The sequence below is a fragment of the Octopus bimaculoides genome, chromosome 1, assembly GCF_046866305.1.
Source record: "Octopus bimaculoides isolate indiv1 chromosome 1, ASM4686630v1, whole genome shotgun sequence".
NCBI classification, from domain to species: domain Eukaryota; kingdom Metazoa; phylum Mollusca; class Cephalopoda; order Octopoda; family Octopodidae; genus Octopus; species Octopus bimaculoides.
Window position 1 is genome coordinate 161,587,206 of NC_142928.1, and position 277,500 is coordinate 161,864,705.

At 35.3% G+C, this 277,500-nt stretch overlaps 4 protein-coding genes across 14 annotated transcripts in view; all 4 read right to left on the bottom strand.

Annotated features, from left to right (window-relative positions):
• Positions 1-50,588: 50,588 nt before the first annotated feature.
• Positions 50,589-134,865, bottom strand: LOC106884425 (protein transport protein Sec24A). Of its 4 annotated transcripts, none has more exons than XM_014935805.3 (22): positions 134,711-134,848; positions 97,010-97,876; positions 93,853-93,975; positions 89,031-89,129; positions 88,112-88,200; positions 85,983-86,246; positions 83,292-83,410; positions 81,625-81,727; positions 78,675-78,801; positions 70,608-70,717; positions 69,405-69,471; positions 68,421-68,585; positions 65,924-66,180; positions 61,987-62,110; positions 59,570-59,728; positions 58,769-58,942; positions 58,117-58,227; positions 57,501-57,679; positions 56,212-56,346; positions 53,981-54,178; positions 52,840-52,943; positions 50,589-52,565 (listed from the first exon to the last, which is right to left on the bottom strand). In XM_014935805.3, exons 2-22 carry the CDS (start codon positions 97,872-97,874, stop codon positions 52,451-52,453), a joined length of 3,687 nt encoding a protein of 1,228 aa, XP_014791291.1. In that variant the 5' UTR covers positions 97,875-97,876; positions 134,711-134,848; the 3' UTR covers positions 50,589-52,450. The 4 variants fall into 4 exon arrangements, with proteins under 4 accessions (XP_014791291.1, XP_052828186.1, XP_014791292.1 ...); XM_052972226.2 differs by lacking the exon at positions 134,711-134,848 and adding an exon at positions 134,557-134,679; XM_014935806.3 differs by lacking the exon at positions 134,711-134,848 and adding an exon at positions 116,361-116,499.
• Positions 134,866-141,917: 7,052 nt separating this feature from the next.
• On the bottom strand, positions 141,918-179,315 carry LOC106884424 (cyclin-dependent kinase 10). 7 transcript variants are annotated; one of them, XR_008265332.2, is made up of 18 exons: positions 179,252-179,315; positions 177,512-177,628; positions 176,051-176,123; positions 175,265-175,336; positions 173,342-173,444; positions 171,629-171,710; positions 170,627-170,694; positions 169,696-169,748; positions 167,639-167,708; positions 160,618-160,677; positions 159,241-159,364; positions 157,286-157,335; positions 154,779-154,868; positions 154,052-154,104; positions 151,414-151,492; positions 148,717-148,771; positions 145,324-145,427; positions 141,918-143,170 (listed from the first exon to the last, which is right to left on the bottom strand). XR_008265332.2 is itself a non-coding variant. In XM_014935801.3 (17 exons), exons 2-17 carry the CDS (start codon positions 177,593-177,595, stop codon positions 143,150-143,152), a joined length of 1,137 nt encoding a protein of 378 aa, XP_014791287.1. In that variant the 5' UTR covers positions 177,596-177,628; positions 179,252-179,315; the 3' UTR covers positions 141,918-143,149. The 7 variants fall into 7 exon arrangements, 3 of the variants coding, with proteins under 3 accessions (XP_014791287.1, XP_014791289.1, XP_089217893.1); XR_016244041.1 differs by lacking the exons at positions 145,324-145,427; positions 148,717-148,771 and adding an exon at positions 153,330-153,474; XM_014935801.3 differs by lacking the exon at positions 145,324-145,427.
• Positions 179,316-183,428: 4,113 nt separating this feature from the next.
• LOC106884423 (adenylosuccinate lyase) lies at positions 183,429-201,248 on the bottom strand. 2 transcript variants are annotated; one of them, XM_014935799.3, is made up of 13 exons: positions 200,784-201,248; positions 197,260-197,463; positions 195,217-195,261; positions 193,955-194,034; positions 192,325-192,496; positions 191,853-191,899; positions 191,220-191,310; positions 189,759-189,828; positions 188,070-188,217; positions 186,137-186,227; positions 185,112-185,201; positions 184,652-184,828; positions 183,429-183,686 (listed from the first exon to the last, which is right to left on the bottom strand). In XM_014935799.3, the coding sequence occupies exons 1-13, from the start codon at positions 200,916-200,918 to the stop codon at positions 183,600-183,602; spliced, it is 1,437 nt and encodes a 478-aa protein (XP_014791285.1). In that variant the 5' UTR covers positions 200,919-201,248; the 3' UTR covers positions 183,429-183,599. The 2 variants fall into 2 exon arrangements, with proteins under 2 accessions (XP_014791285.1, XP_014791286.1); XM_014935800.3 differs by having other exon boundaries at positions 199,379-201,003.
• A 26,470-nt stretch (positions 201,249-227,718) lies between these two features.
• The window catches only part of LOC106884422 (putative sodium-coupled neutral amino acid transporter 11), a 100,765-nt gene continuing 50,983 nt past the window's right edge, over positions 227,719-277,500 (bottom strand). The window contains exons 2-13 of the mRNA XM_014935798.3: positions 269,411-269,569; positions 260,268-260,342; positions 256,470-256,528; positions 254,377-254,452; positions 248,550-248,618; positions 246,344-246,453; positions 237,378-237,457; positions 235,489-235,559; positions 235,031-235,192; positions 232,705-232,817; positions 229,732-229,869; positions 227,719-228,398 (exon numbers count right to left, since the gene is read on the bottom strand). Of these exons, the coding sequence (XP_014791284.1) occupies positions 228,099-228,398; positions 229,732-229,869; positions 232,705-232,817; positions 235,031-235,192; positions 235,489-235,559; positions 237,378-237,457; positions 246,344-246,453; positions 248,550-248,618; positions 254,377-254,452; positions 256,470-256,528; positions 260,268-260,342; positions 269,411-269,569 (1,412 nt within the window). The 3' untranslated portion in view covers positions 227,719-228,098. The remainder of the gene's footprint in view (positions 228,399-229,731; positions 229,870-232,704; positions 232,818-235,030; positions 235,193-235,488; positions 235,560-237,377; positions 237,458-246,343; positions 246,454-248,549; positions 248,619-254,376; positions 254,453-256,469; positions 256,529-260,267; positions 260,343-269,410; positions 269,570-277,500) is intronic.

Consider the following 277,500-nt stretch of genomic DNA (forward strand, 5'->3'; position numbering starts at 1 on the left):
ATTTATTGAGAAATTAATTCAAATCATAATTGAGATGCTTAGAAGTGTTTATGGTAGATATGTGGATCAAATAACAATTAGTAGAACGAGTAAGCCATAAAATGAAAACATCAATAATAACATAGAAGAACAATAATACTGTAAACAGCCAATCGGAAAGAAAAAGGTAATGTTATAAATAATTCATAGCAATTACCAACAGCATCAGAACAAGTCAATGAATTATATTATTGACATACTTGTGTACATTAATTGTCTCATTAAAATGCTGGTGGATATATTAACCATAATTCTATATTTGTCACCATACGACAGCTTAGACCATCTCTGCAAGTTGGAAGGGCGCCATTCAATCGACTACAGAACTGACTACACGGTTGTTTTATAGGAACAATTTGGGAGAGCACTGTAACGATTGAAGCTTTACTCTCGTGCTTGAAATTGCAAGTATAAAATTTTCATTGCTCTGTGGTCAATAAGGTAAAGACTAAAAATGAAACTCATTCCTAGCTAGAACACAACTTTTATATGAATATGAAATTTTAAATACATATAGAACACAACTTTTATATAAATTTTTGTTCAACCCATAGTCAGAAAACATGAGTCATCATTTTAAATAGGTTAATATCTTACGGTAATTAGGTGGTAGAATCATTAGCACGCCAGGGAAAATGCTTAGTGGCATTTCGTCTGTCTTCACGTTCTGAATTCAACTTTTGTCGTCTTTGTCTTTCATCCCTTTTGGGGTCAATAAAATAAGTACCAGCCGAGAACTGGGGTCGTGTAATCGACTTACCCCTCCACCTCCGAAATTGCTGGCCTTGTACCAAAATTTGAAACCAATATTTTGCGGTAATATCACTCACGTATCATAGAAAATTGTCACTCGTATATCATAGGCAATATTTCACTCTCACATGTATTCAATATTTTTCTCCCATTAAACACATTTTATAGAATGATGATGCCGTAACACACGTGGTTCATTGGTGGAATATAAGCAACAAGAACAATTGTAATCTAAATTTTTACCCCCACTTCAATGAAGTGAAACCGTGTGTGTGTGTGTGTGTGTGTGTGTATATAAGAAAAAGGAACATTTTCTAACAGAAAAGTATGCAATTAAAATGAATTATCGTTTACGTAACTCTTTCTTTAAATAATTGTGGGTAAATGTCAGTAATGACCTTCTCAGGTTCCCCAGTATTTTAATTTATAAAAAGAAACAATGGCTGGGGGTTGCAAAAAATTCATGATTTTTCAAATTTTCTTTTCTTTAGCATATAAATGTATTTATGGAAAGAAAAATATTGAAAAACATCAATGCATGCAAGAGTAATAAAGAAATGTGGAGAGCTGTCTTGGGATGTGCTAGAAACAACAGCAAAATTTCCCTTAAATCACTCACTTTTCCCTCTGAAAATATTAACAATTTCTTTTTTTTTTACCGAAAAAGCTCATCCCATGGTTTTGAAGTGCAACAAAAATTGGCCAAAATAGGTCCAGAGTGGGATGATGGGGGAAGACTTTTCAAAACTTTTTCTTATACAAAGATGCTCCCACCCCATCATTTGGAATGTTGTGGTTTAGGAAAAAGGGGAAAATCCCCATCAAAACGGAGTAGTTCTAACATATTTGGCCTTCCTGATACGAAACTCCTCTTCCCACCCCCTCGGAAAAAATTTCCCCCACATTTCTTTATAATCGTAATCTATGCTGTTTCAAAGGTATTTGTATAAACTTTCATTAAAAGATACCCATTTCCTGGAAGTTATGAAAGAAAAATGTCGGATCGCGTGACTTTTCCCAAACTTCGCCCCCCCCTCCCCAGAAAATTATTTTTTCCATAAATCCTTAGATACTCTGAAGTCAAAACATCTAAGCGGTACTTGTAGAAAATTTCGTTAAAAGGTATCCATTTTTGTGGATGTTATGAGGCAAGAAATTTGGGGCTGCATACATCAGTAGCTATGCCCTTTTATCTATACGATTCTTTTTATTTTAAGATTATTTTATTCATTGTTTACCATATTCTCTCTCCTCCTCCTCTCTCTCTCTCTCTCACACACACATACACACACACACACACACACTGCAAAGCTTACAGATGGACTGCTGAATTGAAATCTTTATGTTGCTTTGAGGGGAAGGTAAAACCTAACAAAGTACCTCCCCCTCTGTAGTTGGACTACTTTGATGTTTGCTTAAAAAAAGAGAGATTATGTTTGTGATAAAATAATGAAAGCAATATTTACTAAGAAAGTGAGCTCTATTATACAAAGAAATAATTAGACGTAAAATATAAAAATTATTAGAATTGGGAATCAAATGTGAAAATATTATCAAATGGCTAGCAGAAAGCCGCCCGGATGGCGGTCTTTCTGCTTGCTCAACTTATTGATATATCTAATGATTACGTAGGTAACGAAAATGCAACGAGCTAGCAGAGTCGTTAACGTGCCGGGCAAAATAGTGACATCTCTTCCGGATTTACGTTCAAATTCCGTCGAGGTCTTTTTTTTTTTCACCTTTTCAGAGTTGATAAAATATGTCCTAGTTGTGTGTGTATTATATATATGAGAAAACCAAATTTTACATATATATGAATCGAGACCGCGATTGTGAGTGCAACACCCTGACCACTGGGCACGAGCCTATATCTCAGTTTTATCTTTTACTTGCTTCAGTCTTCAGGGTGCGGCCATGCTGGGGCACCGACTTGAGGGGTTTCTAGTCGAACAAATCGACTGAAGGACTTATTTGTTTTAAGTATAGTACTTATTCTATCACTCTTTCTTGCCGTACTGGGGGACAAACACACACACACACACACACACACACACACACACATATATATATATATATATACATACATATATATATCATTGTCATTATGTTAAACTGTCGTATGTCCAAACTTGACCAAATGCATTTTTTTTTCAATATTTATTTTTGCTTGCAACAGCCAGTTCTTTTGGTCAAACTATCGTATCTCCAGCTGCTTCAGATACCAAAATATCAAAAATTGTCAAAGTGTAGTACAACGGTTTTGCTATGGAACGGTGAAACTATTTTATCGTTTTCTGAAAAAGCAACGTTTTGGACTTACGACACTTTTGCACTATAGCAACGATATATATTTATATCTTCGAAACGCCTAGTTAGAATAGAGGCAGCTGATGAAGGAATAATTCCAAGTGGCTATCTGTTTTCCTATGTGTTCGTTCCGTTCTCTGTAGTTAATTTTTCTAACGTCCTGTACCCTGATATGCATCTATATACACATGTAGATGTAAGTATGTACGTATATGTGTGTATACATGCATATATATTCTTTGTATTATTCATATATATATATATATTTACGACGAACCTCTTTCAGTTTCTGTCAACGAAGTCCACTCACAAGGCTTTGGTCAGCCCGAGGCTATAGTAAGTACCACGCAGTGGGTCTGAACCCGGATCCATGTACTTAAGAAGCAAGCTTCTTACCACACAGCCACACCTGCACCTATATAAAATCCTGCCAATAGAATCTCCGTTTCATCCACAGATCAATACACATACTCAAAAATCTTATTTCGTACAATTACTTTTATATGTTTAATACAATTACATTCCTTATTAGCGTCAAATATAATGAAATGTATTATATAATTTACATACTGATGATTTCAGTACTTAGATTATAGCGGTATAAATCTTTCTTAGAACTATAGGAAATACAATGCATTTCAGTGATAGCTTTTCATTTGATAAGTGAGGCTATTTTAACAAGATTTGATATTTTCAACTAACAGGAAATACGACTTATTTTTACTTTTAATTGTCGTTAGTGGTTGTTTCACAAAATGAAATGCATCTTGCAACTTTAATGAAAATGGAACGCTACTAACATTTTTTTTTTTTTTTAATCTACTGTCTTTGTTACCGAGCCTTTCATTTGTAACTTACTAATTTACTTCAAGCGTCATTAATTAGTATTCAAATATTTTCAATTTTCAGTCTCGAAACATTTCTCTCTCTCTCTCTCCCTCTCTCTCTCTCTCTCTCTCTCTCTCTCTCTCTCTCTCTCTCTCTCTCTCTCTCTCCCTTCCCCCTCTCTCTCTTCCTTTTATTCACATTCTCAAACACACAAAACACGCATGCACACACATACACATAGACATTTCTTTTCAAACAAACGAGCATCCCTTCTCCTTTTCTCACCATCCTCTCTTTGTGTTACATTTTAGTTAGAGAAGGATCAATCTCTTAGTTTCCACACATTTTGTTTGCGAGCGCCGTAAGCGATGGTAAATTATATGTTGGTAATTGAATCATCTACATAGGTTCGATTTCCAGCTGAGCAGTTTCATCTCCTTTACGCCTATATTCGCGAGTATTAGCAGAAGTGTAGTGAGCAGTGAGAGCAGTGAACTCTAGTGGACAGTTTTGGTCACTTTACTTTTTATTTTTAAGGACTGCGAGCCGGTAGGGTCGTTACAGCGACGAAAAATGCTTTACGTGCTTTCTTCCGGCTCTTCAAGTTCTGACTACAAATCGAATTGCGCCCAGGTTATCTCTGCCTTTCATCCCTTCGAAGTTAATAGACTAGGGTATCAATCTAGTATTGGTGTTGACAATATCGATAAACTCTCTTTTCAAAATTATTAACCTTGTGCCTCAATCAGAAAAAATTTTGCTTATATAAACGATCTTACATCATTAATTAGATGGTTCGAATTTATGGGGGGGGGGGGCGTGCGCGTGCATGTATGTGTGTGTTAGAAAAAGTAGAAAAGCATAAATCTCATAGATAATTCATAATTTAATTACTTTCAACAGCTGTTTCATTAAGAATAAACCTAATTAAGATACATATTTAATTAAGATAAATTAATTTAAAGTAATGTTTATCCCAACGCTTTAGGCATGCCACAAACCGTTACTGGTTTAATTAGATGTATACACACATCCACATACATATATGTGTACACACACACACACACACACACACACACACACACACACACACACACACACACACACACACACACACACACACACACACACACACATACATATATATATATATAATTTTTCGCTGCGGATATAGTCTCGAGAGAAAATTCTCCTCAGAGACAAAATGTGTGAAAAGAAATTGTGCTATGGACGATGACAAGATTGTGGGGCGTATGCATAATATTCCTGATATTTTAGGATAAATATTGCTTTAAGTTAATGAAGTTTATTTATATTAACCATGTATCGTAATCACGTAATTACATAACTGATGATGTTTATTCCTAACGAACAACTGCTGAACGTAATTTAATTACGAATTTTCAAATCTGCGCCTTTTTGGCTTTTTACTCTAAATATACATTGCTCTTAAGGATTGTTGATGCCGATTATGTATATATATATATGTAGGCTTTTCCTACTTGGATTAACTGCCATGTTATAACGTTTCGGAGATTAACAACCTAGGACTAATTAAGCTCTTAATTACCGTGGATATATACTTTTTGATGTTTTATACATAGCTTCATTTAATATATATACATATATGTACGTGTGTATGTAAGCGTATTTGTATGTGTGTATACATACATACGTATATACATACATACATACTTACATACATACATACATGCATGCATGCATATATTTGAATATACATATCTATAAACATTTATACATGCATATACACACGCATACATGTTTATTATCAACATTTGTTTCCTTGAAGTTTCGGTGGTCATGTTATATATCAAATCTGCTGCATATACATAATTATTTATGTCTGCATTATAAATTTATAGATAAATATGAATAAATTTCTTCAGCATATCTTGAATTTTACCTACACCGTCTTCATTAAGATATTATCAACACTAATTTTAAATGCTTCTTTCTACAGTTGTATTTTAGAAAACAAAACATTCTCCCTAAAACTTCCTCGAAAAAAATTTTTAATTCTCCATTTCTGTTCCTTGCTTGCTATTCCCTTTGATAATCACAACAATTATTAAAACAGCTATTATAATCATCATTAATATATCTAAGGTGGCATGCTGGCAGAGTCGTTACCACGCTGGGCAATATGCTTAGTGGCATTTAGTCTGTCTTTACGTTCTGCTTTGAAATTCCGCCGAGGTCGACTTTGCATTTTCATCCCTTTCGGAGATCGTTAAAATAAGTACCAGTTGAGCACTGGAGTTGATGTAACCGACTTAACCTCTCCCCCGAAATTGCTGGCCTGTGCCACTATTTGAAACCATTGTTAATACATCTTTCCTATCTACATTCCGGCAGAAGACTTGGAGGATCTATGACGTAATTCGCAGACGAACATGTTGGCTAGTTTAGCAATAATGTCCAGCTGTTGATGCCTTTGATTAGTTCCAGAACAACTCTGATCGAGCAGATCTAGGATCAAAGACGTTCTAGCTTTGACCTAACCTTCTTTGAAAATTATTAACAATTACATTGTTTAATATTTCCCTAAAGCGGCGTTCTGGCAGAATTGTTAGCATGTCGGACAAAGCTTTTTGCGGAATTTCTTCCGGCTCTTTAACGTCCTGTGTTCAAAATTTGCCGAGGCCATCTTGCCTTTCATCCTTTCGAGATAAAATAAAGTATCAATCAAGTACTGGGGTCGATGTAATTTTAAAATTGCTGGCACTGTGCCAAAATTAGAAAGAATTATCTAATGTTAGTTTTTCCCCACCACCACCACTTTAAAGACGGTAGAATATGACTGGAGAGAGATTTTACTTCTGTTTCTAGCAAGTTAAACAACCCCGTAGAGGTCCCCTCTTACTGATGTGTTGCACAACGAATATCAGTTTGACATATGAGGCGGTCTCGAGACCTCTTTGTCTCGCTTCCTTATGTGCAGACATACATACATACATGCATCTATGTTTATATGTATAGATCAGTCAAATGTCAAGACCAAACATTGGGATTAAAATGACTCAACCACCACTACTGTATTCAGCATTCAGACAGGCGTCATCATACTTTATACAGTGAACTAGAAATTTTAATCAAATAAAGTTACACTCTTAATGATGAGAAAATATATCGTTATGTTAACGATAAATTCTGGATAAGAAATTTTAGAATGCAATATGGAGTGAATCTGATCTTTGGTAGGACGATCACAACTGTGATCACGTATACAAAAACAATCTATATATGAAATATATCAACATTGATATAAAAGAACGAGGGTGCATGGCCCTGTATTTCGGATGTCTGGCTCGTGATCATAAGGTCGTGGGTTCAATTCCTGATCCCGGCAACACGATGTGTTTTTCATCAATGCACTTCATTTTAAATTACTCTAGTCTATTCCGTTGTAGATAGTACCAATCGAGTGCTTAATGCAGCTCTCTATTACGACTTGGATGTTGCGTAGGATCAGTGTCAGAATATCTCTGTCTGCTCGCTTCTATATAGTCACTTAAAACAATTAGTGAATGCATGGCTCATATGACTAAGCTATACTCCGCAAAAGACGGTTGCCTTAGCCAAAGAAAATCAATAATTAACTGAAAATATTGAAAATTTCACACGTAGGAAAATCTAAGTTGACTAGAATAAGGAAAAATGTTGAATAAGCTCTATCTTCTCTATATTTTCTTCTATATCCTTTGGTTGTGTTTGCACAACCAAAAGAACGAACACAAAACTCAACCTTCATTTTTCTTCCTTCTTTCTTTTTTCCCCTTATCTCAATATCTGTTTTCCGATCTTCTTCTTTCTCGTTGTTCTCTTTCTTTTTATTTTATCTGTTTTTCAATGATTTGCCTTCTTCTTATCTCTTTACCACCATCTTGTTCTCTCATACTCTGTTACCTTCTTTAAACTTCTCATCTGCTTTTTATCAGTTAGTCCGTTGAAGAGAAACAATGTTCATAGGCCTTGAAGGCTCTCCACAACTGGAAGTCCTATTTCTCCTTAACTCTACTCATTCCATTTTATTGCTTAACTCTTTCTGTCTCTCGATTCTGTCTTTCACTCTCTTTAAAATTCATACTGTCTGTCTGTCTGCCTGCCTCTCTCTCTCTCTCTCTCTCTCTCTCTCTCTCTCTCTCTCTCTCTCTCTCTCTCTTCTCACAGTATCTACTTCTTTCTCATACAATTATTTTTTGTTTTACTCCTCAATGTCAACCCTCACCTTATGCCTTATTACATTATCTTATTCTTGCATTCTCTTCTTCTTCCTCTTCCTCTTCTTCTTCTTCTTCTTCTTCTTCTTCTTCTTCTTCTTCCTCCTCCTCCTCCTCCTCCTCTTCTTCTTCCTCTTCTTCTTCTTCTTCTTCTTCCTCCTCCTCTTCTTCTTCTTCTTCTTCTTCTTCTTCCTCCTCCTCCTCTTCTTCTTCCTCCTCCTCTTCTTCTTTTTCTTCTTTTTCTTCTTCTTCTTCTTCTTCTTCTTCTTCTTCTTCCTCCTCCTCCTCCTCCTCCTCCTCCTCCTCTTCTTCTTTTTCTTCTTCCACTTTCTCCTTTTTCTCTCTCTCTCTCCCGCTTTCTTTCCTTCTATAACACACACACACACACACACACATACACACACACACACATACACACAACACACACACAGCGGCAAAGACACGTCTTCGCGCTTCAACCGTTGCAAGGTACCATATTCACTTGTATCTCTAAGTTTATGTCCATGTGATATTACTATTCGCCTGATCTGTAAAATAAATGAACAGCTGCCAGTAAAATCTTCACGTTTTATCGTGGACCTTCAGTTTTTAAAATACCACCTCGTATATTAAGGCAGCTTTTATGACGGAGCATGAACCACAGAACAAGATGAGGATAAATTATTGCCTGAAGTTTTGTAACGTTAAATATTTGATATTAGATCAAGAACCACGTTTCCTTTTTAAAAATTGTTTGGTGAGGGACTTATCAAAAGAATGTAAACGAAATCATTATGAAGAAAAGATTAAAACAGTGATACAATTAAGCGTACCATGAATCAAAGATGAAATATCGAAAATTAGGATATCTCTATGATGGAATTCAATTCTAACGAACAGTAACTTCCCTTTTATCTTCACCTTCTCTCTCTTTCTCTTTCAGAGATTGATGAGATTCCTATAAAATTTATATATCAGTAACTACAATTGTTATTGGTGTTGATATATTCTGAGTTCAAATCCTGCCGAGGTCAACTTTCATCCTTCAGAAGTAGATGAATTAAGTACCAGTTGAACACTGGGATCGATGTAATCAATTATACCCACTCACCAAAATTTCAGGCCTTGTGCCTTTAGTAGAAAGGATTATTATTATTAGTATTATTATTATTATTGAGTGAGAAAGCAGGGCATGCCATCAAATTGACACTGGGGTAAAATATACGAAGCCCAGTATACCCATTATGACTACCTGTCTGATAAGGGTACACCAGGCACATGCATCACAACCATATGTGCGCGACATGGTGATCTCATATCAAGATAAACAGCGCATGACCTCGCAGGTGGGGCCCAGTTAGAATTTTCTTCAGGTCGAGTAGCCCATCACGCTCAAAAGGTCCCTATTATTATTATTATTATTATTATTATTATTATTATTATTATTATTATTATTATTATTATTATTAAAGTGTCGAGCTGGCAGAATCGTTAGCACACCGGGAGAAATGCTTAGCGGTATTCCGTCTGTCTTCACGTCGTGAGTTCAAATGCCGCCGGGGTCGACTTCATTAAGTACCAGTTACGCAGTGGAGTCGATGTCATGGTGGTGGTGGTGGTGGTGGTAGTGGTGTTTTCATATTCGTATCGACAAAACGTCCATTAGATCGCTTGTGAGTTTGCTTAATTTTTTATATATTTATGACTGTATCTTGTTGATGCATTCCGTCTTGATAAGCAAACCAAAACTCTTAAGAGTTCGCTGGCTTATCCGTTTCTCGCCCCTTGGGGGCTCACGTTTGTTAGAAAAGTTTTCAAAGTTTGTTTTGAAAAACATTTTTTATAAACATAGTCAACGCTTCCACAGCCATCAAACTGAAGGGACATGTAGGACGTAATTGTCAAAGACAGATGTAGAAAGTGCAAAGATTTCTTCTTCTGACTCTATTCATGGAAAGGAAGGAGAAAAATTTTCAAGCATTGAATAATTGCCCTACGACTAACGACAGTTGCAGTAGCAACAATAACAACTTCAATATTGACAAAAGCAACAACTGCAGTAATGATAGCAAAAGCACAACACTAGCCGTGGAAGAAGAGGCATGAGTAAGGACATCCATGGTAGCAGTATCAGCGCTAAAGGTAACAGTAATGGCAACAGCAGCGCCGCAACAACAGCAGCGGAAATAACGATAGTAATGGCAGAAACGCAAGGGCTTGAACAACAGAAACAACAATGACAATAACAACGAAAAACAAAGCAACAGCTGGTACAACACCAACAATAATGACAGCAGCAAGGAGAAAATTAACAGCGCCAATAACACCAGTAACAATAACAAAAACAATAACAAAGGTTTCCTTTGCAGGAATAGCTTCCACAAGGAAGCTATACAGTCTCTCCCCAGAAGGCAAGCAAGTTAAACAGGAAGGTGCTGCTCAATTAGGAAAATTGAGGGTAGTACAGATCTTGCGACTTCCTCTGAAACTCTAGCTGCAACTGCTAGAAAGTAATATATCAATATATCTCTGCGTATTGTTAAAGTATCGTCGCCTGCAGTCGACCACGAACAGTCAAATAGAAAAGGGTCTTTGCAATATATGGATGAACATCCAGCATATATTTAGGGCAAAGCAGTTCAGCGGAGTCGAGATCCTAGTTGACACCGAACCTCTCTCACTTCAACACTCAGTGATCGCCCGCCGTAGTGATTGATGATTTTGCTCTGTTTGGGAAGAAAGACAATAAGGCTAACAATATCGGTTGGCTTTGAAGCGTTGGAAGCGAGTGATACTCTGCTGAATGAAAAGTGAATGAGGCAGGAGAACCGGACTGGGATCACTGTTGAAATCCTTCTTCATGTAAAATCTGAACATCTGGATAAGATCCCAAACCTCAACTCCATGCCGAATAAGCTTTGGAGGGTAGAAGACCAAGATGCTTTCTTCCTATGCAATCAAGAAGAAAGAAGGGTCCTACTGCTGCCGACACCATCGCTGCAACAAACAACAGTATGAAACAACAACAGAGGCAATAGCATCAACAGCAGCAAAGCGTGAATAAAACTGCAACAATAACAACATCAGTACCGACATCAACAATAGCTGTGAGAGCAACAGTGCAACGCCTACAATCGCAGCAGCAACCATGGAAACAGTAACAGCAGTAGCACCAACAACATCAATACCTACGTCGTCAACAGTAGCAAATGAAGTGACGAAAAATAAGGATTGCAACAAAAACAAAGCAAAAAAGAGAAGAAACAAAACACAGAACAACAATGCATTCACATGAACACCACACACCGCCGAATCCACAGCAACAAATACCTCGTTACTGCCGCTACTTATACGAAAAGGAACATATAGATGAAACACATAGATGAAACTACTGCGAACACACAGGAACAAAAGTAGCTGACTAACACACAGACCTAACAGGAACCAGATCAACAGCATCAGCTAAACATTCTTCTCCACTTACAAGAAATCGCATACACATCCAGCTTTGAGCTACTAAGAAGAAAAAGGTAAAGAACAGCTACATTACGCAGCACAAAGTGGAGACCAAAAGATAGCGGTAAGGACTTTCAATAAAGCAGTGTGAAAGTCCTAAACCTAAAATTGGTAAGGATGCCAGTCGACAGGTATAGGAAAATGAGAGTTTCCTGTATGACGTTCGAAACTCTAGCACCATGTCCTCGAACAGGGTTTCCCTAAGGAACGCCATACACAGAAGGTAGTGTAATACACCAGGTTGCTTACAGAAGAGCAGTTCAGATATGTGAGCCTTTTTCTTCTTCCTTTCTTTCCTACTAATTTGGCAGTCCTGAAAGTAGGTTACGTCAGTGCTCGTAACCTGGGCTCACCCTGGAAGCAGAGAAGGCTGCCGAATGCCCACACTTCGCTGGCTGTGGATGTGGTAGCAATTAGTGAGATCAAGATTTCCGGAACATTCATTTTGGCGTCCATTTTTGATGACTTTGAGATCTATGTATCTCTTAATCATCTGGCGTGAAGGCGGGATGGCGATTTTCTTTAGGAAAGGTGCAGATAGCACTAGAGAAGATTCCTGATCATATAGACCTGCCAAACGGAACTAACTGCTCGTTATGGTGACCGGTTGAAGGCTCAAGTTCCACACATGTAGTATCACCAACTATCTAAGTAATTTCTTCCCACAGCAGAAACAAACAGAAGACCGGACTGCTGCCGACACAGCAGTGGTAATAATATCAAAACCAACAAAAATTTTATTAAACTAACGTCTGGTGAAGATCATGCCATTAGGGCCTTGTTAAAAAGATTCTCAGAGGAGGATATGAGCATAAATCCTGTAAATAATTGTTCAAATCTTTTAGTGAAGTCTCACAGTAAAGTATTCATTCAAGTAATATCATAATATATGAAGTTCTTTAAAACCAGAAGCCATATTCCACAGTATATCTAACCTCCCCATCGAACTACTAGTTTCTTTGAATAATACGGTTCGCATGGCAATCGAGTTGGGTCATATGACCCAGTAAATAAGTCAAACTTGCAACATTTCAAGCACAGAAATATCATACCTCTCCTTTCTTTTCTTTTATAGTGTATTTGACTTGTGATATCTTCTTGTTTTCAAATGTAGGATTATTGAACATGGATTAATTTTCAGTCTCATAATATTTGGGTATGGATTAATTTTTAAATTCATCTATTGTTGTAGAAGCCAGTGACACTTGCTGTGAAAGTCAGCTGTACTTGTAAAAGTTAACTGCACTTGCAGAAAAAGTCAGCTTCACTTGTTATAAAAGGCAGTTGCATTTGTAGAAGCCACTCGAGCATATAGAAACTATATGCCCTTGTAGAAGGCAGCTGCCGTTGATGATATCAGATACTCCTGTAGAAGCCAATTGCCCACTTAGAAGCCAGCTGCCCATGTAGAAGCCAGTTGACCTTGTAGAAGCTAGCTACTCTTGTAGAAACCAGATCAAATGTTTTAAATCTCAATATTGTACTTCATTGCTGCAAATGATTTTCAAACTCCTGCAGCAAGGAAGATAATTCCTCACTGAACGAATCCCAATTTGCATACGTTAGTGAAACGTTCTATTTTCTTTGATATAAGATTTTTTCCGGCGAAGAATCTCTAGAAGCAGTGAAATAACTTCAAACATATTTCCTCTACATTTATTCTCTTTCTTTTTTTTTTTTTTACCTTTTCCTTAAGCCAGCAAGATTATAGGATGTGTCTGAGTCCATTCTGAAATATTTTACAAGTTTTCATAGCCAAAGGAATGAAGTGAGAAAAATATATAAATACTGTGTTGAGTCAAAAGTTTTGCAATATTTTGAAAACTTATTTGCTTTCTTCATCAAGTTACAACAAAAGCAACCTAGCATTCAGAGTAGAGACCATCGCATTGCACAACCTGAAGCCACCAATCTGCCAGTATTTTGATTCCATACTGATACCAGTTCTTGTCCTGCGAGGTGAGAAACTTCTTTATTAAAGCTCCCACCTCTTCTTTGTTGCGTCTCGACTGTAGGCAGGGAGTCATGGATCGGAACAAGTAATAATTTGAGGGAGCTATGTCTGGACTACATGTTGGGTGTGACATCAGTTCGATTCCCCCAAGTTCCTGAAGTTTATTCCGGGTAGCTCGAGCAGTGTGAGGTCTTGCACTGTCTTGCTGCAGAATAGCTCGCTTTCTGTTAACCAGTGCCGGACATATTAGCTTCACAATAGCATACATCCACTTCAGCTTTTCGTAGTACAGGCTGGCATTGACGGTTCGACCGTCCAGAACGAACTTGTAATGAATTATCCCCTCTTAATTCAACCAGACGCAGAACATCACTGTGTTCGAAATTCCCATATTAGGCGACAGGTTCCAGAAGTTGGCCCTTGCTTATGCACGCTAGGATTGCGGAAAAAAATCTCCGAATTATTGCTTGTGCCCATCTATGGTTCACTTCCTGTGCTCGCGACGCTTCATCAACCAAAAGGTGATGGAAATTCGAAGGTGGAAGCCTCGAAGGACAAGCAAGAACTGATATCAGCATGGGAGCAAAGAACTGGTAGAAAAGGGGCTTCAGGTTAAGCAACACGACTGCCCCTACTTTCAATGTTAGGTTGCTTCTTTTCTTCTTTTTTTTAATGCTTTTAACGAAGAAAGCAAGTAAGTTACCAAAATATTGCAAAACGTTTGACTCAACACGATAATACAGAAAATATATCTTCTTTCAAACCGAAAATTTTAACAAGTTCGCCACAAATATCATTCCATTCATTTTTCGAATTTACACATAACTTGAAAGAACAACAAAGTAAAGATAACTTGAGTTGAAATTCCAAGACCACCTGCCTTACAAATGTACTCAGTATGTATGTATGTATGTATGTATGTATGTATGTATGTAGGTAGGTAGGTAGGTATCCATGTATGCATATGAGTAGCAGAATTCGCAACAATGAAACAAAAGTAAAAAGAAATGTTTTATCTCATAGTTTTTTCTCTCTCCCTCCACCTCTCTCTCTTTCTCTCTCCCCTCCCCCTCTCTCTCTCTATCTCTGTCTATCTATCTATCTATTTATTTATCTCTGTCTCTGTCTCTGTCTCTCTCTCTCTACTCCAACATGGCTGCAGTCCAATGACAGGAATAAGTAATTATATACTAAACCTTTTTTTAATTTTCACTCTCTGTTTATTTCTGTGTTCCTTTCTGTTGAAGAGCGTAGGTTCGAAACGTAAAAGACTTTCTCACTTCCCGAGCGTTAAACTAATATATCTGTTTGTTGTTTACACACCCGTCTTCGTCTTTTGTTTTGCTTGCTTTTTTGTAAATTCCAACTATATATATATATATAAATAATGCGGTTTTTTTATACTTCTTTTATTTTTCAAAATTAAGATAAACAAAGTTCTTTTTTAATCTAAAATATACTTTCCTTCACTTTCTACAATGCTCGTCCATCTATCTGGTAAACTTGCAAGGCCCCTCTTCCAAAATTCACTTGTCCGTGACGAGAAATATTCCTCCAATACTGTTCTGACCTAGTCTACAGAATTCATATTTTTTCCGTCCAAATATTTTGAAGACTGCGGAATAAGTGATAATCAGATGAAGCAATGTCTGGCGAATATGGTGGGTGGGGCATCGGTTCCCATTCAAACTGCTTCAGCCTTTGGAATGTCATCCTCACTGTATGTAGCCGAGAACACCTTTCGTCTTGAAACCAAAGATGGTAGTTTTTCTTCTAGCGCTGACTTAAGACGCTCAAGCTGCTCGCAGTAGATCTCCTTTGTTATCGTTTGGTTTGGGTTTAAAAGTTCAAAGTAGGCTAAACCTTTCATATCCCACCAAACAGATAACAACACCTTACGTGGGTGAAGACTTTCTTTAGCCTGGAGTGCCGATCTTTCTCCTTTCCCTACCCACTGTCATCGATGCCTGACATTTTTATAGAGAACCCATTTCTCATCACTAGTCAATATTCGGTTCAAAAAAGGTTCATTCGTGAGGCGTAAGAGAACAAAGAAGAGTACACATTCACTCTCTGCGCGCGATTAGACTCGGAGAGTTTGTGAGCAACCCATTGACCCAATTTGCTGACTTTTCTTGATGGCAGGTAGGTGTCGATGAATGGTTGAATGACTAAATCAAAGCTCGTCTGCTAATTCAACAGTTACGATGGGATTTTGTTCCACCAGGGTTTGCAGGACGTCTTCGTCGAGCTCTACAGATCTTCCAGGACGAGGCTCGTCTTCTAGGCTGTAGTTTCCAGCTCGGAATTTCTGGAACCACCGTTAACACTGGCTTACGCTTATTGTCCGAACCCCGTATACTTCATTAATATTCCTCGCACTTTCCCTTGCGTTGCTGCCTTTATTGAACTCATAAAGCATAATATGGCGGATATGCCCCTTTGCTACTTCCATTATAGATCTGAAAAAATAACTGTTAAAATCGAACTGCACTCTTCAAAACTTGCACTAGGATAAGTCCAAGGTAAAATTACTACCTACTTTTATAGTAAGTTGATGCAAGTAGTTTATTTCGTCTCCCTCCGATTTTTGGTTCATGCAATTGAAAAAACTGCATTATCTATGGGATGACCCTATACCCCGGTGTCACGCCACTTCCGTTCTGCCGGCCACTCCTTGCGGCAACACCTGTCTGTGTTTGGATTGTCCATGCACAGGGGCCATCCGGACTCCCGTTTGCGCCGTGAACAGGGATTAATCTTCTATCTTCGCTCCTTTGCGCCACATGGGCTCAACTCCCCTCCACTCTTCATCTAACCCCCTCCTCCTGTCTCTCTCCCCCACCCTCCCTCCTACCACCCATCTCTCCCCTCCCCCACCTCCTGCTCCGACTCCTACTTCTTTGTACGTCTCTTCACCTCTCTTCATACTTCTCTCCACTCCCACTTCTCTTCACCCCTACTCTTTCTCTCCTCTCTCTTACTCTCTCTCACTCTCTTCTCTCGTACTCCCCCTCTCTCACTCTTACTCTCTACACTCTTACTCTCCTACTCTCTACACTCTTACTCTCTTACTCTCTCACCCTTACTCTCTCACTCTCTTCCCCTCTCTCTCACTCTCTTTCTCTTCCTTTCTTTCTCCCCCCCATACCCCTCTTCCCTCTCTCTCACTCTCTTTCTCTTCCTCTCTTTCTCTTCCTCTCTTTCTCTTCCTCTCTTTCTCTTCCTCTCTTTCTCTTCCTCTCTTTCTCCCCCCATACCCACCTTCCCCTCTTTCTCCCCCCATACCCACCTTCCCCCTCTCTCCATCCCCCTTCCCTCTCTTATACCCACCCTCTCTCCTCTCTTCCTCTCCCCTCCCATACCCATCTTCCCCCTCTCTTACATCCACCTTCCCCTTCTCCCTCCTCGTCAACACCCCCTCATAAGCTCATCCCACCACACCCCAACACACTCCTACTCTACCTTCCCACTCCACCCCATCCAATTCCTTACACCCACCACCCACCCCTACCCACATACCCCACCCTACCCACAGACCCCTACCTCTACCCCACACTCCACCCATGCCTTCCCCACCTCCCAACACCCTCACATCACACCACACCAATACCCTCGCATCACACCACGCACACACTACAACTGACCAACTACTTTCTCCCTTTCTCCCTTCCCCCATTTTCACACTACATACGTCAAGATCACCAGCAGTCTACCTCCCACACACAGCCCCTCGTTCCCGATCACCGTTTGTTATCTCCCCCTTTCTTAGCTCTCCTGAAATAAGAATTTCTAACTTCCGGTCAGCCATTGTTATGATCGGCCATTATTATGATTGACCGTTGACTGAACACTATTCAATTTTTTTTTCTCCGTGTTTTTCTCCTTGTCTCCGTATTCTTTCTGTTGAAGAGCGTAGCTCGAAACGTCAAAGACTTTCCGTATTCCCGAGCGTCATACTAATATATACTTTTGTTATTTACACCACCTGTCCTCGTCTGTTGTTATTTTTTGTATATTCTCCCATATATATATATATATATATATATATATATATATATATATATATATATATATATATATATACATACATACATACATACATACATAAATATATATATATATATATATATATATATATATATATATATATATATATATATATATATATATATTATATTTATATATATATATATATATATATATATATATATATATATATGTATGTATGTATGTATGTATATGTATATATAAAAGAGACCACTAAGTGGACTGCTAATGTGCTAGAAGATCACTGAAAAGTTCTCAAAGAAAAATTTAGCGAAGCAAAAACATACGGGCGAGACTAGTGAAAATTATAGAAATAAATAGAAAGTTATCTGTAGACAATGGTTTCGAAATCAATACTTTCTTACCGAAAATATCTGTTTCTCCTCAGTAAAGACTGCCATAGAGATATAATCGACAGAACCGTGTACTAGCTGTTCCCAACGAGTGAAAAACGTGCACACGATTCTCTTAATTATATAGAGTAATAGTCAAAAGTCTTAGTTTTGGTGCGCTAAATCCGGAAATATCTCTGCAGAAAATAATTTCTGCATCGAATTTACCAACTTTGAGAACGTGATTATGGTTAATTAAAATAATAGGGTAAAAAATTTTGATATTAATTAATATCAATTTAATACCAGGAAACCAGCACGGTTCTGTGGATTATATCTCTATGTCAGTCTATACTGAGGAGAAACAGATATTTTCGGTAAGAAGGTATTGATTTCGAAACCATGGTCTACAGATAACTTATTTATTTCTATAATTTTCACTAGTCTCGCCCGTATGTTTTTGCTTCGCTAAATTTTTCTTTGAGAACTTTTCAGTGATCTTCTAGCACATTAGCAGTCCACTTAGTGGTCTCTTTTATATATACATATACAATAATCCTTTTGAGATCTCAGAAATTTTTTTCTGAATCTTCTGATTCTTTTAATGTGCTGGTTTCCTGGTATTAAATTGATATTAATTAATATCAAAATTTTTTGCCCTATTATTTTAATTATGTATGTATGTATGTATGTATGTATATATGTGAGTGTGTGTGTGTGACAAAGAGTGGATGTGTGTGTAGGTAGGTAGGTTATTATATATGTATGTATACATCATTCTTTCTAACACTACCGTGAGAATCCGAGCCCACGTGACCGCGTCAAAATGTTATTCTTGTCACTCTTAAGAGAAATCGTTCAAGTCGTATTCAATTTAAACATGTTTATACGCTTTTCTTTGTCAATGACCATCCAAATAGTATTTTTTGTTGATATATTTGCCGGTGATACCATTTGAACTCAGAACATAAAGAACCGGAGCAAATGCTGCAAGTTATTTTTTTCTGACGCTCTAACGATTCTGCTCAGCTAAGTCCTGCCTTTGACAAACATTTCAGTTCTTTGGATATAACTGTCAAAATGTGATGCATCCATCAAATGAAATTGAGCAGAACGGGCGTCTTTTTTTTCTTTTATGAAATGTCTAACTTTGAATGTTTGATCCTTAATCAAGCAAAAGTAATATGGTTCCGTTGAGAAAACTCCCTTATCGTCATGGAATATTTATTGTTAAACACAGATATGAAAAAAAGAATCTGACTTGCATAATCTACCGAATAGAAATTTATTATTCAGAACCAAATTACGAAAGAATGAGTTGTCGACTATATGAAGCAGCAAGGAACCTATGAAGGAATACACCAAAAAACATATCAAGGTGCCTTACAGTGGGATATCATAAATTTATCTTTTTTACACATTTTTGTTACATAAAATAAAACAAACCTTCTTCTAATACATGACATATCATTAAGGGTACTGTTTGTTTCACTAAATATTAGAACACTTCATTCGATGCAGGAAATTAATGTTTATTCATGCAGTAATTCTGACATGTCATGTGTATTGGCGTATCTCACAGTTCATTCTGTCATTTGGGTAACTGTAAAGTCTTTGTGTTCATACAGGGTACCTAAAGACAAATCAACTTCTCTGAGACTTAATTATGGACATGACGAGTTGGCAGAGTTGTTAGAGCGCCAAATAGAAAGGCTCGCAGTATTTATACCGATTCCCTGTGTACTAGGTTCAAATCTTGTCGAGGTCAATTTTTTCCTTTTATACTTTTGGGCAGTGGATTGACAAAACCCAAATTGTTTGACTGGATGTCTTGCAGTATTTGCTGCAGTTCTTTGCACTGTAAGTTCAAATCTTACCACGGCCTACTTGGATGGTAGACTTAATACATCACCTGATTTAATACCACCACTGGGTACCTAGAGTGCCTTTAACGAACTCCACTCTGTTGCAAGAATTCGCGCCAGTTCTCCAGTTTGAAAACATCTTCCTCCTTCTCTCCCACCAGCTTCAGGGACACTATAAAAGAATTGTGAGAGATGCCTCTCCTCCTTACTAAAAGAAAAAAAGGAAAACAACTCACTACTGTAGTCTAACAAATCACTAGAGTCAACGAAGGAATTTCTACAGGGTCGCTCAATTTGCTTAAAGTAGCAGTCGAATCGCCCTCAAAACTTGCCGTACCATCACAAAAGAAAAAAATAGAATGCGTTGAATAATGTAGTTCTAGATACACTATGTCTGAAAATAGATAGGCTGATCACGGCTAGAACCTCTTTAATTATAGGTCTGCTTGATCAGGTTTGCTCTGGCGCTACACAACAACAGTAACGAATACTTAACTTCACGAGTATTAAACAACCACAGTTATCTGTACCTTCACTTACTTTCAATTGTCGTTGCTGTTGTTGTTTTGTTTAGCCCTAGGTTAAGCAAACCTATAATCAAAGACCATTCTGCTCTGATCATCCCGTCTTTTTAGAGGGGTGTGTCTGACTCTCTTATTAAATGTGTCACTTCCTTATTTAAGACCGAAGTGTGTGATTTGAAGGAGATTTGTCTGTTATTACCAACAGATCGAGCGATCACTCAGAAGCTCCTTCTTCTTGATGACTTGTAGTTCCTATTTTATTGCTAGGTGAGTCTGGCTACTTTAAAAGTAATCATCTTGGTCATGGGTAAAATGTAACGCCATTGGTGTGATACGAACTGATGGTGTTACGGCTGACACCTATTCAACCGGTATTTCTTTCCTTCCTTTCTTTCATCATTAAATCGACAAACGGTCCGCGGTAATTTCTTTGACAAGAACTGTGTTTGTCATGGAATTTTCGTGGGAGAATGCAAAGGTGGTTTTCTTTTAGTGTTTTTCACAAGAAACCATCTTCTCCATTGACTATACACAATAGAGAGAGAGTGAGAAGAAAGAAGAATCAGTTCCTATATTTGTCTGGTACTTTAATTATTGATTCCAAAGGGATAAAAATCAAAGTTGACTTCGGCGGGATTTGAACTCAGAGCCTAGCGAACCGGAATAAATACTGCAAAAAGCATTTAAGCTGAAGCTGAAGCTCCAACCATTCTTCCAGCTCGCTATCTCCGTCTAGTTGTTAACAATCTAATAATTTTCATTCAGCAACCCATCATATTTCAGATTCCCTAAATGCAATTCCCATCCCTACTAAAATTTTCCAGACAACTCCTTCTTCAATACAATTCCTTTTCGTATGATTTTGTCAAAGGAGAAATAACAGTGCTTATGCCCCTTTCCATGGCGTCCGAGAATGGTGGATTGAAAGAGAAGCTACGACTCATGTATTGTAGCATAAGGAAACATTGTACCAAAATATTCAGTTATCTACCCACAGACTGGAAACCTTGTCTGATGTTTACGACAGAGTGAACTCCACTAAAGATACACAAAGGTTAGGCGCTGGTATTAAAAACAGAAGGCGGATTAAATCTACTATAGAAAATATATTAGACAATATTTAACCGTTCTATCTTATCGGTTATCTTTCCATTTCGTTTCTAACATACAACTCAAGATTTAAAGATTAAGATTACCCCTATCCAAACAAATCTTAATATTCCAGCTTCTACACGTCTTGTCATTCAATATAACTTGCGTTATAGTTATTCTAAGTTCAGATTTTAGGCTCTGAAATTATTAAGTATAAAGATATTTATCTATTTTAAAATTATATATAAAAAAAAACTAGGAGCAAAAATCAAAGGCGAATAAATAAACTTAATTTGTAGTCAGGGGATAAAAAAAAATCTAAAAAAAAAGTCAAGATTTTTTAAAATTGACTACACAAATATAGACATTGCATATCGACTACTCATCTTTAGAACATTTTTGTCTTATTTTTTGTATTTTTCCTTTGTCATTTGCTTTCGTTTTACTTCAAAATAAAGCTTTATTTTGTGTAACTATAACAGAATTTATTTATTTTCTATTTTCATTCTATATTATATCTTTTTATCCATTTCATATTTCTCTTTTTGTTTGTTTTTGTTTTTAGTTTTCTTAGTATGGATAATGTTTAGAAACAGTGAAGGACAACTTTCAAACATAACGAATCCTTAGGGTCCAGGTGTTAATAGAAACGACGCCAATCTGTCGTAGTATTGATTGGCTTAGCATGTGTAAAAGATCGTCAACATGGCGGCTCTGCTAAAACGCCAGCCAATATTAACAGACCAGACGCCTGTGTTTGCTTAACATTGGCTTCAGTACAGTTTTGTCAGTGGCACCATACGAAGTAAATTCATTTTTGTCAGTCTTTTGGTTTCTATGTGCGTGCGAATGAGTGTCTGCGCGCGCAAGCGAGCGTGTGTGTATGTGTGTATCTGTAACTGTGTCTATCTGCACTATAGTATTCGGTTGAGTGCATGCGTAAGCGCACGCGTATTCTTAAATGTGTGCACAAACAGTATGACGCAAACAGTGTAGACATCAATGCGCGCGCCTGTGTGTATAGATATACAGATATATAAATATATATACACGTATAAGTATATATATATATATATATATATATATATATATATATACATATACATATATCTATATCTATCTATCTATATATATATATATATATATATATATATATATATATATATATATATATATATACATGTACATATATATATACGTATATATATACATACATACATGCATACATGCATATATATATATATATATATATATATATATATCTGTCAAGAAGTTTATCTATGAGCATATGAACAGAGAAGAGTTGTGTTTGGGTGTACGTGTATGTGTGTGCATGTGCGTATGTGTGAGCGTGCATATGTATGTGTGTGTGTATGTGCGCGCGCATTTGCATGCGTGCATGTGTGTGCGTGCGTGTGTGTGCGTGCGTGTGTGTGTGTATGTGCGTATAACTCCTGCTTTCCCCCCACCCCCAACTAAACCATTTGATTTTACCAAACAACAGAGTAATATATTCTCTTATTGACGCTGTCTTTATCACAGCTATTCAGTTATTGTGATGCTATTGTGCTGGTTTATGCACTTCACCGCCCACCTCTCCACAAACACACTCTTTCTGAATGTATAGGAATTTCTGGGAATTATTTGCCGAAATTCTTGACTCCTAATTTCTCCTCTTTTCATTTCTTACTCTTCTGTCCTGCACGAAACACACTCTTTTATCTCTTCCCTTTTCTATTAGTCACTGATCCTTTCCTCTCCCTCTCACTCTCACTCTCACTCTCACTCTATCTCTTCTCCCTTCTCCCTTCTCCCTCTACTTTTCTCTTTTCTCTCCCTTCTCCCTTTCTTATTCTCTCTTTCTGTATTTATGAGTATGTCTGTATGTTAATATGTTTATATATATATATATATATATATATATATATATATATATATATATATATATATATATGTATGTATGTGTGTGTATAAATGTGTGTTTGTGTGTGTGTGTTGTGTGTGTATAAATGCGTGTTTGTGTGTGTATGTGTGTGTGTGTGTGTGCGTCCGTGTGTGCGTGTATATGTATATGTATGTTTGTATGTGTGTATGTATATATATATATATATATATATATATATATACATACACACGCATACACACGCATATATATACATACGGACGCACACACACACACACACACACACACACACACACACATATATATATATATATATATATATATATATATATATATATATATATATCATAAGGCACACACGTCCTGATGCTGATATCTTTATCTGTGATGCTTTCGTGTCGTAGTAGTTTCAATAAGACACGAAAGGAACGAATTTTAGAACTTTAGGGAGTATAAAGAAGAAATTATTAAAGAATTGTATAAAAAGAGCATTCTTTGAAGATAGGTAAATTAATCATAACGGAAGACGTATGAAAATATTGAAAACAAAGTAGATACATTTCTTTTATTAGCCACACAGGGCTCAACGAAGATGGGACAAATACAATGTAGAGCTTTTCTTTTTGGGAGGGGGGAGGAAGGGGGAAAAAAAATGGTGGTGTCGATCAAAAGGGATCGTAGGAAGGGAAAAAGGGGGAGTTCGATCAAAAGGGATCGAAAAAAAAGAAAAGGAAAGGCCGATCAATAGGGATCGTGTATCACACAGTAATGTTCTCGTGTAAAAAGAGGGGAGGACAGTTTAGGTTTAGCCGTGGAAGGAAAAGCCTACGGAAAAGACCACGGTAACCTTGGTCAATATTCTCATTGAAGAAACTATAACAGTAAGTGACTCTCTTTTGCCTTTTTTTTTTTTTTTTTTTTTCTTGTTCATAGGGTTATGCTCAAGATGGCTCCGTAGATAGATAGATAGGTAGATAGATAGATAGATAGATAGATAGATACATACATACATACATACATACATACATACATACATACATACATGCATACATGCGTACATGCATACATACATACATCACATATCTACCTGCCTATTTATTTATCTATCCATTTATTTATTTATGGATATATAGCTATATAGACAGACATATAGACATGTAGATAGATAGATAGATAGATAGATAGATAGATAGATAGATAGATAGATAGATAGATAGATAGATAGATAGCAATATGCATACAATCATTCGTGCATACTACATACATACATACATACATACATACATACATACATACATACATACGTACGTACGTACGTACATACTATCACTCAGAATACCCTTGTACTGTCTGTTCTGACCTCCTACACTTGGCTTTTTGAGCTGGTCGCATACAACAAGTGAGAAACTGTGTTACTGAAAATCTAAACAAACGAAGATGTAAATAATATACTTCTCTTATAAAAAGTCGTCATGGCCTTAAAGCGATAATGGTCTTACATGAAGGGTGATTTGCAGCTCTGAAACATCAGCCAATCGATTGAGTTGCAAGTATTCAACCCCAATTCACTCACAGATGCTCTGTGTCGCCTCGCTTCTTGTTCTATTGCTACTGCTATGACCACTGCTCTTACTCATCTATTTTCCATCCATTGCCCTTTTCCTTACCAAGTCCATTACCCTTATTGTGTGATATCACCTCACAGCCCCTAGCTCCTGTATTAAACAATTCTCCCAATTACCCCACCAGAATTGTCTGTCTTGAATTTCCTTCTCTGATGTGGGGTTTTTTTTTTCTACATACACAGACCTACAAATGTTGTGGCTAAACATCAGTCACAAACATTCAGCATCCCCTTGCGATATATTGGGTTGAGGAATAATTCATGAGCGTTTTACTTCTGCGCGCAGAAGTAAAACGCATTGGCAAAATGTTTTGTTATTTAAAAGAGATAGTGTGTTTTGATTTTTAAATTTTATTGATTTTTGTGTATTTTCAGGTCATTAAAATAGAATGCCAAGTGGACAAAACTGAGCATTTTGGACACCATTTGCTCTTTGCATTTAATTGAGGTGTTGACCGCTGGAGCTTCTCGTGGGATTTGTGCTCTGTATAGAGGAGCAATACCTCAAAGTACTACCCGTCGTTGGTTTTCGCGCTTCAAAAATGGGAATTTTGACCTCAAGTTCTAATGTAAATTGTCAATCCATTACAGTAATTACGTTTCAAAATGACCATCTTTCACCTGAAATCATAACCTGCAAACGAGTGGTCACTGAGTTGCATGAGCGCTGTACCACTTCATCCAACTTGACCCGTGAAAACAGTAGGGCTTTCTTCAGATCTGACCCATTTGAATAAGAGCAAGCAGAAACATTACTCTCTAAGATGGATCAGATAACAAGGTCCATGGGATTGATGTCTGGACTTGAGGGAGGCCATATTGTCTTGTCCCAAAAACCGCTGAAAAGCTCTTTGCACCACCCCTGTGTCAAATTGGATGCATGGGCCTTGAGTGAAGATGTAACGGTCACTAAATGTTTCTGTGACCCAGGGTAACACTTTTTCATCCAACATTTCCACACAAACTTTACTGTTGACCTTGGCGCCAGCATCGATGAAGATCAAAAGAGATTTGGACCCATCAGATGCAACTGCAGCCCACACTATGAGTAAAGCTGGCTTCTGACGACGTAACTGACTCCTGCTTCCTTCGGACAAATTTCTTGCATTACATACATAAAAAGCTGTCATTCTGCCTGATGGTAACTGCCTCCACGGTGAAGATTTTCTCGTCGGACCAGATCAATACTTTGTTGGCGCGCTTCATCTCAGCTGACATGGGTTTACCCCTGTCGAGCCGTTTCTTCTTGGAAGCTGCTGAAATTAACTACCAGGATTGTTTCTTGTATGCAGTTAGCTTTAAATCCTCTTTAAAATCTTATTCATTGACGATCTCGAAATATCAAGAGCTTTTACAGTTTTTCTTGCACATCTGCGGGGATTTCGGTTCATTCGCTTCTTCACAACTTCAACAGTTTGTTTGATACGAAATTATTGTTTTCTACCAGGGATTGGTTTGATAGAGGTAGTAGCGGACTTCATATATCGTTTTCAGGTATTGAACATTGTTTTACGGCACATATTCAACTGTTTTGTTATGTCCTTGTTGCTCAATCCATTTATTTTCAAAGCGACAATCTGGTTACGTTTTGCTTTCGATACCATGTTTATTTACAAACCTGTTATAGACGAACGAAACAATAGACACATGAACAAAGAACATATGCAAATCTTTATGTAAGATGTAGATAATATTACCGGAACTGATATTCTTTAGGAAAAGTTTTAAACATGGGTAAATCTTTCTGGGACACCCTATAAAAGCAGCGACTAAATTAAAGCAGGAGCGATCATATTTAAGGTCATGCGATAAAATGGTGCCTTGTCTAAAACCTACTAGAATGGGATAAAAAAAAAAGTATATCAAAATGAAGACATTTGTGGGTTATTAACGAAGCATTTACAAATCTAGTACCCAATATAAATTTTCAGTTTCATGTTGGAGCAATACGATTCATACCATCCCACCTAGATAAAGACATGGCTGAACTTCTTGGGTTTCCAGAGAAAGAAAGTACGTGCATAATTTATAAGCTGTAGATGATTACTAAAATGTGCGGTAAAAAAACAAAACAAAAAAAACCCAAATTGTGCTAAGTTCTTCACCGGGGAACTCCGTTCTATTCTCAACAAGAAACTCTTTGAATGCTCGGCAGTCAAGATACCAAGATCGTCGTGAAGAGGATTATGATATCGTAACCAACAAACATTAAAGTTGAAGAGTGAATTGTTGTGCAAAGGATACTGGAATGAACAAAGCATTTCTTTTTTCATTTCTTCCTTTACAACTTTGTCAGCAGACAACCAATTCAAACAAATAGAAAAATCAGTCAAGAAGAGAAAAATACATGCATGCACACATACATACATACATACATACACACACACACATACATACATACATACGCACGTATGTACATACGTTCGTATGTATGTATGTATGTATGTGCGTATGTATGCATGTACATTTGTATATGTTTAGTGATTTCATTGACCAACCAATCGATTAACAAAAATCAATTTGATTGAATATAGATTCAAGAGTTAATAGATACATAAGAGGATAGATATTTTGACGCGTGGGTGGATAGAGACATTGATTGGTAAATACATTCGTTAATCGATTGCTTGTTTGGTTGGTTAGGTGAATACTAGCTAGACAGACAACCAACAGATAGATGGAATCGTATATAATTTTAAAAATTGAGGAAATATTAGAAAAATTGTGTTTGAGAAAACTGAAATACGTTTTTCTTTAAATACAAGTACGCTCCTGTACATTTTGCCTAGGGGCTTTCCATCATTGCTTTGGTTAAGTACAGTAAAGACTTTTATGAGATCAGAACAAGACCGAAACATGTCCAGACTTTACCCCTGTATTTACCGAAAAATCGTAAACATTTGTTCATTCTTTGACTAACATTGCTTTTTCTCGCGGAATGAATATTTTTCTAGCTAGTTTTGCAATGACCTTTGCATTAAGTATATTACTAAACACCAATATATTTAACGTTGAGTTTTGCTTATATAAGCTTTCTTTTTTTTACAATTGCCAGTAGACAACACATGGCTAGTTTGTAAGGCTTATTACACTTGGACCAGTCCTTCGAAAGATTCTATTTTTACAGTGTTGTTTAAATATTATCGATTAGTTAGAATATATGAGCCTTTTATAAATATATAAAGTTAGAATATTCTATAAAGTTTTAGTTCTACCGCTTAGGCAAGTAGTTTTGTTGAAATATAGGTGATCCAGAAAAATTGCTTGCCGAATATAGATGAGTTCTTTTGATAGGTTTCTTTATTCTATCTCCATGTATCTAGCCTGGAGGTTTTGAAATAGCCAAAATTTCAGTAAATACTTGTGAAAGTGACCGCATCTTCCAAAAATTCTGAATGTGAATTTAAGTACTTAGATGAGCTGTTACACTGCCTTTTCTACGATGTGTACCTAACAGCGCCTCGTACTATTATTATACTGTTTTGTTCTTAAATGTTCTATTTGATATCATATTTAATACTTTTTCTTTTTAAACATCAAACGTAGTTAAACAGTGACGTTGTTGCCTTCTTGCTCTTATTTCTGAAGTAAGCAGTATGGTTATTGCTATCACTGATTAAGTTTTCCTTTTACTGTGGCTCAGGTGCTTTTGGTGTTTGTAGTTCTATTTGCGTTGGTGGAACTAACTTCAAATTCGTCTATCACTACCTAGGTTTTTCAATATACATATATAAGTAGGCAGACCTTTTTATCTCAAAACATGCGTTTTTCTTACGTAAGTTTTATTGGTTTATGCGTTATTGTGATTTTCATATTTGAAGTACCACTACAGGTCACTTTCAAATTGCTTCTGCTAAAGATTCTCACGTAGCAAAACTAACAGGGGAAATTATTGACTATTATGGTTAGGAATTTTTTTAGCTATAATTTTACATTTAAAGGAAGTGAAGGCGCGAACCAGTTTGCATTTCGGGGGCCTATTCTTAGATTTCAAGACACGTGTGTGTGTGTGTGTGTGTGTGTGTGTGTGTGTGTGTGTGTGTGTGTAAAGTATCTAATTTAATCTTTCAAACCACTATTAGCTAAAGGGATATTTAAATAAAAGGGTACTCCATCAAAGATCTCTGCTAGAAGAGCAGTTAGAGATCCTTCTAATAACATATTTTGTGTGTGTGTGTGTGTAATCTTTATACAGATCCTCTATTTTCCCAAAGAAACATTAAAACTTGGTTTGGACATCTCGATAGACTAATCTCCTCAGTGCATTATTAGTCATCATTAAATGCTGTTATCTTTGCTAACCATCAAAACTAATAAACCCTTTTCGAGTGCATTTCTGAAGTCAACGAAACAAACCGGCAACATTTATCATCATAACAAGCCATTTCTGCAATAAATTAGATAATGTCTATACGTACATAGATACATAAATAGATACGTACATACATACACACATACATACATACATACATACATAAACATATATACATACATGCGTGTGTATATATATATGTATATATATGCATATATATGTAAATAGCGTAGCACTTATCTCAGGTAAAACTTCAGTAAGATATATATGTAAATATATATATATATATATATATATATATATATATATATATATGTGTGTGTGTGTGTGTGTGTGTGTGTGTGTATAGCTTTATATATATATATATATATACATATGTATTATATATGTGTGGGTGTGTGTATATCTATGTATGTATGTATGTATGGATGGATGTATGTAAATACAAACAAACATACAAACAGACAAACGTAGATAAAGAACATATGTTATGTATTATGTACATATATATAATCTAAATAATATTGTCAGCCTGGTGTGCCAACAGAGAGCTTATGAAGTATTTTGCCCGGATTGATAATCCCTCGCTATTAGCGACACACACACACACACACACTCACACACACACACATATACTACATATACGTACGTATATAGATATATATGCATAGACATATTTACATACATGCATACTATTCGTCTATTTATTTATCTATCTATGTATCTATCTATCTGTAATATATAAATATATTTTCTTTTCTGCGATTATTTGGTAAATGCTGCCGAACTTTACAATTCTGTAAATAATAATAATGGAAAAGTTTGTTTATTAAAAACAACACTATGAAAGTATAGTTCTTAAATCTGAGAGGGCAATGCAAAGGTGTATGTTAGTGTAATGGTTAGAACGCTTGTCGCAAATACATAGAGATGAGGATTCAACTCCCATGCTTACGGCAAATCCTAGTTTTTTTTCCACCCCCGTCGAGGGCTTATATGCCCCAGTATTAGACTATTTACCTTAGTCAATGCACGGTGATCGCTTATAAGCTTTAAGCTTATAAATATTATTATTATTTACAGAAATATATATATGTATATATATTAGGTTGGCAACTAAGTTCCCACCATTTTTTAAAATTTAAATTTTTTAAAAGGTTTAATAAAAAATAACAACTAATTAATCAATAATGTATTCACTCTTGTTGTTTACAACTTCTTCCCAACGTTCAACAAGATTTTCAATACCTCGTTGGTAGAAATCACCCGATTTCGACTCGAAAAATTGATCCAACCAAGTTCTCAATTCTGCATCAGTATTGAACGAAACTCCACACATAGCATTTGAAAGAGATCGAAAGAGGTGGAAATCCGTTGGTGCCAAATCAGAAGAGTACAGCGAGTGTGGCAGCACTTCCCAGCCATGCGTTTGGCGTTGTCGTGCAGCAGAACTCCATGCTGACGATTAGGTCTTTTCTCTTGAATAGTCATGTTGAGTCGTTCCATCTGTTGAACATAGAGTTCCGCGTTGACCGTTTGGTTCCGTTCGAGCAATTCGTAATGGATAATCCCTTCCCAGTCCCACCATACGCACAACATCGTTTTAAGCGGATGTAGATCTTGTTTCACGTGTAGTGTCGCTTGTTTACCGGGGTTAAGCCATTCCTTAGGCTGCTTCATATTGATGTACAGGCACCATTTTTCGTCGCCAAAGAAGTCATTGCTTGTGTCCATGAGTTGAGCGGTGACGAGCAAGCAAACCAGCGGAGATTGTGGCTCGTTGATTTTTGTTGTCACTTAAAGCATGTGGAACCCATGCTCCATACTTCTGAACCTTTCCCATCGAGTGAAGATGCTTCTCTTTAGCAGTGTGGGAGCATTCCATTTTCTCTGCCAATTCCCTTGACGTTTGACGAGAATTTTCGTGCAAAAGATAGTTTAATCGCTCTTCATCGAACTTAATGGACGGCCAGAATGAGGTGCGTCTTTGAGGTCAAAATTTCCATTTTTGAACTTGGCATACCAAACACGAGCGGTTCTTTCAGCTATGGCACCCTCTCCATACACAGCACAAATGTCGCGAGCAGCTTTTGCGGCCTTAGAACCTTGATTAAAAGCAAAAAGAGGGAGGTGTCGAAAATGCTCGTTTTTCTTAACTTGACATTCCATTTTAATGATCTGAAAATAAACAAAAATTAAGTAAAGTTAACTAGAAAAAAAAAATAGATTCCAAAATGATTCAAAAATAGAATTCTCGAAAACAAATAGATTTCAAAATTTTAAAACGCAATAAATTCCCAAATTAAAAAAAAAACGGCAGGAACTTAGTTGCCAACGCCGATTCCTCCATGGTGTTGTTTTGTTTTTATAATAAAGTAAATATATACAAATTATAAAAATAATTTAAAAAATATACAGTACAATACTGTTTCTACTTCGCGGATTTTCACCAATTGTGGCGGGGGTATGGAACTTAACACCCGCGATAGTCGAGAGATTACTGTATTTTGTTGCATTAAGAAGCCTTTTTTTCCCACAGTTTCGTACGAGAAACTAGTGACTAATCAAAGAGTTGACCCCCATGAATGTTGGGTAGTGACCAAAAGAGTATAATCGTTAACACAAGCGGCCGGTATGGGGTTCCTCCGAAAGATCTCTACAGTAACGTTACCCGTCAGAGTGCATGGGTCAGAGGTCAAGGGATCTCTCCAGGTCGAGCTGCTGCTACTCTGCATTGAGAGGTCAAAATCTTTTGTGCTACGGACATGTAATCAGAATCTCACTCGAAAGAATTGCAATTCGGAATCTTCAAGTCAAGCCAACAGGCAGGAGATCTAGGGGTTAGACCAACAACGAGATGGTCGGATAATATCTATAATCTCAGCTGGTCACGCTTGGGAATTCAACCAGAAAGTCTAATGGCGGTTGCTTCTGATTGGACCCTGCAGGGGAGGTGTCTGGGGATTTTAGCCCCGCGACCCACTCGGGAATAATGGGCGAAGAAGAGGGATGGATGAACCGACCTTCAAACACTATACAGAAATATTTCATTTGTGTCATTTAAGCACAAATGGAAGCGGGTGAACGGGGACATTATTCTCTTCTACAAAAGAAAAAGAAGAACTAAAACAAATACAAACATTCCAGGAAATGAAAGGAGAAAGCATGTATTCCTTTTATTTCCTTAGATTCTCAACCCTTCATGCAATTGTAGAGGCGCCGTCGCGTACAGAGCGTGTGTTAAATATATTCAACTCTGGCTGAGCCTATCCTGTCTGTGAGCTTGATCACAGCGTAATTATTCCAGAGGGAGGGGGATAGAGAAGAAGAAGAAGAAGAAGAAGAAGAAGAAGAAGAAGAAGAAGAAGAAGAAGAAGAAGAAGAAGAAGAAGAAGAAGAAGAAGAAGAAGAAGAACAACAACAACAACAACAACAACGACGACGACGACGACGACTAGTTCCACTGGATAGGTGCTTTCTTCATTGACCCCGAAAGACTGAAAGACAAAGATGGCCTTAGCAGCATTTGAACTCAGACCAAGGAGAACTGGAATAAACACTGGAAAGCATTCTATCCGATGCTCTAACTATTCTACAAATTCGCCACCTTCATGTGTACGTAAGTACGTACGTATGTATGTATGCATGCATGTGTGTTTGTATGTATGTATGTATACACCCACAAGCACTCATACGCACACACACACACACACACACAGACACACACATATATATACACATACATATATATATATATACATATATATATATATATATACACACACACACACACACACACACACACACACACACACACACATATATATATATATATATAAGACAAAAAAGAGTGAAAAAATTACAGAAGGCTTGTGTTATATGGTTAAAGAATATATTTAAATCGTTATGTTAGAAAAATGTTATAAAATTTTGCGTATAATAACATTGTTTTGGGAGAAATAACCGGTTTCGTATTTTCTTTTCAAATTTCTTAAATTTCTTTACCTCTATCGTGTCATGTCTTCGCTATGTTGTGAAATATGGAGTGCCAGACAGGGAAAGGTAATCAGGGAGTTTTTCCGGTATTAGGGAGATAAACAATAATGTTGGGAATGACTAGGTTTTATTAATTTAATATGATTTGGATTAGAAGGAATAGAGTGTTACAAGTAGTTAGGTTTTGCTTTATATTTTTTTCAATGAGGTGAGTTTCCTTATTTAAAAATGTTAGAAATGGTTAAGTTTTGACTTATATTGAAATGGAGAAAATTTCCTTATTTAATCTAAGTTGTGTTGGTGTTCCAATGGCACATTGATAGAATGGAAAGATTACAAATTGTGGTAGCATTTGCTTTGCGCATTTCTCAATATGTTCACTAAAGAGTATCATTCTGTATTCTGAGAATGCAATCTGCTGTTGATGCAGAGTGCATCTGCGTCTGAGAGATAATCTCGTAGACCCTATGTACTTTTGGTGGCAGCCCGAGCATCTTATAACATAAATCAGGTTATCTAAAGCACAAGAAAAGTCAGATTTGATTTTGAATTTTTTCCCCTCTTTGAAAAGGAATTCTGATCTTTCTAGAAGGTTTTAGGCATGTTGTGCGATTTAGTCGACCACATTATTTCATATATATATATATATATATATATATATATATATATATATATATATATATATATATATATATATATATATATATATATATATATATATATATATATATATAGAGAGAGAGAGAGAGAGAGAGAGAGAGAGAGAGAGAGAGAGAGAGAGAAGAGAGTCATAGACACAGACGGAATTTCGACTCAATGGATTCTCAATTATTGAAATAGATCTACCTTCAGCGGCCTGATTTGCGTTTAAAAAATATAAATGGTAATAATTTCGAGATAATTTTGCATCCGAGGAAGGTAGCAAACTGGCAGAATCGTTAGAGAGTCGGTTAAAGGAAAAAAATTGCTCTGCAGTACTTTTTTCGGCTCGCTAGTTTCTGAGTTCAAATTCCGCCGAGGTCGACTTTGACTTTCATGCTTCCAGGGTCGATGAAATAAGTAATGGCGTCGATGTAATCATCTTACCCGACTCTCCACATAATTACCAGTCTTGCGCCAAAATTAGAAATAATTATACTTGATATGATAAGAGTTGCGTTTTGGGGTAACCTTCCAGTATAGGGAGGTAAAAAAAGTAAATAAAAATACAAGGGAAATAACTTACATCTTACTAGCATCATCCGTACTACTCTGATTGAAGTTAACTGTTTATATATATATAAATCAGACACGTGATTGAATATCATAGTTTCTTTCGTTTTTAATTGACGAGTGAGGATTTCGTTTTGAGGAACAATAAGTTGTTGTGCAGCCGGTCTTCCACGAGACATTTTCGATCTCTCATAAGAAACTATGATATTCAATCACATGTGTGATTTATATATAAACAGTTAACTTCAATCACGTGTGTGAATTATTTATAAACAGCTAAAAAAAAAACACACACATTTCAGAGTAGTACGGATGATACTAGTAAGACGTAAGTTATTTCCCTTGTTTTTTTATTTACTTTTTTTTACCACCCTATACTGGAAGATTACGGCGTAATTGGTTCGTACACCTTCAGCCAAAGAAGTCCAGACAATTCGTAACTTCTACAATTAGAGTAAAGGTAATATTTCGCCGATAGACTTAAAAAAATTTTTTAAAGGCGAAAGCACGTCCGCAATGATCTTGCATAGTTATAAGGAGGGGGAATCAAGATATTATACATTATTGACGAATATTGTTGGGTTTTTTTTTTTCTGCCGCATATTTATTTCCAATTAACTCTTTCATGCTTCCTCTAATTATTGGCATAATTAAGAATATTTTGGCACATGGCCAGCAATTTCGGTGGAGAAATAAGTCGTTTACATCGATCTCAGTGCTCAACTGGTACTTATTTAATCGCTCTGAAAGGATGAAAAGCAAAGCCGACCTCGGTGGAATTTGAACTCAGAACGTGAAGGCGGACAAAATATCGCCAGGCATTTTACCATTTTACCCAGCGTGCTAAAGATTCTGCAAGCTCGCTTCCGTCTTCTAATTAAATCTGAGATAGAGAAATTGCTCATGGAGTTACTTCCCTTGGACCAGACGGAAAATTTGTGTTAATTACGGAAATTGATTGAATAATAATAATTTTTTTATGACTTACAAATTCATTATTAATACGTTCCACCAGATTTGAACGTGAATATATCAATCGCTGTTGTATTTTGTCATTGGAGAACAACTTTTTTCAGGCGAATGTATATTCATGACACACTCGATTCATTAGCATATGGTATAGCTGGAGGTAGCCTCCAGTTTTAACCCAGATAAAATATTATTTACTATGCCGTATTCTCAAGGCTTACGAACCGCTAGCTTACAGGGACGTAAACACACCAACATCGGTTGTCAAGCGAGGGTGGTGAGGACAAACACAGATACAAAAACACTCACGTGTATATATATATATATATATATATATATATATATATATATATATATATACGACAAGCTTCTTTCAGTTTCCGTCTACCAAATCCACTCACAAGGTTTCATATATATATCATAATGGTACTATTATTGTGATATTACTTTTGTATTTGTTTTTGTTGTCACTACAACAAGATGTGTCGCCCGGAATCTGATAAAGAGATTGGTGGAGAGTAATAGGCATGGTATATATGAGGAAACTCAATTAAATCCGCTTGACGAAGCACCCACACAGAGCTGTTGCTGAAAAATATTTAATTATATAGTAATTCTAAAGAACACACTTATGTAATGATATATATAGATGTAAAGTCAGCAACTTATAAACTCAATAAATGTAGTGTTTGCTGTTAAAGCTTGCTGTTTTCCATTTTTGTATCATATTATTCTTGTATGTATGTATGTATGTATGTATGTATGTATGTATGTGTGTGTGTGTATGTGTGTATGTATGTATGTGTGTATGTATGTATGTATGTATGTATGTATTGTATGTATGTATGTATTGTATGTATGTATGTATGTATGTATGTATGTATGTATGTATGGGAGAAATAAGGATAAACGCAGGTTTTTATTATAGTCCTTATGCGCATTTCCTCATTATGGTTGTTTAGAGAATAGGTGATGCGAAACCAATGAAATAGGTGACGCGAAACCAATGGTAACTCTCTGATGCGTGCGAGTGTGTGTCAGTTCCCGTTTTCTATTTTTATTTGTGTATGAGGCTATCAGGTGTGTGTGTAAGAGCGTGTGTGATGAAGCTGTAGTGTGCGTATGTACTGTGTGTACTTGTGCGTGTGTAAATGTGTCTATGCACGCGTGTGTGCATGTGTATTTGTTTGTGTGTGTGTGTGTGTGTGTGTGTGTGGATAGAGGTTACAAAAGTAGTAGGTATTGAGAAGCGTAGGTGTGTCATATATTTGCTGCTGTAAGTGTGGAGACGGGTAGCACGGGGGGGGGGGGTTGTAGTGGAAGTGCGTGTGCTAGTTTGACTGAAGTAGGAAAAAGGAGTGTATGAGTGAGTGAGTGAGTGTGTGTGTGTGTGTGTGTGTGTGTGTGTGTGTGTGTGTGTGTGTGTGTGTGTGTGTGTGTGTGTGTGTGCGCGCGCGCTGCTTGAAGTGTTAGATAATGAGCTAAACTGTGTAACGTAGGTATGTAGATAAGTTTGAGGTGAGTGCTGTGTGTGTGTTCGAAGGAATGGTTTAGATGAACCGAGGTAGAGAATTTAGACTGTAAGGCTCTAAAGTATGGAGAGAGAAAATTAATTCCTTCACCAGACGGAAACGGGAGTCCTAGTGGCTTCTGTGCAAGGCCAGTCCGAACAGAAACAAATGTTGCGGGAATAACCAGTCGAACGAAAATGAATGGAGACTGTGGTGTCGTTACTGAACCTGGTGTCCTGCAATTTGTTAAATGTAAGGAGAGTGGTAAAGACAGCAGTGGACGCAGTAAGTCAGACTACTGGAGGTGCAAGTGGCGGAGCCGGTGACGTGGAAGGAGCGGTTGTGGGTATCAGGGTGTTTGAGTGGAAGAGAGAGATGCGGCAGCGCAGTGAGAAAAAATAAAGGAGTCAAATTGAGTGCCGAGTTTGGAGAAACAGCTACGGACCACTCGGTCAAATAAGTTGTGGCGCGTTTGGAAGAAAGAGATGGGTTGGGGAAGTGGAGAGTTCGGATAGGAGTCGACGCAAAGCGCGTAAAATGATACGTTGGAGGGGTAATGTGGAGGGATGGTAGGTTAAGGGAAAGGAGAGGCGGGTGTGGGTAGAGGGGCAGGGGGAGAGGGGCAGGGGGAGGGGGAGGGGGGAGGGGGAGGGGCAGGGGGAGAGGGGCGGGGGGGGAGAGGGACAGGGGGAGAGGGGCAGGGGGAGAGGGGCAGGGGGAGAGGGGAGAGGGCTTATGCATGGTCAAGAGATTCAGCATGGACAAGGGCAACTTAGATAAGAGTAGGAGTTATTACCTTTGGGTGAAGTGCGAACCATGAGTTGGAACTGTGTCTCGAAGTCATGATTGTCACTACAGAGCCGACTGAGACGGAAGAACTGAGAGTAAGGGGTGGACAGTTTAATGTGGTTAGGGTGGGTGGAGAAGAAGTTGAGGTAGGAGTGGAAGCCTGTAAGCTTGTAGTGAGTGAAGGAGGAGAGAGAGGAGTGGTTGATGGCAATGGAAATGTGGAAATTAACAGAGGTGTTGGATACAGCAGGAGAATTCAAAGGTGGGGTGAAAGGATTGCGTGAAAGAGAAGGAGTTGAGCTGTTCGCGGGAGTGGAGTCGTGCTGATACAGTCGTCAATGTACTGTCCGTATAGCCCAGTAGTAGGATTAGTAAATTATGAGAATATCCGAGTTTCAACATGGCCAACGAAAAGGTCCGCGTAGTTGGGACCCATTCTCGTTCCTATTGTCACTCCCGAGAGTTGCTAAAACTCCCCTGCAAGCAAAAAATAATTCAAAGCGAGAACAAGTTCGGCCAAACTGAGAAGAATAAGCTGCTAGGCTGGGGGTCGGGAAGTAAGTCAAGGAGATGCTTGAGTGTGAGGAGGCACTCAATAATGAAGGATAAGAGTGTAAGGAAACTTGATGTTGAGGTTGAACAAGAACTGAGAAGGTCCAATAAGAACGAAAAGGAATTCAAGAAACGAAGAGAGTGGTTGATGTGAGTGTGTGAGTGGAGAGAAGCCACTAAGAGTGCGAGGACGAGGTCCAGATATTGGGAGATTAATTCCGTACAGCAATTGTAGGCAGAACCAATGGGGTTAGTTGAGATAGTTGAGTTTATGAATCTTGGAAAGGTGGGGTTGCGTGTGGTCCGGACAATGAGGTTGGAGGCGGTGTGAGGTAGGAGGGAAAAGGAAATAAGTTCGTGGATTGTATGTATGTATGTATGTATGTATATATGTATGTATGTGTGTATGTATACATGTGTGTGCATGTATGTATACTCCTGTACACACACACACACAAACACTCAAAGGGAAGAAGTAGAACATCATTAAACTTATAGCTAGAGAAATAACTTTATTGCAGCAAACTAATCTTTTCTGCTCTAGGCACAAGGCCCGAAACTTTTGGGAGAGGGGGCCAGTTGATTAGATCGACTCCAGTACGAAACTGGTACTTAATTTACCGACTCCAAAAGGATGAAAGGCAAAGTCGACCTCGGTCGGATTTGAACTCGGAACGTAAAAACAGACGAAATACCGATAAGTATTTCGCCCGGCGTGCTGACGTTTCTGCCAGCTCACCACCTTTTCCCACCAAATATAATTTTCTACTCTAGCACAAAGCTAGAGGGCCAGTTGATTAGATAGACTCCAGTACGCAACTGGTACTTAATTTATCGACCCCGAAAAGATAAAAGGCAAAGTCGACCTCGGCGGAATTTGAACTCAGAACATAAAGACAGATGAAATACTGGTAAGCATTTCGCCCGGCGTGCTTACGTTTCTTATTTCTTTATTGCCCACAAGGGGCTAAACATAGAGAGGACAAACAAGGACAGGCAAAGGGATTAAGTTGATCACATCGAACCCAGTGCGTAACTGTACTTAATTTATCGACCCCGAAAGGATAAAAGGCAAAGTCGACCTCGGCGGAATTTGAACTCAGAACGTAGCAGCAGACGAAATACCGCTAAGCATTTCGCCCGCCCGGTGTGCTAACGTTTCTGCCAGCTCGCCGCCTTCTTGCAACAAACTGATAAAAATATTGTGACACGCTTGTTAATATTTTTGCAGAAGGAACCGAATAGGTAAATTAAATGATAGTTTATAATGTTTATTTTATGAGCTATTTTACCAACAGTAGTGTTGGCATTCGTTAACTCTGTTGGCATTCATTAGGATGTCGCATTTTAAAGAGCTTAGAGTGTGCTATCGATTAGTAGATAATATATCCTACCACGAAACATGCATTTGCTTTCGCACCCCAGCTACTCTATTTTGGGAATCTTTTTATACTAGTCGTGAATGTTCGATTTCACAATCACCAGCGATCTCTCCTGGCGAAAATACATCCTTGACGTAGCTACGACCACATCCTGGAAGACTAGGCCTTCTCTTCAAATCTAAAAAATACTTCAACGCGCAACAGTTGTTAATATTCTACAAAGCTTACGGCGGCAAGCTGGCAGAATCGTCAGGACGACGGGCAAAATGCTTAGTGACATTTCGTCCGTCTTTATGTTCTGAGTTCAAATTCCATCGAGTTTGACTTTGTCTTTCATCCTTTCGAGGTCAATAAACCAAGTACCTGTCGAGCACTGGGGTCAATGTATTCGACTTACCTCTCCTTCAAAATTGCTGGCCATGTGACAAAATTTGAAACCAATATTAACTGGGTTTAGGCGGTAAAGTGACAGAATTGTTAGCACGCCGAGCAAAATGCTCAACGGCATTTCGTCCGTCTTTACATTTTGAGTTCAGATTCCGCCGAGGTCGACTTTGTCTTTCATCTTCTCAGAGTCGATAAAATAAGTACTAGTTGAGTACTGGGATCGATGTAATAGACTTACGCGCTTCCCCAAAATTTCTGGCCTTGTGCGAAAATTAGAAACCAATATTCTATACAGCTTAAGTGAAGCCCACAAGGAATATTTTGTTCATTTTCTTTCACATCTGGGATAGTGTTGCAGCAGCTGCACAAGTGGGCCGCATCCAGAGAGAAGTCACTCGACCGATTAGCATAAAGTCACGCGCTGAAAGACTCCACTCTCCGGTCACAAAGTACTGTTTCTGCATTCTCTACCTTTTTCTATCGTTACTATAACGGTTTGTTTTTCGAAGTTAGTTGATCTTGTACCCTCTCCACTCATGTACTCTCGTTCCACTTATCTCTTCTCCTTAAATCCCCATTGTCTGAGTCCACCCCCACTTCAACCTTAGGTTCCACACTAACCAACAAGCCCAGTCTTCCCTTCGAAGGGATGTCGACATACCACAATATAAGCGAATATCTCACTGGTTTCAGACGGTCAGCAAAAGGACTTGGACACTGCTCCCTTCTCCAGACTCAGCCGGCGCCATAAATAAATAAATAAATAAATAAATAAAATTACCAGATTTTGAAATGTTTTTTACTTCTTTAGCTTGTAGCATGAACTGATATAAGGGAGATAACATAGTAACAAGTCTTTTATAGTTTGTTAACCAGTTAAGTGGCGAGCTGGCGAAACCGTCAGATCGCCAGACGAAAATACCTCGTAGTATTTCTTCCGGCTCGCTACGTTCGAAGTTGAAATGCCTTTCACTCTTCCAGGGTCAATAAAATAATGTAAGTTAAGTGCTGGAATTCATTTAATTTACGCTTTCCTCCTAAAATTATTGCCCTTAAGTCTAAATCGGAAACATCTATGAATCCAACTGTTAACAATAATAAAATTATGAAAAAATATTTATAGCAGTATTTTAACACCAGCTCATTCGTTTAATTAATACTCACTTGATTTAAATTATGCATTAAAATTTTTAATTTCAGGGCAAATTTCCTTCCATTGTTTTTCATTGTTTCGGTAGTTTTGTTCAAGGGAGATAACAAGTAATTAACTCCCTTCACAAATATTTTTTTAACAATTAAAAATAGAAATGATTCTTAAAAATTGGTTAATTTGGTAAATCACTCTTTAAGCACTTTTTGAACACAGTAAGCGAAACAAGAAAATCTCTGTGTCACTTTTAAGATTATAAGCTGAAATAAAAATAATTGCAATTTCTGTTATTTTAAGTCTTCATGTATGTTTTGTATTAACACGTTCACTTTTCTTCCTGCATGAATAAACTTCATTGATTTTGAGGGGACGAAAGATTGGGGGAAACAGTTGAGTGCTTGATTACATATCTAAAAACATTAATGCTTCTCTCTATATAGTTTTTCTATATTGGAAGGGTCATTATACCAATATGAAAAACAAGCAAAATTACTCTTCCAAGATACATCTGTTTCGACACGATTTCACATCAAGAATCTTGCTAACCAAATACAAAATGAAATTTCTCTACTTTCTAATTTCATAGCCCCTCTTTACCACGTTCATAAAATAATAACAGCATTTGTAATTCCATCGGAATATATGTGTGTGTGTAACATAGTAATTTAAAATGAGATTTCTTTCACTTCAAAGTAAGAAAAGTACAAAAAGATCATTAACTCTCCGCAAACACAACAAAATTATATCATATACAGGGGAAATAACTCTTTCAACTACAAGTGATTGAAAAAGTGGGGGGTTTTCTACATGTGTAAAATTATCTTAAAGTGCTTTCTTCTTTATCCATAGATTTTTCATAAAAATTTATCTGAATACCTAAAATTAGATGTAAATTCACAAATACGAGATATATTTTGCAAGAATATAAAATTTGCTATTAATTGTATATTGCAGCACTCTGGTTATGACAAGGGTTCCAGTTGATCCGATCAACGGAACAGACTGCTCGTGAAACTAACGTACAAGTGGCTGAGCACTCCAGAGACACGTGTACCCTCAATATAATTCTTAGGGAGATTCACAATGTGTGACAAAGCTGGCTCTTTGAAATACAGGTACAACAGAAACAGGAAGAAAGAGAGAAAGTTGTGGTGAAAGAGTACAGCAGGGTTCGCCACCTGCTGGAGCCTCGTGGAGCTTTAGGTGTTTTCGTTCAGTAAACACTCACAACGCCGGATCTGGGAATCGAAACCGCGATCTTACGACCATGAGTCTGCTGCCCTTATCACTGGGCCACTGTGCCTCCACCTTCTCTCCTAATAGGAGCACTCCTAATAGGAGGATCCCAACTGATATGATCAACGGAACAGCTTGCTCATGAAATTAACATGCAATTTGCTGAGCACTCAACAGACACGTGTACCCTTAACGTAGTTCTCAGGGAGATTCGGCGTGACACAGTGTGACAAGGCTGGCCCTTTGAAATACAGGTACTACTCATTTTTGAGCGTATTGAGCGTATTGGAGCAACGTGAAATAAAGTGTCTTGCTCAAGGATACAACGTGTCACTGGGAATTGAACTCACATTACAATCATGCACGGAATGCCCTAACCACTAAGCCACATACCTTCACTAATTGTATATCTATATATATATATATATATGTAGTGAATCTTGCAAGCACGAAACGGATTCATTCCACCATAGCCAAATTTAAATTAACACTTCAACAGAACTTTTCCCGCAGTGGAACAATGGTTTTTCTCTGACAGCAGTGTTACATTTGCCAGATTGTCTTTAGCTAGGCCGAACTAATGTCTTCACCACTTGACCCTTATAACTTCTACTTCACCAAAAGCTAGAATAGAGATATCACAGTACCACCAACGAAGCCCATTGTTCTCAACGATATGTCTTCTTTCAGTTTCCATCTGCCAAATCCACTCACAAGGCTTTGGTCGGCCTGAGACTGTAGTAGAAGGCATTCGCCCAAGGTATCACACAGTGGGACTGAACCCAGGACCATGTAGTTGGAAAGCAAGTTTCTTTATTTCATTCAATTGGCCATAAAGGCCTTACAAAGAGGTATAGAAGCAATGCGGGCTGGACATATACATTAATGGGATGAGAATGATATAAATGAGAGGGGTATATGGCGCCTGCCGACCGCAAACCCCTCAAAATCACTGTTCTTTTAAAATACAATTAAAGTTCAATTAAAATTCAATTACATACAATCAAATCAATACAAGTCAAAAATAATCAAAAATCACATGATTTAACAATCAATGAATAGGCGCATTAAGCCTCTTGAACTTCCTCCCAGAGCAACTTTTTTGCAGCCCGCTGCGACAAATCGGGGTCTATTTTAAGGAATTGAAAGTTTTTCCTTCCAAAGGAGGCCATTACATTGACCAATTCTCTGCATTGCTCAGAGCCTCTGCATACACTTGTGGAGGCCACTCCGGGTAGTCCATGCACCCAGACTCAAACCGTTCACGGTCCAGCATGCCATCCAAGTAGCTCTCCACTACCCCTCCCCTGTGGTAGAAGACCATACAATCACTGTCCCACTCACAAGGTGGAGGGGCCTGTCTGCTTCATCGGTGGCTCCCTTCCCATCGATGAAGCATCGGGACACGCCAACGTATCCCATTTTTCCTTTTTTTTTTATTTGGGGTTGCGGGAGCAGGGGCCTCTAATGGTTTAACCCAAAGGTCCTCCTTTCCTGTAACCTGCGGATCCTTCGATGAGCAACAATTGTTGCTCACCTTCTTCCGCTTTCTTTTTTTCGTGGAGGCAACCTCCTTCACGATTTCTACTGTCTCCCCCTCCAATGGGGGCGCGGGCACTTTTCCTTTTTCCTGCTCCAGGGCTTTCCCACGGCCCTGAGGGCAGTTCTTCCTGATAAAGCCAGGCTCCAGGCATAGGTGACACTTCAAGAAATCGGGAAAACACATGTCCTTTGCAGCCACAGGGGTCCATAGGGTCAAAACTGCCCTAGCACCCACCCAGTTGACCGCAGGTGTCATGTGCACATTTAAGAGCCTGGGTCCGCTGTCCCCCAAGCCCCGCCAGATGGCATCAGCAATCCACCCAGCTTCAGACCTCAGGGGCCTAGAAGACAAGCCTCATCCTGGAATATCTGTAGAGCTCGACAAGGATGTCCTGCAAACCCTGGTGGAACAAACTCACATCATAACTGTTGGGGAACTAACTGAGAAACTTGGATTTGGTTGTTCAATGACACATGCATGCCATTGGAAAAGTCAGCAAAGCTTTCCAAGTCTAACCGCATGCAGAGAGTGAATGTGTGCTCTTCTTTGCTGCCACATCTCACGAATGAACCTTTTTTGGACTGAATAGTGACTGCTGGCGAGAAATGGGTTCTCTATAAAAATGTCAAGTGATGAAGACAGTTGGTAGAGAAAGGAGAAACACAAGCACCCCAGGCTAAAGAAGGTCTTCACCCACATAAGGTGTTGTTATCTGTTTGGTGGGATATGAAAGGTTTAGTCCACTTTGAACTTTTAAACCCAAACCAAACGATAACAAAGGAAATCTACTGTGAGCAGTTCTAATGGCTTAAGTCATCACTAGAAGAAAAATGACCATCTTCGGTTTCAAGACAAAAGGTGTCCTTCTATCAGGATAATGCTTGGCCAGATACAGCGAGGATGACATTCCAAAAGCTAAAGCAGTCTGAACAGGAAACAATGCCCCACCCACCATATTCACCAGACATTTCCCCTTCTGATTATTATTTATTCCACAGTCTTCAAAATCATTAGAATGGAAAAATTATGAATTCTATAGACGAGGTCAGAACAGTATTGGATGAGTATTTTTCATCACAGACAAGTGAATTTTGGAAGAGGGGCCTTGCAAGTCTACCAGATAGATGGAAGAGCAATGTACAAAATGAAGGAAAGTATATTTTAGATTAAAAAAGAACTTTATTTTAATTTTGAAAAATAAAAGTATAAAAAAATGCATTATTTATGGTATGACCCAATATATATATATATATATATATATATATATATATATATACACACACACACATACTGATTCCAAATTTTGGCACACTGCCAGCAAGTTTGGGGAGGGGTTAAGTTGATTACATTGACCTTAGTGTTCAACTAGTACTTATTTTATTGATCCCAAAAGGGATGAAAAGCAAAGTTGACTTTGATAGCATTTGAGCCCAGAACAAACAGATGGATGAAATGTCACTAACCATTTGCCCAGTGGGCTAATGTTTCAACCAGCTTACCGCATTCCTCATATATATACATTTGTTTCAAATTTTGGCACAAGGCCAGCAATTTCAGGGAAGGGAATTACATTGACTCCAGTGCTCAACTGGTAGTTATTCTATTGACCCCAAAAGAATGAAGGCAAAGTCAACCTCAGTGGAATTTGAACTCAGGACGTCATGCTGCAAAGCATTTTGCCTAGCATGGTAACAATTCTACCAGCTCGCTGCCTTCCTCACATATATATTGGCAACAAGAAGGTACATCCAGCTATAGAAACTCTGCCTTAAAAAACTCCATCGAATTCATGCAAGGGAAAGTGGACATTAAAATGATGATGATGAAGGACGACCTCAGGAACCTGAACCTTTCAAGCAAGATGGCAAAGGACTGAGATACCTGGCGCTTGGCCGTACTCAAGAAGACTTATACCCTGGAGCAGAAGTGTTAAGACCAATCCTTCTGATGGTGTAAAGCACTAATGACAGTGCCATGTAAAAGTGCCTGTGCAGAATCATGTAAAAGCGCCTATGTGATACCAAATAAAAGCATCCAGTTCACTCTGTAAAGTGGAAGGGCATCCAACCAATAGAAACCATGCCAAATCAGACTGGAGTCCGCTGCTGCCAGTTTTGGTTAAACCCATGCCAGCATGGGCAACAGACATCATCATCATCATCGTTTAACGTCCGCTTTCCATGCTAGCATGGGTTGGACGATTTGACTGAGGACTGGTGAAACCGGATGGCAACACCAGGCTCCAATCTAATTTGGCAGAGTTTCTACAGCTGGATGCCCTTCCTAACGCCAACCACTCAGAGTGTAGTGGGTGCTTTTACGTGTCACCCGCACAAGAGCCAGTCCAGGGGCACTGGCAACGATCTCACTTGAAAACCCTACAAAGGCCAGTCAGGCGGTACTGGCAACGGTCATGCTCAAGATGGTACATCTTATGTGCCACCCACACAAGAGCCAGTCCAGGGGCACTGGCAACGATCTCACTTGGCTTGCCGGGTCTTCTCACGCACAGCACATTTCCAAAGGTCTCGGTCAGTAGTCATCGCCTCGGTGAGGCCCAATGTTCGAAGGCCTTAATGGTGGTGGTGGGTGTGTGTGTGTGTGTGTGTGTGTGTGTGTGTGTGTGTGTTTTTTGTCCTGGCTCTGTGATAGTTGCAAACCAGTGTCAGCATCATGCAAGTGCTGTCGTTCAGTTCTAATCGTCCATTGAAACATGTCCAGCCATGGGAAACATCTACTGCCTTGATTGGAAACAAGTGAATGTTGATAACAGAAAGGGCTTTTTACCACACAGCCATGCCTGTGCTTATAGACAAATTAGGATTGTTGAGAAAAGCAGAAAAAACAAAAAACAAAAAAAAAACAAGAAACAAGTAAAAGAGTATGACATAAAGAACAAAAATAAAAATTTTTTTAAAAGGTTAAGTTTTAAATATTTATTTAATTCTTGATATATCACTGATGTTAGTACATCATAACAAATAAAATTTCATAGTTAAAAATGTTTTAAAATTGTTTTAGATGAAAAATCTCTAATGAATACTTTTTTTCTGTCAGTCTGCCATGCCAACAACCACATAAAAATTAAGATGAATAAGGAGGATTTGAAGACAAACTTATGTTGATCTGATGTCAACAACACAATTAAAGCAACCTTGTATTTCTTGCTTAATTAATTTATTCTATTTAGATTTCACTTTCTGTTCATATTCACTTACCTCTCAAATAAAACTAAGTTTACTTAATTATGTTTTAATAATTCAAATACTTGCCAGTACCTCCTCCTTATAGATATTAAAAAAAAATAAAAACAAACAAAAAAGAAAAACAGAAAAACAGTGTAAAAAATTTGACAGTGCAGAAACTGAGTAAATTTCACAGTCACTCGCTTGTAATGGGGGAAATATCCTTAATATCTAGAGATACATCTGCAAAATCAAATATGTGTGTGTATGTATGTATATCAAAAGGTAATCTATATATCCAGCTTCATATGTATGCCTTGCCAGAACACCGAATACTCTCTTATAGGTGCTTGGAGCATATATATATATGTATATATATATATATATAAAATACTTTTCTTTTTGTTTAGAACAGAAGACTTCAAAGCACATAAAGCTATAAATAATACTATGTAAAAATTGGGTTGCAAAACTCTTTTGGACAGAAAAAGCTCTATGTTATTTGCAGCTTTATGAGCTTCAAGATTCACTGTTCCAAAAACACAATTATTTCACATTCTCTCAAAAGTTTATAAATTTTTATGCCATCAACACTATATGTACGTACGTATGTATGTATGTATGTATGTATGTATGTATGTATACACAAATACACTGATAAATACCTATGTGTGAAATGGCAAATTGGAAACAAAATGTATGAAATTCACTCAAATTAATGTTTCTAGTATTAACTATTGTTGGCAACATATCAGTATGAGCATGAAAGTAAAAAAAAAAAAAAAAAAAAGCTTTACGTGTTCAGAGAATACAATAACAAAAAACGAGATTTAAATAACCTTAACAACATTTGAACAATTTTTCAATAAAACACTTATTTACATGAACTGTTAGAATATTTAATAATATAGCTAGATACTCAATGTAAACCTAACCATTTAATTATGAAATGGGAGTAGATAATAAAACTTTTCATTAAGCTTCACTGAATATAATAACACAAACAAAATTGCCAAGTTTCATGGCACCACCATATTTATTGTATGATTTTGGTTATTATGAACTATAAACTAAAAAAAAACCATGCACCTTTTAAAACAGAAGCCAGTCGCTCTCTTTGCTCTAGTCGATAAAAAACGAGAAAATAATGCACATGCACACACAAAGAAAAAGAAATGGCAGACATGCCTTCTTCACAAATATTTGTAACAATGTAAGAAGTTTTGTAACAATGTAAGAAGTTTTGTAACAATGGTTGTTGAAATAGATTCTTACAACAGCAGTGCTTTTCATTTAGTCTCAGTACCAACACTTTCTCGAATATTTTCAGCCAAAAAGCTGAATCAAATTAGCCATGCAAGTTAAAATTTCATTCTTGTTAAAATGACTTAATAACAACCAAAAACAAATAGAAAGCAATATCTTAAATATTTTGGCAAATAAGAATATCATTAAATCAAATCTTTAACATTGTCTCAAAAATTTTTAAAAAAATAAACAGTAATTCCTTTTTCTACATATCATCAACAACAACTGGTCAAATTAACTTCAGACTAAGGTTGGGATAATATTGCAATATGAAAACTAGAAAATAATTAAAAGACGATGTAATATAAACCAGCCAAATCAATATTTCAAAGTAAAACCCAATGATAATTGAGAGAGATTTATTAAAACAAATTTTCTTTGAAGATATATCCTCAATGGAGGATGATATATAATAATGATGAAATTATTGTGTTTAGTGCTCAGGTGACCACAACTCATCAAAGGTGCAGGTATAGTACATAGAATTATGTACAAAAGCCAGGAAAGTGAACAGTGTATGAGTCATGATATACATGTGTGCATGTGTATGGAGGGGGGGGGGATATCAGGTGTAGTATCGGGGAATTTCAGGAAGCATGGAGATTTTAAAGGATGCAATGTATCGGCACAGAAGATCTGTCTATATTTATTTACTTTTCCTTGTCACTAGTTAACTGTCGGAAGATTATCATTAGCAAAGATTTATATAATCTATTCAAAAACAGTAATATGTTAGAACCTGATTAAAATCAACAAACTGGGAGCTGAGTAAGGAAGGAAAAAATAAAAGAAAAAAACATTTTTGATAATAATATAATTGATAATCATTATTCTGATCTAAAATAAATGTGCCACAAGTCACTACCCCAAGACCATTCTAACAGGGAAAGTGTGAAAGGGAAGAGATCAAAAGACTATTGAAGACATTTGTGTGGGTTGATGACATCAAAAAATGGATTCGAAACAAGAGTCTGACTGACCGTATACATGCAATGCAACACAGAGGGAACTGGAGAGTCTTGGCAAGCCAAACTCTACACCCAGAGAGAGCACCTGGCTGGTGATGAAAATAAATATATAAATAAACTGAGTGTATGTGGTGCTTTACATCCAATTTTTCTAGACAGAATAAGTTGGATAGGTTAAACTCAATTGTTTTTTTTCACATTAGACACTTTTCTAACTGCTGATCACTAATCCACAGAATGTTTTTTATGATATTTTTTTTTTCTGTGAGTGGGACAAGAAGAAGAAATGTAGTCAGATAAGCTGGCACAAACTGATTTATGGTGTCTTGTTCAAAGGCAAAAGCAAAATGGCTAAAGTTAGTTAGTACTTGAGACCATATGATCGATAAGTAGTCCAGTATCTAAATCTTGCAAACATTGTACAAGACAAATTATTCCATTATTGATCAAGCTGTTGATACATAAAAGCAATCATTCAGTACACCAAGGTATAAAAACTATAGTCTTTGGTTTAGCCTTCCAAAATCAGAGTAAATTTGATACAAAAGACTGCTGCTTAACACACATTCATTTACTGGTTTTAGTCATTGGACTGTGACAATGCTGAGGAACCATATTCTGGGGTATAGTTGAACATATTGACCCCAATACACACATTTATTGAGTGATACTTATTTTACCAACCTTGAAACGATAAAAGACTAAGTTGACCTGGGCAGGATTTGAACTCAGAATGTGAAGTGATGTAACCAATTACAAGCTATTTGGTTATGCACGTTCAATTTAGTCAAAATGCACAGAATATATACATATACACACATATGTATACACAGATGTACATATACACACTTGCACACAAACAAACACATTTATACACATATATACATGTAAGTATTTGTTTTATATAAATGATATACTCTTGATCTTGCATAATTTCGTTAGAGTAAACAATATTTTGTTTTAGATGATGCTTCCTTTTCCTCGTTATAATTAGTCTTTGCCCTCCTAAAATTAATATTCTAAAAATTCATCTTTAGAAGTTATAACATCAGGTTTGCAAATGCTGAAGAGAACGAAAATCAAATTTGGTAATTTCTACCTTTTATTTAGTTTATTTACAGAGTCAAGCAGTTACACTTCAAAACTCAGACTCAAAATCCTGGGAGCTTGTTGAATTCTGTTTTATAACGTTTGGACATATTTTAACAAAACCAGATATGTAATATTGAAGTCAGGCCTGTATTATACTTTTATTCATATTAATCAAATATTAAAGTGAAAAAAAAAACAAAACAAAAGTAAACTATGTAGTTTGTAACAGTTCATAAACATCAAGTTCATTTATCCACAAGAAAAAGAAAATATTCTTATTTAATTGATTGTCACTTGATGGTTATTTTCTTCTTTACTATGTATGCCAACTGATATTTTCATTTTCTTCATTTTTATAGATTTGTTTCAGAAAACTTCCCTGGATTTCCTATTTACATAAAAATTATAGAAACTTGTTTTGTTAAGTAATGTATAACACAAGAGAATGAAGTTGAAATAAACAAAACTAAGTCACCAGCTAGCATAAATAAAAATCTTTAAATAAGATCACATTTCTTCAATTAACTCTTTCATTGTCATTTGTAACTTTAGTCAAAGTAGCAAGTGGACTGCTTTACATGACTTGAATACAAGCAAGCTGCCCTATTAAACTACAGTTGAATAAAAAATATTTGATTTTATTTGGTTTAGTGAGTCGCCAAAAAACTCCAGAAACCTTTATTTTCAAATTGCATGGCTGTTTTAACTGGTCGTGGACTTGGTTTTAGTTTACTGAGATATATATCACCTTCCCACTTTACTGGTCTAAATCAATAATATTAGCACAAGATCACAAATTTGGAGGGATATAAACAAATTGATTCCAGTAAATTACTGGTATCTTGTTCATTCTACCCCTCCCCCATAGGATGAAAGGCAAAGACCAGCAATTACTTGCAAGCAGAATGCAAAGTGACATCACTGAAAACCACATAACCTGTGGCCATTGTAACACTGAAAGTGTTAATAGACAAATTGCTAACATTATTTAAATAAAAAAAGTACAAAATGATAATTAAAAAGGACTAGATAATGATTATTCAGAAATAATAAACCTATCTAATTTCTTAACAGAAATACTAGCACTGATATAACAACAGAATACATGAAAAAAATGTTGCCTCAAGCAAGAATTTGTTTTAACAAATCAATTTTCTAAAAATAATTTATTAAAAGACTTGAGCTAATCTATTAAGTCATTTGTTTTTAGTACTGGCACTTCAATCTGTTTTAAATTTACATTCCTGAGCAAGCTATATTTCATTGTAATATTTCCATTTCTCAACAAATCATATATTTAAAACACACAGAATTATGAAGAGGGACAATGATATGTCATATCTGATTTACTCTTGGACAGTTCATTCAATTCAGGGAAAAGAACAAAAAAAAAATAAAATAAATAAAATAAAACAATTTTATTTAGAGAGAAAAAATTTTTTTTAACCAAGGTGCAGAATCATTTCCTATTTTCCTTCATTAAAACATAAGTCTATGGTTTGTTGAAAATATATATATATATATATATATATATATATATATATATATATATATATATAAGATAATATGGAAATGTGGCACCAAATATGAGGAAAGTTAAAAGGGAGAAAACAAAAAAAAAAATAATAAAGAGTAAGTGAAAAAGAGACAGGGAGAGAAGCCTAGCTAGCTACCCAAACCTTCAAGGCAGCTTCCTAGCTTTCTCCACCCTTTTCTCTCTTTCTCAACACTCCTCCTATGTGTGCTTAGTGGTTTGATGGCATATTTAGGCCCATGGCAGAATGGTGGCCTGTGTTAATTTTACAACAGTCAGAAACATTATCCAAAGTTCAAATACTGATGCAAATACACTCATCCCTTCGCTTGTTTTTGAATATGTTGAACGAATTCATAATAAGACATAGTTGATTCTGTTCGGTCTTCCACAAAATGCTGGAAAAACAAATGTTTTCGTTTGCTGTCTTCTCTGAAATAAACAAACGGAAAAAAAAAAAACATTTAATCAGTTGAACACTCAGAAGATATACACAGTCAGAACAAATATTACATGTTTACAGTGTAACTGCTTAGAATAGCATTATGGAAATATGTAAAGAAATACCAGAGGATTTTTGATAAAGAAAAAAAAAAAAGATATAAATAAAGCTATTTCATTATCTTAATTGTCTTTGTAATTATCTTAAATGTTGAATTATAACTTATTTTCCAGCAATTATTCCCAAACAGTTAATTGTTCTTACCGAAGTATGATAAAGCTACAACCATAAGGCCGAGAATCCATTAAACTGTAAATGAACAAGTGCAGTCTTTCTGATGTAGGATTGTCCCGTTCTGGCAAGGAAGTCTTTGTAAAGAAAGAAGGAAAATTATAAACATATATTGCTACATTACTTAACAAGAATTTTTGACAAAGAAAAACTTTATTTTTACACAAAAAGCCCGCGGGCATATGGCGTAATGGTTAAGAGCACGGGCTACTAACCCCAAGATTCTGAGTTCGATTCCAGGTAGTGACCTGAATAATAATAATAATAATAATAATAATAATAATAACTTTATTATTTGAAGAAATGAATTATCTGATATAAAAATAGAATTATAGTAAAACTGCTACAAGATTTTATACACAAATAAAAAGGAAAAAGACTACCTCATATCTTCTTCCTTCCTACATGCAAATATTCATGGATTTCAGTCCAACCATGACTACGATCCAATATATTTTAGTCACGTAAAACCATACACCTTATTCATCACTAAAACCTGCTATTACCCTCAAACAGTACGCTTCTGAGATAACCCTTACTGTCACCAATTCTTTAATTTTCCCTCCCTAAGGATATCAACTAATGAAATGTGCAATGTCTTCCACCTATAAGAAGTGCATAAATTATGCATAAATGTTGTCGTCGTTGTCGTTTAACGTCCGCTTTCCATGCTAGCATGGGTTGGACGATTTGACTGAGGACTGGTGAAACCAGATGGCTACATCAGGCTCCAATCTGATTTGGCAGAGTTTCTACAGCTGGATGCCCTTCCTAACGCCAACCACTCAGAGAGTGTAGTGGGTGCTTTTACGTGTCACCCGCACGAAGGCCAGTCAGGCGGTACTGGCAACGGCCACGCTCATCTCGCTCGAGAAACCTCATGTGTCACCCGCACAAGAGCCAGCCCAGGGGCACCGGCAACGATCTCGCTAGAAAATCCTACAACCCCACACAAGAGCCAGTTCAAGGGCACCGGCAACGATCTCGCTCGAAGAAATTTCATGTGTCACCCGCATCTATTAGAACTTTCAAAATAACAAAGAGTTGTTATTTGAAGGATGTAAATTGATAGTATATAATTAACACTTCATTAGAAAACAGAATTAATACTTACCAGTCCATCACATAACGAAGAGAAATTAGGCTTGTCAAAAACGTCCTGACAGAACCGATCACTAATAGCACCACCAATGAATAGAATCATAGAGTCAACTACATCTAATAAATAGGCACCATGTCTGTCCAAATTGGCTGCTGACAGCTGTAGTACAGGTGCCCAAGGAACACTATTACCACCCCGATCAGTCACGTGCTGCAAAAGAATAAACAGAAATACCAATCACTTACACGGCCAAATTCAAAGAATTATAATTTACAAATCACACATCTTCAATAAATAAATAAAAGGTCAACAAAATTTTTTTATTTGCTGTATGGGGTTTGTAGTGGTAGACCAGAAAGGGAGAGATGAAAGGGTGTTGTGATGGTAGAGAAACTGTAGGGAGAGGAGAGTAAAAGAAATAGAGAGAAAGAGTGATGGTTGGGAGTGAGTGAGCAAGTGTCACAGGCGGTGAGATGAGAGATATGACTGATCAAGTGATGACTGAAGTGAGCATGTGATAATTGGTGGGGGGAGAGAAGGTAGACACAAGTAGAGCAATGGGGAAGGACCAATACAGTCTTTGATTCATATGTAGGTATAGTGAAGAATGGAGGAAGGATAGAATGGTGCTAGTGGTGGTATGCAGGGTGGCCATCTATGTTTGCAAACCTTTATAACTGTTGAAAGAGAAATGGTAGTGTCTAAGGGATAGAAATGAGATGATTGAAATGAATAGAGAGATGGATAAAAGAGGGAAGGCACAGTGGTTAATCAATTCTTCTTAAATACAAATAAGATACATATGAAAAAAAAAGGCATCAGAGGGTGATGCATACCCTGTGCACACACAAGGTTAAAATAAAATTTAGGGCATCCATCTGTAGAAACTCTGCCAGATCAGATTGGAGCCTGGTGTAGCCATCTGGTTCACCAGTCCTCTGTCAAATCGTCCAACCCATGCCAGGATGGAAAGCAGACGTTAAACGATGATGATGATGATGAATATATTCTCACACAAATTCATATTTCAACAAAATGACATCGAGTTATTTCCTCCTGATTATCGTTTATGAATATGTAACAAAGAAGAAAAGACATTTTGATTCACTCGTCCACCAATAATGAGCTTGAACCACTTACCCAATGAATATTTCTGCTAAATTTGGTGAAAATTCTTCCAGCCAGTTTCCAGTAATTTTGCTAACACACAGACAAAGACTAGCGACTACAATACCCTACCTTTGCTTATGCATGGTCAAAATATATAAAGCTTTGTAATATACATCTAAGTATTTAAAATTCTAACATGTGCCAGCGCCATGTAAAAGCATCAAATACACTCTGTAAAGTGGTTGGTGTTAGATAGGGCATCAAGCCATAGAAACCATACCAAAAGAGATAATTGGAGCCTGGGCAACTTTCCAGCTGGCTAGCTCCTGTCAAATCGTCCAACCCATGCCAGCATGGGAAATAGACATATGATGATGATGTATCTCATGCATTCTCCACACATCATGGTAAAGGGGACATTAAAATGATGATGTGCCACAAACATTGTCAGTGAAGACAGAGGACATTCAGTAACTGAAGTTGGACAAGCATTTTTTATTGATTGTACAGCATAACTGTTAAGAAAATGCCTGAATATGAGTGAGAAATGAACTTAGTATTAGAATTTGTATAGACAAGATATGACATAACTGCTCTGAACTTCAGATAATACAGGGAAATATTAATAGAGATGGGGAAAGAGATGATCAGAATTACATTAGGAGTAAAGAATATAAACCTTTCAGAAATATTTCAAAATGTTTTTTTTTACAATTAACTAACTTAGAATAAAAATAGATCACAGCTGTAGACATGGTTGTGTGATTAAGAAGCTTGCTTCACAACCACATGGTTTCAGGTTCAGTCCCTGTGAGCGCACCTTGGACAAACATCTACTATAGCCAAGGGCCAAATATATATATATATATATATATATATATATATATATATATTACACACACATACATATTTACATACATACATCTGGATGTACATGTGATTAGTGTCTCATTTACATCCTGGTAACTTATCAGTTCAGCAAAAGAGAGACTGATAGAATAACTGTCAGATATAAAAAATATTTTCTGGAGTCAATTTTGTGTACTACAACCTTTCAATTTGGTGCACAGCAAAGTCACAGCCCAAAGGCTAAAACAAATAAAAGATTATAAGAATAAAAGAAGAATACTAACCTCATCATCCAAGTTATGTACAGGATAAAGATTAGGGTATACTTTTTGTAACAAATAACACATTGGAAGTGTCTTGCACTGCTCCATAGCACACACTCGTTCATCAAGGCTGACATGTGAACTCCGGAATGCCTTCTGCAAGAAAATAATTACATACAAATGTAGGATTAAGCACCGACAAAATGAAAATGTAAACAGTTAAATCAATTTATTTACATTCTTAAATCATGAAGAACAAGAGCACTCAGAGAGTGCAAATCTCTGCCAAGGCAACACCAAAGTGCTCTCAACAATTAGAAAGAGGTGATTTTTAAAATGAGAATATCTGAAATAAACTCGACTGCTCTCACAAACAAAAATGAACCTGACCGCTCTCAAAAATTAAGTAAAAACACCGGAAAAATTATCCAGAATCCTTGTCCGGTACCTAATTGATCCCAATGGTAGTCATGAAATGTGAAGGTGGCTGTAGAAAATTTAGTAACAGTAATAAATAGTTTATCCTTATCTAATACAAGCCAAAGTTGTCGAATTCACCATTCAAAATAGCTACAGCTTAAAGGGAGATAATTGAGAAAGACTTGAAAGTTAACGTAAGATCGTAATCATGTTAAGTAAATATAACAAATAATCCAGAATCCTTGTCCGGTGCTGGATCGATCCCAAAATCGAATCAGTTCATGCCAGTCATGAGGCCAAACATCGCTGAAAGTTTCATCTGAATCCATCCAGCAGTTCTTGAAATATCTTGTCTACGGTCAAACAAACACGACTAAAAGCAATACCTCTGCCTTCGCTAAGGCGGAAGGAATAAAATATCTTTACATCTAATGGTTGTCATATTGTAAAATTGGCTAGATGACATTCTTTTCTACTCTAGGCATAAGGCCCAAAATTTTTGGGCCTTGTGCCTAGATTAGATTGACCTCAGTACACAACTGGTACTTAATTTATTGACCTTGAAAGAATGAAAGGCAAAGTCAGCCTCAGCAGAATTTGAACTCAGAACGTAAAGGCAGACGAAATACCACTAAGCATTTCGCCCACCATGCTAACATTTCTACCAGCTTGCCGCCTTATTGGCTAGACGACATAAAGAAACATATGCATCGTCTTATTTCAATAAGAATTTTTCTTTTTTATATGAAACAAGAGATGTTATTTATCAATATAGAAAGATGCTGTTTATACATATTTTTATAAAAAATAATTTATTCATTCATTTCTCTAAAAAAAATTTTTTATAACTCTTACTTTAGTTGCAATTTCAAAGAATTTAAATCACTTACACTTTTTAGTAAACTCAACACATACAATGGTAACAGACGCAAAGAATAAGGACAAAGCAAGTTTCCTATTCTGCTGGCAGATGACTGTGATGATGCATATGAAGAAAGGGCATCCACCGCAGCAATGATGAGAGCATCTTGTGCATCTCCCAGGGAGCTACTCAGGGTACGGTCCACAGCTGAAAGTACAGGTTTAAAAATGACATACATGAAACATCACAGAAGGAACATGAATAGGGATAAATTTGTTTATTGGTCTCGTAAATGTGTATGTGGCTGTGTGCATCTCACTCTCTCTCTCTGTATGTATATATATATATAATTAGACAAAATGAGATAACAAAACCTAGGCTGTGAGGAGTTTTCAGGATATTTATAAGGAAAAAGATATAGATATGGTCTTACAGCTGTTTCTAGGATATTATGGATATCCCTTCATCAGAGACAATGTGAGATGGTTAAATAGAGGTAAATATTTGAGCTTGAAATAAGGAATTAGGAGGAGATAGGGAATATAGAAGGAAATAAGAGAATGAAAGTAGAAATAAAATATAAAATATTGTAGTTGCAGTTCCATTATTCAAACTGCATATATAATCATCAATACAAAACTTACCCATCTTGGCAAGAAGAGCTGCAATGGCTTGCTGGTCAGCTCCTGCATGGACTGCACTCAGTTCAGTAGTTACTGGCAAACACAGCGTATGAACTCTTATTCGTCGTTCCCCTTTAAAAAAAAAAAAAGGCAAAAATAATGTATATCCAGGACAAAAATTAAGATATGTAATTAGAAATCAGCAAAACAACAAGTGTAGTTGTGTGGCAAGATGTTTGCTTCCCAACCACATAGTTCCTGCTTCAGTCCCACTGCGTGGCATCTTGGGCAAGTGTCTTCTTCTATAGCCTCAGGCCGATCAAAACTTTGTTAGTGAATTTGGTAGAGAGAAACTGAAAAAAGTCCATTGTGTGTGTGTATATATATTTATGTTTGTGCTTGTGTTTTTCCACCACCACCACCACTTGACAACTGGTATTGGTGTATTTACATCCCTGTAAACTAGCAGTTCAGCAAAAGTGACTAATAGAATAAGTACCAGGTTTTATAAAAATGGCCTGGGGTTGATTTGTTCAACTGAAACTCTTCAAGGCAGTGCCCCAGCAAGGCCACAGTCAAATGACTGAAACAAGTAAACGATAAAAGATCGAAAGAAGTTTAAGCTATAGTCAAATGCATATTCAGAAATTGAATAATGAAGGAAAATATTTACCTTTGCTTGATGTATATAAAAGGGCAGCTTGAAAACAAGCAGTATTGCTTTCATTTAAAGATTCCTCAATGGACATCTGCATTCCAAACCCAGCATCAGGATTGATATTTGGTAGTGAAAGAAGATCTGTTGAGCGAACGAAGAAGTTTCCATGGAAAGTATGGATACTGAGACCTGAAAATGAAAAGGCAAAAAATTTTTATAAACATTATCAAAAGACTAATTTTAATTCGAGCAGCAAATCTAAATTTTTTTTTTTATTTTTTAAATATGCATCTATTATAAAATACTTTTCTTAAATAGCTAAGATATGCAAAATACATTTAACCCTCTTGGGATACCCAGGCCAATTGATTGGCCCAAGTGATACAAGCTGAAAGGACTTTGAAGTCAATCCATCGGCCCGATGAAACAAATGTTGTGAATGGTGGTTTTGAAGTACAGTAACCAATCAGAGATTGTCTTTCAGTACATTTTTGTTTTGTTTTTTCACAGAAACATTTAGACTTATTATTCCATATATTTACATGTATTGTGTTGTTTTAGGTTTTCTTTTTGTGATAGACGTATAAGCTTTCATAATATATATATATATATATATATATATATATATATAGCTTTACATACTAATAAAGTAGTTTTAGGCACTTTATCCTTTGTTTTCCACATGCACCCATCAATCCCAACAGAAGAAAATTTTAGTCTTCTTGGCTACACAAACCAAAACACTGCATGTCTCAAAAAGATTAAAATATATTTTTTAAAATTAAAATTTGAAAGAGAAAACTGCCTTTAACTTACCTCTAGTGCAACGGATTCTCATCACAGCCTCAAAGCCTATTTTGCGGTAAAGGTAACGTGCAAAATCAGACTCAAATTTATCAGTCAAAGAAGGATTTCTAACAGAATGGAATGATGGGTAATGGTACACACAGCCACCTGAATATTTGGATGCACAGGCTGCAAATAAAACAAACAATTGTGTTTAAATAGAGTGTATAACAATACAAATTCCTAACAATTTTATACATATTATTATCACCTTCATTATTATTATTTGATGAAAACTCTTAGCTTATTTTGCTGGGGATGATCAAAAAGAGTCAGCTAACCACAGCCAGCAGACAAAGGTGACATTTGTTTACTGATCATGCTTCAAGAACCCTGCAGAGAACACTTGCAGTTCCAAGCAATGATGATTTTTGTAGGTGTTCTATCCTTTACATTTGTACCAATCTTTTTGAGCCATGTTGTTAATTGAGTGCAGATACTTCCAATGTTATTATGATTATTCATCATCATCATCATCATCATCATTTAACATTCGTTGTCCATGCTGGCATGGGTTGGACAGTTTGACTGGGCTGGCAACTGGAAGGCTGCACCAAACTCCAGTCTGATTTGGCATGGTTTTCTACAGCTGGATGCCCTTCCTAACACCAACCACTCCAAGAGTGTAATGAGTACTTTTATGTGCCACCGGCACGGATGCCATTTGCGTAACACTGGGGTGCATTTATGTGCACTGGTATGGGCACCAATTTGTGTGACACCGGTATCTGCCACGACTGTAATTTTGCTTGGCTTGATGGGTCTTCTTCTCAAGCACGACATAATGCCAAAGGTCTTGGTCACTGCCTCCATGAAGCCCATTGCCCGAAAGGAACTCCATCACTTTGCCTCTGTCAGGCCCAACACTTGAGAGGAACTCAGCCACTCTGCCTCCGTGAGGCCCAAAGTTTATAAGATGCTCTTTACATACCACCAGCACAGGTGCAATTGGCTTGACGGGTCCTCTCAAGCACATCATCATCATCATCATCATCGTTTAACGTCCGCTTTCCATGCTAGCATGGGTTGGACGATTTGACTGAGGACTGGTGAAACCGGATGGCAACACCAGGCTCCAGTCTGATTTGGCAGAGTTTCTACAGCTGGATGCCCTTCCTAACGCCAACCACTCAGAGAGTGTAGTGGGTGCTTTTACGTGTCACCCGCACGAAAACGGCCACGCTCGAAATGGTGTCTTTTATGTGCCACCCGCACAAGCCAGTCCAGGGGCACTGGCAACGATCTCGCTCGAAAATCCTACAGGAGCCAGTCAGGCGGTACTGGCAACGGCCACGCTCAAAATGGTGCATCTCATGTGCCACCCGCACAAGAACCAGTCCAGGGGCACTGGCAACGATCTTACTTGGCTTGCCGGGTCTTCTCACGCACAGCCCATTTCCAAAGGTCTCGGTCCGTAGTCATCGCCTCGGTGAGGCCCAATGTACGAAGGTCTTGCCTCACCACCTCAGCCCAGGTCTTCCTGGGCCTACCTCTTCCACGGGTTCCCTCAACTGTTAGGGTGTGGCACTTTTTCACGCACACTACATCGCCAAAGGTATCAGTCACCAGTCATTGTCTCTGTGAGTTGCAAAGTTTGAAGATCGTGCTTCACCAACTAATCCCATGTCTTCCTGGGTCAACCTCCACCACAGTTAGAGGTCGGCACTTCTTTACATAGCTATCCATGTCTATATGCATCACATGACTATACCAGCACAATCATCTCTCTTGCACATCTGTCCTCAGCTGTCATAGCCCATGTTTCACTGCCATGAAACATAGCTGTTCACACACAGACATCAAACAATCTGCCTTTCACTCAGAGAGAGGCCTTTTGTTGCCAGCAGGGGTAGGAGCTCTCTGAACTTTTCCCAACCTAATCTTATTTTCACAGTTATGCTCTCGGAGCATCCACCTCCACTACTAACTTGGTCACCTAGATAACAGAAGCTATCTACTACCTCAAGCTTGCCCACCTGGCAGTTGATAGAGTCTATTTTCTGTACATTTTCAGCGTTTATTGTACCTGTGCACCTATCACATACAAAAGTTAGTTTCCCTGTTAACCTTCCTCTGATGTTGCTGCACCTTTTATGTGTCCATAGCTAACACTGGGTGCATCTTAGGGAGTTTCTATGCCTTTTCTACAGATTGAGCAGGTCCATCTACCTGAAGGGATTTGTGATTTGTCTGCCTTCCTATTTACTATGACTATGGTTTTTCTAGGTTAACTCTAAGGCCCTTACCTCTTGGATACAACATACATCAACATGCCTCCATTCAAGTATTATTATTACTATTATTATTATTATTATTATTATTATTATTATTATTAAACAAATGTGGGGAAAAAAACATACTAAGTAAGAAATTGAAAATATACTCACCAACAGTGGCAATGTCAGCATACTGAGTATTTAACATGAATAAATCAATAGCAACTTGTTGAGCAGAACAGTCCAAGGCAAGCTTTTTGTAAAAATCTGTTGCTGGGCCAAGATTTGGAATATTCTAAAATGCATTAAAACAAATAGCAGTTAATACAACTATCAAATATGATAAAATAATGCTTTCTTACAGTGGTATAAGACAACACATTTATAAAGAAGAACTGATTGATCTGAACCCAAGTACATTACTGGCACTCAAATAGAGGAAAGGCAAAGTTAATCCAGGCTGGATTACAGAGACATAAACAAACACCACAAAATATTTTATCCAATGAACTACCAAATCTACAATTTAATGATTTGATCAAATAAGAAAGAAACGATGATTTCAAATTTTAGCACAAGACCAGGAATTTTATGGAAAGGGTTTAGTTGAATACATTGACCGGTACTTTATTTTACTGACTCCAAAAGAACAAAAGGCAAGATTGATCTCAATGAAATTTGAATTCAGATCATAATGAGCCAGAAAAAATGCCAGTAAGCATTTTGTCCAATTTGTTAACAATTCCACCAGCTTACCACCTTTGAAAGAAATAACAAAACATGTTAAAGAAAACCAAAGTGACATTCTATTATCGTATTTGATGAGAATTTACATCCATAAAAAGGTCAAACAAAGAAATTAAGCTCATACAGCAAGAACAAAATAGAGAATATATTAAAGTTAGTTACATGTTTAGTTCTCTAATTAATTAAATGCTTTTCTACAGAGTTATTTCAACAAACTACTAGTTGTTAACATAGTGAATTAAAATATTAATTGAAGTAACCCCACCTTAATTTTCTACTCTAAAAGGTGTGAGGAAATATTAATTACAAGCTTATATATACATATATATATATATATATATATATATATATATTAGCAAACGCATTCATCCATTGGATGATTTAAGTTGCTTTGGTGGTATTTTTTTCACCAAATAATTGAACTACCTAGAAGGTTTATGAGTAGCACACCAATCTATGTTTCCGATTAACCTAGGAACGGAAAATGAAATTGAAGGCTGGTTATTGTGGAGATCATTGCAATTAAATGATCATAAAACATTTAAGTTTGCAAGCGATGCAAAGTAGAGCTACTGAAATGTTTTGGCAGTAGATTACGGATAATGACTACAAAAATATAGCTGTTTAACATGAAAGAGAAATTTCTTGTCAGAAACAGCCACATAAATGGTGTAAGAAAATTGAAGGAAGACATTAAAACTTCCCCTCTGTGAGTTTATTTTATTCAACAGCAAAGAGAGCTATTTTTATTCGGAGAGATAAGCTAACAAAAGCCCCTTTATTCTGTCTTCCCACATAGCCTGCACATAAACTAACAGTAAATGCTGCATAAAGTTAAATTGGTATGGAGCTTTCTGAAAGATATGTATAGATTTCGCTAGTGGAAGCAAAACTCTTATTTAAAGGTTGGTTCTTTGGGATGAATCATATGTGATTGTTTAAAAAGGGCTAGAAAGGCAATGATAAAACGTATTTGAAACAATAGACAACAGTCAAAATATCATAATGGATAGGTAAACAAGCATCCTTAAAGTTTATCAAAGGTAAACAAAACAATCAACAAATATGAGAGGGAAGGAAATATCACCTTTCAAGTAACTCAGAATAGGTAAAGGTGAGCTTGCCAAAGATTAATGCAGTTTAAATATGTAGATTAAGATAGTCTTGTATTGGATATTCATCATGTACAGTGTTCGTAATCAACTGAATCACCATCGTAGGTGGATAGTGGAAATAAATAGACAATATCCTTTCACTTTTATAAAAAGATTAAAAAAGTACAATTACATGGGAGCTCTGGGTAAAATGTTATTGTTGCATGACCATCATTAGGACATAAGTAATGTGTGCGTAAAGTTTGGTGAAAATCAGTTGAGAATTGTGATAATGTATGTGTTAGTCATTATACACACACATACTGCGATTTATATATACTAGATGATAATATCAATTGAAAGAAAACCAATTTTTCCAGTATAGAAATTAATACTTATTCATGTATTGATTACTTTTTGCTTAGTGAAATTAATTTCAATCAAGAAGTAAAATAAGTAATAGAATATAAAAAGAACCAGAACATTCATTTGAAACAGACTAAAGTAGATTTTAAATAAAATGAAAGTAATAGACATTAAAGAAAATAGGCAAACAGTTGATAAAGAGTAGAAGTGTTGTATTCTATGAAGATGAAATGTACAATGAAAAAGGAATCCACACATTATTTTTGTATTTAAAAAATTGGAAATAGCTGATTTTTTAAATTTAACATTCCGTAACTTGTAAGTGTGAATAAAGAAAAGATAGCAGATAAGTAATTTGTATCTCAGTGAAGTGTGTTAAATGTAAGTGAGACAGAATATAAATTGTGTGATGTGTAAAAGAAAGAGAATACAAGTGTCTGAGAGCATAATAGTTTGAAAAATAAATTACAATGTTAATTAGAGAAAATTAAAAGACGCAGTGAAGGTATTAATAACAAAAGTTTTGATGAACCATTTCATATTTAACATGTAAAGCAAGTTAAATATGAAAAGAACAAAGAAAATTTTTGAAAAACTTCAAAAAAAAAAAAAAAAGAAATGGCAACAAAGCGGTTAAAATAATTAATGATAAAACAGCAGTTAAATACTCAGCTGTTGTAATATAACTGTTAATGTTAATATGAAAGAAAAGCTAAGAGAAAGGCAAACAACTAGTTTAACTATTTAAATAATAGAAAAGAGGCCATATGTAATAGGATTGAAACTTCAATATCTTAGAACTAATAGAGAATTGAAATAAACACTATAAGTAAATACAATAATAAAATGAAGGTCAAAATACTTGATAAGGAAAAAAATTATTAGACTTTGTATACATCTGTCCTTACTTTACACTGACCTGGGATAACATGGTATGCTCACTGTAAACCATGTTGTTACACTTATCATGAATAGGTCTGTGATAACACAAGTTGGTGATCAAAGATTCTGCTTGGACCACAAAAATATCGCTCAGCAACCATCCACAATGCTCAGAACAACTTGGGATTTTGGAACAAAACCTATTTTTCCCATATGATGTATTATTCATTTAACAGTATTTTTTGTTACAAAACACTAATGAGAAATGCAGACAGATATACCTAGAAATGTTCCAGGTTATCATATTTTAATTTTCATGTATGATGATATGAAATTGAAAAAGTGTAGACATACAATAAATTCCCTACGTCAACAGCATTGACTCAAAAAAGCTTTTATTTCTCCATTTCATTCTAAAATCAAAACTGTTTGCTACATCCACTTTTTGTAATTTCTTAACTCTCCTCTCCCTTCATCAGTCTACATGTTGAAAATGCTCAACAAGTATTTCCAAAAATGCTTATCTAACTTATTTCAATCAAATGAAATCTCATTTAATGTCTGCTTTACCATCATTTAACATCTGCTTTCCATATTGGCATGGGTTGATGGCTTGACAGGAGCTAGTGAACCTGAGGACTGCACCTAACTTAAATGTCTGCTTTGACATGATTTCTATAATTGGATACCATTCCTAATACCAACAACTTTATAATGTACTGGATGCTTTTTACATGGCACTGGCACTAGTCAAGAGAGCAGAGTGTTAAGCAAAGGAGATTTGGCTGCTATTTCTAGCATATCAAGCAACCATGCATTGGCTCTCTTTTTGGCTCAAGTAAAAGTATGCACATATTTGTCAACAACTTGCTGTCCTGTTGCCACCAGCTAGAACTTTTACATGTTATACACTTCTATCTCTTTTCTAATCTAATTATGTAGTAATATTATCTAATTTATATTGCCATGCTTCTCATAAAAACCATTGAATATTCAATCTGAAAATTATAACAACATACCTTGTTTGATTTAGAAATGTCTTCTCTAACTTGAAGTGCTCCTGGTCCTGCTGAAGGCAAGCATGTTTGAAACACAGTTATTCTTCCTCCAGTTGGACTAAGAAGTTTATATGAAGCTTCTAAAGTGGCTCCTAGTGCATTTCCGGTTTCCATGTTGTTTTCAAAAAGCTGAGGAAGTTGTTGCAACAGGTCTTGCACAAGGTCATGGCTTTCATGTAAATTCACTAGCAAACTGTCAGGTAATGGAAGGAAAATATCTACAAAAAAAGTCAAAATAGTCAATTATAACCTTTAAGACAGTTTCATTTACATCGAAGTTTCTCAAGCATTTTTTACCAATGGGTCCCCTTGATTCCTATTTTACTTGGATGGACCCTCCTAACCATTTGATGTGTTTATCAAATCATATTACAATATATTATTAGGAATTATTCTTTTACTTGTTTCAGCCATGCGGCTGCAGTCATGTTGGAGCACAAAAAATTTTTTTTAATATTTTGCAAAGTTGTAAAAGCATAACCAATTTAATGCAGATAAATTCCAACAGCAAAATTTTACATGGACCTCCAAGAGCCATACAGATACTAGTTGAGACCCAATAATACAAGTTGTAAAATTTTTTTAACAAGTACATTTTGTCAATCAGAAATATCTTTATTATGTTAAATGAACTTATATTTTCTTCCTGATGAAAAATTTTCTAATTTTAACTTAGTGGAAAGGATGTAGATATTTGAAATACTGATGAACTTAAGACTTGAGTAATTAAGTTAAAACTGTTCATCATAGTTTGAACTATGACCAACCAAGATTTCAAATCTCAACCCACTTCTAAAGACAAATTGGGAATGTTATCCATTTTCCAACTAGATTTACTGAAGCATGTAGACTAACATAATTTGCTTAAAAGGACAAAACAATGCTTATTTCGCCCTTTCATTATCATATTTCTGTTGAAACACACTGCTCTGATTCAATTAATTTTAGAAATAAGAAAAAATTTAGTAAAACACATGTTGTTTTTAGTCTGGTGTTTAGAACAAAATTGCCATAGAATTTTGAGAAAAGGCTTTAGTTTAGATCACTTTTAAACAAGAAGTTTGTATCATAAAATCAGGGGCAGTCTCAGGTGGGTTGGTATCAAAAGGGTTAAACTTCTAAAAGGCAGAAACTATGAAGTGCCAGTTATAATGTTTTCAATATCTCTCTGTTCTGAGTTCAATTTAAATCTTTTAAGGGTCAACTCTGCATCCATGTGTCCTATCAATAAAATACCAGTCATGTATTAGGGTCGGTTCAACCAAATTACCTCCATATAACATAACTTCATGAGCTTTCTGTGACAAATAAGAATTCAATATTTCATGATGATGATGGTGCTAACATCTTAATATTTCAAACAATACATTCAAGATGAAATAAGATATATTCAGATGGATGTAGCATGTGATTGCTACAACTAGTAACAAATTCTGCACAAATGATCCTATGATTTAAATGGTCTCTATATTAGTAACAAATCAACTATAAAAGAATCACAACTCATACTAGGAGTGCCAATCTGACTTGCTTTTACTTATAGTAGTTGCAGGTGGGAAGAGTCACAGATTTGGGTGCAATCTCTGTCGGAACAATATGAGAAATAGGTCAAGAAGAAAGACAGTTTGAAAAAAAGACTACTTTCTATTTCTTCACTGAGAGGCATCAGCACTTAAGACAGATGTAAAGAGATAATGTAAAGTAAGTATTGCAGCATGAATGATAGCCTGGTAAAGGCAAGAAGAACAAGAAGATTGTTCATATCAAACAATGTCATATAAGAATAACATAGAACAGTGTTCTGCAACCTTTTTTTCACTTGCGGTACACTTATATTTTTTTTCAAAATTCAGCAGCACACCTGAACTAAAAATATAACTAAAAGTATTCTTTTACTCTTTTTTACTTGTTTCAGTCATTTGACTGTGGCCATGCTGGAGTCGAGCAAATTGACCCCAGGACTTATTCTTTGTAAGCCTAGTACTTATTCTATCGGTCACTTTTTGCCAAACTGCTAAGTTACGGGGACGTAAACACACCAGCATCAGCTGTCAAGCGATGGTGGGGGGACAAACACAAATACATATATATATATATATATATATATATATATATATATATATAGATATATATATATATACGACAGGCCTCTTTCAGTTTCCGTCTACCAAATCCACTCACAAGGCTTTGGTCGGCCTGAGGCTATAGTAGAAGACACTTGCCCAAGATGCCACGCAGTGGGACTGAACCTGGGACCATGTGGTTGGTAAGCAAGCTACTTACCACATAGCCACTCCTACGCCTATGTATAGTGAAAAAAATTATATTCAGGTTACACTGCTGCACACCTAGCATCATCTCGTGGCTCACCAGTGTGGAGCAATGATATGGAATGCATTAAGAGGTTAACTGTAAAACCACAGAATCTAGAATAAAAATTAGCAACATGTAAACTTACCATCTATGTCAGAGACAGTCAGCATTTGAGGCTGAGACAGACCTTCAGCTAAATTGAAAAAATGGATTGCTCTATCAAAAGCTATAAAACCTATCTGTGTACGTGAATCACCAGGCAATTTTTCTAGTTCTGCCAGCAAGGTTTTACATACAACTGTGAGATAACCTGAAAAATATAAATAAGATATTTAGAAAATTTCATTTGTGATTTTCAAAATGATTTTACCAATTACAAAAATATTTATCATGTATGAAACATTAGTTAAAAGAACAATTTATTTCAATTGTAACCTTTAAAACAAATGTTCACTGTATTCCTCCCAAATACTGAAGAGAGTCAAATTGCAGTAGAAACCTAATTCCTTCTCAATGATCTCAAAATTTTGTTTTAAAATTAAATCAAAAATTAAACTAAATCTTCATATCCTAAATAAAAACCACTATAATAACTAAGAGAGCAGGAATAATGTCAATTTAAATTCTTTGAATCACCTCCATTCTGTTAGGCAATGATACTGGAATAGCTCACATGTGATTGCTACAAATTGACACTTTTACATGAACTATTTAAATAAGGTTTTTCACAAAGGATTCTTTCCAGTCTCATTCAAGACAGTAATTGCTTCTAAGGTAAGTCAGATGAAGTGTTTTGCTTCAGAATAAACAGCAACCTATGTGAGAACATTGTTGGAGCTAACAAATTAAGAGCTAAAAACTGAGGTAGATTTTCTACGGTTGGATGCCTTTCCTGCTGCCAACCTTCCATTATACACTAAGCATAATAGCTTTTTACCACTACAAGTAGTGTTATATTATTGAAGGGTTTCACATTGATGCTAAAGTTTACATTTACTACTGAGTGCTGAATGCTGCAGTACTAATGTACCTATCTATTCCAATTATTTGTAGTAAGAGATGTAATAAAGATATGAGTGAAAGTCACAATGAGAAGAGAAATCAATTAAGTAAATAGTCTCATACACACCAGTTTCTATTGCATTATATGTTACATCCAAAACAAAGAGGTACACAGCTGGCTGAGGAGGTCGCAACTGGAAATATAGAAAATGAGTGAATGGATGAAAGACAAATTCAAGAAATTCATGACAAAATTCAAGAATGAACTATTACACTACATTCACAGAAATAAGCCTCTTGTCAGTAGATTTGAAAGAATGATTAAATCTACTGAATCTTTACTTCAATACATTGCATATACTATCAAAATAAAACTAATGTTCAAAGAATCATTTCTTTCTTTGTAAATAAAAGCTTTTGAATCTAGAATAGCTAAAAGTTCTGTTGTTTGTACTGCACAATAGGTATATTTCGAAGTGCATAGTTACTGAATATTGTAAGAATATTTGAAAAACTAATAAGCAATACTACAATTTTTCAAGACCCAAATTACCAATATCAAAGCCTGCATATATAACACTATAAATATGGAACAAAATCAAAGACAACATTTATCATATACAGAGCATTTATATTATTTATAAAACAACTGACTGATGAACAAATACATTGATCACTGTCATTCTCATTTAATGTCTACTTTTTCAATGGGTCAGACAACGTTTCTTGAGGCAGATTTTCTATGGATGGATGCCTTCCCTGTCAACAACCCTCACCTGTTTCCAAACAACGACATATTTCCCATAGCCAGACTTGTTTCTCACAGGAGACTAAAAAACAAAGAGCATCACTTGTGTGATGGTGATGCTCATTTACAACTATTATGGTTGAGAAGTAAGCTTCTTAACCACACAGCCATTCTTGTGCATGCATGCATACATGCATACATACATACATACATTTATATATAAGAATCTATAGCTCAGTGGAGCAGCTCTGTACTTTATTCACTGGGACTATGGTTTCAAGTCCAGGAATATGCAATTTCCTTTGATATGAAAGTAAAGATATAATTCAGTATATTAAGATTTGTTGAAGCTTTACCAAAGCAGACCACAAGATAATATTAGATATTGAAATAAAAGATTCATTTTGCAAAAATAAAAATGTTAAAATATAACCAATGGTTTAAATTAAAGATAAATTTACTCAATTTCATTTAAAACTATTTTTCAGTTGGAGCAAAAATATTCAGCCTTCAGTAGGCCACGTAACATGAATATTATAATAGCAAATTATTATTCAGAAAATTTTTTTTTCAAAGACGCACCATGTATTCAGAAGGTGCAATGAACTCAATTGTAGAAGATCTCACTTCAGGTCTGCGTTGTGGATCTCCATATGTTCTTGATACGGGATCGAAAGAAAATTCTTCTGGTACTGTAAAGAATTGTGAAAATAAGGGTTATGAAATTTGACTGTAAACTTCTTCAACATATAGATTATAAAAACAATTCATTAAAAAGAAAAAGAATCAATATAGCAACTACATCACAATTATTTCATACAATTGAAACATTACACAGAAGAAATGTCAGGTTATACTAACAAAATAAAGTAAATAAATACTAAATTAACCTCGGGTTAAAAAAGATTAATTAAACCTCATACAAATAAACAAAATTGATTGTGTTATGATCAGAAACATAAAAGTGTAAAGTTCTTTATTCTTTGTAAACATTTCAAAACAAAATTTCATTTTAATGAACAGTGCTAAATAAAGCTTCAATATTTACACGTATTTCTAAAAGTCATTGAAAATTATTATACATAACCTAACCAGATAGAAAAAGGAGAAAACAAACCTAGTATGAAATTTTACTCCTACTTTTTGATTAAAATAAACTCATACACTACATGATCATCAATTGCTTTCTTTCTGATATTTCATTAGAAATATTGAAATACTTAAGTAAAAATTTTGATAGACTGCTCATGAATAAAAAAAATGCTAAATTTTGTAAATGCCTCTATGCACAGAAATTGCAACAAATCTAAAAATATGTGTATGTTGATATATGCACTAATACAATTTGATATTTGTGAAAGTACATTTATTAAGAAGATAGCTTGCAGACAAGTCACTCATTTGAAAGCCCCAAAGAAAAAGTAATATTTATACAAAGCAGACAATGTAACATTGAGGACACATATACTTAACCTTAATGACACTAATTCGGTGAATCAATATTGATCATGAGTATTGGTTCTAGCACTAGAAACTGAGGAAGGTGCTCAGTGTGCATGTGCATAAAATATAGATTGCACTCACCTGCTTCTCCTTCATCAAAGCCACTATGATCATCACCTAAATACCATATTGGGAGTATACTATCAGAGCAGTAAGGGAATGAGCAGTGCTTATTCCAAAGCAATATATAATGCACTTAAATGCAAAATTCGACAAAAGTATGCATAACTGCACCTATCTAATTGAACTTGTGTGGCTAGTGAAAGAAAACCCACTATTGTTGAATAAATCTCTAAGCAGAAAAAAAATACAAGCAACCTGATTGAAAAGAAGTTAAAGCCTTCTTCTGTGTGTGCGTGTGTGTGTATCTGTATGTATGTGAAGTTATATATATATTTATGTGTGCGTGCGTGTGTGCGTATTCTTTTATTTGTTTTAGTCATTTGAGTGCGGCCATGATGGAGCAACACCTTGAAGGGTTTTAGTTGAACAAATCTACCCCAGGACTTATTTCTTAAGCCTGGTACTTATTCTATCAGTCTCTCTTGCCAAACAGCTAAGTTACAGGGATATAAACACACCGACACTGGTCATCAAGTGGTGATAGGATGGTGGGCAAATACACACAAACACATATATACAATGGGCTTCTTTCAGTTTTCATCTGCCAAATCCACTCACAAAGCTTTGGATGGCTTGAGGCTATAGAAGACACTTACTCAAGGTACCACGCAGTGGGACTGAACCTAGAACCATGTGGTTGGAAAGTTGGGAAGCAAGCTTCTTACCACACAGCCACACCTTATATATTAAGGTTAATATATAAATTCATGTCATAACATATAGGTTCAGTCTGATGAATTATTGTTGATGATTATCAAATACATCACACTTTTCAAAATTTTGATTGTTTTTTATATTTTTTTTCATTTTGTTATTGTTGTTCTATCTTCAAACCAATTTTATTTCAATTGTAGCTGTTTACTTATAATACTAACATATTTCAGAAAGGCAAAGTTTCATAACTTTTCATCCTATCCACTAAAAACCAAAATTTTCTCGATTTTTCTTAAGTAAACTTTGTTTCTTTCAATAATATAGGAGCTGAATACAGAAACAGAATATTTGCTACTTCTATAAACAAAATATAAAATGAAATGAAAAATTTTTAAACAGGACAATGTATATGACAACTTTTGAAGAATACAACATTAAATTTTACTAATTTCTGTATATTGTATGTACTGCTTAAGATAATTGAACAAGCACATAATTAAAAACTGAGACATTCACTGAAAGACCTAATGAAAACACTTGTTTACTCATCAACTAGTGTTAGTGAGGTTAAAAGCTAAATTTTACATATATACTGAAATTTTTTAAGATAATTCATATAAGATCAATTTCATGTTCAAAAATCAGAGAAGATAAATGTTAACATGGGAAATTCCTTGCATCTTATCTTGTCTTCACATTTAGCATTAACTTTTGATTTTTAACATCTAACTTCAAATAATATGAAAGGGCCATTTATCATTATTTTATAGTGGTTTTAGAACTAGTAGAAGTGGTTTTAGGAGGCATTTATTTACAAAATTAAATAATTACTAACAAATAAATAGCTAGAAAGATAATCAGTAAAGAAAAAAATTAATTATACTGGTGATAAAATTTTTTAGAGAATATATTAAGTTTCAAACAATCAGAAATTCACACAAAAGATAATAATCTGTATTTTACTCAAAGAATACTAGAATATACAATTTGTGTTGATTTTTTATATTTTATTTCATACTGATGAGATAAAAGCAGTCAGTTAATGTTCTTGAACACTTGTAAGTTAATTGTTGCAGGAAAAATATGGAAAGGGAAAGAATTTCAGATAGGTGATGTTCTGAGGAGTAGGACTTAAGCTTAAGTAAGAAGGGAAGAGTGAGGTGGGAGTGCATGAAAAGAAGTGATACAAAACTAGCAAGTTCAGAGAAGCAGATGTTACAGCTGTAGCAGTAGAAAATGCAGAAGAGATAGCACATCTATGATCTGATTTCATTGGGTTTTGGCAAGCAACTTCTTGCCAATCCAGGGGATGGCCTCCTTTTCTGTTGTGTGTGGTCTAGGATGTCTGCAGCTGCAGCACTGTCCTTGTGATGGAAGTAATACAACATTCTAGATCTCACTTTGTGAAAGGTTTGTAATTGTTGGATGCTGAGGTATTTCTTGGTCCTGACATCACATCTTTGTGATGCAATCATTGATATGCTGAAAATATGGAACTGCAAGGAGAGATTCCCACTGATTGCAAAATCTAAAATTTGTAACCTTCAGAGCTCTAGTTGATTATTGTTCAAGTTTAAGGGGAACAGGCCAAGATACCGCTTTCCAGACATATGTAGTGATTGTGTCTGTGGGCTGTTGAAGCATAAAGAACACTAAGATCTCATTGGAGAATTATTTTCTAGATCTCTAACTCAATTAGTCAATGCAAATTTGGCATGAGGTGCTAGGGTTGTGTGTAGATGACACTTTGGTATGAAAGGTTAGAGAGGAATGAAGGAAAGTAACATTTGCACATCCACATAAGAATAGGCATTGATGGTGGTGATTCATCATCATCATCATCATTGTTTAACATCTGCTTTCCATGCTGGCATGGATTGGATGGTTTGACTGAGGACTGGTGAGCCAAAGGCTGTACCAGGCTCAATCTGATCTGGCAAAGTTTCTACAGCTGGATGCCCTTCCTAACGCCAACCACTCCGAGAGTGTAGTGGGTGCTTTTAGATGCCACAGGCACAAGGGCCAGTCAGGCGGTTCTGGCAGCGACCATGCTCAAAAGATGTTTTTACGTGCTACCTGCACGTGAGCCAGTCCGGCGGCACTGGCAACAACTACGCTCAAATGTTGTTTTTGTTGATCTATATAAGGGGAAGACTGGGTGGGAGAAGCCAAACGTTAGGTATCTCAGAGTTAATAAAGGCTGAGTCAGACAGAGCTGCATCAGAATGTTTTAATAGTGGATCTCACAAGAAACCTCCAATCCATGAGACAAGAAACACAGTTTCATCAAATTTCTCAAGTGTGAAAATATACTGGCAAGACAGGAGACTGGATCTTGGTAGAACTCTACAAAAGCCATATTAGTAGTCATTTAGTTGGAGAGAGAAATTCAAGGAAATGGAGAAGATGAGTATTAATGATTCGCTCTATCATCTGTGAAATGCTGAAAGTGAAGGCAATAAATCACTATGTGGCAGAGTCAGAGGAATTGCCCCTCTTGGGAATGGAACACACTTGAGAGAGAGAGACTGAAGAGATTGACAAGGATAAGAGTGAGCCTTGAATGTAATGTTTAAGGGCAATGCAAAGAACATAGTCAGACCCAGTGGACTTATTGGTTTGAAGCAATCTGGGGTATTTTTGCATTTGGCATGTATCTAAAGATAGTGGTGAGCCTGGTAGAATATAGAAATAGAGTTTTTGGAGGAAATTTATCTAGTGCTTGCAATGTGAAAATGGATGTAAATTGGGTAACAAATATAGGGTTTTCTTTGTATTAGTATTGCTTACAGACCAACATGGTTGAGAAGTAGAGTCCACAAAGTTGGTAGAGATCTTTTGGCAAGGAACCAAAATGATCAGTTATAGTTTGGTAGACAGAACTTGTAGGCTGTGAGATGCATAGAAGCATCCTTCATTGTTTCTAGTGATGGTCTTACAGATGTTGCAGTAGTAAGGTTTCTACTGGGTAGTAAGGTTTCTCTAGGCCTTGTAGGCCATATTCTTTGCTTGAACTGTAATAATGCAGTTAGTGAAATACTTGAGGGATTTTGAGTTATGAAACTTTTTTTTTTTATGCATGAGATGCCTATTTCAAAATCAAAGGTGAAGCACATGCAATACCATGAATAGAAAGCACAGAACTGGAACTCCAACAAGTCAGGTGATCTGAAGTTCCAGAGGGTCCAGGAGGGGTGAAATTGTTGTGGATGAGTAGCTAATGAGAATAAGGCAGTAGTTAGGTGACCTGATGGGTGCAGATACAGTGACAGTATGACAGAAGCTGGCTTTGGAAGTGAGAAAAGAGAACAAGGGTGTTTAATGTGCCAGTGCATTGATAAGACAAGCAAATGACATTTATTGTTGTATTTTATATTGTTTCGCAACATTAAACTGTTTGAGAAAATCATCATCATTTAACGTCCGTTTTCCATGCTGGCATGGGTTGGACAGTTTGACTGGAAACTGGTAAGCTGGAGAGCTGCACCAGGTTCCAATCTGATTATAATTAAGTGAAAATTTTGCTAATGGTTTAGCAACATTTTCAAAACAATTTGATCTTGATTTTCTTGTATAACAATGAGAAAAATGAAATTTTAACAACAGAAAAGTGAAGCCACTTTCCCTGACTTTACTATAGTATTGAGAGTTTGAAATTGGGTTCTGTTTTTTCATTCCCTTACTAACAAAGGAAAAAATTTCTTCTACACATTATTTTGGAGTTATACTTGTTTGACTCAATCAGAGATCATGTGGGGAACTTGAATCAATTACAATAGTGTCGGTGACCAGCTCAAAGATATACAGCAGGGTTTCTCAAACATTTTTTATGTATGAACCCCTTTAATTACTATTTTATTCTGGTGGACCCCAATAGCCATTCAATGTTTCAAAACTAGTTTTATAGAAACTTCTTTCAAAATTCTTATTTTAGGTTTCAGACATTAACTTGTGTAGGTTGAACAATGTAAAGTGTTAAAGAAAGAGACCAATCTGTTGCTTGAAATACATACCAATGCATACATCTAAAGTGAAATTTTTTCAGAGACCCTTAAAATACTATCATGGGTTTCCAATTTATCATTTTGTTGTGTGGACCCCCAAAAAATCTTTCATAGACTCTCAGGGGCCATATGGACCCTGGCTGAGAACCACTGATATACAGTATGTACAGCTTTGATATTTTAAGTGCCTGCGGCATGTGTAAGGACTTTCAAGCGAGATCGTTGCCAGTGCCCCTGGACTGGCTCTTGTGCGGGTGGCACATAAAATACACCATTTTGAGCATGGCCGTTGCCAGTACTGCCTGACTGGCCTTCATGCGGGTGACACGTAAAAGCACCCACTACACTCTCTGAATGGTTGGCGTTAGGAAGGGCATTCAGCTGTAGAAACTCTGCCAAATCAGATTGGAGCCTGGTGTAGCCATCTGGTTTCACCAATCCTCAGTCAAATCGTCCAACCCATGCTAGCAAGGAAAGCGGACGTTAAACGACGATGATGATGAATATAACAACGGAAAAGAATATAACAGTATATGTATGCTTTTGAGTGGCTATCATGACGTGTTCAATATGTGTGTGTTATGTTATATATAACATTTCAGTTTTATTAACTCATGATGCATGCCAGCTAATGGCATTCATCAGATAAAGCATTTTGTCTTTTAAAATTCTTTAAATGTTGATTTCAGGTCACACAGATTGGCGTTCTGTGTACAGCAAGTAATGGATTCTGCAACAGCTACATCTTCATAATTTGGATGGTGAAATCTTACAAAATTTTGGATGGTAGTTGTTTCTGTAACAGCATTCTATAAACTAGTAGAAACATTTCAATTAATTTCTTCTTGCTTCCTACATTAGAATAGAATGATACTCAAAACCTTGCGCAGATCTCTACATTTCACAATTTGAATAAGCCATACACTCGATGAAGTCACTATCAATAAATTATAAGAACTAGTGTGTGTGTATTTGTATCATCATCATCATCGTTTAATGTTCGCTTTCCATGCTGGCATGGGTTAGACGATTTGACTGAGGACTGGCGAACTAGATAGCTGCACCAGCCTCCAATCTGATCTTGCAGAGTTTCTACAGCTGGATGCCCTTCCTAACGCCAACCACTCCAAGAATGTAGTGGGTGCATTTACGACCCACCGGCACGAGGGCCAGTCAGGCGGTACTGGCAACAGCCACGCTCAAAATTGTGTTTTTTACATGCCACCTGCACAGGAGCCAGTCTAGCGGCACTGGCAACGACCTCTCTTGAATGTTGATAAGCATAGCATATCTCAAAAGGTCTCGGTCACTAGTCATTGCCTCAGTAAGGCCCAATGTTCGAAGGTCATGCTTCACCACCTCATCCCAGGTTTTCCTGGGTCTACCTCTTTCACAGGTTCTCTCATACATATATATATATATATATATATATATATATGGATGAAATTTTTACATCAACTTAAAAATGATGATGATTATATAAATATAAGATTTTTATATCAAAACTGTTTCTGAGCTGTTTAATGTGCTCTATATCAATTTTTGGGTGAGGCTATTTTATAAACTAATTCTTGTAATATAATCTTTCAAATAAATAAAAAAAATTCTAGTTTTAGGAGAGGAGATTGATATAAAAAAAAACCAGAGTGTTAACACAGCCAAATCTAATATACTAGTTGTCATTGTTGTGACTCAAAAGCCCAGGAGCAACAAGAATTGGTATTTGATTGATATGCTAAAGATGCAAGAATAGTTACACAAACAATCAGATCTCTGTCTCGCAACAAGATATCAAGGCTTTAACCAAAACACTGGGGTTGCTAACAATACAAGGAATTTTAAAATGAAATTAAGAAGTACACAGTTCACTGGAAATTGAAAATAATAAATTCTGACAATTAGTACAAGAGGTAGATCTAGTAATAGTATGGAGACTAAAGTTAGCTAGCTTCAAAAATATATTACTGTATAGCAAAGAAATGGATTCTCTGTTTGTGTTACATACCAGAGATCTGTTTGTGTATCTCTACATAAAGCAATATAAACAATATATAAAGCAGTGAAATATAGACAGCAACTATAAAAGATCTGCACTGTCAGCAGTGATTTATTGGATGTGCAATATTGCAAGATGGAGTGTAAATGAGTTGGGAAAGTGATGTATCCTCATTACTGTTGAGTTCAACAATTAGAAACATCATAGGGCCTAGAATTGTGCCATTTTTTTTTTTTTTTGTTCAACTCTAATAATCAATTGTAAATTGCTGAGTATAGCATTTGTGTATAGAAAAAAATAACTATTTTTTTATTAAAAAAAATTGTTTATATAATTTTATAAAATGACTAAAGCTTTATAAACACTTACAGTCATTGATTCTATAACACAGGTTGCACTTCCATCGAGTACGATCCACAAAACTTATAAAAGGATTGATGTATGTGCGACAGGAACGACAACGTACAATCACAGTGGATGTTATCACAGGCAGCTGCTGCAAAATACATAACAAAAACAACAGTTATAGGAAAAAGACCCACACACATGTAAAATAAATGCCTAATTTTCAATGCATTAAGTAACAAGCTGAAACAGTATTTTTTTAATTACATTTAACTCAGATAAATTCAACAGATAAATGAATGGGATGAAAATGGTAAAATGGATTAAAATTTCTATAATCTTTCACCAGAAATGATAAAAACAAGGTTAACCTCATATAAAATATAGCAATGAAGAATTCACTACATCAAATGAAGGGGGGAAAGATGTGGAGAATCCTTTAAAGTAAAAAGAGAATGCTCTGGTTTTCACCAAGTTAACAATCAGTAGGAACTTGTGAATCTGGCAAAAATCACACCAAATCTGTAAGTCATGAAACCAATTATACTTGTTTCTATCAACCAAGGAAAAGACTACATCATTTTTAGGATACATACAAGTGTCTGAGAAACAGTCTCATACAATCTAGTCATCATTCTTGCCATTTTAACAAACATTTTTCTATGTAGGAATGGATTGAGTAGATCATCATATAATTTCCATTCACCATCTCAATCCTTGTTATATCGGGACTTTAAAGATTAAGGTCTTAAGAGCTGACCTTAACTCATTTCTACTTCCTGAATCATCTACTACAAATATATTCCACTGTCAGCAAGCAGCACCTTTTCATTCATTGTCTATATCAGAGAAGTCGTTTCATAAATCCATTAGCTTCAACTGTTCTTGCAACCAACCAAGTTAAAGATACACATTAAACAGCCCACACTTGATTTATTTTCCTCTGCCTTGACAAAGTTTCTACAATTTATACCTGAATCTCAAAACAATGCAGTGCAACAAGCCTTACACAAACTTCATATCTACTTTTACATCAAGGAAAAAAATAACCTTTTGTTGTTAACGAAGGTGATAGCACCCCACATTTCTTTCCTACATGTCTTAAGTCACCTAGGTTGTTAATGTGGGTATTCTGAACAATTATCTATTTTTCTGTCACAGAAGTCCTAGTCCTCAGTTAATCTGTCAGAGATTCTGTTGCAATCTTTGTACTTGATGTTAGTCAAAAATAGGAATTTTATATTTTTACAGAGGGTACTCATCATCCCAAGTAATTTCCAACTATCAAATGCTCCCTATATCAACTCTAATTAATATTTAATGGTTGTTTATTCACATTTCACACTGGCATTGGAAATGCTAAAAAGAAGTTATGGTCCCGTGGTCTGTCAATATCAGAGGGTAGTGAGTAGTCAGAATCATTTGGTATTTGGCTATAGTCTTATATGTTATGAGTTCAAATCTTACTAAGATCAACTTTGCCTTTCATCTTTCAAGAGTTCCCAAAATAAAATACCAGTCCAGTGCTGGATGTAAATATATCTGGCTATCTACACCCAAAATACTTGGCCTTGTGCCAATATTAAAAATTAGTATTGTAGTAAAGTAGCTTTCAACAAACTCTTCACTATATTTAAAATGGTTGCTATACTTCATACCCAAAATCTTAGGTCAAATATCTCATAATTGAATTATGAAATTTAACCCAAACCATCACATTGAACAACTTATGTCTGCATGTACAGAGTGCTTATCAGATATCTCTAAGATTGTTCTAGAAGAGGCAACTGGAGCAATTCAACAACTAATCCAGCACCAACAAAAGGCAATTATGGCTGGCATACCATAAGAAATTTCACATTTTAAAATATAAATTTTGTCCTCCCACAGGACAACTGGCGTAGGTGTGTTTACATCCCTCTAACTTAGAGTTTTGGTAAAGGAGACCAATAGAATAAGTACCAGGCTTAACATAAAATAAGTACTAGGGTTTAATTCATTCAACTAATGACCGAAACAACTAGAAGATAAAAGTAAAAAGATAATCATCAATGCTGTTCACAACTTTAACATTTAATTAAAATTTTAAAAAGACCTTTTCATTGCTACAGATAATTATGACAATAGGCAAATACAGTTGAGTGATTAACATGCTGAACTTCTGAATCATAAGGATCATGAGTCAAACCCTGATAGGAGGAATGAGTTTGGTGAAGTACATCACAATCTATCTAGGAGAAAATGGTAATTTGACTAAAATTTAATAAATTGAGGAAAAAAAAAAAGTTAACAAAAATAAATTACTAAGAAGATTTTAATTTAAATTGGTAAGTACATCAGTAAGAGCAAAGGTGAAACAGATGTTTAGCATAGCCAACAATTGTTTATCAATCAACAACAATTATCTGGAAACCAATGACGAAACTGTTGGAGATTATGATACATTTCATAAACAACTCATCATTCTACGTTCATTTAGCAGATTAAACAACAACAACAATAATAGTAAGGCTGTAAAGTGCTGAAAAACGTTTGACAAAAACAAAATAATACATGTAATCAGTTCAATTAATACAATGGTCAGCTTATCTCATGATACAATAATAACATTTTACAACATAGCTATTATTAATATAGAGCAGAAGTGTCAAACTGGATCATCAAATTTCCAAGTTCAAATCCCACTAATATACACCGACTTTCATCACCCAGAAACAACAACAACAACAACAACAACGATACCACCACCACCAGGTCAACCCTCATCTAGAAGATCTATGATCAAAAATATTTCAGTTATTACTATGCCATCTAGTTGTTATTTCTAGCAAGGTGAGCAACCATAAAAGCTCCCCACTTATTGGCTCAATAAATACTAGTACAATAATAGCGTACTGAAGTTTGTTTCAGTTGACAATAATCTTCACTTCACACTTGAAGAGCTAGTAAAACTCATAAAGAAAATACTACGTACCGTAAGATCTTTAAATGGATGGATAATTACTCCTAATGGTAATCGAGATTTGGTCAATAACGCTGCAGTCTGGGGTACAGCATTTAACGTACAACGGAATATGCTGGAAATAAAAAGGTTAAATAGCTGAAACATCTAGTAACAATGAATTACAGTAGATAACATGATAAAGTAGGATTCAGATATCCAGTAAGTTTCAGAGATAGCGATTATTCTAGTATAGGTTTCATCCATTAGACAATAAGAAGCTGTTAAAAATACTTGAAAAGGTATATGTGCTTATTGTTTTAGCTAAAAAGTGTTGCAGTATATTGTTCTTTTTATACTTTCTTCATCACCATCATCATTTAATGTCCGCTGTCCATACTGCTATGGCTTGGATGGCTTGACCAGAGCTGGCAAGCTGGGGAACTGCACCAGACTCCAGTCTGATTTGGCATGGTTTCTACAGCTGGATGCCCTTCCGAAAACCAACCACTTTACAGAGTGTGCTGGATGTTTTTACGTTGCACCACACAGGCGGTTTTACATGGCACTGCACAGGTGCTTTTACGTGGTACTGCCATGAGCACTTTTCACCACTAGAGGGACCAGTCTTAACACTTCTACTATGGAGCATGGGTCTTCTTGAGTACAGCAAGGCACCTGGCATCTCAGTCCTTTGTCATCTCTCCTGAAAGGTTCAAAGTCCTGAGGTCATTCTTCAGTACTTCATCTCATGTCCTTCCTGGGTTTCCTACTTCCCATGTGTTCCATCTACTTTGAGAGATTGGAACTTCTGTTATAGAGCTGTTGGCATCCATCCAAATCACATGACCAAACTAGTGCAGTCTTCTCTCTTGCATACAGCAATTAATTCCTTTTATGCCTAACTTCTCTCTCAATGATTAATGCTGTAATTCTTCACCATGACCTAAGAAATTTTATATGTATCATATGAAAGACTGAGAAGGAAAGATAAAAGTAAAGTGAAAAAAATGAAGTTAGTTTGGTTCATTTCCAGCATACTTAAATATTCTTTTATCGTAACAACATAGCATATACACACAAACAGCTGTGTAGAGATGGAGTTTGCTTCATAACCCTACAGCATCTTGGATAAGTATCTTTTACTAAAACCCAAGACCAACCAATGTTTTGTGAGGGAAATGGTAGACAGAAACCCTATAGAGGACTGTTGTGTGTGTTTGTAGTACAAACTAGCCTGTCCTGATTCCATTTATGCAGATACTCTAACAAGGATCTGGAATAGTCTGTTATGTCTGACCCAAGTTGAAAATTCTGATATTGTGCATCTCTTCTAAGCATAATAGTTTGTGTGTTTGTGTGTGCGTGCGTGCATGAACATATCAATCTTGAACCAACCTGACACTGTCATTTTGAAATTCGATTTAAGCTTGTGCTTGCTGAATGTTTTGCTATAACCTCTTAGTAGAAGAAGGCTGGTTTGATTTCACAGAAACCTACTCCATATTATTTATGGATGCTCTATATTTTGCCAAGTACAGAGAATCCATTATTACAATCCACAATAACTGACATAAGGACAAGCTTTTGTCTACTTGTGCTTCACTTGAATGAGATGAGATAAATAAAAACCCATATCCACAAACTATATTTTCCACAAAATCTTTGGAGGTAAAATATAAATATCAAGTGCTACTCACTCTGGACTTGCATTTGTTTTACTAAATTCATATGGTAAACAGTTAATAGGTGTCTCAACTCCTTCTGGGCCGATGAGTTTTCGTTGCTGCATCAAATCAACGACATCACTAATAGTGTCCTATGAAATAAATAGAAATGTAATCACTTAATACAGAATAACAATTATCTTCTATTTTTTACTTGTTTCAGTCACTTGACTGCAGCCATTCTGGGGCGGGCACTGCTTGAAGGGTTTTACTTGAACAAATTGACCCCAGGACATTTTTTTTAAAGCTTACTATTTATTCTATCAGTCTCTTTTGCCAAACTGCTAAGTCACATGGACATAAATACACCAGCACAAAGACACACACACACACACACATATACATGTGCATGTGTGTGTATACACACACACACACACACACACAATGAGCTTCTCAGCTTGTCTACCAAATCCATTCATGAGGCTTTGATCAGCCCAAGGTTACAGTAGAAAACATTTGCCTAAGGTGCCACATAGGGACTGAACCTGGAACCATGTGATTGGGAAGCAAGCTTCTTACCACACAGTCACATTAATATTTACTGTGTTCCATATATAGTTACATGGTTCAGTATACAAAACAGTTTGTATTTCCTTCACATGTGTTTTAGTGTATTAATTCAGTAAATGAAAAACCCCTCATGATCAGTATGCCTTGTTAAAATTAGGTAGAGAAGCACCAGGAGATCCAAATAGAAAGAAACTGTGGAAGCGGAATGAAGACCAAGCAAGACAGGAGGAGAAGTGTTGTGAGCAAATCTTAAGACACTGAATCTCACAAAAGATGTGACATTGGAAACTAAGAAGTGGTGGGATGCTGCACTGGAGAGGACCCTTCTAATCCATGCGAGCATAGAAATAAAGATGTCAAAATGATGACAATGTTCAACAAAAGAAATGAACACTTTTATTTTGCTGTAAAATTTGATTTTATTGTTACAAGGCACTCTGCAATTTTCTGAGTTCAGTACCACTGTGTGGCACCTTGGGCAAGTATCTTCTACTATAGCCCCAGTCCAGCCAAAGCCTTGTGAGTGAATTTGTTGAAGAGAAACTAAAAAAAAAAAAACAATCATCAACATCTTCAGTTCTCTTCTTTGTTATAACCAGAAATGGCGCTGATGAAAATAGCATTAATTTTTTTTAGGTCGTTCAATTTTTCTCAATTGATCAATAGACCAATTGAGTAAAACCAATCAGTAATGTACCGATAATGACTACTGGAAAGAGTTGTAAGCCAGATTTGATCCAATAAAGGAAAAATATGTAATGACCATCATTTTAAAATTGTTTTATATATATGTGTGTGTGTGTGTGTAAGTACTTGTGCCTCCTAACAGAGAGGGATATCACAGCATCATCATCATCGTTTAACGTCCGCTTTCCATAAGTGTCACCATCATGCATGCAATTGTTTGTTTTCAGTCTTTTGAGAAAGCGTGTCTGGTCAGTGGGGAAATATTACCCTACTAGGAAACAGGTGAAAGAAGGTAACAGAAAGGGAATCCAGACATAGAAAATCTGCTTCAAAGGATTCTCTTTGACTCATGTGAGTATGGAAAAGTGGTTGTTAAATGATGTTGATGATAATTTGATGATCATTATCATCATCATTATCATCAATTTGATATGCTTTTCACAGCTTGGAATAAAAATGGAACTGTTTAATTTTGTCCTATTTATGTCTCATCTTCCAAGATATTGGAAGATGGTAGTAGAAAGCCTTATTCCATATGAGACTAAATAAATGCTTATTAAATACACTGATATGTCTCTGTTTACATATATCACAACCCAAGCTGCATTGGTACTCAGCTTATCAGTGTTAGGCACTTAACTTTGTACTATTACATAAATGAGTTTTAGCATTTAAAGCTCTTCTTAGGACTTTAAAGATCACCTCTTCTAATGTTCCCTCCCCTCTCAAAGGTTCTCTGTCTTGCAAGTTACTTGGTGACCCTGGATGGTACTGGTGCCACATAAAAAAGCATTTAGTCCACACAGTAAAGTGGTTGGCATTTGGAAGGGCATCCAGCTGTAAAACCATGCCAAAACTGACCTCGCCTGTGCTGTTGCTATGTAAAAAGCACTCAGTCCATTCTGTGGGGTGATTAGCGTTAGGATGGGCATCGAGCTGTAAAAACTGCACCAAAGCAGACACAGAAATCTGGTGCAGTCTTCTGCCTGGCTAGCTCTTTTCAAACCATCCAATCCAGGCCAGCATGGAAGGCAGACATTAAACAATGATGATGATGGTAAAGTCTAGATCAGTAGGAAATATATATATACACATACATACAACTGCAAGTGAAATAGCTATTACTAATATATCAATCCCAGATAATATTGACATATTGGAGTTACTGCAAACCTTACTCAATGGATATGTAGTGACACCACCACCACCACTGAATTGTTTAAGGAAATCAATGACAAATCCAACTTCGAATTTATCCAGTTTGACATTGTGTTGTTTTACCTATCAATTCCTCAAATTTTCCTCCAACAAGCACTTGAGTTCAGTAAAGTATATACAACTACTACTGAGCAACACTTATCTTGACCATATTGTAAAAGAATTTAGCAAGGTTTAGGAATTCAATGTAAAACTCGAAGCAACATGTATACAGAAGGAAGAGACAAATGAAAACTCAGATCACAATACCTTTGTACTAAGATTGCTCATTCCTCCAGTAAGACCAGCCATTCCTCCACTTGTAGAATATTGTGAACTTTGTTGTTGCTGGGGTTGATATTGTTGTGGTTGTTGAGGATGTATTGACTGTTGCAATTGTTGTGGAGGTTGCTGCATCTGTTGTGGGGGTTGTTGCAACTGTTGTGGTGCATGCATTGGACTTCCTGAATAAACTGGGGGCATTCCTGAAGTTGACATGTTTGCTGGGTGAGCTGGAGATTGCATCTGAGAAGGCTGAAATGAAAAACAAATTTTAATAAAGATTCTCAACTAAAAACTAGATACAACAAAAGGATTCTATCTGTATCAATGACAAATGACATTTCATTCTTGGTAATTCAAGCCTACATGTGGCAAAGTAGGCTTTGGAATTAATAAGATAGCTTCTGTAGGCTTAATGCTATTATAAACTGACTAATCCTGTACAAAACAGTAATAAGTAATAGAAGGTACACAGTCTAAAAGTTTTGTCTCAAACCTCTTGCTAAGCAGTGTAATGGGATAATTTCAAATGTGTTAAGACAGCATACAAGAGGTTTGGTGGTTCTGTAAATGTTAAGTATCAAAATATATGAGTAAACTGTACTGCAAATTCAATCAACTACATGTCAGAATAGAACAGTAAACAAAATATGATATGATGATGATGGTGGTAAACATGAAAGTGATTGTTATAAAAGCACAACAGGAGTACTGAAGAGGCAAGTTTATGGCAGTATTGTAGGGCACTGAACTGTTAGGCTGGTTAAACTAACCTCCAAATGGACCAGAACTGGTATGAAATAATGAGTGGAGTGGCCAGCTTTACCTAGTAATAGGTGAGAAGGAACTATTTCTGAAGTCAGACAAAGGTAGCAAATACATCACATCATACTTTATTCTAATTACAATTTGATTAGATCATTCTTCAGTTGCTTGTGAAAAGGAAGCATTCTAATGCATGGTACTATAGGCATGCCATGGCTGCTGATACACCAACATGTGCATGAGCTGCACCACTTATAGAGATTCCTTGATGATTCCTATGTGGATGCTGTTTCTAAGGCACATCTTTCTGCACCTCATTTTGTCGATAGGTCTGCAATCCTGGGTGGGCACCTGACATCTTGAATATCAATAGATGCTCACTACCCATTACCACTCAAACATTGAGATTGGTGGAAATTCCAATCTAGCAATACATAGAGGATTAGTAGTAAACCTTCTTGGAGAAACTGGGTATTGACAAAAGTGAACTGGCTAGTCTGTTCTGAACTGGAGACTACTGTGAATAATTTCCAGAAATCCTTAGCCTGACAGGGAGCACTGCTGGATTAAAATAAACTCTACAAGCATAGAAATGCTGCCAGAGAAGCAGTCAGAGGAATAAAACTGTTCTGCATACACTTGTTCAATGTTCAAGTATTGCTGACTTGTAGAGTTATATCAAGCGACTGCTGTCACATGTGGGATAGATCTGGCTATCAGTCAAGTCCATTCATGATGATTCTCTCCATTCCTGACTGCCTCTAACCAGACAGGGAAGGCAACCTTCCTCTGTCTGGTAGCTATAGTGAAAAAGGTTGTGTGGGTGGAAGGTCTGAGGACAGACAATCTCTCTTTGGTAGAACCCACCTTGACACAATCAAGTTTTGCTTGAAAAGCAATATTAGGTTGGGAAGGGAGCTGTTACACCCAAGTGAATTCATAGTAAGATGGGTGAGAATTGCATAAAGGGTAAGAATGGATAAGACTGATCTAAATTTACACCTGTATACAAAAGATACAAGAGAGATGGCGAGAACATTTGCCCTTGGTGTTCTGAGTGATCTTGAATCTGTGAGGAGGCTCCTTGATTGGCCATAGATGTATCAGAGGGACTGCATCATCATCATCATTCTTCATTATTTATATACTATATATACTTGTATTTCATGATTTTTTTTTACTTAATTCAATTTTCTATGTAAACCCCAACAGTTAATGCCTGCTTTTGTAATTGTTTCTCTTCATTTGTTGCACAGGTGGAAAATAAAAGAAATCATTATGGCTATCTTTTTGCATGAATTTCAAACAGTAAATAATGAAAGTAACAAACTATTAGAAAGTAAAACAATTACCATTTGAGGATACTGACGCTTTCCAGTTATTCGTCCTGTGCTCGGTGGTGCACCTGTTTGAGAAGGCAAAGATTGAGGTGGCATGGACACTGAAAAGATAAGTGGAAAATTCATAATAAAACTATTATTTTAAGATAAAATGAAGTAAAAACAAACAAAGATATCTAATATATTTACATAAGAAAACAATTCTGCAAAAGTTTTAAAATTTCAGCTATTGCAGCATGCCTTTCATAAGTGCATTCAATACTCTTGTCTCATTACAACACAACAAAGCAAGAAATAAATGAAAATCATTGTTAGAAATAAAGTTCAATTACATTTTATGCCAGACATTGTTTCTTGAGATCTAGGTTTAGCAAGACCATGGTGGTATGGAGTTGCAATTGCTACTCAGTTCTTGTAATTTCTAAAAATTTTCAGTACAGACATGCAAATACATATATCTGTATCTTTTACTTGTTTCGGTCATTAGACTGTGACCATGCTGGAGCAATGCTTTGAAGGATTTTAGTTGAACAAACTGACCCCAATACTTGTATTTTCAGCCAGGTACTTATTTTATCAATCTCTTCTGCCAAACCACTACACTACTGGGGTGTAAATACACCAACATCAGTTGTCAAGCAGTGGTAGGGGACAAACACAAAGACACACACATATATACAGCAGGCTTCTTTCAGTTTCTGTCTACCAAGTCCACTTACAAGGCTTTGGTCAGCCCAAAGCCATAGTAGAAGACACTTGCCCAAGGTGCCACGCAGTGGGACTGAACCCAGAACCATGTGGTTGGGAGGTAAGCTTCTTACCACACAGTCATGCCCAATATGCATATACATAAACATACTCATTTATACAAAAGGAAAATAATTCCCAGTATATTTTCTTTCTACTGACATATAAAAATAAGAATGCTTACTTGGAGGACCACTTGATGGAGTAAATTGCCCTTCTAGTGCATCATATGACTGACTAGCAATTGGAGATGGCGCTCGTGAAGATTTCTGTGAAGGTGGGCCTGAAAATGATAAATATATGCTATCAAACATCACCATTGAATTGAGAATGAATAGAATGATTATTTAGAAAGAAAAAGCATTAATGACAAAAGAAGGGAAACATTTTAAATGACGTGCAGAGGAATCAGGAAAGCTAAAAGGATAAAAGTTAAAAAAGGAAGGAAGAACAGATAAAGAAAAAGGTGATGAAAATGAAAATAATAATTAATAGAGAAGCATGACATTCCAAAGGTACAAAAAGAAAGTTATAATGAAAGATTCATTAAACATATCTGGTTCTCTCCAGCCAACTAAATTAGAATTATGAACTTCTTTCTTTAAATAACCATGTTAATAAACTACTTCATTAAAAGCTAACCAGATAATTCTATAATATTAATAACTACAAGTGACTACATATGATTAGCTGTCAACTGCATATATATTAAGTTTAAATTAAAGTGAAACATTATTTTCGTAAGTTCAGAGTGAGTTAGAGTGCTAATAGTGGATTTTCTAACTTTATGGTTATGCTATATTAGCATTTAGGATTTAAACCACTAATCTTTTTTTAAATGATACAGAATTTGTTAAAGAAGGAATATTTAGCTGCTACATCAATAAACTGAGTAGTTACTAAAAGCCCACTTACTAACAAAAAAAAAAAGGTCAATTAACCACTGAGGATACAAGAACTCCATATTCTTTAAGAAGACTTCCAGAAATACGTCTTCTCAAATGCAGTATCACAGGTATCTGTCCTCTCATACAACTTCTTCCATGCAGAACATTCCAATTCTCCAACACTATATACACACAGAAATATTTTTACGTCATACCAGAAACAGGGAAATACTAATGACATACAACAATAAACTTATTATAGAGAACACTGTTATAAACAAATTTTGGTTCAAATAAGAACAAAGCACATCGCACCATATACTAATCACAAGCAAGACTAAAGAATGTTAGTTCAATCCATACATCAGGTTCATTTATCCATTTTTAGGCATCGCATGTAATACATCAACATAATTTATGTGACATAATAAAGCAAAACTGATATACTGAGTCTATCTCAACTCAGTCCTACCTTGGCTTCCAACACGTTCCTCACAAACCACAGAAGAAAAAAAAATCAGAAAGCAAATTATCCAATAAGACATTTGTAAATAGCTCTGCCCTCCCTGTTACTCAGTTCTCCAGCACTAATTCATGAGTTTGATTTTAATTAACACTAACTGAAAAATGTAAATACAGTCTTGCAATACTTCAGCCACTTAAGCAACCATAAATGAAATATTCATCATGCAAATAGAAACACACAAAGGATAAATCAGTCTTCGTATATAGCCATAGAGTTAAAACGTTTACTCTTCAACCACATGGCTCAAAGTTTAATCCTATAATGTAGCAGATATCTTCAGTCACAAGCCTTGGGCCAACTAAACCCTTGTCAGTGAATTTCAGTAGGTAGAAACTGTGTGGAATCCCATCATATATATATATTTATGCAGAGAGACAGACAGACAGACAGATGCACACATGTTCATTCATCATTAAACATCCATTTGCCATGCTGGCATGGGTTGGTTGGTTTACCAGGATCCGATGAGTCAGAGGACCACATTATGACCTTCCCAATGTCAATCACATTGCAGAGAGTAGTGGGTACTTTTTTGTGGCACCACCACCAGAGAGGATGTCTTGCAATTTGCAAAACTAAAGGGCTTAAAGAAGCCTCTAACGACTGAAGGAGAAAAGATAAGAGGATGTTGAGGAGGTGGAGAAGCTATGAGGAAGAAACAATGAGAGAAAAAAAAGAGATGGAGGAGTGATGGATGGCAGTAGGATATCAACAGGTAGATGAGAAGGGTCATCAGGGATGCAAAGGGCAGCAGGAAATATAGGCTTGGCAGGATATATAAATATATATACAGATGTAAATAACCACACAATATATATATATATATAGAGAGAGAGAGAGAGAGAGACAGAGAGAGAGAGAGAGAAAGAGAGAGAGAGAGAGAGAACCAAAAACACATATCTAATATGGTTGACTGAAACCAAACTGCTGGCTACTTGCAGTTTCCTTACATGAAGACCCAAATTAAATAACTACAGTATTAAGCACTATTTTAGTTTCGCGCGTGCATGCGTGTGTGTGTGCGTGTGTGTGAATAAAGATATATACAAGTTAACTGTTTATGGGAAGATTCAAATATTTCATGATGAAAAGATTGTGCTTGAAAACCACTGCGTGGTATCCATTTCACAAATATGTATGTTTCTATATGATAAATAGACCTGGAAGGATTAGGAACCAAAATTCACTCAATTTGCAAAACTAAAGGGCTTAAAGAAGCCTCTAACGACTGAAGGAGAAAAGATAAGAGGATGTTGAGGAGGTGGAGAAGCTATGAGGAAGAAACAATGAGAGAAAAAAAAGAGATGGAGGAGTGATGGATGGCAGTAGGATATCAACAGGTAGATGAGAAGGGTCATCAGGGATGCAAAGGGCAGCAGGAAATATAGGCTTGGCAGGATATATAAATATATATACAGATGTAAATAACCACACAATATATATATATATATATATATAGAGAGAGAGAGAGAGAGAGACAGAGAGAGAGAGAAAGAGAGAGAGAGAGAGAGAACCAAAAACACATATCTAATATGGTTGACTGAAACCAAACTGCTGGCTACTTGCAGTTTCCTTACATGAAGACCCAAATTAAATAACTACAGTATTAAGCACTATTTTAGTTTCGCGCGTGCATGCGTGTGTGTGTGTGTGCGTGTGTGTGAATAAAGATATATACAAGTTAACTGTTTATGGGAAGATTCAAATATTTCATGATGAAAAGATTGTGCTTGAAAACCACTGCGTGGTATCCATTTCACAAATATGTATGTTTCTATATGATAAATAGACCTGGAAGGATTAGGAACCAAAATTCACTCAAATCACACTCTACAGCCTTAACATGTGCATTTTTATATATGCCAAAGTGAACCCAGTGAAACTGATAAAATAAGGAGAGTAGAAAGTAATAGGATAAATAAACAAAAATTGTTGAAGATGTCCAGCATGGCTGCAATCCAAAATTTGAAATCCGTAAAAGAATAAAAGATATTTGTGTAGAATAGTGATGCTAATCAAATATTTATGACACCTAATGAACAAAAATATAAATACAATATACTGTTTTGAACTGTTACATTCAACAGAAATATAAAGACATGTTCAGAATGCTAAAGATAAAAACTAACATCGAAGAAATCAAAATATGAATAGAAAGAGAATATTGCTCTATTTCAGGTGGACGTCTTATGTCTAGTTCTGGAAATTATATTTTTAAATCGACAGACTACGCTGATGATCCTGCAAATATTTACTTAAGTAAATTTTAACAGGTGAAACCATGGTACGTAGGTTAATCGTTTTTTTTTTTTTTAGTATTTTTTCATTTGTCTTGCCCTTTTACAGTCTGTTGTGTCGCTAATTTTTTACTGAGAACATATTTCTTCGTGCTTAGATGATTCGGCATCTATTTCTAGCATATAGGAGTCCACTTTTGCTGGTCATTCCTCTTATTTTTGTATATATGCTAGACCACTGGTTTTAATTGATTAATATCAATTTCTACCCTTATTAATAAATAGAAAGAGAATATGTATATAAAATCAACATTACTAACAGGCAAAAAAACAAATCTCTAACAAAGTAATGTCAGATGACAAGCACCAGTGGAGTATGAAAATAGAAAAAGAATTCGAAAGTATTTGATAAAAACATACATTTGGATTAGGCAGCAACTAAACAAAAAAGAAAGAGAGGTAAACTATCAAATCTGAAGTATATATATATATATATATATACATATATATATATACATATATATATATATATACATATATATATATATACATATATATATATACATATATATATATATACATATATATATATATACATACATACATATATATATACATACATATATATATACATACATATATATATACATACATATATATATATATATACATACATATATATATACATACATATATATATATATATATATACATACATATATATATACATACATATATATATATATATACATACATATATATATACATACATATATATATATATATATACATACATACATATATATATACATACATATATATATATATATATATACATACATATATATATATACATACATATATATACATACATATATATATATATATATACATACATATATATATATACATACATATATATACATACATATATATATATATATACATACATATATATATATATATATATACATATATATATATATATACATATATATATATATATACATACATATATATATATATATATACATACATATATATATATATATATATATATATACATATATATGTGTACATACACACTACACGCATGCATATATATAGATACACATATAGGTATTAAATAAAAATTTGTAATAAAATAAAGCAGCAGCGCAACAAATTAATAAAAATTAGAATATTTAATAAATAGCAGGGAGGATTCATTTCAAGCCAAGCTAGAATAGAATCATAGGCAGAAGAACAGCAACAGAATTGGTATTAGCAATAATACAAGCTGGCTAGCAGTTAGTTTATTTTTTAATTTAATTTTTTTTTTTTGTTGGATTTTTATTTTTATTACTTTTACCCAACCTGAATTGCTGGTAGTCGACAAAAGATTTTTGATTTGGTGTGAATACTGGGCTTGTCCATGGTAAGGAGCAGGTAACTCCTCAGTAGCCAAACTCGTGGTGATGCTGGGTGGTCTGGCACCCCCTGGCATGGAAATAAAAACAGTAGCATGCTACCAATAGGCAAACACATAAAAGCAACATGCAATTATTTTGGGGTTTACAGGGCCAGCACAGCAATAAGAGTAGCAACATATGCTGCATCATGCTGCATGGATACATATAATGCAATTAAATATTCACTCTTTTGTTTCTATATACACAATACATAATACAGAATTATAGCATGCTCACGAAATTATGCAAATATAATTCAAGAACTATTATGTATACTGAGTGGAGTTTATGGCCTAATAACTCAGTTAAAAATCAGTATGCTTTGAACAGTGAAATTATTTGGGACAGGAAGGTCATTTAAAAAAAAAAAAAATTCACTAACTTGATTAATACATAGTAGCCATTTGTTTGTTACTCATTTCAAAATAAGGGTATAAACACAGATTATAAACACAGGTGTAAATATAAACACAGGTGTAAATATAAATACACATTTTTGATGTATATACAAACATACATTAGATGTATGTACAAATACATAGATATCCATCCAGAATATTCTTTTCTACTCTAGGCACAAGGCCCGAAATTTTGGGGGAGGGGGGTCAGTCAATTAGATCGACCCCAGTAAGCAACTGGTACTTAATTTATCGACCCCGAAAGGATGAAAGGCAAAGTCGACCTCAGCAGGATTTGAACTCAGAACGTAAAGACAGATGAAATCCACCCAGAATATTGCAGAAGCAATATTCTGGATGAGTAACATGGGTTTATTTATATATGCCTCAGTTTACCAAGTGAGAGAATAGGCACTCTATCTTTCTCTGAAAGATTTGGCATGCCACTGTCAACCTATTTAGAAAGAGGTTTGGTTTAAATTTGTTAAACGTCAAAGAAACTGGAGCTTCTTCTCAGTCCTATGAACACAACAGTCTTGTGAACTACTGTTTGTTCTGATCCAAATGTTTGGGAGTTTACGAACAGATTTTTAACTGCCACAATTCTTCAATTGGCATAAAAATAATGCCAGATATAATACAGTTTAATGAATAGAATTCAAAAGTTCATTTATATGTAAAACAGTTTGGATATAGAAAATTTTCAAACAAAACAAGATATATATAACACATTGATGCCAACATGTGTGCATGTGCCTACAGATTAGACTAAAAAGCATAGAGCTGTGTGTATGAGTATGTATCTATGCATAGGATAGGTTGGGTAGGCTAAAATCATGTGTGCATATATGTGTGAATGTGTGTGTGTGTGTGTGTGTGTATATATAAATACACACACACACACACACACACACACACACATGATAAGCTAAAATGTAAATGTATTCCCCCATATGAATATTTCAAGGAAATAAAAATCAATTTCTTTCATAATATTTAAATTTATTTTTACCTTGACAAGTTTTTAAAACATCTTATAATTATTTATTTAATCTAATGTATAATAAAAACGATTTTCTGCAATTAAACTTGAGAGAACAACTTCAAGAAATACTATTGCATTATATTACATCATGACTTTCAAATGGTAAGATTTTAATAAAATGACCATTACTAAAAACTTTAATGTCCTTCTTCAATACTACACTGCTCTCACTCCCTCCTTTATTACATTTATAGCAGACTATTCTTCAATCACTCAAACTGACCTATTGCATATACTTCTCTGAATTTCATCTTCTCTCTCTCTCTCTCTCTCTCTCTCTCTCACACACACACACACACACACACATCACCATCATCATTAACGTACATTTTCCATGGTGGTATGGGTTGAATGGTTTGACAGGAGCTGGAGAGCTTCCAAGGCTCCAACTGTTTGTTTTGGCATGGCTTTTACACCTGGATGCCCTTCCTAAAGTGAACCACTTTACAAAGTATACTGGAAGCTTATTGTGTGGCACCAGTGCATAAAATAGACATATATATATATGTATATGTATATATATATATATAATCGTATATATATATATATATATATAATCGTATATATATATATATATATATATATATATATAAAATCGTGTGTGTATATATATATATATATATATATATACACGCACATAAACACACACACATACACCTTGCACCGGAAATCATGTAGACACTCATTCTGAGAACTACCATCTTATGAAACACTTTCTCGTATTTCATTTTTGTATTTGGTTGCAAGATTTTTGATGTGATCTCATGCATTGAAACAAATTTTCTTTATCTTGTGAAGGATCATTACATTACTAATAAATACATACACTGGTCCAATTTCACTTTTTTTAATTATTAGTCAACAGGTTTATTTATCCAGCAAGCTAATTGATCGCTTGTTTAATCAGTCAGTTAAACAATCAGTCTGTTGTTTGTCAAAGTTCTTTTGGCACTATTTACCACCTCATCAATTATATGCCCTCTTATCTCCAGGTTTGCTTCAAAATTTTACTCTTTGCCATCATTTTTGATATTATTATTGTGCATCCTTGTATGTTGCATAAATATTTCATTAAGTGCTTGTTAAAACCCTCAGCTCCAGTTGCCCAGGCCACAATTTTAACTCTATGCTGTGAAAAAAAAAACATTAATAACTAATAATTACATTCAGTCTATTATCATTATATAAAATTATAAAAATGAATAGAATCCACTTACCAGGAACCAATAATAGCAAAACAGCTTAACATCATAAACCTCAATATATCAATATTAAAAACTGACTAGACATGGGAACCAATTCTTGCCAGAAAGGAATATTTGAATTGAATTGGTCCTTAGAATAATATTCAATTGACCTGAGAAAATTGGAAATAAAGTCATTTCGAAAAGATTTCAGGTGAGAATCTGTGAAGAAAGAAAGCTAAATACTGCAAGTTCAGTGGATGTGCTACCATTTCTGCCAATTCTGCCAACCTGATAGCAATAAAATTCAAAAATAGAAAATCCCAGATTTCATAAAAGTATGTTTTTAAAAATCAAACAAATAATTATAGATATTTACCGTTTCAAATAAGGAAAATGCTGTATATAACAATAAAAAGTATGTGTCAACTTTACCTTGCATATGACTTCCTGGAATCTGTCCAGAAACTGCAGGTGGATTTGGACTATTATTGTACTGAGCATCTGGTACAGGAGGAGTTGCATGTGAAAGAAGAGGAGGTCTTGAACTTGTGGGTGGGGGTCCAATTCCACCCATGTTACTTGTGGGAAGTGGTGGTCTTGGAGCTCTACTCATAGGTGGCATACTTCCAATAGCACTGCTGGTGTTTGGATTTACAGGTCCCATATTATAACCAGGGATTTGCTGATGCTGTTGCTGATTTTGTAATGGTTGAGATGGTAATGGAGGCCTCATAGATCCTGTTGTTGAAGGATGACCGGCTGCAGGGTAAGTAGGTTTGGACTCACTAGAAAAGGGTACAATATTCTGTGGGGGGCCCATGGAATTTTTAGGGTACTGGGCAATGGAATTAGGTTCCATACTGCTGGGGCCATTAACAAAAGGTTGTGAAGACATAGGGGGAGGATGAGGAGCACTCCCAGAAGAAGGAACTAACATTCGAGGCCCACTATCTGATGGACCATATTGACCAAATGAACCTACATTTTGGGATGAAGCATAATTATATGATTGCCCTGATGACATTCTGGGAGGCCCACTTCTAACTGTGTTCATAGCTTGAGAATGACCTATAGATGGAGGGCTACTAAAACCATTATAACTATTTGAGAGTGGAGGCAGTTGACCTTGTGATTGTGGATGCTGTTGTTGTGGCTGCTGCAACTGAGTAGGAGGCATTGAAGTCATCCCACTTGGTACATTAGCTTGTGGTTGGTAATTAGACATTGGAACATTCTGTGGTGAACCAAAAACTCCAGGAGGTGGTCCACTTTTCCTAGGCATAGGCGGTGCTGACATTGCTGGAAAAAAAAAAATCAAGAAAATATATATTAGAAAGTTAGAAAATGCTAAATCAATTTTATCTTAAATTCTATCACTACCCTACCTTTCATTTTAACAAAATATTTATACAAACCTTGAGTTGCAATTAACCAAGTGAATAAATTTGCAGGTTCACTATACAAATATACACAGCCATTAACAACTAACTTGTATGATATTATAAGCTTTAATTTCAAACTGAAAAAATAATCAAGGCCCAGTGGTGGCAGGTGTTCTGTCGTGTAACAGGTAAAGCAGTCACCAAACATGCAACATACAGTAATCACTCACCATATCATGGTTCACCTATTGTGCCCTTAGTATATTGCGGCTTTTTCTAGCTAATATATGTAAATTTATATCATGGGTTTCTGTGGCCGATAGGTATTCATATTTTTTTAGATAAATAAAAATCTCAGATGAAATACCAGTTTATTGTGTTTCGATAATTTGAAGAATTTCATACTAAGTTACTTCAGATTTAACAAAAGCAAAAGCATAAACCAAAGGCAAAGTGCAAGATCCATTTACAAGAGTATGAATGGTAACTGATCACTAGCTGGAACAAAATACACACACACACCTTTAGAACATATATAGATCCATTTATTATCCTATGCAAATTTAAAATTGGCTAAATGTTCTCTTTTTAAACTAAATTTTCTAATAATAGTCTATTTTTATTTCATACTAAAAATTATTCAATATTTAAAATTGTCATATTTATAAATTGTCATATTTATAAATTTACTTTACAAAATAATACATGAAGAAATATTGCATAATCTGTAGTACTTAATTTTTACATTGAAAACTATCTTCTTTTATTTTTCCTTTCTTCCAGTCCTTTGATGGTGGCCATGTTGGAGCTTTAGTCAAATAAATCAACCCCAGTACTTATATATTTTAAAGCCTGGTACTTATTCCATTAGTCTCTCGCCAGGGATGTAAATGAACTGACACAGGTTGACAAGTGGTGGGGGTGAGGGGGCAAACACAGATTATATATAAACAGGCATCCACACAGTTTATATCTACCAAATTCACTCACAAGGCATTTGTTGGTCCAGAGTAAAAATTATTCCAATGAAAGTTGCTTGGTAAACAAGTTATTTCAATGGAAAGTAATTCTAATAATGAAATGTTATTCAATGAAAAGTCATTGACTAGAGAAACAACCGAGATTCAATGAAAAGATGTTACATAAAAGGTCATGGAACCAATGGAACTATAATATCAAATATGGAAATATATAGTTCCCCATTAAACAATGAAGTCATTGTTTCACTGACTTTCAATACTGAGTAAATACATCTTGTACAGTAATTACCTAAGAGATGGATGAGATCCATCTAGCTGATTGGACCTTAATACATTAATTAATACAAAATTTTAAAGTGAATTTCCTATAATCCAGTGGTTTCTCTCAGCCAACAATCGACAACCTTTTTTGTGCCAAGGACCGGTTTCATGCAAGACAATGTTTCTACAGTCCAAGAGATCCCTTACATAAAACACAATAAAGTGCATAACTTCTCCGCTGACATACTACGACGAAGTCTCCACGATGCAGATAAGATAGAGATTTTTATTTATTTACGGCCTCAACATCTCATACCTTTCGCGCTTTAGTCTGCCCTCTATTATTTATCTTGTTTCTCTCCATGAAATTCAATTGAATTCAGTTTTTGTCTTAAATTCATACTTATTCATTTTCTAAGCTTCCTAAATTCATGCTACGTATATATTCTATTCACCTAGATTTCATTGCTCTTTTAAAAATTACGATTTATGCATTGTTGTCTCTCAAATATTTAAAATCTACGATTAAGAGGCCTATCTCCTCGCTGATGGTACACCCGCCCTCCCACCCCCTCCACCGGAAGTGCATTCCTCTGTCATCCCCTCCACCGGAAGTGCATTCCTCTGTCATCCTGTCATCCTCGGCTGTCTCCCGGAACCCATCTAGTGGCCTTGGCCATCCTCTCCCCAAACTTTGGGTAGCGCATTAAGTTTGAGTAATGTTTGCAGGTTGTAGGTACTGTTTTGCTTATGAATTCTTCCAATTGCAAGTTTTCTTTTCAGGTACACGACACTGCTTCCCCCTTTCCCAGGCTACAGGCCCACACCCCCAACACCCATACTGTTAGGATTGGCACTCTCAACGTCGGCACGCTGAAAGGTAGATCTGGTGAAATTGTTGAGATGCTTGAACGGAGACGCGTAGATATGTGCTGCATCCAGGAAGTAAGATGGAGAGGAGGTTCTGTGAGGTTCCTCACAGGCAAAGAACACAGGTACAAGATTTTCTGGGCAAGGAACACTGACGGGGTCGGGGACGTAGGAATACTTCTAGCGGAGAAATGGGTGGATAAGGTAATCGAGGTCGTTAGAGTAAGTGACAGAGTACTTAAGATTAGACTAGTGCTTCATCATAGATTAGCTACTGTCATCTCAGCCTATGCACCTCAACCGGGGCTACCAGATGGTCTGAAAGACCAATTCTATGACACCCTCTTGCAAACTACCTCGTCAACGAGTGACAGGGACCTTCTCTTTGTGGCTGGAGACTTCAATGGTCATGTCGGACGTCGTGCTGGAGGCTTCCATGGCATACATGGAGGCTATGGCTTCGGTTCCCGCAACGAGGAGGGAACCAGACTGCTGGAGTTCTGTGATGCAACCGATCTTATGGTCTGCAATACCAACTTCAGGAAACCTGCCAGTCACCTAGTCACCTACCGCTCCGGCAGACACTCTAGCCAAATCGACGACATCCTCACCAGAAATAGGGAAAGAGGGCGGCTTATAAATGCCAAAACCTACCCTGGCGAAGAATGTACCCCACAACATAGATTAGTAGTTAGCGACTTTGGGATCAAGGCAAAATGGGTGCCCAGAATTAGACCGGCTTGGAGGAGAAGGGTGTGGAAGCTTAAAGACCCTGCAAATGGACAGAGACTTAGAGACAAGTTACTTGAAGCATTTAACGAAATAGAAGGGGATATAGCATCATACAACGTGGAAGACAATTGGAGATTTCTGCGGGACAACCTGTTGAAAGCCACCGACCAGATTTGTGGGTGGTGTAAGGTCCCCTCCCAACCCAGAGTAACGTGGTGGTGGAACAAGGAGGTAGACAGGGCTATTAGACAAAAGAAACAGGCTTGGAAGGACTGGAAGAACGGTGGTAGCAGGGAATTGTACCAATGTGCCAGAAGGGAGGCTAGGCGACAGGTTTATTTAGCCAGAGGGGAAGCAGATAAGAAAAGATTTGCCAATGTTCTGCGCCGTGAGGACCAAAGACTCGAGGTATTTCGTGTTGCAAGACAGTGTAGGAGAGAGAATAGTGAAGTTGTAGGAGAGAAATGTGTTCGCATGGATGATGGTACGCTTGCACTAAATGAGGATGCAAAGAAAGAGGTCTGGAGATGCCACTACGATAGATTGCTTAATAAAGAGAATAAATGGGAGGAAGAGAGCCTGCCGTATGTCGACCCAATAGAGGGACCAGCTATCCGAGTCGATAGTACCAGGGTAGATAAAGCAATTAAGAGTATGAAGACCGGGAAAGCCCCCGGCCCATCAGGAATCACTGCAGAGATGCTCAAAATATCTGGCAGTGTTGGCTATAGCCTAGTCACCCGTATTACGAACCAGGTGATACACGAAGGAGTCATACCCAATGACTGGTGTAGCAGCATCATAGTCAACTGCTACAAAGGTAAAGGTGACGCTTTAGATACAAATAATTACAGAGGCATCAAGCTGTTAGATCAGGTTATGAAAGTTACAGAGAGGGTCATAGCCCAACTAATTAGGGAGCGAATCAATTTAGATGAGATGCAGTTTGGGTTCGTGCCAGGTAAAAGCACTACTGATGCCTTATTTCTAGTGAGACAGCTGCAGGAGAAATACCTAGCTAAGGATAAACCTCTGTACCTGGCCTTCGTTGACATGGAGAAAGCCTTTGACAGGTTCCCCCGATCCCTTATCTGGTGGTCAATGAGGAAACTTGGGATAGAAGAATGGTTAGTGAGAGCTGTGCGAGCCATGTACAGAGATGCTGCCAGTAAGCTGAGGGTTGGAAATGAGTACAGCAATGAATTCCGGGTAGAGGTAGGGGTCCACCAAGGTTCCGTCCTCAGCCCCCTCTTATTTATCATAGTCCTCCAGGCAATCACAGAGGAGTTCAAGACAGGTTGCCCCTGGGAGTTCCTCTATGCTGATGACCTTGCCCTAATTGCGGAGTCACTATCAGAACTAGAGGAGAAGTTTCAGGTGTGGAAGCAAGGTCTAGAATTGAAGGGCCTTAGAGTCAACCTAGCTAAAACCAAAATCCTAATAAGTAGGAAGGTAGATAAAACACAAACCCCTTCAGGTAGATGGCCCTGCTCAGTATGTAGAAAAGGAGTAGGTAGTAACTCTATAAGATGTACCCGGTGCAAGCTATGGACACATAAGAGGTGCAGCAACATCAAAGGCAGGTTAACTAGCAAGTTAGTTTTTGTTTGTGGCAGATGTTCAGGTGCAATAAAGACTGTAAACAAACAGGAAACAACTTCTATCTCATTCCAGGGTGAAAAACTAGAGGTAGTCAATCGATAGCTTCCGCTATCTGGGCGACCAAGTTAGTAGTGGGGGTGGGTGCGCTGAAAGTGTAGCTGCTAGAATAAGAATAGCCTGGGCAAAGTTTAGAGAGCTCTTACCCCTGCTGGCGACAAAGGGACTCTCACTCAGAGTAAAAGGCAGACTGTATGACGCATGTGTACGAACAGCCATGCTACATGGCAGTGAAACATGGGCTGTAACTGCTGAGGACATATGTAAGCTCGCAAGGAATGAAGCCAGTATGCTCCGTTGGATGTGTAATGTCAATGTGAATACCCGTCAGAGTGTAAGCATCTTGATAGAAAAGCTGAACATTAGAAGCATCAGTTGTGGTGTGCAAGAGAGACGATTGCGCTAGTATGGACATGTGGTGAGAATGGATGAGGATAGCTGCGTGAAAAAGTGCCACACCCTAACAGTTGAGGGAACCCGTGGAAGAGGTAGGCCCAGGAAGACCTGGGCTGAGGTGGTGAGGCAAGACCTTCGTACATTGGGCCTCACCGAGGCGATGACTACTGACCGAGACCTTTGGAAATGTGCTGTGCGTGAGAAGACCCGGCAAGCCAAGTAAGATTGTTGCCAGTGCCCCTGGACTGGCTCTTGTGCGGGTGGCACATAAAAGACACCATTTCGAGCGTGGCCGTTTTCGTGCGGGTGACACGTAAAAGCACCCACTACACTCTCTGAGTGGTTGGCGTTAGGAAGGGCATCCAGCTGTAGAAACTCTGCCAAATTAGATTGGAGCCTGGTGTTGCCATCCGGTTTCACCAGTCCTCAGTCAAATCGTCCAACCCATGCTAGCATGGAAAGCGGACGTTAAACGATGATGATGATGATGATGATGATGATGATGATACATACATGATGCAAAAACACCCTGGAGATAGTGAAAAATCAATAAAATAGAAATGAATAAATTATTCAATGAAAATTTAAGTCTTCTATTGAAGCTTCTTAGTCCTCTAATAAAATATAAAGCCTTTTAACCTGCAACAACAGTGTTTAGAGACACTGGTTGTTCCAAGTGAAGATGTTACAAATCCTTTAGTCGGTTGTATTTTATAGGTGGATGAGAATTATCTTGCTTTAAGCTTTTTAAACTCCCATACTACATTTTGCCAATTAAACAAGAAATATCCTTATTTCCCTTTCTGATGGTCACATTGTAGATCATTTTCTATCAAGTATTTGAAGAGAGCACATACTTCCACTGGAGCAAGAAGACAAAAGGACAAGCTACATCACCTACAATTTTATACTCAATAGAAAAAGAGAAAAAAAACGACTGATGCAAACACTTGTATAAAATAAACCTCAAAGATAAAATTTACTTTTTTCAAAAACAGAAAGCAAACAAATAATGAATAGCTGTAGCTGCCAGAAAATATCAATCAATAAACGCAATTACAAACATTGACTTAGTTCAAAAACTCTTGGCAACAAAGTATAAAATCAAAGCAAATGTTCAGCATCGAATTCCACCAGCTGAACTCAAAATTCAAGAGATCAAAAGCCAGTTTATTGCAATACTTCTTATATTTCAATTATTGTGATACATTTTATATTGTGACACATCTTAAAAATTTGGAAAATAAAACTTTTATCAATTGATTCCATCAATTGCTACACTAAGTCTATAATAGTTTCTAGATACATTAACTATAGACAAGAAAAAGGAGTTAACATATAGACCCATTCACAATATTAGGTATGTAGAAGGGAAGTGGTTGAGTAAAAATTTATTTTGACAACCTTTTAATAATTTCTGAATTCAAATCTATTGGGTCATCCCATAAATAATGCAGTTTTTTTTATACTTCTTTTATTTTTCAAAATTAAGATAAACAGTTCTTTTTTAATTTAAAATATACTCTCCTTCATTTTCAACAATGCTCTTCTATCTATCTGGTAGAATTGCAAGGCCCCTCTTCCAAAATTCATGTGTCTGTGACAAGTTCTGACCTTGTCTACAGAATTCATATTTTTCCCGTCCAAATGGTTTTGAAGACTACAGAATAAATGATAATCAGATGGAGCAATGTCTGGCGAATATGATAGGTGGGGCATCATTTCCCATTCAAACTGCTCCAGTGCCTTTGGAATGTCATCCTCACTGTATGTGGTCGAGCATTATTTTGAAACCAAAGATTGTCGTTTTTCTACTAGTGCTGACTTAAGCCACTCAAGCTGCTCGCAGACGATTTCTTTTGTTATCATTTGGTTTGAGTTTAAAAGTTCAAAGTGGATTAGACCTTTCATATCCCACCAAACAGATAACAGCACCATATGTGGGTGAAGACTTTCTTTAGCCTGGGGTGCTGGTATTTCTCCTTTCCTTACCCAGTCTTCAGTGCTTTTATAGAAAACCCATTTCTCATCACCACTCACTATTTAGTTAAAAAAAAGTTCATCAGTGAGATGTGACAGCAAAGAAGAGCACACATTCACTCTCTCCATGCGATTAGACTTGGAAAGTTTGTGAGGAACCCATTGACCAAATTTGCTGGCTTTTCTGATGGCACGCAGGTGTCGATGAATGGTTGAATGACCAAATCCAAGCCCCTCTGCTAATTCCTCAACAGTTACAATGAGATTTTGTTCCACCAGGGTTTTCAGGACGTCTTCGTTGAGCTCTACAGATCTTCCACGACAAGATTCGTCTTCTAGGCTGTAGTTTCCAGCTCAGAATTTCTGAAACCACTGTTCACACTGGCTTACACTTATTGTCCAGTCCTCATATACTGCATTAATATTCCTCACACTTTTCATTGCATTGTTGCCTTTAATGAACTCATAAAGCAAAATATGCCAAATATGCTCCTTTGTCACTTCCATTTATAGCTTTGAAAAAATAACTGTTAAAATCAAACTGCACTCTTCAAAACTTGCATTAAGAAAAAGTACAAGGTAAAATTAATACCTGCTTTTATAGTTGATGCAGGTAGTTTATCCCATTCCCCTCTGATTTTTAGTTCATGCAATTGAAAAAAACACATTATTTATGCGATGACCCAATATTTCAGGCATTAAATTGTTCTTGAGCAGAATACTTTACTTTACATCACTTCAGTTCACTTAGCAGTAGGAAAGAGATCATCTGAGAATGTTACCTGCAATAGACTGGCATTCTGTCCTGGGGAAGTTTTATTGAAGCCAAGCACCAGCTCTTTAAAAACACTTCAGAGCTCAAAAAGCATTTACGTTTTATATTTACAATAGTAAACATAGTTATAATAAAGTGGGAAAAAAGCTAAACAGATTTTGACAATAATTATGACCTGCTTAAAGTGAGTGGTTTCACATGCACTAATTAAATTTCATGTCATCTGAATATCACTTGTGTCACATGAAATGATAATGTTCCATATAAAGAAATTTGAGAAATAATTTAAGTTTGGTTAAGTTATGCTCACTCCTATAAGATAGTGAAATATATTCTAAAATTCTATGGAGGAAAAACATAAAAAAAGAATCGGTTAAATAACCAACCTTAAAGGACATTTAACAAAAACAGCCTTTAAAAAAAACCAAGAAAAAAATTAGGAACAATTAAGCTGAATAAAACTGTTAGAACAAAAAAAAAATACCAATAAATAACAGATTCTAGCAAAGTGATTATCAATGTGGATCTTTTATGATTTGAAACCAGTCAATAAAAAAACCAAGGTTAACATAACAAATTAAAAGAAAGTTTATACAGCCAGCTATTAAATAGCTCAGGCTGACATTTGTAAAGCCTACCACGTTAATCTGGTAAAATCAACTGGAAGACAAAATAAACAAATCTATAAAACATTCCTGGCTCTTTATAACATATAACTAACAACAACATTGGAATATAACCCCTGCCTAGCCTGTGGCAAGTTATTCTTTAGATAAAATATTGAGGAATTGCATAGAAGTACTACTCTTGAACACAGATCGGATCTTTTCAATTTGATGGCCAGATTTTTTAATTAATTTTTTTTAATTAAACACTTTGAAACTTTGGATATTGGTAGAATGTGTCACATAGAACAGGGTTTACTCTTAACATTTTGGACAAAATTTTGTATTTTAGAAATTATTTCGTGTTAAAGTTGTCGTATTTGGGTAATTTTAACCAATCAATGACATGTATTCAGCTGAAGAGAATTACTGCTGCTGCTGCTTGCGAAAAACAACTTCCGGGTCCACTCCCCTAACAAAACCCTTCTTTAATAACCTGAGATGTTTTTTATAGCAACATAGGTTTGCTGTATCAGGGTTGATTTGAGGCTAAATAACAACAAAATTATTACTGAGACAGACCAATGACAGAGCCTGTATATGGTAGCATGACCTGCTAGAAAAAGTAGCCAAACTTTTTTTATACACAGAATAGAAAAACCTCTATCCTGTGATATACACTTAGAGTCCATTACGTCTGAGAAGAAAGACCGAATGGTTACAGTTGGGATGTCTTTGATCATATCTGTTCAATCAGATCCAACTCAGGACTAAACAACAAGTGACGAAGGAAACGAGACGAGGAAACGAGAGAGCCTTTACCTGGTCACTCAAGTTGCTAGAAAGATCAACCAAATCTTCCTGACAAAAAGAAAAATGTAATTTCTGTCTTCAAGAAAACAAAAATAATGCAAGCTTATATTATTTTATAATAGTCGCTTAGGAATTCATTACTTCTAGAAAAGAATAAGACAAAATAGTCATGGCTGGAATACCTTTTCTCACAGATCTATCCTGTGGTTAAAACAATATTCTTCACTGAAGCAGCTAAAGTTAAAGAAAAGTCGAAAGAATAAAAGATAGCAAGTATGAAACTTCGGATACTGGTTGAATGTGACAGAGGTCTTACTATTCTGTATATAAAAAAAGTTTGGCTACTTTTTCTAGCAGGTCTTACAACCACATTAAAGAAGGGTTTTGTTAGGGAAGGGGACCCGGAAGTTGTTTTTTGCAAACAGCAGCAGTAATTTTCTTCAGCTGAATACATGTCATTGATTGGTTAAAATTACCCAAATACAACAACTTTAACATGAAATAACTTCTAAAGTACAAAATTTTGTCAAAAACGTTAAGAGTAAACCCTGTTTGATGTGACACATTCTACCAGTATCCAAAGTTTCAAAGTGTTTCGTTAAAAAAATTAACTAAAAAATTTGGCCATCAAATTGAAAAGATCCCAAAGATCATTGAAAAACTAAGTAAATAAACATCCTTACTCAGTTTCAGTCTCAACTAGAATAAAAAATAATCTCAAAAAGAAAAAAAAAATCTATTTATGAAAATTAATATTTTCCTTTGGTGTGTCATTTCATAAGGAGGCTCTGTTACTTGATGTTTGGCCTGAACACTACATCTTCTAATGGTGTTATTCAAAACAAAGAGAATTCAAGACATGACAATCCTATATTTTCTTTTAGGAATACTGTACCACAGCCCAGTAATTCTCCGAATGACAAATACCACCCCTGCCCCATCCTTACAAAAAAAAAAAAAATGAAAATCTTTTGTCCGACTCCCTTTAGAGAGCAGAATAGAGTTTCCATCCTTGTAATTCTTGCTTAGTTATGAGATTGGGCATGTTTAAAATTTTTTTAAACTATACAAATTAAATTACAGAAAGAAATTTGTCCTGCACCTATTTTCAATCTCCCTATATGGGACACTGTCTCAGGTTACATTATCCAATCTGGCTTGGTTGCCATTTCTAGCAGGTTGAGCAAACATATAAAGGCTGCTTCCTTAGTCCATACCTTTAATATTTTACCGAGATGTAGACTAAAGAGATCCCATCTGCTGTTTGTTGGTCTACTTTCAATGAAGCAAAATATACGCTTCTTATTGAAAACCATAATGACAACATAGCTCAGGTACATTTACCATGCATGGTAGGGTATTCTGCTTTGTTTATAAATTCTTATTTCAGATTGTATGGTCTCCTAGACTGGTTGCAGTATTAGGAACAATATGTCTGTTGAATGAAAACTGGCAGAAGAAAAAGATCAAGAAGAATAGGAGAGAGAAGATGAGTCAGTCTAGTTACTGGAAAAATCAAGATGAATCAAATAATAGGAATTAAAACCTATTATCTAATGCAAAATTACTGTACCAGTGGTACGTAAAAAGCACTCATGCTGGTGCTACATAAAAGCACCCAGCACACCCTGAAAAGTGGTTGGCATTAAGAAGGGCATCCAGCCATAGAAATCACACCAAACCAGACTGGAGCTGGGTGCAAACTGTCCAACCTATGCCAGCATGGACAATGGACATTTAATGATGATGATGACGTGTGTGTGGGTGTGCATGTGAGTGTATATGTACACTATATATATATATATATATATATATATATATAGTCCAATTCATACCAGCTTGGAAAATGAATGTATGATGACGATATACTGCTACGGGCATGGCTGTGTAGTTAGGAGGCCTGCTTCTCAACCACATGGTTCCAGGTCCAGACACTCTATGCAGGACCCTAGGCAAGTGTCTTTCTCTAAAGACTACGGTTGACCAAAGCTTTGTGAGTAGATTTGGTAGATAGAAGCTGAAAGAAACTGGACATGTATGTGTGTGTGTGTATTAGTATACCCATGTCTTGTCATGTGATGGTTGTAAGGGAGTGTTACTGTCATACAATGTAGTTCATTTCAAGTCTTCTGTGAAAAACTTGTCTGGCCATGGGGAAATATTGGCTTCAAATTGTGACACAAGGCCAGCAAATTTGTGGGAGGGAGTTAACTCAATTACATTGACCACAGTGTTCAACTGGTACTTATATTATTCACCTTAAAAGGATGAAAGGCAGTATTTGAGCCCAGAATGCAAATATGGACAAAATGCCACTTAGCATTTTGTCTGGTGCAGTAATTATTCTGCTGGTTTGCCACCCTGACCATGGCAAAATATTACCTTACTTGGAAACAGATGAGGATCGGTGACATCCAATGAAAAAAAAGTTACCTTGGCAAATTCTATCTGACCCATACAAGCATAGAAAAGTGAACACCACAACTATGATGTCACACACACATGTACATAAGAGCAATGGATTGGTATAAACATTTGAGCTTAGAACAAAATTCTTTACAATGTATTTAGTTTCATACTTTTATGTTTAATTCAAATACCACAGATGTCAACTTTGCCTTTTACTCAGCTGAAATTAAAGAACAAAATACCAGTCAAGTACCAGATTGGTATAACCAACTGCAGATTAGTTGGCATGTTGTTTAGTAATGGGCAATTGCTGAATATTGTTTACCAACAGAGGTCTAAAGACACTACATCCAAAAGAATGCATAACAGTTGCCTGAGGGCATTATGTTACTCAATATATCTATATATATAAAAATGAGAATGTGTGTCTGTCTGTCTGTGTGAATCCCTAAAACTCGAGAACTACGCAACCAATTTCATTCAAATTTTACACATGCCTTACTTCGGGTTCCAGTTGTGTTTTAGTAAAAAAAAATTATTAACTTCTTGCAGAGTTCGAGCACACAGCAACATAATATCTCCTCCACTATTTAAGTATTACGTGTCAAAAGTGAAACAAAAACACTCATGTCAAATACTTTCACTTTAAAAATGAAACTATTCCACTAACTGAAACAATCACATTTCGATACTGTAGTGACAGATACTTTCACAGAGAGAGAAAGAGAGAGACAGAAAGAGAGAGAGAGAGAGATGTATATGTATACATATACATGTATATGTACACCATTTCGATACTGTAATGACAGATACTTTCAGAGAGAGAGAAAGAGAGAGAGAAAGAGAGAAAGAGAGAGAGAGAGAGAAAGAGAGAAAGAGAGAGAGAAAGAGAGAGAGAGAGAGAGATGTATATGTATACATATAGATGTACACGTATATGTATATATATAGATCTATACATACATGTATATGTATACATATGTGTAGATGTATATATATATATAGATGTACACGTAATATGTACACATATATACATATATACATGCATACAGATATCTATACATATATACACCCATCACACACACATACACATGCACACAAACACACACATTAGTCATTTGTTTTCTTATCCAAAACTACGTCAAAAGTACTGAATGGATCTTTATGAAATTTGGAAATTATATTCTTTGCATAACGGCCATAACTCCCATGAAAATTCATATATTTTTGATGTTGATGAAATTTTAACCCGAACATAACAGATGAGCATTATTTAGAAAATGATGTCACACGTTATCGAGGCTACCATTCTTTCTGGATGTGCAAAAGGGGATGACGTCTTTATTCCAAGAATTCCTCTTACTCCATCAGGAGCAGACATTCCTTTTACATTCAGAAGACTACAATTCCCCCTTCGTGTGACTTTTGCCATGTCCATAAACAAATATCAGGGTCAAACACTGTCTGTAGCTGGTCTTCTCTTGGAAGAGCCCTGCTTCTCACATGGACAACTGTATGTTGGCTGCTCAAGAGTGGGCAGCAACAAAAAACCTATTTGTATATGCTCCACAAGGGAAAACAAGGAACATAGTTTACAATGAGGTGTTATAATCACAACAGCAAGAAAGTATGTATATGATCACCTTCTTTTACGAAACTTCATTGGCTTTCATATATTTATATTGATATACATATATATACGTGTGTTTGGGTGCGTGTGTGTATATACATCTCTATATATAAAGATGATGCGTAGTCTAGACGGCGTTTTTAGATTTCATTATTCTCTTTAACCTGGGCAACGCCGGGTATTTCTGCTAGTATATATATATATTTGTATAGGTTGTGTGGTTAAGAAATTTCCTTCACAACCACATAGTTCCATGTTCAATCCCATTATGTGGCAGGGTGTGAAAGTAGCTTCTACTATTGGAGTTGACAAATTCCTCAACAGTTGAATTTGGTAAATAGAAACTGTGCAGAAGTCCATTACATACACACATATGCACACATGCATGTGTGTGTGTATATCATATCATTTTAATGTCCAATTTTCCATGCTTACATTAGGTTAGATGGAATTCAAAGAGACAGGTTTTCTGCAGCCAAACACTCCTCCTGTCACTAACACTTACCTATAATCAAGCCAGGTAATATTTCTCTATGGTCAAACATGTTTTACATGGAAAGCTGGAAATGAACACCATCACTTTTATGATGGTGATGCTCTTTTAACAACCATCACATGATGCCAAAACAAGGAAACGCATGCACACACACACACACTAATATACGATAGATTCTTCAGCTCTTAGCTGCCAAATTGACTCACGAAGCTTCAGTCAGCCTTGAGCTACTGTAGAGGACATTTGTCCACAGTACTACACAGATGGAGTGAACCTGAAATCACTTGGTTAGGAAGCAAGCTTGTTAACCATACAGCCACACCTACACACACACACACACACATATATATTACGGAGATGTACTTACATAGCAAAGTGACCTGATCTGCGATCGTGTGCTGGAACTAAAACAATTGCAGTGTGGAAAGGTGTTTATAAGCCATTTAAGAAACACACAAACACCGTTAGATTCACTTCAACATTTAAATGTAATTTGCCAAAATATTTTCGTCGCTTTGAGACCGTGACCTGTTCACAGAATTTTGTCAGTGAACAGGTCAGTCTCAAAGCAATGAAAATATTTTGGCAAATTAAGTTTAAATGTTGAAGTAAATCTAACAGTTTTTGTGTGTTATTTTAAATGACTTATAAACACCTTCCATGCTGCAATCGTTTTTGTTGTTGTTGTGTGTATATATATATATATATATATATATATATATATATATATATATATATGAACCTATGTTCATATATATGAGTTTGCAAACAAGTACATTATAAAAGAAGAAAAAAAACTAGATAGGGATAGATGCAAAAACAACTTGTCTTGACACTATCAGAAGGAAAATGGGAACAGAAAGTTGTAAAATGATAACTTTTTGAAAGCCAATCTCAATTTTGCCAGTATGAAAAAAAAAATTATGTAATACAAGCATTAAAAATCCCATCAGCTGCTTACATACTTGGTAGGTAGCCAGGTTACTAAATAGGGTTTCTGAAGTTTGTCTTACATATGCAGAAATCATTTCACAAGTTTGTACCCTCCACATTCTCAGTGCTGTTTACTTACGTTTTTTGAGGGTATTTTTAACTTCGAGGGGCAGTGCCACCACCATTTGTAAGGGCCCTGAGACTACTAAGGGTGAAAGAATGAAAATCACAACTCATAGGTAACCTATGTAACCTGAGTGTTGGATAGAGAACATAATCTGCAGCTCAGTTTAATACCACTGCTTGTCACCTTGAGTGCATTAGGAAAAGTCTACTCAGTTGCAAATGATCAGGTCAGGTTTCCAGTTTGAAGATACTTTCCTCCATCCCTTCCACAAATTTTAGAGGGCCTGTAAGCAGCTGTCCCCAACCATTTTTGCACCACAGACCAGTTTTCATGCATGACAAAACACATTGAAGTGTATAATATATAATTTAATTATTACATATATAGGTGCAGGCATGGCTGTGTTGTAAGAAGCTTGCTTCTCAACCACATGGTTCCAGGTACAGTCCCAAGGCATGGCACCTTGGAAAAGTGTCTTCTACTATAGCCTTGGGCCAACCAAAGCCTTGTGAATGGATTTGATAGTTGGAAACTGAAAGAAGCCCATCATATACATATATACGTATATATATTTATGTGTGTGTGTCTTTGTTCATCCCCCACCATCACTTGACAACTGATGTTGGTGTGTTTATGTCCCATAACTTAGTTCGGCAAAAGATACCGATAGAATAAGTACTGGGCTTACAAAGAATAGGTCCTGGGGTCAATTTCTTAGACTAAAACCCTTTAAGGCAGTGCTCCAGCTTGGTTGCAGTCAAATGACTGAAACGTGTAAAAGAGTAAACGAGAATGCTAAAACACTCTGCAGACAGCCTTAATCAGTAACAAAAGAAATAAAATTTTTAAATTCATCCTTTCTGTGCATTCCAGTACCATGACTTGGTATTGGTCTGCAGCCCAGTAGTTGGAGAAACCTGTGTAAAAAGTCACATGCATTGTTTTCCCACCTGACTAAAAGGTAATATACATGTTGTGGGATTAGTCCTACAGAATTCTTACACAGTCATGCACAGGGTTTGGATCACACTAAGGCTATGATAGAAACTACTAGTCAGTAACATCAAACCTGGAACCATGTGAATTATGCAAACTTCTCAATCACATGACCATACCTGTACCCCATGCAATCATTACCAATATGTAGCCTTGCATGTGTAAGTAAACACAGTAATGTCTGAATGTATCTCAGTATAAGTGGTGAGCATATTCTTTTCTACTCTAGGCACAAGGCCCAAAATGTTTGGGAAGGGGGCCAGTCGATTAGATCGATCCCAGTATGCAACTGATACTTAATTTACTGACCCCGAAAAGACAAACAGCAAAGTTGACCTCGGCAGAATTTGAATTCAGAACATAGCAACAGGCGAAATACCGCTAAGCATTAAGAGGTGAGCTTATTGGCACCAAATATTTTCTCTCAGTTTGTCTCTGGTTCATGTGAATAGGGTGGAGAGGGTCTATGAGATGACATGCAAGCCTTAATGGACTTAAATTCCGCACAGGCATTGCTGACTATTTTGCATGGGCTGCATTGAACTTGATTCAACCAAGCCTCTACATTGTTATATAAACCAAATCATTTTCCTGGTATTCAGAATTCCTATATATTGTTACTTAGCTAATTATTTCCCATTATTATGTAGTCAGGTTTATGACATGACACTGTGCCACTTAACCTCCGAGCTAATTTAGAGAGAGAGAGGAGAAAAAATAGCTGAAGATATAGCTCAGTGAGATCTGAGTGTTATATATAACTAAGCATAACAAAACAATTAAAATCAATAACAATTACTCACTACTTGGAAGGCCTTAATCTTCAGTAAACTAGAAAACTATCATTCGTTTACTGCTTAATATAACTAGATGTATAGTCTACCTTGTAAGGAGCTGTTGCTCCACAAAAAAATATATATATTTTAAGAACTACATATTTACTATCAGAATTTCTAATGAGAATGTTATAATCCTCATGCATCCACTATATACACATCGTGTGTGTGTGTGCGTGCGTGTTTATGTCAAGTTGGGAAAATTTAACATTAAACTGATTAGTCCATACTTTTTAATTTAAGTCTTACAAGGAAAAGGTTGATAGTGACTTCGAAGTCTTCGTCGTGTGTGTGTGTGGGGGGGGGGGGGCTGAAAAGTCCCTGGTTCTAAGGGTCTCGCGAAAGGCCTGGTTGGAGGCCCAACTTTCTGAGTTCTTTTACAAGGCTAAGAAAAACTGAATGACTACTGCAATAAGTGTGTGAACCTGAGAGAAATATGTTGAATAAAATCATAACTGATCCTCCTGTATGTTTTCTTTTACCCAAAGCTAGGAACTTTTCAGTACCCCCTTGTGTGTGTGTGTGTGTGTGTGTGTGTGTGTGTGTAGACTTCTGCATTGTGCAGTAGGCTACAGAAACACCCATCGTCTTCTCTTTTTTTTTTTTTTTTTTTGCTTTTTTAACTGTGACGTGTACTTCCTTTGGAACCGTTTTTTACAGCTACAGACAGTTGCATTAAAAGTCTGTATTAATCACAAAATATAAACGGTAAGCATTTGCTCGATATGTCAGTTAAGTATCGACCCAACCAGCTGTGACTTCTCAATGACACATACGTGCCTACCCTTAATATAGGGAATCCCAAGAGCTACATGCCGAGCGAGGTGTCACCCAAATAACCTGTAGTACAATGGTCATGAGAATGTTAAGACGAAGCAGAAACATTGATACGCCTACGCGCGACATTCGGATCATTAAATAAACTCATAGGTATCGTAAATCTATCGAGGACAGCCACTTTATCTAATCGTCGGTATTATACACACACACACACACACACATATATATATATACACAGACAGCAGTTTACATAATACACATTTTAATTAACTTATGCTAAAACATGCAAGTATAACAAAACGCATTTTGCATTCAATTCAGACGGTAGGCAGCCAACGATAATATATATTATATACACAAATATGATAATAACTATTATAGATATGTAGAGCAATCGTACGATATTAAAGCTTGTCCAGTCTCATGTATTAACTTCAGGCAAAATAAATATGTAGTCAAAAGCTGCTTCTTGTGTTGCTGATGTGTACGTTTTTTGTTTTTGTTTTTATTTTCTATTTTGTTATTTTTTACAGAAAACTGAAACCGAAATAAAACAGGCGAATGTGCGAGTGTTATTCTTGCCACGCTGTCAGTAACAAGTAGAACTTAATCTAGCCAACGTAGAAGCCACAATGTGGTTGCATGAGCTGCTAGAGATGGTAGCCAAATTCTCTCAAATCACACCGTATTGTTATAGAAAAGGACACGTTGGATTATGTGACCCTGGGTTCCTAGTACAGAGGAAAAAGTGAGAACAGTTACCGCTGGAAAACCGTTAATCCAAAGATAAGAGCTGACCTAGGGCTTAACAACAACGAGAATTAAACGAAGCCATAAAACAACTTAAGAGCGAGTTCAAGGTAACAAGTGACGACAACAAAATAACTGGGAACTTGACATGGTCGTTCGACCTGCTAGAAATAACAGCCAAATATCAACTATATCACACATCATAATTTTTTTTATAAAAAAAAGGTAGGACACATTGGTTAATGCAATCCTAGAATACCCTCAAAAGCAAAAAGTGGGGATGGTCACGAATGGAATACTTTTTTTTCATTGGAGGTCTAACTGGATTAGGAGAGAGTTGGCATGCAGATAAACACACAAGTGAAGTACTTACGAAATTATCAAAGGCGCCCGTTACATGAGTCGAAATGCACATTTTTGGGCAACCTGTCATCTGAAACGACCAGGCAAGAAATCACTGAACCTAGAATGAAACTTGTACACGGAAACAAGCTACTGTTATAAGTGTGTAGAGCGTAAATCAATAGATAAATTAACGTGGTGTATGTACGAATGGTGAGCTTAATTTAATTGACACACCAGCACAATATACACAAACATTCGTAGACAATATGCGCGCACACACTTATATGCTCACAGCCAGTGCAAACACACCAAGTCAATACGCGCGCGCGTTTGTGTGATAGAAGTGCAACGTAAGAAACTTTTATATACATACGCACAATATATATACACACACACAAATACATACATATACACACACATACATATATATATACACACAGAGATACATATATACACACATACACACACAGATATATATACACACATACACATATATATACACATATACACGCATACATACATACTCTTCAATATTGGGTTCTATTTCTCCTGTTTGTACCACAATATGCACACATACAATTTACATATACTTGTAGGCATGCACTCACATACACACTCGCATGCATTATTTTATTGACCTTGAGTGGACATAACAAAGTCAGTACCAATTTAGGATTTAAACCGAGTACAACTAATAAAGTACAGACCTAAATGGAGGAAAACAGCCACTCCTTTATTCCAACATAGCAACGCCACTCCTCTGATATAATACACTACATTCAAGTTATTGAGCTATGATATATCAGTAAATAGAATATAATTAATATTGTAACAGATTTAGAAAAAAGTATCAATAAGATCACAAATAATCAATGATTTCAATAAGCAACAAGAAAACAAAAACAATATCTTATTATTGGGTAGAAACATTAGAGCATCAGTAAAAAATGACTTGTGATATTTGTTCTGATTTTTTACCTTCTGAATTCAAATCCTGTAGAAGTCAACTTTACCATTCATCCCTCCAGGACCAATAAAATAAAGTACCAGTCAAGTACTGGGGACTGATATCGATCCCCAACTCCACTTCAAAACAACTGGCCTTGTACCAAAATCAGAAACTTATCACATTCCAAGTGCAGTTTCTGTCAGAGTCAACTTTGCCTTTCATCCTTTGAGAGTTGATTGAATAAGTACCAGTTGTGTACTGGAGTTGATGTACTCAACTAGTACCCTCCCCTAAAATTTCAGGGTTTGTGCCTATTGTAGAAAGGATCATTATTACTATTATTGAGGCAGCAAGATGACAGAATTGTTAGCACACTGGACAAAATGCTTTGCAGCATTTTGCCCAGCTTTATGTTCTGAGTTCAAATTCCACCAAGGTCGACTTTGCCTTTCATCCTTTCGGGGTCAATAAATCAAGTACCAGTGAAACACTGGGGTCAATGTAATCGACTAGTCCCCTCCCCCAAAATTTCAGGCCTTATGTCTATAGTAGAAAGGATCATAATTATTATTATCATCATCATAAGGGCAGCAAGTTGGTAGAACTGTTAGCATATCAGCCAAAATGGCTTAGCAGCATTTCATCTGTCTTTACACTGAGTTCAAATTCCATGAAGTTCAATGTAGCTTTTTGTCTTTACAGAGTTGATGAAATAAGTACCAGTTGAATATTGGGATGGATGTAATCAACTGGCCCCTGCCCCCCAAATTGCAGGCTTTGTGCTTATAATAGAAAGGATTATTATTATTATTAGTGTCTGTGTTCAAATTCAGACATTTTAGCAGATTCCAATGCCTATATCCCTCCCAAATAAATTTCTAGCCTAAGTGTCAAATTTCAAAATATTACCAAGTTGGTAATTTTAAGGAAAATTTGTCTCAAATAGCTTTTCTGGAAAAAAGTAAACTAACTTTGACCTGCCAACAGGTAACCAAATTCTTCCTCAGAGAACATATAGGACACCTTGGTTCATGACATAATAGACAGCTCAAACAATTTCCCACTAATAGTCGTTTCATTTCTTTTTTAAACCATAGATGTGTACAGTTGAAAGACTAAAACAAAAGTGTGATCTGTGAATGCAATACCTGTTGAGAGCACATATAAGCATGTATCAGACTTAACACATCCAACAATGCTGCATTGAGCACTTGTATGTTTTGTACCACTGTCATCATCATGTGTCGTATGCTTGCAGTGCATTGACAAAATGAATGGAAAGCATTACACACACACACCACACCCATGCACATAATACAACTATGCCTGTGCTTTGTCGTTTCCATTAAAGATTTTCATATTTCCTTATTAGTCCTTTGTGTTTAATATAGCACAATAGTGTTCCAAAATCCATTTGACCATTAATGTTCCATGACCTTCTCAGCTACAATGATTAGAACAAAATGATTGAGCAAGGTGAGGAAACCTACGCCCACAAGCCCATTTTATTTCGCCCACAGGCTGATATATGTACAAAATATAGTAAATTTTTCAATTATAAAATTTATACAACATTCGTATGTCTATTTGCAACATAGGTTGCATTTCCACTATGACTTAAAATGGTTAGACTTGAACAGAAACTCATCCAGCAATTGCCATTTGAATGAAAATTTTTTTTTCACTATAAAACACACATTGCTAGGTTTGTACCAACCCGCTTGAGGCCCAACTACACTCTAGCTGAAAAATATAGAAGCCTCATAAGTAATATAAATGTCCTAAATTCAGTGGTGGCATTAATGAAGATGTTACATGTTAACTTAATGTGTTAAATTTACCTTTATTAATGTATATTGAATTATACATAGATATACACAAGATTTACACAGATATAGAAGTTAGAACTTGTGATCCGCCCACGGAACTTTTGCTTTGTAAATTTTTGCCTGCTGCACTAAAAAGATTCCCCACCTGTCATAAATGAACATGGGAATAAGTGTTATAACTGATAAAGTTGTCAACACCAGATTTAAAAGTTAGCACACCAGCTAAATCCAGGATTAATGCTTTTATGCATTAAAACACTATTCAAGCAAGATCCTTTGCAATCTATGACAAAGTATGCCAACAAAATGCCATTTATTACCATCACTCTATTCTAACAATGAAGATAAAAAAAAAGGTCCTGAGAACTTAATGTACTAATGGACTTAGGAACACTATTACTCCAAACTATACATAAAGGAATAATAAGGAAATTTTATCTTTTAACCTTTACTTGTTTTGCTCATTGGACTGGAGCCATGCTGGGGCACCACCTTGAAGGGTTTAGTCAAACAAATCAACCCCAGTACTTTCTTATTTTAAAGCCTGGTACTTATTCCATCATTCTCTTCTGCTGAGCTGTGGAGTTATGGGGATGTAAACAAACCAACAACAGTTGTCAGATGGTAGTAGAGGACAAACACAAAGACACCTGGTGCTTCTTTCAGTTTTTGTCTACCAAATCCACTCACAAGGCTTTGGTTGGCCCAGGGCTACAGTAGAAGACACTTGCCTATTAAGTTGGAGATCAAAATGAAATACTGTTTTTTCCTTAATTTGTCACTTTCCTTTCTTACTGATTTTTTGTCTTGGCTTGTTGAAGACAATTCCATCTTCTTCACTTCAAGACAAATTGTTCTTTCATAATTAGATTTATAGTCTCTATCCATCATATTGCATTTGTGATTCATTTGATTTAGCCTTTTCAAATGACCTTCTGATTTAGAAATCCTGGCAAGTTTCACCACTCAAAACCGTGTAGAATTGCAGGTAGAAGGGTTTTTTTTCAATCCAATGATAATTTTAATCATTTTAAGCACAAACACATTGTAATTAATGGGGAAATAAATATATTTATATTTTTTCAAAATTAACAAATAGTTAAAATCTCGTTTAATTTTCAACATTTATACTATCCATAAAAAACAAAGAAATTTTAAGAAAACTGACCAGACGTAAAAACACATAGACCAACAACAACCATTATCAGTTAAAAACAATTGCAAAACATTTGTTTGATTTATACCTTTGGTGTTTAGAGAAAAACTAGTGAAAATTTCAACAGAGAGCTGACCACAAGAGAAATAAGGCTCTTTTATCTGCAATATACCTTTAATGCTTGACACCAACAATTATGACTAATTTAAACATCTATTATTCCCACTTAAAACTTTCAATTAACAAAATTTTTGTCCACAGAAAATAAACATTCATTACCATCATTGTTTTCAATATCTATATTCCTGTGCTTTGGATCGGATGAAATTTACTGAGATGGACTTCCTAAGACCAGATGTCCTTCTCATTGCCAACTCTCACCTATTTACATATGAGGTAATATTTCCTTATGACCAGAGATATTTTTAGGAAAAATTAGAAGCAAAAGACACCACTTGTATGATGGTGACACATGCTTCCAACTATTACACACTATCAAGGCAAAGAGACAGTAATACGCGCACACACACATATACAATGAGCTTCTTTCAGTTTCCTGCTTTAGTAGGTATACATTCTTTATCTTAGTATATATAAAAGTGAATGTATGTATGCAAAACAGAGAAAATGAAGAGACAGAAGGAATACAAAGCTATCCCTTTCACGGAAATTTAAATTATACCGACTACCACAATTTGCCTCCAATTTCATTAAAAAAGCATAAATTTTCAAAAGGTAGTGAATTATGTTAGAAAGTGATCCAATTTGAAAATTAATATTTTAAGGATAGTCTGTGGATCAATTCTGAGTTGATAATTTAACATAATCTTTAATCCAATTCTTAGCTTTAAAGATTTAAATTTCAAACTAGTCCAGATTGCAAAAATTATACTCTGCAGCCAAGAAAAGTAGTGCAATCTGTTAACCTTAGATGACCAACCTAGTACATATAGACAACATATTAGTAACACAGAAAAACCATTACAAAATATTTGTAGTTGTGATTGCTTTTTGCCTCCTATCATCTAGCCAAACACACACACATATATATGCATTTACATTAATGTTTTAAAGGAAGAATACAAACATGTCTTTAAAGGGACACTGTATATGTGTGTAATGTACAGATAGAACAAAATATTTACATTATTTGTAAGAACATATTTTTTACATAAACTGCACTTAAAATTAGATAATAAAAACTTCTCATATAAAGCCAACCTATTGTTATTTAAGATTTTTAATTTTCATTTAAAGAAAATACACATCCTTCTAAATAGAAACCATTTGCTATATTGACATACATAAATGGGCTGTGAGTACCATTACAGAATACAATTGATTATAACTGTTTTCCCACCACCTAACTCTCTATTTCCTTTCTTGTTCACTACAAAACCAGTAACCTTTCATAGTCAGCAGTCTTTATTATTAATAAATTTAATTTTCTATAATCAGAAATAGACCTGCTTGAAAAGATGTGCCCAACAGCAAAATTCCAGCTACAAGTTACATAGGTACAAAATTGTAGTCAGTTTACAATTTGGAGTATGTATTCATACATTGACTATATATATATATTCTCCCCACCACACTAACCTTATGAGGACGGTTGTTAGAAACAAGTATTTTGAAAGAACAGCTGAACCCAGCTTAGGGTAAATGATTGTCTAGTAATGGATAGGTTTATGCAGGTTGTACCTCGGAAAAATTTCCAAAAACAGTACTGAATAGGAAGATGTCCCAATTTCTTATACTTATAAAGCAGGAGTTACTTTCATTTAACGTTCAATTTTCTATGAATGATTGGGTCATATAGAATTTGATGAGGCAGATTTTCAACAGTCGGATACCTCTCCTGTCACCAACCTTCATCTGTTTCCAAGTAAAGTAATATTGCCTCAAGGCTAGATATGTTTTTCATGGAAGACACCACTTGTACGACAATGATGCTAATTTACAACCATCAAAGACTATCAAGGCAAGAGTGTATATAAACACACACACACATAGCCTCTGTACTTAGCTTTTGTTGACTAGGAGAAAGCCTTTGACAGGGTCTCCCAATCCTTTATCTGGTGGTCAATGCGGAAACTAGGGATAGATTGGTGAGAGCTGTACAAGCCATGTAGTGGGATGCTACCAGTAAGGAGAGGGTTACCAATGAGTACAGTGAAGAATTCAGGGTACAAGTAAAGGTTCACCAAGGATTGGTCCTCAGCCCCCTCTTGTTCATCATAGTCCTGCATGCAATAAAAGAGGAATTTAAGACAGGCTGCTCCTGGGAGCTCCTCTATAGCTGAATTACTACCAGAACTAGAGAAGTTTCAGGTATGAAAGCAGGGTCTAGAATCAAAGGGCCTTAGAGTTAACCTAGCAAAATTCAAAGTCTTAGTAAGTAGGAAGGCAGGATCACAAATCCCTTCAGGCAGACGGCCCTGCTCGATCTGTAGAAAAGCTGTAGGTAGAAACTCCATAAGATGTACTTGGTGTAAGTTATGGACACATAAGAGATGCAGCAATATCAGAGGAAGGTTAACAGAGAAAATAGCTTTTGTGTGTGGAGGATGCACAGGTACAATAAACATTGAAATGTACAGAAAATAGACTCCATCAACTGCCAGTGGGATAAGCTAGAATAGATATCTTCTGTTATCTAGGTGACCAAGTTAGTAGTGGAGGTGTATGCTCTGAGAGCGTAGCTGTGAGAATAAGATTAGGCTGGGCAAAGTTCAGAGAGCTCCTACCTCTGCTGGCAACAAAGGGCCTCTCCCTCAGAGTGAAAGGCAGATTGTATGATGCCTGTGTGCAAACAGCTATAACAGTTGAGAACATGCGTAGGCTTGAAAGAAATGAAGCCAGTATGCTTCACTGGATGTGCAATGTCAGTGCGCATGCTCAACAGAGTGTAAGCATCTTGAGAAAAAAGTTGGGCACAAGGCATCAGACAACTGCGCTGGTATGGTCATGTGATGCGTATAGACGAGGACAGCTTTGTAAAGAAGTGCCAATCTCTAAATGTGGAGGGAACCTGTGGTAGAGGTAGACCCAGGAAGACATGGGACGGGGTGGTGAAGTATAATCTTGAAAGTTTGGGCCTCAAAGAGGCAATGACTAATGACCGAGACCTTTGGCAATATGCTGTACTTGAGAAGACCTGTCAAGCCAAGTGAGATCATAGTGGTGGCTGATGTTGGTGTCACATAACTGGCACATAAAAAGTAGCTTTTGAGCATTGGGCCTCATTGAGGCTAAGTGGTTGATACCAGTGGCATGTGAAAAGCTCCTTTCAAGTGTTGGGCCTCACAGAGGCAATAACAGAGACCTTTGGTATTATGTCATGTTTGAAAAGAAGACCCATCAAGCCAAGTAAAATCACGGTCATGGCAGATACTGGTGTCACACAAATGGCACCCATGTCAGTGGCACATAAAAGCACCCATTACATACTCGGGGTGGTTGGCGTTAGGAAGGGCATCCATCCATAGAAACCATACCAAATCAGACTGGAGCCAGGTGCAGCCTTCCAGCTTGCCTGCCCTGGTCAAACCGTCCAACCCATGCGAGCATGGACAACAGACATTTGATGATGACGATGTACACATATTCATATATGACAAGCTTCTTTTCAGTTTCTGACTACTAAATCCACTCACAAGACTCTGGTGAGCCCAGGGCTATAGTAGAAGATACTTGCCCAAGGTACCATGAAGTAGGACTGAACCCAAGACCATGTGGTTGGAAAGTAAGCTTAATTGCACAGTCATGCCTGCACCTATTTCCCATTAAATACTTTCAACCATGGAAGAAGGTGGTTTGACAGATCTCACTGCATAGGTTTGCCGTATTCTGGTTAGTATTGTGATCAGCTGAGGCATATGTTTCAGTGAAGCGAATTTTACATATGATGTAAACTGCAGTCATTAAGATTATCACTAAAGAGTTTGGGTTCTGCATCTTTACTTTCCCTAGCAAGTGTCCTTTTGTATCTAACATGAGGTACACAGTACACCAATTTAATATACAATTATAAGAGAGGCAGGCTCTGTACAAACTCACACAAAACCAATTTTCTGTGCGGATTAAATAACAACACTTTTTATTTATCGAAGTTCTGTGGCAATGAAGTCAGGCTAATGGAACAGGGAAAGAGTTTCGCTGACAGTTCTTAGGTCAAGCTTTGCACATGAGCAACATGTTATTGAATACTGATGTTGTTCTTGATGGGAAGGTCTATCATATACACACACACAATATATTATATACCACCACCTCCCCATATAAAATATAAAATATATAGAATATATATTCTCTTTCATTATAGTTGATGTAAATGTTGGTTGGTTGATTTCTCCAGTCACCACTTTACATTATAAAGAGGAGGAAAGAGACTAAAAGAGAGAGAGAGACAGAGAGTAAATATGAAAGGGGCAGGATGAGTGCACATACTAGGCTTGGTGACAGGCAATGAGTAAATAAATACTCTCCACACACACAGTTGGAGAGAAAGAATCAAGACAGATGAGAAGGAGAAGGAGGGAAGTAAATCACAGCACAATTAAGGGAGGAGTTAAATGAAAAATTTGTTTTATTTCATTTTAAGGTAATAAATATTTTTCTTTTGAAAATTAGTATTCATTTCATCATTTTGTACAAACACCAAGAAATTTGATAAGTTAATTTCTCATCATTGCATGTATACCATATTTCCTGATATGACCCATGGCAGCAAAAGTATATTATTCATCATATGACAAGTAACACTTTAGTGTGTGTGTGTATGAAATATACATTACTCATGTGTGTTACATTACATTGAGTTGTTTCTGGAAGCTTGTTGAAGACAAACATCACTAACAAGATTGTTTAGAAACAAATCTGTCCAGATTTGTAAATAATGTATTTCTTACATATACACTGTGATGTGTAGACTTTTTCAAATATTTAATTTGCATATTTTTCATATAGATGCATATTGTAACTTTGTTGCATATGTTTCATGTAGAAGTTTATCATAAATTTAAATACACAGTGGGATTGTTTTATACGCCACTAGTATTTAAAATACTATTTATATACAAGTATCATCATTATTTTACATCTGCTTTACATACTGGAAGGGGTTGGATGGGTTGCCAAGTCTTTATATGGAGTTATGGCCCATTCAGATGGATCAGAGGGACAAATCTCACATACATTTCATTTTCCGCAAGTTTTCTATGGCTGGATTCCCTTTCTCAAGCCAATTATTCTCGAGTTCATTTTATCATAGCACCAGCCATGTCCTTGGTAAAATTAAAGAATCCTTTCTCAGTAGAATTGGTCGCCAATGAGTTTACAGAATGTACTGGGTGCATTTTATCATGGCACCTTGTCCTAAGCAAGACTAAAGAGTCCTCTCTGCTCTGTTTCAATTCATTTATGGCAAACATAAAGAACTTAAACAGAAGACAGGAAGAACCAAGAAAAAAGAAGGCATGTATGAATATAATGGAAGGAAAAATGATAACAGCAGAGAAAAAAAAGACAGTGATATGCAGCTACATGCTGCTTGTTGTTAAGGAGACTAAATAGAAAACAACATGAGTGACATGATGTGGAAGAGACAGTGACGGGAGGAGTCATGGAAGTGAGGGACAAGGGTGCTTGTCAACAATGAGTGATAGAAGTAGGCAGTAATGTGTGAGATAGAAAAGAATAACAATAAAAATAAGTGGTGGTAAGAAAGAGTGAGGGATGGATAGTGACAGAGATCAATGATGCTAAGAGAGAATGGTGGATGTCAAAAGAGTGCATGGGGAGCAGAGAGATGACAAGCAGTAGAGAAGGGTAAAAGCAAGACGATTAAATCAATAACTTAATTGAACTTTTCTTACCCTCACATTAAAAATATAATATGCAAGCATGGATGTCCAGTTAAGAAGGCTGTATTGTAACCACATGGTTGCAAAGTTTCATTTTATGGCACCTTGGGCAAGTGATTTCTACTATAGCCTTCAATACCTTGCACATGAATTTCATAAATGAATGGAAGCTCCTTATATATATGTGTGTGAGTGAGTGAAAGTACACATGCATATATGTGACCAATGTGAACAAATTATTGGACATTTCACAGTGTCACTTGTCACCAGCTGAGTGAAACGGTGGTGTTTACATTCCTTGTTGCACTGTGCTTTCAAAGACCTGTGAAATAAAAAATAAACCCAAAACGTACTCACAGATGTGCACATCAAGTTCCTGTTATCACTGATAATCCTAGAATCTATGAGTAACAATGATCATGTTATGCAATGGTCCCCTGTCATCCCCTCTGCGAGATCGTTGCTAGTGCTGCTGGACTGGCTCCTGTGCAGGTGGTACATAAAATACACCATTTTGAGCATAGCTGTTGCCAGAACCGCCTGACTGGCCTTCATGCCGGTGGCACGTAAAAGCACCCACTACACTCTCGGAGTGGTTGGCGTTAGGAAGGGCATCCAGCTGTAGAAACTCTGCCACATCAGATTGGAGCCTGGTGTAGCCATCTGGTTCACCAGTCCTCAGTCAAATCGTCCAATCCATGCTAGCATGGAAAGCGGATGTTAAACGATGATGATGATCATCATCATCCAATGTTAATTATTCATTTATTAAAGAATTAGGACTTATAATAGAACCTAATTCTATTTCCAACAGTGAATTCTTGAATTTAAATAGCCACATCGATAAAGTTGTACTTAGAAATACATTATTTCTTTGCATCAAACTGAAAATAGCTAATTTAACTAGAAAAGTATTTGCTGCAGCAAAACATTTGTAAATCATCATCATTTAACATTCATGTCCTATGCTAGCATGGGTTGGACAAATATAATATATATTGATGTAAAAATGAATAATGTGTTGGTGTCACTTTCTTCTGCCTGTTCATTCCTCCATTCATTTCTCCAATCACATTCACAAGTGCTTTAACTCATACCCATACTAACTTCTCTTAGCTTAGCATCCCCTGTTTCTTTTGGACACTACACTTTACTCCCCCCACCCTTCCCAACTTCTACTAATGGCATTACCTTGTTGTCTCAGTGTACTAGTAAAAATGAAGGTCTGCAAAAAAATTTCATCATAACCCAAGCAACATAACTCTTTTACCTACTAAGTCCACTAGTAGATGCATCAGCCCTTAATTTAGAAATGAAGGTCATGTACATAATATGCAGTCTATGCATATATCCAGTGACCAGAAACCACCAATTGAAATGCTATGTCAATTTATAATTTAAAAAAGTGTTCCATTTCCAGATATCTTATTTTTTCCCTTATAAAAAATAAGTCATCATCATCATTTAACATCCATTGTCCATGCTGGCATGGGCTGGACAGTTTGGCCAGATCTAGCAAGCCAGGAGCTACACCAGATCCCAGTCTGATTTGGCATGGTTTCTAGTGCTGGATGCCCTTCGTAATGTCAACCACTTTACAGAGTGCGTTGGGTGCATTTACATGGCACCACACAGACACTTTTATGAGGCACTGCTATGAGTGCTTTTCACCACCAGAGGGACCAGTCTCAACGCTTCTGTTGTGGAATACGGGTCTTCTTGAGTACAAGGTGCCAAGGTTCTCAGTCCTCTGTCATCTCACCTGAAAGGTTCAACATCCTGAGGTCATCGTTCAGTACTTCATCCTACATCTTCCCGAGTCTCCCACTTCCATGTGTTCTATCTACTTTGAGAGACTGGTACCCATCTGAATCACAAGACCAAACCAGCATAGTCTTCTCTCTTGTACACAGCAACTAACTCCTCATGCCTAACTTCTCTCTCAAAACACTAGCACTCTGTCAAACATGTGCACTTACATTACACATCCAGTGGAGCATACTAGCCTCATTCCTTTTTAACGTTCGCATGTCCTCTGCATTCAGGGCCCACATCTCACACGTTTCTATTTTACCCAATGTTACAATAATGTAAAATACCTTACATTAATACTTGGGAACAAAAAATGATAAATTGTCACAAGTTTTTAAATTAACAACAGGGGCAGTGGAAGCCAAAGAGAATGAGGGTTACTAACAAAACCCCACTTCAAAATATTGTTGAATGGGGGTTTTGTTCAACAAAACCCCCATTCAACAGTGGGGGGTTTCAACAAAACTTTGAGCAGTCAAAAAGAGAGAAACTTGTTGATCCAACAAAGACAATGAATAAAAGGCAGCGAGAATTGAATATAGTAGATGGCAGCAAAAATATACATGCACTTTGTAACCTTCACTGAAATTTCAGTTACTGCTTTCAGAGTAACACTCATAACACCAATCAATTCAGTCATGTCTTATATTGGACAGTCAATCATAATCAAAACCTGCCAGTCTACCAAGTTTGTGATTATTTCATTTATAGTGACCAAGCAATTGTGTATGTGCATATAGTCATGTTCAAAAGATATTTATTACTATCTAGTACAAGAGTAAAGAAACAAACAAGTCCATAACCTGTTTAGGATCACCCATATTGATAGAATCGATACAGCTCAACTTGAACTTGTGCAGGTTGCAGCTGGCTGTAATATTAGCAGGAAGTTTCACAGAATTACTGATCTGAAGATGAAAGATTGGCAAAGCTATTTAGTATGCCCCTTGGTGAGTGAAAACAAAATAGGAATGACAAGATGTGAAGGGTTCAAGTATAGGATGAACTTAGATCACTACTTCAGAGGATCAGTAGCCTTTCTGGCAGTGTGCTGGTGAGTGAGGGTTTTGCCATCCAGTCAGATGATCCATTATTGAACAAGATCTAGAATGTGCATGTATATATATATATAAATAGTAGATCCACCACCCAGATATGTAAACAATACCATGCAAATAGCATTTTGATCTTTGTTTAGTCAACAACAGTTTACAATTACTTAAGTATTTTCTAGCACTTTAAAATTTAAACCTAGCCCCTGGGAATTGTTCTGCTTATGTTATAAATGTCTTATTTGATTTAGAGCTTTAACATATAGATTTCAAAAATTTAGACATTTTCAAAAAAATGCAGAATTTTTTTAAATTATTGGAAACTGTTAAACATTATTCAGCAAATTTGAGGAATGTCATTTATGTGTAAAAAATTATGATTATGCTAATGTTGGATGTTAAAACATTTTTAGAATGTTGGTGTCACGTAAAAAGCACTGGTGCAGTTGCCATGTAAAAAGCACCTAGTACAGTCTGTAAAGCAGTTGGCATTAGGAAGGGCATCCTGCCATAGAAACCAAGCCAAAACAGACTGTGGAACCTGGTTCACCTCCTGTCAAACCATATAACCCATGCCAGCATGGAAAACAGACAAGTGATGATGATGGCAGCAAAAAGGAGAAAGTCAATGGAAAGCAAGCTCTGAAGAATTACAATGGACATATCTTGAGATCTGGAAGACTATAAAAATCTTTATATCTATCTAAGACATAAACACATAATCAATAGCATTGTCCAAACACTGGTCCATTTTTTGGACCTTTCTCTCTGTCTTCTACAACCTGTAAACTAATAACTGTGTCATACCCACATATATTCACTTTGTGTAACCATCTCTTTTACTATCATTAATTTATTAAGTTTCACTTCACAAGCTCCATGTTAAATACTTCATTCACATCCTTCTTAAAACTGCATCTCATCTAGCTACTGATTTCCCTTCAATGACCAGCCTACATCAACTGTAATTCTACATCTAATGAACTAATCTCACTATTAAGTTATCCTCATCATTAAGTCTTTGAGATCCTAAAAAGGACACAGGTATTGACATCTTTTCCTGTTTTTTTTTTTTATTATTAATTTTTACTGTTTTAAATCTGAATCCCCATGCTAACAGAAATAATGGTTTTGTGAAATTAGATATTTTCCTCTTGTTTAAGCAATTCTTTTTACAAATGTCTGGTGTTAAACATTTAGCTATGACTTAGGAGTAACTGAGTCTAATTTGGATTAGGGTCAAACACAGTGGTCATAGCAAAATTTAAACTCATGACCATGTAGTTTGTAGCCCATGATCAACCTCACAGCTATTGTGCCCCCAAAAGAGACAAAAATCAATGCCTGTATTAAAATACTGATGACCACTCAAGTTAAAATTAGGGAACATTTAACTTAAATTTATGCCTTTAGAGTCGTCATTTCTAGTTTTCCTCTAAAATGTTTAAAACATTGAAGTATTCATCATCATCGTTTAACGTCCGCTTTCCATGCTAGCATGGGTTGGACGATTTGACTGAGGACTGGTGAAACCAGATGGCAACACCAGGCTCCAGTCTGATTTGGCAGAGTTTCTACAGCTGGATGCCCTTCCTAACGCCAACCACTCAGAGAGTGTAGTGGGTGCTTTTACGTGTCACCCGCACGAAAACGGCCACGCTCGAAATGGTGTCTTTTATGTGCCACCCGCACAAGCCAGTCCAGGGGCACTGGCAACGATCTCGCTCGAAAATCCTACAGGAGCCAGTCAGGCGGTACTGGCAACGGCCACGCTCAAAATGGTGCATCTCATGTGCCACCCGCACAAGAACCAGTCCAGGGGCACTGGCAACGATCTTACTTGGCTTGCCGGGTCTTCTCACGCACAGCCCATTTCCGTGATTTTACTATTGACTCTTCAAATTTACTTATTCATACCATACTAGAAATAAATGTTTTTTTCTTTCCTTTTCAAGCCATTACCTTTTCTTTATTCTACTAAATTATCACAATGGAGAAGCATTTACTTTTCAGTGAAATGAACTATGACAAATCTAGTAATATGCTATACTTTTCCATTAAGACCATAGCATTATACTGAATATTCTCTAACTCTTTTGTTACAATATTTCTGTTGAAATACATTGCTTTTGTTTCAATTAATTTTGAAAATAATGAATTTGGTAAAATAACATTGTCATTATTTAGCTGGTATTTAGAATATGACAAGAAATTATGATGGCTTAAAAACAAGTAGTTTGTAGTAGAGCAGCAAGGTAGTCTCCAGTAAGTAGGTATCAAAAGGGTTAAAAATTTTCATCAGTACAGGTAATTAAAGATTAAATATGCTAAATTTTCAAGCCAACTTGTGTACAATATTCTTCAACTACTTCATAATTTTCTTTTTTGCTTCAACAACCATGGCAAAGTTTTACTGGGAGAGTTTTCTCCCATACTTGCCAAAATTATTAAAGCAATAATAATCATTGTCCTGATGTTATCTTTTCACTGCATAATCAATTCTAATTAGGTTTTTGACACTACTACATTAATAATAGAAGTAAAACAGTGCTAAGCAAGGGCACTCTATTCTTCAATCTCTGTCAGCACTTTAACTTTTTTTATACTTCCAGTTAATCTATGTCTTAAATACCAATTTAATAATGACAAAGTTACTTTACTAAATTCATTATTTTCCAAATAAATTGAAACAAAGACAGAGTAGTTCAACAGAAATATGGCAAGTAAAAGGCTTGAATTTCACTTAGGTATGTGACAGCATGTCACAACAGAAACACTTTCTAAATTTTAAGTATTTTAATGGCATTTTGATGATCACAATCATTCCTCTAAACTCTTGATAAATTCCTTCTTTCTGCATTCAAACCAAAATGTTATCTAAACTTATTTGACTAATAACAATTTAGTCTTTAATAGGGAAAAAAAAAGGATTGAACAAAAATGTAAATTTTTTAAAAATTTCTTTATATTAATGAATAATTTCAATGTTTTACCAACAAAACAAAATACTGATCAGTGCTAAATATCGTAAAGTTCCTTCCTTTAAAAGAAAAGTCACAACATGATTTTGTTTGATTCAGAGCTAGGGTGGGGATGTCATTTTAACATCGTTAATATTACTGTTCTTGGCAAAAGCATGACTATCACAACAACTCCTGCCTGACTAAAATACAAAGAATCCAAGAAAGTTATGTGCAAATGTCTTTCCATAAGAGTATCCAGTGTCAAGTAAACAGATCTTCCGATATCAAATGCTGGTGGAACAGAGCTAAGACAATCTCTTATTTTCCCTAGGCATAGTACACCCATGTCTACACTATCCAAAGTGTCCTCCTTTTCTAAATATAGAGGATGGGATTTGAGGAAGACTTAGCTGCTACTTCTCTTAGGTAGAACGATTCTACAGAAAGGATCCTTCGTTCACTCGTCTACAAAGAATATAAATCTGTGGAAAATGTTTGTACATACAGTTCGGTACCACATCGAAAAGTTACGTTCTAAAAACACAAAACCTTCGTTTAGTAAACTTAAATACTTGAAACATACTAATGACTGATAAACAAAGTAGCTAATTTAACTTAATGTAGCCAAGTCGGTAAAGATAGTTAAGCTTACCATCAAAGTTTAACCGTGATCATTATAATGTTGTACATATAACTGGAACACATATATTTAATAGTCTAAAGCTGTAACTTATCTGATACAGCTACTGCATGCTAAGCATAAAATCTCTAAAATACGCACCGTTTAGAAATTATATATATATATATATATATATATATATATATATATATATATATATATATATCTGGGAACCTGGCAGGCGTGAAGTGGATTCGATCCACTTTACGCCTGCCAGGTTCCTATATATATATATATATATATATATATATATGACTGGAACTCAATACATGCATGTAAATAATAACTATTATTTTTGATTGGCAGAAAATTACTAAAGTAATTCATGGACCGAGAATTTCGTGTGTCGGACTTGTGAAAACTTTCGTCCATTGATTCAATTATATAACTTTCTGCCGATTAAAATTAATAACAATAATAATATCTATGTATAGGTTCTATAGGTTTCACATAAAATCGTGAAAATGGCTGAACTATTTCAATTTTGCAACAGATGCAATATTTGAAATACACGTACTATACATGTTTTTTGTTTGATTTTGTTAAGGATAAACAACCGAGTGAATAGCTGAGTGAACATGGGTGGGGAAACGGAAAATCCAGTAGATATAGGCTCAATACCAAAATTTCTTGTAGTGCAGTTAACATTAGTCGTCTCCTCCGTTAACCGTGTTTACAGTTTAGGAGATCTAAATATGCGGACTTATCCAACCGAAACATGGATCACGGCATACGCATATCAGACCATAACAAAATAGAAAGACTCCACCACCCCACATAAAAAAAAAAAAACAGAACGAGAAAAAAAATCATAAATCTGTACCAGAAAATAACCATGACCAACAAGATCGACAATTTCCGATAACCGAAGATTTGTAAGATTACAAGATCATCGACCTAAACTTAGTGATTTGTCAAATATATTTCGTAGAAAAGGGGGTTTGAATTCAGTCTTTAGATAGACTGTCAAAAAGCGGTGGTTTATAATAGCTAATGAGATTTTAAAAGTATGTTACATATATGTATTTCTTAACGGAGAAATTATTAAATACTAATACTAAATAACACATATAAAATGAAAATGCGATTAAGGTGTAAATTATCGAGTCACTCGATCAATTTATTGAGAGAATCAAATCACGAATAACATAAGAATCAAGTTCATAAATTTCAAGTCAACTTTGTTACGAAGCTGACGTGGTGAGACCAAGTCCAACAAATTATGATGAAAGATCATTTCTTCTTATTCAATTGTATACAAGTGGATCTACTCCACAATTTTTGCTTGTTTTATGGGACTCCCTAAAATTTCTCAAAATAGTTTATTCTTATTTGTAGATAAGGTAAAGAAAAACTATAAAACAAATATATTAGCTATTTGTTAGTAAAATCAGTAATTTTTTTTTGTTTACTTGTTATTTCCTCTCGCTATACAAAAATCAGAAGTCTATATTATAACATATAAGTAATCAGTAGGAACAAAAATGATTTGTAGGTGAGAGATAAGAAATGAGAGGAAAATTAGCACATAAACAAGTTCTATTTTTCTCTTGGAAATACCAACAAGTCGCCATATCAACCCAGTGTTACAAAACAGACTATTTCAGTCGGAATTAATGGTCATTATCATTTGGAACAAAAATTAATGCTGTTCCGTTTTGTAGGTTGTTACGTCAGTTATTTCATCAACTACACTTGGAAATGTCAATCATTGACAAACTAAGTAAATTTTTTTTTTAATATTTTAATTATGAAATAACCAATAAGGGAGAATACGAGGAATTTAATGGCACAGTGTTAATAGATGTGGGTACATCAAACGTTTTTCCGAAACTCATGCGGGGAGAATTCACATTAAACACCATAGATGTCTTATCAATAAATTTAAAAGAAAATAATAAAATAAAACAAAATACAAACGTGTAACAAGGTATTCCCAAATGGAGACAAAAATGGACAGTTTAAGAGATTGGTCGAGTTTACTTCAGCTGTCTCACCTCAACTTAATAAGGGATCTAAGACAAGAGTATCATCGGTATGTGATAAGGGAATTCGAAGTAAGGAAATTACTTACTGCGAATGAACTTCGGGCGCCGTCGTGAGTACAAATACGGACCGGTTAGTTAAAATTCACTGTGAAGTTCTCAGAAGCACCAGAGGGTGTCTCCGTCTCGCCTATCGGTTCCAAAGCTTACGTGGTGAAAGTAGGAGTGGGACACGCCGGAACCTTGTTTTTGCGGTTGCACATGCGCGATGCAGACGACGTGGCACTACTTCCTCCTACGACCAGATTCCGGCATGCATTGCCAACAGCTGGCTGCTACCGGTGTTGGTGTGTGCGTGTAAGCAACATTGCTTCCGTTTCCAAACCTATTATTAAACACGAACAGCCACCGCCCTCTCATTAAACGACTCTAAATAAAAAATAACACTTCTAACAGCAACAGATAAATCTGAATTTTGATTCCCAGCAGTTGTTATAGGCTCAAGCGATGCAGATGTCTTTGGTTATCCAAAAAGATATTCGGTTTACATGAGACAGACATATAGCTCGCTCCGGCCAGTCATGGTATTAGCTGTCAGTAGCCAAAGAATCGACAGGCCAGCAACAGGCATGCAGGCAGACAGACAGATACTTCACTAGCAGTGAGCACTTTCACTTCTGACAGCTAATAGCATGATAGTGCCAATACTAAAGTTGAGTGGAACTGAAATTCCATCTCTGACGTAGGAAATCTAATAACTGGTGATATAAAGTTTTATTAAATTATGCTAAAATCACTTCCAAAAGTTTTCAAATTATGCAGTTAATCTTAGAGATTTTTCACAACACAAACCTTTTTTTGATGAAAGTATTTGTATCTGCTTCCCTTCAACTAGTATGTACCAAAGGGTTCTGGGGCATACCACACACCTGTGTCCCCATTATCACCATGACTTTGTTTCCTCCTAACTTGCAGAAACATAGATATTCCTTTGATGACATTTTCTATAAGTACCTTTCAGATGACATAGATCCTGATTATATCGGAATTTAATGTGGACAGACAAAAAAATGACGAGCTCTCACACATAATGACACACATCACATATATATCTACAAAATTAAACTTGAAAGTTTGAAAAAATAATGCGATGTGTAATTATATATGTGTGCACAACCACCATTTTTTCCCCTTCTTTTTCACATTAAATTCCGATATCGTAATTTACACCGTCTGAAACGAATTTGTAGAAAAATTTTATTTAAAAAAAAAAATCAATTTTTTGAAAGTTATGAGGAAACAAAGTCGGGATGGAGGCACATTCATGTCGTTGTGCTAGAAGTCAGGAGTCCTTGCTTCATTAAAGATATTTTTGTGTATTTCAAAAAATATTAATCATGCTGGCGAGTGGTAATATGCTTTTACTAAAACTATTTAGTCCTAGTGAATTCTCTTAACCAGAACGTTTGTGAATTTTTAAGACTTGAGGCCTTAAAGAGAGAAAAGGTGATTCCTGGTTTTTTTTTTTTTACAAAATTAATTCGGTGGGTATTTCTTTAAACGATTTTTCCAAAACTGTAAATTGTATAAATTCTAATGCAAGAAAATTTTGTTGAATGCCCCAGATCAGATATTCAGATATATGTTATTTTTATTTTTCAAATAGTGTATGAATGAACTTCCAGAACATCTACTAATAACAAAAGTTTTTTTTTCCATAAGGACTTAATATAAAATCTAAGGTAATTTTCCCAAGAGTTGGCTTCTCTAAGGCAAATAATGGTTGTCTTTTCTTTTGATGTATGGGTATCTTGTTACAATTATGCTTGATTTAAATACAATGTAAAAAAAAATTTTATTCAGTGAGCAGGAGATTCTGATTATACTGAAATTTGATAGTGGGCGCATGCACAAACTGACATGCAGCACATGTATATATATCTACAAATTTAAACTTGAAATTTTGAAAAAATTATGTGATGTGTCAATATGTATGTGTGCGCCTAACATTTTTTCTTTTTCTTTTTTACATTAAATTCTGATATAATCTACACGATTAGAAAAGTATTTGTAGAAAATTTCATTTAAAAAAATAGGAATTTTTTGTGCAGGTTATGAGGGAAAAGAGTTGGGGTGGAGGCCCAAGGTGCAATGCAGTGAGACTGAACCCCAAACCATAAGATATTTTTGTAATTGTTTTAATCGTGATTTTCAGTGACTGAATACACCACCACCACAAAATTTCAGGCCTTGATGCACATTAGAAACTGGATTGGCAGAATTATTAGAGCCTTGGACAAATGTTTCACAGTATTTGTCCCATCTTCCAACATTTTGAACTCATATCCTGCCTTTCATTTTTTTCAGGGTAGATAAAATAAAGTGCCTATCTAAGGCACTAAGGTCAAAGATATTATCTGATCTCTCCCACCAAAACTGCTGGCCTTGTACCCAGCTGTTATTTAATAATAACTATGAAAATAAAAACAACACACCTTCAATGACGTCAAAGTAATGATGACACCACCAGCATTAACACTAGAATAATAGTGAAAACCTTACAACAAACAAATCCACTAGTAGCAGTTTCTCTGACATGATATACTCTTTTACTTGTTTCAGTCATTTGACTGCGGCCATGCTGGAGCACCGCCTTTAGTTGACTTATTCTTTGTAAGCCTAGTACTTATTCTTTCAGTCTCTTTTGCCGAACCGCTAGGTGACAGGGACATAAACACACCAGCATCGGTTGTCAAGCAATGTTAGGGGGACAAACACACACACATATATATACATATATACGACGGGCTTCTTTCAGTTTCCGTCCACCAAATCCACTCACAGGGCTTTGGTCGGCCCGGGGCTATAGTAGAAGACACTTGCCCAAGATGCCACGCAGTGGGACTGAACCCGGGACCATGTGGTTGGTAAGCAAGCTACTTACCACGCAGCCACTCTTGCGCCTATGGTCAATATCTTTAAGCATGATGATTCCAGAAAATGTCTATCAAGAGACCAATTGAAAAATTATCATATATAGATGTAATGGAATGAGAAGCAGAAAAATAGAACAACCAAAGTAGCAACAAAATAAAAGCGCCGCAGGCCAAACTGGGGCATCAAAATATCCCTGGGAGAGGAGGTGGAAGATTCAGTATAGTAGAGCTGAGATTCCCAACTGAGAATGAAGCCAGGAAGCACTCTACATCACCCCTAAAGAGTGGTGAACTGGGCCACATACTAATCTACTTTAATTGGTGGGTAGCAAAAATAAAGGTGATTAATGTGCCACCAGATGTAGACATCTACTGGCTGGTGGCATCAGTTTTTTTTTTTTTTTTTTTGACATAGAGGGTAAAAGTACCATATTGCAGGTCCACAGACTGTAGAAGAAAAATTGTGTGGGTCAAGGGATGGAGTTATTGATCCAGATAGATCAAGAAAATTTGGAGGCTCTTCTAGACCTGCTCAAGTTGCCAGGTGCCTTACAATTGTTCATGATGGTTGATAGTGGAAAGCCAAGGTGTCACTTACATGGTGACAAAAATCATTAAATGGTTTACTGTCAGCAGCAAGGGAGAGGAAAAGAAAGATTCACTATTGCTATCAATCAGCAGCAACAACAAAACAGTAGCATGTGCTCACAACAACTGAAAAAGTAACAATGACAGCAACAGTAAAATTAGCAACCACAAAAGAAGTAGTAACAGTAATAACAATAACACCAACTGAGGAAGCAACAAAAGAAACACCGCCTTCAAGGGCCACCACATCACCACCAACAATAACAGAACAAAAGGACAAATACTCCCACTCCCCACTTTGAATCACTCAGGTATGTCATGTGACAAAGGTAATGAGGAAGAGCTCAAAATGACAGAAAGTGATCAACAATAAAAAAGAAAACACACCTACTGGTTCAATATTGTAATAGTCTTGAGCAAACTGTGACCCACTGCACATTGTGAATGGCATGTCAACAAACGACATTGAATTTTTTTAGTAGTGTGGTCCGCTTGATGATGAGTCATGTCTCATGCAGCCCACCTTTGCCATGCCTGCTGTAAAGGAATAAACTTTGATTAAATATTCAGTGTTTGTTACTTTACATCTCCAATGTTAAGGTTGACTACATTTGCTCATACAAATAAGAAAACAATCTTGGTGAAACATATGAAATATATTGATAGGAGCAGGCATGATTGCGTAACAAAGAAGCTTGCTATGCAACCACATAGCTTTGGGCAAGCGTCTTCTGCTATAGCTCCAGCCTTACCAATGCTTTGTGAGTAAATTTAGTTGACAGAAATTGTGTGGAAGCACATTATATCTACCATCTCTCTCCTGCTCTCCTTTGCATTCTTGCTGTCTTCCACTCTCTCTCTCTCTCTTTCCCTTGTTCTTCCCTCTGGCTGAGTAACCATGTATCTCCTCTACAGTAGCACACCAGTTTCTGCTCTCATCCTTGACCCCTCCCTCCCTCTTCTTTTCTTGCTCTTCCCTCTGGCTGGGTAACCATGTATCTGCTTTACAACACCACATCTGCTTCTGTTCCCATTCTTGTTAACTCGCTCTCTCTAGCTGGGTAGCCATGTACCTCCTCTACAACATGACACAACAGAAATCTGGTGCAGTCTTCTGCCTGGGCCAGCTCCTGTCAAACCATCCAACCCATGCAAGCATGGGAGGCAGACATTAAACAATGACAATGATGTGTGTGTTTGTGAGCCCTTCTCCCTGACAACCACTGTCAGTCTAGGGCCATAGTAGAAGATACTTGTCCAATGTGCCATGCAGTAGGACTGAATCTGAAACCATGTGGTTGAGGAGCAAATGTTTTAACCACATAGCCACACATGTACCTAGTCACTACAATACAAACCAACTTCTGACTTGCCTTACTTTGTCTTCTACATTCACTCAATAAAAAAGCAATGTATACATAGTTCCAAACTGGATTTGAACTAGGAACCTTCATTTTTAAAGTAAAGGATACAGTCCAAAGGTTATAATCTTATAATAGCCAAGACAGTCAGATGGCAAAACCTGTAGAGCAGCAGACAAAATAAACTTATAGTATTTGGTTATGTCCCTTCGCATTCTAAGTTCAAACCCCATGCAGATACACTTGATAAAAAGAAATACCAGTTGATAAGAAAAGTACTTAAGTGTAAGTGACTAGAATGCTGAGACCCAATATGACAGAATATAACCCATATTGACACTTTGCTCCCATTTAGTAACTCCCTGAAACTAAATGGAATGGTCACGACTGGAATGCCTTTCATTATATAGGTGTACTCAATCGGAGCTGGCTTGGAGATAAACAAAACAACTCACATATAGATCCAATTTTCAGCCAAATAAAGGTCTTAAAATTATCTGAATAAATAAAATACTGAAAGGCTTATGCTAATCTTATTAACAACAACATTCCCCTCAAAATATAAACTACTCTTTCCCTCACATATTCCAATTCTTTTCATACCACAAAGAAATACAATATAATGGACCTTAATCCTTTCACATATGCATACTAATCTATAATTGATATAAGTAAATATCAATATTTCTTACCTCATACATGCTTACAAAGCAAAACAAATCAGGGTGTCAATCTACTCAGCTTTGATATAACCAAACTTATATATCTACACAAAAGAGTATGAGTTAGGAAGCTGTTTTCTTACTCATATGTGTAAATATTAAGTTTGGCTATATCAAGGCTGACAGAATCCAAGTAGATTGACACCCTGATATTTTGTTTTGTATGTATGAGGTACATTCCATGACTTTTTTTAGGAGAAGCAGTTATAACAGTCCTAGATTGTTGTTATTTTCATATATCATTATATATTTAATAACCTGACTTGCCAATTTTTGTTATTCCAAATAGAAGGAGACAACTGTAACAACACTTTCAATACATCCTACTAAATACTGCTGGTCACAACTGACTAGTTTGCAGAATACAGCCGAGATGTTTGGAAAATCACTGTGTAATAAAGTTTTGTGTTAAACTGGGTAAAAATGCTACAGAAAATTATGAAATGCTCTAGACTGTATATGGATTAACTTTTTTACTGGTACAAGAGATTCAAGGATGCTAAAGAAGAAGTGAGAGGTGTGGAAGGGAGAGGGACATCAGAGCATAAGAGCTGGTTGAGAAAATTAGCAATTTTCTAGATGAAGAGTGTTGTGTGTCTATGAAGACAATAAGCATACAGTTTGGAGTTGGTGTGGCAACTGTACAAAAAAATTATTTATGAAGATCTGAACATGTGCAAAATGTGTGCAAAGTTTATTGCCAGTGAGATCAGTGATTAGCATCCTGATAATCAATTACCAGATAGAAATAAGCATCAAAACTGTCCTTCACCCTCCCTACAGTCCAGACCTTGCTATCTGTGAATTTTTATTGTTCCCCAGGCTGAAGAAAAACTTCAGTGGGCAGTCATTTTAAAAAGGAATGAAGTTGTTAAAGGGTCTCAGATATCTTCACTTTGGAGGATTTCCATGGGACTTCATAAAGTGATTGGAGCAATTCAACAAGTGCATTGAAGTCAGAGGCCCTATTTTGAAGGAGATATTAGAATTTTGTACTTGTTTGAAGCTAATAAATGTCTCTCTTGAAAAAGTCTGAAAACTTCTGGAATGCATCTTGTATGTTTACTCTTTTGATGTAAATTTTAAAAACAAAATTTCTTCACAAGAAGAGTAGATGTGAATTTGCATACATTTTGTATATATTTGATAGAAAACTCAACTAATTTTAATATTATAGTATTGACCAGACCATCAGATACTGTTATACACTGCTGGCCACAATGCGCTTCCAATTCTATCATGATTGTGCCATTCTTTTCCATCTTGGCCCAAATTGTTTGACTAAATTGTCTTCCCATTGTTGTAGAGGCCTTCCAAGTGGCCTTTTCCAATCTCTTGGATATTACCCAGCAACTGCACAGGTCCACCTATTGTTTGTGAGCCTTATGACATGTCTGGCCCAGTAGAACTTAAGCTTTTGGTACTCAGCAATCACATCAGTCACTCTGCTCTATTCTTGAATTATCTCATTTCAAAAGCACTCTCTTAATGATATTCTTAGCATGGGTTTTTCCTTGGCCCTTTGTATCATAGCCAATCAATGTTCCATCCTCTTCATAGTCAAATAACTTAGTAGTGGGTTTTACAAATAAACACATAAAAAAAATATTTTACAAATATATAATCTAAAACAAATTCCAATATACAATAATTCAACAGTGTTTTTTTTTTATCACAACAAAACTGACGTTCTCATTGTTATATATAAAAAGTTTATTAACATATTTTCATTTTGTAGTTTTTAAATTAATTGCCAAATTCAACCATTATAACATCGGTAGAATTTCATACATATTTGTAATCTTCTTTTCAATTGTATATGTTTTTGTAGTAGAAGTTCCTTCTTAACAAACAAAAGTAATGTTTGAAAGAAAGATAGTGTTGATGAAGACAAAAAAAAAAAAACATAGATTAGTGCTGATATCTTTCAAAGTTGAATCACAAAGGCGAAGTTGATAAAGTGTTTGCTACTCAGCTGAAACATCACAACATCATGTCCTGTCATTGATATTAGCCTGGGTAAGAAGATACAACCTCACTCACGCTCCTATCTCTCTCTCTCTTACTTAACAGTAGAAAGTACACTTAAGTGGTGTAGCACTGAAATCCCAGGAAAATATGGAGTGATTTCATAATCCATAATGATTAGATCAAATATTCTCAGCAAATGACGATGGAAAGTTCTAATCACTGGCATGGCACTTGTAACTTGAGCAAGATATTAAAAAAGAAAATTTAATTCCTGTTCTCCACATAGCTGGAAGTTGAACAGGTAAGAAAAGAACTGGAGTAATGAATTAACTGAAGACTGGTAAATGGTGAGTGAATGTTTCCACATGAAAATATCTCAATATTTATTTCTTTATTGCCCACAGGGGGCTAAACATAGAGGGGACAAACAAGGACAGACAAAGGGATGAAGTTGATTACATCGACCCCAGTACGTAACTGGTACTTATTTAATCGACCTCGAAAGGATGAAAGGCAAAGTCGACCTCAGTGGAATTTGAACTCAGAACGTAATGATAGACAAAACACCGCTAAGCATTTTGTCCGGCATGCTAACGTTTCTACCAGCTCACTGCCTTGAAAATAACTCAAATTTACAAACTTTCAACTTACAATTACACTGTGGGGAAAAAAAAATCAATTTAACCATTTAAGAATATATAGAAACTGTTATAGTCTTCATTTGTTCTTAAATGGCTAATATGTCTATTCCACGAAGTAATTGTTTTAGTTTCTACTCAGCTCCAGTTCTTTGACAAACAAAAGGTAAAACAAAATGAGCACTGAATTCAGACATCAGATCTGGTATGGTGGTAATAAATATTTCCCAAGCCTTCTTTGAAGAAAACATTATTTAATTTTGAGATAAAGATTGGTACTACATAAAATGTATCACTTTTAGTGTTGGGTTCCTACTGTTTACGTTTTTTGTTCTGTAAGAGAAAAAGAATATTTATGTACAAATCAAATTATAAAAACTTTTGAATGTCAATACAATAAAAAAAAAGTAGAAAACAAAAATTTAAGTTTCAAATTCATGACCATCAACTATAACATCAATGTGTTGTTATACATACTGTCATGTCATTCACCATGTCTCAAGTAAATATTCTATTTCCCAGTCATGTCTTTTTTATCTGAGGTTAGGCACTGATGGGTGACTGATTAAAAAAAAAATTATTTTACTTTTGTGTTGTGATAAGCAGAAGACATTGCAAGTGAGAAGTGTCACTTTCTCAACCAAACAATATTTGTACAACATATATGCTTATATTTATGAATGCAAACAACCACATGTATGCTAAAAGAAAAAGAAAATTAAAATAAAACCTAAAGCATAATAATATGTTTTGTTTATAATCATATGGAAGATGTCAGTCACTTTGAAACACTGAACGACCAAACTGAGTATGCTACTGCTGTATGCACATAACTTTGGAATTGTCAAAGTAATATAAGTTAAGGCATCAGTACCTCCAACTCCCATTTCTTTTATGTGATGTTGTCAGTAAAACTAATATCCCACTGAGAAATATTCTGAATAATGTATTAAAAAAAATTTTAATAAAAAAAGCAAACAGAAAAAATTAAGCACAAAATGCAGACATTTTATATTTGTCTCTACTTAATTCATTTATGTGAAATGAATAAATTTACTGAATATATAGTAGAGCCTCTATTAGTCAATGTTGGCCATACATCTATACATGTATGTGTAGACTTAGACAATAGTTTTTGAAGAAGATCAGCTGTTGCTCATGCAAGTAACTCTTCTCTCTCAATGTTACTGATTTTTATTTACCCAAGAGAAAGGCTACCAACTTGGATCAATACAGTTTGGTATCAGTGATCAGTACATTACAGGTATTAGTGACCCTTTAACAGCTCCACCAGTTTACTGTCCTGGATTGGGACATTTTATCAATGCTAAAATGATGTAAAGCAAAGTTGGCCACGGAAGGACTTGAACTCAGAATATAGAGTCCAAGCAAATACTGTGAGGCATTCAAACCAACAGTCTCTGCCATTATGCCATTTAGGCAGTGAATTGGTAGAGATGTAGTAGAACACATCACACATTTAATTTAGCAACAGAAATCACCAATTCTATAAAATCAAAAAGACAATCATCATTGAATGAAGCTGGTTTTTAAAAAAATTTTTACACCTACCTTTTGAAATGCAAACATTTCACGAGCAAAACATGCAATATTAGTTACATGAAAGACAAGTCTATATGCTTTATTCTAGAGATTTTAGAGCTGAGAGTCAAAAGATCGTACTTGCTAGCTTTTCTGTTACAGGAGAAGAGTGTTTTAAATATATAGGTTCAGAAATATCTATTCACCAAGCCTGTCCTTGAATTGGTTTGATGGCTTTGACTGACAATCTCCTTCTGTAACTAATTCCAGTTTGTTGTGGTTATTTCCAAGAAGGTTTACTATCTTATTAACTACTGCTGTGCCTTTTAAAATGATTACATGAATGAACTCATTTATGACAGGCAGTAATACAAAATATTGTTGTTTTATGGTTCAGTTTATATATATTATATCTCCCCTCTTTCATCAGTGGAATATCAAAAGGTAAATCAAGTACCTTGAACCTAGTCTCATATAGCAGACCTGTTAAAGTTGGACATTGTTTGCAAGAATATTTTCTTGGTGACATTTGATCCCAAATTAATATTATAATTAAGTTACAGTCTCAATATAATCTTGAGTATTAAAAGTGTCTTGTTGTTGGTTATCATAAAATCTATTTTATTGTTCCATAATAGTTATTTTTATGGTACATTTTGTGTAACTGAAGGTCACAGCAACATTTTGATTTGACATGTCACTGCCAGAGCTATTCTTATATGCAAGATAAGTACGATTACTAACATCTAAAGCTTGGAGACAAGTTGGAAATAAAAAATAGTTATAATATACAATGTATAAATTTTATGACTTAAAAATTTTGTAATATTGCATTCTGAATAAGAAACAGAAAGTACTTGTTAATTAGCTTTTTTAAAAAATGATATACATTTGTGTGTGAACTAAAACTTCAAAAGTTGAAAGGTTTAATAAAGTTAGCTCACCGCATATCATATGTAAGTAAGTGCATTTGTACACGCATAACCATTGTTAGTTATAACTGACATCTCTCACTCACTACTTTTTCTCCATATTTTATTCTGGAATTCTGGAAGAACAGACACGATTTTCTCTACAAGCCTTAAGTGCAGTTAAAAGAATGGCCTGGAGAACACTTCCATCGTTATTGACAGGAATGTACTACAAGTCCTCAACAATAAAGTACATATATAACATTAGTTTCATATTTTGGCTCAAGGCCAGCAGTTTAAGGGGAGGGAGTAAACTGATTACATCAACCCAAGTGCTTAACCGGTACTTATATTATCAAACCCAAAAGGATGAAAGCAAAGTTGGAATTTGAACTCAAAACAAAAAGACAGATGAAATGCTGCTAAGCATTTAGCCTAGCATGTGTGTGTGTGTATGTGTATATATATGTGTGTGTGTGTGTGTGTGTGTATATATATATATATATATATAATATATATATATATATATATATATATATATATATTCGCCATGATAGATTGCTGGCTACTACATATTCTTTTTCTCTCTCCTTGTTTCTTTCCGTGTTCCTTTCTGTGGAAGAGCGTAGGCTCGAAACGTTAAAGACTTTTTCACTTTCTCACTTTCCGAGCGTTATACTAATACATCTGTTTGTTTTCTACACCACCTGTCTTCATCTTATGCTTTTTTTGTGACTTCTCCCTATATATATATATATATATATATATATATATATATATATATATATATGTGTGTGTGTGTGTGTGTGTATAACGACGACCACTAAGTGGACAGTTAATGTGCTACTAATAGGTCTTAGTAGACACATTACATGTGATCTCCTTCTAGCACATTAACTGTCCACTTAGTGGTCATCGTTATATTTACACATATACATTAATCCCCTGAGATCTCAGATATTTTCTGAATCTCTCTGATTCTTTCAATGTGCTGGCTTCCTGGTAATAAATCGATATTGATTAATATCTGATTTTTTACCCAATGTTTTAATTTGATATATATATATATATATATATATATATATATATAAATATAGATATATATAGCTGTAAAGTCAATTAATTCAGTTTTATTCAACTTTATATAGTTATGAACAATCTGTATTATAACAGAGAGCAAAAAGATAAATTCCTAATTTAAGGATTCTTGGGTTTTCAGATTCATTAAGATCCATCTTCTAGCAGAGTTATCAAAAGATGTGAAGAACTGGTTTAAGTTTGAACCAGGCAGTCACAAAGGTTATGGGTGTAACTTGCATAAAGACTGACAATTTTAGTAAATAGCAGAGGGACTAAAACCCAAATAATTAGTTGAAGGTACTTTTTAGTTTTTCATTAAAATGAGCAAAAAAAGATAAATTCTGTTTACATTGTCTTTCTCTCTCTCTGGTCAGGTAACCATATACCTTTTCCACACAGCAAGACACTTATTTCTGTCTCTCTGTCACACTAATCTTTCATAATCTGACACAAGAGCACTTCTTCCAATGCCCCACCGCCCTTCTCTCAAAGGTACTTGGTGGCTCTGCCAGTGCTGGTGCCATGTAAAAACCATCTAGTCCACACTGTAAAGTAAAGTAGTTGGCATTTGGAAGGGAATCCAGCTATAAATCCATGCCAAAACTGACCTGTCTGTGCTGCTGCCATGTAAAAAGCACTCAGTCCACTCTCTTAAAGCCGTAAAAAATCATGCCAAAACAGACACAGAAATGAAGTGCAGCCTTCTACCTGGCCAGCTCCTGTTAAACCATCCAACCCATGCCAGCATGGAAGGCGGATGTTAAACAATGGTGATGATGATGATGATGATTGTTATCTATAATCCTAAATAAACCTACGATGTTACTTCAGAGTTAAAAATGTTTATTAGATTCAACCCTCTACCTAAGTAGAATTTACCTTTTGTCATTCCAGAGTGGATAAAACCAGTTAAATACTGGGGTTGAGTGAATCAAATACACTCATTCATTCAAAATATGACCCTATTCCTCTGCTAAATTTATTATTATTTATTTATTTATTTATTTTTCTTTGGCAGAATCAGTGAATTGAAGAAAAAGCCTTGTGGTATTTAGTTCTGCTATTTACATTTGGAGCTTAAATTCTTTTAAAGTCAGCTTTGCTTTCCAGCCTACTGGGGTCGATAAAATATTGTACTGATCAAGTACTGGACTTGATTTAATCGTCTAACCCCTCCCACCAAAATTCTAGCTTTGAATGCCTAAGCTAAAAACCATTACCATTCAGGACAAAAGAATAACAGGAGTGGTGAAGTGCCAGACTAAATGGTTTATGGTATATTAATTTTCCTTAGCATGAGAAAATATATTCTAAGTTTTTATAATACAATAGAAATAAACACTAATTTTAACTGCAATATGCATTTCTCATGATATACCAAAGTATCTTCCTTAAAAATTAGAGAATCATTTTTAGCTGATTCTCTAAAGTTGATTTTACTTTTCATCCTTTTGGGGTTGATGAAATAAGAACCAGTTGAGTACGGGGGTTGATATTATTGACTAGCCCTTTCCCCCCAAATGTCAGGTCTTGTGCTATAGTAGAAAGGACATTTCATCCAAATTTATCAAGTGATAAAGTGAAATAATAAATAAAATTCTCCTGCATTATTATCAAGAGATTAATGGAAGTTTTTGTATAAAGCTTTGGGTTTTAGTTGAAAGAATATGACAGAATCCATTAGTGTTTTACAATGAAAAACAGTTTAACAACCAAACCAAGAAAATTACATGATAAAAGAATTCTTTTCACTGTCTTCCATCAATTTTTATTCACTCACATAGATAGGAAAGTTTGATTATCTATATAGTGGTGCACTAATTGTTTAAATAGCTGGATGTTCTTATCATTAAGAATCCAGAACTGAACTTGTTTGCTGGTCAACAAACCTGAGATAAACTGACTTGTGAACTTTGTCCAGGAACTGAATATAATAGTTGTAATATAAAACTTCTGTTTACTGATCAAAGTAAGTCTGAGTAGACTATACTATACTAATGAGATCTAATAAAGCTGAAACACACCAATAGCCATCATCCAAATGACAAAGAACATTTTTTTTTTTCTAAGAATGAAAATTCAATTTTGCAAGGGAAACTGATTCATTATTTCTTGAAATTATTTCCCCTTCTCTTTGAGATGTGCTAGTAATTACCACTAGGTTTTTGTTTTCTTTCTTCAACTAAAAAGTAAATTTCAATTAGTTAAGAATTTTTTGGCATATGTCATTCAGAACATCACTGCCTAGCTAAATTTGAACTCGTGACTATGTAATCAGTACTCTAGCACCCCTCACTCCACAGTCACAGTACAACATACTTTATATAGTTTTAAAAATGTACTCACAATAATTTTTGAACTAGATACTTTAAAATCTGAAAAAGAAGATTCTGCTTTCCTCCTAAAACGTAAAAAACAAAACAAAACAATATATACATACATACATACATATATATATATATATATATATATATATATATATATATATATATATATATATATATATTATAAGGTTTTTAACTTTTAAATTTTCATGTTCAAAAGAGACAGAGACTTCAAATTCGATATATCGATTTATTCACCACTCTATGTTAACATTTCTGTGCCAAACTTATCCAGTGACTGGTCCATTGGATTTAGATAATAACAAAGATGAAATCTAACGAAATTCTAAGGATTTAATGATAGTTATGTATGTGTTTTTTCGTGTTTTGTTCGAATGGTAACCACTCCTGAAGAAGTGCCAAATGTCTAAATCCAATGGACCAGTCACTGGATAAGTTTGGCACATAAATGTTAACATAGAGTGGTGAATAAATCTATATATCGAATTTGAAGTCTCTGTCTCTTTTGAATATGAAAATTTAAAAGTTAAAAACCTTATAATATAAATATAAACTGTGAGAACGACCCTTAAGGAATCTAGTTAATGATCCCCTAAGGTAAGTTCTTATGCTATATTAGTAACGGTTGCTACATCCTCTGGAAAACTATTATATATATATATATATATATATGTGTGTGTGTGTGTGTATATATAGATGAGCATGTACATTATATGTATATAAAATCATCATAATTTAACATACACTTACCTATGCTTGCATGGGTCAGACAGAATTTGTTGGGACAGATTTTCTATGGCTGGATGCCATTCCTGTTGCCAACCCTTACCTGTTACTAAGCAAAGTAATATTTCCCCATGGTTGAATGTGATTTCCACAAAAGAATGGAAACAAACAACATTGCTTGAATGATGGTGATGCTCATTTCCAACCAACATAAAATATCAAGACAAGGTTACACACACACACACACACACACAAAACAGGCAGCTTTCTGTTTCCATCTCCTAAATCCACTCGTGCCTTGGTCAGCTTGGGACTGTAGTGGAATACACTGGCCCAAAGTGTCATGCAGTGGGACTGAACTTGAGACCACATGGTTAGGAAGCAAGCTTCTCAACAAGACAACCAGGACTTAGTCTATTCATAATTCAATTAGAATAATTTAGTTCCTAACAAGATGAAAATTAAGTATTGTCCTTAGCTAAGTAGAAATACAGCAGCTTTTTAAGAGCAGGCATGGCTGTGTAGTTAAGCAGTTTGCTTCCCAACCACAGGGTTTCTGGTTCAGTCACACTATGTGGAACCTTGGGCAAGTATCTTCTACTATAGCCATGTAGCAATCAATGCCTTGTAAGTGGAATTAGTAGCTGGAAACTAAAAGCCTATTATATGTGTGTGTGTCCCACTACTACTTGACAATTGGTGTTGGTTTGTTTATGTCCTGGTAACTTAGCAGTTTGGTAAAAGACACTCACAAAATAAGTACCTAACTTCAAAAATATAGGTACTGTGGTGGATTTGTTTGACTAAAACCTTCTAGGTGGTGCCCCAGTGTGGATGCAGTCCATTGATTGAAACAGGTAAAAGATAAAAGAAAATGATAAATGGAAACTGTATGAAAGCTTGCTGTGTTTGTGCATGTGAGAGAGAGAGAGTCTTCACACCAGCACCATTTCATGACTTTGTTTATGTCTCCCATGAACAAAATGCCTGGTGGTACTTCAGTGAACAAAAATGTGGTATAAATACCTAACTTGAAAAGCAGTTAAAAGTTGATACCAAGAAGAGCATCTGGCTATAGAATACTGTCTTAAGATCTTTTGTCCAACCCATCCAAAAGGAAGAAGATGTATGTACCATATTTTCTCACATGCAAGTCAAATTTTTTAGATCAAAATTTACAGCAAAGAAATACAGGTTGACTTATACCCCAAGTATATGTGAAATGAAGTAGAATTTGGAAAGATAGTGATGATGTTTGAATGTTTACATTACATATGACATTAACTTGTAAGCAAGAAAATACAGTAAAAAGAAAACATTACAAATTTCATAATTACCCTGCTTCAATAATTTTTAAAAAATACATGTGCAGGAATGACTGTGTGGTTAAGAAGCCATGTGGTTTTGGGTTCAGTCCCTTTGTATGACACTTTGGGCAAGTGTCTTTTATTACATCTTGAATTTTTCCCCAAGGCAAACCACAGTAGAAATGGCCTTTTTATTGGTTGGATATGTCGCAAATATATTTGAAATGATTAAAAAATTTGTTTATTTCACAACAATACTTTGCATGCCAACCATGTATTTTGTCATGGCCTAGAAGCCACAGCACACAATCTGAAGATGATTTATACTGATTTCTTAGAAGGAAGCAAAAGTTCCAGTCATTTCAGAGTTGTCCCTCTTGGTATCTAATACTGATGAGAGCATATAAAGATCAAAATGCGTATCCTACTTCATAGGAAGCTCTCTAAAATAACTTCAGTGTTTTACACTTTTTGTCTAAAGTGAGAACTTTTCTCCCTAGCAAACTGCAGTGAAACTGGCTGTTTTACAAGTCAAATATGTCTCAAACATATTTGAACTGCCTGAAAAATGTGTTTATTTAAAAATTACTTTTATTTTAATTTACTGAATATTAGAGATAGAAATATAACCAAAAAAAATTCGATAAAAGTTGTCAATATCTTACTTCTCTTCAATTTTTCTAGGTGCAGCTCTTCTCTTCAGACGGTGCTGTGGAAATGATGGCATCATGCCTGGATCACATGCTGGAAGTATAATATTATGGAACAGTGCTTAATGATTTAAAAGAATATAAAAAAAATAGCAGAATATACTTTAAAATTTAAAAATAATAATAATAATAATAATAATAATAATAATAATAATAATAATGATAATAAGGTGCCTTAGGTATAATAAAAAATATTCAGACAAATACATAACAAAAACACCAGGACTTACAAATATATATAACATACAGAAAATTGCACTACTGGGCACTGCACACATCCTACATAAAACACTTTCAATACAGTAACCATAAGAGCATCACAGCAAACCACAGCACATACCCAAGACACACAGAGCTGCGCTCGGTAGTGAAGTGAAAGCACGTTATAAAAATAAAACTACTGAATAATAACAATAATAATAATAATAATAATAACAATCATCGTCGTTTTAAGGTCTACTTTTCCAACCATAATCAATCAACCATAATACTGTTTCAAATATTTGTAGCCCTTAGTCAAAGACGACTGTGAGTAATGTAGGGAAGCAGACATCCAGAAGATCTGGCTATATGGAAACTGAACTGGAGGAGATCATTGGGAGGGATTGAAACTAAAGGTTATAAAGCAGGCAGTCATTTATGTCAGCCTACATTATATATGAGATCTTAGAACTGAAGATAGTAAGTTGGTAGCTAGCAGAGTCAGAAAGATTATATTTTGGAAGAGTATGAGATACATCAATGTAAATAGGATAGGTGAGTTATTATTAATTATGAATACATGATTTGTGGAGACAAAACTGTAATACTTTCAATACTCAACACCAAACAAACAGCAATCAAATAATACTTTTAGTACAAAATGAATGATAATTTATTTATTTATCGATTTATTTATATGGGATTTGACTACAGAGAACATGTGACAGCTTTTAAGAAATGAAAATAGCATGCTTTGCTAGATGGTTAATGTCAGTGTGCATGTATGACAAACTGTAAATAATTTAAAAGAAAAATTGGGTATAACAGGCAACAGATGTAGTGTGCAAGAGAGAAAATTGTGCTGGTGTGGTCATATGAGGCATATGGATGAGTACAGCCACATAAAGAAATACCAAACTCTAATTATGGGGGAACCAGTGGAAGACCTAGGAAGATGTGAGACAAAGTGGTGAGAAAGGATTTTCAGATGTTGAGCCTCCCTGAGGAGATGACAAGGGACCAAGACTTCTGGCAAATTGTTGTGCTTGAGAAGACATGTTGAGCTAAGTAAAATATATAAAGACAAGCATGTTCTTTACAGTTGTCTCCCACTCTCTCTCTCAGCCAAGAATCTTGGTCTTGCAAGCTTGTGGGTGCTGGTGCCACATAGAAAACACCTGTTTCCGTGCCATGTAAAAAGCACTTATACCAGTGTCACATAAAAAATACCTGTGCTGGTTCAACATAAAAATCGTCCATGCTGGTGCCATATAGAAAACACCCATGCCAGTGCCACATAGAAAGTACCTGTACCGGTGCTACATGGAAAACACTTGTGCCAGTGCCATGTAGAAAGTACCCATGCCAGTGCCACATAAAAAGCACACAGTACATTCTATAAAATGGTTAACATTGGGAAGGGCATCCAGTCATAGAATCTATGCCAAAACAGACAATTAGAGCTTGGTGCAGCTCTCTGGCAAGCCAGCTCCTGTCACACCATCCAATCCATGCTGGCATAGAAAACAAACATTAAATGATGATGATGGTATCACTAATGTCAAGTTTTTGTTTTCTAAGTTCAGTCAGTTGTAGACCTTTATAATTAATGGATGAGATAATGTAGCACTAGTAAAGCAAAAGTTGCTTCACTATAATTATTTCAGTACCTCAATGTCTGGGTTTCATATCTTACAAAGATTCACTGTTTTTCATTTCCCCTGAAATGTAGTACAGGTACTGAACCTCTTATCCGGCAACCTTGGGACCGGAGGTGATCCGGATTCCTGGATTTTCCGGATTTCTGGACACAGGCTAAATATATAATAAATATAAAATAAACAACGAAAAGTAAAGAACAAACTTGTATAACATTTACAAATTAATACATTTCTAAAGCAGGGTCTGCTTGATCTTTATTAAGCCACTTAAAAATTCTTAAAACCAAGTCAAAGCAGCCATGCAGCGAACTGCTACAGCCCGTTAAATTCAAAGCTAGTCAGTTTCAAAAATAGCCAGATTTCTGCTAATTCTGGATTTCTGGATTCCGGATAAGAGGTTTGGTACCTGTAACATAATTGCCGATAATATACAAGAAAAATAATCAAATTTTCTTAACTAATCCCTTTTTTTTGTATTTAAAGAAATCAATTATTATGAATCTATTGAATTAATTCAAAGTGCATAGTAATTTTACGTGAAATTAATAACCTCAGTTCAATTCTTACCAAACCCCAAATGATTAGGAATGGTGTGCATTTTCCAAGATATTGTAGAATGGAAAAAGAAAAATTCTACAAGCACTTTATCAGAGTTTTTACACTGATCCCCACCAAAAATGGAATTTATTACTGAAGAGTAATTGATATATTTTAGTAACAAATATACATACGGTATGGCTGTTCCTTGAAGTAAGAACTCTCAAGGCAATCTTCAGCAGTGGCCCTAGAAATAAAAATGTTGCCAAGAAATAGAAATTTGAAATTGATATTAATAATGATTATCATTCCATTAAAGATAGTTGTGAATAATTTTTATATATACACCTTATAAGATTACACACACACACACATAGATGTATGTTATAATAACCCTACAAAGTAGATTACATACTGATACACAACTCCAAGATTCATTCAATTAGAACGACCTTTACAATCTTGCAAAAATTTTGACTGTTATATATTCTTCTATCAAAGCCCTATGCTGACCAATGTCTTTAAAGTAGAATTTAGTAGACAAAAACTGAGCAAAAACCTGTCATATGAATAGATTTGTTAATCACTGTTTCTCTATATCAGTAGAGGCCAAATTTGTCTAAGCATGCAGTTGATAGTGAATACTCGTAACTGATGATACACAAAGATGCAGAAATCTAGACTTAGTACTGTGACTGCTGCTGCTGGACGATTTTCATCTGCTACTGATATATGTCTGTGCTTTATAGCACTATTCATCTATATGTGATGTTTTCTCGAGATGAATACCACAGTTTTAAGGCTTTCTACATGATATCCATGTTAAGTAAGGTATACAGACTGCTATTCTGAACAAATACTGCTTCCATCACTAATAACAAATAAAATAAATATAAAAGAATAAGTTTTGTAAATTCTTACCTCTTATTTGGGTCATACATGAACAAGAAATTCAAAAGACGTATACCTGCTTCAGAGAGCCATGGAAAAGTATGACGTAGATTGTTGTAACTTTAAGAAAGATAAAATAAGAAACAAACTGAAGCAATTAAAATCTTTTTTAAAATAAATAAAATTTCTATAAATAATACAACATTATTTATAAATATGCTAAATTGTATGTCAGTCTTACTTGATATATAGGAACTTGTGTATACAAACAATGTGTATACAAAAGGTGTAGTGAGATTTGTGGCTGACTGACAGAGAATTAAGATTTCACATGTAAAAGATAAACAAGGAATTCATGGTAGATGACTTTTGAAAATACGTCCAAGAGTTGTTCAGGTGGTTTTTGACAATTTCAATAAAATAACCAGACATTCCTGGAATTAATAATTAGCTGCTGGAAACAGGTAGCCAACCATTATTTCATAACTGAATAATTTCAGTCTAATGATAAAAAAGAGAAGAAAAAAAAGGTCATAAGAGTGCCTTTGCAAGTACCTGGAATTCTCAGTAGGGTATCTAACTGAAAATTCCACCACCATCATCATCATCATCATAATTTAATGTCCGTTGTCCATACTGGCATAGGTTGCATGGTTTGACTAGAGCTGGCAAGTTGGGGAGCTGCACCAGACTCCAGTCTGATTTGGCATGGTTTCTATGGCTGGATACCCTTCCTAATGCCAACCATTTTATAGAGTGTGCTGGGTACGTTTATGTGACATTGCTTGGGTGCTTTTACATGACACCATCACGAGTGCTTTACACCACCAGTAGGATCAGTCTTAAGACTTCTGCTGTGGGGTACAAGTTTTGTTGAGTACGGCCAGGTACCAGGTATTTCTGTCCTTTGTCATATTGCCTGAAAGGTTCAGCTTCTTGAGATCTGACATCTCATTTTAACAGATATATTTACTAAAATTACATAAAAATATCTTGAAATACTAAAGAGTAAATTCATTCAATAAAATCGCCATTGGCTTCAACCACAGCCTCCAGACGACTTCGGAATCTCCTGCAACTCTTCTGGACAGTCTCCTTGTTTAAGTTGGCGAATGCTGCCATAATCCTTGCCTTCAGTTCATCTTTGGTGTTACAGGGAGTTTTGTTGGTCTCTCACTCAACTGTGCCCCATGCATAATAATCAAGGGGGTTGCAGTCTGGGAAGTTAGGTGGCCAGATGTTAGGGGGTGATATGGTTGCAGAAATTGTCTGACAGTCATGACTGGGTTCTCCTGCTTGCATGGCATGGTGCAGAGACCTGTTGCCAGATATAGGGTCATCCAGCAGCCACCCTCTTGATCCAGGGCAGCACTACCTCCTCCAGGCACTTGATGTAGGCCTCTGTGTTGAGTCTGAGGCCATGTGGGAAGATGAATGGAGGCATAATGTCACCACCACTAGTGATCACTCTAAACACCATCACGTTGATTGGATGTTTGATTTTTATCACTCTCAATACATGTCCTCAGAATGCACTGTCCTCAGATTGACACCCAAACACTCTGAAATGTTTGTAGTGGAGCTTCTGGCATGAATACCAAGCAATACAGCATGTTGTTTCCAAATTTCTGGCAGAGTGAATGGTGTCATAGTGCTATTTTTCTCACAGATGGTGCCTAACTGACCCTACTATACTGTGTAATTGACAAAATCAAAAACAAAGAATGCGCATGCGCGAAATTGAAATTATAAAATGGTGTCAATTTACCCATTGCACCCCGTATATATACATATATGTGTGTGTGTATGTATATATATATATATATATATATATATATATATATATATATATATATATATATATATATACATATGATGAGCTTCTTTCAGTTTCTTTCAAACAAATCAACTCACAAGGCTTAGGTTGACCTGAGGCTATAGTAGAAGATACTTGGCCAAGGTGCCACGCAGTGGGACTGAACCTGGAACCATATGGTTGAGAAGCAAACTTCTTACCACACAGCCACACCTGCGCCTAAAAATACTTAAAATCTTTCAAATATATTTTCTATCTGTTTCTCAATAACCAAATGAAAGAATGATTACTGGACACTAATGATTTGGCATGACTGACTAAACATTCAATTTATTTTGGCACTGGAGGCACGCACATGCATGCAGGATTATACACATACAGATAGAGAGATGAGAGAGGGCGGGTTTACAATTTATTAATTGAATACAATTGACATAAACACACATACACATGAAAAGGAATATGCTCACAGACATAAATGGAGAGAGAATGAAAGAAACATTGAAAGAATGTCTGTGAAATCCACCAGTGTTGAATCAGCCAAAACAGCTGTGCCAAGACATCTCATACCCAACTAAATCATGCTGACCAGCAAGCAGGCCATGGTCTGATAAATTGTTGTCTGGTACCTATCTGAGATTTATTAAGTTACAGTCTGTCTTGTTCCTATATATTCAGGTTCTTACTAAACGCATAATAAAATTTACAAAATTGAACTCACGGTTGATTTTTTAGAGTAAAATGTTCAAGAGCTGGCAATTTGGACATTCCCTGGTAAAAAGATAAACATATGTATAAGAAATGTTAAATTATAATATTTAAATATGCAAGTAGAGAGAAGAAAAAGGAAAAAAGTAAAATGTTAGAGGAGCTGTGGTGGAGTTTATGAATCAAATTGATTTGTTTATCAAAAGCAAAATAAAATTTCTCAGTCATCTTTTTTTTTCCCAATTTAAAATTAGTATTTACTCAGTCTCTTCGTTTTGTCTTGTATTCATTTTTGACCTATTTCATCCAAGTTTCTATGCTAGCTTGGATTCCAAGAATCACGAGAAACTGAATGTTTTAGTCTTTTTATTTGCATATAAATAAAAGGACTAAGCATTTTATAAATGTATACCCTTCCAAATGATAATCAACTGAAAGAGGTGGAAGAAATATTTATCTTGAAATTTATGCAAATAGTATCATAAAAATGAAAGAAAAATTAGGAAAAAAATATAAGTATTAAAATATGATATAGAAAAAGCTTGTGAGCATTACAGAGAGAGAAAATATATGCTCTGTCACTCTCATTTTTGGTTTCAGTCACTAGACTGTGGACATGTTGAGGTATCATCTTGAAAGGTTTAGTTGATGAAATTGACCACAGTAGTTACTCTACAGGTCCCCATTTTGTTGAACTGCTAAATTATAGGAATGTAAACAAACCAAACCAGTTGTCAACTGGTGTTGGGAGAGACAAACACAAACACAAAGGCCACACACGTACATATATATATGATAGATCCATTGCGTGAGCAGAGGAACTGTAGCATAGAAATTTATGGCTATCATATAATACACACATATACATATATATATAACAAAACAGGAAGTTGGAAAATTTTTTGGTATTATTTTTTCACCATTACACATGTTTCATTTACTAATAGGAATTACAAACTTTTACATGTTAGATAAACAAGTAAGAAATTTCCTACCCTACCTACATAATATTATATATACAAATATATATATCATCATCATCATCGTTTAATGTCCGCTTTCCATGCTAGCATGGGTTGGATGATTTGACTGAGGACTGGCAAACCAGATGGCTGCACCAGGCTCCAATCTGATCTGGCAGAGTTTCTACAGCTGGATGCCCTTCTTAACGCTAACTACTCCGAGAGTGTAGTGGGTGTTTTACATGCCACTAGCACGAGGGCCAGTCAGGCGGTACTGGCAACGGCCATGCTCAAGTGGTGTTTTTTACATGCCACCTGCACAGGAGTCAGTCCAGCGGCATTGGCAACAACCTTGCTCGAATGTTTTTTCACGTGCCACCGGTACAAGTGCCAGTAAGGAGACACTAGTAACGAACATGTTCGAATGGTGCTTTTTGCATGCCATCGGCATGGAAGCCAGTCAGCTGCTCTGGCAGCAATCACGCTTGGATGGTGCTGCTAGCGCTCTACTGGCAGGGGTGCCAGTCATCGAATTTGTGAATTTGATTTGATTTCGATTTATATATATATATATGTGTGTATATATATATATATATATATATATATATATATATATATATATATATATATATATATATATATATATATATGACAGGCTTCAGTACAATTTCCAGATATCAGATTCACTCATAAGGCATTGGTTGGCCTGTGAGTCTAGTATGAAACATTTGACCAGGTACACACAGTACAACTGACCCTGGAGGCACCTGCATGAATTTCTGAATAAAAATTACCTGGCTCTAGATGGGTATTCTAAATTCTCTTTTTATAGGTAGTGTTTCCTAGAGCACTGATGATGATGCTTTTAAGACAAGTTAAAAACAGTGTATTTTTTAATTTGCAATGAGAAAAGATCATTATAAAGACTTGTATTGTTAGCTAAGATGAACTCTAGTCTCACTTGAGTATCAAAAAACAAAAAAGAAGTGAATTACACATGACTTACTGGCCAGATGGCATCATTTGGTGTGCCGAACATCTCAATAATAAGTTCTATTTGATGAATTTCTCCTCTTCCAGGCAATAGAGGTCGGTGTGCAAGCAACTCACCAAAAATACAGCCAACTGACCTGGAAAATAATCATGTATCAAAATGTATTTTTATTTTATATCACAAACCACTATACCAACAACAACAACAATCAAAATTTTGTGGGATGGGGCTAGTCAATTACATCAACCCCAGTGCTCAACTGGTACTTATTTTATTGATCCTGAAAGGATGAAAGGCAAAGTCAACCTTGGCGGAATTGACAATAATAATACTAATAATTCTTCAGTTCTAACTTGTAATTTAAAGTAAGCAAAGGATTCTATAAGGCAAAATGCATAAGACTAACAGCTTGTACACTTAAGGTGCAGGCATAGCTGTGTGGTAAGAAGCTTGCTTCCCAAACACATGGTTTTGGGTTCAGTCCAACTGTGTGGCACCTTCAGCAAGTGTCTTCTACTATAGCCTTGAGCTAACCATAGACTTGTGAATGGATCTAGTAGACAGAAACTGAAAGAAGCCTGTTGTATGTGTGTGTGAGTAAGTGTGTGTCTGTGTGTGTATGGGTTTGCACCTGCGTTTGTCCCTCCCCCACCACTTGACAACCAGTGTTGGTGTGCTTATGTCCCCGTAACTTAGCAGTTTGGCTAAAGATATTGATAGAACAAGTACCAGGCTTACAAAAAAAAAAAAATACTGGGGTCAATTCATTCAACTAAAAAACTTCTACAAGGTGGTGGTGCCCCAGCATGACTGCAGTCTAATGACTGATGCAAGTAAAAAGAGATAAAAAAGAAAAGGAAAGAATTGGTTCAAAGCTCTGGTCTCCAAACACCCTTACAATATTTCATGCAAATATTTGTATATAGAAATAATACATTTCTAAATCTCTCATAGAGATTTATGCAGTAGCAGCACGATAAAGTGATATTATGTTGTCAACTTAATGTGACAGTCTCATGAAAGGGAAGAATGCTACTGTTATTTAGCCCTAGGAATATATATATAGGAAATATATATGTTTACAAAGGCGGATAGGCATCGACAACTAGCAGGCCACGCTACTCCAGACTGACGATGAGCAATGACTCTGAAACTAGTCTCTGGATGCTGGCTTTGTTGGGGGGAGGTGCTTATCTTCACTTTGAAAACATAAGGACACAGGAAATGTGTCAAGTCCAACAGGAAATGGTGTTTCCTAGGGCTAAATAACAGTAGCATTCTTCCCTTTCATGGGACTGTCACATTAAGTTGACAACATACTATCAGTTTAAATATTTGTATGTTTAGAACAATGCTGGATGGAAATGAAGACAAAAAAAAAATCCCTACCACATATCAATGGCTGTTGTTTGAGTTTTTGAGCCAAACAATAATTCTGGGGCACGGTACCTGTTGAAAGAAATAAAGATGTTTTTATCAAACCTTATAATCATTAAAATTGAGAATTCATCAAAATTTAATTAAACAGTTCCTTTATATCTTTTAACACCTTTGTGTTTCATAATTACTAAGATAAAATATCTATTTAAATATATCTAATATACCAAATTTGAAATTTTCACATAATTTTATATTTCAAAATCTGTAACAGCAACAAAAAAGATCTCTCAATCTCTCATTTTTCGCTTTTCTCATGGTGAACTTTTCCTTTCTTTCTATACATATGTACCACACTCTCTATAAAAGTATATTAGTCACACTGAGTGTGTGTGTGTGTGTGTGTGTGTGTGTGCGTGCGCGTGTGCGTGCGTGCGTGTGTATTCATGTGCATAGGGAGGAGATGGGATACATGGTTACCCAGAGGGAGAGAGAGTTAACAAGAAAGAGGGCAGGAACGGGTGTGCTGATGTAAAGGAAATACATGGTTACCTAGCCAGAGGTAAGAGCAAGAGAAGGAGGAAGAGAGAGTGATCAAGAATGTGGGCAGAAACAGGTGTGCTGCTGTAGAGGAGATACATGGTGGTTACCCAGCCAGAGTGCAGAGCAAGGGAAAAGAGAGAGAGTGGAAGACAACAAGAGTGTAAGAGAGAGCAGGAGAGAGATAGTGAGCTGTCAGGGTATTTTTGCAAAGAACTGGGATCAGAGCATAGATGGGATGATTGAGTAAAGAAGAGAGAGGTAAATGGTGACAGGTGCTAGGGCATACCCCAAGGTATGGAGGTCAGAATATATGTGGCCAGGTATTGCCAAGAGGCATTAGTAGGGAGTGGGCGTGGGAAGTGCTATGACTGGCGAGGACGTGAGTATATAGAGGGGAGGGGAAGCAAAGGATACAGTGGGTAGAGTAGTGAGGACAGGATTGGGGAGTGGAAGATAATCATAGGAAATGAGAGGAAAGGAAGAGATACAGCTTGGGAGATGAAATGTAGATGTAGGTTGCTTTGGTGCAGAAGGATGTGGGAAAATTTTTATTGTTACCTGTGGGCGGAACACAATGCTGACGTGGGTGGGTGTACACACACACACACTCCCCTCACATATATGTATACATACACACTCCCCCACACACATATATATACACACACTCCCTCTCACCCATACACACACACACACGCATGCAAATTTTAGATTTGAACATGTTTATATCCATATTTACTAAAGCAAATGCACGTACATATAAATTTATGTGTACATAAAAACCATTTTCATGTAGCTATTGATTTTTAGAAATGACACACTTTGCCATAAACTTTTCGTTTGTTTGAGGATGGATGAATGGAGGTAAGAGGACACACTGATTACACTAACCTTGTACTTGACTAGTACTTAATTTATCAATCACAGTAAAAGATGAAAGCAAAGTCAAACCCATAGTGGAATTTTATACTCAGAATACGAAGGGACACAACTAAATAAATGGAGGCATGTGGCTCAGTGATTAAGCTGTTGGACTGACTCATCATTGTAAGATTGTGGTTTCAATTCCTGGACCGGGCAAGGTGTTGTGTTTTTGAGCAAAACACTTCATTTCACATTAATCTAGTCCACTCACCAGGCAAAAATAAATAATATGGTGAAATTGTGACAGGCCTGGAGATAGATAGTGACCCTGCCTAAAAAAAAAAGAAAAAATGGCAGGGAACTTCTGGACAGACAGGTTATAGGTTGACCTATGTGTTGGGTATTACCTTTTTTTATTACCACAACTAAATACAGCAAAAAACATGTTTGTCCACACTCCATCCTTACTGTCACCGACTTTTTAGTGTCACTGTTTAACCCAGATCAGCCCTGATCATGTATATCTATGATTAGAGGTATTCTAGCCAAGATTAGTCCAAATTTCAAGCATTATGTATTTCAGTTTACATTATCCAACACACGCTTTTTATAGTATGGTAGAGTGCAGTTTAAAAGAGATTTGACTGCTATTTCAAGTAGGTGGTGAACTATTTATTTCATAGGTTCAGTCTTCCTGTGTGACATCTTGGGCAAGCATCTTCTAAAATAGCCTAAGGCTGACTAAAGCCTTTTGAGTGGACTTGGTGGGTGAAAACTGAAAGAAGCCATCATATATATATATATATAATCATCATCATTGTTTAACATCCGTTTTCCATGCTAGCATGGGTTGGATGATTTGACTGAGGACTGGCAAGCCAGAAGGCTGCACCAGGTTCCAATCTGATCTGGCAGAGTTTCTACAGCTGGATGCCCTTCCTAATGCCAAGTGTGTGCCTTTGTGTCTTTGTTTGTCCACCACAATCACTTGACAACTGGTTTTAGTGTGTATACAAGCCAGTAACTTAGCAGCTTGGTGAAAGAGACCGACAGAATAAGTATTGGGCTTAAAAAAAAAGTACTGGGGTCGATTTGTTTGACAAAAAACTCTTCAAGGCAGTGCTCCAGCATGGCCCCAATCTACTGACAGAAAGAAGTAAAAGATAAAAGATGTATGTGTGTGTGTGTGTGTGTGTGTGTGTGTGTGTGTGTATGTGTGTGTATATATATTTGTGCATGTATATATATGTATGTATATATACACACATGTAAATACATACACAGACACATCTTTTATCTTTTACTTGCTTCAGACATTAAATGCAGCCATACTAGGAACTCCCTCAAAGAGCTTTTAGTCAAATGAATTGACCCCAGTACATTTTTTTAAAGCCTGGTACTTATTCTATCAGCCTTAAAAAAACACTTTATCTCTCACCACTTCCGGTCACTTCAGCCATGTAACCACACACATACTTTTCCTAAACATTTTTTTCCTTCTCTCTGGGCTTTCTTCTCTCCTCTTTCTGACAAAGGATCATGCTTGAAATGTTATACACCCATCTTTCTTCCATCTTATACTAACCTAATACATTTCACCTGTACGTCCTTTCGACTTTTGCTATGTTGTTATTTTTAATTTTCGTTTGTCTACACACACATACGTAATTATAAGATCTAAAGGATCTAAGTGTAGGCAGTTTGTAAGCTTCAAGCAGTTCATAGTAGGTATGAAAAAACTATGTTCAGCAACAATAACAATTTATTGGCAAGGGTTGTAAGATTTATCCATACCAAAATGTGGTAAGTTGAAAAAAAATTTTTCATAATATCTTCAGCAAGTTAACTTGGGATTTCTTAACAACAGTGTAGCCTTCGTATAATAAAGGTATCTTTGACTTGAAGAGTAGCTAGCAGAGTACTCCTCATTGAGTAATTATTACATCAGAGGATCTGCCAGCTAAGAAACATATGGAGCCTGAATTTTACCTGATCCACTCCCTCAATTTGGATATATATATATATATATATTCATACACTCATATATATTTATTTATATATGAACACCAATATAACTGAGAGAGAGAGAGAGAGAGAGAGAGAGAGAGAGAGAGAGAGGGTATGCATGTAAAGTGATGTTATGGAACAAAAAGACTTAAATCTGAATCTATGTACAATTGACCTCTCTTAACTGCTTTTATTTCTTACTCAATGGATTTTATTTTAAAACTGGGTCATTTTTTTTGATAATGTTAACTTTGTTGTATTCAACTATAGTAACACTGTTATATTGCCTAAGCTGCACATACTTGACACGTACACACATGCATTTATATATATATATATATATATATATATATATATATATATATATATATATATCATCATCGTCATCATCATCATTTAACGTCCGCTTTCCATGCTAGCATGGGTTGGATGATTTGACTGAGGACTGGCAAACCAGATGGCTGCACCAGGCTCCAATCTGATCTGGCAGAGTTTCTACAGCTGGATGCCCTTCCTAATGCCAACCACTCCGAGAGTGTAGTGGGTGCTTTTACGAAAGGTCAGCTTTGCCTTTCATCCTTCTGGGGTTGATCCACTCAAGTACTGGGGTCAATGTAACTAACTTACTCACTTCCCTTCAAAAATGCTGACTTTGTGCCAAAATCAGAAAAATTAAAAAGAACTACAGTAATCTCTCATCATATCATGGTTCACCTATCGCAGTTTATTATTTAAGTTTACGTCGATGCCTCCATGGTGTTGTTTTGCATTTATAATACAATAAATATATACAAATTACAAAAATAATTTAAAAAAATATGCAGGAGTGGCTGTGTGGTAAGTAGTTTGCTTACCAACCACATGGTTCTGGGTTCAGTCCCACTGCGTGGCACCTTGGGCAAGTGTCTTCTACTATAGCCTTGGGTTGACCAAAGCCTTGTGAGTGGATTTGGTAGACGGAAACTGAAAGAAGCCGATCGTATATATGTATGTATATGTGTGTGTATGTTTGTGTGTCTGTGTTTGTCCCCCCAGCATCGCTTGACAACCGATGGTGGTGTATTTATGACCCCGTAACTTAATGGTTCGGCAAAAGTGACTGATAGAATAAGTACTAGGCTTACAAAGAATAAGTCCTGGGGTCGATTTGCTCGACTAAAAGGCGGTGCTCCAGCATGGCCGCAGTCAAATGACTAAAACAAGTAAAAGAGTAAAGAGTACAGTACTGTTTCTACTTTGCAGGGGAGTGGTTGGAATGTAACACCTGCAATAGTTGAGGGATTACAGAGTTCATATTATGTGATTATGATAACAATTGTTACTAATTAATAATTATGTTATATAATAACTATTAGTGATTATTGATAAGTATGTCATATAAATTGCTATTACTATATATAGTTACATAGCTGTATTCATTCATGGTTGTCACCAAAACAGCTGCTGAAATATCAAATGAAATTTTAAAATATCGATAATATTGTTTGCATTTCTATTTCTTCTAATATATAGCTCCAGACATTCTTTGTAGGCAATTATAAACTGGATGTGCTTTTGATCCAATTTTATATTTATATTAAAGTAGAAATAACTACTAAGACCATATATTTACAGATGTAAATAGAATGCTTTGCACTATATTTGTTCTGGCTCTCTGTACTATGAGTTCAAATTCTACAAAGATCAACATTGCCTATCCTTCTTCTATGATCAATAAAGTACTAGTGAAGAACTAGAATCAATTCTTTCACTTCTCTCCTTCTCAAGTCAGCTATGCTGCACAATTAAGGGGATTGTGGCAGTTAAGATTTGTAGTCTTGCAAACTGTATGTTGGCCTCATTAGTGCTGGTGGTATGAACAAAGCACCCAGTACATGTTGTAAAGCAGTTGGTAGTAGGAAGGGCATCCATCGATAGAAGCCATGTCAAAGCAAATATTAGAGTACGATGTAATGTTGAGGTCCTTCATATTCTGTCCAGCTGTTCAACCCATGCCAGCATAAAACATGGACATTAAGTGATGATGAGGATTCATCTATACCTATATCTCATCATCATTATCATTTTCCATTATCTGTTTTCCATGCTGGCATGGGCCAGACAGTTTAACTGGAACTGGTTAGATGGAAAGTTGCACCATGCACCAGTCTGTTTTGGCTTGGTTTCTACAGCTGGATGCCCTTCCTAATGCCAACCACTTTATAGAGTGTACTGGGTGTCTCTTATGTGTCACTGACACAAGTGCCCTTTGTGTATCACCAGCACAGGTGCCTTTTATGTGTTTCTGGCATGTGCCTCTCATGTGTCACTGGCATGGGTGCCTTTAATGTGTCACCAGCGCAGGTGTCTTCTACGTGTCATTGGCATGGGTGCCTTCTATTGGGGCATCCCATAAATAATGCGTTTTTTATATATTTCTTTTATTTTTTCAAAATTAAGATAAACATAGTTCTTTTTTTAATCTAAAATATACTCTCATTTTCCACAATACTCTTCCATCTATCTGGTAGACTTTCAAGGCCCCTTTTCTAAAATTCACTTGTCCTTGACAAAAAATACTCCTCTAGTATTGTTCTGGCCTAGTCTACAGGATTCATATTTTTCTGTCCAAATGATATTGAAGACTGTGGAATAAATGATAATCAGATGGAGGAATGTCCAGTGAACATGGTGGGTGAGGCATCATTTCCCATTCAAAATGCTCCAGCCTTTGGAATGTCATCCTTGCTGTATGTGGCCAAACATTATCCTGATGGAAGAACACCTTTCGTCTTGAAACCAAAGATGGTCGTTTTTCTTCTAATGCTGACTTAAACCGCTCAAGCTGCTCAAGCTGTTTGCAGTAGATCTCCTTTGTTATCGTTTGGTTTAGGTTTAAAAGTTCAAAGTGGACTAAACCTTTCATATTCCACCAGACAGATAACACCTTATCTGGGTGAAGACTTTCTGTAGTCTGGGGTGCTGGTGTTTCTCCTTTCCCTTCTCACTGTCTTCGGCGCTTGACATTTTTATAGAGAACGCATTTCTTGTTACCAGTCACTATCTGGTCCAAAAAATAAGGTTCATTCATGAGACATGACAGCAAAGAAGAGTACACATTCACTCTGTGTGTGATTAGACTCAGAAAGTTAGTGAGGAACCCATTGACCCAATTTGCTGACATTTCCAATGGCACGCAGGTGTTGATGAATGGTTGAATGACCAAATCCAAGCTTCTCAGCTAGTTTCTCAACAGTTATGATGGGCTTTTGTTCCACCAGAGTTTGCAGGATGTCCTCCTTGAGCTCTACAGATCTTCCAGGACAAAGCTCTAGGCTGTAGTTTCCAGCTTGGAATGGTTTTACATGGCACTGCATGGATGCTAGACACACTCATAGTAATTCTTTCTTTAGTGATGTAGAAGGGCTAAGTAAAATAGCAACATCTTCTCAGAAAAAAAGATGATTATGCCATTGCAACCATTCAAAGACAGACTGATAGGCAGTACAACTCAGAAAGGTAATACAAATGAGCATTTATTCATCTACACAACATTGAAAAAACAAATATAAAAATTCTATATCGTCAGAAAATTTATCAAGAAACCATTTCCATATAGGAAGGAATAGTGAATCTTACTTACCACAAGGTAACGACTTTTGGAGTCATTGGTTTCATAGGCATACAATATTTCCGAGTGAGTCCAAAATCAGCTAAAATTAGAAATGGCAACAGAAACACTCTCAAAATAAAATTAATTTTTGATTAGAATTTTCCCAATCTTTGCATACAAAATAACAAACTGTAAAAAATCTCCCTAAGAATTCCCCTATATGGTTTCTTGATTTGCATAAATAGCAACAAAATCTCCCAGTAATCTCACTCTACAGTATTTAAGAAATAAAAGGATACATTGGATAATGTAATCCTAGATACATATGTCAGAAAAACAGATGCAGCAGTCAAGGCAACAACACCTTTCATCATGGCTCTGCCCAAACAGGGCTGACCTAGGGACAATTAACAGCAAGCCATTTATTACCACAAAATACAAATCTTTTTTTTTTTTTATCATCATCATCATCATCATCGTTTAACGTCCGCTTTCCATGCTAGCATGGGTTGGACGATTTGACTGAGGACTGGCGAACCAGATGGCCACACCAGGCTCCAATCTGATTTGGCAGAGTTTCTACAGCCAGATGCCCTTCCTAACGCCAACCACTCTGAGAGTGTAGTGGGTGCTTTTACATGCCACAGGCACGAAGGCCAGTCAGGAGGTACTGGCAACGGTGTATTTCACGTGCCACCTGCACAGGAGCCAGTCCAGCGGTACTGGCAACAAACTCGCTCAAATACCTTTTCACATGCCACTGGCACAAGTGCCAGGAAGGCGACGTTGGTAACGGTCACACTCAGATGGTGCTATTTACGTGCCACCAGCACAGAATCCAGACAGCTCGTGCTCTGGCAATGATCACGCTCGGACGGTGAAGCTGATGAGTTACTTTTTACTTGTTTCAGTCACTAGGTTATGGCCATACTGAGGCACCTCCTTGAAGAACTTTTGGTCAAATGAATTGATTACAGCGTGTATTTTTTAAAAAACCTGGTACTTATTCTATCAATCTCTTTTGCTAAACTGCTAAGTTATGGGGACACAAACACACCAACACCGGTTGTCAAGTGGTGGTGCAGGATAAACACAAAGACACACATATACATATACAACAGGATTCTTTCAGTTTCGGTCTACCAAACCACTCACAAGGCTTTGGTCAGCCCAAGGCTATAGTAGAAGACACTTACCCAAAGTGCCACACAGTGGGAATGAACCCAACACCATGTGGTTGGGAAGCAAAATTCTTACCACACAGCCCAAATTCAAATATTTTTACAATACACTAATATTTCATTGATTATGCATGGATTAAAGATAAAAAAAAATCCATATGAATGTGCACTTAAAGCTCAAATGCCTCACCAAAAACTGTTTGGATTCCATATGATTGTGCTATCACTTTTCCAATGATGATTTTTATAAATCTGATCGTGTGCATATAGTTGGAACATGCATTTTCATATCTGAATGCTTTACTTTATCCATTGTAAAATAAGCAGATCAGACCTGCAGAAGTATGTACCTCGGTTATGATTATGAGACAAAGAATGTTTTACTGATCAGTCCAACAACTCAACCTCTCGTTCATTACAACTGATGTTTAAATATTCTAATATGCTGACCCAACTGTTTGTAATCAATCTAAAGTTTCTCATAGGCACAGGCATGGTTGTGTGGTTAAGAAGCTTGTGGTTCAGTTCAACTGCACAGTACCTTGAGCAAGTGCCTTCTAGTATAGCATTGGGCCAAGTAATGTCTTGTGAGTGAATTTGGTAGATGGAAACTGTGTGGAAGCCCATCATGCATGTGTGAGTGTGTATCTTTGTTCGATGTTTGTCCCCCAGAAACTACTTGACAACAAGTGTTAGTTTGTTTTTGTTCCTCTAACTTAGCAGTTTGGCAAAAGACACTGATAGAATAAATACCAGACTTTAAGAAAGTAAGTACTGGGGTCAATTTGTTTGACTAATGGAGGTGCCCCTGCTCTGAGAAAAATTATGCCTGCTATATCATACAAATCCAGGAAGCAAATGAGATTTTTAAAGGAAACGAAATCAACGTGAAACATGAAATCTTACCTATTTTTACACAACCTTCATCAGTCATAAGAAGATTAGAAACTTTAAGGTCTCTGCAATAAAGAAAAATTATAAACATGAAGAATGATATCGGTTTTTTGTTTTGTTGTAAATAAACATTAACTATTTTGCAGTTGTATTTGGTAAAAGATCAGATCTGAAATTACAGTGTGGGGAAACTGAAACAACTGTATCACGACTGCTATGCAGTCATGATCACCATTTATCTACAATGTGTAGTGGAACATATGTCCTCAATATGACTTTAAACAGAATCCCTCTTAGCGACTATTGTTCTCAGGTCTATTCTAACCCTGAGTAGTAGCACTTGTCTGGGACACAGCTATGAGTTAATTAGCACGCCATGGAGGAAATTCCAAGCACAGACTCTCACTGTCTTGTGAGTGCCTTGGGAAAGGAAACGGCTTTGAGGAATGTGGAACCATCTCTTAGCCACTGTTGTTCCCAGGTCTTCTATGACCCAGAGTAGTAGCACCTGTCAGGGTTAGCTACGGATTAATTTGCATGTTATGGAAGAAAAGTCCAATCCCAAACCCTCACTCTCTTGTGAGTGCCTCTGGAAAGAAAACGACTAGTGGAGTCAACCTCGTCAGCAAATCAATGAGTGGTGTCCTTTAGGTCACCCGGTGCTTTCTTTGACACCCTTCTAGCAACTCCAGGGCAGTTGTGATGCTCCAGCTTTGTAAGACAATTCACTGAATAGAAGGGCCACTATAATATAAATCTTACAACTTGCTGGTCGCTGCAACCATCTTTCTCCACTGTGATCAGACCTTCAAGTCTATTATATTTACAAAAGTAAATATAACAGTTTCAGTGTATTATAAATGGCTCTTATAACTCCACTGCATACAATTGTATGATTAACTATATTCTAGTTTTTTTAAACACTCTTAAATTGTATACATACCGATGGATAATACAGTTTTCATGCAAATACTGAAGTCCTTTAAAAACTTGAAGCATTATAGATTTCACCTGCAATTACAGTGAAAAACAATTTCTCTATATTGTGCAAATAAAAATCAAATTAGCAAGTCAATTCTTAATATAATTTATATTTACATAATGAAACTGTGGAAGCTTCAATAAAGGATGAAATAAATCATTTTAATGGTGAATCTTAAAGAGAATAACAGTATGTAATTTCATCATCACCATCATTCACCATGATATTCACTTTTCCCTGCTTGCATGGATCAGAAAGAATTTGCTCGAGGTGCTTGTGTGTGTGTGTGAGTGTGTGCATATATCATATATATATATATATATATATATATATATATATCATATATAAATACATGTATAGATAGATAGATAGATAGATATACATACAATAGGCATCTTTCAGTTTCTATCTACCACATCCACACACAAAGCTTTGGTCAACTGAAGGCTATAGCAGAAGATACTTGCCTAAGGTGCTCTGTTAGGGTGTATTATAAGAGGCAACAGGAAGGGCTTCTGCTTGCAAAACTTTGCAGTAGAAAACCCATCAAACCCATACCAACACACAAAGTAGATGTAAAGTGATGATGATGATGTAAATATGCAATAATTATGTTACTGACAGACAACAAATATATTCATTTATTCTCTAGTTTGATTTTAGTCATTAGGCTTTGGCCATGCTGGAACAATCATATTTATGCTTGGTTCAATACCAGCAATTATCTTAGACTGATACTTATTTTATTGGCCACTATTTGTTTAATCAGTAAGTTACTGGGCATAAAGAAAGGAACACAACAAACAAAACCAACTTTTAGGCCTGTGTTAACATAAACATGGACATAAGCACACAGACATATATTTATGTGTGCGCGTGCGCGTGTACAGATATATGTAAGAATGTATGTATATGTATGTGCATGTGTCTTATGCATAAAGGATTTTTTTAAAAAATGCATACCTGTGCTTCTGAAAAAGGAGCCTGCATATTATCAAGCAGAGAGGCAAGATCTTGTTCACAATATTCCATCACTAGAAATATACTGAAATGGACAAAGATATACTAGAGTATAATATGAAATTTTCACATATCATCATCATCATTGTTTTAACATTCACATTTCCAAGCTTCATTGGCTGGACAGAGTTTATAGAAGCAGATTTTCAATGACTGGATCCCCTTCTTGGGGATCCAAGCAAGGTAATTTTTCTCCATGGTCAGACATGTTCTCTCAGAATATTTGAAATGAATGACGCTGCTTGTGTGACAGTGACTTTCATTTACAACTATCACAGAATATCAAGTCAAAGAGACACAAACATACACACGCACGCATACATATATATATTTATATGTAGTTAAGTCTGTCTGGTTACAGAGTAGCCAATGGTTTTGCATCCACAAGGAGCTTAACCTCATGTATGGCTCGTCACACTCTAAAGCTGAAGACAAATGTAATTCTTCATCTCTGGGAGGTAGGAATCCGTTACAGTCAGTTGGTCAGTAAATCACCAAAGAATAAACGCTCCATGTCGGTGAGGATGGGTTATTTCCCTTAGACCAGTTCATCTGGGTCAAAAAAGTGGGGGGGACAGAGAAATTTTCCCTTGGGTTACTTTTAGTTTGTAAGGACCTTTCCGGGTCTTTTCGGAGAATGGAGAATCCCATGCTTGCAGCAGATAGTATTTGCAATGGATGCAAGGACTATAAATTTCCTAGCGAGTGTTCAGTGATCAAGGTTTCATGGAGTCTTTGAGAATCCTTGCTCACTCGGCTATACAAAGCTCACAGCGTCTGCTCCCATTAATGTACTACTCTGCACTGCTTCCTGAGCCACTCTTTCCCCTCTACATACTAGTATTTCTCATCATCTGCACCCCCTACACTTGTTCACTATATTAACCTCTACCCTCACCTGTTTGCTCTCATCTCACACTCATATGAAAGCATCCACTCTCCATCCCCTCCCATAATCCACCATCTATGCTCCCCTTCTTGTTCCTTCAGAGTTTACTTTAGCTCCCCATCGCTACCTGCCTTTTATTTCTCCTTTATAACAAAACACTTGTGCCTGTCATTCTATCATACTTAGGCTTGTCAACAATTTTGAAGGATAAGGTGGGAATGCCACCCACCTTCACCTTGTTCTCCCAAATACTAGTAGTGGGAGTTCTTCTTTTTCTCTGTCCTTTTTTGTTTTACAAGTTACATGGCAATCTCACAAGTACTGTTGGCATAAAAAAAACACCCAGTACATACTGTAAAGTGATTGGCATTTGGAAGGGCACCCAGCTGTAGGCATTATGCCAAAGAGTTCATTAAAGCTCAACATAGCCCTGCAGCTCACTGGTCCCCTGTCAAACCATCCTACTCATACCAGCAAGGAAAAATGAGGTTAAACAGAATTGTGAATAACAGCAAGTCATTCTTTTCATTATATATATATATATATATATATATATATATATATATATATATAATCGTCCAACCCATGCTAGCATGGAAAGCGGACGTTAAACGATGATGATGATGATATATACCAACAGATGCTCAACTAAAGTTAACCTAGAACTTTACAACAACAACGTATTAGTGGCAGTCATTGTAAACTGTATTTATATAGAGAAAGTGCTTAAGAGAAATAAGCATTAAAAAAAAAACAGAAAAATCTACCTGTCAAGACTTTTACCAACAACCACTTCTTGTAGTTCAACTATGTTTTCATGGCGTAGATTTAGAAGTATGTTAATTTCTCGAAGACCACTGATAGGGATTCCTGGTAGAATACAAATTTTAAAAAAATAATTTAGTAAAGAGAAAGAGTTAGAATAAAGAGTTGGAGCAAATGAATGAAAACATCAGGAAATTATGTTATATTGTTTTAATCACTGTTTTAATGACCACAGAGGCCCATCTATATGACCATGTCTAGGAGCCAGCACTCTTCTGAGACTTGTATGTCTTAGCCACGAGACCATCTTCTGCTATTTGATTCATAACAGGGGCCCTTGAAAGATACTAAAACCCCAGGCCACAGAAAACCTGGGAGTTGTAGTGACGAGGAAACTCCTTTTCTCTCTAACTCCTGAACTTTCAAATAAGAATTGCATCATTGAATGTGATTTAATGCCATGCTCTGGACCACACAGATATGTATTATACTATAATTAAAACTGACTCTTGACTCTTCAACTAACCAGATTCCAACTATCTCTCTACGTTTCATTTGATCTTCTTAATTTATTAGTTTATTTATCACAGTTACTGGATGTGTAGATATGGAGTTTACTTCATAACAACATGGTTTTGAATTGTATCTCACTGGGTGACATTCTGAGCAAGACTCCTCTTGTGTAACCTAGAGCTAACCAATACCATGTAAGGGGAATTGGTACCTGGAAATTGTATGGAAGCCTGATGTGAACACACACACACACACACATATATATATACGCATGTTTGTCAGTGAGTATGCTTGTAGGTAATGTGCATAAATATTGATATAAATATGAAATGCATATTGGTATGCATTTGAAGATCAGTAAAAAAATCTATTTGGGAAACAGGTAGGGGCTATTTCTAGGAAAGGCCTCTAGCCATAAAATGCTGTCTCGAAATCTATCTCCATCAAACCCATGCTAGCCTGGAAAAAGGGTGTAAAACAAATGTAAAAAACCAAAAAAAAACCAAAAGAAAAAACATAACACAAACAAGTACTACTGCAATTTGTACAGTTCAATATGTCGTGCACCATCATTTGTGTTCTGGATTATCTAATAAATACATTGAAAACCATAAAAGAAATGTTCACTTGTCTTCACGTTTTAATGCATAGCAATTCAGAATTTGAGTAATGATGAAGCTACTTGAGTTTAGTCCCTTGTCAGTCCCAATCGAACTGAAACATGGTTAAAATGTTCCAGGTGCATTGTCCTTTTCTTTTTTATAACAGGGGCAGCATAGTCAAATCTAAGAGATTTGCCAATAGCTCTTTTCTTTTTCTAAGACAGCAGGGTGTGATTTGAAAGCAAATTTGGCTACTATTTCTAGTAGGATGAGTAACGAAGCAGGGCCTCTCTTACTGGCAGATTTATGATAAAAACTCTTGGTGTAGAAAAACTGTTCTGAGACGATATACCCAGTTCTAAACTTTTTAAACTCACCTAATTATTTTTAGTCCTGAGAAAAATAAGTGTAGAATAAGTAGAGAAAATTATGAAATTTATAAATTGCAAATGTTAGAAAGATATTTTTAATTCTCTAATGATCCAAACAAAGTGATGGGTATAGAAATATATACACATTCTTATAGAAGTGATTACTACCCTTTATTTAAGGACTACAGTAAGGACAGGAGTGACTATATATATTGTAAGAAGTTTGCTTCCGAATCTCATGATTCTGAGACCAACAGAGAATATTGACTATATACAAATGATAGTCATGAGTTGAAAAATAAAATTTGCAGATGGATACAAGTCTTTGTTGTTGTTTCCAAATGTTAACATTTTTATTAAAGTAACAAAATATAAGACATAAAAAAATTGTAAATTCTTCAAATTAAATTTTCTTAGAATACAGAAGTTAAGAACCTACCATCACGTTCTCTTTCCATCCGCATCTTTTTCAATGCAACAATTGCATCAGACCTTATGTCTCTTGCACGATCTGAAATATCCATGGAATATCATATTAACATTCTATAAAGAAAACGAAAGAAAACACACATACACACAATCTATGAATTTCTTTCAGAGTTCAAATCTCCCATGAATAAAACAACCTCATCCAACTTTAGTTAGCTCGAGAGTGTAGTGCTGGAAAGAAGGTTGCATTCACTCGTCGTTTAACGTCCGCTTTCCATGCTAGCATGGGTTGGACGATTTGACTGAGGACTGGCAAGCCAGCAGGCTGCACCAGGCCTCAATCTGATCTAACGCCAACCACCCCAAGAGTGTAGTGGGTGTTTTTACGTGCCATCGGCACGAGGGCCAGTCACACAGTACTGGCAACGGCCACGCTCAAAAAGGTGTTTTTTACGTGCCACCTGCACAGGAGCCAGTCCAGCGGCACTGGCAACAACCTCGCTCGAATGATTTTACTCTATACTAATTTATTGTATTCTTATTTCTAATATATTTTAATCCAATGTATTTTTGTGCTGAGTCTCATAATGATGCAATTTCTCTGAGAAAGTCAGAACAAATCAAATCATGTACAACATTTTTCCTATGTTTAGAAAGTATACAATACAGTAACTTCTTTGTTTATGTTTAGAAGCTTAATGTAGAAGCTTTGAGAAATATGTAATTAACTATTTTTATTAACCTCTTTGTACTTAATTTGTTTATAAGCCATAAAAAGTGAAAACATGAAACTTACAAACAATGCCATATGTCCCTTCTCCAACTCGATTCAGCTTTTCAAAATCTGTAACACTTCGACATCTACCAAGCTGTATAAAAAAAAATATAATAAAAATTAAATAATAATAAAAGATGTTTCTATGATATTTTTTTTTAAATGTCAAAATCTATGTTCTTTTATTTCTATATGTTTGAGATGAGGAATTATGTACATTATTTACAATGGACGGAGAGGTGTCCTCATCTTGTTTGTTGTTATCACATTTCGGCTGATGTACTCTCCAGCCTTCATCAGGTGTTCTGGTGGAATTTTGAACCCAACCCTTTATTTGACTAATGGGATACACTGTTCTCATTCCTAAGGTATGTTGCGGATGTTATTTTTCTGTTGATATTATTTTTCAAGTCTCTGCCTGAGATTGAACTTAGAATCTTATCCACTACACTATATGCCCATGGGCAATTACAGAGTGACTTTTAGGGCTTATAAACCTAGTATTTTATCTTTTCTTGATACTGGTTCCAATATTACATTTATATCTGCACTAGGTTTGCTTAGGAGGTTATTGTGTCCTAGTATATGTGCAGCCTCTTTTAATTTCTTACTGTGGGAATAAGTTAAAATAATTGACAGAGAACACCAATGGAAAATACAAAAATTAATGCCTATGGGCATATAGTGTAGTGAATAAGAGCATGGAATACTAACTCTCGGGTTCTAAGTTCGATCCCAGGCAGGGACTTGAAAAATAACATCAGCAACATACCTTAGGAATGAGAACAATGTACCCCATTAGTCAAATAAAGGGTTGGGTTCAAAATTCCACCAGAACACCTAATGAAGGTTGGAGAGTACATCAGCCAAAAAATGTGATAACAACAAACAAGATGAGGACACCTATCTGTCCATTGTAAATAATATACGTCCTCTTTACATTCTTCTTATTACAATCATTTTAATTTAACAGTAAAAAAAAAAAAAATTATAACATCAACTTTTTAATGAATTCAATCAAGCAAAATGTTTTTAAAGTTAACTTATTAGCAAAAGGTACCAGAAAAGGAATTTTCATCCTGCAGTTATGGCTACAAGCCAGTCACAGAAACAAGTAAAAGATAAAAATGCAAAAGAAAAAAAACTGTAGGAGCCACTTACAGTAAATTTTAAGTTCAGCCATTTATAGGGGAGGATGAATATTGAAAGTTAGCTACATAATTACATTAATTTAATAATTTAAAAAAATAAACGGGGAAAAGAGAATAACAAGGGATTGTTATGTGTAAAAAAATTATTAAAATAGAGAGAGAAATGTTGCAGTTCATCAATGACAGTTCAACAATACAGAGAATTGATATCAGTTAGACATGTTCTTGAAGTTAAGAAGTTAGCTTTGCAAAAATGTAGTTCCCACTACATGGGTTGGTTCCATCATGTGGCACCTTGAAAGGAAAATAATTAGATCAAATAGAATATTACCCTTGCTTTTTCTGGAATTTCTATCAAGTCTCCAGTCAGGAATGAATAAAAAAAATCATTCCTCTCAGGTCTTTTATCATTCATTTTTATTCACTGATTGCAGCTAGATTATGGCACCTGAGAGAAATAAATAGATTAGAGCTATATTTCAGAGACAGTCAAGTCCTCTAAAAATTTTACTTTTACATCATTTGACATTACATAGAATGCATTCAAAATTTACAAAGTGGAGTTAATTTACAAAGAAGCCTGATGATTCAGGGAGGCCCTTCATCGTGGGCTGCTGTAATTACTGTTTATTGATACAGACTATCTCTAGTTCTCTTGGATTTTAATATCTTACTTTCACATTTCAAATTTAATCAGAGAGTCACTAATGTAAAAACAGTCACAAAGATAAGAGAACTTTTTTCATTTATAGAATAATTTCATTTTTGAATGCTAATTTAGTACAGAGAAATTAGTTTTTAAAGAATTCTTGTGTAAGGAGGCAAAATGTATAATTTCAATCCAAAATTTGATTCATTTTGTTTCAAAGAGAAACTGGTTTCATTTATTCATATTATTTATTGCATAACTTCCAGGAATTTTTCAGTCCCACAGTTGACTAAGTATATCAATATAATGACAATAAACTGATGTAAGAGAATTATGAGGAAGAAAACTCAAATCTTGTGGAACACAGAATTTCATAGTTTTGATCATATTCTAAATCCAAAGGAGAGGACTAATGTAACTTGGAAATTAATCAACTTTAGATGTAACAGAACTGACAGATGTGCTATTCATTCAAATCAAATTAGTTACTGATATCACGGTATTGACCAGACTATCGAATGTTGCTAATATCGCCCGTCGCAATGCGTTTTGCATTGTTTCAGCTTTCGAATAACGCCACCCCGCTGGCTAGGCGAACAGGCCAACACTCACCCTAACCGGAAAGCTATTCCGTCACAGGGTTACTCATTTACAGCCGAGTGAACTGAAGCAACGTGAAATTAAGCGTTTTGCTCAAGAACACAAAGCACCGCCCAGTCCGGGAATCGAACCCATGATGATCTAGCGATCATGAGTGCAATACCCTAATCAGTTACTGATATAATACCTCATAATAAGAAAATAACAATCGTTAATATGTTGTCAACATAGCTGAAGATATCAGGGTAGTAAAAATGTGAAGCAGACGATAGGGAGAGTAACTAGATAAGTGTTTCTTAAACGGTGTGCAGCATGGGTATCTAGTTGCACATTTTTAACAAATATAAAGGCATTAGAAAACCCATACTAATGGTTGAACATCTTGAAAAAAGAAGCGATTCACAAGTATGATTGGCAATCTTTGCAGAAATATGTACCTATAACCAAAGATCACCGTTTGACTAATAAAACAAGGAAGACAATAACTTTGCCTTTACTTCTTCGAGGTCGGAAAAAAAAAATCAAGTGAATTCTAGAGCTGAATTTTCCCGAGTAACTTTATTGCAATGAGAATACAATGATTATTGATGACAACACATAAAGACAACAGTTTTGTGGGTAGAAAGCGAGAAACAATTCCGACAGGAAATTAAAATCTGGATGAGGGGATCTATCAGTGACAATTTTATGATGTAAATATTAGGAAATGAGCTTCGAATGTATGTATATTTTGTCCATAACCTTACAGATAATTCATAGATATGCTTAAACCAACTGAATTATCACAGTGCACTATGTTAAGAACGCCACAAATACACAAACCTTCGGAAGAAAACGAAGTTTCTTTCCAGTTACACATTTTCACTTCTTATATTGTGCAGAAGTCATTTGGAATTATCCCCCTTCGCAAGTGATAGCTTTAAAAATCCCCTGTGAATATATTTACCTGCTTTTTTCCTGTATGACTGGCCAAAGGCAACTAATAAATTTTTAGAGTTTAAATTTGCTCCCAACCTATATAGAATTTTTTTTTTTAATGCTGCTGTCAGCTCCTTATATGGTTCGCTCGAATATATCCATTACTGGTGGCTCAGGAAGTTTAAGCATTTGAAAATAAATTATTGAAAATTATACCAAATTTACAAATTATTTCTGAACAAGTAAAGAGTAACTAAATTTCTGAGTGAATAATTAGTAAATGGTTTTGCTCAAAATGTTATGTAAGAAAAGGTAACAAACTAGTATAGGTTTAGTATATGAAATTAGAATAAGGTTAGAATAAGTTTTAGTAACAATTATTTATATAATGTAAATATAAGACTCCAGCATATTCCATAAGGTGAATAATTTTAATTTATAAGAGTGGTAGAAGCTATTATGTTATTATTTAGCTCAAGTCAACCATAACTGAGCAAACTATAACATCCTATCCTTCTCCCAAATGGCTGTGGTTAGGGTATTGAGCTCACAATCATGAGGTAGCAAGTTTGATTCCCAGACCGGGCTATGTGCTGTGTTCTTGAGCAAGACACTTTATTTTACATTGCTCCAGTTCACTCTGCTGTAGAAATGAGTTGCGATTTCATCGGTGCCAAGCTGTATTGGTGTTTGCCTTTCTCTTGGATAACATTGGTGGCATGGATCAGGGAGGCTGGTATGCATGGACCACTGCTGGCCTTCCTTAAACAACCTTACCTGGACTTGTGTCTTGGAGGATAACTTTCTAGGTACAGTGCCATGGTCATTCATGACCAGAGGAAATTTTTACCCTTTACCCTAAAAGATCAATGCTTTGAGATGCAGTTTTTCTATGAATTGTTTGTAGCAAATCATGATTTATGACATTGTCATGAGACTCAGCATCTATATCTTCTCTGGGACAGAATATAAAAAGTTGTAAAGAACAAAATCTGAACAGTTTCATGTAAAGGATAATCAGATTATGGACAATAAAGAGACAACAGTACCAATAATGAGTTACTATTCACATAGGCTGACAACACTTCTGTACCCAACAAAAACAATGATGTTGAAGTTCATCATTTTAACATCCACTTTCCCATGTTTGCATCAGTCAGATTTCTATGACTGGATGCCCTTCCTGTTGCCAACACTTGCCTATTTCTAAACAAGATAATAGTTCCTCACTGCTAGACATGTTTTCACAGAATATTGGAAATGAATGGTACTGCTTGTATGACAGTGACATTCATTTACAACTATAATACAATGTCAAGGAAAGGGGATACAAACATACATATACATAAATACACACACACACACACATAATACAAGTTCCATTCAATTTCTTTCCACCAAATCCACTCACATGGCTTTGGTCAGCCTGGGGCTCAGGTTTATACTAGAAGACTCTTATGCAAGGTGCCATGCAGTAGGACTGAACCCAAAACCATATAGTTGAGAAGCAAACTTGTTAACCACACAGCCATGCCTGCACTTATACTATGTAATCAAGTTTACATATAATCAAATTTTCATGTATTGTATGAGAAATGTTTATAACAATTTTTTTTCTTCTTAATATCCTGATAACATAAAGACCAAAAGTTGCCGTTTGACCCAAAGTCACTTCTGATTGGGTAGGGTACAATTATGATCAAAGCATTGCAGCTGTGACCATCGCATCCTTTTTCTTTATGCAATACATTATCCACTGTGCTCTTCCTTTTGTTAAAGATGGTAGAGTGTAATCTGAGTAAGATTTAGCTGCTCTTTGTGGCAGATTGAGTAAGCACATAGAAGCTTTTCTTCTTGATTCATTAAAGATGCATAGTCTGTGGTGTTGTTATGTCTAAGATAAGGACAATTCTGATTATAAAAATATTGATGATATTTAGTTATGAAAATAAAATAGAGATAATAAGGGAAAGTAAAAAGAGATAAAAAATATTTGTTAAAGCTAAAGCAATGATAATATATTCGCTTCAAATTTTGACACAAGGCCAGCAATTTTGGGGTGGGGGCAAGCCAGTTACATTGATCCTAGTGCTCAATAGATACTTATTTTATTGAGCCTGAAAGGATGAACAGCAAAGTGAAAAATTGGTGGAATTTGAACTTGGAAAGTAAAAACGAACAAAATACCACTAAGCATTTTGTCTGCCATGGTAACGATTCTGCTAGTTTGCTGTCTTAAAAAAGCAATGATGATATATCAGGAACTGAATATATGAGTTAATCAGTATGGGGTATAATAAGAGGCTAGGGCTTAAAGATGAAATGCAAGAAATTTAGAACAAATATTTGGGACCAACCTACATCTTGTATTTATCAGAATCATACTACTAATCTATTGGTGACTCTCCGACAGGTTTACAGTCGAGCCTGTGGCAGTGGAGACCTCCAGTATTCTTGGCTCCAGGACTATATCCCAGCTCACAGCTATTGGGGTGGAAACAGCTGTCTGCAAATGCAAGGCCCATGAGTCAGAGTGGCTGTTCCAGCACAACTCCCTTGCCATCCTCCAAGGCAATGCCTTTTACATTTTGTTAGCTGGGACCATGAGAAATGTTTCTTAATAAAGATATGTAAAAAATTGCAAGATAAAAAAAGCTTCCTTTCTCTACAAAACCTAAACTACACCACAAAATAAAGAACCCAGTTCAATGTTTCCTCTTGACATAAGTTTTTTTTTCATTTTGCTAATAGCTTTTCTTCTCAGTAACAGCTTTGATCCATTAAAACAAATCCAGGTTGAATTCTATCACATACCACTATCCTTCACAATGTTCATTATGCTTTTTGTTCAGTTATCTCTAGTTCTTGGTCCATAAGCTGTATTTACTAGTAATTAACTTTCTCTAATATGTCAGTTTTACAGTTGTATCTTTAACAGGAAACAATAAGAAATCACCTACCCACACAATCTAATTAGTTCAAACAAGTAATACATGTCACCAGTCTATGCACCAATCTGTTACTTGTTTCAGACATTAGACTGCAGCCACGCTGGTGCACTGACTCAAAGAATTTTTGGTCCAATGAATTGAACCAAGTACATTTTTTAAAAACCTGTAACTTATTCTATCAACCTCTTTCACCGAACTGCTAAGTTATGGGGACAAACACAGACACAAAGATATACATACACATGTATATATGTATTTATATATATGTGATGGGCTTCTATCAGTTTCCAGCTACCAAATCCACTCACACTGCTTTGGTCGGCCCAAGGCTATAGCGGAAGACACTTGCCCAAGGTGCTACGCAGTGGGCCTGAACCCAGAACCAAATGGTTGGGAAGCAAGCTTCTTACCACACAGCCATGCCTGCACCTGTACAATACTGTTAAAAGTTGAATCTTTTCTAGATAGCTTAAGTCCGCCACCTTTCTGTTTCACACACATGAATAATACAAATGTAAAATATCCAAGTATTGCCTATCAACTCAGTTTGTGAGATTATCTGAAATATTCTCTAACAAACCAAGTTTCAGATTTTATAAAACTTTAGAATAATATTTTGTAACTTTTAGCTTCTTCATGCCCAATTCCCAGTTGTGGTTGTTAAATTGTTTTTCACTCGAATGTCATAGTTAAAATCCATAAAATTCACTGTTCTTTTAAAAATCTTATTATCAATCCAAAAGAGACATATACACTAATATAGTTTCGTAGATATAATGGATGTATAAGCAAATTCACATACACTGATGACGTGATATTGCTAAATTAATGCAAGACTGAAGGAATCGATCAAATTTAAACAAATCACATGATCATGAACATTATCTAACATTCATTTTCCATGCTGCCACAAAAAAAAAAAAAAAAATACCAAGAGAAAAAATTGAGCAAGGTTCTATAATTGTGGTGTGGCTTAGATATGGTTGAATGGGTGATGTGTGTTGTTTAAAACACTGACAATATCAGGATTGGTAGAATATTTTTGATAAATCCAAGATGTAGGTAGGTCCCAATATACAAGCAAATCACAAAAACTGTAAAGCAGAAAAAAAGAAAAACAAAAACTAAAATGTAGAAATATTATTTTATTTGTTTAGTTCAAGAGCTGCACCATGCTGAGACACTGCTGTCGTTGAGGAAATAATTTTATTAGATACTTTAAAATGTAAGTAAGCTAAGGTTTCTTTCCAATGATTATTTCTCAACCAGCCAATGAGGAAATCACACTTAAAAGCATTGGTTTAAACAGTCAAAACTACACTTCCTTCCATGGTAGAAGAATAAGATTTCAAAGCAGGCTCCACCTCTTTTGTAATAAATTTCATAACCTGGAAAGTAAAGGAAAAAAAAAATAACAGAAGACAATTCTAAATATTTAATACATTTTGAATGAGAACAAAAAAAAAACAACAACATTTTAATGAATAATTACATGAGGAACTAATAATAAATTCTTGTATTGAAACAATGCTTCAGTTTTATATATAAGAAAATCTCATGTCGGAGTCCAGGCAAATCTACTGATAACAACTGGGCCTACAAGGAGTTTTCTATATGGTTATTTTACTATTAGGAACAGCAGCCACTCTCAAACCATACTCCATTGTCTTAAAATGTGAAAGACATATTAGATAATGTAGTAGTAGATATCCTCCAATGGGATGGTCATTGTTGGAATGCCTTTGATCATAAGTTTGTTTGATTAGGGCTGAAATGGGGCCAAACAACAACAGCTGATGAACTTAAGTAAATTATGGTCACTTTAAACAGTTGAATTGTTATAAAAGTAAACAGATAAATTTGGAATTTTTTTAGTTTCACAGTTAAGTTTAAATCCATTTTACAATCTAAGTAGATGTTAAACTTTTACCTTTGTTGTAAAAGGGAAAGTCATAGATGAAAGCATCAAGCTAAGTAGAGACTGTGTTACCTACTTAGTCCAAGAACATGTTATCTCCAAAAAGTGGTAGAGTAAAAGAATGGCATGCATCTGTCATTTGTGATAAAGCAACAAATGACGACCCTAACCAAGTCTGATTTAATCTACTTTGAACAGTCTTTATACTTTTGGGTTTTCCAGGCTCAGAGAAAAGGCAAGATTAATTATGTTTGACAGAGAGAGATGACTGAGAAAACTTAGTAAGAATTGCGAAGATCAGATCTCTGGAATGAGATAACAAAGATTCATAACAAGTGGTAATCAGATCAATCAAGCTCATGTCCAAATAAGAAGAAAAGGACATAAAATTATGATGATGAAAAACATTGATATTGAAAATTATTTTCAGTTTACCTGGCTTGGTGCTCTTCCAATGAAATTTGTTGGTTTGAAAAGATCATCCAGTTGATCTTTGATTGGCTCAAAATATTTACACTTATGAATTCTTTCCACAAGGTCATTGTCCTTGCCTTCATGTTTTACATGTTGTCCTGCTTCATGTGACAACACTCGAATTTGTTCATGACAAACCTACAAACAGAGAAGAGAAAAAATAGAAGAAAAAAAAGCATTAAATTATTCAATGTTAACTCAAATCATAAAGTATAAGAAACAGGTTAAAAGGAGAAACAAAACAAAACAAAATAATGTTATTCATCATGATCATCATCATTGAATGTTTACTTTGCCCTGCTTGCTTGGGTTGGACAGAATATATTGAGGCAGATTTTTTAAGGCCATATGCTCTTCCTGTTATCATCCCCCACTTGTTTGCATCAAAAAGAAAAGGTCAAAATACTTTCAGTTTCCTTACCTGACGGTTTCCACCAGCTTTTACCATAGCCATGATTATATTTTCAGTAGCCATGAAAGGGAGTTCTTGCTCAATTCTTCTGTGAATAATCTACAAAATTGAAAAATAACAATATTTTAATCTAACAAAATTAGAAAGGAGTAAAAAATCATAATGTCAATAATATAAACAAAAACTCTGTACATAATTGTGAGCAAGTCGTTACATACAATGCTTTTGACTTGTTAATTTTAATATCAGGATATCATTAACCCAACCCCAAGAAAAAAAAAAAAAAACTAGCCCACTTTTTACATATCTTAGTTATCAATCTGAGTGCAATATTGCATCATCATCATCATCATCATTGTTTAACATCCGCTTTCCATGCTAGCATGGGTTGGACGATTTGACTGAGGACTGGTGAACCGGATGGCTGCACCAGGCTCCAATCTGATATGGCACAGTTTCTACAGCTGGATGCCCTTCCTAATGCCAACCACTCCAAGAGTGTAGTGGGTGCTTTTATGTGCCACCAGCACGAGGGCCAGTCACACGGTACTGGCAATGGCCATGCTCAAAATGGTGTTTTTTACGTGCCACCTGCACAGGAGCCAGTCCAGCAGCACTGGCAACGACCTCGCTCGAATGATTTTCATCACCAAAAATCTGACAAATATATTTTGAGTCAAGATTATGGATAAAATGTTCAGATTTCTAACTTCGAGTTAAGCAACTGATCATGTTCCTTTGAACTTGTCATCTGCAAGAATAGATATATGTATATGTATATCCTTTTATAAGGTCTGTGGATGAGTGAAACTGATCAGAATGTAAGTTTAATAGGTTCTTTTACATTTAAAGGAAATATTACACTAGTATTTTATCTTTTACATTTTCTAAAAAGATTACAATTCTTCTAATGTTATTGTGCATTTTTTCCTCCAATTTTTTAATATATATATATATATAGAGATGTAAAACACTGAATTATAAACATGATAATAACATCAAGTATGATAAATATAATGAGAATATGCACATACCTTTGGATAGACAACTAATCCCTCAAAGACATTCTGCATGGTACTTAGTAAAATATCAGCTGTTAAGAAGGATTCTGGGAGACTCAATCGTCTGAAGGAAAAGAAAACAAACTGAATTACTTCAACAATAATTGTTTTAACAACATGATAGTCACCATCATCATCATTATCGTGCACAACCTGATTAACTATATGGGCAACTTGGCTGTATCCTACACTGCCGGACATTTTAAGCATCTCAGCAGTAACTCCTGATGGACCAAAACTTTTCCTACCTCTACGTACTTAACAGTTTTCTCTGTCCTACTACTATCACCTACAACAGATGGTCCTTTTGTTTGAACTATGGTGGGAAAAACATTCTTCACATTTAGTAGCCTTTCTTAACAGCACTTCCATGCCTCTTTCTTTTCAGCATCACTAAGTGCAAGTGTCCTATTATCCATCTGTACACACTTGTCACCCACAGAATCTTAATTTTGTCTAGATACACTGTCTTGCAATCCAGATCACCCCATACCTCTGATCCTCATACTCTAGGACATTGGCAAACTTTTTGCTTTCTGCTTTTCTCTCTACTATGTTAACTATGTATTAGGTGCTTTTACGTGGCACTGCATGGGCACTGCACAGGCATTTTCATGTAGCACAAGTGCTTTTATGTGGCACCGCACAGGCGCTTTCATGTAGCACCACCATGAGTGCTTTACACTATCAGAAGGATCAGTCTTAGCACTTCTGCTCCAGGCTATGTGTCTTCCTGAGTACAGCCAAGCACCAGGTATCTCTCTCTCTCTCTCTCTCTATATATATATATATATATTTATTTATTTATGTGTTTCAGCCAAGTGGCTGCAGTCATGCTGGTGCACCACCGTGAAATATATATATATATATATGTGAAATATATATATATATATATATATATATATTTTTAATAACACTTTGACTCAGCTTCACGTAATTTAAAGTTTCATGGGTGTGTAGGATATGTCCATCTCATCAATGCTAGGAGGCAGAGTAGAAAGTTTGAGAGAAATTCAATGATACCTTCTAAGTGTTTAGGCCTCTGAGCTGACCTCTATTGGTCAGTTCAATAGACACTTAAACACCTAGAAGTTACCCTGAATTTATCTCAAACATTCTAGTCTGCCTAACATCTGATGAGATAGACATGTCCTACATGTCTATGAAACTTTATGTCAATGTGGAGTTGAGTCAAACTGTTATTAAAAATATTTGTAACTCGTACTAAAAGTATTAGGTTCTATTTTCTTTCACCTGTTCACTCACATGTGTTGCTGTTATCATCATCATCATCATCATTTTCCTCTGCTAGCATAAATTGGATGGTTTGATAGAAGCTGGTAAAGTTGTGCCAAGCTGCAATGTCTGCTTTGGCATAATTTGTATGGCAGGATGCCCTTCCAAATGCCAACTGCTTTTCAGAGTGTACTGGGTGCTTTTTATGTGACACCAGCACTCAGGTTTGTGTGTATGTGTGTATATATATATATATATATATATATATATATATATATATATATATATATATATATATATATATATATTCCTTTCCCAAGCGTCCAATAACACTATCCGTATCACATCCTCACTTTGTTGTTTTTTTGTTATTGTTTTTTTGTATTTTTTTGAACTTATATATATATATGTATATATATATATATATATATATATATACACACACACAAATAAATATATATATCTTTTAATGTCCATTTTCCATGTGGGCATGAGTTGGATGGTTTGACAGGAGCTGGTAAGGCTGGAGCCCACACTAGGCTCCATTGACTGTATTGATATGGTTTCTATGGCTGGATGCCCTTCCTGACACCAACCACTTTACAGAGTGTACTGAATGCTTTTTACAAGGCACTAGAAAAATGAAAGATAAAAAAGAAAAACCAGTAACCTATTTGCACTGTCATCCAAAGTTCTTTCCATCCATTGAACCGATGCTGTCATCAAGGCATTAGGAAGGAGAGCCATTAAGTGGCGAGATAAAGCACAACATCTTTCACTTCGCATTGGGTTTCGCTTATAAGGCATTGCACTAGACCCTGCAATAACATGGAAAAGATTAAAAAACAATAATCATATGATCACTAAACAACAATGTCTACACTCTTTTACTCTTTTACTTGTTTCAGTCGTTTGACTGTGGCCATGCTGGAGCACCGCCTTTAGTCGATCAAATCGACCCCAGGACTTATTCTTTGGAAGCCTAGTACTTATTCTATCGGTCTCTTTTTGCTGAACCGCTAAGTTACGGGGACGTAAACACACCAGCATCGGTTGTCAAGCGATGGTGGGGGAACAAACACAGACACACACACACACACATATATATGTATATATATACATATATACGACGGGCTTCTTTCAGTTTCCGTCTACCAAATCCACTCACAAGGCTTTGGTCGGCCCAAGGCTATAGTAGAAGACACTTGCCCAAGGTGCCACACAGTGGGACTGAACCCGGAACCATGTGGTTGGTAAGCAAACTAATTACCACACAGCCACTCCTGCGCCTGCCCCACAATCACATGGTCCCAGATTCAATCTCACTCTATAGCACTTTGGGCTAGTGTCTTCTATTATACTTGAAGATGACTAATGTTTCATGAGTGACATTATGGAGACAAAAACTGCAAAAGCCTTTCATATATATTACATAAGACTGTATGTGTGTATGTAGCATTTTTTATATTACTGAGAGATATAGAATGCAATACATGAGATAGAATGCTTATATTATTTTAATTACAGCAGAGAAGCTACATCAGTGATTCAAGAATCTTACGCAAAATGCACCTCTCAAATGCATTTGCAAAAAACCTTTGAGCCTTGAGTCACTGACACAAAAGAAATTACATATATATTTATATATGTTGTTTGTTCGTTTAAAATCTGTTTTTTTATGCAAACATAGTTTAGATGGGAACTGACTTTTAAGCATGTCTTTATGGCTACATGCTCTTCCTGTGGCCAATACTTGCCTGTTTGTTTTAAGTGGTTTTTATATTCCACAGATTTTCAAAACACTGAACAACTAGTCATAGCATCAACAAAAAATGTCAATATCAGTAACACTTTGCCCAAAAGGTGACAGGTGAAATACCAACATTCACTCACATTCACATAAACACACACATAAAAAAAACCCACCACCACCAGCAGCAGCAGCAGTTTAATCATCATTTTTCTATGCTTGCATCGGTCACATGATATTTATTGAGAAGGAGTTTTTATGCCCAAGTGCTCTTCCTGTCAGCAACTCTTGCTCATTCCCAAGCAAAGTAATATTTCTCTTCATCCTTCAAAAGTGAACTACACAGGGACTGGATTTGATTTTAAGGTTGCAAAAACCACACTGCTTGTATGATGATAACATTTGTTTACAATTAATGTACAACGTCAAGAGGAGATGTAAACACACACACACACACACACTCATGCGCATATAGTATTGCTAGATACTGTTTAAGAATTTTATAAAATGCAAAGGATTTTAAAAGCTCTTTGTTTCGTTTGTTTTGTTTTTCATTAAAAAAGATGAAAACAATAAAAATTATTTTAGGAAACAAAGGTAAGCACTCACCAATTTGATCTTTCTCAAATGGTTCCTCAATTTCTTTGAAATTTGCTAAAATCCGAATATCTGAACAGATCTATAAATTTATTGGAAACATAAGTAAGACATATTAGAGAATGCATTTTACATTTTGATAAAATTGGCATTTAGTAGTCTGGTTGAATAAAATGTGCAAGTGGCTAAAAATGGTCAGCAGAATGACACCCAGGAGTGTAAGAAGGGTGAAAACATTTGCCCGGAGGATGTTCTCAAGATCTTATGCTGTTCAGTTTCCCTGAGTATTTCTTACTACTGATAATTAATTGAGTCATGGATAAAATATACCAAAATAAAAAAAATAGGTTGGTGTCACAGCTAGACCACCAGTTGGACAATAAAGTTTATGATACCATTAAATCCATAACATCAATCAATATGTCAACACCAATTCAAAATAACTTGTATCTACATTATTTACATTTGACGGATATTTGTCCTCATCTTGTTTGCAACAGCTACCCCAAAAACATACTATCCACTCCAATTATGAAGAAAAGAGAGGATGAAACCAATAAACTGTCCACAGTCTGCCTACCCTATGTGAAAGGCCTCTCCAAAAAGATACAAAAGATATGCGGCCCATATGACATCTGGACAGTATTCAAGAGTAATACAACACTTCGCAAATGTCTCCTCCGAGTAAAACCACCAATAGAAGAGAATATGACCAAAGACTGTGTGTACTCCATCCCATGCAGCTGTGGTAGGTTATACAAAGGCGAAACATGCCGCCCCCTCAAAATAAGGGTAGAGGAACATCGTAAAGCTGTGACACGAGGAGATATTGATAAATCAGGTATAGCTGATTATGTATGGGAAAATGGAGACCACCTCCCCCTGCGGGATGAAGTTAAAATAATAGACAGAGAACACCACTGGAAAATATGAAAACTAAAAGAAGCAGCACATATGCTAGGACACAACAACCTCCTAAGCAGACCGAGTGCAGATATGAATAGCTTATGGGAACTGGTATTAAGGAAGGATCTTTGATCTTGTGATCTTCGGATATGAAGAAACTGTCATCATATGTCTGTGTGTGTTAGTGTGTGTGTGTGTGTGCATGTAACTGTGTGTGTGTGTGTGAGTGCATGTGAATGTGTAAGTGCATGTGGATGTGTTGTGTGTGAGTGTATATGAATGTGTGTGTATGAGTGCATGTGAATGTGTGTGTATAAGTGCCTGTGAATGTGTGTGTGTTTTGCATCCACATCTTCCCAATTACACCATAGCCTGTCAATGACATTCTTTTAGAGATAAAAATTATTCACACTACATCATTCATGAGACACAAAAGCCGTGAAATTTTTAATAAAGTAATAGTGAAGTAGATATTCATAGCAAGAAATGTCTCAGCTATCAGATTTATTCAAAACACATTTCAATTTTTAAAAAAATAGATGGAAAATACCAGAAATAAACCCTTACTTTATGAACAGTAGCTCCTAAACTTGCTAAGCTTGTTAATGAGTCAACGTCCACCTTTCGGCTGTAGGTCTGACTACAAATTAGGTAATGGCTGTAAAACATGGAAATGATATTAATAAAAATATTTTTCTACAAATAACTTTGATCACTGCAAACAATTCTAACTCCAGAAAACAAACACATAGGCATATTTACAGTTCTGTCTCTTCTACTATCACCCAGGGCCAACCAGAAAAATTGTGAGTGAATCTGATAAATGGAAACTGAAAGAAGACCATCATGAGTGTGTATGTGTGTGTGTGTGTAGTGGGGTACATGCCTATATCCATATCTATGTTTACACTTGTAATTCATAATGCCATTGTATCCCTGTATGTCTTGTAACTTACCAGAGACTGATAAAATAAGTAGTGAGGTTAATATGAACAACTAAATCAAGGGGGCGATGCCCCAGCATGATGCAGTGTAATGACTAAAACCAATTAAATAACTAAAGTAAATGAATATATTTCTCAAGAGACCAGCTTTTTCATTTTTCTAGCACAAAAATGGCAGTAAATGGATGTTCTGGTTCATCTTCTAAGGGTTAGTAATTTTGCCAAAATAAGTTAAGTGTTCAAGTTATTATCCTACCTGGGAAAACCAGCCATTTCTGTAACCATTTCATCCAATTTCTCCACCTATTAGAAAACAGAAAATATAAAATGTTACCTATATATATATGTGTGTGTTTCTGTGAAGATGCAAGGCCTAGTGTTGCACTCATGATTGCCAGATCATGGGTTCAATTTCCAGACCAGGTGGCATATTGTGATCTTGAGCAAAACACTTCATTTCATGTTGCCCCAATCCACTCAGTTGTAAATGGGTAACCCTGTAATAGAACAGTCTCTTCTGATCAGGGGGAATGTTGGTCTGGTCACATAACTGGCAGGTCAGCATCATTTGAAGGCTAAAACAATGCAAAGCTCATTGCAACCAGCGATGTATTACAACATCTGATAGTCTGGTAGTCTGTAATATTTTCCTATTCATAACACTTTTAGACTTTTAAGACTTTTAATCATGCATTTTAAACAAATATAGAGAAGAAATAGGAAATTACTTTTTCTTCATCACCATCAAAGAGTTCGAGAAAGCTTGCTTGTGTTCCAGTTGTACCTTTCACTCCACGGAATCGTAGATCATCTCTGGCTCTCTCTATGTTAGTGAGATCTTTTAATAAATCTTGGATCCAGAGACAAGCTCTTTTACCGACAGTAGTGAGCTGAGCAGGTCTAATTTTAAAATCAAAATGAAAAAATTAAAATTACAGAAATAAAAAGAGAACCTTAAAAAAAAAAAGAAAACTTATAGCATACAATCGATTATTACAGGTATACATTTTTTACAGTATTCTGTATATAAGAAACTTATTTTCATCAATTTGATAAGTTCTTCAAGACAAAACTCAAAGACCATTGAGTAACTATTCAGCTAATAAAAGCAGTACTATATATAGGCATGACTGTGTAGTTAAAAAGCTTGATTTGGGCTTGTCTCATTACATGACACCTTGGGCAAGTGCCTTTTACTATAGCCACAGGCCAACTAATGCCTTGTGAGAGAACTTGATAGATGAAAGCTGTGTGGAAGCCCTGTATATATATGTGTGTGTGCTTGTCCACCACTTGACAACTTGTTTGTTTGCTGACATTCTCAGAACTAAGCAGTTTGACAATAATAAATCAACAGAATAAGTGCCAGACTTAAGAAAATAAACCATAAAACCTTAGAGGCAAGAACCCCAACATTGGCTCCTCTCTGATGACAGAAATGAGCAAAAAATGCATTTATTTTTTCTAAAATACTGTAGTAACGCCGTGCGCATGCGTGGAATTAAACAAGCAAGCGTTCCCGCTCAATTCATTCTCTTTCTTGCTGGCCAGCAATAGAGCATGGACGTGTCAAGCAGTGTCTCTAACATTCCAACCTGGAGACAGTCTCTTAACGTGTATAGCTGTCACTCTCCATCTTTCGGACTTACACTCGACAGCTCGCTCACATCTACATAACAACGTCCCAACAACTATGCTCACACACATAGAAGCTGTAACAACAAGAGCTAAAGATGTATATATTTACCACCTGAATAAACGTTGTTTAAGTTGATAGTCTGGAGTTCAGCGTTCCGTTATATTTCTTAATTTTATATAGGAAAGTCAGGTATCTAATGATGTATAACCAACTTTCCTATAATACAATTCAAACCATATTGAAATTGTGTCCATACTATGAATATTCTATATTGGGTGTTTAATGAGTACAATATAAGCAACAACAAATGGAAGAAAACCTTAAGTACAGGAATTAACATAAGACGAATTTTTTAACATTTTATGCTAAGGTTTTCATAGCAGCTGTGATTACAGAGTACTATCTCTTCATAGACAAACCAACTGTAAAGTTATGATACAATATAATTGCTTAACAAAGGTTAAACCTATGATATTCAAGTAATCTGCTCCAATGGCCAGCATCAAAAACAGGATCAGGCAGTGTCAAAAAACACTTGTAAATCCACACAGATATGCCTGCATTTAAATTTCTTTAGAAGTCTGTAAATTAAAATTAACCAGAACTGGAAATTTTATAACATTTTAACAATATCTTCTTGTAACCAAAATATTATAATTCCCTTTCTGTACACAAGCTTGGCATGTGATGGTAAATAACTTATGTTAATTCATACTCACTGCAGATGAGTGTAACCCAAACAAGGAAGATCTTTATGCGCAACAGCAAAAGATGATAATCTCTGAATGCATCGAGCCAACTGAAAGAGTTATAAACACCCAAGACAGATGAAATATAAGTAATGTTTAGATTAAGCTGCAACTGACATCTGAAGAGGGTTACACATATAACTATAATACACTAAATATTAAACATAAAAACTAATCCTATTTCAAAGATGAATGGTCAGCATCAAGAACAAAATCAGGTAGTAAATTACTTTGATAACATTATGTTAATACCTAAACTTTAATCAATGCTTGCATAAAAAAATTCGTGTATTTGGTATTTTGTTTTTTATTTGACCATATATTAGTTAAGCTTGAACAGAGGAAACACATTCAATATGTAACAGGTTAAGTATTATAATCAATGACTGTTGGGAGTCACCAATTTGTAATGGTTAAGTGTAAGATCCAATTTTAACAGTTTATAAACATCGGAGGTCACCAATCACGTGTAACAATAATATGCACCGAATAAATGAGAGAAGATATTAATTGTTAGTTGAAATGGTCATTTATTTATTATTGTCATCATTACAAAGTACTTTACAACTACTTGGTATTGTTTGAGGAATACAAGAGTCTGTAGATAGTTAGCTTCATTTGGGAGTGACTACTAGAGATAGAAAGAGTAAGAGAACCTAGGCAGATAGAAAAAGTAAGAGCTGTGTTGTCCCTTGCATAAAGGCGCTTCGTCCATCAGTGCTAGAAGAAAGAAGGAAGAAAGCAAGATGCTCTTTGACCAGAGGCCAAGCAACCAAAGAGTTAGGACTGATTTTAGGTTGCTTATTTATATCTTTCCTAACCAAACTAGGTCAGGCTAAACAGAGTATTTTCCCTCTGTATCATGTATGTCTCAAAAAAGGTTAAAAGGTCAGTCTACTCTCATTAATTTCCGAGTGCAATAGGAAGAGGACTTGTAGGAAAATGTAGATTCAGTTTTGAATCCTGGCTTAGAAATTTGAAAGCTATTTGTAACAAATATAAGTTCACAAAAGAATTTCAGTTTCTTAAACTGTGCAGTGTCAGATGGAATAGGATTATGAAATTTTTAAAGAGTATATCTACAATTTAACAGTTTATAATCTTCATGAATATTCCAATAATACACTGACAGAATAGAATCTAGATGTTAGTAATCATACAATGGAAGATTGAATTGTACAAAGTTTCACTCGAAAACAAAAAAAGTTATTCAATATAATCCATTTTCTTACCTTAGGAAGTAAAATGTTAAAACCATCTTTCAAGACAATAAGATCCTATAAAGTAGAAATTTATTTCAATTACACAATACACTAGCCCTGCAAACTCCCTACTCTATTCTTCACTTTTATGAAGCTAGAAATGAGTAGAGAGTCTGCCATACTATATCAAGTATATATTAGTAAAACTGGACAGATTTATATTATATACAAAGGTTTTGATTAAAATTGGCTGGAGGATCTCACAGCTAGTCTCAGTATTCTATACTAATCAACTGGATTAACAGCATTCTGATAGTGGCTACTCTATTATGGATGTTTTTCTGAAAAACAATAAAAACTCATTAATCTCCAAAGACCCCTTTTCTTCTGCATATCAATTACAACCATATAATTACACCAGTTATTTTTATAAGCCAACAATGGAGTCAACTATCCCTCAAATTTCACCTGACCACTTTGAAGAGAGGGATACATTATATAATGTAGTCCTAGATACACAACGCTTGAGTAAAGGATTGATCACAGGTCTGCTAAGAAGGAGTAGCAACAGCAATGCTATGTTTTTCATTGCTCTTTCAACCAAAAGTGTCATAAATTTAAAACCTGATCAGCCTCCTAAATAATCTATGCACTCAATATAAAAACAAAAGAAACAAATTCTATCACATTCTGCTTTAAGGTTCAGATACCATGGCATTTAATAAGAATGAAACAAATATTTCTCAACACTGCAAAATAGTATCGCTACTTCTAGACACCTCAGAATTACACATTCTTAAAAAAGGCCATTATACATGTTAATTCTATTTAAAAGAAGCTTCACTGATAAAAGACAGTTAGACAATAGGAACATACGGAGCAATGAATTACATATCAAAAGGAATGAAGCAGAGAAATAAACTGTTGTGCTGTCTTTACCACTCAGTTTTGATTGCTTTTGCATCATCATCATTTTAACATCCACTTTTCTATGCTAGAATGAGTCAGGCAGAATTTGTTGAGGTAGATTTTCTACAACCAAATACCCTTCCCTGTTTTATGGCTGGACATGTTTTCATAGATGTTTGGAAACAAATGACACTGCATATATATATGACTGTGACACTGGTTTACAACAATCTCACGACTGTCAAGACATTGTTGGCTTGTAATGACAGTGGTTCAGAAAACAATCCTACTATACCAATCATTAACCATAGCTTTTTGCTGCTCAACCCTTTAGAGACAAAACCAATACTAAAGAAGACAAAGCCAAGAATGTCATTTAAAATTCTGTAAAAAAAAATATCTGAATCATAAGAAAGAAAATTTTAAAACTTTTCTTTTATTTTTTACTTGTTTAATCACTGAATTATGGCCATGCTGGGGTACAGCCATGAAGAGTTTTAGTCTAAATGGATCAATCCCAGTACTTATTCTGTTGGTCCCTTTTGCTGAATTGCTTGGTCAGGGGGACATAAACAAACCAACAATGGTTTTCATGCAGTGGGAGGTAGGGAAGAAACACAGATGCACACACACTTGCTTACACACACACACATATATCCAGACATACAACAGGTTTCTACACTATTTCCATCTACCAAATTCATTCACAAGGCATTGGCTTGTCTGGGGTTATAGTAGAGGACATATGTATAAGATACTGCACATTGTCCCTTTCTTTTTTTTAAAGGGCAAAAAGGATTAAGAATCAATAGATGTGGCTTACTAGTCATAGGAATCTAATTAGTTGTGGAACTGGAATTAATTTTAGTTTTCTGATCAACTCAGCAAATCGCTTACTCTCTTTGCAATTTTTTCTGAATTTATACCTGTAATTGCTCACTGCCTTATTCAATGGAGAATGTGATGAACCAGAATAGTGCTTAGATTTATGCCGTTGACATGGAAACACTTATTCTAAAAATAAAGTTACTTGAAAAAGTTTGGACAACAATGAAATAATATTCCACTTTCTGTTTTTTTAACAATATTCAGTCATATAACTTCGTTTAACAAACAATAAATCTACGATTAAGCAATAGATAAATTAAAACATAAACTACATACAGTGTTGTCTCCTACATAGGCTGATGTGGCTCCTAAATGTATTATAGGTGCAGCTTTAGGACAGCAAGAAGCAAATGTATGAATGTGGGCCATAACATCATGACGGACTCTTTTCTCTTCTTCAGCAGCTTGAGCGAAATCAATATTATCCAAATTGGATTCTAATTCAGAGAGTTGTTCTTCATTGATATCTAAACTGAGAGCCTGAAACATTTAAAACATATTTTAAAATGAAATACACGTTTATTATGCATAAATCAAAAGCTTTTCAACTAAAACTCTTAAATAACTACCTCAACCCTTTTGATACCAACCTAGCTGAAACTGCCTCTGGCTCTGTAGTACAAATGTCTTGTTTGCAAAAGTTTTGAATTAAAATATTCCACCAAACCTTAGTCACAATTTAGGTTCCTAACACTAGCTTAATGGTAACCAAGTTATTTTACTAAATTCTTTGTAATATTTAAAATTAATTGAAAGAAACACAGAGCATCTCAAGAGAAACATGGTAACAAATGGATTGTCTTTAGATGATTTACTTTCCAATATTAAAATTCTAATGTTAATAGTACTTTAGTTTAAAATTCTGTTAAATTTTCAAATGAAAACTAATTGAAATTAACTTTTATGCAGAGGTAAGATCACCATGTCTTTTAGGAAGTTAATCTAATTTGTATCACAACATATTTTCTGCAAACACTATTAATTTATCAAAATCATATCCCCTTACAATACTAATGTAACCATCTTTAAAAAAATATATAATTTTTTTTGACAAGTTTCATAGCCAATTTGGTAATCCTTATGTTTAGCATTATATCAAAAAAAATTTGAATATTGAATAGGTGTAGGAGTGGCTGTGTGGTAACATATTTGCTCAAGGTTCCACGTAGTGGGACTGAACCCAGAACCATTCTTACCATACAGCTATGCCTGCACCTGTTAATATTTTGGGGTAGGAAAACCTAAACAGACATGGGATGAAGGGGTGAAAACTAATCTAAAGATATTGAACCTCACAAAAGAGATGACAAACAACTGCAACACTGTATTGGGACAAACCTACTCTCAAACAAGCATAGCAGAAAGAATGCTAGTGAAATATTGATGGCAGGATGCTCTTGCTATAATTCATCCACTACTCCTCCCTTGCCATTTGTTCACTGTCCAATCTCAGCCTCCCCACCCAGTATGCTTTCATTCTCTGCTCTCACCCAACCTTTATGAAACCTTCCTCTCTCTATCCTTTTCTCATCTCCCTGCTCTCAGCACATTAACTTTCTATTCAGTCCCACTTCTAGTGTACCCTCCAGCCTCTCAATCTGAGATACTTTTTCTGCATTCACACTCTGCTTTTTCTGTCCACCACCTCTACCATATCCTTTAGCTACTCTTTCCCTCCTTGCTTTTGCTCACCCACCCTCTGCTTAACTCTCTTTCACTCCTATGCCACCTTTGCACCTTCTGATCTCTAGTCTGCATCCATGATCCCTCCACACCTCTTCTCTTCAATAGTCTCTTCCCAGAACCTTGCTGTTTCTGTTTATCTTTCTCATGTTTTTCCTTTTCCTCATACTTTCCTTTCAACCCTTCCCCACTGTCCCTCTGTTTCTCAATAACACCTGATGCTAATCCCTTCCCTATCAGTCACATCAATACTCCTTCTCCCAACAGTGACTACTTTGTAACTCTCTCCACAGCCACCTTTTCACAACTATCAATCTGTTCCTCTTTTCATACTTTACCCTTTCTCATCACTCTGTCAAGAACCAATGTTCTATTCTCCTTTAGTTATAGAGGCCCCAATAGGTTCTTAGACTTGCAATATGCAAGGTAATCTCACTAGTGCTGGTACCACAAAAAGATCACCCAGTACACTATCTAAAGTGGTTGGTATCAGGAAGGCCATCCAGTCATAGAAAATGTCAGAACAGATCATGGGCCACTATATAGTCCTCCAATTTGTCATACACAGTCAATCCATCACAAGCATGGAGAACGGATGTTAAATGATAATAGCTATAGCATAATTTCTTTTGGAACTCAGTGTGTGTTCGTTCTTAAAATTTCTATTAGGATGCTATATTTTTGTTATTCTATTTAAAAAAATTATATTTACTGTGAGCTGGGATTACGATTTTTCGGGTGGACATTGTGACATTATGTCAGGGAATTCAGTACTATTTTTATAATGCTAAACAGAAGGCTCACGGAATCCATTTGACAAATTCGACGGTATCAAGCAAGACACCAATTAAATCACAATCCAATTCATCGACGAAACTGTAAGATTCAAAGGGGAATAATTCGAAATATGCAAGTTATGTGTTCTTGCATCTCTGTCCCAACCGGAGCTATTGCATATCTTTGTTGAAGGAAAACATTATGGGAGCGAGTATCCTCACAGCTTCATTCTTGTAGCATCTTTATTTGCCTTTCTTTTATGCATCACAGAATGCGATGCGATATAATGTAACGCTTAAATGTTTATGCAAGAAAAAGACTCTGAAGATTGTAATTTAAATAGAACATTCAGTTTTTATGTAAAAAAAAAATGAAATTCCCATATACGAGCATACATATCTATATTTTCTTCTGTAGTACTTATAACCTGATATCGTTCGAATGATTACCGGTGCATCTAGTGTTCGCATATGTTATGTTGAAGTAGTACAGATACCTAGTTATATCTACCGCTAGTTTCGTTATTGTACGTGAGAGTAATTCTGGCAGAGTTTGTTCTATTTCTACGGTAATACCATTTAGGCATTTCTATATTGTATATCCTTGCGACGATGGGCTCCACCATAGACTTTGTTAACCTTCCTTAGACCTTAACTAACGGTACCACATGGAGATGAAGGCTTCACTGTAAATGCAGCTGGGTTTAATTATTTTTTGTGAATAGTATTGACCAATGTTTTCTGCTTTTCCGTCAGTTTCGGGAATAAGTATTTCAGTTCGAACAATTGCACGAACTCATTGCATTATTATATAGTATAAGTAACTTATATAGCATAACATGTGTATACCCTACGTAATCCTTTAGCAAAGCCTGAGTAATACAATGTAAAACAACTTTGATCTTTTTCAACTTACATAATTTCATACGCGAGTTAGTAATAGTGATAGTCTGAAGAGCCTTGAGACTAAGAAACAATAACACGTCTTTTCAACCTAAGAATTGTAACATACCGAAGGAAGATGTAGTGTGAACAGCAATTCAATTTAGAAAAGCAATAACAATAAAATTTAGGCGGAATTCTGGATTAAGCACTTGATATCTTTTTTTATTTTTTGGAATTTTCAGAAAATTTGTGTTCTACACGCATAAATTCATACGATTATGAAAAATAGTGACAGAGTACCAGTAAACTAATCCCAAGCAAATAATTCTAGCTCAATTACTTATGTTAATAAAATTACGAGGTCTTTGTTGCTATTGTGCGAAGTATATATATAAACTGAAATTCAATATCAAATATGCCAAACTATTGCCGAATATGTAAATTATGTACGTTCACCTTTTGCGACTTAGCAAGCCAAAACCAAAGTTGTCTCCATGTTCTAAATTTTTTCATTTCACTGAAATTAAAAGACATCTCAGGACTAGCATAACGAGAAACAAGAGGGCTCCGATAAGACATGTATTTCTCCATTTTCGGATTATTTTGGTTTGCAAAATACTCGAATATGATTTCTAAGTTCCCGCTCCGCGTATTTGACTAATTACCCCGTTGTCTTCTAAAGCGGTGTCGAAAAGCATGCATGCTTCTCCTGATGTAATAATAAGACAAATTATTTTCCTCACTAAATTGAAATTGATTTCATTCAGATATCCCAAAATATTTCATATAATTAATTAAAAAGTTACAGCGGGTAATTAGAAGCATATTATAAATTAATTAATGTAAGAAATAAATGACAGTATTTGTCGAAGGGAGATTACTACGAAGTACAGTGCCCGGAGTTCGTAACTACAATACCAAGGTGTCTGTTCCCCGAAACTACCAATTACATTTTTTCCGTTTTAACTTTGATTTTACCAATTTTTTTTCTTTTTACAGCCTTGGAAATGATGGGGGACATCCTTTTATGATTTTTATGATTTTTTTTCCACCTCATGGTTTTTTTCATCACATCGGGATCAATTTTGGCCAATTTTCTTGTACTATACAATAAAAAACCATAGAAGAAGCCTTTTCAGTAAATAAATAAATTTTGAAGATATTTTCAGACTAAATTTCGATGCTTTAAAGACGATTCTGTTTCAGCCAAGAAATTTTTCCCTAATTCAATTTTTCTTACTCCACCATCATCTCCATTTAGTCCTTACTCTAATTCTAAATTTAACACTAGCCCCAAACTCTAAACCTTAATATGAAGCCTTAACTCTAAGCCTTAAGCCTAAACATATCCCTAATCTTAATCTTAACCCTATCCCTGAACTCTAAATTCTAAAATGTAACCTGAAGCATATTACTAACAATAACCCTGAAAAAATTTAAACTGCCATTTGTTAATTTCTTTTTTCCTAATTCAATATATTCAATATGAGAGGGAAGACCTATCCTATACATACTTCCTCAACAACACTGATCACAAGAAGTCTGCTAGATTGTAAACAGCAATCTGCTTTGGACAAGCCACACCTCTAAGATTGTCAAGAAGGCTGAGGGTGTCCTAGCATCACTCAGTAAAACCTTTGTCAGCTGCTCTCCAGCTATCTATTTAAAACTGTATATGACAATGGTACATCCACACTTAGAATTTGCATCACCAGTCTGAAAACTCTGTCTTGCTCAGCATATCAATTTCCTGGAAACTGTTCAAAAACATGCTAGAAAACGAGTACCTGCTGTCAGGCATCTACCATACTCTGAATGTCTTGCTTCCCTGGACATGAATACATTGAAGCTCAAACATTTGGCAACTGACTTGGTAGACAAGATTATCCACCATCTTTCCACCAACAACCTTGGGTACCTTTTTGAATTCCATATATCAAACACTTGTGGACATGCTTCCAAAATCAAAAAACAGCACAGCACACATGACTTTCAGAAACATTTTTCATGCTCAGAATTGCTGAAGCATGGAATAAACTACCTGCATCAGTCGTTAGCTGTCAAGCCACTATGTCCTTCAAAACTTCCATACTTCCTGAAATCTGCCACAGTACATCTGATGGGCTTTTTTTTCCTTAGTTGTAGTGTACCTGGGCACTGCATACGACAATTTCTTTAATATTTCATATATAAATGCACATCATTTATAAGTGTATATTTTTTAAGCTATTGTAATGAGATTATATATGAGTAATTTCTTTAATTTGAAGTCTCTACAACTTAACTTGACATCTTGAGAAAGTTATTGCCTAGACCAATCTGCATGGCATAGAATATGTCATGATGCATCAAAACAACTTCAGTTGAAGAAACAGAACAATAAAAGAATTATAGCCTGTAATCCAGTGCTACTCAAAGTGATGGACCACAGACCAGCACCAGTCTGTGAGCTGCCGGTACACAGCGAGCTTCCAGAAAAGGAAGAAACATTATAAAATGCTTATGTAATATTGTATTGTTTGTTTACAAAATGAATATAAGATAAAAGAAATTGTCAACTTTTATTATGTTCATTATATATATTGTTTCTGGTATGAATTAATATTACTAAGAAATATTACCAGTCCCTGGCACATTAGGAAAAAAAAAAAAAACTGCCAGTATGCCACATTAGATTGTTTGAGAAGCACTGCTGTAATCGACGGACACATTTGCCCAATCCCAGGCAAAATCAAAATCATCATTGCCCCCATTGTGACTTCATAGCAAACTCCATACCCAAACTCAAATTACATTCATGCATCCTTCGTAAATAGATGCAGCTTCTTTTATTTTTAAACTTGTTTTTTCATTTTTTTAAAACCCTCTCCTTCAAACACTTGTACGTCAAAATTGACCGGAGTGACCATCAATTTCTTTAATTAAAAAAGTATTTGACTTCATCTTAGAAGCTTTGTGTGTGCACATATTTTACCTTCGTTAGGAAGAGCATCCAGCTGTAGAAACTCTGCCAAATCAGATTGGAGCCTGGTGTAGCCATCTGGTTTCACCAGTCCTCAGTCAAATTGTCCAACCCATGCTAGCATGGAAAGCGGACGTTAAACGACGATGATGATAATGATGATGTACTAGTTGTAAAATGTATGCATTGCTAGTGAGGGAATATTACTCCTTTATGAACCCCCAACTATCACCTTCCATGTATATCCAGATAAGCACACATGTATGATAAAAGTTTGAATTTGTTTTGGCTGTTCATGAAATGTATCACTACTGTGACACATTAATTTTACAAGGATCTGCACAAAGATCTTTTTATTTATTACTTATTTCAGTCATTGGTTTGTGGCCATGCTGGGGCACTGCCTTAAAGAGTTTAGTCAAATGGATCAACCTCAGTACTTATTTTTTTTAAGTCAGGCACTTATTCCATTGGATCTCTTCTTGCCAAACTGGTAAGTTACGATGATGTAGACAAAGCAACACTGATTGATGTAAACAAACCAGCATCAACAGTAAAGAATGACACACGCACACACACTCATACATGCACGTGCACACACACATGCACATATGTACACACATATACATACCAGCACACAGATACACACGGCAGACTATCATACAATCTCCATCTACCAAATTCACACACTAGTCATTGGTCAGTCTGGAGCTATAGTAGAAGGCACTTGCCCAAGGTGTCATACAGTGGAACTGAACATGAAACCACCTGGTCGCCTGTCACATTTAGAAGTTTCTAGCATAGCATAATTTCAAAGTTTCTAGCATATCTTTCATGATCAATAGTTGGTGATCCATAGGCTTTTTGAAATTGCAAATGGTGTATACACAGTTTAGGTGTACAGTTAATATCAATATACTGTCCACAGCTGGTGGCCAGTAAGGTAGTCTCATGTCAAGGTATCTAGAAGAGTAATTAATCAGGGTATATATCGATATATAGTTGTCTGGAATATTCACTATATAATATATAAAGTGTATTCCTTAACTTTTCAAATGTCTGTGAGAAACTTTTTTACTGACTAGGCTGATGTCAGCAATATCTTCTGATATTTTGCTGACTTCAGTAGAGTTTGTTGAGTTGCAAACACTTAGACCAAACCCTTGGTTTTGAATAACAAAATCTCTTTAAGCAGCACTTTCAATTCCACATTTCCTCAAATGAGGCTTTAAGTTATTGCATAATTGACTAAACTAGCAAACAAATCTATTTCCAATTACATCTAAAAAAAGAGATATAGGCTATATGGCTCAAGATGTCTGGAAAAAATTAAGAGGGTCAATAATAGTGCCAGTAAAAAGCACTGGTGATTGTGCTACATGAAAGTCACTGGTGCTGGTGCTTCATAAAAAGCATCCGGTACACTCTACAAAGTGGTTGGTATTGAGAAGGGTGTCCAGTTGTAGAAACTAACCCAAAACAGAATATGAAACTTAGTGCAGTCCCTAGCCTTGCCAGCCCCTGTCAAGCAGTCCAATCTATGCCAGCATGAAAAGCAGACATTTAATGATGATGATGATGATGATGGTTGGAACTCGTTGGTCATAAGTCTGCTTCGTCAGAGTTGATATGGTGCAAAACTGTGACAATATATTTCTTTGAGAAATGCCAGGGACTACCTACAGTAAATATTTCCCAGCAGAGGTTCATTGCCAGTTTAGGCAGTATAGCAAAATCTTTGATAATACTTCAGGAGGCTGCCCTCTCAGTTGATGCACAATTGTGTATCCTTTGTCTTGAGATCATGATGGGCTGGAAACCTTTGTTTAATGAACACACGATTTTGGGAGACTTACCTACAGTTATTGAGTCCCAACTGGATCGATCTAGTTTTTAACAGTAACTCAGCTGTCACTATTTCCTCTTCTTCATTAAAGATTCATACATCTTTCTTCAAAGTTTTGACAATATTTCAGCAGAAAACATGAAAAGTATCTGCCAGGTAATTCTCTTTCCTTTGCATAAGTATCCATGGACTTCAATTCAGCTGCATCCTATCCAACACCTCCATACATCTTATTCTTCTCTGGAGTACAAATATCTCGGCTACTTTATCTTCCCTCCTTCTGCTGTCCAGGCCAGTGACATAGCTAATAGGGGAGTAAGGGGAGCAGCCACTCCCACCAAGCACATTTTTCAAAATTGGCACCTTTTCATTAATTTTTTAAAATGCTTTAGTTAGCTATATCAGTAGTTATAAGTTTCATACATAATGACGTAGTTATTGAAACAGGAAATTAATGAATGTAGAATACAATTATGTATGTTATAACTAATGAAATATTTTGTGTAAGATAGAGAAATGAGTTGAAAACTGTTTGGTATGTGTTACAGCATCTTTTTTTTAATATACCCACAAACTTTATAATCTGGCCATGCCACTAGTCCAGGCAACACTGTTTCTCATATCTGAAGTGTGCACTTACACATAATATTCTTTCTCTATCATTCACATGGAAATTAACAACAAAACCTTCCACTTACTCAAGCTGAAAGTGTCACTTCCTCATTCCTCTAAAATTATCTGTTGTCTCTTCCAAGATCTAAATTCCACCAGCCATCAACTGTTGTCTGATTTAATTTGCATTGAAGCCATATATAAATAGTGCTGTTTAATAAAGGTTCGACCTGGGTCAAGCAATCTGACCTCACAGGCTCCTTTGACATGGGGGCCTATGACAGTGCTGATGTATGTGACCTTATTGGGTTGTATATCCTTGATACCCTTAAGAAAATGTTCCCCTCTGTCCCCTTTGGTCTTTACAGAGATGACATCCTGGCCATCTCCAGAGGAGCAAACAGGCACACCCTAGACAGACTTAGGAAAGATCTAATTGAATCCATGGGACTGAAAACCGCCATCAAGAACAATCTCACCACTGCAGACTTCTTAGACATCATGTTTGACTTGGGCTCCAGTACAGCCAAATGAGAGGTCAGTTGTATGTAGGTTGTTCTAGAGTAGGAAGCCCATAGAAACTCTTCATACATGATCCAAAGAAAAAAGTTAAAAACATTTTATATTCTGAAGATCTGTAAATGTTTTATAATTTTCATACAGTGCATTTCTCTATTATAATCTATATTACTTTCTCTATTTAGATATTCTAAATAAATTTGTAAAATTATGTTATGTAATATTCAAATACTTTTTAACAACTTTTATTGTAGGGAAAATGGCATTATGATAGATGCCAAAATGTGCCCTATAAATAGATTTCAACACCGTACTGACTGGGCTGAAGGCTGAGAGGTCCACTAGTATATATATATATATGTGTGTGTGTGTGTGTGTGTGTGTGTGTGTGTGTGTGTCACCTGACTGGCCCTCATGCCAGTGGCGTGTAAAAGCACCCACTACACTCTCAGAGTAGTTGGCGTTAGGAAGGGCATCCAGCTGTAGAAATTCTGCCAGATCAGATTGGAGCCTGGTGCAGCCATCTGGTTCGCCGGTCCTCAGTCAAATTGTCTAACCGATACTAGCATGGAAAGCGGACGTTAAACGATGATGATGATGATATATATTTTATAAGTTTAAAGCTTGTAAACGATCACCAGCCAGTGCATATCTATGTCTATATCTATATCTATATCTAGCTATATCTATCTATCTATCTATCTATCTATCTATCTATCTATCTATCTATATATATATATATATATATATATATATATATATAACGTGGACATTCAATGTGCTAGAAATAGATCACATCTTGTGTCTATTAAGACCTAAATTGTTCTCAACATGAAATATAGCGAAATACCAAAACGTAAGCGGGCAAGACATTTAAAATCACCGAAAAAAATCATTATTAAACAGGGACCGGTTTCAAAATTTAACAATCTTACCGACTGTCTATTTCTCTTCAGCCTGATTTGTAATGTAACCATAATCCTCAGAACGCCATAGGTGGGCAACTTTGTATAGGGTTCTGAGGATTATGGTTACATTACAAATCAGGCTGAAGAGAAATAGACAGTCGGTAAGATTGTTAAATTTTGAAACCGGTCTCTGTTTAATAATGATTTTTTTCGGTGATTTTAAATGTCTTGCCCGCTTACGTTTTGGTATTTCGCTATATTTCATGTTGAGAACAATTTAGGTCTTAATAGACACAAGATGTGATCTATTTCTAGCACATTGAATGTCCACGTTAGTGGTCAACATTATATATAAAAATATACTTTAATCCCCTGAGATTGCAGATACTGTTTCTGAATCTCTTTGATTCTTTAAATGTGCTAGCTTCCTGGTAATTAATCGATATTAATTAATATATGATTTTTTACCCTATTTTTTAATATATATATATATATATATATATATATATATATATATATATATTACTGGGGAAGGCCAGTTTATAGGATTACTCTGGGTTTCACGTCCATAAAGGGTTTAACTTTATGGTGTATTGTCAGATCCCAAAACCTGTTGGCCTAAGACCTCTTCAAAATATGGAAGGGGAAAAGCCTTGTATAAATGTAAATAAGGATATTATCTCCCTTTGCCATTGGTTATCAACTTCTGGCTGTGTCATCATCTTGCAGATTCCAAAATACTAGCAGGAATCTCCTAAAATGCAAACATGGCCTTAAAATCTCCATTCTGAAGTTAAAGATGCTCTCTGGCTCAAGTGAGTCTTCTAAGACTCTCACTCATTCAGCTATGCATAACTTGCAGCGCTTCATTTCATTGATGTAAGGGTCTGGGTTTTCAAGGATTTCCCATGAGATCAAGTGTGGGATTCCATCATCTCTTAGTTGCCAGACGTGACTGGCCAGCGATGTTACATATCTCCTTTCCGGGGCCCTGAAGGAGAATTTATGGTTGGAAATGCATTGCTTGTGAGAATTCCCAGTACATCCAATGTATTTCCGTGGGCATGCGATGTTGGTGCTGCACCTGTTACTGTTGCTGCTGTTGTTGTTGTTGCCACTGTTGTTGCTGTTGCTGCTGGAGCTGAGGCTGCTACTGTTGGTGCCACTGGAGGTGGTGGTGGCATTGGTAATGTTATCGCCCCTGTCTGTGTTACCAGTGCTGCACCTGTTGTTATTGTTACTGTTGCTGTTATTGTTGCTGCTGATGTTGCTGTTGTTACTGCTACTGTCGTCGATACTGCTATTGTTGGAGCCAGGGCTGCTGGTATTGGTTTTGGCAATGGTGGGGGTGATGGTAACATTGGTAATGCTATTGTCACTGCTAGTTATAAAGAAGGTGTTGTTGTTGTTAATATTGTAGTTATAGTTGTTGTTATTACTATTATTAGCCTGTATTTCCTACCAGTAGTGATTAACTTGCTAACATGCTACAACCAGTGGCTTACATCTAGACATACTGTTTCTTCACATGGTTTCTAATACTGCTGCTACAATGTACTCTACTCTTCTAAACTAGTAAGACACAGCTGGATTACATCTAATTATATCATGATTTGATATCTAAAATATTCACCTAATCCTCTGCATAAACCTTGTCTTCTCTGAATATTTATGCAAGTGGCTCAATTAATACCAAAGACTCACCTCAAATAAAAATGTCTAAATGTAGGATTATACAGATTATTTTAGATGACACTTAAAAAAATCAAAGCAGTTGTTGGCTTTTTATAAACAACTTGGTCTTAGTATGCAGTTTTTCTATAGAACATGTAGTAAAATAAATCTAGAAGAGGTTCATCCATTTGTAATCTTTCAATGTTTTCAGAATTCATAATTTTCTGCAATGTAATGGAGAAAGCTAAATATGAATTAAAATGTGGTTTAATGTTTTTGATACCAAAATACCCAAGATTGCTTTTGGTTCTATGATACAAACTTCCTGTTTTTAAAGAAATCTAAATTAAAAACCTCCATCAAAATTTCACATTAATTTATGTTTCAAATAGAAGCTTAACAAGGACAAAATTATTTTACTAAATGAACAATTGATTAGAATAAAGACAGCATATTTCAAAAGAAATTTGGTAATGGAAGGGTTAATGTTACAATATTTTTCTCATTTTTAATATTTTTTTTCTCCAATCTCATCAAAGTGAACTTTGCTTTTTCTCCTTCTGGGTTGATAAAATAAGCAATATTTTGTGCACCAACCCCAAATATGGGGCTTTGTGCTTATGTTAGAAATTAACATTTTCTCTTCTAATTATTAATTAGAAGAAGCAAAGAACTGGACAAAGCACATTCAACATAAGTTTATTTTCAAGTCAACTTTATAATAAATAGTTTATATTTGCATTTATACACACACACATACACACAAATATATTAGTTTAACTGCATATTGTATGCATGTGTATGTAAATACATACCTTTTATAAATGTATATAAACAATGCATATTTATGCAGAAGTATTTTTTAAAATACAATAAAACTCATTTTTTAAAAATCAATTTAATATTTTTTACGGTTTTTCTTCTTTTTTTTTAATGTTTAAAAGATATGTCTCAGATAAAGTTTATAATTCACGAAAACCAGCTGTTAGTTGAAAGATAATCCAGAATAATGGATAGGTATTAACTAGAGATCATTTATTAATAAAGTGATTTAATTCAGAGAGAGATTTTCTGAGCATGTTAAATTTTTCTTGTTACTACTGAGAACAGTTAGGGCAGAGTGTCTATGAATGTTAATGAAGAGAAATAGTTGATAAAATTTTAAATAATTTTCTGTTTTTAAAAAAAGGACAGAAATTGACAATTATCTTAGAAACACAGATAAAAGATTACTGGAAGCATATGCTATGATTTTAATTACAAAATCTTTATAAAATCTGAATATATGCAAATTGCTTTGAAATTAAATGGGTTTGAGTAATAAATTAAAAAAACAGTGTGGCATCTTCAATTGTATTACAGAGAATCACAGCTGGATGAGTCAGCATAGGTACAAGCTATTGGCCAATGTAGTCAACAGTTTGCACCTCATAACTGGAAATAAAACTGTCTTCTGCAAAGACACTTAACCCTTTTGACATCAATTCCCCCAATACTGTCTTCATTAAAATGTTGAAATTAAATTCATTTTAGACAGAAATCTTAAACCTAAATGATAATGTTAAATTTCAGTAGATAAATTGTAAAGTGTATTGCAATATAAAGCTTTATATACTGATAAATAACTTAGTTTGTTTCTTTAAATCTCTCATAATTATTTAAAAAAATAAAAATATATAGAGTAATGTATTCTTGTTAGAAATGTGGTCATAAAAAAATTTATTCATAATGGCTCAGGTCACTTGAATTGCAAATAGGTATCTTTGGGAGATACAGTTCAGAATGTAGTAGAAGTGTTGTGTCATTGTTTATGTTGTTGAACCTAAGTACTCCCAAAGATCTGGAATAGGTGACTGGATGTCATCATAACATATCCTCCTTCAAATCACTACAAGATGAAGTGTTCAGTGATGTTTCAACAACCCAATGGAGTATGGGAAATTTATTCAACACATTATCATAATAATGAAATGATGAGCACAACTATAATTATGGGGGTATCAAAATTATAATATTAGCAATAGCTGTAATATTAGTAATACTAACAATAATAGAGAAAAGAAGATTAAAATATTAATAATGGATAAAACATTATAAGGTAGAAAAAACTGGTTTTAATTTTTAAGGCTTATATTACTGAGGAAAAACTGTAATTTGATCCATGTATTTCATAATGTATTTTAAACAAAGAGTTAGACAAATTTGTTAGCATTATCTAAACATTGGTTTTATGGAATCCAGCTTTTACATTAATTTTGGCTGTTGCTTTGCATAAAAGTAGCAAGTTGTTAAAATAGTTTAAAAAGAAACAGTTTAAAAAGAAAAATATAAAGGACAAAAAAATATCTCTGTTCTCTTTCGAAAAGTTGTATTTAAAAGTAGAGCAATTTTAATGAAGATAAACCTGCTAGAATGAGTACATGTACACATATATCTATTGAGTAAACAGAAAAGGAAATAATAATAATAATAATAATAATAATAATAATAATAATAATAATAATAATAATAATAATAATAATAATAATAATAATAATAATAATAATAATAACTATAAAAATAATAATAACTATAAAAATAATAATGGTTTCAAATTTTGGCACAAGGCCAGCAATTTTGAGAGTTGGGTAAACCAATTACAATGACTCCAGTTCTAAACCGGTACTCATTTTATCAACCCTGAAATGATGAAAGGCAAAGTTGGCCCTGGCGGAATTTGAACACAGACCGTAAAGACGGATGAAATGCCCCTAAGCATTTTTCCCAGTGTGATTTTCAATTTTGGGCACAAAGCTTATCTCAGCAGTGGAAAGGTGGAGAGGGAGGGGCAAAAGTCATTTGAATTGACTCTTGTGTATTACTGGTACTTGTTTTATCAACCTTAGAAGGATGAAATGTGAAGTTGACCTGGTGGGATTTAAATTCAAAACAGCAAGGCATCACACTTCAAGGATGCAGTCTGAGCCTAACTCACTGCTACATAAATATAAATGATGAAAAATTTTCATAAGATAAGAAAAATAACAGTCAAAACAAAAACAACAACAATAGTTCATAGTGATAATGTTAATGATAACAACAACAACAACAACAACAACAACAACAACAACAACAACAAAGACAAAGACAATGGTCAAAATGGCAATAATGACAAAATGATAAGGATGAGTTCTAATTACAGCAACAACAACAATAACTATAAAACATTTCATAATAACCAAAAATAAATAAATAATTAAATGAATTAACATTATTTATAATTGTCATTGGAAAAAAAGTAGAAGACATAACTGATGGAAACATCCCAGTTATTTACAAAAAAAAAGAAATAATAATAATTATTGTTTAGAGAAAGAGGAATATAATTGTAAAATTTTGGATGCTAATGAAAAAGCTGGGCTAAATTTATAATTTTAAGCCGTTACTTTGCTCTAGATGAGTCCTGATCAAATTAACCATTGATCATAGATCAAAAATATAGTAGCCATCTTTTTGCAATTAAAATGTATTTCGGATGTCATTATCCAGTGTCCCTCGTTTTATCACAATGGTAGGATATAATTTGAGGAAGGTTTCTAGAAAATAAAGAGATTGTGGCAAAGCTCCATTTCATATATGCATTTAAAATTTTAGATATTTTAAGGATATTTTCACATTTTTATTCTCTGATTCAGTCTCTCTGTCTCTGTTTCTCTCTCTCTCTCTCTCTCTCTCTCTCTCTCTCTCTCTCTCTCTCTCTCTCTCTCTCTCTCTCTTTCTTTCTTTCTTTTTCTCTCTGTCACTTTTTCTGTCTTTCTGTTTCTCTCTCTCTTTCTCTCTCCTCTCTCGCTGTCCCTCACAATTGAGATCTCATAATTACAATATTTTCATGAAATACTGGTCATGAAGTAAATGGAATGTATCTAAAAAATATATCTTTAAAAGATAGGATTTAAGCAGTAAAACAGATAATTAAATATATAAAAAAAAAAATAAAAACAAAAGTTACCAAGTTGTCTAAGTTTTTTTGGTGTTAGATTATTTGGCATTAAATTTTAGCTGTTTATTGAAAAACATATCATTCCAATTCATCTACATTGCAAATATCACAAAATTTATAAAAATGTATAAATATGTGCTTTCATGAATGTACATGTGTATGTAAGAATTGTGTGTGTGTATGCATGTGTGTGTGTGTGTGTGCGTGTGTGTGTGTGTGTGTGCATATATATATATATATATATATATATATATATATATATATATATATATATATATATGAAGTATATATGTATGCGAGAAAAGATGTGCATGAATGTATGTTGTATGACATGACTTATTACTATTAAAAACATATATACCTGTGACTATAACCATACACGTTCTCCTTATCCTTTCATCAAACTCTGTTTAGCAAATTAGGATTCTGTTTCTGATTGACAAGTATTGATGTTAGATAGTAAATTGTTAGATAGTAAATTCATTCAAATCCTTGACAGTGTGCCTTTTCTATCACCCCATTTTTTTTTTTTTTTAAGAGGGGAAGACAAAATGTATGTTTTATATTCACTCTTAAATACTCATTGTTTTCTATATTTCTGGTCTAAAAATTAGATAATTGCCTATAATATTAATTTCAATATTAATATATCAGTATAGTAGGTCACTGTGTAGAATGTACATAAGACGATATATTTTGAATACATGTAAAATATAAGACTGAAATCAAATGTATCACTGACACTCTGATATTAACTGCTTTGCCTAATATAATCCTTAGACAATACCCAGGAGTTTTTAGGGACAGTACATAGCATTGGGTTCTGTGATTCTAATCATAAAAATTATAAATTTATCACTAGACGAAGAGGGCACAGTTCTATGAGCCAATTTCTCTGTCTCTGTCGGTCTGTCTGTCCGTCTGTCTCTTTAAATATATATATATATATATATATATATATAGATAGATAGATAGATAGATAGATAGATAGATAGATAGATATCTATCTCTCTGCCATTCTTTTGCCTGGGCACAAGAATAGCCGGGTGGTTTCACGATCATATTGTATTCTGAAAATCCCGACTATTGCTGCGCATTTCAACAATCTGCTTCCTTATACTGGATAAATTCTACCAAATACTACTACTAGTAGTATTAGTAGTAGTAATCGTGTAGTATATGTGCCATTTATAGAAAGTTTGAGAAAGAGAGATTGCTGAACAATGAATCCGAATCTCAGATTATGAAAATCCCTTCTCTACTTCATGAGATTTAATTGTTTACTTTACAGTTTCATATATATACATATGTATATCTATATCTATCTATGTATTGGTCTCTGTCTGTCTGTCTGTCTGTCTCTCTCTCTTTCTCTCTCTCTCTCTCTCTCTCTCTCTCTCTCTATATATATATATATATATATATATATATGTATGTATATGTATATGTATATATATGTATATATATATGTCACCTGATGTCACCTGATGTCTGTGACAGCACGGAAGATCTCCTCAGCAGGATCAACGACTGCAACAACACTTGCAACCTGACAGGGTGTATAGTGGGTAGCATGGATGTGGTATCACTATACCCATCTATCGACGTGGATTTTGCAGTGGAAAAGTGCGTGGAAATGATCAACGAGAGCGAAGTAGAGTTCCAAAAAGTCAACACAGAAGAACTGGGCCTCCTACTTAGATTGACATATGACGATGCATATCTAGATAGATACGACCTTAGAGATTTCTGCCCTAGTAGACGTCTAAGAGGTAGACCACCCACAATTACCTCTATGGCTAGGAAGACCCCTATAGAGAGATGGAGTGGATGGACCAGAGCCATACGGACCCCCACTAATATCCACCAGGTAAAGAAAATGATCGCACATGCACTAGGAGCTAGTATAAAGGTCACCCTAAAAGGCCACACCTTTAAATTTAACAACAAATTATACGCCCAGGACGAGGGGGCAGCCATCGGGGTTAGTATCGCCGGTGATGTGGCCAATCTTTTCATGGTATGGTGGGACAGAAGGCTTAAGGAACGCCTGACACAGAACTCCATACTCGTGAATGTGTACTCTCGATATGTCGATGATATCAACTTAGTGGTAAAGACACCCCCACAAGAGAGTACCCCTGAAATAGAAATAGAAACTAAGACTATGGAGAGCATCCAGCAAATAGCTAACTCCATCCACCAGAGTATTAGAGTTACGATAGACTACCCTACTAAACACCCTAACCATAGATTACCTGTATTAGATACTGAACTCTGGCTAGAAACTAAGAACAATAAAACCAGAATCCTCCATTCACACTATACAAAACCTATGGCCTCCAAGTACCTGACCCACCGGAACTCGGCTATTGCGGACAATGCCAAATTCAACATATTGATGGCAGACCTCGTCAGAGTAATGCGAAATGTCTCCTGCATGTGCGACCCTACAGAATTAAAGAGACATATACAACATTTCGTCCACCGCATGCAGTTCTCGGGTTACAGCCATAAAGAAAGGATCAGGGTTTACAAAGGAGCTATGAAGAAGTTTGAAACAATCAAACGCAACGATAGGAATGGGATTTGCCCACTCTATAGGAGCAAATCATGGAACACCATAGAAAGAACTAAGAAGAAAATAGGGAAGGCAAGCTCATGGTACAATAGCCACAAGTACCAAAGCGTCATGTTCGTCGACACCACTCCTAGAGGCGAACTGGCGTACCGCTTTAGAAGGGCCCTAGACAAACTTAAGCTAAGAATTAAGGTTGTTGAAAGGCCAGGCAACCCTATCAAATCCCTTATCAGTAGAACATACCCTTTCAGTAGAACCCCCTGCACTGATAGGAACTGTATCGTATGTAGATTTAGCCCACAAACGAACTGCAAAACCAGAAATGTGGTCTATAGTATAAGATGTACAGAGGGACGATGCAGAAATAAGACAACGACATATGTAGGCGAAACAGCAAGGAGTATAGGGGAGCGGGCAAACGAACATTGGAGGGAACTTAAGGAAGGGAAGAACTCATCAGTTCTGTACCAGCACGCTGAGCAAGAACATAGAGGCTCAATCAACAACATAGAAATTAAAATCTTATCTACACATAGCAGTGATGCAGCACTTAGACAAATTACTGAAGCTACACACATAATAGAAGGGAAACCTAGCCTGAATAGGAAACTAGAATGGAACACTAACATACGCCACTAACAAACCACAGCATGTGACAACATGTTACCCATAAACCAATAATAGGAACAAAGTATAATACAATACATAGATAAACAAATGGAATTAAATACTACATACGTTAACAAAATTTAATTAAACACATTAAAAAAAAAAAAAAAAAAAAAAAAACACACACACACACACACATGAACATATAAATAAATAAAAACTAATACAAATGAACACGTATTAACAGAGAATATAGGTGATACAGACACTCCCCATACACACATGCACTTACAAAAGACACAGACACATTGAAGGACACGCATGCGTAGACACATACAATAGGAATACAAAATACAAAATGGCTGATAGTTAGCAAGGTGAGACACACATAAGAAAGAAGGAAACAAAGGACCACTGATGAGGTCACAGAAGTGTGACGAAAGAACTCTGGCCGAAATAAGATTAAGATTAAGATTAATGTAATATAAAGCTGAAAAAAAAAAAAAAAAAAAAAAAAAAAAATTAACACCAAATATACAGTGCGTGTGTTTTTATTGGCTAAACTGGCAATATGACCATCCCCAAGTACAACAATATATATATATATATATATATATATATATATATATATATATATATATATGTATATATATGTATATGTATATATATATGTATATGTATATATATATATATATATATATATATATATATATATATATATATATATATATATGTATGTATGTATGTATGTATGTATGTATGTATACACACACACGCACACACATATATGATAGGTGCAGGTATGGCTGTATGCTTAAGAAGTTTACTTTGCAACTACATGCTTTCAGGATCAGTCCCACTGCACAGCACCTTGGGCAACTGTCTTCTACTGCAATCCAACATCAACTAATTCCTTGTGAGGGAATTTGGTAGGTACATGCACGTGTGTGTGCATCTATGTGAATTTGAGTTTGTACTTGTCCCAATTGTTTAGCAACTGCTATAGGTTTGTTCATATCCCCAGCAGTTTAACCAAAAAAGACTGATAGAATAAGTACCAGGCTTCAAAGAAATAAGTGCTGGAGTTGATTTGTTCAACTAAATCCTTCAAAACAGTAGTCTAGCATGTGTGTGTCTGTGTGCATGTGTGTGTCTGTGTGCATGTGTGTGTCTGTGTGCATGTGTGTGTCTGTGTGCAAGTGTGCAGTCGTTTTAAGCATGGCATTTAAATAGGAGACCTCGTTAAGAATGTTGTTATACTGAGTTGGTAATTTTCCTGCTTTCAAAACGTCCAGATCAAACAGTTTATGGTCATTTGTTCTTCCACCAAAGAAAGTACATATGCTGGTTGAATTTACTTTTAAAATGATTGGATGTAAGTCCTACATAAATGCATGACACACTATCAGGTATTGGACGAATTACCCTTTATGTAAAACCGCATGTACTATAACAAAGTACTCTATCTCTTCACAGGAAAACTTAATTTATAAACTCTGCCACCAATGGAACTCTCTATTTGCTTATTTCAAGTCATTATTAGTTAATATCAGTCAATAAATTTTACTGAAATTCACATTAATTAAAGTAAGGGAGACTACCATCTATGAATGAGTTGTCTCCCATCCAGGAGGTACCGTATAATATCTATAAATTATAAATTCCACCATGAGACTCAATAAGAATAATCCTTTGTTAGCATACAAAGCAAAGTTTTAGTGGTGCAAACAGGGAAAATAGAACTCAAAATATGAGTATATTTATATAAGCACCAATGTAAGAAGTTCTTGGTTTTTTAGTTATTCTGTTGCTTCTGCTTAATATATATATATATATATATATATATATATATATATATATATATATATATGAAGTGAAAATACATTACTGCTCTAACCTTTAGAGAGTACTTCTTTTTCGGATATATGATCCACTGATGATCAATATGTATACAAATATATGTGCATGTATATATATATATATATATATATATATTGTAATCAACATCCTCATTGTCATTACCATCACCATTTTTATATTCATATTTCTATACTTGCATGGATTGGATGGATCTTTTCCAATCCAACATCTCACTGTTTGTTACTTTCCTTTGTCATCTTGTTTGTGTGGTTCAACATTTTCAGATCAGCTTTACCACTTCTGCCCATATCTTCCTCAAACTTCTGCAATTTCATTCCATTTGATCATCCTGAACCTTCTTTATCTATCTGCTGTCATCCTTACACATTATATGTCTCTCTCCACGCAATTATTTCTCTTCCACACTAGCCCTGATTCTGCTTATATCCAGTTTATCTCGTAGCTTACCTGTCCCACATTGCTCATGCACACAAATATTACAAATGGGACCTTCATTCCTCTCCAATGATTGATCATCTGCATTCAGTGCTCATATCTCATTACAATGGTGTATATGTATATATATATATGTATGTGTGTGTGTGTGTATATATATATCTATATATATATTGGCGTATGTATGTGTGTGTATGTGTGTGTATTGGTGTGTGTGTATATATATATATTACACACATACACCAGGAAGTCGATTGTTATGGCTGGTCAAATAGTGATCATTAGTTTCATATAAAGAGTATTGCCATATAGGTGACTCATCAAACTCAAATGGCCATAGGCACATAACCTCTCATAACCTCTCTACAACAATCAACTTACCCACAGAATATATTACTGCTCTAATGTTTTACAGTGTGCTTCTGTTTTGGATATATGAACTACTAACAATATATATATATATCGCTGGTAAAACATAAATCCAGAAAAAAAGCACACTAGTTTATAGAGCAGTATATTAAATAAAGTCAGATAAGACTGGTTTATGGGATTACTCTGGGTTTCCCGCCCATAAAGCATTTTGCTTTATGGCACATTATCAGATCCCAAACCTGTTGGCTTATGGCCTCTCTAGTGAGTGGCATCTCTAGAAAATGGAGGAGGAAAGGACCTCACTACTCAGTCATTAGCCAGCCATGTATGGCAGTTGGAGGACAATGGGATTCCACACACAATATCATAGAGAATCCTAGAAAATCCAGGTTCCTACATAAGCAGGACCAAGCGTTGTAAACTGTCCATAGCGGAATGGGTGAGGATACTAAAGGACTCCCACAACCCGGGGAACATGCTTGATTCCAGAGTGGAGGTCTTAGGGCCATGCTTGCTTTCCAGGAAATTCCTGCTGGCCCATTGGACCCCACAAAATAATATGGTCACTTACAATCGATAGTTGAAGGGAGACAATCCCCTGTTGTTGACATTGAGTAGCGAGGTCCTTTCCTTCTCCATGTTCTAGAGAGACTGCTTACTAAAGATGCTATAAGCCAACAGGTTTTGGGATCTGAGGATACACCGTAATGCTGAATGCTTTAATGACATAAAATCCAGGGTAATCCCATAAACTGGCCTTATCTAACTTTATGTATGTGTGTGTGCTTACAAACATATATAATTACACAATATACATAAGTATATCTATCTATCTATCTATCTATCTACCTATCTATCCATCTATTTATCTATCAATCTATCTATCTACCTTTCTCTCTACCTATTTATCTGTCTATCTATCTATCTATCTATCTATCTATCTATCTATCTGTCTGTCTGTCTATGTGTGTACATGTGATCAGGTAGTTGCATCGTTGTTTGTGGATTCTCACAATAGTATAAATTTCATGACAGTAGAAGAATATCAACTGGCTGACATATCATGCAATATCTCATTGAAACCAAAATCCGTAAGAACTATCGATTAATACCTTCTGAATTGATGCTGTCCATACAATAGAAATGTACAGAGATGGTATAAAGAGCATTAAAAGTGTTATTATTCTTTTCCACCATTTATTTGTGCAGATTGTGTTTCCTTTCAATAGCAAACATCAAAATAGAGAGGCAATGTCTATTATTTGTCAAAGCTGACCCACATATTGCTTTACCAAAATATTCCACCATGTCAAAAATGAAATATATAAATCACATCAAAGTGTACTATTAGTTCAGTAACAAGCATTTAATGTATGATTCTTTTTCTTTGTTACTTGTGTTGTATGTTATATTATTTACTTATGGTAATTATTATAATTAAATTTTCTGTGTTAAAATGACTTTCTAGGATTTTAGGCATCAGTGGGGGTGATGCCAAACATTTTAAAATTAGAGTGTGCCATGTTTTGAGAAAGGTTGAGAACTTCAGTTATATACAAATGGGTACATTGAAAGAAATAACCTACATTACATAAAGTAGCTCATGAAAAATATAAGTAACCATCATTGTTTTTGATTTGCGTACATTTTATCCAATATTACTGCATATACGTGCACATTTGTGTGTATGTGCAAAGGTGTGTGTGTGTGTGTGTGTGTGTGTGTGTGTGTGTGTTATAAATTCAGGTATTTTTATTCATCATCATTTTAATATCTAGTTTACCTTGCTTGCATGGCTCAAATGAGACAATGTTGAAGCAAAACTTTCTACACCAATATGCCCTGCTTGACATCAACCTTCACTTGTTTCCAAGTAAAGGAATAATCTCCAAGTCTGTTGAATAATGAATAGTTTGGAGATGATTATTCAGAGAAATTGAAACAAATGACACTGTTTTTGTATGAATGGTGAGCCTTTTGTTTATAAAGGATACACATGAAAAGGAGAAGAAATACAAACTTACACACACTATGCTGCAGGCCAACCAAAACCTTGTGAGTGGATCTGGTAGATGGAAACTGAAAGAGGCCTGTCATATATATATATATATATATATGCATAGTAGATAAAAAATATAAATATAAAGTCCTTGGTACAGTATTATATATTTGAAAAAAGGAATAACTTACGAACAACAAATTGTTGAAGTGGAAAAATTATAAGAAAAGCCATTTCTATTCATTTTTTCAAATATGTATATATCAAATTGAGGGAATGGAGCAGGAAAACAATCTAGGCTACATATGGTTCCTAGCTAGTAGAATCTCAGAAGTAATAATTACTCAATGAAGGGGTACTCCACTAGCTATTCCTCAGGCTGAAGATACCTTACTTAAAGAAGGTTACCTTGTCATCAAGGGATCCCAAGTTAACTCACCAGAGATGTAATTTAAAACGAGTGGTGAAGCTGGAAGAATGGAGTGAATAAAGAAAATAGAAAAACATCTGTATGAAAAAGTTAAATAGTCAGTAGTAGAAAAGAAGAAGGATGTCAAAGAAATGGGAGTGAGCAATTGTCTAAAGTCGTTAAGGATAAAGAAAAGGAGATGGGGAAAAAGGAGAATTTTAGGTTAGACTGAAGCTGACTGAGGGGAAGGTCGATGTGGATATTAACTTGGAGTCTTTTTACTATGTCAACAGTAAGTAAATATATTGTTGCACCCATGTATATATTATACAGAATCAAAAGTAAAGAAAAGAATTTTTAGAAGTGAAATTGTTAGGAATGAGAAAAAAGGAAAAGAGGTCAAATATGTAGAAGTGCAAGTAAGGTGGATTTGCTAGGAGAGAAGAAGAGAGGAGGTGTGTGTATATTTGTGTCTCCTGGTCTTGCTCAACATTGTGTGATTGTTGTAATATTCTACAAAAATATCTCTGGACTATGTTTAAATATTACCTTTTTTTGGAAACAGGTAAGGATTAATGACAGGAGGGGCATCCAACCATAGAAAAAGCTACCTCAATAAACGCTGTCTGAGCCAAGCAAGCATAGAAAAGTGGAAATTAAAATGGTGATGATGATGATGATGATGATGATGAAGAAGAAGATTATGATGAAGTTACAAAAAACAAAAATGAACTGAATATTAATTTGGTTTCCAAATATAAAAAAGACTGAAAGAAAGTATTGTTTTATATAGGGCTAGATTGTGATGATTCCTCAACAAATAATTTGTTACTTCAGCAAGTACCTAGCTTGTTTTAGATTCATACTTCTGAAAGTTATAAATTATAAAGTTTAGCTTTAACTTTCTCCACCCTTAAATGTAACCTCTCCTTGAATTTTATTTTACTCATGATTACAGTAAAGTCCATGTAATATTCAAGAAAATACTTTGGTTGATACTGCACCTTGCAAAAAATGGAGTGCCACGAACTAAACAACAACAAAAAAATGTAAAAACAAAGAAAATTTACATATAAAAGAATTATTTTTGAATATATTTTAATTGGAGGAATAACATGTAAAAAGGTAAGTATAGAAGCAAAATGATATCACAGTATTAAAAATAAACAAAGAAAACAGTATGGAAATTTGTTTACACATGCAAAGTCAGAAAACTGATATTTGATATTAAAAATATATAAAAAGAACTATAATATAGTAACTATAGATAAAATATGAAACAGTTTCCCATGTAATTCAGTTGATGTCATGATTATGATTTCAAATCTAGAGCCAGCTTAACTTACATAGCCACAGTTTCCCATTTGAATTTTTTTTTTTTTTCCGTTTGTAATTTAAGTAAAATTGATAATCTGAGCATTTTATTAATACCCAGTGTCACATTACTCAGATACAAAATTTCAGCTCTGGGAGTTCAACCAGTAACCAATAAAAAGAGAACTTACACACATATACTCACACACATACTCACACAATTTATTTAATTCATAAGATAAATATAATATTTATCAAAAGAAAACAATTCAATATTTGATGAAGAGAAGGGGCTATTCACATTAGTCTTGGCAAAGCATGTTTGCTCCATATTGATGACAATATTAAAATAGACACAATAAGCTAAGAAAAATATAGTCCATTAATCCATTTTATATTTTCATAGGATTTTGCCCTAGTTGATTAACATCTATTTTCATAAATTCCAACTTATTTAGATACAAAATAATTCAAGTGTTTGAATTTTTTTTCAAATCAAAGCTAAATGCATTTTCAATAGTTTCCAAAAAGTTGGAAATAAGATGGAAAACAATTACAGAAAATAAATGAAAATATATAATTGCTCGAAACTGAAAATAAAAAGCTATTTTCAAAATATAATTATAGTTTCAACATACAAAATATATTTAAAAGTACATTACTGATGAGATAACCTAATACATGACAGCAGATTGAAAAGTAGTGCCTCCTATAATATAAACTTAAATTGATATAATATCAATGACAGACAAAAGGTTTGAAGAGAATTCATTTGTTGTTGCAAAGTTGCCTTTATGCATTATGGTCAGAGTAAAGATTCAAATTCTTTGGACAGAAGAAAATAATTTGCAAGATAGAATCAGATATAGGTTATAAGTATCATGTGATACATCAAGTTTCAGGCAGTCAGTCTACTTTGATATCTTTGAATTGCAGTGAGGTCATGTATTGTTGAGGTAAAAATGGAAATGTTACTAATTAGATACAATGCAGTGTATTTTTTGTTTGTAGCTTAGTGTTTTTCCATACAACACAATATTATTGCATGTAAAACCCTCTTCTAAGAATTTTGCATATATTTAAGTATTTGCATTGAATATTTTGTAACTTTTTCCTATGAGCATCAGATTTCCTGCAAACAGCTGCATATTGCATTTCTCCACACATGATGACTCTTTTAGTCAGTCTTTTATTGAATGGCACTGCTCTTTTGAATCACTATGATGGACTTAAATTTCATAATGTGAACGTTTTATACTTAACATCACAACTTCCTTTATAATAATTATCATTTAAACAATATGTTACACATCTAAAACTTCCTCAGCTTGCACCAACAGTGCTCATAACATTTGATACATTAGACCATTTTTCGATAGTCCATGCTTGAATACTTTCTCATACTACTTAATTTGAAAATTAATTTATGAACTAAATATTGATGTTTGTCATCTGCTACTATTTAAAAGCTCTCCAATTTTTTGTTGCTATGAAATAACTAATTGACTGCACTTATACAATAAAAAATTCTTAAACACACGTTTTCATGTGTTGTATATGACTATTCTCTCTTCCCCATATACCACATATAAATGTTAATTTATGATATTTCAATGGACATGTAGTTTCCAGGCAAAAAAAAAAAAAATTAATTACATCATATTGTTTCCAATGATATAAAAATACTCAACCAAGTGCCACTTGCAACAACAACAACAACAACAAAGAATGAATTTCACAGTTGCTTATTCTGAATAGACTGACAACACTTTATGTAGTCTTCTATTCCAACTTCACAGAAGTCAGAGGCACTACTTTACAGATAGCTATCATAATTTCTAAATGGTAACAGTAACAAAACCAAATTACATTTGTTGTCCTGTTTAATACCATTTTTAAAAGAATTTTTAACCTGCATTATTATAATAAATCAAATGGTACTTTACATCAACCTCATAAATTGACACAAAATAGCAAAGTTAAAAATTTTTTAAGAAAAAATATTTTAAGGATTTAGTGTCAAAAATCTCTCATATAATAATTAGTTAATAGATTTGATTGAACAATGTGATCTAACAAGTATTTTTTAAAAAGTGACTAAAAATGCATTATAAATATATGTTCTATTTCTTAAAGTAATTAGCTGCTTGAGCAATTTTTCTTTTTTTTTCTTTTAATTTACCATTAATATCTTTAGCATAACAAGGAAATTTGTAAAGTTACAGAATAGACAAATTTGGTTTTGAAAAATATTTACAAAACGGTTTGTATAATGTATTTCTTAATTCTCATGAAAAATGCAAATGAAAAATTTGTTGATCAAATAAGAAAATTTTATTTTTACGATTAAAAAAATATTTAATTAGAAACTTAAAAATTATTTACATGATGCTATTAGCTAATAGAAACAAGACTGTTAAATTTTAAAATTTCTTTTGAATAAAATTACCAACTAATTATTTTAAAGTACTAAGAAATATCAATTGTTAGTCCAAAGAGAAGCAGATATTAAGGTATGTATTACAACACTAATTTTAAGAGACTAATGACCAGGCTTATAGAGAACAAATGCTAACAGAGAAATAAATATCTTGAGCTTCCATTTTAAATATCTAACGTAAGAATCTCAAGCAAACATCAATTTGTTTTTGTCATTTTTCTTTTTTTTTTATTGAAGAAAATTAGATCATATCAACAATTAGATCAAAATTAACAGTTTCATAACACTTTTTTTACAACATTTTTTCAGGAACAGAATAAAACCCAAACTATACCAAATGTAATATTTAATGTAACATATAACAAAAGATTAAAAAACCAATGATAAGGTTTCACTGGTTATGATTTCAGCAGCATACTTCTATAGACAAAATTAACAGGGACATTTAAATAACAATTTAAATTATTATTGTCATATTACTGTTCATCTTTTCTTTGCTTTATATTTTTTAGGTTTAACTTTTTTCTTAATGCATTTCTTTCCATTTTTTATTTTTGTTTTGTTTTGCTTTGTTTGTTTATATGATTACATTGAAAATGTTTCTGGAAAGTAAGTCATTTAAAAATATATATTTACCAATGATAGAAAATGATGATGTAAATAAATAAAAATGAATTTGAAACAAAACATGATTAAAACAAAACAATAGTTTTGAAAAGAAAATAATATTACAGTATATAAGTATAATAAATCTATAAATATTTCTTACAAAAGATGCTCAGAAATCATTTATAAATTGTAAAACAATAGCATATAATAGATTTACAACACAGACCAAACTAAACTGGTTACTTAATTCTCTACAAATTCATTTTAGCTCAAATTATGATTCCTTTGGACATTAAGTGGGCATAGTTGTCTTTCCTAGCTTTCCTACTCTTTCACATTGCAAGAATCTCCACAGGTGTTAAATACAATCATTTTCATATAGAATGGCAAAGAAAAACATGGACTGGTTGAGGGGTGTAAAATGATTGTCAGATTAATTAACCAGCAATATAGGACCTATGTCTGCTGTTAATACAAAAGTACTATCAGAATAACTGCTATTAATAATGTTTATTAGCCTCATAATTGATAAGAAATAATCTTGTTTCATTACTGATAATTTCAAAAGAAAAATATATAAGTAAAATTCAAGGACAGCAGAATATCCCAAATAATAATAATAATAATAATAATAATAATAATAATAATAATAATAATAATAATATTGATATGACAATTTGATAATCCCTGATATGTCTGAAGATAAAGTATGACATCAAAAAACCAAATAGAGAAATTGTTGGCATGATGCTAAAGGTATTCTTTTTCATTAAATTAATTAATTAATCTTGCTGGTATTATGGTAGCTAATTATTTGTTAATAGCTAGAAACTTCTACTAAGTAATGAATAAAATACTCTGAGTTGTGAAAAGAAAGTTATATGGTTATGACCAATGATTCCATAGCATCCTAGGAAAATTTCAAATAACCCAAGCAAAATGCATGATTGTGGAAAAATTTGAAAAAAAAAAAAAAAAATGTTTTTTATGAGTTGCTGATATTAACCCTAATTGAATTTGAACTATGATAATGGAACAAAATATTGAGAAATCAGTGATAATTTTTGTCTTATAAGGTTTCAGTAATAATCTTTATTTTCACTAAAGCATTTTATAACATGCTTTAGAATCAACATCAAAACTTTACAGAATTGTCAACTGCTTTGTTCAGTAATATCTTACTAATTTCTTTCTTCCATGATGAAATTTGAGAAAGCCTCAATTCCAAATATTTCAGAGATATTTTATGCTTATTATGCCCAAGTTTTACTAAGGTATATTCCAGATGGATTCTAATAAAACATATATGCTTAATAACAGTATGTTATTATACATATATATATGTTTATTAACATATATGCATAATAATATAAAGGAGATTTAATATCTCTTTTATTATATGATATTTCCTTATATAATGTATAATATATCTCCTTTATTATTTCTTTCATAACTAACATGTTTTCAGATGTAGCTGACTACTGATTCTTCATTCAGAGTCAAATATAATTTAATATTTGGCAGGGTGCATTTAGAGTGCATTGATGGTATACACAGTTGGGTAGGTGTAGGTCAACTGAATGGATTTCAAGAGAGTTTGGGATAACACATGTTGCTATCCATGGCCAAAAATGTGTAGAGAGGACTTCAAACTGGCACCATACACAAATAAGTCCTGTATTCTACTGCTGAGTCATTGGTTAACCCAGTAATGAGAATGTCTCAAGTAAATTGTTTTTTTTTTTTAATTTATTTTTGTTTTGTCAACATTAAAAATATGTTCTTTACTTTGTATACATACAATCTATGAAACTAGTAAAGTTATTTTAGTGCTCTTTGCTGTTTCACAACTCAAAGAAATACAAAACACACCAGCAAAGTTAAATTCACTTTCTGAGTAATGATGAACTTAACTTCTACTGCAAAATTGCATTTGTATTCATGGCTTTGTCAATTAAAATACATCCACATTGCTAGCTGGAATGTTATTGCTTATTATTTACATCTAATTAATATACTGATCTACTGCTTGATTAACTAAATTTAATTATATACTACTACAGTCACATTATTTTCTGCACTTTCTTTGCATGAAGACATTTGAAATTAAATTTTGTCTTGGATGTGCTGTTTAAAAAGGTTTGTAATTTAGTATATATTTGTATAAAAACATAGCTTAAAAATAGAAAAAAAAAACAGAAAGGAAATGAAAAGGTAAATAATGTTTTGAACAATTTTTCACAACAATTTGTTTCGAGGTACCTAAGTAATTCTATCAAATTTTTAAATAAATTTCAGTGAAAAAAATATTAAAATTCAAAACAATATTATGTTTAATAAGTTAAATTTCTGCTTTTTGGTTTCACATTACTCCATAGACTTTTCACTGAACATCTGAAAACTTTAGGTTGTAATTTAAACAAAAATATAAAAATAATTATACAACAGCTAAGTTGTTATTTGTTGTTTGAGTAAGGTGTGAATTTGTGCTGCCGCAGAAGATCTGCCACAACATTGCTGTTGGTAGCAGTAGAGAAATAAAATAAAATAGTTTCTAAACAAAGATATTTGACAAACTAAACAAAATCAAATGTTTGAAAGATTTAGAAAATGTTTCTCATCTTATACAGTGATGTTCAATAGTGACGCTGTTGTAGTTGCTAGAGTTGTAGTGGACATATTCACAGTAGTTGTAGGAAGGAAGCTGTCTTCACAGTAGGGTAACTGGGCACCATGATTACATTTTGTAGCATCTTTGAAGTTCACCACAATCATAAGTGAACCAACAACAAATATCAGTAATCCAAAAATTGCAATTAGACCAGGTAGAGTATTACCCCGCGATAGTATGGGCTCTGGACGAAGTTTAATCACACACATTGAAGGGAAAATATAGGCTAAAGGACAAGCTGCTAAAATACCCTGAAAGAGATAGATTAATGTCATTAAGTATTTATCATTTGAAATACAAAGCATTTATGCGTGACAAAAAGAAATCATAATTTTAACTGTGAATAGTTTGAAATTAATTATTGGTTTCTGACAATGGCACAAAGCTGTAACATTCCTTTTTGTTTGGTGAAGGAGGAATAGAAACAGTTTCTTATGAGCCAGTAGTTGATTGGTGCTTATTTTATTGGCACCAAGTGAATGAAAGATAAACCTGACCAGAACAGTATTTCACAGTGTTGACTTTGCCTAGTGCAATTGATTATGGCCTTCAACCCCCAAATTTCAGACCTTGTGCCTCTATCACAAATAAATAATTATTAAAAGCAATCTAATTTCTATTTTGCCTTGAATCTCACAATTTAATGAGAATTCACCTGTATATGGAAATATTGTCTCACCTTCACACACATGCACACACATATGTACATAAAGAGTAAGAGACAAATAAATAGGCAGAGAACGAGAGAGAAAATTAGATACACATTATATGGGATCAAATATTTCAACCATGTTTTCTTAGTTTCTTTTTAACAACATGGTTGTACAACATGACTGAGAGCATTATAGAATAAGAGAAAAATTTGTGGCAAACTGAGAGACGGAATGCAGTTTCAATTTCTGGTTAAAATTACTTCACTTCCTTTATATTTGCAATGTTCTTGGAAAAGAACATTATGCGTTATGTTCCAGATTGCCTAAAATTAAAGGTATAGTTAAAATAATCCACTATTTGCATTATCCATCAATAAAAGAATCCCCCTAACCTATTTATCCAGTCCTTGCTTTCTGATATTTAGTGGAGGGTGCAAGCATGCAGACATGGCTGTGTGATTAAGAAATTTGCTTTGCAACCACATGATTCCAAATTCAATTTCACTGTGCAGCACCTTAGGCATGTGCATTTTGCCATAGTTTCAGTTTAACACCAATGCCTTTTGAATGGAGTTGATGTTTTAAAATGCCAAACATTTTCATTACTAAAATTATTAAAAAAATACAAATATCTCTCAATCCCGTGAAGAACTCATATTTTACTCTGATTTCATAGTGTAAATTAGATGGAAAACAACTTCATGTTGGATAAGATACAAGTCTATCAAAGTTAACATTTCTATGAGCAAGATAAACTGAGGTTAGAAGAGAGAATTCTGTTAAAAAGTTCCAATAATATAACTATAAGAGACATGAACTCATGATGTTATCATTCTCAAATGCAGTGCCTTATCCATTCAACAATTTCACTTCTACAAGTGATTTCATATTTTTTCAATATAAATTATTGAGAATTTCTATTGCAACTTACATTTAATGCTAAAACAATTCCTAAACATTCTGTTGTCATTGAAATAGCTCCAGTGAAACCAACCAAAACTGCTGTAAGTAGCACATGTTTCCAGAGGCAAAGTTCTTCAGTCAGTCCAAGAAACAAATTTTGAACAACCTGAAATATAAACCACAATCAAATACAAAGATTTTCTAGAAATATTAAAGTAATGCTAGAACTTGGGAACCTACTGCTGAAATTAAAACAGATTTTGCAATGATAAGACTATGTGAAAAAATGTTACAGGAAAAAATTACAAGAGAGATTCTTCAAGCTGAGCCATCTAGCAGGAGACCAAGGAGTAGATCATAAACAAGATGGTTGGATAATATCCATGGTTTCAGTTGGTCATGCTTGGAAATTCAGTCAAAAGGTCTAATGATGATTGCTTCTTATAAGGCCTTATGGAGGAGGTGCCTGAGGACTCTACTCCCCATAACCTTCTCAGGAATAGTGGTTGGAGAAGATTGATCGATGGATGGAATTTCTGGCTTAACTTACCAAACTGTTCATTATATTACTCATGCAGATGACTTGGAAGATAAGCTTCATTAACCCATTAAAATTAAGTCTATGACGTGTGAATTATCATTATATGCTACATAGATTATTATTGCTGCTTAAATTACCACTCCACTATTTTACCTTTTTTATATGTTAAATTGTACTGTGAGCAACTTGGTTTTTAGAATAGGTACCCCTATATGCCTGTATGTCATAAAAGAAGACTAAAAGAGTTGGCATCAGGAAGGGCATCTAGCTATAAAACACTGCCTCAGAAACAGTTATCCAACTCATGCCAACATGGAAAAGTAGATGTAAAAACAACAAGGCTACCAACACCACCACTACCAATGCTGATGACAATGCAAGTACATGGTTTGCCAAACTCTTGTTTTCTTCAAGTATATGTTAATCTTTATCTCCTGTCGAGGATTTGAATATAATGTAATATTACTTACTAGATATTGTCTAGATATTGATTTTTCTTCTACAGATAGTCAAAGTTTCAGACTTATAGAGGAAGGAGAATGAGATTAAAAGATATTTTTCAGTGGTATTGGCAATGAAATAGAAATGAAATAGTTATCAGAAGTGAGTCACATACTTAGATAGCTGGGAGCTATTTTAAATTTGTAGTTATAATTTATTAACTATTCATATCAATAAACTACGTCCCTTTTAATCAAATGCTGTTTCTAACAATAATTCCATTAAATTTCTCTGATTCGTTTATTAGTTAGATATCAGATCTTTTTGTTAAAGAGTACTCAGCTTTAGCATAGACAATACAACTAGTTAGTTCTTGGAACTCTAAATCCACAAGTCCTGATTTTATTTGTAGTTGAGACCATTATGTTTCACCCTTAAGAGAGACATAAGCATCACACAATCTCATTTAGATAATTAAAAATGTTTCTTAAATGTGGCACTGTCACTAAATTATGCAAGGCATATATCAGGTATGGGCTAAATATATTGAGGAAAGAAGTATAATGAGATGATGTAATCTCCTTACATAACTGTTGATGAACAAACAATTTTTTGTGAGTTTGTATTAGTGGAATGTGATAGTTTGGTTAATATTTTATTATCAGTAATAATTACTGAACCAAATATACCAAAGCTCATCCATCTCTCTAGCCTACAACACTCAGTTTCACATCTGTAATACAGCCACATTAGACACAGGGTAATATTTTGATACAATTAAAAATATAAAAAAGCACATCTTATATGCCAGAAAATATGGTATCTTTGCTTTTTCACACTTCCAGGTTCAGTAAAATAGATTCCAGAAAGAGGTTTTCGAACACAACCTCAATCTGGTGACTAAAACTAACAGATGAATGAAACAAAATGGTGGAGGTTTGTCTCCTCACAAGTGATATAAACAGCAGTCCATTTTGCACCAAAAGTCAATATGAGAGACATGTCCAAGATGTGGGCTGCATGATGAAACCATCCTGCATGCTTTTGTACACTATCAGAAGCTTTCAGGCTTGATAATCTACGTTGAACATGTGCTGTCACACTTAGGCAGAGTACAGCTATCAGCTGAATCTATAATAAAAACTGTGTCGCCCACTGGACTCTCGAAGGAAGGTGAGGCATGTTTTCTCCTAACAGTGGCAGTGTTGAAAGAGTGTGTTTGGAAGATGAGACTGCAAGGACTCGTGACGGGAACCTTGATCTCTGGCCCCGGATTGCTCACTTTTTCCAGATATCACCTGAAGAGCAAGATAGGGCTGGAGAGGTGTGTTTAAGAAAAGATGGAAGGCTGTGGTAAGAAAGGTGGGTGCAAGTGACCCAGATTAATCTCCATGGAGAAAGATAAAGGTATAGTCGCTGGGCTTTTCGCCCATCAGGGTGAATCCCCACTGGCAAAAAATTATAAAAAATATATTATATTATACTCTCAGAGTGGTTGGCGTTAGGAAGGGCATCCAGCTGTAGAAACTCTGCCAGATCAGATTGGAGTCTGGTGTAGCCATCTGGTTCGCCAGTCCCCAGTCAAATCGTCCAACCCATGCTAGCATGGAAAGTGGACGTTAAATGATGATGATGATGATGATGATTGATTCGTATAATCATCAAAATTTTAAAATTAAGTTTCATTCGAACTCACATTAACATTTATCTGTTTGTTCTGTCTTGTTTGTCCCTTCTGTGTTAGATAATCATTATCTTCATAAAGAAAGCATCTCTCTCTAGAGGTTGGACAAGCATCTATCATTGATAAGACCAAGGAAGGTTGAAATCATGTGACCTGGTGGTCTCAACACTGGAAGTGGCAAGTATTTATCTCCCCACTAGTGATATAAACAACAGTGCCAATATGAGAGTTTCCCCTGATGGTCACTACTGCAGTATAGTTTGTTCAAACAGAACATCCACATTTAAAATTTAAATTACAAAATTAAAATTGATGTAGTTTTCATTGATTTTTACCTCTCTGCATACAAAGCATTCAACTGGAAAGGTCAGCATAATGGTGATTGTATAAACAATCCGTGCTACATTTACTAGGCTGTCATTGTAGCAATAATTCTCAAGAAGATCTCCTGAAATATAAAATGATAATTAAAAGACATGTACATAAAGCTTTCTCAATAAATCAAACTAATTAGATGCATGTGGATTAAATTCTAATATTTTAGCTGTAAATGTTAATTTGAAACAGGAAAGGGAAATTAGCTCATAAATCAGGAAACATTCTAGAATTTCATAAGCCTTACACTTGTCTCAAGAAGCTTCAGAGTATTGTAAATATTCCTGCTTGAATTCAGTAAACAATAAAAGCAAGACAAAAAAATATGATTATACAGGATGGAGCAGAGAGGATGGACGTTTTTGAAAAATTCACAAAATCATTAATTTTAGCTGCAAACAAATTCTATTGATATTAGTGTATTTATATTGAATTAGCATTTGTTAAAATTAAGTGTGGAAAACAACATCCATCATGTGGTATCCGTTTTTATTGATGCATTTCTGAAGGCGTTCTTGGAAGTTGGCCTCCACTCTCTCCAGCATTGCTCTGTTGATTTGGCAAATAGCTTCCTTCAAATCAACCAATGTCCGGGGCTTATGTGCATACACACGTGCCTTGAGGTTTCCTCATAAGAGATAATCCCACATAGACAAATTAGGGGACTGAGAGGGCTAACAAATGTCAGCAAACCTAGAAAGGAGGTGGTCACTGAAGAGAGGGCAAAAATACCCATTGATGCTCTGGCTGTGTTTGCCGTCACCCCATCACACATAAAATAGGCAGACGTTTTCATCATAATTCAGGCACAAAGAAGTTGTTTAACATCTCAATGTAATGCTTGGAGTTTCCAGTAACAGCATTTCCATTATTGTCTTAAAAAAAGTAAGGACCAATGATGGTAGCTTTTCCAACAGCAAACCAGACTGTCACTTTTGGGCTGTGCAGTAGTCTTTTGTACAGTTCTCTCAGATTTTCAAGCACCCAATAATGACAGTTCTGTTGATTTACCATGCCATTGAGATAAAAATGAGCTTCATCACTTATTAACAAAATGAAGTTGTCATTTGCCTCAAAAATTGCTTCCCTCTGACATGTGAAGTTAAGACACTGTGTATAGTCCCATGGTTTCAACTGTTGTCCAATGACCAATTTGTACAGGTGGAAATGCAGGTTTTCATGCAAAATATATCTTACCAATCGATTACTGATGCTAAGTTCAGTGGAATGTCTCCGAGCAGAGTGATTCAGACTCAAAGCTTGTCTGATGCATTCCACATTTTCTAGGGTTTCCTATTCATTAGTGTACCTCATGTACAAAGTGCGTTCACCCAACATCAGATTGTGTTTTGGGTGGGAACAGCCTGAACTCAGTGAATGTTGAAGTGGTGCCAAAACTCACAGTGAACTGCTGTCACAGACTCATTATTCTTCACGTAACTGTTGTAGACAAACACGCGATACTCTATCAACCATAGCGCCATGGCTTCGCCTGAAAACTAAAAAATGTTAAGACACCACGGACCAAATGGTATGCATTAGACATATGTTCCTTCCACTGGGGCTGAGCAATAGCCATTTCAAAAACGTCCATCCTCTCTGCCCCACCCTGTATCTGTAAATAAATATAGAATGCACATTGAATTTGAAATGCTTTTGTTAGTTATCTAACTTTGGACACGTTTTTCCTGTTTAAATTAAATACATTAACTCTATTTGTGAATTCTATAAGAATTCTATATGTGAATTTTATGAGAAATCTCATACTGAAAAGTGTTTTTCCCAGGTAGTCACAGTTATAACAAAGGAGATCATCCTTTCTTCATAATATATGATGAGATTAGAAATCTCATCAAATATTATAAAGAAAAAGATGCATAGAATTCACACATTTAATTATTTTTGTTTATCTATTATGAAGTTCTTGTTATTTTTAGCTGATGGTAATCGTCTAGTACTATTTCATTCTTTTTAGAAATAATTTTTTTAGAAATGATGTAACTAGTGGTTTATAAATTAGAACACTTTACAAAGTGAAAGATAGATAGATAGATAGATAGATAGATAGATAGATAGATAGATAGATAGATAGATAGATAGGCAGATGGACAGTCAGACCGACGGACAGCTATCTCAATCACTAACAATTTTTAACCACAGTTTCTTATGCATCCTACTAATAAAACACACCAGCAACACACAAAAACTTTTCTCCAAAAGCAAATGTAAACTGAAAAGGGAAAATACATCAATGAATATTTATATGTATAGATATAATTTACCAACCCTGCGTGTAACCTGTGAAAGACACATAACCAACAATTCCAAATAGTAAGGTAAAAACTGTTGCTGCTGCTATGCTGGCGTGAGTTACATATCCCCATCTTGCTGTTGTTGGGTTCTCAAGTGATGTGTGTATCATGAAAGTATTGTGATGGCAGACATAAGCTGGAAATAAAATAGAAATAAACATCTTAGCAATATCTTTGAAGAGGCCTGGCAACATAATCTAAACAGACTAGTTCTTCCATTTTTCTTTATGTCAGGTATCTTCTGTTTCTTTGTTTTTCTTTACAGTATGGAAATGATGTGGTGTTTATTAACGATTATGCTTACGATTATAGCAGTAGAAAATAATTTACGAAGTAATGATTTGTTCAGTCAAGTTTATTTTTTCTTCAAGTAGACACTGGAAAGAAATGAAATAAATATAGAAAGTCTATACAGTCAAAACATATTCTTACCAAATGATATGATTCCTAAAGCATCTGTAAAATGTCCATTGGCAAAAGACCATGCATTGGGTGTTGCAGGACTGAGAGAGAAAAAAATGTTTTATGGTTGGTGTTGTTTAATTAAGACATTATATATTCACATGTAAATATTTTTAGATGGTGTATTGCTACAGTATTGTGAAATTTGATAGACACAGTTTACCAGTGTGGAAGTCCATCAAATGGAACACCGTTGCACATACTGTCTGTCTGAGTATTATACTACATGTACTAATAACTGTGGAATATTCAACTACTTACATTGTAATACAATAAATATGTAGTTCTGTCTGAGCACTTAGAAAACTCCTTATTGAGATCATTTACTCTGTGTGTTTATTTTTATTCTTTATCTATTTTATACGTAAACCAAAACAACAGAAATATAAATGTGACAAACTTGACTATTTCTTTGTACATTTTGCCAAAAAAAAATTAATGAACAGCCCTCATTGAGTTTCAAACCTTATTGTGATTCTCATCAGGAGTGTCTACGTTAACTTGACCAATCACAGAGAAACAAGTAGCCAGTCACAGGAAAGGTTTGCCACACAGATTCCTCAAAACTGAGCCACCTAGCAGGCGATCTAGGGGTAGACCATAAGCAAAAAGGTGGGTGAATATCCATAGTCTCAGTAGGTCATGCTTGGGAATCCAGCTAGAAAGTGTGATGATGGTTGCTTCTGGTAGGACCTTATGGAGAAGGTGCCTGAGAACTACCCCCATGAATAGTGTGCGTTGAAAATGGAGGGTAAGATGAGCTACAGCTTTATCATTTTCTTTGTTAAATATTTTGCTTTGATATTTTGCTTATATATAGTGGTGCAAGAAATACATATATTTTTCTGCACCCATTTAATAAGTCCTGTCACTTAGTTTTTCACAAAGTACCATATATATTCATTGTTGTTTCCTGATTACCTCTGTTGGTTTATATGAATTATCTTTAGGTTACAAACAAGCATTATAATAAGGTGCCCATGTACTTCCACCCACCTTCATTTATTGACATATATATCCTGCTATAGCCTACATTTCTTTCTTCTTTTTTTTTTAAAACTAATAAGAGTTCCATAGACAGCAGTAAACGTTAACAAATGGGGCAATTCAGTATATTACATATGGCAATTTCATTATTTTAATGGTTCACAACCTGACAAGAATCTTAGACAAATTTATTTATTAAAGCAAAATGTATACAAAATTAGCAATTTCTTTAATGTAATTTTCCACAATCTGGGAAGATCTTTAGATAATTGAAATTTAGCAATGAAATTAATTATGTAACATGTTAAATTTGGCAGTATATAATAAAAGGATGATTGTTTGAGGCAATTTAACAAATTAGCAAAAGACTGAATAATTTTTAACAATTAAATTTTAATTATGAAAATTGGTAATTTTTTTTACATAATTGGTAAATGACTGTTGTAATTTAATAATTTTTTTTTTTTAATGTTGAAGAATTTTTGGTAAAATGCCTGACAATTTTCAAAAATTAGCAAAATATGGCAAAGGATGAATGTCTGTGACAACTTGGCTCCAGAAATGGTAAAAAGATTCTTATTCAGATTAGCATGAAACATTACTGTTGGCCATTTTACTATAAGTTACTGCTATCTGCTGGATTTTCCTCCATTTGAGATAAAGAGCTCCCATGAAAACTTGTCACATATACATAAGCAAACACTCATACATATTTTCATATATGATTACTCATATACATATCTATATATATCTTTATATTGAAAACTTTGATAATAAAAGTCAATGATGATAACGTTACAAATGACTTGATCTGTAAAGACAACTGGAATTGATAGTGGGAAAATTTTGTATCAGAATATTTTAATACTCACACCTTTGCTGTCATTGTAGGAAGACGAAAAATGATGACTAAGACAACAAAGAATATTAATAACAATGCCAGACCTGCCCACTGAAACAAAAGAGATAGAAAAATTATTAAAGGACACTGAATAAGTATCAATTTTAAAGCTTCAAATATCAAGTTACACTGAAATTATAAATGTGAAAACATAAGAGCACACACATTCTTGAAAGATAAATTATTGTATTTGCTGGTGTTTAAGATGCACTCTTGCAGTAGATGCACATCTATTTTACAAATATATTTTGTGGAAAAATGAATTCAGTATGTTTCATCATACACTTACTGAAAGATATTTTAAAGTGGCTTTGTAGGGGAAATGCACAACTCTGTGCATGTAAATACAATATTGAGACAAAATACTGGAATAAGGTATGAAATCATAAATTTATCCAGTATGTCTGTCAACTTTTAACTAAGCTATAAAGAGAAGAAGTTGTAGGGTGTGATTTGAGGGAGATGTAGCTACTATGTTTTGCAGATCTTGTGATTGCATGGAGACTCATTGACTATTTCAAGACAGTAGGAGAGGTTTGGAGCCAACTAGTTTAGAAAAAACAGAGACTGTTGGAAGAGGTAAAGAAAAGGTACAGTGCAGCAATCATCAATTAAATATTTTATAGAAAGTAGTACAAAATCTGAAAATAGTTAGTATTGTTTATCAGCAAGACTGGCTTCAAGTTTTGGCACAATGCCAGCAATTTCAGGGGAGGGGTTAAGTCAATTAGAACAACCTCAGTTTTCAACTGGTATTTATTTTATCGACTCCTAAAAGATGAAAGGCAAAGTCAACCTTGGCAAATTTGAACTCAGAACATAAAAATAGACAAATACTGCTAAGCATTTTGTTCAGCATACTAACTATTCTGCCAACTTGCCACCTTAATTAGCAAGAAAAATATTAAGTGCTGCAAAAATTTAGAAAAATACAGTGCAATGGTTGAACACTGTGAAAACAATGGACGAGAGGCAATATATTTTCCTAGGGAAAAAGATTTTAGAGGGTTCACTCAATATTCAGGAGTCTAAGATAAGTTGAAAAGGGGACAAAAGATGTTGGCAGAAAATTGTTAGAAGTCACTGAGAAAGCAAGCAATTACATCTGGCTCAAGAGAGAGAATGAGTGGTGCAGCAATAATGAGCATCAAGGGATGGCAAAAACATCTGGCCCAGAGCTATGACATCCGATTCAACAAAGTCCATGCTGGTGTGTGGGAGTTTTGTCGCCTGCATTGGTGAGTAGCCAGTAGGATGTGTATACACACACACACACACACACATAATGGACAACTTTGTTGGCCCAAGATAACAATAAATGGTTATCAAAGAATATAGTTTCATTATTTTGCCTTATATGATGCAACTATATTATAATAACACAAATAATAATTCCTTCTGATTTTGGCACAAGGCCAGCAATTTTGAAGAGAAGAGACAAGTCATCATCTCTAGTACTTGACTGGTACATTATTGTACTGACTCTAAAATTATGAAAGGCAAAGTTTATGTTAGCAGGGTTTGAGCTCAGCACACAAGCAAACAAAAAAACTGCCTCTAAGAATTTTGTCTGATGTGATAAGGATTCTGTCGGCTTGCTGCCTTAATGATTCTAATAGCTTCAAATTTTAGTACAAGGCCAGCAATTTTAAGATTTTAGGGTGGGAACAGTCATTGATTATATTGACCCCAGTGCTTGGTTGTTACTTATTTAACCAATTCTGAAAGTATGACAGGCAAAGGTGACCTTGGCAGAATTTGAACTCAAAATGTAAAGAGCCAAAAGAAATGCTGCCAAGCATTTTGTTTAATACAATAATGATTCTGTCAGCTCACTGCCTTAATGACATATGTAACAATGGTTTCAAATTTTGGTACAGGGTCAGCAGTTTTTGAGGGGAGGGGAAGGGTCAATTACATTGACCTCAGTACTTGACTGATGCTTATTTTATCACCCCTGACAGGATGAAAGGCAAAGTCAATCATGGCAGAATTTAAACTCTGAATATAAAGACAGACAAAATGCCACTAATCATTTTGTCTGGCATGCTAATGATTATGCCAGTTTACCACTTTAATGATACATATATGAATGGTTTCAAATTTTGGCACAAGCCCAGCAATTTTAAGTTACAAACCCACTGCTCAACTGATACTTATTTTATCAACCCTGAAAGGATGAAAGTCAACCTTAATGGAATAACACATAATAATCCTTTCTACTGGAGGCACAAGGTCTCAGATTTGTGGGGCGGGGACTAGTCGATTACATCAACCCCAGTGTTTCACTGGTACTTAATTTATCAACCCCAAAAGGATGAACAGCAAAGTCAACCTTGGCAGAATTTGAACTCAGAATGTAGCAGCAAACGAAATACTGCAAAACATTTCATCCAGCACACTAACAGTTCTACCAGCTCACCGCCTTAATAACACATATAATAATAACACATAAAAGTACCCGTTTGTTGCAGATTTCGAATAATGTCTAATAAAATTACTTCATCTAATGTTCCACTCAAACTAAGCTGACTAAAGTTGCTGAAACAAGTGTCCCATTATTTTTACCTTGTACATTTTCCACAAAGAGCACAAAATGAGAGAGAGAGACTGATCAATAAAATAAAAACACATAGAATAAAAACAAATAAAAGCAAACAAAAATAAATATTTTCCATTGACATTTAACAGTTGGGTTTCACTTAATGCACTTTCTTAACAGCAGACATGCTTCGTAGTTTGATTTCACACTCATCAACATGCTTAAATACCATCTCTTAGATATTTCCTTCTTCATATCGAATAACCTTCTATGCATGCATGGGTGTGTGTATATGTGCATGTGTGTATGTTTGAATGCTTCTTCTATATGCACGTGTGTGTATGCATATATATATTTGTGTGTTGGTATGAGATGTGTGCTCTGTGTATGTGTGTATGTGCATGTGTGTACATGTGGTGTGTGTATTGTCAGTGTGTTCAAATAGACACATGTGTTTGTATCAGTGTGTACATGTGCATGTATGTGTGTGTATGTAGATGTATGTGCATGCATGTTTGTATGCATGTGTACATACACATCAACATGGATGATCTTGTATGCCTACATGTACTTGTTTGTGTATAGTATGCATGTGTGTTTTGTGTGAGAGCATGCATGCTTGTATGCATGTATGCATGCACATGTGACTGGGTGATCTTTTGTACCTGCATGTGATTATGTTTGTGTATGTGTTTGTATGTGTGAGTACATGTACGTTTGTATGCATGTATGTATGCACTTGCATGTGAGTGATCTTGTATGCTTCCTTGTATGTTTGTGTGTGTGTGTGTGTGCGTGTGTGTGCATGTGCTTGTATATGTGTGCAATTGTGTGTGTGTGTGCATGCATGTTTGTATGCATGTCTGCATGGATGATTTTGTGTTATTTGTGTGTGTATATGTATTTATAGGTATGCATGCATGCACATATGTGTACATGATCTTTTGTATCAGTATGTGTTTGTTTGAGTGTGCATATGCTTGTGTGTCGGCATGTGTATGTATGCACAAGTGCATAGGTATATGTATGAGTGAGTGTGTATGTTAATTGATTTCTCTTTTCTTCTCTGTTAAAATAATTTCCCCATTACCATGTTTACTGATTTCAATTGAAATATTTCCGATCTATCATGAAAGAGGAAATCCTTCAAGAAGTTTAGAATGTCATCGGTCTCACTATACTGATAAATAAAACAATCTTGCATTCTGTTGTTGTTGTTGTTGCTGCTGTTTTCATCATCATCGTCTTTAACATCTTTGTTGTCATCATAATTTTTATTCTTGTACTTGTTTATGTTGATGTTTTTCATATTGGTGGCGGTGGTTGGGGTTTATGTGATTAAAGTGTAAGTGTCTGTGGGCGGGATGATGATGGTGGAATGATAGTAAGAGTCTGGAATAAGGAGCAGGGGGATGAGGCTGTAACAGGCAGACGGGGTGCACTATATATAGTAGAGCAGCTTCTTCAAGTTAAGCACATTATTATGAATGGAAATGAGATCCAGTCAATACTCTGAAATGCATGCTTCTTAACTATTCATTATTAAAAAATACTCCTCAAAAGCTAGAAGAGGAAACCAGGATCTAATTTTTAATAGGTTTTTAAAAATTCAAATCAAACCAATTTGAAAGAAAGAAATTGAAGTAATATAGGACCACCTTAATACCTTTTGATACCAACCCACCTCAGACTGACCCTGGCTCCATGATGAAAATTCAGTATCTTAAAGTGAACTTAATTAAAAGGTTTCATAAGTGTCATAATTTATGTTCCAAACACCAGGATAATAATGACAGTGTTACTTTACTAAATTCTTCATTATTTTCAAAACTAATTAAAACAAAAATGTTTTAACAGAAATAGGTTAACAAAAGGGTAAAGAGTTAGATATGTATTTTAATGTATTTTTATCTTCAATTTAGATCATGATCTAAATATTTTATTGATTTAGGGTTTTTTTTCCTACAAAACAAATGTTGTATTAAAAATAGACAGAGTCTAAAAGTTCTGACAAATCAAATATGATGGGTTGTATGGAATATCTGGGAACATAAGATAAAATGTATTTTTTTATAAGTGCCACACATTTGGTATGGAACAGAGAATGAGGTATAAAATGGATTTAATAGTTATCAAGTTAACAGATTATTAGTTAGAACAGTTCATATCCTGCAACTAGCAGTTTGTCATTGTCATCATCATCACCATCAGCATTACTACCCCACCACCACCAAAGTCATTATCACCCTAACTTCCACCTCCACTGCCAACACCACCATATCACTGTTGTCATTGTCACCACCATCATCTTCATCATTGTTGTCATGCCATCATCTTCATCATCATCATTGTTGTTGTTGTTGTTGTCATTATCATCATCATTTTTTTTTTTTCAATGCTGGCATGCTTTGGAAGTGTCTTACAATATTTTGCCACACTTCACAAATACTTTCTCTGTGGCACAAATATCAACAAAGAAAACACCCACCTCTGTTGTGTATTTCTTGCAGTGTGAATAGAATCTCATTTATCATTAAAGAGATTGTCAGTAGTTGATCTAAAAGAATCTTCTCTATTCTGAATTAGTTGTGATTTGGAATATCTCCCATCTGAGATAGAAGTTCTGAGTTGCAACTTGTGGAATTTGCAGTTTCTTTTCATATGCTCCATTTCTGTCATGACTTCTACAACTGAATGTTGTTCCTACCACCATCCACATTACAGCATATACTGGGTGCATTTTAGCATGCCACCAGCACTAGAGAAACTGTCTACAATAGGATAAAAAAAACCTATTGGTTCTTATTCAGAATTACTATCTTCCCAGATTGGTATTCTGTGATGCAGCTGGCAGAGTCCACATCTCCTTTATATATTCTATTTTTGGCAAGGTTTTTATAGCTGGATGCTCTTCCTATCATTGATGTAAGTGTGCACATGTATGTGTATATGTGTGTGTATATGCATTTTTGCTTGTGTACATGTGTGCATATCTCATTTTCTTGGATATACACACATATTTACTCAGACATAAAACATACACACATACATGGGTACAGTTGCTTTCTCTTTATTGCACACACATACAACCACTCTGTAACATGGACTGAATGAATTTTATTGTATCACTAGCATCAGCTCTGCACTAAAGACACTTAATTCTCAATAGCTGAGTCCATCTTGCTGTAAACCACTTTATGATGATTACAGCTCACTGTATTAAGCAGTAAAAGCACTACAAAAGTGCCAAACACTTCATTTTATTGCATAGCCTAATTCAACTTCAATGGTTCAAATTTAGAAAAAAATGGCTTTTTTCTCATTTTACAATATGAAGGTAGAATATTCAGTGATACCTAAAAGACTTGTGCATTGTTGTTCTTATCACCACCCCATCACCAATATCTTATTATTGATATATGATGATCAGATGTCATACATAGCATTTTCAGTCATACTACCACCACTTTCACCGCCACCACCACCTCCTAAAACAACTGCTTTATTGGGGACAGTGAAGATTTTAGGATTGGTACTTGAGTGGTAAATTTTGTGGAAAGACACTGTGAGATCTTTGACAAGAGGTTGCTGTCTGCTCTTACAGAATTAACTGGAGCAAGTAGAATTGAGATTTCTGAGAAGTAAAATGCAAATAATAATAATAATAATAATAATAATAATAATAATAATAATAATAATAATACGAAAAGTGAAGGCTAAAGAGAGGCAAGAAATTGTATGAACACAAACTGCAGAGAGTGACAGAGTCAGAGACTAGCAAAATCCTCTGGGATTTCCCAATCCAAACAGAACAGGTGCTAGAGCATAATAGACCGAACCTAGTAGTGGTGGACAAGGTGCACCACATATGCTATGTAGTTGACATTGCATGCCCCTTTGACCCATGAATAGTCAAGAAGGAAGACGAAAGGATAGATAGATACAACCCTTATAAGTAATGGCCAGGTAAGGGAAAATGAAGAAGGTGAAGATAGTGCCAATTATTATTGCATCCTTGTGAACAGTATTAGAAGGTATCAAGAGGAATATAAAGGAAATCGGAATAAAGTGCCCAGTAGAACTGCTACAAAAGGTTTATCTCCTTGGCACAGTCAGAATAATCAGGAAAGTATTAGATAGCTGAAAAGAATGAATAGCATGGTACTGTAGGCTGCAGGTAGTAAGCCTGCTATGCATGCAAGACTCCAGGAGCACCAACAAAACCTGTGATAGAGAGAAAATAATAATAATAATAATAATAATAATAATAATAATAATACTGAAGCACTGATCTCAGATGACAACATAACAAAAATTGTGAAAGACATAAAAATCATCATGAAAACAGAAAAACAAAACATACTAAAGAAGAAATGGAGAGAAAAATCACTCCATGGTCAATACTCTGCAAAGCTTGACAGAGAAGAAGTGAGCCTAAGTAAAAGCCAACAATGGCTCAAAAACTCTGAACTAAAAGCTGAAACAGAAGGACTGACTCTCACTACACAAGACCAATGTCTGACCACAAACAACTATGAAAGTAAAATAATGAAAACAGACCCCAACACTAAATGCAGAATCAGCAACCTGCACACTGAGACAGTTGACTACATCATCTCTGGCTCTCCACTCCTTGCCAAATCTGAATATGTATACAGACATTACTGAGTAAGTAGTTATATCCACTGGACAATATACCAACACTACAACATAAAGACTAACAAAAAATGGTATAAAGACCTCTAAATTGAAGTATTCAAGACATGGGGAATGAAAGTGAAAACAATACCAGTCATAATTTGAGCATTGGGTATGATAAAAAAAAAGTATGAACAAAAACACAGAAGCTCTACCTAGACCCTCAACACAACACACTTTCCAAAAAATAGCCCTATTAGGAACAGGCCACATCCTACAGAAGACATTATCAGTTCAATAGTATAATCCAAATAAAACAATCCACAAACACAAGAAACACTCTATACAGTAAATATCCAATAAAATATACAACCCCCACAACATATACTCTACAGGCTGGACACCCAACAAAAGAACACAACTCGCATTACACATACAATACATGATACAAATACTAATACAACAAAAGACACAGCCAAACCCTATAACAAAACAAACTGATGCAATACAATACCAGGATGAGTATTGCATTCCCCCAACAACAAAAAAGAACACACAATGCTGTACGCACAGAGGTGTAACAGGTGATGCAGTAGAAATCTACCTGAAACTATCAAATGTTGAATAATAATGATGATGATGATGATAATGATGAGGACGATGATAACGACAATAATAATAATAATGATGATGATGATGATTATAATAATAATAACCCTAATAATAATAATAATAATAATAATAATGATAATAATAATAATAATAATAATAATAATAATAATAATAATAATAATAATAACACAATAGCTGGAAAAAATGCTACGTATAACATTTGGTGGTTATATATCAATAATAACATATTGGTGATGGGAATAGTGATAAGAGCAACAGTAGTTGTTTTTTCAAGTAGCACACAATATTCTACATTCATATAGTAAATCAAAAAGAAAAGCCATCTTCTTCTAAGCTTAACTCACAGAAGTTGAATTTGGCTTTGCAATAAAATGAAGCATTTGATGCTTTTGCAATGCTCCTATTACTTAACACAGCAAACAGTATCATCATATAGTGGTTTACAGCTATACATTTAATGTTCTTACATTATCATTATAATGTTATCAAGTTTCAGTATTTAGAATAAAATAATGGGGTAGGGCACAAGTACTTTACAGGATACATTATTTACATTATTTACACCTTCATCAGGTGTCTTGGGGAAATTTCAAACCTGGGTTCTCATTCCTAAGGTATTTTTCGATGTTGTTGTTATTATTATTATTATTATTATTATTATTATTATTATTATTATTCAGGTCACTGCTTGGAATCAAACTCAAAATCTTGGGGTTAGTAGCCCGCGCTCTTAACCACTACGTCATATGCCCAAAACGTTGTGTTAGCAACAAACAAGATGAGGACAAATATCCGTCAATTGTAAATAATGTAAATAATGTACATAATTCCTCATCTCTTAAATATAAAACTGAATTTATAGGATGTTTATAATAATTTATGAAAATGTCTGAAATTTCAGATCCACCCAATTAATGCCATCATAAAAATAACTAATTAATGCAAACAGAGAATTAAAAATAGTTTAAACATTTATACTAAATCAAATAAGTTTTTGTGAAAAGCAATATTTTCAAAAAAGAAATATATTTTCTCAAACTTTTTGGGAAAATATATATTTTCAAATAAGATAAGAAATTTGTTTTCAGCTCATTAGAAGATTTATTTCAAAGAAAAAGATTTACCTTACTGAGCCTTGCAATATTTCTGTAAAGGGACAATGGAAGAGTGAAAAGAAGAATGGATAAGGCTATGACAAATTGACGATTTCCAAGGACCATGTATGTGACACCTTCTGTATAAGGAAATATTGAAACAATTTGTTAGAAACATTGATTTGAAGATATATGTGTAAGATAAAGGAAAAACAAATAGACTTAATGGGAATGAGCTCAAGGTTAGTGTCATAAGCATATAAACCAATATAACAGGTGATAAAAGTAGAAAAATATATAAAAATGTGTTACATGGAAAGAAATGAAAAGAAGAAAGAGTGGAAGATGAAGAGGTGAAAAAGAGCAAGAAAGAGAGGTGAGATAATAATACAAGATAAATATTTTCAGTTAGTAAATCAAAACGATTTTTAAAATTAGACTGTGTGTGAAGAAGATCTATGGTTAAAGGCATCCCAGCTACAACCCTCTAATCTTGTTTATTAGTATTGCGTATCTAGGACTACTCTATGCAATGGATCCTTCCTTTCTGTAAGATAGTAGAGATGTGACTTAAAAGGAAATATGATTCTTAATTTCTTTTTGTTTCTGATGCAATATATCAAGAACTACAATATTTAGTGTATACTTCATTTTTAAGAATCAAGGGTGTAGTCTAAGAGGAATTTGACAACTATTTCTTGCAAGTCATGAGACTTTGCAGAGACTTTTTCTTTATTTTGGTGGATTAGTTTTGACTACCATCATACTTAGATTGATAGGCCTATGTGAAAGGTAATAGTGTTACTGCATGATACTATATCATTTCTTATTCCATTTCACTCTGTCAGCTCGTGCCTATATAAGAAATCAATATTCTCTTAAGTATTCTTTTTATTTATATCAATCTTTGAATTGAAATGTGACTCAAATATGCCTGACAATGAGAATAGTAAAGGCAATACAGTCAAATTTAAATAGTGTTTAACATTTGAAGTCTAGAAAAACATACATATAAACATATACAGATTGATAAAACAAAACAATAAAAGAAAGTCCAAGATTATATTTTTCATTGGTAAAAATAGAGAAAATTAGTTGTAATGAGATGTGGATGAAATATAAATACTACCTAGAAAAGGGTTTTAGTTGTTGCTATATAGGTACTTGGTTTCTAAAATAAATCAATGTTGCTTAGTACTTTGCTGTTTCTATTTAAAATTGTTTTATTAAGAAATATATTCCTGCAATGTCATTACCTCATTATTTTATATGCATTTATTTCTTTTTCCAGAAATAAAAATGAAGCTGACATAAAGAATATTCTACATTTCAACAACTAAGCAATTTCAAATATATCACTGTTGAAAACTTCCAGTATTACTGTTTTAATTAAGTGGTAAGAATATTGGATCAAATGCCTATCGATTGGGAATAATACTATAAAGGGTACACATTTTGAAGAATCGTGAATTTTTCACTGTTCTTTAAAATAATTATTTTCTGAGTTACAAAAAGTTTTAGGGTGCTAAACTTTATATGACGTGTAAGCCACATAATGCTATGCCATTGTTGAGATGTGAACTCACAAACAAGACCTCAATGATTTGTTTATTCAGTCATTATATCTTACATGTTTCAAAAAAGAAGGAGAGAAAATATGTTGCCAGAAAATAGTTGGAAGCTGCTGAGAAAGCAAGCCATTACATCTAGCTCAAGAGAGAGGATGAGGGATGCAATAGGAACAAGCAATAAGGATAGTAGAAACATTTGGCCCAGAGTTGCTACACCCAACTCAATAAAGCTTGTACTGTTATGTAGAAGTTTTGTTGCCTATACTGGTGGGTGGCCACAGGCAGCTCAACTATCACTTGCAGAGTTGCTTTGCCACCTAATTAGATATTGACTCCTGCATTTAAAGACTAAGTAGACCACATAGTTGTTTACCCTAATATTTTGTTTGAGGAATATATTTTCCTTTGCTTATACATATTGATTTTGAATTTTGGCACAAAGCCAGCAATTTTGAGGGATGGTGTAAGTCGATTACATTGACCTCAGTGTCCAACTGGTACTTATTTTATCGACCCTGAAAGGATAAAAGGTAAAGATGGCCTTAGCAGAATTTAAACTCAGAATGTAATGCTAATGATTCTGCCAGTTTGCTGTCTTGCCTTGCTTATACATATTAATCATCAGATTGGTATGGGTTTGTTATTTTCTGATTGAAGAAACTTACCTGCACCAGTGAGTTCAGCAATTACTTTTGATATACCATCTGCTACAATAACATTGTAGCTTACCATTGCTGTTAAAATATTAAATTTAAAAAACACAAAATTTTAATAATTGTTAAGTAGAGTAGGGAATGAAGTCTTATAAAACTTAAAAACAACCAATCAAACTAATTACCTACTGCATTCATTTTCTCAGTCTCTGCAACCTAATAAGGCATCTGGTCCTGATTTTTACTATTTAATTTTAATGAATGTATGGCTTGATATCAAATATTTCTTTCCTCGTTGTAAACAAGTTTCAGTATATGCAAATATATTGATAAATGCAATCATTACATTTCTTATTCATCACAACAACATTTAATTTTATGTTAATGAAACTATGAAGAAATGTATAATTAGTGGCTGAAATTGTTTTTGTTCTTTCTAATTTTCTTTAATTTAAAAAAAATGCAGCTGCAAAATTGGAAAGTTCTGAACCAAATTAAAATATTTAATACTATTTCTAATAGCCAAAATAAATTGTTAATTATATACAAGTTAATTTCTTGTGGAGTAATTTTCATTAGGATTGCTTTTAATCATTAAAGAAATCTGTTCTCAATGATTCTTCCATCACAGTTATTTTATAGATAAACATCATTTTTATGTTAATCATCTTGTAATGAACAAGCAGTAGATATTGCATAGTGGCTTTTATGTTGTTAAGTCCAGGTCAGGCCTGATTAAAGAGACTTACAATCAATGAAATTCTGGCCATGACTATCTTGTCCTTTGTGTATTATCTATGACTGTAGTACCTTTGTCATTTACTTTTTAAAACTGTAGTGTACATTTGATGACAATTTGACCATTATATCTTGCAAGGTGAACAACTGTATAGAAGCCCTCCTATTAGCTCTTGATGACTTGTTGGTGCTTTTTATCTTTTGTAATGGAATAAGAAGGTAAATTTACAGAATAGATAGAGCAATGAGTTTAAAATATTTTATAATATTTCGTTACAATATTGTTAAATTTAAATCATGTTGATTTCAATTTTGCTTTCCATTCCTCTGAAGTGGATGAAATAAGTACCCATTTTATACTGGGAGTTGATTCACTCAGTCACACTCCAGCCCTACAAGTTTGTGAACCAAAGTTCTAAATCATTACATGAATGCTAGTACCTTTGTCATTTATGTGATAGCAGTTGGTTTTCTGATCAGACCAAGGAAAATATGTTTCTATGGGTTTTCATATTGTTGATACTATCAGTCAGTCACTATCCCTGGCAGAGAAATCATTGTTTCTCAGGCATGGTTTGTGGTAAGATGTTTGCTTCCTAATCCCACAGTTCTGGGTTCAGTCCCACTGCATAGCACCTTAGGCAAGTGTTTTCTACTATAGCCTTGGGCTTACCGAAGCTTTGAAAGTGGATTTGATAGATGGAGGGTGAAAGAAGCCTATCATATATATATATATATATATATATATATACACACATACATACACACTGGCAGTGCTACAGCATGGCCACAGCCTTAGGGCTGAAATGTAAAAAAGAATGTGTGTGTGTGTGTGTGTGTGTGTGAGTGTGTAGAAGACACATGTCCAAGGTGCCTTGCAATGGGACTGAACTCAAAACCATGTGGTTGCAAGGAAGCTAAGCATCTTAACCACATAGCCATGACTGCACTTTATTCCATATTTTCATTGACCACCAAAACGGTGAAAAGTAAAGTTGACCATGGCAGTATTTGAATTTGGAGTGCAAAATTTTGAGAGAGATTTAGCTCTATTTCTAGCAGTTTCAGAGACCACTCAGCAGCTCCTTTTCATGACTCAGAAATATAAATAAAAATGTTGTAGTTGATGTAATACTAACATTAGCTATCTGTTTCAAAAGGCAGTCTAGTCATGACCATACTATCTTTTTATGGCAACAGTGTTTTAGGCAATACAAAATGATGTGATTTGAGAGATTTAATTTCTGTTTCTAGCAGATTAAATGACCATGTAGAAGTTCACTAGTTAGAAAAGACCCATATGTTGTTATATGAGCTGATGTGATGCTAACATTTGCTGTTTCACACTTAGTAATTATTTTGACCTTTCTTCAATGTGGAGTTTAATTTGTAGAGAAGACTTTTATTCTTGCTTCAACAATCAGAACAAGACTAGGAAACAGGAAAACATTTGATAAAATAACACACAAAAAAAAAAAAGAAAAACAATAATGGCCATGACATTTTTTAAAATCAAAATTATGCTTTAATTCTGACTATTGTACCTGTACACACACACATGCACAATATATGTATATCCCACTTCATACATATTCACTCACATATGTATGTATGTATGTATGTATGTATGTATGTATATATATATACATACATATATATATATATAGTTTTAGGGAAAAGAACCAAGGTTCATGAACTCATCAATGAAAATCCACTGTAAAGCTCAATTTAATTTTAATTTTTTATAAATTGATTTTAATTGAGTTTTTACCTGTAATTTTCGATTTTGTCCCTAATATTATTATCATATATATATATATATATATATATATATATATATATATATATATATATATATATATACAGTGGTTGGACAAAATAATGGAAACATCTAGCATCATAGCATCATAATTTTTAAATATCTATAAAACCTCAAAATCTTGTTTATTTTTATGTTTTTTGATTTATTATTAGTATTGCTTAATATGTTTTCCTAAAATTGCTGTTTTTTTTTTTTCAGATATCGTAAGAGAAAGTAATTAAAATTTATTAAAATGACAGATCTATCACACTTTCAAAGAGATCAAATTGTCAGTGCTTGTGTAGCAGGTGCTAGCGTAATGAAAACAGCAGAAATGTTTGGTGTATCAAGAACTAGTCTTGAAAGTAATGACAGCCTTTGAAAAAGAGGGAAAAACCTTGTCGAAACAAATCTCCGGAAGAAAACCAAAACTTTCAGATAGGGACTGTTGGACTGTGATGCGAATTGTTAGAAAGGATCACAAAAATACAGCTCCCAAAATTACTGCAGAGCTTAATGACCACCTTGAGAACCCAATTTCCACAAAAACTGTTCGCTGGGAGCTGCACAAAGCCAGATTTCGAGGGAGGGCTGCAATCAGAAAACCACTACTTTCAAAGATAAATGTTGTAAAGCATTTAGAGTGGAGTAAAAACCTACAGAATTGGTCCCTAGAGCAGTTGAAGAATGTTATTTTCTTGGATGAGTCATTCTTTACCTTATTTCTGACCACTGGCCGAATATACATGTGGAGACAGCCAAAAAAAGCATTTGATCCAGACTGACTTCTTCCAACTGTTAAACATGGAGGAGAATCTGTGATGATCTGAGGGGCTATATCTCGGAAATCCACCGACCCAATGGTTTCCCTTCATAGCAAAATTAATAGTCAAGGCTATTTAAGCATTTTATCTGGTAAAACTCATCCTATGGTTGCAGAACTGTTTCTGGGGGAAAAGCAATCTTTCAGGATGATAATGCACCAATTCACACAGCTAAAGTTGTTACTGAATGGCACAAGGAACATTCTAGTGAAGTTGAACATCTGGCCACCACAGTCCCCAGATCTCAATATTATTGAACATTTATGGTGCATTTTAGAAAAACAAGTGAGGAGTCGATATCCTCCACTATCATTATGACAAGAAATAGAGACTGTTTTAGCTGAGGAATGGACAAAAATTCCTTTGGAAACAATTCAAACTTTGTACGAGTCCATACTTCATAGAATTCAAGCAGTAATTACTGCCAAAGGTGGTCCTGTTCCATATTAAAATAAATTTGTTTGAAATTTTAAGGTGTTTCCATTATTTTGTCCAGCCCCTGTATATCGCTTTTACTTTCTAAAAAACAAAATTATCCTTTTTATCTTTTATTAAAATTGAAAAATCATTTTATTGAATATTTTAAATTTAGAAATACATTACATAAAAGTTTTATTTCAATTATCCAGAAAATCAAAAGCAATACTTCGGTCTGAAAATTGTTAATGATATTTCGGAAGAAATATTTTTAGTGTTTGAGTCATTTTCAACGTTTATCTAGTAAATTAATTAATTGATTTATCAAATAATATATTAATGCATTCATGCATTCATTATACTTTTTTATTCTTTTCTAAATAAAACATCTATTTTTTTCACATTGGCTCCAAGCCATAAATTTAAGATTAGATCAACTTATTATATATTTTATGAAAAGCAAAGATGACCTTGGCAAAATTTGAACATATTCTTTCATAATTAATAATAATAGAATAATTCTAGTAACTCTGCAATAATTATTATATATCAACAATGAGCAATATTGATTTAAACTATTGGTTTCTTTTGACTTCCTTGTAGTTCAGCATTACATTGTACATTTGTAAACCATTGGATAGTTCTAGTAATATTTTGGTTTTTATTTTGGGAAAAGGTTGCAAGCCCTTTGCTAAATCCTTTGCCCTTAGTGGAGAAAGAGACACTGCGAGAGTTCCCCAATGATTCCTCACAGCAGAGCAGAGACAATTCAGAGAGAGGTGGGGAGTGATTTATTAATTAAATTTATTTATCAAAGGAGGAAAGATAAAAGAGTTGACCTTATTAGGATTTGAACTCAGAAGGTAAAGATAAAAAAAAAATTAAACGGCATAGTTCTTAAACAACTCTGCCAATTTGTCATCCATTTCTTTTGACTTAACAAGAGGAAATGTTGTGTTGTGATGTTCATGTGTATTTCAGTTGTGAAGTAAAGTGACTTCTCTTAGAATCAACTGTGGTCACTTAGAATCAACAACGACCACTTGTCTTGACATCACAGGATTGTTGTAAATGAATGCCCTTTGTTTCCAAGTTTCCATGAAAACATGGCCAGCCACAACAAACTATTATTTTACGTGGAAACAGCTGAGGGATGGTGACAGGTAGGCGTTTGGCCATAGAAAATCTACCTCAACAAATTCCATCCCACCCATGTGAGAATAGAAAAGTGAATGTCAAAAAAAAATAACAAACAAATGATATTGATTTGTTACATAAGCATGAGGACAATATTTGTGAGAGCAAAATGTCCCCAATTGAATCCAACCCAGTAAATTACTGGTACACAGTGCCATCTTCAGACTTATGGGTCTAGAGGCTCAGTACTAATCTTTCTATGTTGTAGTTTGTTGTCAATACATACATACTAAAGGGGACCAGTGCATTGATTTGCCTAGGGCCTACAATGCTACTAAGATGGCCCTGCTGGTACATATTATATAAACCCTGGACAGATGAAAGGCAAGATCAGTATTGAATGGATTTGAAGTAAGAATATCATACATAGATAATAAAACTTAATACTGTAAGGCATTTCGTCAAGCAAACTATTGATGAAAGCTGTGAGGTAAAAATGTTTGTAATATGTAATTCCAGTTTGTTCCTACTGCATGACATCTTACTCAATTGTCTTCTATTATAGCCATGGGTTAATCAAAGACTTAATCTATTGCCTGGCTCTTGGATCGTAAAATTAATCTGTTGTCTAGTTTAATATAACCGTGGGGCTACGGGCCATTTTTAGGGGCACATTTGAACCTGGCTCCTGGTCTATGTATAACCCACGAGTTGCAGTTCTTCTTTTCATTCTTTCTCAACAGTCTTGGAGGTCTGTGAAAATGTCATGGCTACCAGTGACTAAACCTTTAAAAGAAACTAACTTGTAAAATTTACTGTTTCTGCCAGCTGAACGCTTTCATATTCAAATAATAATTTTATCCTGAAGTGCTTACAAGCTTCTAACCATACTTCTTCCCCAATATAAAAAAGTGTTACTCACAAATAAATGGAAAAAGAAACTGCAGCAATGTTAGAATGTAGAATCCAGGACGTCCAAAGGAAGCTTGCACAACATCCTTCAAGACAGATGAAACAAATAAATAAATAAATAAACGAATAAATAAATAAGAAAGGGAATATGTCAATCAAAATACTGTATAATTATATTAACAAACAATGAGTAATTAAATCTAATTACTTCTGAACTTTTGCATACTAAGATCATGTTTACTGCTTTAATATCAAAATATGCAGATTAATTCTGTTAATGAGATCATGACATTTCCAAATTCAGCAAGGGAACTCAATCAATTAGTTGGCATAGTTACCCTTTTTCTTTTTAATTATATAGCGTTGCTATTATGTTAAACTGTCATATGTTCAAATTTAGCCAAATGCGGTTTTTTTCAATATTTATTTTTGCATGCAATAGCCGATTCTTTTGGTCAAACTATCGCGTCTCTAGCTGCTTCAGATGTCAAGATAGCAAAAATGGTTTTGCTATGGAATGATGAAACTATTTTTTTCATTTTCGGAAAATGCAAAATTTTAGACTTACGACACTTGCATAATAGCAACAATATTTAGTTTTTGCAGTCTACTTTGAAATCCTGTCCAGTCATTGAGCTGTTCATGTTTGAAGGACATGGGTAAATCTCATTTTGTTTGGGAAACAAGTAAGAGTTAGCAACAAGAAGAGCTTTCAGTAATAGAAAATTTGCCTCAATGAATTTCGTCTGACCCTTCCAAGCATGGAAAGCAGTTATTAAAATGAGTCCCCTGAGCAACCTTCAATATTTTCTATCCAAAAGGGATTTTTACCCAATATTTACATGCTGTTATTTATAGCTTTATGTTTTGAGATCTACTGTTTCAAAAATGAATTATTTCACTTTCTCTTGAAAGTCTATAGATTCTTATGATATCAACAGCAAACAATTCTCACTGGTAAAAATAAAGTTTCTAAAATGGATTGAATTTGAGGGATTGCTCCAATGGTTGAACATCTGTCATGCTTAAAGATGTTGGTTTAAATCTCATGGGTAGCCTTCAACTTTTTCTATACAAAAAATGGTTTTTTCAACCCAATATTTACAAGTTATTTTGGAGTCTTTATGATCACACATCTATTGGCTCAGTGATTAGGGCATTGGGCTAACAATCATGAGGTAGTGAGTTCAATTCCCAGACTGGGTTGTGTGTTATGTTCTTGAGCAAGGCACTTTATTTCATGTTCTTCCAGTTCACTCAGCAGTAGAAATGAGTTGTGACATCACTGGTGCCAAGCTGTATCAGCCTTTGCCTTTTCCTTGGTGTGGAAAAGGGAGGCTGGTGTGGAGAGGGAGGCTGGTATGCATGGGTGACTGCTGGTCTTCCATAAACAACCTTGCCCAGACTTGTGTCTCGGAGGGTAACTTTCTAGGTGCAATCCCATGGTCAATCATAACTGAAGGGGGTCTTTAGCCTTTCTCTCTCTCTCTCTCTCTCTCTCTCTCTCTCTATGTATACACACACACACACACACACACACACACACACACACACACACATGAGTTCAGTATTATAGGGACAGTGTGTCTGTGTGATTAACTTTGCTTTGAAACTACATGGCTTCAGATTTGATCCTACAGTACAGTACCCTATACATGAAACTTCTGTCATTGCCTGAAATCACCCAAAGAACTTGGTAGACCTAAACGATGTAGTAGTTCACTAGAGGGACCGTTACTGCTCTTCAGGAGTAAACTTAATCAGTTACAAAGTTCAATGACACTATCAGGCTCTTCAGTGGAGCCTACTACTGCTAATCTGCTGCAAGAATTCTGGTTGTCTACCCCTGACTGAGGATGAATTACTCCCTTCTTCTTATCAGTCTTGAAGGCCTTGAAAGATATGATGGACACTGCCCTTTCTCATCTGACAAAGTTATGTAAAAATTAAATTAATAAATATAAAATTCTAGTTTCTATTTAATAAATAACTGAATTTTGTAAGTATAAAGCTTTAAATACTCAGTACTAATTATGTGAAATATCGTTGCATAATAATTAGAACTATTTTAATGTATAAAATTGATTATATAAAAAAGCATACTTGATATGTGGAACCTCCAGACAGTTTTCCACCATCAATTAAAAGCAAAATGGCATAATCTGAAAGAGAAAGACAATATATAGTTACATATAGATATATAGCTATATAGATAGATAGAGAGGGAGCTACATACATATATACATGCATGCATGCATACATACATACATACATACATACATACTTACATACATACATACATACATACATACATACATACAAACATACATACAAAGAAATATACATATATACTTCTGCACATGCATGTGCACACACACAAATCAACACATACAAACACTTATAATTATCATTCATAAATATATACACATATATATGTATATTTATATATATATGTATAGATGTATGCATGTGTATTTACATATATATATATATATATATATGGCTGTGTGGTAAGTAGCTTGCTTACCAACCACATGGTCCCGGGTTCAGTCCCACTGCGTGGCATCTTGGGCAAGTGTCTTCTACTATAGCCTCGGGCTGACCAATGCCTTGTGAGTGGATTTGGTAGACGGAAACTGAAAGAAGCCTGTCGTATATATGTATATATATATGTATGTGTGTATGTGTTTGTATGTCTGTGTTTGTCCCCCCAACATCACTTGACAACCGATGCTGGTGTGTTTATGTCCCTGTAACTTAGCGGTTCGGCAAAAGAGACCAAAAGAATAAGTACTAGGCTTCCAAAGAATAAGTCCTGGGGTCGATTTGCTCGACTAAAGGCGGTGCTCCAGCATGGCCACAGTCAAAAGACTGAAACAAGTAAAAGAGTAAAAGAGTATATAAAGAATAAAATGTTTTGAGTGGTACAACAATGTACTATAATACAAACATTGAGCTATATACCTGTTGTAATTTAACCATCCCTAGCCTGATAATATTTCAGAATAAAATTCCTTCCTCAGATATCCCTAGGAATTGATGGAGTCGCTGCTATATACTCTCATGTATGTATATATATATATACATATATATATATATTGGAAAAAAGTTGTCAGAATTTTAGAAAAAATTTTTTAAATTTTATTATATCTTCATTTTCACATTAACATTTTCGTTCGTCTTTCAAACTTGTCAAATGCAATTCTGTGAATATACAGATATCTTGCTTATTTATATAACACATGTTTTGTGGGGATTTTGTTTATAAGAGAACATTGTTTTTGTTTTGCTTTTTTGTGGGGTGAGGCTTTGGGGACAATGGAAGATGGATAGACAGATAGATAGACAGATAGATAGACAGACAGATAGACAGACAGATAGACCGATAGAAAGATAGATAGATAGATAGATAGATAGATAGATAGATAGATAGATAGATAGATAGATAGATAGATAGATAGATAGGAGATGTGGAACGTGTAACAATACCAACAACTTCAAGTACATAGAAAGTGGTTCCCACATAAAGTTCAAGAGCAGATCCATTTTTAAAATAAATGCAGATATGAACTGTAAAACAAAAAAAATCTCATATACTGCATTACCTGCCTAAACTGTAAAGAAAATTACATTGGGGGAAAGAATAACTCCCTCTGCCAATGTGCAAAAATTCACAGGCAACATATCCGACAAGAAGAACTACGAAAGATTCCATTGAGTAAACATCTAGAAATATGTGGAGATGGAAAGTTCAAAATCTCTCCCTTTTACAAATGTACACGGGACGATCCGCAATACTGAAAGGCAATGGAACTACACTTCATAAAAAGATTCTCTCCGAGGTTAAATGTTTGAAAGAGAAAAAAGAAAAGCAAAGAGTACGTTTTGTATGTATGTATATGTATATATGTCTGGGTATGATATGATATATATATAGTTATTTTATTTTACTTACTAATTGATTTTATTTACAAATATTATACTAATGTATTCTCATACAGAACTACACCTTACCAAAAATAAATAAATAAATGTATGACAGGAATATATTCTAAATATAACTCAAAGAATATAAAAACAAAGGACTAAAACAGAAAGGAGAAGAAAACATTTTTTATTATTTATTTTTTTTTTTTTATTTCTTATTCTCTATATTTTCTTTTTTCTTTCTTTTCTTACCATCCTTAGAAACCATTTCAAAACAATGGTGTAAGTAGTAAACAAGTTTTTACTTTTATTTATTTATTTATTTTTTAAATTTTGACAGTCCTTAAAAAGACCATTTCAATACAATGAAAAGTGGTGGATAGGAAAATGAATAGCCCTTCTCTCTCTCTTTTGTCCTATCCATCTATCTATCTATCTATCTATCTATCTATCTATCTATCTATCTATCTATCTATCTATCTATCTTTCTATATGTCTGTCTATCTATCTGTCTATCCATCTTCCATTGTCTCCAAAGCCTCACCCCCCCAAAAAAAACCAAAAAAAAAACAATGTTCTCTTATAAACAAAATCCCCCAAAAACATCTGTTTTATATAAATAAGCAAGATATCTGTATATTCACAGAATTGTATTTGACAAGTTCAAAAGATGAACGAAAGCGTTAATATGAACATGAAGATATAATAAAATTTAAAAAGTTATTTCCAAAATTCTGATGACTTTTTTTCAATATTCAATTCTGTACATCTCACTCTCTCTCTTTCTCTACACACACACACACACACACACACACACACACACACACACACACACACACACACACACATACACGCACATATGCATATATGGGTGTGTGTATCAAAATGTATTATATATATGTATGTATGTTTGAATATGTAAGTATGGTCAAGACTGGTAAAATATTACTTAATATTAAAGGAAAAGTCTTATGTATGATTGTAAAAGCTAGCATTTCACATCAGGTTATTCAAATTTCATGTTAGCAAACCTCAGACTATATCTAAAGTGCAGTATAAGTGATCTGTTATGCAGAATATACAGGGAAGTGTTGCAGAGAAAATCTTTTAAGAGAAGCAGAAAAAATAGGGGGAAAATAAAATAAAAAATAAAAATGTTAACTAAAAAAAAATCATGCATTTTTGTAAAGAGTGAAGTGTGTGTTAAGAGGAGGAAAATCTTCTGTATGCTTATGGGCTGCTTGACCTTTCAAACTAAAACTGAGACTGATAAATTATAAAATTTTCTATATGTATACATATATACACACATATGTGTGCATATATATGTATGTATAATTAACAAAATAAATATACATACATATATATATATAATATAAATAATATATATATATATATATATATATATATATATATATATGTATGTATGTATATATACATAAATATATGTACATATTTACATATATATGCATATATGGGTACAGGACGTCATAAAACGTAAACAACATGAAATACGAAAACAACATAAAATGCGAAATATGAAAACATGGAATACGAACTTTCTTTTGTGAACAACAAAAGAAACAAATGGAAAAAAAGGCAAATACTATAAAGAACGACTCTTCATCAGTTGTTGGCTGTTTTATCTACTCCACATTTCGACCAATTACGAAATATACAATATATATATATATATGTAATATACATGCATATATATATATATATATATATATATATATATATATATATATATATATATATATATATATATATATATATATATATATATATATATATATATATATATATATATACATACATATATATATATAAATATATATCTGTGTGTGTATGTGTGTGTGTGTGTGTATTTACGCATGAATGAGTACATGTATTTGAACTATGTTTGAGCTCTATGTTATGGTTTGATTTGATCAATGTTACTTATATTTCATACACATTATTCCAACTTACCTGATGCAAGTGCAGCTACTAGGATTATTATTATTCCTAATCCAATTCCAGCTCGCTTCAGTGCATAAGGTACTCCTGAAAATAAAATTCATTAAAATATATTACAATAATCTTAATTTATAAACATGGAAGTCATCATCATTATCATCATCATCATCATTTAACTTTTGCTTTCCATGCTGGCAAGGGTTGGCTATCAGGGACCTGTCCAGGCTCCAACTGTCTGTTGTAGCATGGTTTCTCCAGCTGGATGCCCTTTTTAATGCCAACCATTTAACAGAGTTTGCTGGGTGCTTTTTTCTAAAATTTGTTTATTCTTTTATTGATTTCAGTCATTGAAACGCAGCCATGCTGGAATGGTTTCTAATCATTTATTCCAGCCTTGATTCTTTAACTGGTATATATTTCAACATACTTGTTAGATATGAAGTTTAATACTGTCATTCTCAGAAGGGAAGATAACTCAATTGGGTATAAATACTGCAAGATTTCATCTCAAATGTAACATCTTTCATTGCTTGTTGAAACAAACACACACATGACATACAATTTCCCCTCTATTAAATTTCATTTACAGTGTCATTTAATCAGAATATATAGCAATAGACACTTTCCCAATATGCTGCACAGTTGGATTGAACCCAGGACCACAACTTCTTTATCTCACAGCTTTGACTATATATTGGAAAATGCTATAGTCATGTAGAAAATCTTCTTCTTAGGTCTGCCGGTGCCTTTGAGTGGCACATTGAGCAGTCAGTAATCACCAATTATCTGCCTCTGGCCAGCCAGTATACTTCTTCCCAGGTGATGTTCAGTATTCAGTCTGTGTAGGTCTTCTTTGAAGGTACTACTCTGTGTCTTCCTTGGCCAGTCTCCTTTACTCTTACCTTTCAGTGGCATCCAGCCCATGGCTGTTTTGGCTAGCCTTCCTTCTGGCAGTCTTAGTATGTGTCCATTCTCATTTGTTGAGTATACAGACAAAAACAAAGATGATTTCAACTCTGTTTTCATAGGCAGCATATGTGAAATATAGTTTACTGAAAGCTTGCTTTTGTAACATATGGCTGGAAATGTTTGGTGGCTTCTAGTTTGTGGCTTCTCACTTTTGAAGTTCATTCTTAATCAATCAGGATATCTATAGAGCATAAATAAAATAAGTTTCAAAGAGCCATATCTATAAATTGAAGCCAAATCTACAAACAAAATTTGTTAGAAAAAGGCAACTATGTTTTTCCTCTTAAAAATATCATTATGTTTACATTTGCAAATGTAACATCTGTTGTGTTTGTATAAATCATTTTTATGGTATAAAACTGGAATATTATAACAGAAAATATATAACTGAAACATTGGCTTCAAATTTTGGCACAAGGCCATCAGTTTCAGGATAGGGCTGAGTCAATTACATTGATTCTATTTTTTTTTCCTCTCACAAAATCGAAGTTCCACAGTTATTCAATATCCTGCTAGAAAGGTCTCTACATAAAATGGGCATAAATATATTTAAGAAACATCTGAAAAGTCTACAATCTGAGATCCTTGATTGACCGACATCATGACAAGAAATAAATGAGGGCAACAGTATAAAAATCTTTCATTTGCCAAAAATCAAACTACAGAAAGAGGGATGTAAAAGCAGTAGCAGCAGTAATAATGGTGCTCCAGCATGGCCGTAGTCCATGGGCTGAAACAAGGAAAAAGAATAAAAACAAATGAGAAATTAGAAGTGAAACATGTCCTGCAATCTCAAAAAAAGGGAAAAACAATGGAAAAAAAAGTGATTCTGGCTTCCCTGTACATAAGAAAAAGATGGAGTGGTCAAGGTTGGAATACTTTTGATCATATGTCTGCTCATTCAGGGAAGCCTGGGGCTAAACAATAACAACAACATTTTAGGATGATACCAAGGCCCTAACAATTGACAGATTTCTGCATTCACCTTCAACAAATGGAACAAACTTTCAGAAGCTAATATACTTACAAAGGCTCAGAACATAAATGCATATAACATAACTCTATATAATAATAGCCAATATAAATGTTGGTTGGTTGGTTGGTTGGTCGGTTGACTGATCAATCTCTCCATTGTATAGAGAGAGGGAGAGAGAGAGTGAACAAGAGAGAGAAACAGGGTCAGTTAACATACCAAGTGCAGGAGGAGTGCACATACTAGGCTTAGTGGAAGACAATGAGTGAAAAAGTGCTAAACACAGTCAGAAAGAATCCTAGAGCTAGAGGAGAAGAAGGAAGAAGATGATGACAACAACAATAACGGTGAAAACAACAACAACGATGACAAAGGCTTTGCAATAGTTAATATTTATTGTCATGACTATTTTCTTTTGATGCTTTTCAAGTAAGCTGTTCATTAGTAAAGTTTTTTTTTCCATTAAGCAGAAAAGTATTCACTACTTTAAAGCATTTATAAACCATACACACACACACACACACACACACACACACACACACACACACACACACACACACACACACACACACACACACACACACACACACACACACACACTCATGGTCCTTTGTTTTATTTGATGAAAATGACATTTACAAGATGATTGATTTATTCTATAAATGAACGATAAGTATAGAGCAAACTCAAAAAGTAAATTAAAATGGTAGCCAAATTAAAATCATAACAAATTTGTGAAAGACATGAGAATAATACCTTGATTTAAATAGGTTTGAGGTCATACTGATGCAAGCTTTTGTTTTGTTATTTGTAGTAACATGACATTAATATACAATCCTTAGATGTATTTGGAATCTAAAGGGTATTGGTTTTGTTTATTGGTTTAGATAAATGAGACATACAGCTGAAAAGCTTCAATAGCTCAAAACATTCAGCCATTTTGTAATTTCTGTATTGAACAATGAATATAACTAATTTACTAAATGACATGCAGGTTCATAAAAATCATAGATTTCTTTTTCACAACTTAATTCTATTTTTTGACTGTGTATTTCAGCTGGTGCAAAGAGGGCAAATGCTGGGCAATGCTGGAGAAAGAAAAAATTGTGTAAGGTCTTGAGAAAGGGGCACACATTGTAAGACTGGTTTGAGGCATGGGACAGGATAACACCAGCTGCATGTTATTTAGTATGAATGCACACAACAATTACAACTAACACTTTCTCAACAAACAAAAATAAGTGAAACACCAATTAACAAGTGAGAAATGGAAATACTTCATTATAATTAATAAAATTATTATGACTAACAATTTCAACACAGGCACACAAGCAATGAATACTAGTCCAAACACACAACCAGACAATGACACTAGAGCATATGGTATGATCCAACCAGACACAGAAAAAATATCTGGTTTTAAATTACCATCAGAGCAAGCCATGTTGAAGGTCAATACTATTGATTGTTTTTCTGAAATAGAAAAAACTTTCGCACAAATTAGACAGAAATTAAGGAATGACTGTAACAACAATGATAATTCCCTTATGATTACTGGTAGTGCCTGCAACAACTTCAGTTTCAGTCCTAACTCTTCTTGCTATCAATGCCAATAATGGCAATATTAAATGACTTCTTAAACTCCTACTGCAGCCCCTCTGACAAACCATATAATATGAAACACACATATCCCATCAAACTACCCTTTAATAAAAGAATCTGCATACTATGATATGCAGATAAAGAAACAAGCAAAATTTACACTGACTAACAAGAAAATTAAACAAATTCTAATGCAATACGGGATGATGATGATGATGATGATAAGCAGAAGGAGTGCAAGTGTAAAGGCAGAGATACCAAGGATCAACTCCTAGTAGACAAAACTGTACTTAGAAACTGCTAGAAGAAGAAAACTAGCCATGTCATGGATTGATTATCGTAAGGCATATGATAATATCCCACATTCTTGGGTTATGGAATGCATGAACCTATTTGATATTGCATCAAATGTTGAGCGATTGCTTGGAAAAAGTATGGCAAAGTGGAGGACGGAACTGACTGCATATGGAAGAAGTTCAGGGACAATAGAAATCAGGAGTGGCATCTTCCAAGGGGACTGCCTGTTCCCACTGATCTTTGTACTGTGCATGATACCACTAACACAGATTCCGAAGAAAGCAAAGGCTAGGTATGTTTTCAAGAGCTGCCAACAAAAAGTCAACCAGGATCTGACAAACAGGATTGTGTTGAGCCCCAATTAGTTTTGGTATGGTTTCTATGGCTAGATGCCCTGCCTAGTGTCAGCCACTTTACAGTATATACAAAGTGCTTTTTTCATACCACTGGCACTAAGGTTGCTGAATAATTTACAAGGCAGGAAAAATAAAGGATGGAGATCCTTCAACCATGTAGGTGTGGTAGGGGAGTAGTTAAGAGGTGGCTCTATGCCAGGTGAGGAGTGACTAAATTATGAAAGAGGGACAAGCACAGGTGTCTTATTATAGAGGAGATATATGACTATGATACATTATATAAGGGTTGCCCACTAATTTGACAATGAATCAGTGTATTAAAAATAAAGAAATAATTAACTTCCTGCAGATAAGTCCAGCAGAACATAATTTGCCAAACTATGCTCAATTGATAAACCAAATATTAATGACATGAGATAAGTAACAGCACAGTATTGCAGAAAAATAGAAAAGTTTCTTAATGTCCATATGGTGATGTTAAGTAACATCTTCCAACTCTCAGGCAATCAGTAATGACACACCTATTTCTCAACACTGGGAATAAAGTCACTGCCCCATCTCAAATACTTCCCCACTTAGTCAGGCAGGGCCTTATACTTTACTTTTCCTGTTTTGCAAGTTATTTGGCAACTTCGTTACAAGGGGTGCTAAAAAGTTCTTGGCTTTAAGGGTATCGTGAAAGGCCTGGCTGGAGGTCCAATATTCTGAGTTCTTTTACAGGGCTTAGAAAAACTGAAGGACCATTGAAATAAGTGTGTAAATCTGAGAGGGGAATATGTTGAATAAGATCATAATTAACTGATTCTCCTATATTTTCTTTTACCCAAAGCCAGGAACTTTTCAGTACCCGCTTGTAGTGCTGGCAACATGAAAGTACTCAGTTCATACCATAAAATAGTTGGCATTAGGGATGGCATCCAACTGTAGTAACCATACCAAAGCTGACATTTGAGTTTGAGACAATTCTGCAGTTTGCCAGATCCTGCCAAAATGTTTGACCCATACCAACATAGACAATAGATGTTAAAGGAAGATGATGATGATATATGGCCTTTGGAAAGATCACAAACCTGTCTTTGGACTCATTGTTGTACCACCAACCAGACCAGTTTACAGAACAAACAGCTCCAGCAACTAGAGACTGTCATATTTCACACACCCACTAACAGAAGTGCCTATGGAGGTTTGCAACTGCAAAGAATGCTTTCTCAGTAGAATCAATGACTATAACCACTTCTGTCTTTCCAGATCGCATAGAATGTAATATCCCTATATCCACTAATCAATATTGATTTTGCTGAAGGGAAGTGTGTGGAGATGATTTGCAAGAGTGATGCAGTGTTTCGCAATGCTGATATCAAATGAGATGGAATATTCCATAAAATTTATATGCAATAACGGAAACTTAAACAAATATGATCTAAAAAAGTTTTGTACCACCAGATGAAAACAAAGACCCTCTCCCATCATTACCCTATCTGTAAAAAATACTCCCATTGAGCACTGGAATCAACCAACCAAACTGTAAGGGAGCACAACTAAATAAGCATAATGGTACATACTGTTGGTGCCAGTATAAAAGCAATGCTAAAGGAGTACATATTTGAATTTAATAATAAACTATTTAGCCAAATGAAAGATGTAGCCATTTCATGGATTGGAGAGATAAATAAGTCAGATAATACCAAATGAAGAGACCCATGTCTGTGGTAATGTTCTCACAATGTGTTGATATAAATACTGTGAGTGAAACAACTGCAGAAGATGATACTCAGCAAAGAGGAAAACGTACTATAAAAAGCATCTAACACACAAAAAGCATCTAACACACAAAAAGCATCTAACACACAAAAAGCATCTAACACACAAAAAGCATCTAACTCCAACCACCACAGCATTGATGTGACTGTTAACTACCTGTCCAAGTACCACAACAAAAGTGTGCGTGAGAAGACCCGGCAAGCCAAGTAAGATCGTTGCCAGTGCCCCTGGACTGGTTCTTGTGCGGGTGGCACATGAGATGCACCATTTTGAGCGTGGCCGTTGCCAGTACAGCCTGACTGGCTCCTGTAGGATTTTCGAGCGAGATCGTTGCCAGTGCCCCTGGACTGGCTTGTGCGGGTGGCACATAAAAGACACCATTTCGAGCGTGGCCGTTTTCGTGCGGGTGACACGTAAAAGCACCCACTACACTCTCTGAGTGGTTGGCGTTAGGAAGGGCATCCAGCTGTAGAAACTCTGCCAAATCAGACTGGAGCCTGGTGTTGCCATCCGGTTTCACCAGTCCTCAGTCAAATCGTCCAACCCATGCTAGCATGGAAAGCGGACGTTAAACGATGATGATGATGATGATCATCATCATTATCATGGGCAGTTTGACAGATCCAATGGGCCCAAGGATTGCTTTATACTCTACTGTCTATTTTGGCATGGTTTCTATGGCATGTACTGGGTGCTTTTTTTCACACCACCTGCACTAGTGAGGTCACCATGCACTAGCCCTGAGAAAAGCAGCTATATGCTAAGAGATGAAGAGTTAAAACACGAGAGAAGTATCCAGAGCAGAACATATTTCTATCTGTAGAGAGGCTACATGGTTATTCACATTTTAGAAGAAACAGTTGAGGTGATCAAGGTGGGGGTAGAGAAGAGATCAAATAGTGGTGATGAGGTGTCTGAGAGGGCCTTCCAGTAATGAAGTGAATAGAAGTGAGTGGGACTAGAAGAGCTGAGGAAGTAGCAGTGTTGGAGTTGCAAGAATAAGTATAGGATTTCATTCATTGTGTGCAATTCTTTGGATAAAACCAGCAGAGAGACACAGATAGATAGACAGACAACAAGCTTCTATCAGTTTTTACCTACCAAACCCACTCAGAAGGCTTTGGTTGGCCCAGGGCTATAGTGGAAGACACTTGCCTAAGGTTCCATTTTTTTTCTGTGGGGGTATCTCAAGGATAATGTTTACCAAAACAACCCTCAAACGATTGGTGAACTGAAGGCAGGAATCACAGCAAAAATCAGGGAAATCCCCAAAGAGGAATGTGTTCGAGTAATTGACAATTTTATGTGACATATGCAAGTGTGTCTCCAATGCCACAGAGGCTGTTTGGAGCATGTTTTGAAAAGAACATGACTTTTATGCAAAGGGAAAGATCGAACACAGACCAAAGTTTAAGTCCCAGCAAGTTTCAAGAAATTTTCTGGACCCTTGTAGGATTTAATAGAATTTTTATGTGTTCTGTTTTTTTTTTGTGTCATCCTGTATATGCATGTATCTATATGTAGGTGTGTATCTATATATATAAAAATGAGAATGTGTGTCTGTCTGTCTGTCTGTCTGTGTGAATCCCTAAAACTCGAGAACTACGCAACCAATTTCATTCAAATTTTACACATGCCTTACTTAGGGTTCAAGTTGTGTTTTAGTCAAAAAAAATTTTAACTTCTTCCAGAGTTCGAGCCCACAGTATTACGTGTCAAAAGTGAAACAAAAACACTCATGTCAAATACTTTCACTTTAAAAATGAAACTATTCTACTAACTGAAACAATCACATTTCGATACTTTCAGAGAGAAAGAGAGAAAGAGAGAAAGAGAGAGAAAGAGATGTATATGTATACATATACATGTATATGTACACGTATATGCATAGATATATATATATATATATAGATATAGATCTATATGCATACATGTATATGTATACACATGTGTAGATGTATATATATATAGATGTACATGTAATATGTACACATATATACATATATATACATGCATACACATATCTATACATATATACACCCATCACACACAAACACATGCACACAAACACACACATTAGTCATTTGTTTTCTTATCCAAAGCTACGTCAAAAGTACTGAACGGATCTTTATGAAATTTGGAAATTATATTCTATGTATAACGGCCATAACTCCCATGAAAATTATGAAAATTCATATATTTTTGATGTTGATGAAATTTTAGCCCAAACATAACAGATGAGCATTATTTGTAATTCAACGGTACAACAGTGTAAGACTACCCTTTCAGATATACTTTCATTGTGATTTCTGCAATGTGGTGCATAAATTGTCAAGTAAATGAGACGCATCTTTGCCTCCACTGATTCACTTGCAAAGTGTTAAGTAAAATTATTTCGTTGCAGACCTCCTTTGGGTCTTTTTATTATCACTACGACACACATAGTCCCCAGTTGGTAACATTGATTTCAAGGCCCTCCTAGATGAGAGACTGGCATTCCACTTAATGTCTATGTTCCATGCTGGCATGGATTGGAGAGTTATTAATGTAGAAATATGGTATCGTAGCTACTAACAGTTGAGGGTTGCATAGTCTAGACGGCGTTTTTAGATTTCATTATTCTCTTTAACCCGGGCAAAGCCGGGTATTTCTGCTAGTATATATTAAAACAAAGACTGAAATTTATGTTATTATTTTTAATTCTGTAGTTACAGTTGCTTCAATACAACATGGGAAATACATTTTGCGAGTGAAATATTAATGAAGCTATAATAATTATGGTTGACCTCATCTTCCATAGCTTAACGCCTGCTACCATAGAAAAATCTTGCTGTAGTAATCACCAGGTGGTGTGAAGCAGGACATAATTTAGCTCTAACAATGGAACAGGGATATATATTTACACACACACACACACACACACGCACACACACACGCACGCACACACGCACACATACACGCACACACACACACACACACACACACACACACACACACATGTGCATATGTGTATAATGCGTCCATGTAAATATATATGTATATTTGATGCCTCCTTGTACGACTTTTCATCTTTATGAGAGTGTATATATGTATACACATATGCATGCACTTAACATGTATGTACATTTTTGCATAGTTTTTTTTAACAAAGGGATGAAAACAATACTAAAAAGAGGAACTTGATACCAATAACTTACCAATAACTCCGGAACCTATAATTGAATTAATCAAGTTGAAGCTTGTCATTGGGATATTGTTTCGAAGTTTCCCATCATCCTTTGCTGGTTCAGCAACTAGTTGACTAGATTCACTCATACCACTGATGCTACTAGCATCAGACATGCTTTGTAAAGTCTCTGAAAATAGATTTTAAAAAAGTACATCAGTTCAGACACGCTTTATAAAGTCTCTGAAAATAGAATTTTAAAAAATACATCAATATCTTTGATCTGCAAATTGTATTCATTGTCAAAGCATTTGTTGCCATCTACACAGGTAGCATTATTTAATATAATTCTATCAAGGAAAGTTTCTGTTCTATTGTATTTTTTAATTTAGGATGATAGAAATAACTGAAACTGTTGAGAACCTGTTTAGAAGGTTCTTGCTATTTAAATTCACAGCATAGTTATTCTGAATTCAAATTCTGCCAGCATTTTCTTAAATACTTCTTTCATTCTTCTAAAAATTGGTGCAATAAATACTAGCATTACACTGAAATTTTTCTTGCAATTGATAATTCTAAGTCTTTCAAGTAATACTTATGGTATGCAAATTAGTAATTTCAGTTCTCTGAAGCTACTGGATTTGTTGAGTATATAGACAGACTAGTTGCTTATTTCCTCAACATTGGTCAAATGATATAGACACCTCAGATGAGAACCTAATTGTGGTTTAAAAATTGACTAAGATTGTTTGTAATTGTGTTATTTTTTTTATCTACAGAGAAATACAGGTTGTCATCGACTTACTACCTATCTGATTTACAGCCAATCAACTTTACAACAATTGGCATGTCAGTTCCCAGCAGCAACAATAAATAGTCCAGTTGAAATCTAATGGGTTTAATTTCTTAGAAATTAACCTGTTTACAAATTATGCCAGTTAACAAATGCTTCCCCTAGGTTTAGTTATCGATCACCACTTTGTTCGATGATTAACTATCCTGTCGTGGAGACATTGCAGCAACCTTGTATTTGTTTATAAGACGACTGCTTGAGACTCTGATATTTTTGATTAATGCCAGTATACTAGTATAATACAGAATGCTGTGTGTGACTTTTACCTGAGAATGTACCTCAAAAATGTAAAAAAATAAAACAAAGCTATGTAGGCCTATAGGCCGACTTACAACCAAATCGAATTACGACCAGTCAGTTGGAACCAATTGTGGTCATAAGTCGACGATGACCTGTAGTTAAAATTGTTATGCTTGTGTGTCTGCTACATACATTTACATACATACATTTAGGAATATTTGTAGGTATATGTATGCTTAAATATAGATGCATGTATATACATTGTATATGTTGGAGCATCTATATTTGTATATGTCTATGTGAGCATATATATGTTTCTGTAGGTATGTACAATAATGCCTTGACATACGAGTTAATATGTTCTTAGAGACTGCTTGTAAAGTGAAAACTCATAAAGAAGGGCAATAATTTCCCATAATAGCAATGTTATAAACCGTAATTCATTCCTAGAAAGATATTTTACCTATAAAATTATAATACTAATAAATAAATGGCAATAAAACTATGGTAGAATGAAAAGAATATTTTATGTAAAGCAAAAAGAATGTCAAGATCATTTATAATAAAAAATATTATTATTATGGTTTTCTGAATCAATTTCACTTGCACTAGACTTGCACACACCATCACTTGCAGACGCGATCACTAATTCACAAGCACTCAGAGACGGATTTGCAGATTTCTTTTTCAAAAACAATTCTAGAGTTGTTTGCTTAGAAGAAGTTTTTTTGCTCTCTATAAATTTCTCAGTAACAAGCAGAATCATTTGTTATGGTAGTAGAAACTTTTGCACTTCATTCAAAATTTGGATCTTAGCTGTTTAACCTTTTTTATATTCTGCCACTTAGGTGTGCTACTTGCTTTACTGCTTAGTATATGTTACTACTCTATCTTTTCCTGAGATTTTATAACTAGCTATTTTGTTTGCTGCAGATCAGTGACTGATAGTCACTTTGTTTACAATATATCACTGGCAGAGGCAGATCTTGGCTATCATTCCAATGCATAGGTGCACACAGCTGACATGAGCCACCCAGCTTGAAACTGGCCAGTCCCATGATCCTGTCAGCTACTGGAGGGTAGTAGGGGTTCACTCCCCCTGCAAGTGATGTATTGTATATAAGGGGGAAGAGAAAGCACTGAAAACCAGCTGGTGGAGAATCCACCTGGGGTTAAACTAGTAGTTACATTCATCTGCCACTTAGATGAGGCTACTTGCTTTACTGCTTTTTATATCTATCATAAAATAAAACTCATAAACCTGAGGTCTCGTAAAGTGAGGTATTAATTGTATAGAGGTATATACATGTGTGTGTGTGTGTGTATACGATGAGTGTATGTTTGTGTGTACATGGATGTATATGTGTATGCATGATAAATAGATGAGGAAACAATATATATTGGTCATTAGTTTTTACAGATGTCTGTCTACTTCCCACAAGCTTTAGTGAGCATTGAAGAAAAAAAAATTGATAAAAAGACCTGATAAACCATTAATCAGAAAGCCGTCTGTTACCATGCATCGCTCGCCTACAATCAAATATAAACTACTTCCCTGAGTTTATTTACGTTATGTAATAGTCCCATCTTATTAATAAAACTTACATAAGACATAACTAAATAACTAATAAACAGTATCTCATGATTTGCTTTATTATATATCATCTTCAACTTGCTGACATGGGTGGGATGGTTTGGCAGGTGCTAGTGAGTCAGAGATCTGTACCAAACTCTGCTGTTTGCTCTGGTATGGTTTCTACAGCCGGATGTTCTTCCTAATGCCAACCACTTCAAACAGTTGCTTTTTATGTGGCACCAGCAGCAGTGAGGTTACCAAATAACTCACAAGACAAGACTGAAGGAGGAGTAGTATTGAGTGGGGTGGCTCTATGCCAAGTGATGAGAGATTAGATTATGGTAGAGGATTTGAAACAGCTGTCTTGTAGTAAAGGAGAATAAATGGCTAACCCAGTTGAAAGAGGAGAGGAGAGAGGAGAGGGTGACACCTTGGGCAAGTGTCTTCTACTATAGCCTCAGGCTGACCAAAGCCTTGTGAGTGGACTTTGTAGAGGGAAACTGAAAGAAGCCCGTTGTATATATATATATACAGGGTGCGATGGGTAAGTTGTCACTATTCCATATTTTAAATTTTGTGCAAGTGCATTGTTTGTTTTTGATTTTGTTGACTACATAGTACAGTAGGGTCAGTTGGGCACTGTCTGTGAGAAAAACAGCACCATGATGCAATTCACTCCGCCAGAAATTTGGCATCAACATGCTGTACTGCTTGGCATTCATGCTGGAAACTCCAATATGAACATTTCAGAGTGTTTGGGTGTCAATCTGAGGACAGGGCAATCTGAGGATATGTACGGAGAGTGATAAAAATCAAACATCCAGTCAACATCATGGTGTTTGGATGGATCACTAGTGATGGCAACATCTTAGTGATGCCTCCATTCATCTTCCCACATGGCCTCAGACTCAACACAGAGGCTTACATCAAATGTCTGGAGGAGGTAGTGCTGCTCTAAGTCAAGAGGGTTGCTACTGGAAGACCCTATGTCTGGCAACAGGACTCTGCACCATGTCACACAAGCAGGAGAACCCAGTCATTGCTGTTAGACAATTTCTGTGACCACATCACCCCTAACATCCAGCCACCTAACTCCCCAGACTGCAACTCCCTTGATTATTATGTGTGGAGCGCAGTTGAGTAAGAGACCAACAAAACTCCATGTAACACCAAAAATGAACTGAAGGCAAGGATTATGGCAGCATTCACCAACTTAAACAAGGAGTCCATCCAGAAGAGTTGCAGGAGATTCTGAAGTCATCTGGAGGCCATGGTTGAAACCAATGGCGATTTTATTGAATAAATTTACTCTTTAGTATTTCAAGATATTTTTATGTAATTTTGATAAATATATCTGTTAAAATGAGACGTCAGTGTCATTTTCATTTTTGCATAATTTAAATGACAGTTTATTCACCAAAGCGCCCAGTACACACTGTGAAGTGGTTAATGTTATGAAGGAAACCATGCTCTAGAAATTATGCCAAAGCTGATATTGGAGCTCCGTGCAGTCCCACAGATGGTTGGATCTTATCAATCTATTCAAAAACAGGCCAGCATGAAAAACAAATGTTAAATGATAATGCTGCTGCTGCCGCTGCTGCTGCTGCTGATGATGTATGTGTGTCTATGTGTGCACATACATGTGTATAGTCAATCTCTTTTTCCTTTTTTTTTTTTGCATTAATTTCGTTCTAACACTATTTGCCACCTTCATAACTCAATTAGCTTGTAGCACCTGAAATCTCTCTTTTCCAGTTAATTCACCTCTCTTATCTTTCTAATAATGGGCAATGTTATATTAATCATTAGAAATAAATGTTTTGCGCAATGTGATAAGCTAAGCAAGTGCCTGTCCTGATGCTTTCAACATTCCATGAATAATTCCTGAAGATGAAGCAGTTGTTGTCACCTTCATGACCTTAATTGCTTTACCCATTTGATATATACTGAAGTTGTGCCTGGTGTACATGAAAGGCCTGGCTGATTTGTTCTGAATATTTTCCTGCTGATTCTACTAAGGTAATTTCTTCCTATCACATTCACATACTTTGTTTAACAACCACTCACAGTAATGCCTTCATGTCTTTCTCTTTTCATTTTTATATATTTTGTCAGACACAACCATTCCAAATGTCATTGTAATGCATTCTTATAAAATACTTCCTGATTCTAAGTACTTCATTTTTCCAATCTCACTCAACTTGAACATTGTAGGAAATCATGGAAATCTTGGGAAAATTTCTACTCTCCACTTCTCTTCAATTTTAAATCGATTTTTTTATTCAACAAAAACTGAAAGGAGACCATCATATCTATCTATCTGTCTGTCTGTCTGTCTATCTATCAATCCATCCATCCATCCATCCATCTATCTATCTATCTATCTATCTATCTATCTATCTATCTGTCTGTCTGTCTGTCTGTCTATCTGTCTGTCTGTCTGTCTGTCTGTCTGTCTGTCTTTGTGTTTGTGTTTGTCCTCCATTCCCACAATTTGATGGCCAGGGTTAGTTTGTTTATGTCCCTGTAACTTAGCAGTTGGCAAAAAAGACCATTAGAATAAGTACTGGGGTAGATTCATTTGACTAAAAATTCTTCAAGACAGAGCTCCAGCATGGCCACAGTCAAATGACTGAAGCAAGTAAAAGATAAGAGATAAAAGATATGATTCAGAATTAGCCCTTTTTTTTTACTCTTCTTATTCTTGATTTTTAAGTCTAAAAAAAACCAAAGGTTCTTTGAGAATGTTACACGTCCAATCATATATCTTCCTTATATGAAGGGGTTCTGAAAAGTTCTTGGCTTTAAGGGTATTGCAAAAGGCCTGGTTAGAGGCCCAACCTTTCAAGTTCTTTTACAAGACTTAGAAAAATTGTATTCTGGTTTCAGTTAGCATACCACAATTTATCATTGATTTTGTTAATCATCTCTCTCTCTCTCTCTCTCTTCCTCTCCTCCCCCTCTCTCTTTGTTTTTCATACATGCACATCTCACAAGTATTTCAAGTGACTGATTGATGATATAATTTTCTGTAGATTTAAACATTTTTCACTTTCATAGTGTGTACTCAACAGAAGACACTGATCAAATATCTTGCCATAGCATGGTAAGTTTTTGCACTAACACTATATAGGTTTCAGCACAATGGCACAGAACTATATATCAGTCTGAGTAAAAAGTAAGCAACATTTTGAAACATGAAATTTATCACAATATATTTCAACAATGCGGAAATTTTACTCATCAAAGTCAGTACCATTACAGCTTATTCTTTGCCACTGCTACTCACCAGCTAGCAATAGAAATAACAGATAAGTTTTCATTCCTGTTTCTCAGATGTAAAAATGATTATTTCAAGTTTTTGCACAAGGCCAGTAGTTTTAAGGTAAGAGATTCCAGTACTCACCAGATATTTTATTTTATCAACCCAGGAGGGATGAAAGGCAATGTTGACCCTCGTGGAATTTGAACTCAGAATATAATAATTTTGAAGAAATACTACTAGATATTTTGTCTGAAAATTTAACAATTCAGTCAGCTTACTACCTGAGATGTAAAAATACTAACAAAAATCTATCAAATATGATAAATGAAAGAATTTTAAACTTTTGAATATAAAATTTTCCAACCATCTTTCTTAGCGGGAATTTGAAAAGCCTCTTCAGAACAGACATTTTACAATATTTGATGTAAATAGATAAAGTCATTAATGATTCTGAAAGTTGAATAAACAGTAGGAAAGTTATCTATGAGACTCTATTTTTGCAATGGTGCTGCAGTCAACAACCTCATGTTATGTAAATGGTACATTATTATTATAATTAGCACTGTTGTTGTTAATGGAGTTAATTATTACATAGTTACAAGTATTATGTCATTTAATTGTATTTTTTCTGGAAATATCCAAACCATTTAAAGCAAGGTGTGGTAATATGACAGCATGAGAACTAACAGTAAAATTGAAATTATATTATTACTAATAGGGTTTTAAATAATTTACTTGCTCTTTATCTTGTATGCATTCAGTTTGAGGCCCAGCAAATTAACATATTTTCTGTTGGTTTGTATGTGCATGTTTGTGCAAGTAAATGTAAATATATACATGGTTTTGTTGAGGATATATATACATACATACATACATGCCTACTATTTATCATAGTCCTCCAGGTTATAACAGAGGAATTCAAGACAGGATGCCCCTGGGAGCTCCTCTATGCTGATGGCCTTGCACTAATTGCTGAGTCACTGTCAGAACTAGAGGAGAAGTTTCAGGTGTGGAAGCAAGGACTAGAATCGAAAGGCCTTAGAGTCAACCTAGCTAAAACCAAAGTCCTAATAAGTAGGAAGGTAGAAAAAACACAAACCCCTTCAGGTAGATGGCCCTGCTCGATCTGTAGAAAAGGCATAGGTAGAAACTCTATAAGATGCACCAAGTGCAAGCTATGGACACATAAGAGGTGCAGCAATATCAAAGGAAGGTTAACTAGGAAGTTAGTTTTTGTATGTAGCAGATGTTCAGGAGTTATAAACACTGTAAATGTGAAGAAAACAACTTCTGCCACATTCCAGGGAGAAAAACTAGATGTAGTTGACAGCTTCCACTATCTAGGTGACCAAGTTAGTAGTGGGGGAGGGTGCACTGAAAGTGTAGCTGCTAGAATAAGAATAGCCTGGGCAAAGTTCAGAGAGCCCTTACCTATGCTGGTGACAAAGGGTCTCTCTCTCAGAATAAAAGGCAGACTTTATGACGCATGTGTACGAACAGCCATGCTTCATGGCAGTGAAACATGGGCCGTGACTGCTGAAGACATGCGTAGGCTCACAAGGAATGAAGACAGTATGCTCCGATGGATGTGTAATGTCAGTGTGCATACTAGACAAAGTGTAAGTACCTTGAGAGAAAAGTTGAACCTAAGAAGCATCAGTTGTGGTGTGCAAGAGAGATGATTACGCTGGTATGGTCTTGTGGTGAGAATGGACGAGGATAGTTGTGTGAAAAAGTGCCACACCCTAGCAGTTGAGGGAACCTGTGGAAGAGGTAGGCCCAGGAAGACCTGGAATGAGGTGGTGAGGCACGAGCTTTGAACATTGGACCTCACTGAGGCGATGACTTCTGACCGAGACCTTTGGAAATATGCTGTGTATGAGAAAACCCAGCAAGCCAAGTGAGACCGAAATCCAAGGCCTCTGCCAGGGATGTAGCCAGCCCACCTATGCGTACCTTTCCTTCATTGGACACTAAACTCCACTTGCGAAGACCTGTTGAAGCAAGTGAAATTGAAATCGAACTAAATTCGACGACTGGCACCCATGCTAACGTCATCTCCTTCATTGGGACATGAAACTCGGCTTGCAAAGACCTGTTGAGGAAAGTGAAAGCGAAATCGTGATGGCACCTGTGCCCAGCGTCGCCTTCCTAGCACTTGTGCCGGTGGCACGTGTAAAGACA

What these genes read in the sequence shown, in the direction of transcription:
- LOC106884425 (XM_014935805.3), bottom strand. Translation starts at nt 97,874, where the DNA reads ATGTCAGCACCGCCTATGCCTAGGAAAAGTGGACCACCTCCTGGAGTT. An exon ending in GTGTTATAGAATCAATGACT is followed by an intron (nt 70,718 to 78,674) that starts GTAAGTGTTTAT and finishes AATTCTTTACAG; the next exon opens with TACCAGAAGAATTTTCTTTC. An exon ending in TGTAGCTTTATCATACTTCG is followed by an intron (nt 52,566 to 52,839) that starts GTAAGAACAATT and finishes TGTTTATTTCAG; the next exon opens with AGAAGACAGCAAACGAAAAC.
- LOC106884424 (XM_089361767.1), bottom strand. Translation starts at nt 177,595, where the DNA reads ATGAATGATAAAAGACCTGAGAGGAATGATTTTTTTTATTCATTCCTG. An exon ending in ACAACAGCCATTGATATGTG is followed by an intron (nt 159,365 to 160,617) that starts GTAGGGATTTTT and finishes ATTATTTTCCAG; the next exon opens with GTCAGTTGGCTGTATTTTTG. An exon ending in TTTACTCTAAAAAATCAACC is followed by an intron (nt 154,869 to 157,285) that starts GTGAGTTCAATT and finishes TCTTTCTTAAAG; the next exon opens with TTACAACAATCTACGTCATA.
- LOC106884423 (XM_014935799.3), bottom strand. Translation starts at nt 200,918, where the DNA reads ATGGAGAAATACATGTCTTATCGGAGCCCTCTTGTTTCTCGTTATGCT. An exon ending in TTAACATTTTACTTCCTAAG is followed by an intron (nt 194,035 to 195,216) that starts GTAAGAAAATGG and finishes TAACTCTTTCAG; the next exon opens with TTGGCTCGATGCATTCAGAG. An exon ending in TTGGAAGAGCACCAAGCCAG is followed by an intron (nt 183,687 to 184,651) that starts GTAAACTGAAAA and finishes TTTACTTTCCAG; the next exon opens with GTTATGAAATTTATTACAAA.